This window comes from Trachurus trachurus (assembly GCF_905171665.1).
Source record: "Trachurus trachurus genome assembly, chromosome: 14".
Classification (NCBI taxonomy): domain Eukaryota; kingdom Metazoa; phylum Chordata; class Actinopteri; order Carangiformes; family Carangidae; genus Trachurus; species Trachurus trachurus.
Genome location: NC_139903.1, coordinates 10,761,854 through 10,972,542, shown reverse-complemented (window position 1 = coordinate 10,972,542; position 210,689 = coordinate 10,761,854). Strand labels below are relative to the sequence as shown.

The 210,689-nt window shown below is 42.8% G+C and overlaps 3 protein-coding genes across 9 annotated transcripts; 2 read left to right on the top strand and 1 right to left on the bottom strand.

The window, feature by feature from the left end:
- Nucleotides 1-4,608: 4,608 nt before the first annotated feature.
- abr (ABR activator of RhoGEF and GTPase) lies at nt 4,609-131,354 on the top strand. 3 transcript variants are annotated; one of them, XM_083986520.1, is made up of 24 exons: nt 4,609-5,569; nt 50,699-50,916; nt 54,903-55,055; nt 59,477-59,575; nt 62,433-62,618; nt 68,757-68,864; nt 69,750-69,810; nt 74,306-74,358; nt 75,796-75,936; nt 77,091-77,212; nt 80,282-80,450; nt 82,872-82,991; nt 83,322-83,397; nt 83,570-83,674; nt 86,355-86,429; nt 91,551-91,648; nt 91,749-91,880; nt 124,238-124,297; nt 124,703-124,812; nt 124,947-125,086; nt 126,121-126,255; nt 126,414-126,519; nt 127,329-127,482; nt 129,688-131,354. In XM_083986520.1, exons 1-24 carry the CDS (start codon nt 4,627-4,629, stop codon nt 129,775-129,777), a joined length of 3,654 nt encoding a protein of 1,217 aa, XP_083842646.1. In that variant the 5' UTR covers nt 4,609-4,626; the 3' UTR covers nt 129,778-131,354. The 3 variants fall into 3 exon arrangements, with proteins under 3 accessions (XP_083842646.1, XP_083842644.1, XP_083842645.1); XM_083986518.1 differs by lacking the exon at nt 54,903-55,055 and having other exon boundaries at nt 50,699-50,880; XM_083986519.1 differs by lacking the exons at nt 4,609-5,569; nt 50,699-50,916; nt 54,903-55,055; ... (12 more) ...; nt 91,551-91,648; nt 91,749-91,880 and adding an exon at nt 114,339-114,892.
- Nucleotides 131,355-132,225: 871 nt separating this feature from the next.
- Nucleotides 132,226-134,463, bottom strand: timm22 (translocase of inner mitochondrial membrane 22 homolog (yeast)). The gene is made up of 4 exons (XM_083986354.1): nt 134,193-134,463; nt 133,499-133,695; nt 132,813-132,885; nt 132,226-132,736 (listed from the first exon to the last, which is right to left on the bottom strand). Exons 1-4 carry the CDS (start codon nt 134,449-134,451, stop codon nt 132,660-132,662), a joined length of 606 nt encoding a protein of 201 aa, XP_083842480.1. The 5' UTR covers nt 134,452-134,463; the 3' UTR covers nt 132,226-132,659.
- Nucleotides 134,464-135,088: 625 nt separating this feature from the next.
- On the top strand, nt 135,089-209,035 carry specc1 (sperm antigen with calponin homology and coiled-coil domains 1). 5 transcript variants are annotated; one of them, XM_083986709.1, is made up of 15 exons: nt 135,089-135,202; nt 154,352-154,532; nt 154,657-154,792; nt 176,168-177,720; nt 180,723-180,930; nt 181,410-181,483; nt 183,538-183,713; nt 187,623-187,786; nt 189,008-189,108; nt 189,225-189,300; nt 190,040-190,184; nt 192,239-192,341; nt 204,389-204,505; nt 206,510-206,569; nt 208,841-209,035. In XM_083986709.1, the coding sequence occupies exons 2-15, from the start codon at nt 154,377-154,379 to the stop codon at nt 208,928-208,930; spliced, it is 3,159 nt and encodes a 1,052-aa protein (XP_083842835.1). In that variant the 5' UTR covers nt 135,089-135,202; nt 154,352-154,376; the 3' UTR covers nt 208,931-209,035. The 5 variants fall into 5 exon arrangements, with proteins under 5 accessions (XP_083842835.1, XP_083842834.1, XP_083842836.1 ...); XM_083986708.1 differs by lacking the exon at nt 135,089-135,202 and adding an exon at nt 149,756-149,947; XM_083986710.1 differs by lacking the exon at nt 135,089-135,202 and adding an exon at nt 149,758-149,863.
- The last annotated feature ends 1,654 nt before the right edge of the window (nt 209,036-210,689 follow it).

The window sequence follows — 210,689 nt, the reverse complement described above, 5'->3', positions numbered from 1 at the left end:
ATGAGCATTATTCCCCTTGTCTCAACACAAAAAGCTTTTTTCCAGTGTTTTATGTGAACTTTGCTATTAACATGCAAATAGGGTAATTTTTTTCATATAAGAAGATATATTTGTGGTTTTCAGAGCCAAAAATCACCGCAGTGTAATTTTACATCTCCTCTCTCAGGCTTCTCCCTTGAGCTCTAGTAACAAGAGGTTAGTCAGCGAATCAGAGGAGAGGCTCCCCTGATTGGCTGGCTGTTTTCTGGGTGATCTAATAAAGATATAATGGATTTCAGGTAAACACTAGGAGAAACCAAATGTTTGAGATTGGATGGTGGGTCCGGACCCCAGAAGTCCTGAAGGTTGGTTTTAAGTCTCAGTCTCTGAGACAGGTTGTGTACATTTCTCTGTGGATTGAGACCTGTGATACTCTCACAGTATTCATGTAGAACCAAGACCTGCTTTATTATCAAAATAACAAGAGAATCTTTCTTTATGCAATATTTAAAGTCTGATTGTAGCATACACGTGTACATTGCTGAGTCACTGCACATGGTGTGCTGTTGCCAGCATCAAGCAACGCAGGCTACCTTACACTGTATGTTGCACTTGCAGTGTTTATAGTCGACACACAGATGTGCTTATATTGACACTGGCTGAAGTTACCTAGCATACCTAGAGATTTCCAGGTCTTTCATCCTGTTGCTGTTTATGGTTGCATCTCATTTGCAGCTATTCACTCCATTCATCAGCCAAATCAGAATTAATATGTCTCAGGACATCTGGACATGAAAAGGAGTGTAGGCGGCAGAGCGATGTGGCAGAACTCCCAGGAATACAGTATGTTCAAGTGTGGGGTATGAGACATCACAAAAACACAACAGCACACACTGTCAGCATCATTGCATTGGTGCATTCCTTTACCTTATTGTGCACTTGTTTCATGCTACATACACATACTGTATATTTGGATCAGAGCAGTGGTTCATTTGATGCCTGATGGTGAAAGTACTTTGGGAATGAGATATAAAGAAAACTGTTGGTCATCTCCACTGGTTGTGCACAGTCCAGTTTCCCTGTGTTATTATCTTTTGAGGGAGATGGCACTGAGCTAAAACTAATCAAAACCTGACATGAGACCATCTCATCAGTAAAGTATGTCTTAGCTGAGACTTCTGCACTCTACATGCTGACCGTGCTGCTGAACAATTATGGTCCATACATTTCCTACTATTTCATCTCCGGCTCGTGAGTAGTAATTTAGTTTCACGACTACGGGCTGGTCATGGCTGGCCCCTCTCATCTATTCATTACTGTAACCCTATCAGGGCTCTCAGGCCTGCAGCAAGTGCTGATCAATGATCCCCTCTGGCTACTGGAAGCTTTTAGGAGAATGATGTTTCAGTTCTGGGCAAAGATCCAGACAGGCACTCGAATACACCAAGCGTCCATCTCTACCTCCACTCTCTCCCTCCGTAGTGTCTCTTCTAGCATCTCTGCTGTTGTATAGCATTACAACTCTGTTTTACCGGAAGTCCTCTGCTTGGCTGCTCACCAGGTTTTTATCTGGGCGCAGCTGTGTGCTATACCTACCGAGATTAAAGCAAGCTTTGTTTGATACAGGCGTGACAGAGATGATGTTTATCAAAATCAAATGTTTTCAAGGTAAAAAAAAAAATAAAAAATCCAGTGTTGAGAAAGAATATGTGAAACCACTGGACTTAAACAATTTTTGTAGTGATTGGTCACCAACACACCCATTAAACTTTTAATAAGCCTCATTTGGCAGCTATCAAACCAACATTTCCATCAGCTGCCAATCACACACATACAATGTATATATTTTTTTACAATGTCTGCTGTGAATATTTCTCAGTACTAACTCGATTGGATCAGGGTCTGGGCTCCGACTGGGACACTCCAACAGGTGTTTTTTTTGTCTTTCCTCTGTAGATTGAGTTTGATGTTCTGAAGCATTTCCCTGCTGCATCACCCAGCTCCCACTGAGCCTCAGTAGGTGTTCAGTCACCATGACATTATCCTCTAAAATACTTTGATAAACTTGGGAATTGGTTTTCTCCTGATTGATGCTGAGCTGTCCAGGCCCAGAGGCAGCAGAGCCACAAATTATTATGCTCCCTCCTCTTTATTGTACCTTTTGGGATGATGTTTTCATGTTGATATGTGCCCTTTTTGCACCATGCATAGCACCACATGTTTTTCTCAAAAATATTCAGTCTCATAGTCCATAAAACATTTTCCCTGTAGCGTTGTTTGGCAAAGATCAGGCATGCATGTATACGTGATGTTCTTTCTTATGGAGCAAGGCCACTTCCTCCCTTATGTCCTGCCATCCATCATGCACCATGCAACTACCATGAACTGCATATGTTAGATTCATGCATCATTTTATCTGCTTAAATGATTCCTTTAAGCTTTTGTCTGCTACTCTGACCTTGTGCTTTTAGGGAGAGTAGTCGCAGAGTGGTAACAGCATTGCTAAATTTAAAAACACTGAACCAGTGAATAGAAAGTAAATGTTTATCTGGTATGCCTCAAATCAAATGGGTGGGAATAAAGCTGAGGAAGTGCGGTGATAGAATAACCTCAGTCAAAACACAAGAGAGAATGAAGATGTGTTACAATTTCTGGATTTTATTGTGCTTGCATGGACTACATACGTGGCATAACATGCATAAACAAATGTACATAAGATGCACTGATGCCTGCAGTGTTTCCTCTAAGGCCCGATGGCAAGTCTGATACTGAACCATTGTTCTTCTTTCTTAATGTCAAACCACTGACACCAACAGCTATAGGGAAGAAGACATAGTCTTTGCCTTTCTTTTGCAACAATGAAGACCAATAATAACTGGTATTGATGAGAAGTCCCTTTCCATAATAAAAGAAAATGTGATATAATAATAAGAAATCCAAATATGGATCTGTGTAAACCCAACACAGCAGCCTCCATCCTTACAGCTTTACCTCTCCCTGTATATGAGTTTTCTACTGGTGAGACATACAATGGTCTGTGGCATTGTGCAAGAAGCCACAAGCACCACGTGTACAGAAACCCACGAGAAAACATTGTAAAAATAACACTTGACTTGTGTTCTGCTTTCTTAACCGTCTGTGACTTATATGACATTTCTCTGCAGTCTGGTGTTACCCTATTACAGAAAGGGCGTGTGATTAGACATTTAAGTAATGCAGGTTGCAAATTTAGTGTTTGTGTGTGTGAACAATGTGAACAATAAGTTATGGTTTTTAAATCCACATTTTACTGGTAGTGGACTGACAGAAAAAAAAACATATTTATTTACAATATATTTTACATAGGCTACATTTCCTTTTCATTATACACACACATATCAGAATATTTCGAAAGAATGTGAATAAAGGCGCGAGGTAAAACTGGTGGTTTTGATTGTGAACAGCCAACCCAACTCTCTCAACATCTGTTTCTACATCACTGACAAATGTTGCATTCACGTGCTGCCGGATTTTTCACACCGCCTTTTCAGCGAGCAATCCAGCTGGACATGTCAAACAGGGACTCCTCTGACTCTCCACACACACACACACACACACACACACACACACACACACACACACACACACACACACACACACACACACACACACACACACACACACACACACACACACACACACAAAGGTGTGCAGAGAGAGAGCTGCTCATGTGTCTCTTGGATTTGCTCTGTCTGTGCAATGTGTGCATTAACTTAACGCGGTGGGTTTGATTCCCATGCTGGCAGGGATCACACCCTATGTCAGCACCCTTCATGGCTCTCGCCATATTTCTGCAAGGATTTTTTTTTTACTTTGTAATGCAGTCTTGCATTTGAAGGGATGAAAGAATTACAATAGAAACCAAACCTGCAGCCTGTGTGTTTATTTATTTATTTTTTAAACTAAGATGGACTCCATCAAGACAACCTCTCATTCACACATTGTCCCACTTTAAAAAAAATGTTTTTTTAAAGATCTGGTCAATGAATATTAGACACACACATTTTAATATAATCAGGAGGTAAAAGTCAATAGAGCTGATAGCAACCATTCTGTTTTACACTATTCTCCAGGCTATCGAATTAGCTACTGCATTTAAGAAAAAATAATTGTGTTTTCTTCTTCTATTTTTGAGTCGTGTCACATAAAAATGGTCGATAGTTTGGTGTTAAAGCTGGAGCATTAGCCTTTTTTTTAGTCGCAGGTAAACACACCAGCCGGGCTTTAGAAATCTGGTAGACTGAGGTGTGTCACATTTGTCCCGACTGCACCTGAACGCAGCACGTCTGAATACAGGAAGTCTCGAAACTTTTCAGCGTACTGGTAAAGTTGGTGTCTGCATCACACGCACAACTCTCAGCGCACACGTACGCCTGCCATATATCAGTGTGTGGAGTTAAAGATGGTCGGTAAGTGGTCGAGATAATACCAACAACCTGTTTTTTCCCCGCTGTATTTATCGGGAAACGAGAGGAGACGCGCCGCTGACTGTCTCTCTGAAGAAGACACTGGAGGACAGTTTGTTTCGCACCTTTCTCGGTGACTGTAGCGTGTCTCCAGACCGTGGACTGCGGCTGTTTTGGTGTGTGTGTGATAACATCGCAAAAAATGTGGGAACAGGAGGAATTCGCCAAACACTGGAGGAATGAGTTTCCCGACGGAGAAGTGCCTCGGATGGACCTGCGCAGCGTGGAGGACATCGAGTCGGAGCTGGAGGCGTCCAAATCCAACCTGAAGCGGCTCCAGAAGGCGCTGGCGGAGGAGAAATTCAAGGTGATCTACCTGCAGACCACCATGGCGCGACAGAATAAGAGACAACACGAGCCGGAGAGGTTTGAAGGCAAGGATGAAAACTTTAACGCCGACAGCAACACGTTTGGCGTCAACACGGGGAATATTATGACTGGTATTAGGAAGCCGCTGCGGCGCGGTGGGGAGGATGAGGGCGACCCAGCAGCAGCGGCGGCGGTGGTGGCGGGGGACAGTCACAGTCACAGGAGCGACTTCGGGGGCGCCAGCAGGCTGCACCACACGGCCGGCGGGGGGGTCACCAGCAGCGCCTTATTCGGCCGGGAGCGGAGCAGGTTCACCGGCAAGACAGGTAAGCCCGTCCCCATCCCTGTCCCGCCCCCGAAGCCCTGCAGCTTTCCGAGGGGCAGCCCGGCCTCGTCCTCCACCACCAGCACCAGCACCACCAGCACCACCACCGTGTCTCAGCCCAATGACAACGAGGAGAGCAGCGACAGAGAGTACGAGGACGCGGAGCTCAATGAGAATTTCGTCAGGAATAACTTGTTGGCACCGAAGACCACCGGCGGCGGCAGGGACAGCCACAGCCACCCCCACGGCCAGAGGACCAACCGGGTGGACGCCCGCGGGCGGCCTTTCCGCCACAGCAGGGACTTTGACTCCGACGGCAACGACGGCCGGCTGTCCCCGTCCTTCCCGCACATCCACCACCGCAGAGCCTCGCGGGGCTCCGGCTGCAGCACCCCGGACCGGAGGAGTGATGGGTACCTGAGCTCCGACCACGATGACTCCTCTTCTGCAGGTAATGTGCCAACTACTGATGCTGCTAATTAGCCTAATTGATATAAATCCGCAGATACTATAGGATACCAAATAAAGTGACACAGCACAGCCTGGCGTGACGTGACGCAGTCGAATCAATAATCAATGGATAGTGGAGAAGTCAGAAAGGCCCTGGGTGAGGGTCTCAGGTATAGAGCTCATGCATTTTACATACATTGAGGGGCCCAATATGAGGGGACTTTAGACTCACATTTCACATAACAGTGGGCCTATTCAGACATGATTAGACATGTCAACTTTTCACTATATGATGTTGATCAGTCAATACAAAGAGTGGCATTTATTATTAATAATAATAATAGTAACTTTGATCGCCTCAGGTTGCACTGACTGTCCACAGGTCAGACTCACTCACTCCTCTGCAGTGCACAGACACTTGAAGATGATCAACAATGATCTGTTGTGATTTATTAAATGGCTCATGTTTCCTCTTTGCCTGACTTGCCAGATCCTCCATTTGTAGGCTACTGGACAACATCAAACAAAAGAGGCAAAGTTTGGCATTGAGACCAGGCCCAAAGTGAAATAGCAGTTTTTAAGCTGTGTTGTCGGTGGCCCACCACGTGACTTTAGGGAACTAACCCTGGTTACCACAAAGTGTGCTGCAACATGACAGGCTTCAGGTAGGGGTAAACAGGAAAAGTAAGCAACTGCAGAGCAGATTAACAAGACGTTTCCTGCTATAGTATCACACTGAGGTTTTTATTATGGATCAGTAGTTTTCCTCATACATGGCTGAAGGCATTTTATCTGTGCTGTTTCTGTAGTATGATGCATGACAACAAAACCAATGTCATTCATTGTGCATCAGTGGGGGAGTTGAATCTGAACTGAGAACAGATGTGAGTATTTAAGAATAGAAATACAGAGGTCTGTAGTGGTGTTCGACCAGACCCACAGGAACTTTAAAGTAGGTGAGGGTCAGAGACGGCGTAGCCATAAACAGAAAATACAGTATTTTGAAACATACTGAGTGTGACTGTGACCTGCATCGGCCTTTTCCCAGTGTGGTTCAGACTACATGATTTGCCATATGTAACGTTTTTACGATCAAATTAAATGTCTCTTGCCCTCCAAATATGACATCAAGTAAGTGCTGCTTGATGTCACACCCTTTGAGCTCTTACTCAGAGTTGGATGGGAAGATCAATACCACTCATTTCAGTCTCAGTCTGTTAGCTCATCTTGGCACGAAGAGTGGAGTGGACACGGTTAACTTGACTGTCTGATGGGAGGAGTTGATAGTTTTGTTGTGGTTTCCAGGGCGTTACATGTGTCAGACTGTTGTCATGTTTTCTAGACGAGACGTCTGGGTTGAAGATCCACAACATTAGTCGCTGTTTCCCTGTATCAATCTGCCATACTTAAAGGGATAGTTCAACATTTTGGCAAACTGGCCCATTGCCATAATCCCTACAGTCTTAGCAGTAGGTTCGTTACCTTTATTTGTCAGTGCAAGCTATTTTTAGAACAGCGGAGCAGAGCCGCGAGCTGCTCAGAGCTACGCTACGGAGGCTCATGGGATTTCTTGATTTCCCTCATCAAACTCATCAAATACACAATCCAACAACTTCAAAATGCTCTCATGGACAAGTTGTGACCTGCACATTCACCACGCTATGAGATGATAACAGAACGTTACGAGACAGAGTTGTTTACAAAGTAAATTCATGCAGAACCGCTGATGCGCGTTCCCGTTGGGGGCAATTTTTCAGCAAGCAGTCTCTGCATTTGCCTCGAAACCAACTCTGTCTCGTCACGTTCCGTTATTATCTCATAGCGTGGCACAAAAATCAAAACACTGATCACCAGTGATTTATTAGTAGCTGTGTTTGAAGGGCTTGTATCCTTGTGCAAACAAGTATAAAATCCCTAAAGACAGCCGGTATTTTCTTGGAGTTAAAGTAATAGTATGGAGGTTAATGCAGGAAGCAGGAGTCTCATTCACTTCCTCTAGAAAGTGTGGTAATATCAACGGAGTCCGTCTGCACGTCATGAGTCAGGAGTGAATGACTAACTTGAACGTGAAAATAGATTGAGGAAGGCTTTTTGAGCAGACAAAACCCTTTTTTGTGTGTTTGTGTGTGTGTGGCACGTCCTCATGCCCCGGTCCGCTCTGTCCTTTAATACAGTGTGTGAGGATTATAGGTAGCTAAGTGCTGATTGTGAGCTCATGCTTTCATTTTAATGATGGATTGCAATAAAAACAAAAGTGATTTCCTGAATATCATCACCAAGCTGGCACCAGTGCAGTATATCGAGACACTAAAGCTATTTCCTCATGTGACTGATGAAGGCACTTCAAGAATTCAAAGATGTAGCTTTTTCTGTCTTCTATTTTTTTTTTTAAATGCTAAACTTCAGCACAGACACATGAACACAGTTTCTGACTCAATGTAAGAAGATTTAATGTCTCAAGAGCTTGTCTGGCACATTAAATACAAAACTGGATAAACCACTAAAACGGAACACCTTGAGTGTTTTGTAATCATGGCACATCGCTTGCTCTTCCATTGTAACGGTGCGTTCCCATAAGTCTGTGGGTCAGCCTTTTAGTCTATTCCATCTATAATGACCAACAGGATATTGGTGTTTTGCTCTGACAGCTGGAATAATCAGTGGAAAGACTTCATTATAGTTTAACACAATGGAGGATGTGTGGAAGCTGTGGGAAGACCTAGGGCCTCTGTCCGTGCACACACGTACGTACACCAGCAGCGGGGCTCATGCCAGGGGTCTTGCTCACGTTGAAGCCTTTGTGTGATGTGAGTTTGGCTGGGAAGAGGTCGTCCATCAGGTCAAATGAGTGTGAAGCTCATAGGTCTTGCCTCTCTGCATGGTCCCTGATTCACCTCTGATTCACAGCATTGTTGGGTTTAACGTGGATCAGGTCCACTGTTATTGCAAGACTGTTGTTGCAACAAGCGTTTTGTTGTGTTTTAATAATGGTTTTAATGATTAAAAAATCTCTCGGAGTAAACCGGAAAATTAAATGTTTTTTTTCCCCCAGTGTTTGTTTTGCATCAGTCCAGCCCAGTCATGCATGCACGCAGTAGATAACTGTTAGAAGAAGTAATAGATGGTCCAGTTCTTAGGTATTCTAGCTATTTGCAGCATTTGACCCTAGAGTGCAAGGAAGAGTAGGTGTTACTCCTTGTTTATTTTTGGAGGTTGATCATTTGCTTTTTTAATGTCAATTGATTCAGTGCTAGATACATTAATAGAATATCTGAAAGTGTGTCACCCTCCTCTGACCTATAACACGTTTCTTTGTTTCTACATTCAGTAGCTCAGAAAATAGAAGAACTTCCTGCACTTGTGTGATGCAGAGCAGAGCACAGTTCACTTGCATTCAAACATGCAGCTGCTCAGGGTTAAAGTATATTTAGATATAAAGTTCTGTGTAACCACACAAGCAATGCCAGATATTTGACTGACTTTAAAAACCTTGAATGCAACATGTTAAGACGAGTCACCATGTAAATAATAATAATGATACAGTAAGTGTCTAATTTGGTGGTGGCTACTAGTGTTTTGGTTCTGGCCTGTGGAGGTGTCATCATGGAATTAAAGTATTGGGAGTGAAGCCCCTGTCAAAACATGCTATTATCGAACAACATGTTCAATGTTAACACAGCAGTGTGTGGGCTGTATTTATTTACACAGTCGTATTAAAACCAAAGGGAACATGTGAGCTCAGTTTCTTGGTGATTTTGCAACGAGAGATGAAGATAAACTTCAGTGTTGTGTCAAATGAGATCACAACCTGCTTTTCAAAGAGAGTGGCCTATCTCATAAGATTAGGACCCTTATTGTTTTTTTTAAAGTTTTTTTTTGACAGTTGAACTAATGAGCTTGTGAACAGACAGGCTTGGCAACTTATGCTCTGTCATCCTGCTAATGATCCTGCTAATGGCTCAACGTAGACAGAACATAGACATAATGAAAAAATAATGAATTTTAATGAATTTTAATGATCATTTTTAACCAGCATTGTAGAAAAGTCGGTAACAGTTCTGTCTGCGTGAGCTTGGGAAACAGAAGGCAAAGAAACCAGTTCCTGTCACTCCAGGAGAAGGTGACGGTGGATTATGACACACATATTTTTCTTTTCCCCTGGGTTGCCTCTTCCCTCAGATAAGCAGGACTTGTCCAGGCTCGTGCTGAATAGCATACGTGTAGCAGGGGAACTATGAGGCTGTCATATTGTTTCCATTTTAACACTCAGCAGTGTGAACGGCAGCTCAGACTCTTTGTAATTCACTGGTTTATGAGGAAAGCACGGACAAAAACAGAGGCCTCAGTTTACACGCTGTATACTCACTTCTTGTTTGTACGTTTTTTTTTTACTGGACAGTTAACAGCTCAGTTACCACACTGGCTCACTGTGACTTAAAGGCTTAACCCTGTGGCAGACAGCCCTCTGAGACTGAGAAAAAAAAATTCCCCTCAAATCCCCGGCTCCTCTCAATGACTACCAAGGCGACACTGCTGTGTGGCTTGTTTGTCTCCTGAATGTAACACAAACACTGAAAGGGCATTAAAACATAGTCATGTCTCAGAGGATATTAAAAACAAATGATTTAATCGAATGAAATATGCAGACCCATGTGGGCGACCTCGTGGTTTCATGATGTCCAAAGGAGGAAAGCTGGACAATACCAAATTTAGACAGATGTGGTTTTATTTAGATGAAATAGATGATCAGTAAATCAGTAGTGGACAAGCAGGCAATCAATCAGAAACTGCTTTGATAATTGATTGTTTCAAGTGAAATAGAAAATATTTGTTCCACCTTATCAGGGGTTAAGTTATTCCGCATTTTTTTTGTCATATACTAGGAAGTTGGACAATAAAAGTAACTTGAGGATATCCCCTGGAGCTCTGAAAATTGAGAGTGTATTGTCAGGACTTTATGCCCTAGTTGCATTTAAGCATTGATAAATGTCCTTTGAGTAGTGTGACTTCTTCAGGCTGGACTGGATGCTACAGTCAGTACATTTACATGCAGAGCTTAATCAAGCTATGCTCAAAATTCGATTTTGGCATCTAATCTGACTTCTGTCAGTGACTCGGTATTGGAAAGTGATGAGATGGGCCAATCAGGCGGGAGTGAGCTGATCAGCATGCAAACTTCAGTAGCATAAAAGAAGAGATACCGGTAGTCCTAGATTTGTGTTGCATAATATTGAACTTGCCATGTTTCCTGTGATAACTGAACAGCTGTTAATGCTAACGCTGGCAGTGTAGCAATAACAAAACTTACAAATGGCTCCTTTTGATCAATAATGAAAATAATGACTGGTTTCAGGCCTAGTGATGTTTTTCTCCTGAAACCCAAGAGACTGACTTTGTTATAATGCTGCTGCTGTCCAGTGAGTTTCATGCTCTCAATAAATAAAATTCTGCTTCATTATGGACAAATACATAGCAACTAATGTTTGCATTTTATATAGCTTAATGCTTTCTTCTTACCGTGCAGCAGTCGTGAGATCAGTGTGGCATTTTCATGTTTTTGAAATCTAAGATCTCTTCAAAGTTACGGCAGTCGCAGGCTGAAAACTAAAATAGTATTTCTTGATGGTCTGATTTGTCTCTGTGTTTCCTTGGTGATGAGAAGTGTCGCCGTGGTTGTTCAGAGAGGCAGAATGTCTGTGATGAGGAGGTGTGGGGTTTAGCAGCATCATGTCTTGTTTAGAGGATGAATGCAAGAGTTTATATTTGCGTGCATGCAGAGGCCTTAAACTTAGTTCTAATTCAGAGGTGTGAAATGAAAAAACATGGGTGCAAATGAGTGAGCTGGCTGCAGTCTCATGCTAGATGCATCTATCTACATGTATATCTAGCAATATAGGTAGGCTACACTCTTCTGCACAAAAAGCAAAAATCAAGGTCAAGTCCTGGTTATCAGTTTGTTGCAAGTTCAAAATACCGAGCGTTCACAAAGTGCTCACTTCCCTTCAGTGTTTTCATGTTTTGTTATGTAGCAATCTTAAACCAACATCAGGTTTCCCCTCGTCAGTCCACTCTTGATACCCAAAAAGAGTAGTAACATAAATATTATTTTGATTTAGGATTTAGTTCCTTTTGGCCCTGGCTCAGTCCTGGAGATCTTGTGTGGAGATGAGAGAAAAGGTTTTAGTGTGAAAAATCTGAAGGAGTCTGAATAGTTTCTAGATGCACAGTTTATACCTGCATCTTTTGTTTTTCTAAATTACTTGTGTCTATGTGTCATTCCCAGTAATAAACTTGATTTGACCTGGTGGTAGGGTTGGAAATCCTGGAAAAACGGTTCTAGCAGGCCACGTTTTGAAAAGTCACACGTCAAAAGTCCTCCAGAGCGCAGGAAAAAAAAGCTTAGAGCTACATTGTCACCTACCAGACTGTGGTACAGTGTATCTAGGGCTGCAACGAGTGGCATATTTTACTCTCCGAATATTCGGGGTCACTACTTGAGTAGTACGTTTGTCGACGGGGTGGGGGGAGTATCCGAGTAGTGTAATGGCACTCGGATACCGCCCAAGCCGAGCGAGTATTCGAGTACTCGGAGCCCTAATTGTATCACTGGCCTTGTCTTTTCCGCGGTATCGACTCGTTGAAGACTCTGATCACGCACGTACCGCTCTACCGCACTAATCGCGTGCAGAGAGACGGCAGCTTGATTGACACATCATGATCCAATCATCGAGAATGTCCCGTTAACAATGTTTGGATGCTGTTGTCCATCCCACAGGCCCACTGACTTCTTTCATTTTTGTTCATTAACTGGTTGCAATCAGAGTGTGAGGAGGATTTAAAACAGTTTTGTTAAAAATGCTCCAGAATAGGACCTCAAACCCTACCTTTAAAGTTTACAGAGGAGGGGGAGATTGAAGCTTTTTGTTTCTTTTTCATAATAGCAGGTTTTCCCACAGGGCAGTTCTGTGACTCGTCGCTGTTCAACCTGACATCACAGAAAGTACTGCAATGCAATCTGTCCTCCTGTCCTCCTGTTGTCTGCTGCTGACGTCAACGGCCACAGTCATGCACTCTTGGAACTGTGATGAGTAATGAAAGCGGTTGAGTAGGCAGGTGTCTAATGATATGAAAACGGTCAGAGGTTCAGATGTGACTTTAAGGGAGTATTTAGATTTTGTCACATGATATGACACAGGAGGACATTACTGTAGCTACAAAATAGTTTTTCAGAAAGTAAATAAACATTGTTTGTGGCTTCCTTATAGTGCATCAGACCCTGACAACAATGGTCATGGATATCAAAGCCGAGCTTTGGCAACTCCACCTGATTTCCCGTCATCTTACTCTCCGTGGGACATTGGCATGCTGCCCTTTGTGCGTGTGTGTTTATCCAGCCCTAGAATCAACAAAGGCGTGGACATCCCAGGGGTTCACGATTAGGGACGTAGCTATGCTGGGAAGTCTTCCACATTAAGGGGAGCAGGGAAATGCTCTAGGTGACTCAAAGTAATGGTCATCTATCTACAAAGCTGTACATGCCATCCACTTACGGCCCCAGCTACTGTTCCCATCTCCCATGAGACGGGGCCGAGCTGGATAACCCCTCACTCACCCTCTCCTGCCTCGAGTCAACTCAGTGTAAAAGGAAAAGCTAGACAAACAAACAGAGAGCTGTCTCACTTACTGGGTTTTTATACAGATTTTTTGGCTTGGAGCTGGGATTTTAGACTGGGGACTGCATTTTGCACAGGAAATGCAAACTCCTTCCTGAATGTCTGAATGTGAAACTCAGCTGAGATCAAGTTGAGGTGAGCAGCTGCAAGACACACAGGCCTCTGAGAGTGGTGGTTTTCCTGTCAGTTAACGTAGAGAAGCAGCCCAGCTCAATGAACAAACCACCCATGTGGTACGAATACATTTGTTCACGGTTGCTGATACCGTAACTTAACCTACATTAAAAACAAACAAGTTAAATGGGTATGGGAAGAATCATGCGAATATAACTCCATCACTGTTCCCTTCTTGTCTTCACATTGAGAGTCGAGGAAGAGACTCACTCGCTTCCTCTCTCCTCTGTCTGGTTCTAGTTTAGATATTTTCCCGTAGGGTACTATGATTCTGAGCAGAGCACTCAGCAGTGTGGTTGCTAAGACTGTGGCTGATATTTATTGGTTATATATTATGTAATATTTGTTAGTATTTCACAGACCCACTCACTGTAAATCTCTCTGGAAAGCAGCCTAAGCTCCACATTTAGGATGAAAACTGTGTGACCCGAGCTCAATTCAAAGCAACGCCAAGTTATTAATTATTTATTCATTCATTTATTTCATTTATGTAGATATAATATATGTTCTGCTTGTGTGCACACTGTTATTGACTGTTTGAGAAACTTCCTTTCAGTCTGAAATCACAGAAACCACAAGGCCACTCCTGATTGGCCTGACTGCCTTGGAGATGACCACTGTTGTGTGTGTGATGTGTGTGTGTCTATATACATTACATATGGGCACACAGAGCCATCTGCAGGTGGATGGCCACATCAATTCATTAGTCTTTAGTACTGTAGGGTTGACTGATAAAATGTTTTTCTTTCCAATTTATATCAATAAATGTAGGCTTAATAATACAGCTCTACACACAACATCTAAAAAAAAGTGGGTGCGCCTATTTGTGTAACAATAAAGGAACCTTGTTTGCGGGTCACTGAACCAAGTCTGATATGAAGGAGAACTGAAACTGTATCAGTCGTCTTGACTCTAGACTTGATGTTCAATAAATAGACTATAGTATCAAAAGTATCAGTATTTTTGGATTGATCCACCCACACTCTGACAATATAGACAAGGACGGGTGGTACATTTTTAAATGAATGTAGGTTACTGGTTACATCAAGTGATGGAACATTTTGCCCCTGGCCTGTTTCCTCATATAATTTCCAATTTCAGTTTTTGGCAAATTGGCATATTAAAGTACTATAGAGGCCAAAATAGACATTTAATGACCACATGTTCCTACAGTTCAAAAGTGTTTTGTAACAAAAAGGAAGCAATCTGATGTTTATTTGATCATGTATTTATGGGTTATATAATAAACTCAGAACATTAATTGCCAGCGGGTCCATTTCACGCCATCTAAACGTTAACCATGTAGGATGACAGTAAACAAGTTATGATCACACTCTCGGTCCCACTTTGTCCCTGAATGTCGGCTTTGTCTTCTCCCTGGCGACGTGTGAGGTTCTCATGGTGATACTGTTGCTAGGACTCTGTTAGATCATCATCTAACTTGGCTCTGACTTCAGCCTCCGTAGCTGTCACTGTAAGAGATGCTCTCATGACCTGGCTTTATTTTCTCTCCCCAAAACACAGAGCTACTGTGTCTCTGCACTAGAAGACTTCATTTTGTGCCAGTCTTTTGTCACGCCCTCCCTTCTGTGTTGTTTTTTTTCTCTGTTGTCAGCCTCATGCTGGGGGAATTCATGAAAATTAGGTTTCTCACTGAAGTACAACGGTTGTTCTTTTTCTGTGCAACCATATGTTGAGTTGAATACACCTGTAATAATATCATGGAGGCATTTTCAGTTCTCTGTTGTGATGTGGTCTTGTCCTCAGGATATCCTTTGCTACGATCATCACTTTCATTTCCTCTAATTGTGAGATGGTGAACAGATTGACAAATAAATAGAATAGCAGGTTTTACATGAAATGCATAATAGTAACTGTTTGGAGCTCCTGCTATTCCTCAATATTGTTTTCTCTGTATAAGAGTGAGTTTATATAGTGTCAGATTAGCATTAGCTACACTAAGCTTGCATGTCTACATAGTATTATATTTACAGACTTCAGGCTGTTTGCTCAATGTTACAGGATTCATTGTAAGATTTGACTGTTTGGTAATAATATAATTGTTTTCTAGCCACAAGTTATTGGCAAATGAAATGAGATCACTGCAGTGTTGTCGTCTCACAGGACCTGATTTCATCATCCACTAATTGTGCAATCTTCACTACTTGTTTAATGCTATTTAAGCTATGATGTCAATACATTTCAATAGGTTTTTGACAGGTTTTTTTTTTTTTTTAACGTTCGTTCTGTGGCTGTCAAAGGTACATGCGGGTTTGTGTGCTGTCTCTTAGATGTGGTGATGGAGGTGGGACACAGTGACGTTGATACATATATTCCCTGCAGCGACCAGGAACCAGAGCATGACATGTTCTCGAGATTCTATGACGTTAATGATAAAAGACCCATTGTGTCAGGGGGTCTTTTACAAACTGTACAGAAATCCTATGAGGGGAAAAACCACAGAGGTAACACGGCTCTCTGGTTCAGAGTCACTCCACATATTTATCAGCAGCCTGAAAACTGACTGATGGAGGGAATGGAGAGATCTTATATCTGCTAATTCCTCTACAATGCAGCTTTCACTCTCTGTTTTTCTGGTGACTCATGTCCTGGTGTGTGTGAGTGTGTGTGCTTTGCAATTAGTCCTGATGAAACAGTTAACCTGACATGGGAGGTGTGGTAACTTGGGACATGGGAGGTGCTCCAGCATCCAGCATTTTATCAGCAGCTTTACCTCCACAAATAATAAGATAAGGAATACATTTATACAACTCAAATAACTGTAATGTCTCAAATGTCCTTTTTGATCATCGATTTAAGCACCTTGTTGGCAAAATACAAGGAACTGATCAGATCTGTTACTGACTCCTGAGACCTCCAGAGAGAGCTGCTGCTTTATCTTTCCCTCTCTTTACCACTGAGTCACTGTCACAGGGTTTCTAGTAGGTAAAGCAGGTGATTGGTCATGCATGCTGCATGTGAGGTAATGCCAATGAGAGCTGACTAACATAACTGGAAAGGATCCTGAGACAGAAACACTGAGGAGATTAACACAGTGCCCTCATGTGGACATTTGTGACAATGACAGAACTGCTGTCTTGTCTATTTGTGTTCAGTTTTGGACATAATTTAAGTAATAGCTGTAATAAATTCTACACCTTATGGTTAACTTTCAGCTTTCTTTGTGTGTAACAGTAAGGAGGCATCCGATTTCACACACTTGAAGCTCAGTTCCCCTGATCATGAGGAGAGTTGCTCACTCAGCCTGTGGCAGTCATTGTGTAATGACTTCTGTGAGTCTGCAGGAGCTTTGTCAATAACCCCGATGATGTCGCAGTGCCAGTTTGACCCATACAGTATCTCAGCCTTTGTTCCTTTTAATGTTGGACGCTCTTTCCTCTTCTTGTGAGACTAATGTAAACCTGAGGGGTTTGTCTTTTTCCAAAATATATTAATAGGCAGTTCAAGAAATGTGGCAATGAAAAACTAACTTGTTTGATATGTACATGTTCCCTCTTTTCCCCCTGTGCATGTAGCTGAGTCGGTGTTGGCCAGTTTGCTCTGTTGGATTATTCAAAAATCTTACAAATAGAGAGGTCTGTTAAATGTGAATTACCCAATTTTCAAATGTTGGACTTTTCATACCGAAGTCATCATCATCCACGGTGTTGATGCATCTCTACAGGTCGGCAAAGAATCTCTTGCACTGGCAGAAAAGAAACACTAGAGAGCAGTAGTTCTTTATTTAGACATCGCTGAGACCTTGACTGTGCCGTTTCATTTTATTAATGGTTGGTGTGTATGTGCAATACTTAACCTGTTTGAGGCTTTTTTAGTTCATCGGGCAGACGGTCAGATCATAAATCAGCAAAGACACTGAATGAATGGAGAGGCGTTCTGTTTGTGTGTGTGTGTGTTATTATGTGTTACACACACAGCAGAAAAATGCTGAGAAAAATTAAGCTTAATCTGTGCAAGAAAAAAAAACGCCACTAATAATGAACAGCACAAGTAACACATGGGATGTTTTACACCATGTGCGCACATTTAATTGTCTGTGTGGGTGTGAATGGATGTCCAAGTTAGTAAGGATTTAGAGGAGGGGGGGGGGGGGGGGGCAGTTTCCCTTATCTGGTGTCTGTCCAATCACAACATGATTCAGATGATTTCCACATTGACCTCAATAGATCAAAGTGAATTCAGCTGGCATGGGATGAATACTCTCTCTCGCTCTCTCTCTCTCTCACTCACACACACACACACACACACGCCTAGATCACACACACACATACATCCCTAGATCTCTTTGTCCCTTCTTCTGTCTTTGTCCTTGACACTAACAGGGTAGGTACAGTAGTTGTATATCTCATAAACCTGCAGCTGATTTAATATAGAAACTGCAGACACACACAGATATGTCACCGTGGTGGGTAGAACACGGCGAGACACACGGTCGATCCGCGTAATTGGATGGTGAAGGAGTTTTTCGGGGGGGGTGGAGGAGGAGAAGGGGGTTTTCAGGGCAAATGAGGTGAGCGGGGATCTTGGCTTCCAGAGCACATGCTGTGATGCACAGACACAGACGAGCAGGAATTGGATATAAAAGCTTGATGAGAGGTAAATTGTCAAGAGAAGAGTTGCAAGAACAATTAGGGTCATGTAAAGAGTGGTCTTATTTTTTTTAAATTTTATTTGCACACATAAAGGGAGGAGGGACGGGAGAATCACAGTAGAAATAATGGTTGTATGAATGGCTGTCTTAATGTATCACACATTTTCACACATACAACTAAATCTAGTCCTTAGAAATTAGAAACACAGCAGAGAAACAAATGACTTAAATTGACTTAAAAATAACAAAACCCAAGGGGCTTCTCATGCCGGTTGCCTCAAAAACAAAAGGACAATAACAAACAATAAAAAAAATCTAAACGCCCCAGATTTTTTTTTTTTTTTTTTTTTTAGGCATTCCCATTTAACAAGCAGACATTCATCACTGGTGCACTCAGGGCTTTTTAATAATGCATAGTCATTGCTCGTCCCTGCTGCCATCTCCCCCAACCCCCAAAACAAAGCAATGTGTCTGAAAAACACACGGCGGGAGAATACTGTCATCCATCACCGAGGAGTGTGGAGTGTGTTGTTTGCACTTTGAAGAGTTCCTCACACAGGTGAAAGTGACGGTTCAAACACCACATTCATGAAGTGTTGTTAGACAGGAAGCTGAACCCGAGTCGTTGAGATGTGGTTAAGCGTTTGTCTCTGTTAATATTAGGAATCTGATATCAATATTTTGCTGTTAAAACACCTTTATAGTCATATATAAGTCTTTGCTACTTTGTTTTAGCATATAATTGATTTTTCATACCAAGAGGGACTTAACAGTGTGGAAGTCAGCTGGTTAACTGTACTGCAGTTTCTTAGTATTTCTCAGCTATATACACTTATACCATTTTGTGTATGCATGTGCAAATACATCAGTCTAACTTTGATATCAAAAATTAAAGGTTGATCTTTTACACTTACAGACAATGCCATTGCTTTGAACCCTGGCTTTTCCTTTTAATGTGTATCTAGTACGAATTGGCAATATGGCAATATTGAAATATTACAGTGCAGTGTATAAATATAAAATTCTGATACTATGTTGTCCACAAGTGTGTGTGATAAAAGATTTTTATATTCATCTGATATTTCCCATTTATCTGAAGGTCAGCTTTTAAATTATGGCTGTTTGATTTCTAAAATGAAGGTGCTTTAATTCAGTATTTCGACAAGTGTCACCACTGTCACAAAAACAGCGTAAAATTGAATGTTTGTGTCAGACTATGACCACTTCCATCCTCTGTATGTGTCAGGAGTGATTTCACTTAGTCTAAATCATTTCTACATTTGTGGATTTTCTGCGTATTTTTGCTCCAGTGCTTCATTAGGCTTTTCTGAAGCCACTCATATGGAAACGTAGCTGTCTACTTCCTGTGTGAGCAGCTCCCCTCACTCTTACACACTGAACACATTTACACTGGCAGCAACATGGTTGAAGCGTGTGTGTGTGTGTGTGTGGGGGGGGGGGGGGGGGGGTCGGGGGCGTCCTACTGCAGCAGCGGTGGGTTGATCAGGCTTTTAACATTTCCAGTTTATTTTATTCTCATCTACCCAGTTAGTGTTCCACTGGCGAGCTGAGGGGTGGGCTAGTGGGGGTAATAGTGGCATCACACATGCACACTGAGGGAAGCAGTGTGGTCGTGACTGGAAAATTAGTGCTATCAACAGACATCCCACCCCTCCCCGCCCCAAATCCCCCTCCAGGCCTCTGTGGTTAGGGTCAAAGTGTTGGGGAGGTAGGTGGGGTGAGGTGGGGCAGGGGTATCTGGGTAAAACAGAGAGGATGGAGGGGGAGGAGAGTGTTTGGTGGCAGTGTGATTGGCTGGTGGGATGGTATGTTGCCTAATTACACACACACACACTGGTCTGCCTGTGACCACCCAGTTTCTCTATATGACAGAAAATCTTTTACCCCAAACAAATATTGGTTTCCCTGTGTTGCTGTGACATGTTTTTATCCTCTTTTCAGTTTTCACTCCCTCGGGCTGAAGCTGTGTTTTTTATTTTTTTAATGCATAGAATAAAGCCCCTTTACACCCTCAAAGGGAGGCTCATTACAGCTTTCCAATAGAACCAGTTATGTGAATAATCCCATTTCCTGTGTGAGTAGGTGGTGCAACTGAGATTTGACTTTGTGAAGCCTAAACATGCCTCTGAGCGTCGTGCAGCACAATGATCCGCCACTGTCCTTTGTTCACATGGTGTTTGCTCACAGCGCCATGACATGCATGATCAAAGAGCAGAATTGATTTTACAGCTTTTTTGTGTTCATGTCCATATTCTTTTTTTTTTTTTTTCCACCACTGACAAATGATGTAGAGTGTTTTTATTTTACACACGCACACACACGTGATTCTTTGGAAAGATTCAGAGCAGAGTCTGTGTGAGTGGGTTTTGTGCTCCACCTGCTTCGAAGGTGATTTGACACAATCCAGCTTCTTCCCTGAGGAAAAACCCATTTCACAAACGGAGAATTTTAAACTTATCGTAGCCTGAAGTCTCGATCTTATCTCTCCACTCAATCCACCGGCTTAGGAGTCGGACTGTTGCTGCTGTTGACCTTTATGGAGAATGAACCATAAATGGTGCGTTGGCCTTTGTTGTTGTCGACTGCTTCCTTCAACATCTGCAACCAGGCTCACACTGTGTGTGTGTGTCTGTGTGTGTGTCAAAATGTTGTAGAGACGGTTAGTAATGGCCCTTTTTACTGCACAGCTTGACTGCATATTAATATTTGATGAATGCAGGTTTGTGACGTTCCAGGTTTACAATGTATGTAAACCTGTGTGTGTGTGTGTGTGTGTGTGTGTGTGTGTGTGTGTGTGTGTGTGTGTGTGTGTGTGTGTGTGTGTGTGTGTGTGTGTGTGTGTGTGTGTGTGTGTGTGTGTGTGTGTGTGTGTGTGTGTGTGTGTGTGTGTGTGTGTGTGTGTGTGTGTGTGTGTGTGTGTGTGTGTGTGTGTGTGTGTGTGGCACACAGTTGTTGTTTTTGTCTGACTCTATGAATGGTGAGGCCTTCAGAGGGGAGGGAGGAGGGGGGTCTGCTCTCAAAACCATCAAGAATACATGTACACAGTGAATTGCACACAATAGTTGATCTCTGTGCGTGTGTGTAACTGTGTGTGTGTGTGTGTGTGTGAGAGAGCCACCCTATTGTCCCAGATTTAAAACAAAGGATGTGTAAGGCTGTACAGTAGATAAATCTATTTTTGATGAATTGCCACTCACCAGCCCTCGGTTTGTCTCCGCCCTTTGGCTTTCCCTCCCTCAACATGAACCTGTGTGTGTGTGTGTGTGTGTGTGTTTGCTTGTGTGTGTGCATGCATGTGTGTGTGATTTTCCTTCTTCATAATGGCACATTTATATTCATTAACAAACCTGACAAACATTAACATTAACATATGAGGGCTTACATTAAATGCCTTGACACACACACACACACACACACACACACACACACACACACACACACACACACACACACACACACACACACACACACACACACACACACACACACACAGGACCTCTGGCTATATGAACTCTCTCGGTGCCCTGTCGTTTCCTCCAGCTGGCACATAAGAGCTGTGCAGCCAGACAAAGAGCGGTGGGCCTGGTGCTCTGCCTGCCGAGGGGCGGGTGGGGGGCAGTGGTGGTGGTGTGGGGGGGGTCTGGGTTCCTCCTGTCAGCCTTTGTGTCCTAATTGAAGTTTTTCTGCCTCTCAACCCTGCCATCTTTCCTCCCCCATGCTGGTTAGAGGAGGATGAAAGGGGGGAGGAGTGGACCTGACAGGGGTGCGAGGGGAGGGCGGGGGGGGGGGTTCATATCAGGCTTTGTTGCCGCTGGCACGATGCTCGTCTCTGATTGTAGCTCCTCTGAAGCACTTGGGTTCATAAACACAAGAAGGTAGCGGGGTCTGATGAAGAGGATGCTGTGCTGTGTTGAGCTGTCAGCTCTGTTTCTGGGAACAGGACGCAACAGGAGAGCTAATGTGCTAAATGAGCTAATGCGCCTATTAAAACCTGACAGAGCGATAATTTGAAAATCAATAAAGCGGACTGGGGTATTTCTTGGCTGCGTAATGATGACATAAATGGGGATTTATTTGTTTGCTGACCAAATCGAGGTTTCACTGTAATCAGTTTTCTGTATTTCTGGCAATGGTGGTGTTTCGGAAATGTCGTAATATCTTGGTTTTAAAGAGCTCAGGATATACAGTATATGAAGAGGGAGTACGGCCAGTAGATCTGGACAAGGTGATGAAAATATGTCCTTTTTTATCATTTAAATGCTCTTTTTTTCTATTTATTAGGCCTAACTGTCATGCCACTTGTGGTTTGTCCAGATGCTTCTAAACAAGATCTGTTTCTTCTTCTTCTTAAAAAAAGGAAAATCTGCTTTGTCCAGCTTACTAGTAAATCCTGTTTCAGCCTTTCCGGAGTTGCTTCATGAACACACAAGCTCATGTCTGTGTGTGTTGTGTTGTTCAAAAGTGTGTGTCTGTGTAGATGAGGGGTGAGAGCGGAGCAAGTTGCCACGGGAACCGTGGGGGACTTGTGTAGCTTAAATCATGACATCTGAACGAGTCACTCTTTCTCTCTTAATGAAAGACTGACTCTGTTTCCAACACAGCAGCTCGTTGTTGCGTGTGGCCGTCGAGTGGTAGCGATGATGAGACGATGATGCAGTGAGTTTCTTTTCCCATCATGCATCAGAAGACGTCAGAAAACCTCCTACACCATCATCACTGTAAAGCATCACTTTGTTAGTTCAGAGCTTCTTAATCTGCTCTTCTGTACCAACGGTGCATTCAAGTCACGTTAAAGAATCTGTAAAATTGTGCTCCAACTCACATTTCCCTCATTTATTGTTTAACCTTTCCTTTAATATTTTTCCCATCAAACTCAGATACCTGTACATCTTAACTGGAAGTGGTTAATGATGGTTGACAATGTTTATTTGCATTTACTGCTGCAGTATAACAAAATATATTTTTTTATTGCCTTTTAATCTCAGTGAGATTTTCACACATACAGGATTAAAGAAAAGAAAGATGGTGACTCAAACAAAGGCAGAGAAAATTGAGCTTCGGATTCAGGTTTTTTTTTTTTTTTTTTTTGAATGTCAGGTCAAATGAAAGCAGTTGAGTCTGCGTGTTACAAAATGAAACAGCATCCGCCGATTCATTCACATTTGACATGAGCAGCACCACACAGTCATTATGCTGCTTCTGAATTCCTGCCTCCGCTCACAGGCAGAGAGAGAGAGAGAGAGAGAGAGAGAGAGAGAGAGAGGCTGATGAGCTGTTTGCGCAGAATCAAAAGAGGGGGAGAGGGAGGGAGAGAGAGAGAGAGAGAGGTGGTGGATGAGAGTGAGCGAGCAAGCCAAAGAGAGAGAGGGAGTGCTTCTCCCTTCCCCTAGCAACGGTCGGCGGTGGTCGTCTCCAGCCTGTTGTTTTCTCTCTCTCTCTCTCTCTCTGTCACACACACACACACAGCACTCAGTCACACACTCCTTCCTCGGCTCTTTCCGCTTTCCTCTCGTCTGCCTGTTGGACACCCGGAGGCTCGTCTCGTCTCGTCTCTTTTTTGGACATTTTTTCCCAAATGATTCTTTGCGCTTGTTCCCGAGAGATGAACGCTGCTGTTGTTGTTGTTCGAGGATAAGGAAGCAAACGTGAGCAGCAGCAGAGACAGAGACAGAGACAGAGACAGAGAGGGACTGAAGAAGAAGCAGGGAAAAGAGGCAGAGTGAGTGAGTGAGTGAGACAGGGAGAGGAAACGGAGGATGGAGCCCCTCAGTGCTCGTGGCCTGCCCCGGCTCTCCTGGATCGACACCCTCTACAGCAGTACGTATCCCTGCTCCATCCCTTCATCTCCTCATCTATTTACTCCTCTCCTCTCCTCTTCTCTCCTCGCATCGCTTCCTCCTTTACCTCTAGCCATTTTTACCCAGCACCCCCCCCTCCTCTCTCTCTCCATCTCTCCCCCTCTCTCTCTCTCTCTCTCTCTTCATCTCATGGGCGCCGTGCAAACACACAGTGAACACTTTGAATTTTCTCAGGACTTCCAATTACAGTGCATCACTCTGGCTGTCCATAACAAGATGGTTAACCCTCACCCCTCCTCCTCCTCCTCCTCCTCCTCCTCCTCCTCCTCCTCCCTCCTCACCCCATCCTCCCTCCATCCTCCCTTTTCACTTGTTCTTGCCTCTGTTAGTGTTATAAGAACTCGTGTCTGTCTTTTTGCTGACTACTGAGCGCTGGAGCCCGGGGGAACCCTGGAGATGTATGGTGCTGGTGTGGGAGAGTGTGAGTCATGCTTTACAAGCCGAAGGTAGAACTTTATGTTCCATCCCATCAAGGACACACGCTCTCTGATGTTGAATTTTTAATCGTCTCTATGTTGTGGACTTATAGCTGCGATGTCGATACAGCCTGACGTGTCTTCTACTGTACGCTGGTCCTTCACGAAACCTTGAACTTTCTCCGTAGAATGACAACAACACAACAAATGATGGGTTTGTAGCCTACGTTGTGTTTCCGAGCAGTGAGTGAGAACCAATTTGCAGTGGATGCACACATCCCAGCAGGCACAGCTGCGACTTCCCTGTTTGTGTGCATGCTGTTTAGGGGCTCTGTGTGTCCTTGTGTGTGTTTGTGTGTGTGTGTGTTGTGAGTTTTGGGCACATGACACAGCCTTTTGGGATTTGCTCTGCTGTGTCACCATTGTTGCCATGCCTTAATCTGCTGAGAGGGAGTGAATAGAGGAGGAAGAGGGAGACCGGGTGTCGGTGTGTTTAGGATTTTTGTAAAAGGAAACACAGAGTAGAAACGTGTTGTCAAGTGTATTTGGAGGGCAGCTGTTCTTCAGAGGGCTCACACTGATACACTGAGGGCATCAGTGATTAATGCAAAATTGCCTATCGGTTTATATGACTAATGATTAAAAATCACTTCATCAAGTGAATGATTTAGTAAATATATCTAACATTGTTGTCCACTGTTGGTCATTTTGCTGAATGATTTGTGAGAGTGAATAATCTCAAGATAATTTGCAGCACGTGTGGTTGTTGTGTGACAAACAACACAGTGTATACTTTGCATGGTGGAAATCAGCTGATGAAAGTCAAAAAGACTGATTTGACTGTACTTGAAATGAACTTATTTTCTCTCTTGCAGAGAGTTGGATAGGACGGATCAATACCTCTCTTGTGTCTGACATGAATCTACAATCGGGAGGGGATTACCTCAGTGTAGCATAAAGATTGGGAGCAGGAGCCCCAGCTTGCCTGACTCCGTCCAAAGATTTAAAAAAAAAAAGAAAGAAAGAACGCCAGACAGAATGTCAGTAATTACCATGATTTCTTATTCACTTGAACAGTGATTGCACACTTCTGGACCTCACTGTGTCTCATTTACTTAATCCTCATGTTCACCAAATCTTAAAAACACTTCAGAGTGACAGTCGCTGTTTTATCTCCCGCTCACAGGACTCGACAGAAAATAATGGGGTTGCAGTTCAAACTGAGCTTTTTTGGCCTTGAGGCAGCGGTGACCCTTCACTGTTCCTTCAACTCTTTCACTTCCATGTAGTTTGAACAAATGTGATTTCAAGTATTTCGATTTTATGATGTGAAAAGTTATAGCAGTTGACTTTCAACATGCGTAGATCCATTATTAACGTGAACATGACGTCTAATTAATCTGATTTCAGAAACCACATTTAAGGATCTCTGTAGGATAATATGCTTTTCTTTTTCTGTGTTACAGCAGATGCAGTAGATTAACATGCTAGCCATGCTATTGCGTTGGTCATGTGACCTTCATTTTGCAGGTTGTAGCAGTGTCTGTTAAAGGGATAGTCCAACATTTTGGCAAATTGGCCCATTGCCATAATCCCTATAGTCATAGCAGTAGGTTCGTTACCTTTAATTGTCGGTACAAGCTATCTTTTGAACGGCGAAATGCAGAGACTGCTGGCCAAGAAACTGCCCCCAATGGGTACGTGCATCAGCGGTTTTGCATGAATTTACCTCAAAAACAACTCTGTCTCGTAACGTTCCGTTGGCGTGGTGAATGTGCAGGTCACAACTTGTCCACGAGAGTATTTTGGAGTTGTTGGATTGTGTATTTGATGAGTTTGATGGGGGAAACCAAGAAGTCCCATTAGCCTCTGTAGCGTAGCTCTGAGCAGCTCATGGCTCTGCTCCGCCATTCTAAAAATAGCTTACACCGACAATTAAAGGTAACGAACCTACTCCTAAGACTGTTGAACTATCCCTTTAAGTCGTACCTTCAGATCATTATGCTAAGCTAAGTTAACTGCCTCTATCTTCATATTCACACACAGATATCAGCACAGATTTGAAACACATTAGCACACTTTTCTCCTCTAATCCTGTGCTACAAAATCAATTGGTGTATTTCGTTAGATGTTGATCTATAACAGTTCGCTTTCTATGTCAGATGGCATCGCAGACAGTGTTTTTTAATATGTAGATAGATGTGTGAACGCATCACAGCACTGATTACATCAGTACTGAATTATCAGTGCATGTATTAGTCCACTTCTTTAAAAAAATGGATCGGGTCAACGTAACTGTATAATAATGAATTTTGATCATCGGGGACTCTATACTTAGTCTTTGTACTATTTTAAAGCGGCTATTTTGGTTCTGGCGTCGCTGCGAACAGGGAACAGAATACATCATAACTTAGCACCTAATCTGCTTTAACGCATTTGAAATTCTGCGAGAGGCTGCATGTGTACAATAGGAGACGGACTATTAACATTACAACAGGCTGAATTCAGGCTTTGCTGTGAGCTCTTCTGAGGGAAAAGGGCACAATCCTTTTATGCACCTGTCATTTCATCATCCCTTTGCTGTGCCACCTCCCTTTATCCTGCCTCTGAATGTCTTGTGAAAATAAATTGGTACGCATTTGCTCCCTTTGCCACTCAGGGGAATATAAAGTAAAGTACAGCACCACTTTTGTGAGGATTTCGTGGGCTTCGGTTAAGTGCGCTTGTGCAGAACCACTACAATGACCCCTTTAAACAGGCTGCTCATCAGCTCCCAGGCCATAACAAACCAGGACACAACTGACCTAACTGTGGAGGATGACTCATACCTAGTTGTTAATGGTGTGTGACGACGACCCAGTCCCACCCTTCCTAAGCCATAATGCATCAGCAATAAAGCTTCATTAGTTGTGTAGTGGATTACCAAACACAGGGCTTTAATTGCATTCTGTCTCCTCGGCCACTGAAACTGTCTTAATGGCTCAATGTTAAGCAGTGACCACACATCCTTAACTTGCTGAGTGAAGCGGATGTAGATGCTCAAAGCCACAGGCATGTTGTTCCCTCAAGAGTCTCTCTCTCTGTTCAGTCTCTTGCATTTCTGTTCCACTGCATCTGCATTTGTTACAGACTAAGTCACAAAAATACACATTAAGGAAAGTGCATATAGTGCGTGCTGGAATCGTAATTGAACAAAACTAAATAAAAGCTGCATGTGCAGGTGCAGAGCTGTGCAGACTCGCATCATTTTAAGTACACAAAGACACTCAAACAAAATCACCGTCCCAGGCCTCTCATCAGTCATCCTCTGCCCCATTTGTCTGGTCAGCATCATAAGTGGTAGACTCCCAGACGGCTATTATTATTGTGTGTGTGTGCCTGTGTGTGTGTTCGCCCGTTAGGAGTACATTTCGTTCAACAGAAACCCTCTTATTTTCCCTCTCATCCTCGCCCCTCCATCACTTTTTCATCTTAATCTCAGCGGTTCATTATCATTGTCCCGAGTGTGTTTCTCACACATCCACACACACGATAATCAGTTTTGTCATAATCTGCAGCAGGATAAAAGGTTTTTTGTTCACCCATGATCTGATTTTAGAAGCATTTTGGTGGTGCCACTGTCTCCATTTTCGGTCTCTAACCACTCCATGGGTTTGCTCTGTGTTGTATTGTATGGCTGCTTTTATTTCTTTGTTGCTTCAGCAGCTTGTGTACTTTGGAAATTGTCTCCAGCTGGCTTATGCATTTGTGTCCTTCACTGATGAAAAAGTGTTTCGCCTAGTTTGCCCCAGTTTTGGGCCAATATGCTTTTGTGTTGATGCGGACATTCAGCCAGTAGGCTACTGACCTCTTTGTTTTGGGATTTCAGACCGCAGGAAAAAGACTAGATATAATGTTGAGCTAAATCCACTTTATCAGTCATGCTAATACTCACATCAGCTGGCTAAAATACAGTCTTTGGATACATACTTGTATTATTAGCAGCCTGGATTTATATTGATTGAGTCTCTCTGAAATTGCTACATTTGTTCCACTGTACTGCATCATAGAGTAGATTTAATTTTCAATATATTCTTTTTTCATTTTGTATATTCAATATCTGAAATCAAATTAGTGTATTATTGTGGTTAGGGTTTTTTATTGTATACATAATCTGTACTGGGCTTTAAAAGCATGAATCTTAATGGATCTTCTTTACTCCCGTTTGCACAGGGTGAAATCACATAATTATTCTTATAAGTATTCTCAATCCACATTAAACCTTAAAAAGAGTTTCCAAATGGATGTTTGCCTCCAATCCCCAGATATCTGCACTGCACTGTAAGTGCCGCATCCACAGTCTGAGTGGCAAAGTGACACTAACTTCAGGATCTGGCAGCCTGTGCTGTAACCTTCACAGAATAAGCCAGAGTCCTCTATGGCTCGCTTCAGCGCCACGTGATCCTAAAGCAACATCAAAGGAAAGCTAGATTACGTAAGAGCCAGAATATGGGAATTTTGGCATGGCAGAGCAGAGGTGTCACGTGCACATGCAGAGACTCGTGCATGCACGTATGTCAAAACGATTTTTCCTAATCCGAGTCACAGTGAGGACGACTCAAATTTATGTGCATCTCTGAGGGAACATTAACCAAAAATCCATCCTCCTCGTTTCCACAGAGAGAGCTGAGGGTACTAGAGTTCAGACAGGCGGGCTAAGATACCACACTGGGCCATTTCCAAGTATGTAAAGGGTTAACATGTGCTGAGTAATCCCTACTAGTCTCTGCTGCCAGCATGTGCAGACAGTAATATGGAATAATATGTTTCTAGTGAGAATTAATCTGCTGCCTGCCCTGTTGCCATCCAGTGAGTGTGCTTTAATTATAAACTGAAGAAAAACATGAAATGTAATGTTGTTGACATCACGCTTCTCGTTATGACATTATGAAGCAGTTGTCTTGAGGGTTGGACACACATTAGCAAATCTGATGTAAAGGTACAGTACCAGTGAATCAGGGCAAGCCTGTTTCCAAACAGACATCTGCACAGTCTTATGAAACATCTTCTAAATCACCAGAGACACACGATTAAAAGTACATATTCATTAATTTTATCACTCATTCATGGTGCTTACATAATTGTATAATCCATAATGCAGTAACATGATTATATGGCACTTGTATTCAGTGCAAAATGCAATTAGTAATTAACCCAAGCTTTAGTGTGACCTTGGCAGGATGCACACATTGGCTTATGTATCAGTGAACCTGTGACCTTTTGGCCTTTCGATCTGTTCCTTTCACCTTTCAGTCTTCTGCCTCACTCCAAACCTCTGTGGAAACAGATGCTAATAGTTTTTCTGTTTTGCTTTCACATTTCACCACAGAATAGCGGCTTTCCCAGGCTGTCAAAACCCTTGGTCTGGTTCCCCTCTGCAGCACATAAACTGTAATGGATGTAGCACACTTTGCTGCTGGCTAGCTGCTCCTGGCTGACTCCCGACCCAGTCCCAGTTCTGTCTCCAAGTGTTTAATGTTAGTAGTTAGTTGGCTGTCACACGGCCTCCTTCAGCAAACAGGAGCACAGCAAAATGATTCTGGATAGCGTCCCAGCAGAGTGTTGTAGGGAGGGGGTTTAATACAACCAGGGATGTCTCATTTATCACACCTCACAAAATCTATTTTGACCAAACCACCTAGCTCCCGCTCTCCCTCTGCCTCTCCCCCGCCTCACTGTGAATTACAGATGAGTCTACTGCTCGGTGCCAACAGAAACAAGCCCAGATATGATCTGATGGTGTTTCCCAACAGGTCAGCTGTGGCAAACACAAAACCTTTATTCATTGTAGAGAAGTAATTCTTTTCACTGGACCTAGTTAGAGTGCTAGTCACTTTTGCTTTTGAAATATGCAGGTGCATCTAAATTAATGGAAATCATGGAAAAGTTTATTTATGTCAGTAATTCAATTCAAAAAGTGAAACTAATAGGTTATATTGATCCATCACACACAGAATGAAACATTTCAAGTCTTTATTTATTTAATTGAATTGATTATGTAATGATTATGGCTTGGACCTAAAATTCAGTATCTCAAAAAATTTGAATATTACAAAAGACCAATTTAATAAAGATTTTTTTTAATATGGATTCGTCTGAAAAGTTTGAAAAGTATGTCCATCTATATGCACTTATCACTCGTTATGGTTGGTAATCATGTTCAGAAACACTTTTTGTTATACTGGGTGAAATGGTCCTTCTATCCTGAGAATCAATACATTATGTATTCAGAAAAAGCCTCAGTGGCAGCTGCAGGACTGACAAAACTCCAATGCTTTTCGCTCCGAAAAGCAAAAACCAATCAGATGCCTTCATGTCTAGTTCTGTCTATGCCCAATCAAGCTGCCGTCTCTCTCCCACTTTCCCTCCTCTCGCGTGTGTGATCAGAGTCTTCACCTACGTCCGCGGAAAAGCCACACTCCAGTCTGATGGGCGGCAATGTAGCTCTGGCAATGCGCGTTGGGTGTCTTCACCTACAGTATACGTCCACGGAAAGGTGAAGACGTGACTTCAGGGAGAAGTCTGAGGAAAGGGGCTGGGACTTTTGACCTGTGTATTTTCAAAATGTGGCCTGATCGAACCGTTTTTCCGTACTATTTGATTCCAACTACTGGCAATGGACTTTTCCATGATATTCTAGTTTATTGATGCACCTGTATTAAGTGATGAGATTAACTAGTGCAGATACAAAGACCAGAACCTTTGTCCTTTGACGTTTGTCATCTGTCGGTAATAGTGCCTCCTGTTTAACAAAACAATCAAAGCCTGGACCTCTTTTGATAGAAGCTTATAAATGCCTGATTTATCATCTCAGCATTAACCAGTTAATCGCCATTAGCCCTGCTGCTGATCCCACAGCTTGCCACAGGCGTGATGATATAGCCACTTATTGTGTCCGCTGAGAGTCAGGTTTTGCTTTTTAGGAATAAAAATGGTGTGTTGTGTAATGTGTGCTGTGCTCCATGTAAAGTCTTGAATCATTGTCTTCCCACTGTACAAGTTCCTCCATTATCCTGATCAATAGCCGAAGCTGTTCCCTCCCTCTCCTGTGCCGTAGCTATAGAAACAGACATTTAAGTCTGTCCTCACTCACTCACACACACACTGAGAGGGAGAAAGACTCTGAGTCAGCCTAAAGCAGTGTTGTTATGTAATGCCGTCATCTTCCAATGCCATGCTACTGCAGCTTTGTGTTCAAGCATCCTCCTCTCCTCCCATTGGGCCTGTAATGGGGTTCATGCTTATGTAATGGACTTCATGTTCATTTCTCCAAAACACTCAGTAAACAGTGGCATGATGCTGCTGAACAAAACTCTTCTGTCTCGCATAAACAAGGGTTCAGTCCATCAAAAGCTTGTAAAGCACCTGACAAATGGAAAACAAAACAATGTGTACATGTAACAACAGATGCAGGGCAGGTATCAACTGCACTGCAAGTAAGTAAACTCTCATCGTTTCAAGTGAGTGAGTCCAGATGAGAGGACTGAAGCAGAGAGCTGGCATCAAGTCATGACGCCAACTTATCCGCTCGCTCTGCTGGGGTTCCTCTGAACCAAGGCTTCCTGGGTTCGTTCAATGGCAACCTTGTGAATAATAGATGAAGCAGTTGGCCCAGCTGAGTATGTTGTTGTGGCTCTTTCACACTCTGCAAACAAGCTGGAGCTCACATGTTACTCAGATTGATTGATTGATTGATTGATTTGGCAAGAATATCCGATTTCCGATTTCCCGACCAGTACAGTTGTTGTTATGGTGCATTTATTCTCTGTTAATTAAATTATATTTCATAATCTCTTGACTAACTCCAACTAAATGATCTCCTACAATGTAAAAAGTTATCTCAATAATAATATGTGTCTGAAAACCTATACTATAAATACATGAGTATTTTATCATTTGAAACCGGACTGCAACTAATGATTATTTTCATTTTTGATTAATCTTTCAATTATGTAAATGATTAATCGATTAGTTGAACTTGTTTGGTCAATATAATGTTGAAAAATGTCAATCCGTCTTTCTCAAACCACAAGATGACGTCCTCAAATCTCTTTGTTTTATCCACAAACCAAAGAGATACTGAGTTTATTGTCATAAAGGAACAAAGAAACCAGAAATATTCACATTTAAGAAGCTGAAACCAGAGAATTTGGACTTTTTTTTCTTTAAAAAAACTACTCAAACCGATTATTAGATTATCAAAATAGTTGACCATTAATTTAATAATCGATTCTACTGTTCGATTAATCGATTAATTGTTGCAGCTCTAATTTGAAATCGTTTTGAATCTGATAAATCTTTAATTCTGACCAAGGACTTTAGAATAGCACAATATCCAGATGATGCTATACTTATAAAAGAAGCTGTACTGGACGTTAATATCCTGATATTGCTGAAGGAAAAACAACCTAGCTCACTGAAAGCCCTGTTGTTGTTGTTGTTGTTGTTGTTGTTGTTGTTGTTGTTGGATGGATGAAGCTTCTGAAATTTGAAACATTTCAACAGAAATTTAAAACCCCAAAAAAACAAATAATAGTCATTAGTCAAATACCACCAAATCTTTCAGCATGAAACTGGTTGTAGCTTGTATTTCTGAAGCAGTTTGAATTGATGGCTCATATGAGCAGCAGCAGCTAGAGTCAGATCTGTTGCCATCTTCTCATGGGTGAAGCTCTGCAAATCCTTTGTTGTGCTTGATGTTAGAGGGTGTGTCATGTGTCTGAGTGTGTTTGTGTTCTGTGAGTCTGTGGGGACCTTCACCATGTCCTGAGGGGCTCGAGCAGTGTGTGTGCATGTGCGCGCGCATGTCTAGTTTGTGTGTGTGTGTGTGTGTGTGTGTGTCTGGTATGTTACCATGGACAGCAGTCATCCTGTAGGGCTACGGTTACCACCATCCTCTTCTTCTTCTGCCACCCATGCCCCCCTTCCCCTCAGCCAATCGGCACAGAGTAACACCACCCTCCCGACCAATGCTGCGGCTGGCGTGTTTACATGCTCCCGGAAGGCAGGGCCCATGATTAAGCATTCAGGTTAGTCAAGCGGAAGAAAATAGAGAAGGAAAAAAAAAAAGAGGGGAGGAGGAGGAGGAGAAGAGGGGTGAGACAGGAAAAGGAGATGAGGCCATTATGAGTTGAGAGGGTTGATGGATGCAGTCGACCAGACACACTCAGGTGAACAAACACACATGGGTCATATATCACAACGGGCTCACAACACAATCCTGAATCACTGATATTAACCCGATTGTGTAGAGTCAATGCGTTGCATGTTTTCAACCTGTTTAAGAAACTGTCAAACCTACAATCAGTCAGTGTGTGTGTGTGTCCGTGTGTCTTTGTGTGTGCTTCATTAAAGATTAAGGCCCCATAGTAAGAGCTGCCCCTTCTGTTCCTCAGTAGGTCGTCTTTCTGCTCGGGTCAAAAAAAAACGGGATGCTGACATCCAGCCTGGTTCCTTCAGCGTCATGGAGACGCTCAGTGTGAGAGATAAACAGGTGAAATGGAAACCTCCAGGCAGGTGGAGGGGTTAATACATCATTTGAGATGTGTGTGTCATGGGAGCTGCAGGGATTATAGCACATGGAGAGGAGAGTTAGGAAGATGTTTTCCAAGAAATGCTTGAGATGTATCAGAGAATAAGAGACTCGCAGAGAGATAGAGGTGGTTTTTCCCTTCTTATTTAAAGGCAAAATATACTTGATTTGTATTGGGGACGTTTATTGTTCATGGTTTTTTTCTTTTTATATTCTCCCTCTTTTGAATATAAATAGGAAGTTTGCACTGTTACTGTGATTTTTGTGGCAAGGCCATTTTTAAAAGCACTTTCCACTTTTTACTCTCCACTCACACTGACCTTTTGTAGATGGACCAAACTCAAAATCAATGGAGGTCTCTCTCAATTCTTTGTGTGTGTGTGTGTGCACGTGCGCTGTGCGAACACACTCCCGCCAGATGGCCTTGTGGCTGTGAGTGCTCTCTGTGTATCAGGCATCACCCTGCATCTTCTCTCTTATCTTATCCTCCGTCGCTCTCTTTCCCCCAGTGTCTCGTTCAATAGAAATCTCTTAAAATAAACTTCTGGAGCGAACGCTGAAGGCAGCCTCATCGCTCGCAAAATCTGCATATGAATTTGCATTTGTGCACGTTTGGGTATATAAACTGAATAACACAGGATAGCTGGGGACACGTGAGACACCTTGTAGTTTTTACCGCTTGGCAGATAACAGCAGTAACAGTTGGCTAATGCTTGGTGTTGGTACGAGAGAACAGCAAAGCATCACTGCACACAGCCCTGAGAGAGAGAGAGAGAGAGAGAGAGAGAGAAAAAACAACATTGTAGATTAGATTAGATTCACTATTTTCCTGAGAAGTCACATTTAGTTGTAGTTTTCCCATTTTCCCTCATGCAGGTGTTTCTCTTTAAGCCTACACTCCTGCATCAGTTCTCCTGAGACAGAGGAGCTGACTCAGTTTCCTTTTTTTTTTTTTTTTTAAATCTCACTGGCAAATTGTTTTTTTCGTAACTAAGATCTTTTCTGGTCGACAGTCGAACCCCACTGCCAGAATTCAGCGTTAATTGGTAGCGTGCAGTCGTTCCGATATTGTATTCATAAAGTTTTCAGTTTTCAAACTGATGCTAAACACGACTGAAGTGTTCTCTATAAAGCAGCTGTCTCTGGGTTTAAAAAAAAAAAGAAAGTAATAACTGGCCCTGGAGGCTTAGTATGGTGCAATCCTGTGCAATAGCGTCTCGCATCAGTGAGGCTGATATAATATCATAATGCTGATCGGGCAGATTTCTATTTCAGTGCCTCAAAGTTGTCACCGTGATAAAATGTTGACTAATTCCCAGAATAACTTAGTAACTGTCCATATAACAGTTTGGGTTTTGTGTTTTCTATCCACCTACTCTGCTCAGAGAATTGATAAAAATCTGCTTCTAAGATAGATCCAGTGTGTATTCTCTCTTGGAGTACACACACTCTCCCACACACACACTGCCAGTTCCTTCTCCATCTCTGTTTTTTTTGGCTGATTTCTTTTTTTTTTCTCTCTTTTTCTTTGTCACAAACTTTCTCATCATTTTCCGTCCTGTAGGACAGAGAGAGAGTCTCTCCCTTTGAAGCCTTCAGTAGCTTCTATCAGCCTTTCATTTAAAGTAACTTTCATGGCGTCACCGTGTTGTGAAACATTCATAGGACCTGACTAAGCTGCTCAGGGCGTCATCCTCCTCCTCTTCCATCGCACACCTAGAGTGTATCAACCTCATTGCCTCCACTCTGCATCATATTCTCCTAATTGGGCTGCAGAGTGTAATAGATAAGACACCACAACCACTGCCAGCGTTGCCTTGAGGGCGATCGACAGCCGCTTGCATTTTAATAACTTCACTCATCGCCGCTCTTTTGTTTCTCTCCGTGGTTTGATACACTCTGTATTAGCACAAGCCCACGAACCAATGTGGAGGCTGCAGCTGCTGCTGCTCCTCACTGAGCAGTACCAATGCCCACACATAGAGCCACCGCTGTGCTGCATGTTGTTGTGCAGAACGTGGGTGTGTGTGTGTGTGTGTGTGTGTGTGTGTGTGTGTGTGTTGGCAGTGAGTGATTGATTGATTCCCGAGTCATACCTGCTCACAAACACAGGAAGGCTGTCGATGTGGGAAGTGGAAGTGGGCTGTAAAAAGACTGTGGATTAGTACTGTAAGAGCTGTGTGCATGTGTTTTGTCTCTTTGTGTGTGTGCATCAGAGTGTCTGCACTCCAATCTAACCTCTTGTGTTTGTGTGTGTATGTGTGTGTGTGTGTGTGTGTGCAGACAGACAGACACAGTGTCGCACCCCATGCATGACAGCAGTTGTCCTAATCTATGGAAGCAGCGGGTTGCATCCAACCAGCCCAAGCCTTGGGGGGATTTAATCCAGCTAATTATAATGTATAGTGCCTGGCTGCCATGGTAACGTAGGTTGGTTTTGGGGGGTAATTCATGTACGTGGGTCTGCAGCCGAGGGGGTCCTTATCTCTCGCTGCCTACAGGCATATGGCATGTGAAGATATGCAGCCGGACTGAAATTGTCATTCATCTGAGGGGGAGAAGGGGACGATATCGGCTTTTATTGAGCTCTCGTCTGGCAGCGAAACGCTCTGGATGTGTTGTGGAGTGGATAATGGGCGCACATCTTTATGAGCATCATCTCGGTGCTTTTGTAGTGGAACGCGTACGTACGCAGAGTAACACAGGGGGAAAAAACCTCACGTGTCTGGTTTGGTTTGACTCTGGATAGGCAGCTCTCCTATTAAAGCTCTGGAGCCTTCTCTCCTTTCTCTCTCCTCTCTCCTCTCTCTCCGGTAACTAATGTGTGGGAGTCCTGCAGCTTGCTGACCTTTTGAAAGTGTGCTGTTCCCTGAGCACAGTGGTTAGCATTATCTCAGGAACCCAACCCATTATCATCTGGAACAGGCTGGATGAGGGGAAGAGGGGGGAACAAAGACCCCGGCTAAACTGGATGACTCACAGAGCTTTCAGACCGCAGCTACTCACTGACTTAGTTAACGTCATTTAGCATTACTGTGACATCAGGGCCGGCGGGAAACAGTGGGGTTATGTGCTATTTGTTTAAATGGAAGAGGATGCACTGAAATTCAAACATCATTTAGGGATTATAAATGCTGCTGCTCACTCTTTTTTTCTCAGGTAGACACAATCTGGGGATTAAATCTATACTGTGGAATTGGATTTAGCTCGGTGAAGAGAATATCTCGTCATGTTAACAGTGAATTACACATCTGGATGTAAATTAGCATCAGTCGGAGGTAAAGAAAAAAAAAATAGATCACATTTTGAGGTATTCCTAGAAGCGATCTGATTCGGTTGAACAATATTGAACATTGGAGGGAGGCTGTATTGAATGTGACTATGAGTCATTCACACCTTACCCCCTTATATTCAGCCCCCACACGTCGGCTCAGGAACCTGTGTTTATTGCTGCCTCTACCTGTGCCACATCCTGCGTTCATGTGAAATTCATGTTGTTATTTTTGGAGCATTAAGCTTTAGAAGCTCTCAGCTCACACACACAGGAATGCTTGCTTACATCTTCAATATACGCTGCCTGTACCGTAAAGTTTGATCGTTCTTCTCGTGTGTTGTTGATAGCCGGAAAGGTTTATCAAGGGAAGTTGTTGAAGAGAAAGCAGAGAATCCACTGTGAGGCTCCTGGGAAAGTTTCCTGCTTTTCTTTTTTCTTTTATTAATCCCAAAGCAGAAACGGTTGGAGTGTTACAGCCGTGTGTGTGTCTGTGTGTGTATGTGTGTGGTAAGTACATTTGTGTATCGATCTGTAACAAATCTGGATTGATCACAGCTGAGCTTACTTGTGTAGCGAAGCATCGTGGAGTAAAGAACACAGTCTGTCTGCTCCACATCTGCCTCCCTGGCCAACAGCTGTTCTGTCAGCCCGCAGGTTTACCTTGGTCGGGTTTGTGGATGGAAGGAGGAGGATGAGCACCTGATGATTCTGGTTCACAGAGGGGGAAAAAAAGGGGCTCCATTAAAAACTAATGAAGCAGCAAATCAGGTGCAATAATTTCACAGAGGTCTCTTTTATGGTTATAAACCTTGAGAGCAGCTTAAAACTGCAATTGCAGGTTTCACATTGATAATTTAAAGCTTCATATGTCTATACGCTCACCAAATCTCCCATCTTTCATTTTATAGCGTTTTATTCTAAGCATTTGCATAATGTGTGAATGAGATCGGTTTGCTGTGATGCTATATTGCTGCTGGTTCTGTCCTCAGAGTCTCATGTCAAGCTGAAAAAGTGTATGTTGATGAGGGGGAACACGGGCCGGGGCTGTAAAGATAGACCTTCAATAAAGGCGTTTAATTTCCCCAGCGTCGCCACCTCCTGATTGATGACTTACAGCACAAGGGAGTGTAAAAGTTTATATGTACACGGTCAATATACACGTACACACACACACACACACACATACACACACAATGACCACACATCTGTCAAACCACTGATGTACTGTCACGCCGTCATGGCTCCACGGGGGCAGGGAGGCTCGTAGCAGAGCAGGCGAGGAGGACAGGAGGCAGGACTCCGTCTTTTTGTTTCTGTCTTTCATCTGCTCCTCGGAGAATTGGATCTGTTATGGTTGAGCTGCCTCACATCTTTTGAGAGTGGCACCGAAGACACAGAGGAATATCTTTAAAAAATCACACACGCACACACACAAAACACACATACACACTGTACTGTATATGTGCAGTATAAAGATGGTGCAGACATGAGAAGACTCTTTTACATGCATTTTCTCCTGTTTTTAATTATCTCCCTTGACGAACTTGAAGGTGCACAAGAACTCTGGCTCATAAACACACATTTTTAGCCTGTGTGCATGTGTGTGTGCGCTCAGTCACTGCAGCCATGCTCCTGGTACAGAGGCAGGCCTGCTTCTATGTGCCCACACAGTGCTCGCTGGCTGCAGGGCATGATGTAATCCCTCTCCTCCAAAGCAAAATTGCTGAGCAAGGCAGCACAACTCCCTGATTGAATTCTCACACTGCAGCAGCAACTTTCCTTTCTCTGACTTTGTTAGTTTTCTAACTTTTTTGCACCCGGTCCAAGCTCCTATAGATGCACTATATAGGAGAGAGGTGGGAGGACGACTGTATAGATCTGATGCTGTCTAGGCATCTTCTTTCTATCAATTCTACTCTCTTTTTTCATTCCCTTCACATTTGTGTATTTTTCAGATTTTCAAATTGGGGCAAATATAAAAAACAATTTCCACAGTTTTTTATGTGTTATTTTATCAAGCAAGATTAGTAACGAAAATAATTGGCACAGGCCTTGGTAATAAAAATAGTGACTAGTTGCTGCCCTTAAAATAGGAGCATGAATATGAAAAACGGGCTCTCTGCACAGAGAATGCAAATATTTGCATATGCAGACTCACCTGTCAAGAAGTCAATAAATTGTATTGAAGCACCACACAAACTCTGCAGCTGCTGCATTGCACACACACACAAACACACACACATGCTGCTGTCACTGCCTCTACATTATGTATCAGAGTTGATTCAGAGGTGAAGTGAGTTATCTCAGGTAGCTGAGCAGCAGACGGCTTCATTTGCATACAAACCTATTCTCAGCGTTTCATGTTTCCATAGAGCAGAATTGTTACAGTTGATATACGTTGCTTGTGTTTTTTTATCTTTTAAGTGTGTTTGTGTGTAGTATTTTGTCTGACACAAGGTTGTGTGTCCCTGCTGCTGAATTTTGTTTGTGTGATGGATGGCTCTGTCAATCCCAAGTAGCCCCGCGGACATGTTGGTAGGTGTGATGTATGTCTCAGCAGGTTTCTTTAGGCCCACTCACCCCAACACATCACTGCCCACATCACTGACCCTCGGACTCACATTCACACTCAGCTGCAGCCCAGGAAGGTAAAAAAATATATATACAGTATGTTGTAGGCTACACAGGGGCGGTGACCTCTCGACACAATAACCCCGTCGTCCCTGTAACTCAAGGCTCTGTCTAATTTAACAGGTTTGTGTGTATGTGTCAGATATACTTTCACTCTTCCTGTACGGCTCATTTCCTGGTCAGTGGGTAACAACAGCTTGTGTGTTGTGAACAGGTAAACACTTTGCATAGCTGACGTTGCCATTCGGTCTTTTAACATCATGGCACCTTTGTGTCATAACAATTTCCCCATTTAAAGGTTATGGCTACAACTTTTTCATCAAAACGGTTAATTTTGCAAAAATAATACATCCACAGAACATGGGTGCAGAATAAAAGTATTACATTTACTGAATTTTTTTTTCTGATTTTGTATATAAATAATTGTTCTATAAATTTTGACGGGTCCAAAATATATAAATATTTACATCTGGTTATGTTGGCAACGTCGGCATGAAATGATCTTGGCGCCAACAGCATTAGTACGATGTCACGTGAGGCGGAGCTCACGGGGGTGCTAATGCTAATGCTAACTAACGGTTAGCCAGTATTGTTAACGTTTCCGGTGCAGGCGTGATGATGCTGCGGGTTTGTCGGGTTCGTCTGCAGGTGAGTTAGCGTGAAAGGATTCAGATGTGTTTCCAGTCTGCTGTCAACACCGGAGCTGCTGCTCGTTAAATACGGTTAGCGTTAGCTTAGCTTTAGCTACTAGCCACTCCCTATAGGCGTACCTGGCAACCAGGAAAATTGACACTTGCTGGCCGAGAGTAGTTAAACTAGTAGTTGTCGGTCTGAGAAGTGAAGCTCACTTCCGCGTTCAAAAAACTGCAATCCCCTCGGCTGTCGCTGGGGGCTGGCTCCAGAAGGGAGCAACTCCAATCGAGCCCCATGTTAAAATAGCCGATTTTACAGCTTACAAAACATATAAATTATAAATAAATTTACAGCCTGGTACATTTTATTTTTTTGGTCTCAACCGATAGTTTCTACCCCCGCACACACTCTGAGGGGGGTGAATTTTTTTTAAACTCTACCGTTTTACTGTTATTAGGTTTAAAGTTCTGGCCAATTAGGGCGCGGAAACGTTGAGTGACAGGTCCGGAGACCGCTGCTTCGAGGCCAGTGGGCGGGTTCTCGGCCGGCTAACGGCCGCACCGCTCCATATATGGCAAGTAGAATCCAACATGGCGCGGTTCAAACCCCCGTAGTAGCGGCACAAAACAGACTCCCCCAAACCAATGGGTGACGTCACGGGTGCTACGTCCATTCTTTTTACAGTCTATGCTTGTAGCTAACACCTTTAATCCCAGAGGAACCTCCTTATCTAACATCATTAGAGGCATAGAAAATGGTGAAGACAATAAAACACTTGAGGGTGTGTCAAAAGGATGAGCAGCCAGAGACAAAACAAAGAGATGAGCTGAAATGTGGGCTGTAATGAATCTATAGATCTGGCCCCATGGACAGTGATAGATTTTTTCATTTGGGTTCAGAGGCGACGTGGGCTTATAGAAGAGGAGAGCAAACCGTGTTATCCCTGCAGAAGTTTACTGTGTGTGTGTGTGTGTGTGTGTGTGTGTGTGTGGGGGGGGGGGGGGGTCGCAGCTTGTACTAACTCTGCAGCTAGTACTAACTCTGCAGCTAAAGGTATGAGTCATGGGATCAAGTTTCTCTTGATACAACCAAAAATGCCTGGTGGCAAATGGCAAACCTGGCCAGTTGTCATGGCAGCCTCTCTCTGTCCTCTTACCATGGAAACTAGGTGGCGTTTACTAAAAGCGACAGGTGGATTTAGAGCCGTCTGTCAGGAGAGGTTAACAGTGATGGTGATGTGTGCTGACACTGGGCTCGGTGGTGGTATAAACAGGTAGCAGCAGGCACAGGGCTGCAGATTGAAGTAGTGGCTTATGTAATACTATTTGTTAGGCATGGTGGACCATCTCTACTGCCACACACAGCAGTGGACTCCCCGTATCGCAGTATCAAACCTGGACAGCAAACTGACACAGTCAAATGACGACTAGCAGGAAAAACATGATTATTACTCATAATAGTGACACAATACAACAATACAACAGCTTTGTTCTTCTCACGTGTCGCAGTAAGAACCAACAGTGTGACAATGAGCCAGCATGCATGTGTCACATGGATCACCAGAGAGATTCAGGACCATTTATCCTCTGAGTAAAAAAGCAGAGCTGAAGTAAAGTCCAGCCATTTGTAAAATTGCAGTGTAACTCTAATGAGAACACTGGCAGTGTTGTTGGCGTTTTAACAGCTTTTTTCTGATTGATTTCATTTCATTTCACTTTGATCCCATTCTAATAAATTTTCCTACAACTGGCTGCTCAGAAACTGCTGAGTAAGTTTTATTTGCTTAAGGCAGATTCGAACACTTTTGCACATTGTCACACACACGCTGAAGTGAGCAGTTCTACAATTGCAGATTTGAGTGCTTTGCATGAGCGTGTCTGTGTGTGCGCGTGTGTGCGGGCGTATTTACCCGGTTTGAAAGGTTTTCCGGTGCAAGCCGTCCCTCATTAACTGGAGTCTCATCGAGCTAACCCCATCAGCACACACCAGGGCCTGTGAGTAATTGTGTGGAGCGTGTATCTGCGCTGTAAGTGACATGGCGAGAGCGTCTGCGTTCCCTCTTGGGCTGCACTAATTTCCCCAACCACTGTGTGGAGCAGATAGGAGGTCCAGAGGAGAGACAGACAGAGAGACGGAGCGACATCAAACACATGAAATACACAAGACCCGGTGTGTTTGATTTTCATAGCAGTTGTAGGAAATTTCAACCCACCAACAATCTTTGTGATTTCAATTTGGTTGTTTGTTGGCGTGTTTCTTTTATCCTCTGAAAAATTAAATGGCGATTATGTAATGTCAGATTTCATAATGTGTTTTTTTTATATTTCAGCTTTAAAAATTATTTAAAAGCTTCAGCAGAGATGTCAGGTTTTGGATTCAGTCCCTCACAATCAAAAAACATCTCTTTTTTATTTACACTGCCATGTTATACAGATTTTTACAGATCTAGGGACAATATTGCCTGTCATCTACTGCAGTAACCTCACTGAACCAAAGTGAATGTATCTTAAAATATGATCCGATCTTCATCTAAACCATCTGTTTTAACTAACAAACACAAACGTTGTATTTTATTGTCCTTAAAGCATGTACACTGTAAATGACTATGAGAATTGCTCGAGGTATGATATCAACAAAAATTATCCTGAGTCCAATCAATGAACAAGAGACGGGTCAACATCTCTGTACATAAATTTGCCTTACGCAAATCATGGTGCGTGACAGGACATACAACTTTCTGTGCCAGTGCTCTCAAATAAATAAACATCACTGCTCTCCTAAAGGTCTGCTGCCCGAGAGCCGATTGACAACAACAACACTACTAAAAATGTTTTGTTGAAAGATGCACCTAGGGTTGAGTTGTTTGTGAAAAACATGCAGCTCCTTTTATGGTAGAAAAAGAGCGCCGCATACCAGCATGAACACTTCACTTCATAACAACAGTGAAGCACATCTGTAGGACGAACGGTCCAACATTCCTCCTGAACATTGAGCAGATACTGCAGGAGCTACTTTGAGGTTATTGTTACCAAAGGAGATTTTACCAATTATTAAATCCAAGGGCTTGACCAGCACTGTGAATGTTAAATTAATGTGTTTAATAAATACACAAAAGATTGTAATTGTAACCTCTTTATTATTTTCTGATCAGTTAATGCAGAAAAGAATAAATGAAATATAAGCTTCAGCTACACACACAGTGTATAGTAACTACAATCTATATCCTCAACATTACATCTCTATTTAATCAAGGCTTTTTACTCCTTTAAAGCTCATCCTGCCTCTGTCAGCACACACAGGATATGAAGATGTGGTTTTATCCTCCTCATGGTCTGTTGTTGACTCTCTCAGTGCAGCTAATGGTACACTAATGGCCCTCGGCTACTTTTTTTTTTTAGTGGCCCCACTGTAGAAGAATAGGTTTTCATGGGTGGCTCTCAGCAGTTTGTGAGTCTGAGCAGTGACTCTTATGGTACAAAAAGATGAACCGTGTGTTAATTGGTCAGGAACTGAACCTTTGTGTGCTCATACTCAGGGTGAACTTTTGACGTTTTACAGGGAAAACTTGTAAAATAATTTGTCTGTGGCTGCTGCAACCGACATAAGTAAATGAAATGGTCACAGTTTGACAGCATAGATTGGATCCACATGAAGTTGGCTTCAGAGCTGATTATATATACAGTAGATAGATAGATGGATAGATGGATAGATGGATAGATGGATGAATGGATAGATGGTTCATCACTAGCAGCTTACTTTGTTAGCTTGCAAACAGCTACATGATTTGAATCCACTAATCTGCAGCTGGCGTCACTGCAGCAGCCTGTGGGCTTCAGCGTGTGGTTTGACAGTTGGCTCTCTTTTATATCATTTGATAAGACGAGGAAACCTTTACTCGTTCAGTGTGTTTTCATGCACACACACACTTGGTTCTGTTCAAGGGGACTTTAACTGTGGATATTTCCTGTTTCCTGCTGGTCCAGGGAATTGAACAGACGACCTTTGGGTCCCAACTAAGCCACTGCTCCAGTAACTAGGGCACGGCTGTAGCAAAAGTGCGGAAACCATGCACACATACTGTAGAACTGACTTTAATGGTCTTTAAACCGTAACAGGGCAGCGTTTACTGGACATCCAGGATGTTCAGAGAAACATATTGATGCCTCACTTCATTTTACAGCTTCCATATAGTAACTGCCTTTTATACTTAGTGTGCGTTTGTTGCTTCCTCTTAGGCAGTGGGTGTTCTTCAATACAACATTGTTGCCTTCATTTGAATGAGTCCTATCTGACCGATTTATAACAGTGGAAGTATTCAACAGCGAACAGCTCCAAACCGGCTCTCTGATTTTCATATGACAAGCCACTCAGTTCATGTTGTTGTATTCGACGCAGAGAAATATGGGACCACTTTGGTAGTGGACATGGATTATTGCCAGTGAAGGTGTTTTCGGTAACTCAGCGCTCGCACACGCCGACGTACTTATGGCTTTCTTCTTTGAGGCTGTGTGCGTCATCCGCTCTCTCCTCTCCAATGAAGGTGAGTCAAGCCACCGTGTGTTTGACAGTGTAGTGTCTCTGCTCTGTGGAAGTGTGTGTGTGTGACAACCTTTCCCAGACATAAACGCTATTGATTTACCAACAGGCTCTTTCTCCTCTAAACGACAGTCCCTCTTGACATTGTCTCCTGTTTAATCGCATGTCATGTTAAGCCTGGACCCATTTTAACCCAGTGAAATATATGTGTGTATGTTTGGAGACAGCTCTATTGAGCAGTAATAACAGGTTAGGGCTAATGAATCCACTCCACTAAAAAAAAAACACACACACACATACACAATACCTCCCTCTCGGTGGTCTGACAGTGCAGCATTGATTTTCCTGCTCGTCACACATGGGGATTGTCAGGATCCATTAGCTGACCGCGGCAGCCTACATTTTAGCCTGTCAGCGTGCAGAGAAACATGTGCACGTGCAGATTTCTGTGTCATTGGCTCATGTGCATGTGAGCATCGTGAGTGGTTCAGGGTTTTTAGCAATTCGGCAATTAAACTAAGTGATGTTTGTTATTTGGGATGCACAACAACTATCAGTACAGATAATTATCGGCCCGATATTGGCTGATATCATTCAGAATACACAGTTAAATCTGATAATGACATTATCTGCTGATTGATAGAGCCAACTTTGCCTTGATTTCACTCATTTTAGGTCGATTTTTAGATTTTTAAAGAGTTGTATCTGTTGTGTTTTTGTTTTGTGATTACAGTAGTGATGTGGGTTGTATTATGTGGTTAAGTCAGAGGCAGCGCTATAATGTTAAATTCAGCTTTACTCACTACATCTTAGCCTTTCTTAACATCAGGTGTGTAGATAAACTATTCAAAATCTTATCGGTAATCACTATTGGCATCAGCTATGGGAAGCAGGAAGTTATAGTTTCTGCTTCATTGTGTTAAATGTGCACTTCAAATAAATCTAGAGGATATGCGCATTTTATCGGGCTTGCAATGTTTAATTTATTTCTTGTTTATTGGTCACTGAGTTAAGAGCAGGTGCAGCACAAGACCCTACAGTATGTAAGGTTTCTCTGCACCAGTGATCCTCTAAGGTCAGGGAATAAATCGGGAATAAATCGAAGAGTTGGTTTTACCTTTTCAGGTGTCTAAAAATGATTCAAATAAAAGGGAGGAGTGCCTTTTTGGGGAGGGGTCCCATCGCAAAAATAACTTTGTTTTAAGGCAGCATAAACTTGAATACCTGCAGCAGCCATTTTCAGTGCTGCTGAATAAAACATTCAAATCAGCCACTCAACCCCACAGCTGTCAACTTCAACAGCTGGTTTGATTTCTCTCACACTTTGGTCACAAACTGTGCGACAAAATGCTCAGTGTTGTCACACTTTGACCTCGGCTACCGGTATAAATGCAACAAAGATTTGCGATACGTGTGACACATCAGACATTTCCCACAGTTGCACAGCAGTAATTCAGAGAAGAGATTACTGGTGGTGTATTAGGTGAAGCTGGAGCCACCTCTGTACTGTAGACTGACTGGACCTGCACCGCTCATCAGTGTAATAAATGATGAAACAATGGAGAGTGGACTCACAGTGGCCACTCAGTAGGATGATAGATGTGCAGACAGTGTGCTGATCTCTGACCTTCACTCTCAGGCTGTAATAAGGATTGGGGTGCAATATCTTAACTGCTATTGGTTTTGCTATGAGACCGACTTTAATGATCTCTTAACTTTTCATCCATCACCATCTTGTGGTCAAAATGTCTGTTCGTCAAACAACAGAATAAAAAACAGCAACTTTGCCCTCAGCCTCAGCTACAGTTTATGTTTAGAGCTAATTTGAAGATTTTAGCATGCCATCATGCTACACTTGGATTGTGAACATTCATGTTAACATTTTATTACACCTGCAGAATATATCGGTCTATCACCGTCATCAACATTGTGAGCCTGTCAGGAGTGTGTTGTGAGCATTTAGCTACTGATTGAGCAACAAATATGGTGTTGTCTTTTGTGTCAAATCTGATTTGGCAAATACTTTGTATATAAATATTTATTCTCACATTCACTCTCGTCCCCATTTAGTTTCACAGCTGTTAAATTTTGAGAGCTGTCTTTTTGTTTTCACACTGTGGATACCCTCCTCCTTCTACTTCTGGTATTTAAACAATAAACTGGTTGACCTGCATTATTTAATATCCTCCTTTATAACATACATCCTCTTTTATATCTTGTTGTTAATACAACAAACTGTAACTTCATTTCTGCAGTAGTGAAAACACACTGTGTGTCCTGAACAAAGTGTGTACAGACATGCCGACTTCCTGCTCTGAGAATCTGCTCGGGGTCACAACATTGAGAGAAGTCTCCTATGCCGAGCACATATTGTGAAATTTCACAGTAATCAGCGAAAAAATCAATGAATGCACTGAGTCTGGTTGTTATTTAGATGCTCCTTGTGGATGCTACCATGACTGATTGTTCATGACTGTGAACTCTGTTGTTTCTAGCTCAGGGGCAGTCAGAGAAAAATGAGAAAAGTGACCTCATTGTAAAACCCCCGGCCTGCAACAAGAAAACGTCGATAGAGAAGTGCATTTCAGCCACATTTCTAAATGGATAAAAGCCGCAGTCATGACTTTAGGCATGTAACCTTGGAATAAAAGTCTTTTAGTTCACTAAAAACTGTTATAATGTTGTCTATTACTGTACATGTGAACTTTTCAAGGATAAATCGAGATAAATGTTTTACTCTTTTAAAAGTCGATGTGGACATGTGTTTCAGTTGCTGTTTTTCTAGTTTCTGTTTAAGGGAGTGATATTACTGTAGCTGATGTGTCCGGGAGACTGAGCCGTAGAATATCCAGTGAAGAAATTGCATCTTGTCTACGTGGCATTTTCTGCACCCTTCATTTAATCTGACAGTATCACAGAGGTCACGACATTCACAGTGTTTCCGTCTCCTTGATGTGCTGCTGGGTCTTGGTCTGATCTTGTGACCGAGTTTCCTCGCAACAGCAGCCGCAGAGATGTTTCCACTTTCTCTCCGTCCTTTGTATGTGCTTCTCTCCCTGTATCTCTGTCTTGCATTAATACGGCTAATCAGAGGCAATGAGTACAAATGATGCCCACTCGCCCACTAAACTGCACTCAGAGATTCACTCAAACACAGAATGGTTGTTATGACGCACATTAACAGTTTAACACGCATAAACATGCAGCCGATATTTAAACCGGCAAATGCATGAGAGCTCATGAAGTGTAGGTAAGCAGCGCTGCACTCGACATTCAGCCTGTTCCCTCCGCTTTGTCTTCACTGCTGTGACTCTGTCCCCCCCATGATGGACCGGCTCTCAGCTCAGCACAGCGGAGACTGTATTTCTGAATGGTTTCTGCTGCCTATTGATGTTTCTGTAAAGAGAGATGAATCATACATCTTTGCAACAGAGGGAGCAGACCTTGGTTCTTGTCTAGACATGAGGGCTTTGTTGAGAGAGCATCGTGTTAAGGGTTTTTTGTGCAATCTGTTTTTGTTTTTTTTCTATAGCCACAGCGTTTCCCATATCCCACTCAGGGTCACAGAAGGCTGGCACGTCTACTTGCATGCATTGGGTGAGAACTAGTCTACAACAGGGCACAGAACACGCTAAAGAAAAACACAAAGACATTCAAACTCGTGCTCGCGCCTTCAGGCAATTCAGAGTTTGCAGTTCACCCATGCAGAACGCTGGTGTGCAACATTCAGCATGCAACTGTCAGAACACCGAGCCTCGCACTCGGTCAGGATTTTCCTTGAGCTGCGAGGAATTTTCAAGGATTTGCGAGTGCTTTTTTTTATTATCTGCAACATCAGGTGAATGTCTTGAGATGGCAACAACAGTTCTCCCTTTTTTTTTCTCTCTTTCGTGCTTACACACACACACTCTCACACGCACACTCATGTGTAACCTGAACAGATTGGGACAGACTGGCACGTGAGGCGACCAGAAGGTGCATGGAAAAGAGTAAGACTGAGAACAGAGAGGAGAGAGAGAAAGAGAGATGGATGGAAAGAGAACAGATAAACACACACAGGCTTCCACTCGGAGAGCAAATTCTCTCAGTGAGCGTGATCACAGCGCAGTCGGAGTTGGACAAACGGCCTCACCTCACCCGCTCTTCACCTCAATGTCTCTACATGTGTCATCTCGCAGCGCTCCAGCACACTCTCTGTGGTTTCTGTGCACGCTTCACTAAGTCATCTCAGGCCCAAATGTGCCATTTGTCAGCTATTTGCCCATCAGCTACAGATAAACCATATGGCCGCTTTGACTCTCCATGGTCCACAAACTCACATGCAACTAACAGATGGAGGGATTTATTTATTTATTTTCCTGTTTTTTTGATTGACAGGTGGGAGGAGTAGTGACTGTGGGTTAGGGGGCGCATCAACGTTAGCTCGATGGTGTGTGTGTGTGTCATCCCAGTGGAGATCGAGTCGACCCCTGCGTTCGTTTTCCAGTCAGTCCTGCTTTTGTGGTTTGTTGAAATTGTCCGGCGGTATTGCGCACGTGCACGCTCTCGTGCACACAGCTGTGGTGCTCAGCGCAGGTTACGTGCAGGCGGATAGTCACACCCACGCACCTCCCACGTGATTTTTTCTTGTCAAACATTTGGTTCTGCTTTTTTTTTTTTTTTACATCAGCCCACTGCTCTATGGCTTTTTTGTAATAGTTACAGATAGTTACACAAGCTTTTCTGTGAGCACTTCTCCTCTGCCAAGATCATAAAAGAATATAGTATAAACAGGATTTGTTTGCCACCAGAGTAAAAAAAAAAATAGCATTCTTGAAATTCAGATTCCTGGTAAAGGTCCCACTGAGATTATAAACCTCATTTCCAAAACAGACCTGGCAACGTGTAAGGAAACATGATTGTTTGCTTTTTTTTCTCCTCCTGAAATACAGTCCTCCCTTTTATATTATAGAGTGGTATTATCACCAGCGCGGCCTGTCCATCATAAATACACCTCTCTAATAAGACAACAGACAACAGGCTTTTTATATCTACCGTTTTCTTCACCAGTGTCCTTTTGAAGTCGGTGCGGGAGTTGTTTCAGAGTCAGCTTTGTTCCCTTCTACTGGAGCTGTCAGTGCTGCTCAGAGCTGAATGCCAGCGTTGTCACAGGACATGAATTTCAACCTCGATACCGACACCAATCCCAGTGTATAAAAGTTCAACGCAGTGCTCGCAGAAAAACAAGAGGAAACTCAAATAAAGCAAGTTACAGGAGGAGTGAATTTGCTGCTACTTTGACTGATGCTTCTGGCACCTTCATGTTTTCAGCTTGTTGATACTTTACAGAAAGATCTACAGTTCACCATTAAGCGTTAGCGCTTGTCATTAATCGTATAGTCTCATCTCAGGTCATCTTTTAACCATTAAAACCTCGACTTTCCACTGTCATTTCCTTTTTGTGTTTTTGTCACAGCATCTTAAATCATCCAAGCTGTTGAAATGAAGCCATACAGTACAACATGCTCTTTGCCCTCTTAGGTCAAATTCACATTTAATCTCTCCACAGCTAACAGAATAAGTGCTGCGTAAGAGGAGGATGCAGTGCTTGGAAAAATGACATTGAGGAAACGCGTGGTGGTTGTTGTGAGTCACTGGAGCTCAGGCAGCGATAGCCTCGTTCTGTATGGAAATGCTAACTGGCATCTATCTCTCTGTTTCTCTCTCCATCTTCCTCTGTGTTATCCTCCAGATTTTAACTACAACACAGATGGCTACGAAGGGGACGGAGCGGAGGACGGGAAGTCTCAGGATGGCTCGGAGACGCTGCCCTATATAGATGAATCGCCCACCATGTCGCCCCAGCTGTGTGCGCCCCAAGGGCCCGACGGAGAAGCGGTCTCCCCCACACCACCAGAGGGCCTGCTGCCTGGGGTAAGCACACACACATACACACAAAGGCACAAACCAGTGACAGGCGTCCGCGTATCAACTTCTACACAGCACTTCATATTATAAGACAGTGGAGTAATGTGACAGATGGGAGACAGAGCGGGACGTGAGATATAAATCATGGGCTGGATGTTCCAGTTTGTGCTTACACGCTACATGTAGATGACTGATCAGTGCTCACAGGTGCAGCACGCCTCCGGGCCCGTTTCCTCCCTCAGCACAGTATTCAAAGATCCTGGTGGTTTTTGTGGATTAGTCCATCAAACACGACCTTTTCCCTCAGCAGTCCCTGAGTTGTTAGATCGATCCCAAACATCACAGGGAACTATTGATTTAAGTTTAATTTATTATGGCATTAAAGCGTCGGCGTGCCCGCTTCTGTCACTGCTGGGTCACCTCTTTCCTTTTATTTATGCTTTGGACAGTGAAACAGTATCTGTGCATGATGATGCAAATGTGAACAGCGGCTATTTTGAGGACTCTTCCTCATGACGCTTTCAAGTGCAGCCAGCACATGAAATGTTGTGTTCGAAAAGATAGCATTCAAACAGGCATTGGCATTTTTTCTAAAAGCACCATTTATATATATTATAAATAATGATGAATCAGGTTTCAATGTATTACTCAGGGCCGTTGTATAGGGGAGAAAGGTGATGATAATTCTAGGGGCCCAGCACCCAGTGGGGCCCACAAAAAACCCCAGTAGTCTAATCTTTGTATGACTGATTTATTCTGCATACAACTCTAACTAATACTCATAGTAATGCTGTATTAGCATCAAAACATATTAGGCTAAATAAAAAATGATAATACATACGTAGTCTAAGAAAAAAAACTGGAAAAGTTAGGGGGTAGGGGCCCACTTTAGTATTCTTTAAGGGGGCCCAGAATTCCTAGCAACGGCCCTGGTATTACTATTATCAGTTAGTGTTTCTCTGTGTTAGTGGCTTCAGCAGCTTCACTTGGGATGCTTTGACTCCGGGCTCTGTCTCCTTGACGACTCTGTGTTGACAGTCTCTCAGTCTTTCTGGGCTGCTGATGGTTTTTCTCCTGAAGTTAGCCACCGGTTCCATCCTGACCCGGTGTAATTGTTAACGATTAGCCACAACAGCTGGACGGCCTGCAGGCAGCCGGCGCACTGCAGGTGTCGCTTTCACAGCAGCAGGAAATGACCACTGACCTAGATGGGGTTTGATGCCACCAGCAGCCAATCTGCCATCGTGTTTGAGAATGGAGAATTATGTTTAAGGTTTAGTGTTTATACGCAAGGTCGTCTTTTTTTCTAACAGTGCTGATGATATTGTGTCTGTCAATCAGTGTTTGCTGGTGGAAATACACAGTACGGTATATATTTTAGGTTACTGTCTATTTCTTCTAATTTTTTATAGAAAGCACCTATGAATACAATCAAAGTGTTTCATTTAGCGTCTGTGGTCCTGCCATGTACTCACCACATCCTTCATACAGTATCAGTAGGTCAGAGGTTAGGAGTGCTCTTTTCATGCCTCGCAGCTGTGTATGTGTGCTTGTGTGTGTGTGCGACTGTGAATGTACATCCTGCGTGACCACTTGTGAGTCTGACACTGTGAATGGCTCCTCCGGCACTTGCACTTCGCACATCACAGCAGCTTTGACGTGTGGCATAAAAAAAAAGACTGAATGAAAACAACAGCAGTCACGAGTGGGTGGATCAGACCTTTGTTATGTGATTTACGTCTTCTCACACAAAAAAAAACTAAAGATTCTTTGTGTGAACAGACTCTCCATTTTGATTAAATGTCTCACGTCACGTTTTCCATCCTAAAATTGACTCTTTTTGTCTTCACTGTCCACCTGCCTCTTTGTGCCTATTAAATCGACCTCCTGTATCTGTTTTTTCCTCCTTTCAATGTTATTGACTGACAGACTGAGCTTCTGTCAGTGAAAATGTGTCTCCATCTAGTGGCACGTTTGGGTAACAACAGACCCAACAAGACACTTGCACATGTTGAAAACTATTTGAAAGGAATAGTTGAAGACCTGTTGCTGGAGGCTAGATCACAGGAATCCACCGTCCTTTAATGATATTTTCATCGCAGCTACAAAGACGTGCAGCGGCTCAATCGCTTTCAAGTACAGTGAGCTGAGGATCCTCAGGTTTCTCTGAAGAATTAGATAAATTGGGAGAAACTTTGGACACTTTTAGACTGTTCACTCAGCTCAGTATATTGATGATTAAAACGTGCAGGGTTTTCATCAAGGTCTTCAACAGTTTAATGTTTTCACCTAAAGAGTCTGTTGATACGCATGATGTTTGGTGAAGTGTAACACCGAATGATCTAGATTTATCGCTCTGGTTGTGTATTCTGTATAAGTCCGGCCACTCTGTCTTTTAAATGTCCCCTTCACTTTAGGTAGCAGATTGAATCAGACATGTCCATAGTGCCCGCTGGTTTGATGCTGGACGAGAGTGTTTGTGGAGATTTAATGTCAGATGCTGCCTCTTGAAGTTGCCCTCTCCTCACGTCACCACCGTGTTAAGTCGCCCTTTTCTTTCCGCTGAGTTTGCACGGCTCCTCCATCTTCTGGCACGAGAACACCAACGCTGACACCTTCATGCTAAAATACATACATCCATACATTCAGCATGAGGAGCCTGTAAAAGCTTGTATACCTCCCTTGTTACCTTCTTTTGCCCATCACCCTTCATTTAACAGTTTTATTATTTAAACAGAGGGTGTTGTGTGAGGGAACACCCTGTTTTGGTTTATTTAAATTAAATTGACATGGCTTGTTTTATGGTTTTTGTGGTTTTTTTTTAATTCACTCTCTTCTTATTTGATCTTTTCTCTGCCCATATTAATTACTAATAGTGGTGGTGACCCAGAAATACAAGCCACAAGCAAAATTTATTTTCCCCAACTCTCTTCCAAGTCCTTGGCCTGTAAAAGAAGTTTGACCTACATATTGTCGCCAAGATGGTTAACAACCTGAAGGACCAGCCCTGATTTAGCAAAAAAAAAAAGAGGTTTGGGACATTGAGAGGAACTGAAGTCTTTAACCAGAGTGTCAAAGTAACAGATGAAGGGAGGAGGGTGGAAGCTCATAGAGTGGGTCTGGGTGTCACTTCCTGTGATATGGCATCTCAGGGTCAGAAGCAGGGTGAGAGATTGAGCGTAGTGAATTGGACTCATTCACAAGCAAAGTGTCACACATTAAATCATCTTGACTCTGATTTGTCCACATTTTCATTTTCGTTTTATTCCCAGCACCCAGTGTCAGTGACTTTCCCAACGGCCGGGCTTGATGCACACAAACACTGTTTTGTATTTTAACCCCATGTTCGGTCTGCGTGAAACCGCTGTAAGCCTGGTGAACTGTGCGACCTGTAATTAGAATCAGCCGCAGCAGCAGCAGCAGCAGCACATTAGCTGGTCTCAGCTCAACATCCAGGGCTCTCAGCAGATCAATAAAGACACAATAGCCAGAGAGGAGGAGACAGAGATGAACTCTGTAACAGTCAGTGATGTGAGAAAGAAGACAGATTGTGTGTGTGTGCGTGTGCGATGAGGAAGTGGCTTTTTTGCCTCAAGAAAACGGAAGAAAGAAATAAAGAGAATGAAGCAGGGTTGACTCTCTGAGTGAAGCACGGAAAGAAACGGTCAATGTAGCCATCAAGGAAGTGGCTGGATAGCGTTTGTTGTGAGGGGAGGGGCGGCTCTACACGGAGGGGGCAGACCTCATCGACCGAGGTGGAACAACACACACACACACACACACATGCACATAAACACACATACACACAGCAGACACACACCAGGAAGCCCGGCAGAGGAGGAAGGGGGTGGGGTTGTGTAGGCGGGGTCCACTCTCTTTCTCTCTCTCGGCGTCCAGACGGCTTTGCTCTGAAGGGAAAACACTGATGTGTCCAGGCAGGCCCTGAAGAGAGAGAGAGAGAGAGAGAGGGGGAATCACGGGCAGAAAGAGGAGAGAGGAGGAGGTGAAAGGAGGAAAGAAAGAAAGAGAGAGAAGGAGAGAAGGGAAGAGTCATGGAGGAGGAAGAGGAGGAGGTGCTGTGCTACTTGGACAGGGTGCTGGAGGAGGAGGAGGAGGAGGAGGTGTTTGATTATGGAGATGGGGAGCTGGATCCCATCACTCCGCTACACACACAGTTCAAGGTGAGACAGCAGCATGCAGCCGGGAAGCTGGATGCAGGGGAAACACACACACACACACACACACACACACACACACACACACACACACACACACACACACACATATACACACACTTTAACGACTCCAACACGGTGACCAGGCTCGAAAAACCTTGAGTAAATATAGCAAAGTGGAAAGTGTTATTGGTGTGTTGGCATGATGTGGCGTCATGTGCTGCTACGTGTGCCGAGGAGCCATCTGTGCTGCAAGTGTGTGTGTGTGTGTGTGTGTGTGTGTGTGTGTGTGTGTGTGTGTGTGTGAGTCAGTCACAGCCATTGGGTGTCTCAGCGTGGCCTGATGAGGCAGCTATACACTGTAGCACATGTCTCGCTCTGCTGCTGTTTTAGGACCGCTGCTTTCTGTTTCTCATGGTAACTTCTTCATATTAAGAGGCGCCATGTGTGTAGATAAGTTGACAGAGAGCAGAGCTGCTGCTGTGTCGCTCCTGATATCAGCTCTCTTATCACACACAATAAGAGCAGAGGGCACAATAGAAGGGCACGCATAGTTCTGTATGAAACGCTTTCCTCTGGACTGAGGTTACTCAGTGCACAGGAGCAGGTTGGAAAAATCCTCTCAGCCATCGTGTCTTTCTCCTTCGTCCTTCTTCTTCCCTCCTGCCACACAGTAGCTCTTTGTACAGCGGAGGGAAAAATACTGCTGCTGTTGGAAAAAATAGTTTTTCCCTCTCCTTCCTGTCCTGTTTTTTTTTTTTTTTTTTCTTCTTCATCTTGTCACTGAAGGACTAAACTTAACACGTCACCAACAAACATGCACTGCCTTTTGAGCTGTGCGTGTTTACTTTGCATTTCAGGACAAACTACAGCACATGCATCTGGCATCTTATCTGTGACCATAAAATCCTCACAACCTTGTGCGAAGTTCAGCTGTTTTTTTTGTTTTGTTTTAAGAGCACAATGGCATTTAATAGAAGGGAGGGGGGGGGGGGGGGGGGGAGTCTGAAGATGTGGCCATGCATCTGGTTTGTGGTGCTTAAAATAAGTGGTGAGCACTGCAGTCGTACTTGCATATCAAAGAGTTTTCAAGAAAGTGACTCATCACTAGTTTCTAGTGCTCGTCATAAGAAGAATTACCTTTCGTATTCTTGAAGGAATACCAGCTTATGAGCAGGTTGAGGCGGCTTCCATATACTTAGGAACTGCCAGGCTGCAGCGGTCACACTGGCCGGAGGTGATACGAGCGTTACGTAACATCTTTGATGACGGTGTTGACGGCTCGTCTTTACAGCAGCTCATTTTTCAGAGCAAGGCAAATATTGATTAAGGATATTGTTAACGACCATGCAGCAACAAGGCTGTAACACAACAGACTGAACTCCAACAAAAGCAAACGGAATAGATACTGTGACAGTTGGTGAACTCCTGTAATAATGGGGAAAATGGATTATATGTCAGCTTACATCTATTCTAATAAGTATAACTTACATATGTGCAAAGATGACGATACCAAAGAAAATATGTAAAAAAGAATAAATAAATAAATAAAAGGAACTGGTTAATAAAGAAATAAATCTTGGTTCTCCTTTGAATTTATTTTAAACGCTGACAGAATTGGCCTGTTTTATACTTCGGCTATACTCGGCTATTTGCTTTTATAAAAATAGTTGTGAGAAAACTCATCGTTTCTGGCGAATCTACAGTTTTTTCCAGTGAGTCCAGTCATTTTTAAGTATGTATCATGCACTATACTGTACAGCCTTGTCATGTAGCGAGTTCCCAGTTCTGAGGAATAATATTAGCGTCAGAAGGTGGATGTCAGTCTTGATTGGGTTAAAACGATGAGGTCATGGCTCCTTCCTTGTCTTATCAGAGCTGGAGTGCTGATATCATTGCGAGGATCTGGCTGTGTTAATAATTAATCTTCCGCTCTGCTCCCTTGGCTGTTCTTTGGCCTTCCTTAAAGTACATATGTGACACACTTTGATGTTAATTGGACTAAGACACCCAATTTTATTGCTGTTTGGCTGTGAACGCGTCTTTCCAGCAGCGAGAGCGACTGTCTCCTCTGTTGCCTTTTTCTGGTTTAGATACCACATGTTTTACTGTAACAGGCTTTATGAAATAGATGGGAGCTGAATCTATTAACACTGTATCACCCATGGTGTTTAATGTATCATTGCTTTACTGTAAATGCACCGGTGATACTACAGTAACTAATCTGAGCTGCTGATACACGTTAACATGATTGCATCACATGAGCTGCACATTCACGTCACCAAACCCTGTTGCACCACACCCCAAAAGGTTTCACACGATCATTTGTATAGTATCCAGACAAGCTGCGGCTTTCAAACCATGATCGACTGGTGTCAAGTGTGTCAAGAAGACCCCCCCCCCCCCCCTCCTCATCACACCACCAACAGCGGTCTGGACCGTTGACACATTTAACGCTGGGTCCGTGAATTCGGCTGTTGATGCCAGAGTCTGGTCCAACCATCTGCTACTTCTACAGAAATTCATCAGAACAGGCTGCATTTTTTTTCCTGCACTTTTTTGTTTTCTCTGACTGTCTTCAGCTGTCCGGTGATGGCGAACCTGTGTATACTGTCCACCGCTGCAGCCTTGTACTGTATAGTATCTGTTCTGTTGCTCCTCCTGGCTGTCAGGAGGAGTGGACCCTGGCGTGATCCTCAGCTGCTGCAGCTCATCAACTTGAGAGGGTTAGACGTGTGGTTTGCTCTGATGCTGTTCTGCTCACCACAGTTGTAAAGATCGTCTCAACCAACCTGAGTGTCTGCAGACGCCCTGTCAACTCCAACCGCTCTGACTGTTCTCCTTTGACCTCGCTCATTAACATAAATTCGGTTTACAGAGCTGCCGCCTTTTTTTTGCTCCAGTCTGAGTAAAAACGACCCCGTAAACACTGTTGTAATTTAGATGCTGCTCTACAGGGTTCCTACGCAAGTATGGAAAGTATGGAAAAGTATGGAATTTGATTTTATACATTTCCAGGTCTGGAAAAGTATGGAAAATGGAAACCATTGTATGGAAATATATTTATCTTAATACTTATCTGGGTTTGGTCTTATCTGAAGTTATTTGGGTTAATTATTTTGTATGCGCTATTCTACCTAGCTACAATCTCCTGGAAATTATTTGGTGACATAATGGCATACACATTCAGAATAACGAAAACAAATGATTAATTGCATGATTTTTTTTATATAATGCACAACTATTTACTCAAATATCACAAATTATTTGAATTTTTTTTTAATTAGGGTCTGGAAAAAGTATGGAATTTGGAAATTTCAAATGTGTAGGAACCCTGGCTCTACTATAGATGACCCGCTAACACTGTCAGTAACATTTAAAGAAACTATGTGAAAATGAAACATCAACACCAGCTGAAGTTCACAACGTCTAATGTTTCGGTCTCTGTTCATTCGATTTTAAATTGAAGAAGTTGAACGTGTTTTTTTTATCACTGGAGAATCCCACAGTTTGACTCCCACTCACACACATATCTACACACACATCTGTAGATATGTGTGTAGTACGTGCAAACTAAGGGATACTATGAAATTAGCTTCTTCGATCATCAACAGATCTTAACGCAAACAACTTGTGCAAATTCTCGTTCCCTTGACCTGATCAACAGCGGGTTCTCATTTTGAGTTTGTGCTCCTCTTTCCTGAAGTGCCTACTGCCTACACTTGATTTATATCAGCTGTCTTTGTGAGAACTACAATGTTTGAAGTGCTTTATAACCCACGTTTGTCTTCATGTGAGATAGATGAGCTCTGCTGTCCATGATTACACAGAGACTAGGTGAATGTGCGGCCTGTAGATGAGGATGAAATTCCCAAAGCTGTGGTCGACGCTTAGTCTCTCTTGATGAATTCTGCGTGTGACAATGTAGAATATACAACAACAAGATCATTTTGTGGTTTTATCCCTTGCCTTTACTCTTTTCATAACTAGTTTTCCCCTCAGCACAAGCATCAAACAACTAGTAACTTGTTTTGTGCCCTCTTGTTTCTCTAACACGATTAGGGTGGTGGATTTCCTGATATTGAAGTCAGAAAATGAAAATAAATAACTGCCTGAGAGCACTTGGTGTAAGACTTGCCACAGAGGAAACAAGCCATTTAGATCTTAGATGAGCAAAGCCTCCCAGTGCACACAGCTGCTGCTCATTCCTCTGCTCTCTGGATGTGTGTATATTAATATTATGTTTACCTGATGTAGTAATCAGAGTGGGATGGAGCAGGAAATGAGCTTGAGTCATCATGGTAGTGCTGTGTGGCAGTGGTTAAAAATACAAATCTGGGTACAAATAACGTCAGAAAAGGATTTCTGGTGTGTATGTGTGTAACTGTATGTATGATAATAACAGTCGGGCCTGTTTTATCTTGCAGGGAGACATCGAGAAAGGGCTGGAGATGAAGAAACTGGTGCTGTCTGGTTTCTTAGCCAGCGAGGAGATCTACATTAACCAGCTGGAGGCCCTGCTACTGGTGAGACACACACACACACACACTCACTGCACAATACATTTGACCCCTTTGGACTAATACCAGTTTTTTGGATCAAAGTGTCTTGACTCCTCTCACAGCATGTGTGTTGCGTTGCTGTGCTGTTGGTCGAGGCCCTTCTGAACTACCAAGCACCACTTGCAGTTAATGGTCGTACTGAAAACAGGACCACAGTCACTGCAGCTTCCTGAAACTATGACTGAGCGAACGTCCCCATGGTTCAGGCCCTATGTCATATCCTGTCGCTGTCAGCCGCTTGTACTGCACTCTGCCCCACATGTAGACCGTTTGATATCGAACGCAGCATCAACCAGCCGTGAAAAGTGTTTAGTCACACACCAGTTGTGATTAGAAAAACCTCCACAAAAAGGATCCAGTTGATGGCATAAACAAAAGGCTGCATTAATGCCAGCAGAAATCTGCTCTGTCTTTCAGTTCCTTCTCGTTCAGTCCCTGCTGACGACATATAAGTCTTTTACAATCCAGCCAATAAAGACTTTGTTCCTGTTCCTCGGACAATGACAGAATGTCTGAAGCACAAACTGTGATCACACTTAGTTTTTGATTTGTTGCACTGTTTAAACAAATATCGTGCAGGTTTTTAATTTAATCTACTAAATTAAAGTCAAGACAGAAGGATTCATAAGCAATAGACACCAGCAGCTAATGTGTTGTGGTAATCCTAAATGTCATCTTCAGTTGTTAAAGGTTATGGCGGTGGATTTGACCTAATCTAGAAAGGCTGATGATATCTGACAGTCGCAGGCTGTTTCATTCGGTAAAATGGCAAATTGCAGTCTGATAGGAGTAATAAACAGTCTGTAAGCGAAACAGAAACACATCGGCCAGGCGCTTCAAAACCACCACGCTGTGTTTCTGTGACCCACTTTTACACTGTGGTTTAAATTGAACCTTCATAACCTGCTTTTAAAACTGCTTTAACAAGACGCTGATCATGCTCTTCTCCTTCACTGTCCTCCACTTTCCTCTCCTCTCCTCTGTCCTCCACTCTCCTCTCCTCTCCTCTCCTCTCCTCTCCTCTCCTCTCCTCTCCTCTCCTCTCCTCTCCTCTCCTCTCCTCTCCTCCCCTCTCTTCTCATCTCCTCCTCTCCCCCTCTCCTCTCCTCTCCTCTCCTCTCCTCTCCTCTCCTCTCCTCTTCTCTCCTCTCCTCTCCTCTCCTCTCCTCTCCTCTCCTCTCCTCTCCTCTCCTCTCCTCTCCTCTCCTCTCCTCTCCTCTCCTCTCCTCTCCTCTCCTCTCCTCTCCTCCCCTCTCTTCTCATCTCCTCCTCTCCCCCTCTCCTCTCCTCTCCTCTCCTCTCCTCTCCTCTCCTCTCCTCTCCTCTCCTCTCCTCTCCTCTCCTCTCCTCTCCTCTCCTCTCCTCTCCTCTCCTCCCCTCTCTTCTCATCTCCTCCTCTCCCCCTCTCCTCTCCTCTCCTCTCCTCTCCTCTCCTCTCCTCTCCTCTCCTCTCCTCTCCTCTCCTCTCCTCTCCTCTCCTCTCCTCCCCTCTCTTCTCATCTCCTCCTCTCCCCCTCTCCTCTCCTCTCCTCTCCTCTCCTCTCCTCTCCTCTCCTCTCCTCTCCTCTCCTCTCCTCTCCTCTCCTCTCTCCTCTCCTCTCCTCTCCTCTCCTCTCCTCCCCTCTCTTCTCATCTCCTCCTCTCCTCCTCTCCTCTCCTCTCCTCTCCTCTCCTCTCCTCTCCTCTCCTCTCCTCTCCTCTCCTCTCCTCTCCTCTCCTCTCCTCTCCTCTCCTCTCCTCTCTCCTCCACTTTCCTCTCCTCTCCTCTCCTCTCCTCTCCTCTCCTCTCCTCTCCTCTCCTCTCCTCTCCTCTCCTCTCCTCTCCTCTCCTCCACTTTCCTCTCCTCTCCTCTCCTCTCCTCTCCTCTCCTCTCCTCTCCTCTCCTCTCCTCTCCTCTCCTCTCCTCCACTTTCCTCTCCTCTCCTCTCCTCTCCTCTCCTCTCCTCTCCTCTCCTCTCCTCTCCTCTCCTCTCCTCTCCTCTCCTCTCCTCTCCTCTCCTCTCCTCTCCTCTCCTCTCCTCTGCAAATCCATTCAACTGTCTCCAACACATTAGTCAAACCTGATCAGGGCTTTTCATCCGGCTTCCTTGTCATCACATATAGACCACGTTGGGGGCGTCTGCAGTGTCTCTTCAGTCGTTGTCGGTGCTTCTACATGAGCCAGCTTGTCTGATTAGCCGTCATACAACCCCTGCAATCAGTGGGAGACTGACTCATCATCATCATCGTCCCTGCAGAACTTTTGCTTCCATGACGTGAAAGCCTTTACGTCTTCACTGTAATCCAGCACCGCCATCACCTCCCACACCCCCCTCCAGCTCCACCACCACTATGCTCACTCCACTCCACACACAAATCTATGATTAGCTGAGCTGTCGTGCCATCTGACTGGTCAGACACAGCCCGGTGGAGAAGAGGGTCACCCAATAGCAGAGCAGGGAAGCTAAGATTACATGCTTATCACTGTGAGATATATCGCCAGTTCAGAAACTTTTTTTTTCCAAGCACTAACCCAATTAGGCCACTGATTGGCCAATTAACTTCGCGAGATTGTGCTCGCAGCCTGCCCTGAAATTAGATTAGTGTTTAGAATAAATTTATGACAAGGTAAAATGCTGTATGAACATGGGAAGGGAAGGGAAGGGAAGGGGGGAACAGCAGCATGAAATTGAAGGAACATTAACTAACTTTAGGGGTGATGCCTTACTTCCCAGTTCTTGAAATGTTTTATTTAACCTTTGGTCGGTCCTCAGCTGCCTCCTCATTAGATGAGTTGTTGTCCTCAGCTGACTCTCTCTCTCTCCGTCTCTGATTTCCCAGCCCATGCGTCCGCTGAAAGCCACAGCCACAACCTCCCAGCCCGTGCTGACCATACAGCAGGTAGAGACCATCTTCTACAAAATCCAGGACATCTTTGAGATCCACAAGGAGTTCTACGACGCTCTCTTACCCAACATCCAGCAGTGGGACGAGAAGGTCACCGTGGGACATTTGTTCCAGAAGCTGGTGAGTCTGATGAGCCCAAAAATCAGTGTATGGATCTTCTTTGTAAAGCTCCGTTCCGAGTTGACAACAAGAGCCTCAAGATCGGTTTCCAGGGGTGATTGCATTATTCCCATGCAACACTCCTCATTTGCCTTTTCATGGACAGACATCAAAGAATGGAACAAGCTGCCTGAAACCCTGAAAAGCAGAATAAACTTTTTAAATTTCTCTTATAATTTAAAACAATGGCTACTGGATAACCAAAGTTGCCTGCACTCTTAAAAGCTGGGCACTTGTTACTCAGTTAGTCTCTTAAAAATGTATCTTAGTACCTCTTAATGCATTTAATCTATGGAATTATTTTAAAATCTTTTGAAATAGGAACTTGGGAATTTTAAAATGTTTTTCTTATTTTGTGTCATGTATGAATTAGCTTTTCTTTCCATTGACCATACAGGATAGGGTTAGGGTTTCTCAATTGCATTGCACTTGACTTTGTCTTTTCTATGTGTCAGGCTTTCCCTTGTATAGCAGTTTGTGGTCTGTGTGTTCTGTGTATTTTTTATATATTTTATATATTTTTATGTTGGGACTGCAGATGGAAATTAGCTGTGAGCTATATCTGACGCAACTATCTCTTCATTTAAATGATTAATGTCATTGCACAGACTTTCTCATCTCCATCGTTTGCAGGGTGAATGCAGTGTAGGTTTACTGTGAAAGAGGAATTGTCTTCTTGCCGAGTCACCTTTCTAAATGGGAGTGTGTGTGCTGGGGGCAAATGTCAGACTAAAGATCAGGGGATAATTGGAAGTGGTTTGACCAATTTGGGACAAAAGTCACGCCATTATAAAAGTGCAAATTTTTTTTTGGGTCAACAGCCAGGGTCAGGGTTAGAGAGGCCGTTCTTAGCATTACAGTTAAAGTTATTCTCCAGGAAATAAATACAAATTCCCCGAAGGTTATGTATGGTAACATCTGAGTGTTGTGCCCCTTTGTACAGTGCATTAGCAGAAATGTTGCACCCATCCTATTTGCACCAGATTATACTCCTTTAACGGAGTCTTAATACATAATGTAAGAGCATCATTGTGGTGTGTGGATGTGTCTGTGTAAAGGCGTCTTAACGTGAGTCCTCCCTCTACTGTATGTCGGGTCATTACAGCTATCAGCTTTGCAGAGAGGATGAAGTAATTTGAACAGCCCTCTTAGCGCTTAATGTCCTCTAAGAGCATGTGCATATACTGTACAGTGTGTATGTTAGTTTGACATGCTGCAGACAAGCTGATGCAACGTGGTGTAACAGAGACTTTAACTGATATAAGAAGCTGAAAAAATACATTTCAGGCAGAAATTCTATATTATATTACATTACATTACATTACATTATATTATATTATACATTTTATGAGCTTGTTTCATTTTAGTGTGTAAATCAAAAGGCAATGGTCAGTAAAAAAATGTTAATTTCTGTGTCCAAGTCGAGTTTCCCCTGGTGTTGTCAGCAGCAGTTTGGCTGGTGTGATAAGGGCAAATAGACCCTGGCACACTGTGTCCTGTTAGTTCACCCTGAGAACGTCCCACTGTGGGCAGGCACTAACAGAATATTATGGTTTATAATTTTCCTGGACTGGAAACTAGACAGAAAAACAAACACCCTCTATTCAGTGGTAGAGGGAGGGGAGGGGGCTCCAGCTCCACCTGACGGCAACAGGGCTTCGCTCTATAAGCCGAGAGCCTCAGGATACCACAGAGCGTACAAACAGATCAAAATAATGATTATTTATTATGCAGAGCAGCACTTCGTGTAGGCTGTTGACATGGTGCATTCACATCCTCTTCTCTTCCAAGTTACTGTGCCAGTTATTTCCTCTTTATGTATTTTTATGTTGCTGGATTTTTAAAGAAAAATAACTTGTTATTACTTTCTATCACATTGTTTTACAGCAGTGTGTGTGTGTGTAAACTATAGCGGAAATCGTCTGGACAGGTGTAGTGTCAAATGATTTTTAAAGGACAGAAGGAGAATAGAGAACTTATCTGTGAAGATAAAGGAGCAGATAAAGGTGAATTTCTGAATAAGTCATTTAATATGTTCCGCATTTAGTTGACGCCATTTTTTTGCAGCCTAAAAGATGTGATTTATTCTTGCAAATGAGCTGTGAATGAATCAGATGTCCCATTATGAGAGATCCTGTCACAGTTTGCCAAGCCATGAGCACACTGTTGTTTTGACCAGAGGACGAGAGTAAAATGTCAATGCCAGCTCAGACAAATCAACACCTCACAACTACGACTTTGGCGTCTATTTTAGTCGGTTCAAAAAGAGTAGTAATTGTCTAAAACATCTCTTTCTCTGTTTGGCCAGTGATTCAGCGCTTGTGTAGTCTGCGGGGCTGGCAGGGTTTTAATTCAGAACCGGATGTGGGTTTTCATTGTGACTGATTAAAGATGGAGAGAAACAGAAACATCCTTTCCAAAAGTGGAACAACATAACAGTAGGTCTGACGTTATCGTGGACTTAACAGGTGACGACCACTTGTTTCAGGATGAAACAAAGGTGTCCTGTTGTTTGTCACGGTTTGCAGCCTGTTGGCTTTACAAATATATAGGGACCTGATTTGCATGTCTGTGTTCTGTTTGTTGACATCTTTCACTCTTGGTTTCACAGAGAGTTTCACTTGTCATTTGACGGATGACAGTAAGTCAGACAAGTATTTCTATTATTTTTAGTAATGACCTGCTATAAACGAATGGTGGCTTCCACTTTATTATAACCAAGAACAATGTTAACCCACAATATCTATTTAGGTTTTCACACAATAAACCCTGCATGAACAGTGTAGTGTTATACATCAAGACAGATATATTGAGGATGTTTGAGAGTCCCTATGGAAATTCAGCAGTGGGTTTTTGACCTATCAGCAGTAGGTATCAGGATTTAATGACTTAATGAAAGATTCGAGTAAACATTCGGAGGCGAAAATGTGTCAGCAACTCTTGGAGGTTGATTAGCAATCCACAACAGAGCGTATGTTCAGTAGCAGAAAGAATGAGCAGGGATCTCATGTGTAAATATGATTCTTTTAGTGGTTTAACTCCTTCCTCCTAAGCCCCTCCTCCTCCTCCTCCTCCTCCTCCTCCTCCTCCTCCTCCTTCGCGGGGACCCCAGGAGTTACACCACCAAGCGACACCTATTAGTGTAGTCATCAGCTCCCATCTGCGCCGCGTGTATGTGCGTACATGAGCGTGTCATGTGGCAGCTAAACATTTAGTCAGAGTGACAGTGCGAGGGTACAGATGGCAGTGTAATTAGCTCCTCTGCTCCCCACTGCTCCGCGTCAGCAGCATGGAGGAGGAGGAAGCTGGAGCCGAGCAGCGGGGCAGGGCTACAAAAGGCGCGCAGACAGACACATTGATAAAAGCCGGCCACCAGTTCCAACTTTTCTCACCTTTTTCAGTCAAGAGACGGGCTCAGCTGCCTCCTGCGGCGGCCAGGACTGCACCAAATTATACAAGTTCCCTGGAGACATGAAGTGAGAGGGGCTTAATCTAGGAGGAGGAGGAGGAGGAGTCATTCTAAGGAGGATTTTAAATAAATAAACACATTTCATTTGTGAACACGCCTCCATCTATATGTCTGTATTATTGTGGGTAAGTGGATTACTGCTTCCCCATCTTTACCTCTGCCAGGAAACTCAGTCACGGAGGACAGAGCTGATTGACTCTGGTTATCCCCTGACCTCAGCTTTAGCAGCACGAGGTTGACATGATTTCATCTAAGTCCATCATCAGGGCAAAAATTGAATTTGTCCCATACATTGGTTTATGCCCGAGTGAATGTAAAGCTCATGACATTCGCAGCTCAGTTGTGAGCATTTAGCACTGCTGTGCACAGATACAGCCTCACAGAAATGTTAGAGTGTCTCTAGACTCTTAGTTGTGTTCATTATTGTCCTGCTGCTCAGTCTTGTCACTGGGATATTGTATTTTATTCACTATAAAGTTGTGCTGAAGCGATATCTCAACGTGGGCAATTTCATTCACCACACTTTGGGAGAAGATTATCTCACCCCGAGATTTGGATTCATGTCCAAATGATGCTGCCGAGTGCTGAGATTCCAGTCGTTGCATCATTTGAGAGTGTTTATTGCAGTGAAATCGTTTTGTTTTGATTATACTCTGCAGTCGCTGGGCATGTGCGCGGCGCCAAGAGAGAGAGGGGGGAAATAACAGAATGATGCACCTCCAGTGTATTGGTGCTGCGACGGCAGTCAACCAAGCAATATCTAGATACTGCTACATAACTGCTCGGTTATCATCCTGCTGAAGTCAAACTTCTGCCTAAACGTTTCATTGCTGTGTTTTTGGAACCATATAAACTGTGTGATAACAGAGCAGATGGTCTATTCTCTAAAATAAATCCAAAGCAGAACTCAGACTACGTATTATACGCTGCAGTCAGAGCTGTATGAAAAAGATATTATTAGTTGAAACATAATTCAACATGTCAGACAGGCATTTTCATGTAGAAAGTCTGTTTCTAGTCGTCGTTTCTCCCACCCACCACTTTGACCTGAGATCTTGTTGTTCAGATTATTGTAGGCTCTATGTTTGGAGCATCGTGTCTGTGACGGACGGAGCTGGAGGGGTTTCATACCGGTCACAGCTCGTCCAAGCAGCATGATGGACTGATGAAAGACCGTGATCACGTCATTCTGCTGGGTTTTGTACTTTCCAGTCGAGCTGCCAACTCAAAAAACGTCTATCTTTGGAAATATAGTGATTGCACGTAGTGGTTTCTCTCCTCCATCCAAGGTTTTGGTTTGACATATTCAAGTCAGCAGTTATGATGAGGTTATGAACGGATGCTTGACGCTTGTTTGTCTGACCCCTTGTCTATTTAAGTCATTCTGGCTAAACGTTTGTGGCTGAATCATGTTAACTAAGACGACTCTATGATAGAATAGCTGTTAGCTGTTTTACTTCCTCTGTCATCTATTCTTACTAAAAAACACTTTGATCTATAACATCTTTTAAATATCACATGAGGCTGGATGATTCCTCCACAGCTCCTTCTCTTGAGGCCAGCGCTGAGAGGAAGTAGAAAGGAGAGAAAATAAAAACACTGAAGGAGGAGAGGGATTTAAGAACAAAAGTAACAAGTCTTACCCATTCACTCTATTCAGCTGAATCTAATTTCATTGCTTTAATAGGATGCATTCAGCTCTTCAGCCCAGCTATTCAAGCATAGCTGTAGCAGGATGCATATTCATGCACTGCTGGTCTGCAGCTTGTGTTACAATGCACATACAGTGCTGCAGAGAGGGGCTGTTAATCAAAGGGAAGAGAAAAGGGAAAGTGACTCAGTTTCAATCAGGCGGACTGCACAGAGCCACCAGTGGAGTGGCATCATGGGAATGTGATTAGCTTTTGTTCACTGACAATGCTGTGCTACGTGTGTAACTCTGTGTGTGTGTATGTGGGGGTGTATGTCGAGAGAGCAAAGGGGAGGTTGCAGCACTTCTTTCAACTATCCACTTAAAAAGTACGATGGGAATTAAATCGAATCAGCCTACAGTACCAGAGCTCTATATGAATTTCAATGCAGTCGTGTGACATGCTGCGGTATGGAACTGCTAATTGAAGGTGACTCCATGTTGTTCACATCCATCAAATAACTTAAGATCAAATAGAAACGACTGGTCCTCCGTCTTTCCCTCACCCCTGCTCTTCTCTCCTGCACATTTATGTCATGTAATTAATGTAATGTTAGGTCTTCTTCCTAATATTTTCTTTTATTTATTTCTCTATTTGTATGATTGCTACTGATTTATTGTTTATCACTGTGTCTTATTACCTTTTGATCATTTGTTTGATTAATATTGTTTTTAATTGTTTGATGTTGTCTTCTTTAAAGTACCTCGAGATGCACTTTTTGTATGAAAGGCGCTATATAAATAAGATTATTATTATATTATTGTTATTTCTTTTCTCTTATCTAACATAGTTTTGTGTTTTGTTGTGTCGCTGTAAATTTTTCTCGACGCCATTGTACATGAGCACTCCTCCTCAATGGTCTTTCAAGGTAAAATAAAGGTATATATATATATTTGTATAATGTCCTTAATGTCTTCTGTCTCTTTTCATGTGATCCAGGCCAGCCAGCTGGGCGTGTACAAGGCCTTTGTGGACAACTACAAAGTGGCGCTAGAGACGGCAGAGAAATGCAGCCAAGCCAACATCCAGTTCCAGAAGATATCTGAGGTAAGATCATGAATGATGAGATGATGATGAAGAGGAGAACATGACTGAACAGTAGGGGTGTACTGTAGTATTCAGCAGAATCAGTGATGCTTTGGGAACGATCATTGTTTTAGTCACTGGTATAATTACCACAAACACGTCGGCAGCTGGGGATGTTGCCATTTCTGTTTGTTGCGTAAGATTTTGTTGCTCTCTGTCACAAATACTTGCTGAGAGAAAAGGGACAAAAGAGAGAAGAATCAGCCACTGTTTTTCAGATTGTTCTAACAGAATAGTCAATTCGTTAGATAAAAGACCCACTACCCCCCCGCCGACTGGTCTCAAGTGTCGCGTTAATCCCCTACAGTAAAGTGGAGAAGAAAAACAAACGCACATGTAAAAGGGAAGAAAGACGCGTCTGAACATCCTCTTTTCACCAGGAAGCGACTGTCTGTGGGAAATATCTTGTTTTGAGGAACACTACTTTAGAATACAATTGGTTAGAGTTATTAAAGATTGGACAACATTAAGTCACCTTCACATCCACACATAGTCACAACGAGGTGGATCAAACTAATATCAATACCAAAATACTGCAGAACTTTGCGGTAGTTTTATAGAAAAACGAAAAAAGCAGAAGCAAAAAGATTTATGATGGTGATAATAAAAATCATATAGGAATCTCTGAATATTTGAAATTATATTACCGTAGTGTAGTAGCCTATATTACTGAAGTTTGCACTGTCCAGGCTCCATCAGCTGTCTCAGCCTGCTGCACTTACCCAATACTTTTTCATTAGTTCTGCCAGCTTCTTCAGCCGGGCGAGTGCAGAGCAGTGTGTGTGTGGTAGGGAGCGTTGTTGTGTGTACTAATGAATCAAATTGATCGTTCTTCTCTCCTTTCAGAACCTCAAAGTAAAAGGTCCTAAAGACTCCAAAGATTGTACCACAACTATCTCAATGGAGGGTAAGTTTTTGTGTTTGTTTGTGTGTGTGTGTGTGAATGTGAATGTGAATGTGAATGTGAATGTGAATGTCGGTCCGTCTCGGCTGTCTTGCTGCTTTAAGACTTCAGTCCTGCCTCCCTTTCTACTTGTGTATGCAGTGGCGGGCTTTGGGAGGCAAACTGGCGCATGTGTGAGCATACACACACACTTTTGCTCTCTCTCTCTCTCTCTCTCTCTCTCTCTCTCTCTCTCTCTCTCTCTCTCCCCCTCTCTCCTCCTCTGTCCGTCTCTGCCTGAGAAAGGAGGCAGTGAGCAGGAGAACAGAGAGGGGAGAGGAGGAGAAGAGGGATATGGAGGTGCTTCTGGTCCTCAGACTGTGTTGTAACTGCACATACGGTAACGACTGCATGATACCAGCTGCTGCCGCCGTTCGCTCCGTGCAACTTGATTGTCGTTAGATGATGATGATGATGATGATGATGATGATGGTTAACGTCAGGAATTCTGTGTTTGCTGCAAAGTTCATACGGTCGGTTATCGATAAGATGTCAGATATTGATTAGATGTACTGGCATGTCTAAGTGATGTTGGAGCTTTATGCACTGATGCTCATTCTCTAGTGCTGCTGTCTGCTCACTGCTGATGTCTGACCGTTGTCTGTTGCTATACATTTATGTGCTATTATATCGAAACCACGTGAACGCAGTGATAAAATTAGTTTCTTTTGACACGTCAGAGCTTTTGTGCGGTTGCTCCTCTGGATTATGTTGCTCACAGACTCCAGCAGTTCATGTCTCTTATTCTACAGAATATATATAGTAACAGGACAAGCATCTTCTATCCGTGTGTGTTTGTTTAAAAGTGAGTGCAAGCTCTGGGCTGCTCCACCTCATCATCACCTGAGGATCGGAACAAGTCTGATCTGTGGGTGATTGTACAGCACATGCCTCCGCTCTGCCGGCATCTTAACCCAACTAAACCAGACCAGAGGGTATCCTCCTCCTGTGTGCTGCAAGGGATAAAAGGAAATTATAGGCTGTACAAATTACGCAATGATAAGGAAACATGATGAGCGAATGGTGCGGCTTTGTTAGGCTGAGGGAGCCCGTGTGTGTGCGTGTTGATGTGTGTGTGTCAGGTTCCAGCAGCATGTACCTGTGAAGTGTCTGTTAATTTATGAATCGTAAATGAGGAAGACTCAAGACATGGTACTTGTTTTAATTCCCATTCTTCTCTCATTCTTCACCCCTGACACTGCACTGCTATTATCCCAGATGACTATTACTGTATGGTTTGTTTGCTTTACTGTGTTAGTTAAGTAGCATGAAACTAGTTCCATAATCCCTCAATAACCAGCACCCGGGGCATTTGCTTTGATTACTGTTTGCATTGCAGTTCCTTAATTACCTGACGAGGCAGTTGAGGGATTTCTCTACCTCAGCTCTGATTTTACCCCTTCTTCTCTCTATTCACTCCTTATTTCTTTTATCATGTTTTCTAGCTTTCTGTAGACTTGTCTTTCTTCCCCCGCGCTCATCCCTCCATCCTTTCTGCCTTTACCAAAAAATGTAACTGGACCACAGCCAAAAGAGCTGACGTGTGCTTTTGTGTATTTTCCCTCTATTGAAATAAATCAATCTGTCAGGGTTGTTTTACATATAATAAAGCTTTGCTGTTTCATCTGCCCGACACCCCCTAATGAATGCACGTAAATAGCAGCAACACAAGTACTAAATCAAACGAGCATCTGACACTCTGTTTTACATGTAAATTGGGACTTGCTCCACTCTGCTGCCATTTACTCTCTTTTCCTTAATCCTCACATGCCCTCTCCCAGTCTGTCACTCTGTGTCGCCTTTATTTTCCCTCTCCTATCGGTCTCGGTCTGCCCTCCTCATCCTCCTTCAAGGATCACGGCTGGCATCTGTAGCCGAACGTCTTGGCAGTTAGTGAGCGTCGAAAGCTGGCAGGGGCCCGCGTCCTAGCTGTAGACCCCGAGCAGTGTGTGTGTGTGTGTGTGTGTGTTGCGCTCATTCAAAGGCTTCGCCCACATGGCCTATCCCCTCGTTAGCAAAGATGAACTATCAGGCCGCGAGCCAAAGTCATCAAGGCGACCTTGAGAAGTGGACCAATCAAAGGGAACCTCGCTGTGACGGGGTCATCGACTTCCAATAATCCTCCTCCTCTCTCTGTCTTCTCATGCTCTCTTCTTTTGACTTTGACTGAACTTTGCTCCTTGTTTGTAAAATGCACATATATATAAATTATGCAGCCCGCAAATCATCACACATTTATCTTACATTGGTTTAGTTAGCAGACACATTTTCTTGCACATTTTATCAGGATAGGATGTTTCCACAGAGCATAAAGTATTCTGATTAATCATATCTCTGAATATTTAATTATGATCATGTACAGTGGAAAAATAGGAAGAGAAAAAAGTGAAATTTATGATGTGACGGGCTGAAATGTCCTAACAACTATTACATGGGTTGCAATGAAGACAAGCATGGCTCAATAAAAGAAATTCTCATCAATAGAAACAGTGCAACAATATTTCAGACCATAGATCATACAGTATATGCCCTCTGCTCACAGCTGACATGTTCACACCTTATAGAATATATACTGTGCTGACATCTGATGCTTCTTTTGTACCCAAAGTCACCAACTTTCCTAATGTGCAGTACCTCTATGTGAGGTGATTATAAAACTGCACACACGCGCACACAATTAAATGGTGTTCAGTGCCCCTGCAGTCAGTGCAGGACCTGTAGTAAATCCTCCAGGAGGTAGCGGTATTAGTTCACTGAGCCAAGACCATTGATGGAGGGCGCATTATTAATGACCGGAGGGTGGAGAAACTTCAAAGTGCATCAGCAAAAGGCCTTCTCTTACATTCTCTTTGGTCTCATAGTCACGGAGCATGTATGTACATATGTATATATGAGTGTGTACGGAGTGTGCAAAGTTCAATATGACGAGCTCTATTAGTCCATCTGAACAGAGGCTCCCTGTAGGTTTCTGCTCTCGCCCTTTCATTCCTTCTACTTGATGAAGAAGAAAGGAGAATTGGACACTTAAAAGTGAGAGTGCAAAGGGAGCGAAGAAAAGAGAGATACAATTACCAGCTCGCAACTGAGGGGAGCGATGTTTAATAGTTCAAACGGATAAGTGTGACAGTGGAGGGGAAGTGTTGTGGTGTTTCTACCTGAACAGAGCGAGCGCTGGGTGTCTGGCCTCGACCGGTGCTAGTGCATACCGAGGGCACGTCGCTTCTCTCCGTTCCTGCTGGCAAACCTCTCCTCTGCCCTTCGCTTTGAAAAGCAGTTGCGTTAAAGCTGCAATTTCCACTATAATAAATGGAGATTAGCTTGATCACTGGGTGGAACATCGTCAGCTGCTTTCTAATTCTGTATGCCCTGTGTGTCCTTACTTCATTTCTCTTTGAGTATATGTGCAGGCCGATGCTATCAGACTTTTTTCCTCTGAACTCAGTGCCTCCCGACAATAGTTGCTTATTATTTTGAGACCTTGAGACGTTTTTGGCATTTCATTACACACAACTGTTGGTTCTGACAGAAGAAATCCAGAATAAACGCCCTTCACCCCCTCATCTTATCTTTACATCCATATCTGTGTCTGCTTATTTGTTTCCACCTGGGGGTCCTGCCATCCAGCTCCGTCTATCTCTCCTCTGTCAATTTTTTTTTTTTTTTTTTTTTCAATTTTCTCCCATCTTTTCCTCTGTCCTATCTCTGTGGGAGTTTCTCACCTCGAGCTGTCATATATGTCAGACCTGCTGCTGTTCACACTCCCTCAATAGCAAAGCCATCCCAGGGGAAACCAGCCAAGTGTGGTGGTGCAGATTTAAACTGTGACTTAGACATAGGAGCGGTGGTGTGTAGGTGTGTGTCTATCTTGTAGCACGTTTTATAAGTACATGCACAGATTAGTGCTGTGTATGTTGGTATTCGTGTGTGTCTCTCTTCAAGTGTGCTGAGCCGGCAGGTTGTAGTTTACCTAGTAGCAGCGTAAAGGTGCCGTTGAAGCAAACTGTTTGGGAACCAATAGGAGGCTGAAGCATCAGCCCTGAGGATGGACTGCATGTTAAGCAGCCTGACTATACTGTCCTCTGTTTCTCTGTGTGTGGGGGTGTGTGTGTGTGTGTGTCCATCCCTTTACTGTGCAGCAACAAACCGCTGCATCCCACTACCTCCAGTCTACACAACATCATGGAAAATGTCAATTCATTTGCAAAGGGAGGTCAAAGGTCATGGTCGGCTGCATGTTGTGCAACAATTCAGTGGTGCAGATGCCAGATGCTGTCATAAAATTGAATGTCAGCCTAAGATACAGCATCAATCAGACTACAGGTGTTGTATTTAACTCGGTCTTAGCTGAGCATTAGTACCATGACCTCCTGTGTGTTTGTGTGTGTGTGTGTGTGTGTGTCGGTGCATATGTGTGTGTGGGCAACACTGACTCAGAGTCCTGCTCTTTTTCTCCCCGCAGCTCTCCTTTACAAGCCAATTGACCGTGTCACCAGAAGCACCCTGGTCCTTCATGTGAGTAATACAGCTTTTAAAGGAGTGTTTCACGCAGACCACCAAAACCACATCTAAAGAGGTCGATGTCTGTAGGAAGTTTGGTGACAGGACTCTTTAACTGCATCGAACACACACTCTCACCAGAGTGAACAGGCTGTAAAAAAAGGAAGCGTTCATTCTGACAGACACAACTCTCAATAACAGCTCTCATGCATCTCAAATCTTAAAGCAGATATCAGTGGAATGTTTTTGTTAATATAAGTCCTAAATAGTCCTATTTTCCGTCAGCAATCACTTACATGAAGTATTTCAGCCTAAACACGAGTCTCTCCGTCACTCTGCTCTGCTGTAACCCGAGGAGAAAATTTTCCTTGTGGGATACAAGTGTTATCCAATGAGGAGAGAGAACGGCATGAAGGGCTGTGTGTGCAGCCAAGGGATGCGCGTGAATGTGGTGACGTAGCACGAGGACCAATTGATGCCTGACAAGGGCGGGGGCTGCTAACTCATGGTGCGTTCAAAGAAACTCGTACTTTGTGTTTTTCCTTCCTGTGAAGTCATACCAGTTCGATCTGGTACGAGTTCACGGGTCGGAAGTTACGAGTGGCCGTTATAGGGAACTTTCACAGACAACAGGATGGTAAAAACACGAGCTACGGGTTACCTGGAACGCTACCAAGTCGTAGTTGTGACTTGAAGCTGTAACTTACGGTTTCAAAAGCCTGCCTTGAACGCAGCATTAGCCGAAACGGCCGTGAAGCTGATATCTGCTTTAATTAGCAGCTCCACACAGCCAATTGAAGAATCAAAACCTGCTTCATGTTATTTATTGCAGTGTCCTTCAGTTTAAATAAGCCTATCTCTTTCGCATAATTAATAATAAAATGGAAACTGCCTATCAAGCCAGCAGAGATGCCTAGGTTAGGTTTCAGGGGTGAATTGCATGAATATGTTTGCATAAAGCTGTCAGAGAAACAACATGGCCAGTGAATCCAAGACCAGTGTGTGTGTGTGTGTGTGTGTTTCTACAAAGGCCATGTTCCTGTCATTCATGTAAACACAGAGACAGAGAAAAAAAAATATCCGTCTTTATTTTGGAATGAATCAGAATCTCAAGCTTCCGCCCTGATCATCACCCTGCTACACTGATGAAAGCAGCTTCCACAAAAGCAAGGAAATTAGATTTCCAGAGATTACTGCAGTTTTCAATGTTTTGATGGATTTTTTAACAAGTGTCAGTGCATGCAATTATTAGAAAGTAAGAATGCATTTCTAATGAGATATTGGATAAGGTAAAAAAAAAAAAAATCCTTTAACACACAATAAATATTATAATTACTTATTTGCCTTCACAGGATAAGTAGGTGTCATAGCACAGACTCTGAACGGTGTGCACTGTCTCTGTAATCTTACTTTTTTTTTTGTGTGTGTGTGTGTTTTGTTTCTGTGTCTCAGGACTTGCTAAAACACACTCCCAAGGATCACCCAGACTTTCCCCTCCTGCAGGATGCTCTGCGGATATCTCAGAACTTCCTCTCCTCTATCAACGAGGAGATTGACCCTCGCAGGACAGCTGTCACTACACCTAAAGGAGAGGTGTGTGTGTGTGAATTATTTGTGTGTGAACAGTGTTGCATCACATCATCTTCTCCATGTGCGAATGAGCTCATGGCTCATAAGTGACTATCTACTAATTACTAAAGATTGCCCAAACACTGTCATGAATATGATAGAAGTTGTTGCCTTTGTTGTCTTTTCCTCATTACTCTTCAGTTTTTCCTGTTTTTGTCTGACACAGCAAAAGAATCTGAGGCTAATGAATGAATAATTCACTTTGAAGTCAGGTGCTATGTTGCTATGGGTGCAAGCAGTAGCTGACCCTGGCTATAGGAGCAAGCTCCATCCACAGAAACACAGCCAATGTTGATACTCTCTGTTCTCCCTTTGACTGAGGTCTGTCCAAACTAGTCTGCCTGTGGTCTATGGATATCCTCATTCATCCAGGCCATCGTTATCTCTGGGCAACAAATTGAATCAAAGGCAACTGGACTGGTATTTGTCAAGGAAGATGTTTTGCCTCTTATCCAAGGGGCTTCATCAGTTCGCAACGCATCGGTCTGACTTGTACTCAAAACTTCTTCCTAGACAAATTGCCTTCGATTCAATTTGTTGGCCAGAGGTAGTCCGTCTGTCAGTTCTTAATTTTTTTCAGAAATATTGTCTCATGATTTTCTGTGAATTTTAAGACTTGGCATTTAATGAAGATCAGAACACATGAAGCAAATGAAATATGTCTAAATCTGAATTAAGTTAAATAATTCCTTCTGTTTACACCATCACCTCTTTGGGTCCGATATGCAGACGATACCCAACTCTACCCGTCATTTGCACCACGTGATGCCGCTGTCTCAGTGCAGAGCTGTTGTCAGTCTGAACTAATCGTGGCCAGTCAATCCCTCCATCCCAATATTGACAAAAAATCACCTCTTTATCACTCAGGGGTAGCCAAGGTCACAAGAAGCTTGATTATCATCTTTTTTCCTGACCGACTTTCCTCCATGTCATGGTTGTGTTGTGATGTTTTGCTATACACAACATAAGAAATGTCAAACCTTACTGACTCAACAGTCAGTCCAGCTCTTAGTTTAAAATGCATTGATTCTTTTTCTCACTTGTTACCATTCTTTTGTTGCCAAATCTCGACACTGTTTCATCATTGTATTTTCTGCAATGTATTTGCGTTTTCTCAGGCTCGTCAGCTGGTGAAGGACGGTTTCCTGGTGGAGGTGTCAGAAAGCTCCAGGAAGCTACGGCATGTATTCCTCTTCACTGATCTCCTGCTCTGTGCCAAGATGAAGAAGACAGCTGTGGGGTGAGTCCACTTGACTGTTTCCCTCTCAAAACAATTACCTATGTGCATTAACCACAAAGGTAATGACTGCATAACTTTAAATCTCTACCCTTAGTATTACCTGTATCCTCTGCCATTCAATCCTCACATCATCCAACGACAGGCAGTGAAATAGAAAAATAAAAGCAGGGGTGAAAGTAAGCCGGTACGGTCCGGTACTGCGTACCACTAAAAGATTCAGAGGCGGTACGCAGTACCAGGAAGATCATGAGAGAGATTAAAAAAATAAAATAAAATAAAAAGTAAAAAATGTAATAAATCTAATTTCACATGAATTCCCTGTGGTTTGAAATGATTTCTGTGAAATTTTCTCGGTTATTATTATAACACATAGTGTTACGAGATCCCGACCCGATCAAAGACAGAGACATGATCTACTTTCTGTGCGCAGCAGCGCTCTGCCCTGGGACGTCAGCGCCACCTGCAGCAGCTGCAGTGTGCAGCTGTGCACCGCGGAACGCGCGCCGCTCGCTCACTGCTGCTGATTGAAGACTGAACCTTTTTTTCCGGTACCGTGAAACTTTGCCCTCAGCGCGTCGTGGCGACTGGCGAGTCCTGTCGGGACCGACGCGGACGTTACACGCGGGCCAGAGCACGCGCTGGGTCTCGGTGCAGCTACAGTCGAGCTCGCGGTCTGTTTAAATGTGAACGCGGCTCCAGCTGCTCGGTGTGCGCCACAGCGGTGGTCCGCGTTTAGACCATAGTAGGCTACATCCATGATAGTTTGAAGCAGAGAAAAAACAAACGTGTGTAAAAACAAAACGGAGCTGAAAAATGAAACAATGAGTCAGTTTTGCACCAGTCTGTGGAAACAGCCTAAAAGTGAATGAGTGACAGCAACAGTTGTATCATTGAACTACTGCAGATAAAAGTAATGACTACATGACTTTCCGTTTGTGTTGGGGCATATTTACCTTTTTAACTCTGTTTTTACTTCATTGTTAAACCACAGTAGGCTAGAGCTTAAATACAAGTTTGATGAGAAACAGTTATTTATTTATTAATTAAATAAAGTAGCCAATTTAGAGCACATGTTTTTTTCTTCTAATTAAATCGTGGTATTGTATAAGTATCGAGAATCGTGGAAATTTACTAGTATTGGTATCGATATATAAGAAAGCTCCAGCCTCGATGGCGAGACCACAGGCTGTTTGCAGGCTAGGATATGTTCTTTTTTATTTATTATGGGGATCAATAGGCTACCTGACATTGTCCTGGGCCAGTGGTTAGAATGGTGGGGCCAGCGATCTTCAAAATTTCCTTTATTGTCTACCCCTGACCCAGCCTTCGAAACGTGTACCACGTTTAACGTTTGTTGCAAAATGTCCCAATTAAAATCAGTAATAATAATAATAATGCAGAGAAAAATTACTTTTGGTAATAGTACCGGCAAGAATTTAAAACTACTTTCACCCCTGAATAAAAGTGACAAGATCTTGTGTCTTTCTGATCCTGGCTGTGTGGCGCAGAGATGGGGAGATAGTGTTCTTCAGAGAGATGTGTCTGTACAGGGAGACAGTGTGTTTCAGCAAACAGTATCTTGGGGGTGGGGGGAGTACAGAGAGGTGACAAACAGGGCGGCTGCCTCCGTGTGTGAAGCCAGAACACTTTACAATCTTCTTGACACTTGTCCATAGATTATCTGTCACATTTACAGGATTGTGTGTCACTCACTCGGTCAGTGTGGCGGTGGCTGTTAGTCTAATTGGATCTTTTTTTGGGTTGACATTCATCTGTGTCGTCTGCAGCCTTCCTGCACTCGGAGGAGCACGCAATATTGTGATAATTACCAGACCTATAAACCTACACTACGTATTATGGCCTGTTGTTTTATCTCAGCTACCTGCTTACCAGCTACACACACACAGATACACAGTTAAGATAAATCAAACATCCATAAACTCTATCACCTTGGGTTAAGTCACTGGGGATCATTAATCCCATTGAATCCTGTGATTATCTCTGTTCTTTTATTATGGGATTAGTCATATTTACATTGGCTCTTCAGGCACGTCTTCATCCCTCAAAGCCTTTACATATATTTAACCCCTGCCATAGGTACTTACGGATGAGATGATGAATTGCTTTTCAGCTGAGTCAAGAATCGATCCATGCTAGCTTCAACCTTTTGTTTGTGTATCTGTGTGCAGTTGCTACAAAGCTGCATTCAGGTGTGACTGGAACACAAATTAATGGGTGAGATTTAGAAAAAAGAAAAAAGAAAAAAAAAAGACCAAGGAACTAGGAGACACAAAGGGTTTGACAATCAGAGGCCAAAACAAGTAAGACAAAAGGAGAAGTCTATACAGTATGAGAGCTGGGTTAAGTGGGTTAGGTTAGGGGGTTATGTCATGACACACAGTGAACTTTGAATAGGACAGCAGCACTACACATACAACTAATTCAATCAAAGCCATGTACTGAGTTGTCCTACTTGTGGCTGAACAGAGGTGAACAATCTGAGCTGAAATAATCTCCAGTTAGACTCTCTTAAACTGAAATCCAGACTACTTTTGTGTTATATTCTGTAAAAACATGTTTTTAGTGTAAAATCCCGACCTGCAAAGTAACTGCATATAATTGATGTGCACTACAATTATTCCAGTTGAATGTAAAAGAGTTAAACTATTGAGTTAAATAAAATAAAAAAGTCAAATAGAGTTAGAGTACCTGAATACATGTACTGGTACATGTACCACCTAGGCTATGAGTCTGAGGTTTTGTGGCTACATGAATAGGCAGAAAGTGAATCATTATTTTTGACGTGTGACGTGTTCCACAAAAAATAGCTCTGAAGTCAAACAAGCACATTTGTTTATTAGAATTGATTAGAACATTTCATAAGTACATGTTTGGGTATGATGTGACTTTTCCTCAGTGTAATGTGTGTTGCTGTCTGGGTGTTGCCAGATGATTCATGTTCATGTTTTTCAAATTGAATGATATTTATTTATTGAATAATTCAATGTAAAATTGACCTCATTCCTTTTCCCTACATCCTCCCATCTCTATCTTTTCGACCATCTGCAGCCGTCACCAGCAGTACGAGTGCAAGTGGTACATCCCTCTGGCAGACTTGACTTTCCAGACCCTGGATGACTCCGACTCTTGCCCCAGCATCCAAGTCCTGCCTGAGCACGAGCTGGAGGAGATGAAGATCAAGATCTCAGTCTTAAAGAATGAGATACAGAAAGAGAAGGTAATCCTCCCAGCTCCTAAATCCTGCTATTGGCATCTCGAGTCAAATCCAATGTATTCCATGGCTTAGAGTGGCTTAGTCAGAAAGGGTGGGTTAAACACTGAGACCAGGGACTGAAACCACTTTAAATCTGTATTAATGCAAAAAAAGAGCCACTGTAGGGTTTGGCAGCTGCTCAGGAGGCCTCACTGGGCTTGGTAGGGGATGTACAGTATGGATAGAAAAATTAAACAGAGAAATCTGTGACTGTGCAGTCTTCCTGAATTATTTACTGGAACTGATGTCGCAGTTTGTGTAAAATCTACTAATCTATGTGTGATTGTGTCTGACAGTGTCAAAGAGAAATTTGGGTAACCCTTTAATTTACAGGCCGCTAAATACATGATAATGTCCAGAAATAGCCAAGAAATAACACGTAATTGTGTCATAACTTCTAGAAATAGCCTAGAAATAACGGCCAATTTCATAGTAATGTCGAGATATAGCCAAGAAATAACAATAGATTGCGTAGAAATAGCCCAGAGATAATTGATTGTAATTGACAATTGCAAGGACTTGGTGGAGAAAAATTCTGGCCTTTCCCAAAAAATTCAAAGCATGAAAAGCATGTGTAATCAATTACCTTTATGGAAAACATGACTTTGCTAGGAAATGGACCGTTATTTCCAGGCTATTTCATGACATTACTACGCAATTACTTGTTATTTCTTAACCATTTCATGACATTATCATAATTAGCGGCCTGTAAATAAAAGGGTTACCGAAATTTGTAACTGTATCTTGTGTTGGAACATTTATGGGAACGGGTCAAACATTTGTTGCCAAAGTAAACAATATTAAGGGAAAATGGTGGTTATTTTAAAATGAGTGTAGGAAACGTCCTCACTGAGTGTCCTTTTAGGGCTTCTTGGAGTCAGGAAGGAAGTTTTGAATTGTTCTTCATCAGAACTTTGATAACCATCTATAATTCATCATGACATCCATGAATCCTCAGACTTTCATGGAAAACTCCCATGTCAGTTTATTCCTTACTGGAACCACTGCTCCTTCCTTTTACTGTGTCCCCCCGCACCTTTGTTTGTCCAAGGTTGAGGAGGAGCATAGATTAAAAGTGAAACTCCAATTCAAACATGGGTAATATAGATTCTCAAACTGGAGAAAAAACATGAAACTTGAAACAAAACCTGAAGAAAACTCTTTCATCCTCATCTCAGATTTCTTCAGTTACTGTGATTTGGACCAGTGGCCAAAGTGCTGATGCTTTCTCCTGATGTTAACCGTTACGTCAGCCCTTCTTGGCTATTCCTATCAGTGCTGAAACACTCAGTTGTTGACATGGGTTGAAAAAAAAACCCAAAAATGTTTTAAGTGTCCAGCAGTTACAAGTATGCACCACATTTCACCCCCGCACCTCTGGCTGAGACACCGTACCCTTCAGGAGAACTGAGTTCCTGTTATTCCCCTCTCGCAGCGTTAAGCTCGCCCACTCGGAGCACAGTGAGTGAGTGACCATGGCTGGTATTTGGAGTTGGAGGCAGCCAGGGCAGTGAGAGATTCAGCTGATTGTATCCAGGCTCTGACTCATGTCTTCCTGCTGAGGGCTGGGAGGATGTGTGTATTTGTTTTCCTTCAGTACTTGTGTAGAACTCAGAGCCTTGAATTATATATAGAGACTCTTGCTGCACTGCACACTGAGGCTTTTCCACAGTCCTTCCTGGAAAATAGGAAAGTTTTTGATAAGCTGATTACATGTTGATAAGACCTTGACAGCAACATTAATGACTGGTTATTTTTGTTGTAACTTTATCTGAAGGTTTAGTCATTTAGCTCAAATTTGTAATCCTTCATGGTGAAATGACGTGTTAAATAAACCCAAATAGTAAACATGAATAAAAAACTAAGATGATATCTTTGTTTTTATCTCATCTCATGTTTAGTATTTGTTCTATTCTGTCCTATGAGAAGCTGTTTCTGTTGGAAAACAGCCTAAAGTTTATATTTTTATAATAAGAGTTGAGAGAAACATGCTCAAATATGAAACATCAATTCATCTTTTTGGAATATTGTTGTCTTTTTCTTGTTCACTAAAGTTGCCATTGAACAAAGTGAAAAACATTGTGCATATCTTGTAGGAGAGCGTCATTGTTCCAGAAATATTGTTTGGAAAGACACATAGCAGGGATCAGTGTTTTAATCTGAAACTAAAATAAATGTGATGAATTGTACTTGAACTTTAAGGAGTTTTATGCATTTGTATTTGCAATGGACATGAGAGTGAATGATGAAAATATAAGTCTCACTGAAACGGAAAACATGTGTCTGGTATTTTATTTGATACATGTTTTTCTCCATCATGCTATTGATTGATTTTTTAATCAAACTTCTACCTGTTGTTTTGCTTGTCTCTCTGTACGAGTGTAGAAAGCACCAAAGGGGCAGAGCCGCGTGGAGCGCCTGAGGAAGAAGATGAATGAGCAGGAGTCATGGCTGCTCACACATTCACCCACCATCCCCTTCCGCATTCACAACAAACATGGAAAGGTAATTTGTCCCATCACACGCTGCATCCATGCAGCTGAAGCTCTGGCGTCTCACCACTAGAGGGAGACATGTGCCTTTCAAAAGAGTCTTTGCGATAGAGACATACAGTATATGAAATTTAGGCCCATGACAGAGTTAAGTGGGGCAATGTCACATTGCAACTTTTCTTGTGTTTTCTTTTAGATTCATTCATATTTTCTATATAAAATCTACAGTATTCTTGTTGAATTTCTTATTTTATTTTAGCTTTTCCAATTATAATTTAAGTGCAGCGGAGTCATCATGTCATTGATGTGTTTGTTAACAGTAGTTTTTTTCTGTGTTATCCAGAGCTACCTGTTTCTGCTCTCCTCTGACTACGAGAGGTCAGAGTGGAGAGAAAGCATCCAGAAACTCCAGAAGAAAGGTAACTCTGTCCTCAATGAGAACTGCTCCCTCCATACACTGTTTCTGCCTTTAGGGAACTCACCATAAAGTGATTTGAAACCAACTTTTTATCCACTGCACCACAGAGGAGTGAAAGTTTGACCATGGCTGTGTGGTTGCCATGTGTGTTTATTTATTTTTTATTTTTTCAGATCTCCAAGCGTGTGTATTAAGCTCTGTCGAGCTCCAGGTCCTGACCAGCTCCTGTTTCAAACTCCGGACCGTCCACAACATTCCCGTCACCAGTAACAAAGATGGTAAGAAACACTCACACACAATAACCTTTTCATTCTCTTATGTTTGGATGCTTTGTCCGTTACTTCTTGCTTTCTCCCTTTTTTTTCTCCCCCCACAATCATAAACACACACAGTTTCTTCACCGCTTTGAGTTTAAATTCACACAAAAGCATCTATTACATCCTCAGCACACAGAAAAGCCACATAATCAGAGAGGGGTGGGGGGGGCCGTGCTGCAGGACGTGAATCTGGGTTGCAATATGTTTCTCATCTAGTTTGTGGCTGTCAATGCCAGGCAGTGTGTTGGCGGTGGCCTGCACTGAGCTCTCAGCTCCTATATGTTTGTTTTTACTCCAGATCTCTACGTTGCAACGAGGCCGGTGGTGACATTAAAGCCATCTGGCCGAGCCACTCTGATCTCCTCGAATGGCACAAGGGTCTCTGTTTTCACATGCACGCTCACTACAATACACACTCATGACCACAGAGCTGACACAGAGGTTTCCATACAATATCTAACAGGAAAAAAAAGATCCATGTGGTATCTCTATGAAGAGGATACTTTATTTTGCCACCCAATACCTTTTAAAGTAGCGATCACAGAGGTTTATGTTTTGTTTTAGTCTAAATTTGTTGTGAATCCTGAGGGAAACGAGAGGAAACTGCTTTAGTGTTTATGCCCTGAATTTCCCAGAAGTCAGTTTCCAGTTGAACAGTGAAGCCAGTATTGTGATTTGTTTTCGAAGCCTGAATGAGATTTATACTTCTTGTCTATTGCTGAAAGAAAAAAAATATTTAAACTAAACATCTACAAGATCTCTGAACATCACAGCCCCAGGGTGTAAACCTTGTCTAAGGAAATGAAGCCAGTAAGCCTTCGCTCCTGGCGACGGATTGTCAGATATATCTTTAAAACAATATCGGATGATTTGCCTCTATAAAATGACTCTATTTTTGAGTTTGCATGATTTTCTGGTTGTATATGCTTTGCCCAGTTTCTGGTGTAAATATAAAAAGGAAAGGAGGTAAATCAGATTTAATCAAGAGACTCTTTAAATGTTTATTTTCTGTTCAGAGCATTTTGAATATTTACTTAGTTTAGAAACTTAAAAAAGATTTGATTTTATCCAAATAAGATCTGATGAAAACATTTTCTCAATATCCTCTCATCGTGTACTTCTCCTCCATATCCACCTCCATAAAGTCCTTTTAAAAGTAGTTACACAGAGCTCAGAGTCCCACGTGTTGTCTTAGACTTTTCACCCACTTTTCAATATAAATCAAACATAAACACACACACACACACCTCAGTGACATGAGGTGCAGGGATCACCGTAGGGCTTGAAATGGAGACCAGCTGGCAAAGGAATGTTTCTCATAACGAAGTGGAGGGATGATAAGCATAGAGCATGAGATATTCACACTTTCAATCGACTGTTGTGAAATCACGATGAGATCATTATGAATTAATTAGTTAAAGTTAGTTTTCTCTGAATTTCTACAGTTTATTATTAAAGATATTGTTCAAATGCAGAACATCGGCCACCTTGAAACTCCTGTGAAACTTGCCTATCGCTTTCATACCACACACACACACACCCACACACACACACACACACACACACACACATGCAGAGAGTTAACCCTCCTCTTGGCCGCCTATAGTGGAGCTCCAAACAGTGGTGGAGCCTCAGCACTCCATCGTGGTTTATTTACCTGGAAACAGTCGGGCTTCACAGGGCTTAAGCAAAGAGAGAGTTGCTTCTCCCTCATGTGTCCGTCGGCAGGACAGATGTGGGGGTGGGGGGCACATCAGGCCACCCAAAAACCGTCCACCCACGGACGCCCTCTCTGCAGCCAGCTCAGTTGTTATGGCAGAATACTGTGCTTGTTGATGGGAGGTCTGATACCGATCTGACGAAAAGGTTGAAACAACAGTTAATTTTCACTCACGTCCTCAAATAAGTCATTTTTCTCGTGCAATGCATTCAAGTCTTTTCTTTTGCTGCTGCTGACCTCGTTCAAGTTTGTGTTTTTGGGTGAGAAAGAAGTTTTTGCAGTGGAAGTTAATAATGATAAGTTCACCCAACAGCTTGGACCACCCAACCACAGAGGAGTGAAAGGCACACATGCTTCCCACTCTGCAATTTTACACTTTAAAGACTTCCTAATGGGTCTAGACCTTGACCTTGATTAGAAATCAGTATTTGAAAGGGAAAGTTGAGGCAGCGTCCAGACAATCAGCCTAATGTAATAATGCTTAATATAATCTTATTCTAAATCTCTTGTACTTTTTTTTCTGAGGCTTGTTCTTGTTCTGGTCCCACAGTAAAAAACCCATTTCAGCCTTGATGCATGCCGCCTGTTCTTTTGTGAGATATGAAAGATTATAATGCCCTGAAATGTCTATATAAGGCAACCTGTACATTCACAAGAAGGAAAAATGGTTCTCTCTTCTTTGTTCATGATGTCTTTTTGTTTTCTTGTGTGAATGTATCAACAACCGCACAGTGTTGAAGTGGAACTGCCGACAGGACGCAGCGGGGTGCAGAGTCTCATGAGTTTCTGTGCTTGTTTAGCTTTGCACTGTTTTATGTACACAAACTCCACTTCTGAGTGACTTAAATTAAATACAGCACGTCACCGTAGTTTCGCCAGGAATTCGACTCACTCTCTCTCTCCGTTGTGCTTGTTTTCCAGATGAGGAGACTCCTGGCCTGTACGGCTTTCTGCATGTGATCGTCCACTCCGCCAAAGGATTCAAGGAGTCTGCCAGTAAGTCGGCCAGAAACAGCATTTTGCGCGCACACCCTGGCTCAGCATCCCCTCGCACATAGCTGCCGTGCATAGACGCGTTTGCCAGCGAAACACATGATCCAGTCAATCACTGCAGCCTGCACATGCAGTTTAGTTTCCATCATCCCTCGGCCAATAGAAAGATGGCCAGATGGATAGATGGATGGAGGAAAAATGAAAGAGGGAAGACAGGAGAGGAATTGAAAGAGGAAAGTCTCGGAGGAGCAGCGGGAGCCACAGTGGGATTCCTGTGGTTGTTTTCATTTGCAAACATCACAAATGATACAAAAACACTAGAGGCACAAACAAAGGAAAGAGCAGAAGTGCGTCTAAAATCAAGCACAGCAGCTTCTGCAACAACTGCAGGCTGTAGCGTCTCTAATATATTACCTATCTCCCTCATATGTTCCTTTGTGTAATTGTGTGTGTCTAACAGGGTGTGTGTTTGTGTGTGTGTGTGTTCATTAATGTTGGCAGTGCTGTGCAGAGGCTGTTTCAGACGTGTCAATAGTGGACAGCTGGTGCTCCGGTACGCTTTGTGCCCTGTTACACAAGCACCAGTTCAAATATCAAATATCTGGAAAAGATACAGAGAAGAAGAAATATGATTTCCTCAGTTACCATGACAGCCTTCTAAAATTTCCAGGGTAATGGATTGGAAAGCTCTCTCCTCTGAAAGCTTGTTTGATCCTCGATGGAGCGCAGAGAGCTGAGGGGTTTAAAAAATGAAGAAAGTGTGGGTATGTTTGTGTGAGTGTGTGTGTAGTGGGAAGTTGGGTAGTTTCACTGATACAGTTCGATGCCGATGTGTCCAGTGGAGCGTACGTACAGAGCCAAGGTGGGGCATGCAAACCACGATAGGTAACGTGGGGGTAGATGAGGTGTAGCTGATCGTGATGGCGATTCGCAGACAACGTCCTTGTGAATGTTGGTCAGAAATCAATCACATTGAATTATCAGGATTGTAGATGGATGTGAAAGCACAGGAGAGACAAAAGAAAAGAAAAAAACAGCTGCATACATTTTCACTCCGTCTTCATATGTGGGGGTGGGGGTAGTTATGTGGGAGTATATTCAGTATGAGTGGCTGTATATCCAGGGTGGGTTAGTGTCTAGTCAAACCTTTACTATTATTGTTTTGGATCATCAATTAAACTATATATTGTGCAGAGTTTAATGATATTAAACCACTATAACAAAACAATACAATAACTCACATTACTATTTTTTTCCTCATAAAAATTGTAACTGCCCGTTCTTACATTATCAAACACATGAAGTCTGATTTAAAGCTGTGTCATTTGATGCCAGTGATTTGATGTCAGTTCCTCACTGTGCTACACATATATTGACATTCAAATCATATTAATAAGGATTAAAGGTGAATTACAGTATAGTTTGTTAATATGCGTGTAGAGCTTCTAAAACATATCCAGCACCCCTTTATCTCATGTCCAGATGTTTAGAAAACAGCTCAGTGATGATAGAGATGAAGGGAGACGTTGTGATGATCAAGACACCGTGTCTCCTGTCTGTGTGATTCCCTCCAATAACCGCAAATTACTGAGATGATGCTATTCCCTGCTGAGGTAGTTAAATAATGAGATCCAATTTGCTTTTGTCATGTAGTTGTTGTACGCTGATGTTGTCGTGTCATTCTGCCTCTTCGATGCGGTTTCTGTTACATCGTCGCCGTCTCTTTCGCTGTCTCTGCACAAAACATTCCTCGCTGATGCAAGCCATCCCTTCTCCAGGAGGATTTTGAAACTATTCACTGCCATTTTGCATAAGTGTTAGTGTGAGTCTGTGTGTGTGTGTGTGTGCTTTTTTTGTTGTGGCATATGGTAATTATTATCATATAAAAATGGAAATGTGTAATGACTGGAAATAGCAGTCTATATTCAGTGGTTCAGATTGTTCAGTAGATATGTAATTAGAAACAATAGACCCTATTTTCTTCCCTTTTTTTTGGATTGATAAATCATATAAGCATATACCAGAGGCTCTTATTGGTCCTGTGTTTTATTTATGTCCCAACGACTTCCCCCAGTGGGAAAGGGCTTTAAATTCAGCCGAGGGCAAAGTAATCAAACTGGGTCATGGAGGAAGGAGCCTGCGCTAGAGCATCTCCCCAAAACTCTGTAAAAAAAAAAAATATCAGTGGAAAACAGGAGTTAGTGTGATAGGTGTGAAACCTGTCACTTTTATTCTTGGTTTATTTTTACGTACGTGTGAGTGACTCACCCTCTGTATGTATTCAACAACTGCTGCAACTCGATGCTATTAAATTGCAGTTGTTGTATATGAACAGCGAGGACAGATCCAAACTGGACTGTGACAGTTGTTCAAACTGGGGGAAATCACTCAGGCATTTTAAGTGAGGCCAGCTGCAGGCGTCTGTGTAAGTGTCCATTATCAACACCTAAAGCCATTCAATTCATATTTGATGTAAAAACAAATAATGGAGGAATTGTGCTGTCGCTCCAGGACAAAAGAAAGTTATGTAATAGTTTTTCTCTTGTAATTCAAACCAACTGTGCTTTTTATTCATGATTCAGAACCAGTGTTTTTTTTTTTCACTCACCACTGTTCCCATAAGAATTAAAGGTAAAACACAACTGGAAGTGTTTTCTCCTTTTCCTGGTTTTGATGAACTCAACAATTCAATTATGCCTGTTCAATCCTTACTTTGTTCTCTTTAGAAGAATGTTTTTTATCCTCCCGAGACCTTAAAGGAAAACACTAACTGGAAATTGTGGCTGTGGAGACACTGATTAGTTTAACTGATTATCACTGGTCTCCTAACTCTGTGAACCCCCAGTTTGACCCAGTGTTCAAAGACAGCCCCAAGCAAAGATTAGCCTCCTGTAGAAGACCCACGGTGACACATTACAAGACCTGCAGTCCTCAGCTAATTGGGATTGAAAAGGATGGTATCTATTAACCCGTGCATTTAGGGGTCAGAGACCCCATGCTGACCGACTTATCCCCCTCATACTCGGAGCCTGATGGTGACCTGCCAGGAAAATGAAAACCCGTGGAGTTCGGCCTCTTTTAGTCTGTCCTAGTTACCAAAGCCCTCCTGGATCCACTGTGAGGACACAAAAAGACCTCTCTAAATATGCTCTCTCTGGCCTTGTTTGAGTTTTAGGTCTGGGAACATAAACCTATTTCATGGAGAGGAAATCAACTTCCAGAGAAAACTTAGAGCCACCCAGGACCATGAATACACACTCTCTACTCATGGCTAGTTGAAAAAAAGAAGTTTAAACATGCAGTAGTGTCTAAAACAATTGTCCTCTGTGTTTTAATAACAGAGATTGACACAAACCACAGCTGGATTACAATATGCATCAGAATAAACCAGCTGGATTGGTTTTGATACTTTGATAGTGTAGGAGACTCTGACAGGTAGTTTGTGTATGTGTGTTTGTGGATGGTGGATGTCAAACCAGAGGTGCCCGTAATGGGCTGCTATGCTTCCGTACGTGGCGGAAGCGAACTATAACTACTTCATTCAATAAATATCCCCCAGATGGTCACACTGAATTCCCCTCCACTGAACTTCCCTCATACCAGCGCTGCTAATCTCTTCCTCATTGAGAGTAATTATGCCAGAGCCGTTCAGGATGCAGAGAAAACAAACAAAGAAGGAATGAAACCAGATGCAAGGAGATTCCTTTGTACTGTATAGGCCTGTAAGTCACGGTTATATGGCTGCATTCGTCAGTGTTTGCTCCGGTTGCTCATGTCCCACCCAGACTGTGTGGTTGGTATCTTTCTATAACATTAACCAGTCTCCGGTGCAAAGTCTGTTTTTATATGTATATGAGATTGAACCAACTCCCCCCGGTTCCCTCGCCCAATCTCGGTGACTCTCCTGTTGAAAGGTCGAGTGGTACATCCATCCATCATGCTGTCAGGCCTAGGTGCACCCAGGGGACCAGGTCCAGGCTGCAGGACGTACTAGAGACACTTTACAGACAGCCGGCAGTGCGGTCTGCAGGAACAGCTACAGCAGCATTTAAAGAATCACATTAACAGACTTAATTGCTCCGTGTACAAGCGGATCCCGCGGGACTGACGACTGCGGGATGGAGGATGTAAAGAGTGGAGGGGGGGAGATTGATGTCGGCTCACAAACTACAACATATTGACATTTTAAAGGGTTATTTCAGTTTGATGGAACATAACCTTTTTCTGTGTATAACTACACATTTGTTAGAATCTGCCATTCGAATTAGACACTGAGTCACTCACAGTCATTGAGAAAACTTAATTTAAAATCTGCTTGAAAACTCAGGCTCAGGTGTAGTAGATGGGATCTGTTGCTTTTTCTGCGCTATTCTCTGGATGGTGGATTTACAGAACCAGAAACGACTGATTGATTAATCAATTAAATGACTGACAGAAAATGAATGGGCACTTATTTTCATAATTGATTAATTGGCAAGGAAATGGAGTAAAATGTGTTTTTTTTAAGCAAATTATAGCAAATAAACATATTTTTGTCATTGCTGTCACTCTAAAGGCAAATTCAATTCATGATAAAGATAACTGGACAATGACCAGTAGATTATTAAACAATGAAAATTAGTGTTAATTTCAGCCGTGTGTGTGTGTGTGTGTGTGTGTGTGTGTGTGTGTGTGTGTGTGTGTGTGTGTGTGTGTGTGTGTGTGTGTGTGTGTGTGTGTGTGTGTGTGTGTGTGTGTGTGTGTGTGTGTGTGTGTGTGTAATGTATTATTAAGCATGACTTCAGCATAGAGAGCCTCATTACAATAAATATCACCGGCCAGTGATTAGACTGACCTTTAATGAAGAGTCATTATCTCCAGTCAGTGATGGTACTGCCCACTAAAATCTGTTTTAATGGCTCTATTAAACTATTAAACTGTTTCATGGCTTCTACTACACGGTGATAGAAATGTGATCAACTCCCTGGTCATTATAATAATATCTCATGAAGCCGTAACAGTGACAAAGTGGTCAGTAAACCTGAATGTTTATTCAGTGCTTTTCCCTCTTCATCTGCACTCCATTAATGTTATTTCATTACCATATCTGATGGATTTCTCTGCCTTCTGTGTGTCTCCGTTCAGATCTATACTGCACCCTTGAAGTGGATTCGTATGGATACTTCGTCAGCAAGGCCAAGACTCGAGTCTTCAGAGACACCACGGAGCCACAGTGGAACGAAGTAAGTCACCATAACAACATTTTTTTACCGTACATTGCTCCTTTTTTTGACACCAAGCTAAGGCAACAATTGTCTTCTCCCGCTCCGTGTCTTCAAATAGGAGTTTGAAATCGAGCTGGAGGGATCCCAGCAGCTGCGCATCCTGTGCTACGAGAAATGTTACGACAAAAGCATGCTCAACAAGGACGACAACGAGATCGTGGACAAGATCATGGGCAAAGGGCAGGTCCAGGTAGGAGAGCAGCTGCTGACAGGCCGATGTAAAAATAAACCACACACAGAGAGGCGTCTTTGTCGTCTTGGGGAGATTTCCAAGCATGTGACTCATTTTAATCTGCCGTCTAGCCTCTGTGCACAGTAGATTGGTGTTGTTACGGTGGCCTCTAATGACGCTGGTTGGATTAATGGTCTAAAAGAGTTTATTTAAAGGGGCTTTCCCCGGTTTTGTTGTGAGAAATGTCCCTATAAAAATCCCTCTCAGTCTTGTTAACTCCTAGCGGCCCACACAGTGGAATCTGTGGTTTCAGTGCTGTGTCGTTGTTTAGGTTTTTACAGAGCGGCCTACACAGGAGTCATGTTTCCAGTTTTCCAGAACTTCTTAGGTTTGGTCAAGTGAAACTTGACTCCTGTCATTTTCCTACAATTCAGTCAAATTGCTGCTGCAGCACTAAACATTTCCTCTTCAGCTGCCCTGTAATCAATTGAGCTTCTCTTGATGCATTCGAGTCGGCTCTGAGGGTTTGACTTGTTCTCATCGCCAATTAAAAGCCCTCGTGTTTCTTTCAAGTGACGTGTGCGTCAGTGCCAGAGGGGAGCATGTCGCAGGTTATTTTTTAACCTACCTCTAAGACTTTTTGAGATGAAATATATCAGTGAACACATTTCACATTTTGTTTGTTACCGCTGCATGTAGCTGGTAAAAGCGGTATCAGTGACAAGTTGCGGAGGGAATACAAATCTCCTGTCTGGCAGAGAGTGAAAGTGGGGCAAACTTGAATCAGTCACGTAACGTTGCATTTTAAAGGACAGGATGCATCTTAGAAATCTTATGATCTGGAGCGGGGATGTTGTTTCTCCTCAGACCTAAGTTCCTGTTGTGTGTCTTTCACACAGCCTTTGAGTGGAAAAACAAAACACCCTCGACATGTTTGTTGTAGCATTTCCTGTTTGTCACCACAGCTTACCATACTTTTCTTATTCGGTTTGGTGATTTTTGTCCTTGAACGCTGCTCAGATTCCCTCTTAGGAGCAGATGTGAATGCATCTCAAGGTGGCAGTTGGAGGTTCACCCTTTATTTATACAGGTGGTCCTCAGTTGTCCCAGAATAGATTTTTATAACTAGTTCACCCTCTGATTTCTAAAATGAATGATGCACTTTATACTTCTCTCCTTTTTTAAGTTAATAGGAACCATCCCATCTTTTTCACAGTAGCTCATCAATGGTTCAACAGTGCATCTTATATGACAGTGAAACCAACCCTCTGGTATGGCTGCCAGTCAGTGAGTCAAATGCTGCTCCTGCTGCTGCTGTTGCTGGGAATATCCACTCCCAGCCAACAAGAGCCAAATGTTCGCTGGCTTACTGTGAGAGGGGAAAAAAGAGAGAGGGGGACAGGAATGGAGACAGAGAATGGCATGTTCTGTCCCAAACTCTGAGAGGGTGGGAACGTTGTGTGTGCTATCTACAGGGATGTTGGGTTTTGGAAGTGGATGATTTTGATAGTTAAAGGGATAGTTCAACATTTTGGCAAATTGTCCCATTGCCATAATCCCTAGTTTTAGGAGTAGGTTCGTTACCTTTAATTGTCGGTGCAAGCTATTTTTAGAACGGCGGAGCAGAGCCCCAACCTGCTCAGAGTTCCTGTTGGTGGCAGTTTTTCGGCAAGCAGACTCTGCATTTGCCTCGAAAACGACTCCATCTCGTAACATCCCGTTATTATCTCACCAAGAAATCCCATTAGCCTCCGTAGCGTAGCTCGGAGCAGCTTGCGGCTCTGCTCCGCTGTTCTAAAAATAGCTTGCACTGACATTTAAAGGTAACGAACCTACTGCTATAACTATAGGGATTATGGCAATGTATCCAACTATCCCTTTAAAGGTGCTTTTCTGAGATTGTAGAGGTGGTTTACTGCCTGTAAGTCATGATGAAATCCTGAGCACGCCTGGTGTTATGTCATAGCTGCAGATATCTCAACGTAATGTGGTGACGACAGCCAAGGAGCCGAACTCCCTCCCGCCGGAGCGAATGTCAGTCTCCTCTACGCTACAGAATACATATGTACAGAGACTTTCACTTGGACCCGTGCTGTTTGCTTTGCAGAGTTTGGAAGGAGCCCTCAGTGTTTTGCTTTGCTCTCTGGAGACTCTGTGATTTATTTAACAAGCTTGTGTTGACTGACCGTACATGGGCATATTGGGCCTCAAGTTTTCTTTCTTTTTTTCTTTTTTTTTTACCCACTGCTGTTCCTTCGCCTTGTTACTGATGAAGAAGATGATCACCTCTGTCATCAGAAGATGTTTAGGTTCATGCCAGAGGTTTTATTTCATCAGATACGGTCTTTTCTGTAGCTGTAGCTGTTTAGCTTTTATATGGCAGGAGGTATATTGTTAGTGATGTCCTGTCCACCAGTGCACACGTGCAACAGTAACAGCTATGTTGAGTGCTTGATTGAGTTGCTTGTCCAGAGGGGAAATACTACCATTTATTTCCAGCACCCTCTGAGCAGATAACCTCTGATCTCCAGGGTCACTTTGCTAATCCTCCATTAAACAGCAACACTGTCGGGGGGGGGTTAAACTCCCCCCGTCCTTCAAACTGGCAGCACAAATGGATTCTTGAATGACTCCAGGCAGGCGTTTTGGAAAATTGATCACTATCGGTTCATGATGTCTCAAGTATGAAATTCTTTGGCATGTTGTCACTGATATTTTTGTTATTTTAACCGCTGATCGTCCTGCGGCTAAACAAACCTTTGTTCGGATGGTGTGACCCCAATTACACTCGGAGATGACTTCATTTTCAACGCTTCAGTTATGGATGTTGTATAATCACAAACTCTTCAGGATCAGGCTGTCATAATACTTCACAGATATCTCACTGCCAGCGTCATGTTCCACAAATCTCTGCTTGTTGAGGTTGTGCACGGTCCGGGACGGCGCCTCGAGCCGGTCGCTGGTCCTGCTCCGTTCTCCCCGGTGACCTCTCTGTGCCGGCCGGAGCTTGTGATGCATGTCTTGAGAGGAGCGATTATGTAACTGTTTAGGTTAAAGGCCCCAGCGCTTTGTGGAGAAGAAATGCATCATATCACCCGGCGTCAGCGATGCTTTCATGTGGTAACCCAGCCCTCGAGCAGGGTTTTTTTTTTAAAGTGTGAGGTGAAAGCGACAGGTTCATGTTGGCGTTTTGAAAACACACACAAATTAGTTATTGTGTTTTGCCCTGTCTATTTAATACAGTCAGCAGTCGGAGCCGCCGCAGCTGTATCACACAGCTCATTGAGGCAATCAAGGTACTTTAAAACCCTTTGTGCTTGATTGGTGCAATTAGCTTAGAAAAGCCTCCTTCACTCTGACACCCTCTAATAGTCTCACATCAGTCTGCGGTACACACACACACACACACACACACACACACACACACACACACACACACACTCACACACACACACAGACATGCAGTTGCGAACAGTAATGGCTAAAAGTTAATTCAGCTCACTTTTATTGATGCCTATTTGCTCAAATGTATTAAAGGGATAGTTCAACATTTTGGCAAATTGGCCCATTGCCATAATCCCTATAGTTTTAGGAGTAGGTTTGTTACCTTTAATTGTGGGTGCAACGTGCAAGCTATTTTTAGATCGGCGGAGCAGAGCCGAGAGCTGCTCAGAGCTACGCTACGGAGGCTAATGGGATTTCTTGTTTTCCCTCATCAAACTCATCAAATACACAATCCAGCAACTCCAAAATGCTCTCGAGGACAAGTTGTGACCTGAGATAATAATGGAACATTACGAGACAGAGTTGTTTTTGTGGCAAATGCAGAGACTGCTTGCCAAAAAACTGTCCCTGACAGGAACACGCATCAGCATCAGAAATCCTATTAGCCTCCGTAGCGTAGCTCTGAGCAGCTCGCAGCTCGACTCTACCGTTCTAAAAATAGCTTGTACCGACAAATAAAGGTAATGAACCTGCTGCTAGGGATTATGGCAATGGGCCAATTTGCCAACAATTTTGAACTATCCCTTTAAAGTATTGGCTAAATAAAAGGGGGTGGCTCAATTTATCACAATGGGTAATCATCTTGACTCCATGGTAACACTTTACCTCATGTGTGCATCCACTAAACCCTAAATATATTTGGAACTAAAGCTCTAAAACTTGGACTAAACTGTGCATTTGTCTCATTTTGTCTGGGTGGGTGGGGGGGCGGGGGGGCTGTACCAGATCAGCACATTGCTGGCGTCCATGATGTTGAGTCTGTCACTTAAGAGACAGTGGCCAACACCATGTGGTGCTGCTCTGAATGTACTGCGTTGCGTATCTCATGCTGTGTGTCTGTCCATAGTGGAGCTGCTTGTGCTCTGCAGCATCTTGTCCTTTTCCTGTACGTAGCTCACTGCTGATCCTGTTGTTTACTGTATCATGTAACATTTCCACTTAAGTCCCCAGCTAAGAAACATCACCTCAACCTCTTAACCATCTCCCTCCTTTATTCCTCCCATCATTCGCGAGTGTTTCTCACCTCCCTCCACATGACACTGAGGTTGTTTTTATTGGTTTGTCATCTGGGGTGAGCACATGTCACCCTCCCCCCCGTCCTGACAGTGTTACGATGCGCCAATAAGCAGCAACCTGATAGTTTTGAACTGTTTCCTGGAGATAATGGGAGCCAGAGAAGTTGGGCATTAGGAACAAAAAGAAAAAAAGGCAGATGAAGCTGTTTGTTCCTGGCAGCTCTTTGCTCCCTCTCCAAAAGCCAAAGAGTTGCACTGGGGTGCACGCATTAGCCGGCGTTACTGTAAAAACTGCTGGTGCAGGGGGGTTGTAAAGTTTGAGGCGAGCATCTATGTGCACTCTCAATCCCACTTAAGAGCCGGACCTCTTTTCCTCCACATGAAGCATTAGATGCAAAGTCTGACATTTACATGCAACACGAGCGGTTTATTGGTCGAAGTGTCGTTGTTTGGACTGAGAGCAGAGCGGCCATCTGCAGAATTAGCAGTGAAGTTTATGGACCGGTGGCTCTCGGCCAGCGCTAAAAAGTGCCGGCCTCAAGCTCTGATCTAATCTTTCAGCATTCGATCAGACGTCATGCCAACAGCAGGCCGTCGTGAGAATGAATAATAGTCTGGTGAGTGTATTTAGAAATATGTACACTATGTGTAAATAGCGGAGAGATTTTCACTAGAAAAACAGTGAAAGTATTTGTTAGCATAGAGGGATATTAACACAGGAAATGAGCATATAGTCATGAGAAGAAAACAATTTGTAGATTCCTCTGCAGTGTAGCATATAATTTACACAGAGGGGAACAAAATTAGGTTTTTCAGTGTTTTGTTTTTTTTGCCTACAACTCCCAGCATTTTTTTCCCCTTTCTTCTAGGATGTAATTTCTGGTAAAAACGCTGCCTCTGGGGCGTGCAGCGTGGTGGTATGTCATGCAGTATTTGTTTAGAGCAAGGAGCGCAGTGTTTTTAATAAGGGTGTGTGTGTGTTCATGCTTCAGTGTGAAGGCATTCATGTAAATTAGTGTCTAATAGATGGTGTCATCTATTTTCTCTCTGTCTGCTGTCATTTAGGGATGTGATCCGTTATGTTTCCATCCTAAACACCCCCTGCAGCCATCTCACACATATATACATACACATACACACAGCTGTCAGCGACACTAACAGATGGGACTCTGCTGTGTGTGTTCAGCCCCCCTGGAGACAAACCACAGACTCACATACACACACAAATGGGTGAAGTGCTAATGCATTGTAAATGATTTCAATAACTGCAGCCCGCTACGTTACCTGGTGTTTATTACGCTTGCACCTCCCTTGTCTGGCTGAGTGTGTGTGTGTGTTGGGGTGGGGGGTTGTAGAAGGACATTCATTCAGGAACAAAGATCGTCCTTGTTGCTCTTTTACGCTTAAACCTGCTCATGTTATATGAGATTTTTTTTTCAGCGGAGGTTTTTAATGAGACTCATCCCTCATACTCTGTGTGTGTTTGAGCATACGCCGCTTTTTTATTGATGAGTCCCAATTAAGCAGACTTCCTCATCAAACGATGCTTGATCAGTGGAGCCGATCGCGCCGTTCTTGATGGATTTTCAGACTTTTCCTTGTCATCTTCCCTCAAAGAAGCCCCTCCGTCACAGCTCTCACTCAGACAGCCTTTGTTCCCACTCAAAATATCCACTCCGCTCCCTGTCACTTGGGATACGCATGCCCTAAATAACTACACGCGATCCTCTAAGCTTTCAGAGATCACTCAGGTGCCCACTTTTCACTCTCTTTTCCGAGTAGAATAGGAAAATCCCCTGACATATTTCATCAACATTTGTCAAACTTTATTTATTTTTTGGTTGTTGTTGTTTTTTCCTTTGGATTCAGATGGTTGTTGTTGTTCAAAGCACGAGGAGTTGTAATGAATTGTTAGTATACTGGATTGTTGTAACCTCCTGTATTCTTTACAATCTCAACGTGGGCATAAACATCACAGGAACAATGTTGATCCTACAGATGCACGTGTATTGCCTTCAGCCTTTATTGTCTGCTCCACCACTGAGTAATAATAACTCCAGTCAAAACAAAGTGTGTGTCAATAAAACTGGAAAAATACATATTTTGTGAGAATCTTTGAAGTAGACTGGAAAATTCAAAGTCTCAAGGTGGAGGACTGAGTAATAAACCAGCATTGCCACCCACAGAGTCACACTGCAAGCATGGCTCAAAGCTTTGATAAGTAGAATCGAGCTAAATTCAGTCGATTCAGTCGTAGTACTAGTGAAGGGATGCCAGAGTTTGTTACAATATCAGCTGCTGGACTCTGCACAAGGAGGCGTGGGCCAGACTTTTGATTAAAGTTTAAAGAGTGAACTGTGAACCATGTAGGAAGAGCAAAGCGACAAAGCTTCGCTGTAGCCGTTGGAAGACTGAGGAGTCTGTGAAAGAATCAAATAGAGCCATAAAAAGGCCATTTATAGGCCAGAGGATCTGTGTGTGACCTCCTTCACATCGCTCTCTGCCTCTTTTCCCTTCGCCCTGCCATTTATTTCTCTCCATCTCCTTCCACAGCAGAAAATACAAACACACTGCTCCGCGATCAACTTTCTAAAAACGCCGAGAGCAAGCCGCTCGGTAATTGGCCTTCATTATGACATTACATAATCTTTCAGGGAAGTGTAAGGGATCGACAACAGATGTACGATTTCCTACCATGAACATGCACATGTAGCACATGTGGAGAGGGCGAGTGGAGAGACACACGGAGGAGAAAGAGAATAGGAGTGCGAGCCCCAGATGGTGGCCAATTATGTGACGCTGAGAGTTAAAGTGAGAACAAAGAAGCTCATCACAGGCTGACAAATGAAACGCTCTCCAGAGAGACGCACCGAAATCTAGTCTCCACGCATTTATTAACGCCCTCTTCGTCTTGTGGAAGAGTCAGGGTTCAGAGATAATTGGAAACAGTCTGAAGGGGAGGGGGGGCGGGGGTCTGCTAATACAAAGAGTGTCATATTTGAACAGAGAGGCCGTCAATTGTGTGTTCAGATAAAACTGTGAGAGAGGGACGAAAACCTCTTTGTCCAGTCCGGAGAGCTCCAGTTTTTTCCCATTTACTTCAATGAGGATCAGTTGTTTTTAAAAAAAACTCACTCTGCCTCTTATTTTTAAGCTGCTTAGTAGCATCTGAGATTAGCACACAGGCTGTGCACTTGGAGACGAGAACACAGGGAAGTTACTTTTACTTAATTCGCAGCCTCTCGCTGTCTTTGTCACCCTGCTGCGTTTCAAACACCCATCTCTCATCCAGCCTTCATGGAGGAAGACTGCTGTCACACACTTAACAACTGTTGTGTGTTTTTTGTCAATTAGAAAAGTGTTTGTTTTTTTTTTCCCCCTCCTTGGTCCAGGGACTTTGTCGTCTTTTTCCTTTTAATTTCTATATAAACCTCACACCACACACACATTCCCCAGCTTTTTTCAAAGCTGTGGATTTATAGACAACATATGACATTGTGGAGGGGAAGAGATTCACCTCATCCCTCTCATCACAGTCCCAGTCCGACTCCCCGAGGGGCAAAGCTCATTTCATGCTTGGCTCTGTCTGCCAAATGCACAAGAGGCTCAACCCAAGGATTGTCTAGGTCTCACCTCAGCTGTAGGTCTGACTGAGACGTCCCTGTGTGGTCAGCGTCCTCAAAGGAGACGCACGCTTTGTTACTGATCCACTTTCGCTTTTTATACCAATTTGTGTAGTTGTTGTTTTTTTCTATTACAAGTTAAAGGGGAAAGTCCGGTCGCTTTTCCACTGTTTTGCTAACCCTCCTCCCGGCCGTGTGCATTTGTTTTTGCGAGAAAGAGATCAATAGAGTGGTACATAACGTTGTACATCATATACGATGTTACGACGTGTATATTTGTTTTGTCTTATCTATCATGAACAAGAGATCACGGATTACTGGATGTGTTTGTGTCTTGCAAAGTTGTTTTTTGGCCAAGAAACATGGAAGGCAGAGAGCCTCCATCCTCCCTGTAACAAGTAATATGTTGTTTATTAAACCATCACATTTACTCTGAAGCTGTTTAATTAAGGTAAAAATGTTGCATAAGCTAAAAATCCTGCATAGTTTGTCTTTAACCGTAGCCCCCAAACTTCCAGACTCACTTTGCTATCTTGTCTAATTTATATAAAAATAGCAGCAGCAGCCTATATTTTGGTTGTATTGCTTGTTGTGTTGCCTTTATGTTTTCCTTCTAAGGTGAGCCAGTAAGTTGTCACCATTAATTATAAAACCAGTCACCTTTAATTATATTTATCAGGCAGTGTCGGTCGTCTCTTCTCTGCTACTATGTGAATCTGTGTATCCCCCTCCCCTCTCTCCTCTACACTTTCCTCCCTCGTCCTTGGTTGACTGGTGGAACAGCTCCACAGAGACGCCCCCTGACTGTCTCTCTCTGCCTTCTCTTCTTTCTTAATCAGATTTCACATCGCTGCCAGAACCAAGTCTCTGACCACCAGATGCAACTCTGTCTTTTTTATCCCCAAAAACCCAGTGCGACCAGAATACTTTCTCCCTCTCCGCCTCCCTCTCCCTTTTTCCTCTTGCTGTTGTTGGCAGCCTTCGGGCCAATATTAAAGTAAATGGGCCTGAGCAACACACTGTGTCCCAGCGTGGAGAGCCCGCTCTGGCTTTCAAGTGGCCAGTCAGGGGACCAAAGCTGTTTCTGCAACACTGAGATGTGATTGATATCCATCTGTAGCTGACGTCTGCTCTGGGCCCGCGTTTGTTTTGTACCCTGCACAGTTTCCCCCCCGGGGGGAAGCTGCTCGGTGATGGGGTCGGACAGTTATGAAGTTGTAGCATTTACTCAAACGCAGCTTTAAAACGCTCCCCCATAGCTATTTGTTTAGACGTGATGATTGTGCAGGAACTACAATGCTTTCCACATGGCCCAGAGCTGGGGTCTGCGATTGAGCAAGCATTTGCCCACTGTGGTTCTGCACCTCATTATGCAGGATGGTTGATGGTTGTTCAGAGAGGGGCCTGCATGAGGTCTTTTCTCTCTTAAAGGAATTGTCGATACGGCGTTGAGAGGACAGCGGGGCAGCGGTCGGCACCAGGAACAACTGGAATTATAATCACTAGCAGCATGCTCCGTGTGTTAAATGCTGAATCGAGGATGTATTAATCCAAAGCACATGTAGGAAAGTAAGAAAAACTTCAGAACTTTGTAGATTCATGGCCGTTGTCTGTATGTGTTAAATCTTCAGAGCAGCTCTCACTGTTTAACCCCTCTACAGGACTCGATACCTTTGATCAAGCACACTTGAAAAGGGCCTATAGTGGGTGCTTGTGTTGCAGCAGGGTGACCTCCCACTTCACCACACTTCCCTGCTGCATCCTGCTACTGTGTGTAGCGCTTGGCTCTAAAACGTTTCTCCAGAAGCGTCCGCAAGAATCTGTCAGGTTAGGTAGTATAACGTATCAGCGGGATTACTGACATCCTGGTTTTCCATTCTGCAACCTCTCTGGAGCAAGCATCCACGATCCAATGACAGTATTGAAATGGTTTTGACCTAATGATGTTCAGACAATTAGTGAGACGAGAGAAACAGCTGAAGAACAGCACGAGGTTGAAGTTCGTCCAACATGTTCATGTGAGATTTTGACGTTGGCTTGTCTCACGTTTTCCAGTCGCATTTTCCAATTTATTGTTCATTCACGTCCTTGCTGGAAATTCCAGCGATGTTTGAAAGATGAGCCTCACCACTGCTGTCTGCCAAGAACCAAGGGTGTGTATGTGTGTGTGTATATATATGTACTCTCATTCCTAGGGTGCTCCTTGTCCTTGAGCCCCACAGTCTTTGTCTAAGTAACTATATACTGTATCCGTGTGCATGCCTCAGTAAGCTGTCAGATCTGTCTTCATACGCTCTGCTGGGCCCCGAAAGCCCCATCAGCTCTCACCCTGCCACCACCAGTGAGTGAAACCACCACCGAGGTATACACTGATTCTGTTAGTGTGCGTTAAGGAATAGTTTTTTTTTTGTAATTTCCCTTTTCTATGGTGGTAAATATCACAAAATCTCTTGTTGATACCTCGTACTCGTCTCGTGATCCTTCCACGCCGCATGAGGCCGAAACAGTAGCTGACTCTTAATCAGTAGCTTGAGGTACTGCAGCTGTTATTTTTGGGTTGCTGCGTGCACTTTTTTTTTGCATGCTAGAGTGTTGCAGAGGCATCTGCTCGGCTGCTTGTGGAGATCTAACTGCGTTCATGGGTGAGTCAAGAGAGAAAGCCCCCAGCCACAAACACAAACACAAACACACACACACACTGAGAGAAATGAGTGGACTATGGAAACTGCTGGCTGAGGAAAATACAGTTATTAATAGCGTTCTTCTCAGGCTTGTAGCGAGATTTAAGACAAGTGCAAGCAAGGTCCCCAAAAATAGTGCTTTTAGCCCTTAGCCTGATCTAGACTGTGACCTTCACCCTAATGTAAGCATGAGCTGATGTACAGTGCTGCAGAGGTCCAGATTTAAACCATAACCATAACAGCACAGCACAGCGGGTCAAAAGCAAATAAACAGCGACATCCACCAAATGCATGACAGCTGATTATATTATAGAAGCTTTTAGTGTGTGTTATTTCTGGCAGAAAACAACACATTTTAATGCTAGCTGCCCAAATACTTGTGAGATAATTAAAAAGCTCTTTACACATGAAGCCCAATATAGATTTTTGTAAAACTAACTCATCAGGCTCAGCAGTTTCAGGTCAGGGCTTGAACGCCGGCGCTTTCGTGTTTGTTTTCCCTCTCTTCACGTTCCAGCAGGTCCTGATGACCTTTCCATATTCCTTCCACTCCACTTATCTGAGTGGGACAGGACGTCTGCATGTTTAATGTAAATGTACAATAACCTGGTCATGAATGAAGCTCCACCGGCACGTATTGTACAGAATCTACACTCTGAAACTCTGCAGCTTCCTCCAAGGGGGATCAACTTTTCATTACTTTGGTTATTGCAGAGGTTTGAAGCTGTTGTTGAGTCTATGGATTCCCATGACATTATGCTATTCATATGGCAGGACCGTGAGCAGTGCCAGCCGTTTGATCCTGCTTTATGACTTCCTGTCCCAGGGCGAGGGAGGGAGACTGCCCGCTTCCTGTTCGGACAGTACAGACAGCTTGAACCCTGAGTGCTGCTGCTGCTGCACTAATCACACAAGATTTTATCTGATTAGTTTCTTTGTTTGTTTGTTTTTTTCTTTCTTTCAGTCAGTATCGACACTCCCTTTCATTTTACCGTCAGTCCAAAACTCTGCTTTATTCAGTCAGGTTTTGTTCCAGGCCTTTTCCAACCTCTGCTTTACAGATGTGCAGCTGGGCTCACAGCTGGCCACCCTGACAGGTGTTTATCTTCGCTAGCAAAACAAAGTGTTCCTCATTTGGCAGACATACATTCACTCTAATGAGTCAGAATGATGTAAACAGGTTACAGTAATAGTTGTAAGGTGCCTCTACATTTTGTCCATACCAGACTGTCTTTATTGGCCTCATGGATTTCTGTCCAGAGGCCTCAGTTCAGTTCTGGGCCTCTCTCTCTCTCTCTTTGCCACCACCACGAAATAGGCTAATGATGATGTAATTGTTTTCATGTGGTGGAAATGTTTCTAAAGTCCCCGCAGACACCCCACGAGGATGTTTTGAACTTGTCAGCTGGGTAAAAGATGAGATCATTGCCAGCGCAGTTAACGAGTGTTTACGGCCTCACCAAATCCTCTGCTGGTGCTGCAGAGCAGAGCAGAGCAGAGCAGAGCAGAGCAGAGCTGACACCACATGTAACATCTCTGAGATCAAAGCTCTTCAACTTGAACTTCTGCCTTCTTCACACATTAAGGGACGTCAAACCTCTGTGTTTCTATTCAATCTGCAATTCATACCAAAAAAAAAAACTTTTCTGATGCTATTATACAAAACTTAAGAAACACACAGCACAATTGGAAATTAACCTCTGAAATGCACCCGATAGAATAACCCTGGACAATAGCTTGCCCTCTCCAGGCCTTAGTAGTTCTCAGATGACAAGTGCTTTCATTGTACTGCTTTGCTTGAAGCAGCCTGTTGCATAACCAGCATGTCGGGCTGAATTCATTGGAACAATCTTTTTTTTTTTTTTTTTGGAAAAAAAAAAAGAAAGAGAAAAAATGTCTCTGGCAGGAACATTAAATGTGTTGATCCGGCGGGGGCGCTGGCGTGTGAGTGCGTACCTGTTCCCTGTGCCGGTCCTGCTTTGCAAAGAGCCGAGTGGGCGTCTATGAGGGAGGGCACCTCAAAAGTCTATTTCACAGAGTCACCAATTTGTATTATGTAATGTGTGTTGTATAATAGCCGGAGAGAGAGCGATGTGTACGGTATATGTGTGTGTTCCAGCAGCAGTGGAGGAGTTGTTTGGGTTACTTGCATCATCTTCTTCCTCTCCTCTTCAGTGCGACCTGATGATGATTGGCACAGGCAGTGTGAAGAAGGCAGGTTGGCTGTGGTTAGGTTGAAGCCACCACCTCGATCCAGCTACATTAATCCTGCCCCGCTGGCTGCTGCTTGGTATCGATCAAAAGTAGAAAAAAAAAAAAAAAACACCTGTTTGGTTTGTAATCTATCTTCTTTATCTGTGGATTGGGAGGAGAGAAGGAAGAAGGATAGAGCATCAAAACAGAGCGGAGGAGATAGAAGAGACAGAGTAGTGATAAAGCCTGAGGTGGTGTCTGTGCTGCCTCGCTAACACTGTTACACAAAGACTGGTCATCATAACAACCCAATCACCAGGGTGCTTGTTAGACGCTGAAGCCACTGGAGTCTTCACTGATTGATTGATAGATTTTCCACTTACACATTGACTTGTTTTCTTCACAAGCTAATAAGGTTTGACCTTCAGATTTTTCTTTTTTCTTATTAATAAATCTATTTTCCCCGTTATTGATGACAGAAAGGAGGGTGTGGGAGGAAGTGGACGCCGCTGTGAATGAGTTAACGGAGTAACTGACCCATATAAAGTGAAAAGAAAATGTCAGAGCTTATGAAACTTGATTTTTTTTTTTTATGATGGGGACTTTATGTCCTTCATTAAGGAGTTCTCTCAGGCGTCTCCCCGTCGAGGAGGAAGTGCACGTCCTCAGTCACATTTTGTGCTGATTATAATTTCTTATAAATTACAGTTCAGCCTTTGTTCTCATATCTGCTCCTCTTAAAGGGATAGTTCGACATTTTGGCAAATAGGCCCATTGCCATAATCCCTATAGTCTTAGCAGTAGGTTTGTTACGTTTAATTGTCGGTGCAAGCTATTTTTAGAACGGCGGAGCAGAGCTGCGAGCTGCTCAGAGCTACGCTACGGAGGCTAATGGGATTTCTTGGTTTCCCTCATCAAACTCATTAAATACACAATCCAACAACTCCAAAACACTCTCGTGGACAAGTTGTGACCTGCACATTCACCACGCTATGAGATAATAACAGAACATTAGCTACGAGACAGAGTTGTTTTCAAGGTAAATTCATGCAAAACCGCTGATGCACGTTCCCGTCGGGAGCAGTTTTTCAGCAAGCAGTCTCTGCATTTCCCTTGAAAACAACTCTGTTTCGTAACGTTCTGTTATTATCTCATAGCGTGGTGAATGTGCAGGTCACAACTTGTCCACAACTTGTACACTATTTGATGAGTTTGATGAGGGAAACCAAGAAATCCCATTAGATTATGGCAATGCCAAAATGTTGAACTATCCCTTTAAAGGAATACTTCCACATTTTAAGGAAATATGCTTTTTGTTTTCATGCTGAATGTTGGATGAGAAGATTGATGCAGAGTCTCATCTGCTACAGCTACAGCTACTTAACATTCAGCACAAAGCCTGGGAACAGGAGGAACCAGCTAACGTGGCTCTGTCCAAAAAACCCTTTGCAACTCACAAATGAACAAATTACATTTTGCTTGTTTAATCTAAATTGTGGTTTTAAAGGAAGTTATTTGCCAGACTGTTTCTTTACTGTGAGCAACGACCTCCTGAAAAAGCTCCACTTGTTGCCTGGCAACATCACGGTGATGTTAAATGCTAGATAGAGTTTGCAGTATTAGCATCAAGTTCGGCCGCTCCTTCTTAATAATAGGATGTCTTAGAATAAGTGTCATTAACGCACTTTGAAGGAAAAGGAAAAGGCACAGAGTTGGTGTGGACAGGGAGTTGCTGTTGCTGTTGTGTGTCCTCAAGTTGCATAATACTTCTTCTACATCTCATTCAGCATCATCCTGTCACCTCCTCCCCTTCTCAAAGTCCCATCTCCCTCCTCCCTGCTCATGTAATCTTCCAGGTGGCTGCGTCCAGTCAGCCGCAGGTTTACACTTCAGAGTGAATTATTCAAGCAGGTTCGTCCTGTGAGGCTGCACTCTCCTCATCACTGGAACTGGGTCACACTGCTCAGATGTAACGCAGCCGTGTCCCAGGCAGGCAGAGATCACAACTTCAGAGTGGTGGGTGCACAACCGCATCTCGCTAAAGGACACGGTGGTGGTGACTAGTATGAGGAAATCACACCCAACTCCAGTCTGCAGAGGAGATGGCGGCTGAAACACAGAGGAATGTGTCGTCACCTCCCACTAAGAATTACTTGGATTTTTCCAACTCGTGTCTGTCTCTGTGCACGGATTAAAAAAATAAAGATACAACAAAATGGGTGCTTTGCCCAGAAATACTGGAAAGATTTCTTATCATAACCCCGTAGCCTACTTACCGCAGTGGAAATAAATAGACCCAGACACACAGGATTTTGTAGTTCCATGATGTTATTGTGCATTATTAGTAATTTTGTCATTATTATATTCCATCAAATTGGCCTTGTGCGGCTTAAACTCTGTTTTTCATTTTAGATTTTTTATTTAAAGCAAACCCAAGTTTCATCCTGGCTGATATTTGCATGCTGCAGTGTTTGTCAGAGATGGGTGGATCAGATGTAATTAAAGAAAGTTCACTGTGTTGTTTAGCTGTAATTATCTTCACAGAGTGGGCTCTGCTGTTTAACGAACAAACGCGCTTTGAGCCAAGGAACGACACATTTGAATTCTGCTGTTGATTCTGTGTCTGACGTTGTGTCTTTCTCAGCTGCCTGCGGCCGTGCCACGGAGAGAAATTGACTTGTTATATTTCCAATATCGGGGGCCGACAGGTTCATTGTTGTCCAGGATTTAAATCATATCGCTGCCTCTTGAGTTCTGAGATCAGACATGAAAACAGACAGAATAAATGAGAAGTGCGGCAGAAAACACAACATTGAGCCGGAGCTTCAGATTAGGTGGAGGTATAACTCAGTGAAGATGTGACCTCAGTGTTTGGACGGTGTTTATCATGCAGAACCTGCAGCGTTACTGCCTCAGCATTTGCTCTTGCATCATTCTGCTCCTCAACCTCTTTTTTGTGCTTTGTTTGCTCTTGCTCAGTTTATCTGGCTCTCTCTGTGTCCTTGCCTGCATCCAAATGCATCTCATCCAACTCAGAAATATTCACTGGTGGGAAAAAAACTAAACACAAGAGCAGCTATAAAGGGCTGGATTTATACCTCTAAGTAAATTTGAAGTCTTTAAATATCTGTGCGTATTCATAGCTGCTTATATCCTGGGTGCTTTGTTTTTCCGCCCACTCTCTCCGTCTCTGACAGGATCCATACATGATGCGCTCTTCTTCTTCTTCTTCTCATCCCAACCACACCCAACAAACAACACACAGCAACAGACTGGAGATACATGCTAATGAAACCTCCCCCTTGCTCTTTTCTCTTGTCTTCCCTCCTCCTCGCTCTCCATCACATCACCACTTTTGTTCCAAAGTGCTTAATAAGTGATGGAGCAGTTAATCGGAGGAAGACGCCCCCCCTCCCTCCCTCCCCCACCGCACCCCGCCCCCCTGCCCGATCAGCTCAGATGAAAGAGAAGCAGGAATAATCTTTAGAGCACCCTAAGGCTCTGATTTCCCACCATGCCAAACCCTCCCTCCCTTCTCTGCTCTCCCATCTTAGCACTCCCACTGACTGTACCCTGAAGGACCCACCCTCAAATGCCCCCCTCACGTATTCAGACACACACACACATACACACACCTCCTTTTTCCACTCTGTTCCCCCTCCTCTCACCAGAGCTTTAGCGAAGGCAGCAGGAAAGATCAAAGAGGTGGAGTGGGTCATCCCATAAACATACTTAGACCCTTCAAATTAAATCTGATTGAATTATCCGCTCACAACATGGCTGGAGGCTATCACTGTCACCCAGCTCACGGTGTCAGCCAATCACAGGCCTTAGAGGGCAGAGAAGACAACGATGAAAACAAAGCACTTGTTATTTTTGATGAGTAACTTAAATAAGCCTGAAGCTGCCACTCTGGTTTTTTTTTTTATTTCATCATATTTTGATACCCACGTCCCAGATGATCACCTCTGTTCTCACAGGGATTTACAGTGGGAAACGGTACAGAGCTGAGGCTCGGAATATAAATGTCCTATCACAGTTTCAGTGTTACGTTGTGTAGCATGGCTGTAGTTTAAAACCTGTGCGTCCTGTTTTTGACTGTGGAAAAAAACAGAAAAAGCATTAACATTGCATTGTAATGGAGATCATAGTTCCCCTTCATGTGCAAAATACACCAGAAATGATCTTTCAAAGGAATACTTTTGACATTTATTCCATGATGCCTTCAGCAGTTATGTGTTGAAATGTTGTGCTAAAAGTTACCGAAGATATGATGATCACAACCACTTTAATGTTCCACTTAGTTGGAATTATTGAACTTTTGGAGGTGGTTTGACAATTATAGTTTGAAGTAACATTGGAAGTGAGTCAGGTCACTTTTTCCTCCGTATGTCTTATTTTTATGGCGAGCAAAGCTAAATAAATACAAGTGGACATGAAAGCACGATCAATCTCCTCCAATGACTCCTGGTTTTAAAAAAAGGTTACTCCAAAAATATCAATGTATGGCCTATCCATACATTTTCTAACGGTCAGGCAAGGACACGCCTGCTCTACAGTTACAGGCCCAGCTGGACTTTAATCTTGAACCTTCTTACTGTGAGCAGAGACACGGTGCAGCTTCCTGTTAGAAAATCTGTTACTGTTGTGAATACAGGAACTTGTTAATGTGAAATATTCCGGCTCTGACCTGATATGTAATTTATGGCTGAATTGCATCACACATGGTTTGTCTCATACAGAGGAGGGGGGGTACAGTGAAGGTCATGGACAAAACATTTCCAGGCAGATGTGCTTTTACATGGCAAACACCTGAACGTAGACTTGACTTCATTAGAGTGCCAGGAACATCCCATGTTCATTAGGCAGGCATGGATTCAGAGCTGCTCCATATTCATGTCAGAGCTGCCTGGTCGTTAAATTGATCATTAATTTATCTTGGGCTCTCTCTCCGGTCTCTGTGATTGGCAGAGCGGTGCTGAAGCCTGCAGGAGCCGAGGCCGCAGAATCGCACAATCAACAGAATCACGGTGCTTTTTAAGTGAGCGGCCTCACGTCTCGAGTAGAAACCAGGACCTTGTTCAACCCCTCTCCCTCCTCCCCCGTCAGCTTGTCTGGTCATATGGAGCAGCTTTATGAGGGGCTGTGCCAGCCCATCTATAATTAAGAGCTAGGACTGGTGATGTCAGAACACACAAGCTCGGTCCTGAACCATCTGTTCTCTCACCTTTTCATGTTTCACCTACATATTTGAAATTACATGCGAATCCATTTTCCAATGAAGTGTGTTTTAAATTGCCCTTCAAAATAACCTGGTGCCGAGGGGGTTGTTCCTTAGATCTTCGGTGCACAGATTTCTAACAGCGTGAGGTCTTTGTTAAAGTGTGAGAAAGAAAGAAGACCGAAAAGACAAAAGTTTAACCCAGAGCAAACCAAGCTTAATCAATCAGCAGAAAAAAGGGAAAAGGGGAAGGCAACAGCCACAGTTTCAGGTGATCTCTGAAACAGCGATAAGTTCTTAGCACCAAACCTGGTACCAAAAAAACATCTCGAGGATTACCGCTTTTGCTAATTACTTTCTTTTCTTTCATGTAGTCTCCAATTCCCACAAGAACTCTTAATCTTATCTCCCTGTTGAACTCCCTCCTCCTCCTCCTCCTCTTCTTTTGCGTCTTTCCTCTTTTTTATCATTCCCATGTCTCCCAAGCTCAAGGCCCCACGCAGTTCACCCTCTCATACTGTTCATTTATCTTCACAGTACATTTTTATCTATGCGAGGGGCCTTTTTTTGGAAAATAAGGGGCCATTATTCCGCTCTTCTTACGCACAGCAAAACCCACCCAACCAACAAAACCAGAGAGCAGAAATAGTTTGCTTCCAACAAGATCCAGGCAAATATTATTGTGGCACATCGCTAACCTGTTATTATATTTGCATTTAAATGTCACGTATGGAGTAAAGCAGGGTTTGTTTGAACCGTGTCAGTCCGTGTGCAGCCTGAGCAAATCTGTCAGGTCTGTTTAAACGTGCGTGGAGTTGAGCGAGCCCTCAGTTTTCTAGGTTAACATGTCTGTATGTACAGTGTGTAGGCGCGGTTATAAAGCCATAAATAAGTCATGAGCTCACACTAGAGAGTAGAGCAGTGGATATATGAATGTACAGTATGCGATGGAGGAGTGCATACGTGCACATGTGTGTGTTCGCTTCACGGTTTCGTGGATGTGATGCGGTGTGACGTGTTGGACTCTGGGTGACCCGCTCGTATAGACGCCTGAGAGCTGCTGTTACTCTAAAGTATAAGAGTGTGTGCAAGGAAATGTGGGGAGATAGTGAAGATGATAAGATGCTGAACTGGATTTTGAGGAAAAGATACTGAGCCAACAGTTGCTGCTAAGACGCAGTGTAAGTGTTGGACTAAACCAGAAGCACACAAGGCTGCAATACTCACCACCATCTCACTAAGACTACCTATACAGACTATAGCCACCATCAGCATCACCAGGCCAATAAAGGTTGAATGTGTTGAGCTGACACATTATTTTATCATTGCATTATTTACATTTCTACTCTTGAGTTACATAGAAATCAACATGTTATGATCTTTTTTCTCAATACTTTCACTTAAAGATCCACAGCTTTATAAACAGTGTCTCTCGCAAGTGTCAGCTGATTAGCAATAAATCAATAATCAAAATTAATCTGCATCAGTTTTGGTCAGTTTTTGGTTGCAGAATTATTGATCCCCAGAAAGCAGCCGTTGGTGTCATTGAAATGCCTTGGGATTAAGCCAAAAAACAATTTCCCTACAGGGACATTGCAGCTTAGGTTAATCAGCGGCGACCATAGGTGTGAGTGTGTGAGGTTGTTTGTCTCTTTATGTCGACTGTGTGATGGACTGATGATTCATCCAAGGTGCAACCCACCCACCCTCACCTTATGTCAGCTAGGATGGGCTGTATAAACTCTACAAGCTGATGAGATGGGTGGGTGTTCGGTCAAGTCACAGTTAGAGACACAGACCCAGTCCTCTCCGTGTTTTAGTATCAGAGAGAAAACGTTGGATCAGTTCATCCACATAAAGTTCATCCTCTCAACTCAGGACTGAAATAAACACTTGGCGATCATTAAGGAAAATCACAATGATTTACGACTTCTCATTCTTCTGCCTCTATGTCTCTCTGTCTCTGTGTGTGATGGATGCTGTGGCAGCAGAACTCAATTACAACAACAGCGACTGAAACATATGTAGCTGAACATGCACACGCAGTTAAAACATTACTCGTCTATTTCTGTCTTGCTCTCCTCTCTCATCTTACCCAAAAATATCCTCTGTCTCCCCGTGGGTTTTTACCCCCCCCACCCTCTCACCCGCACCCCCCATTTTCAAAACATGGTTTTCCCAGACATTCTTTCCGAGATGTGACGCATGGAGTCTGTATATCTCATAGCTGAAAACACTGGGAGTTAAAAATACTTTGTGGTGAAGGTTGGCTGAGGTCTCCTCTAAATCAGCCCACCGCACCTCCCCCGTCCTCCTCCTCCTCCTCCTCGTCCTCCTCCTCGTCTTCCTCCTCCGCCGTCGGTCAGAGTGTCAGACATACAGGCCTGCCCTCCTCACCCCATCTATCTGTTTCCTTCACCACAGCCTCACACACCAACCCGTGTGTTTGTGTGGCGTGGCTGAACTGAAATTGTCTGAACTTGTATCTCTTAATGTATTTCGTCACTTCTTAAAGGTCCGACAACAAAAATCAACTGAGCGGTGCCTTTGCTGACTAACCTTGTCACCATGACCCCCTTGCTCCTTGCACTTTTGTTTTAACCTCTATTGTAACATGGCCCTATTTATTATAATGTAATATTGTAATGTATTTTGTATTTTATAATGTTGACGACGTGTGCTGCTGCCCTCTTGGCCAGGTCACCCTTGAAAATGAGATCTTGATCTCAACGGGTCTTTTACCTGGTTAAATAAAGGCTAAATAAAAAAATTTAAAAAAATAACGCCGTCTGCCGCTATCTGAGACGACGTGACGACTTTGTTAAAGTGCGTTCGGGGGCTCACATGGACTCAATTTCTCTGTTTAGTGTGACTTTTTTTTTTTTTTTTTTTTTTTTAGATCTTTTTGTTCCATCAGTGTGTACAGGATGAATTGAAAATGTTTCCTCTGGGATTAAACTGTTTAATTTTCATAGTGGAGAGAGAGATTTTTTTTTTTTTTTTAGAGGAGCTGTGTATTGTAGACAACATATTTATGCCTCTCACTTGCCGTCCTAGTAAACACAGCTGTGTCCCACCATTTCTCCAGATGAAGGAAATTGTGTAACGTGCTCCACGTCTTATCTGAACCCATATATGAATCACTGTGCAATCAGCAGGCATCACACTATCTGCCATGCAGCGCACACACACCAGCTCTGAATCATATCCACCGTTCAGCCCAGCAGACAGTCTGTCCAACTGGGGAGAGGGGTTTTTTTAAAATGCAGCCTCGTGCCTGTAACCTTTCCCCAGCAGAATATTTCCCCCTCACTCTAATTTAAATGGGATGGGGACACGCTGGATGGAGATGGAGTTTGACAGGCATACACTGACTCCCCCCCCTCTGCCCCAATCGATCCATTATACAGAGGAATACGCCTCTTAAGAGCAGCCGGCTCCTGCTGCCCTGCTGAATGAGTGTGGTGGTGATTCGCCTAGCTGCGTGTCTCCCAGGATGCGCCAGCCATCGAGCGATTGTGCGTGCGTGTCGCCGTCTTTGGTCTTGACTTGACTTTCCAATGTCAACAGACGCACTAAGTGAGAGAAGGGTTAAAGCATTGTAGTGGAAAAATCAAAATGCACAGACACACACACGTTCACAGTGAGTGGACGGGGAATGGTGGAACTGTAAGAGCGTGGTGAGAAGTCATCTGCAAGAGGAAGAGGAGGCTGAAAGAAGGAAAATTGTTCCTTTTATCACATTTTTTTAGATGAATCTCTTTAGTTTTATTACTGAGGGGATGTTTTGGGCTTGTTTATCAATCATCACCTTCCTCTCTTCTCTGCCTCGTCTTCCTTATCACATTCCTCTTTGGAGTCATTTCCTGAGTTTGCTGACCAGCTCTGGGAAAGGTTGACAAGGGGTCAGATCACTGAAGAAAACAGAGCACAGCGTTGAGCAGTCCATCGCTCCGCTCCCTCCTTCTTTCCCCTTTTTCTCTCTCTCTCTCTCCTTCTCCCTCCTCTCTGCTCTCCTCCTCTCTCATTGACTGTTTATTACTCCCTCCCTCCCTCCCTCCCTCCTCTCTTTGGAGGTGTGTCCATCAACATCTGGAGAAGCAGGGCCGCTCGGTGACAACGGGAGCTCATTCACTCCCCTCCTCTCCCTCCCTCCCTCCCTCCCTCTCTCTCTCTCTCTCTCTCTCTCTCTCTCTCTCTCTCTCTCTTTGCCTCACTCTCGCGCTCCGTATCTGTGTTTGCCGTTGTGGAAGTCAGATTGCACACACAGCGAGGAGATGTTGGCAGCTGACTGTGGAATGAGCTCACAGAGAGACGCAGCACCAACGTGGAATTATTATCAGGCTCATCAAGGAAGCCATGGCAGCAGCAGCATCTTCTTCATCTTCTTCATCTTCTCCCTTTCATCACTCCTCTCTCTTTTGAAGTGAACATCAGCTTGCGGGAGACTTTTTTCTTTGTTGGTGAAACCCCGGAGCTGCTTCTCTCCAGCACCTTGGTCCGGTAATAATCTGTGTAGAGGTTTACTACGTAGGGGGAACCAATCCTCCCCTTGCACTTCGTTCCACCTGTGTTTTGGTGGGAGGGGGACATCAGAGGCTTTGGGATGACGGAGATCCTGGTGTCGGATGTAAACTTGAACTCGGTGTGCGAGCGCCTGGAGCAGCACTGCTGCGTGGACCAGAACCAGCACAATCTGTCCAGCCAGCCACAGACCCCTGTGCTCAAGAGGCACACCAACACCGGGGCCAAGCTATGGGGCCGCGTCCGCAGCAAGCTGCTCAGACAAAAGGTTTCTAGCTGACATATGCACACACACACACACACACACACACACACACGTCACATACATACATACAACAAGCTGTGTTTCCTCTCTTTTATCTTCTCCCCCTTTGCATGCGCTCTCTTGCTATTTATCACTCTGTCACTTCCATCTGTTTCCTCTGTGTCTCTTTTATTTTCAGTGTGTCCCTCTCTCCATGTGTGTCTCTGTGTGTGTGTGCACTCTCTCTCTCTCTCTCCCCCGGTGTCTTTCTTTCAGCGCAGAGTTGACTATTGTTCTTATCTGATGGGCCTATTGACTGCAGTGGAAACAATCACCCACTGCTACATAAACTGACCTGCAGTAACACCCACCACAATACACACTAAAATGTTTTCTAGAAAAACTTTAATTCATGCTTTTCTTCCTCTCTCAAATCATTTTATCCTGAAAGACTGTAAATATTTATCACTAATCTTATTATTTAATATTTATAATATTGGTTCCATACTTCAAATGGATGGATTTTTAGGATTGATGCAGCACAACCTGATATGTTTTATGTTAATTATTCACAAATAACACAAAGAAGTTCAATGAATACTTGACTATACAATTTTAAAATCATTTCACCATCACCTTCACTGTTTGTTTGTTGCTCTGATCTTTTCCCCTCCCTCTCCCCCTCGTCGTTCCTGCCACTTCCTGCAGCACCAGCCTTTGTTGGTCTTCGTTTAAGGCCACTCATGATGAGTACACCGTGTTTCCAAATAAAAAAAAAATTGTGTTGTTTTGCTTCAGCATCAGACCAGCTCCCTCTGCTGTTCATTTTGAGGTATTGTTGTCTCCTGGCTGAACTGATCCAATGCTCCTTTGGCATTTCAAGCACATAATATTTATTTTTTCTTCCAATGATTAACTGTCACATTCCTGAAACATGTGTCTGGCATGTTCACGCCGTCTTTTGTTTTTGTTTTTTTTGCCAAAGGTAAATCTTTGGATAAACTCTTCCAGTGTTATTATCTGCAGTTTCCCCAAAGTGTTTTGTTACTTATGAGTTCCTGACATTTTGTTGGGTTTGAATCTCTTTTTTTTTTCTTAATACACTTGAGTTTTGGACCAGAATTAGATGGAAAAACACAGTATTCATTGTTGTGTTTATAGGATTGAGGTTCATTCAGAAAGGACAAATAGTGTCATGAGGTGAAAGCTTTTAGGTTAGAATAAGTGACCTTTATGTGAGGGATCAGATCGCCAAACATGAACGCACACACAGGTTTGGTTTAAATGCAGGTTCTGGATAGTGACTCATGTGTGGGAGCAGTAAAGTGGTACCTTTTTTCCTCCAGATGCTTTCTGTATGTGGAAGACGGAGAGGAAGCACGTGAGTCTGCGCTGCTTCTATGCATAGCTCTGCACACGCAGCTAAAACTGTAACTGCTGCGTGGAGAAATGAGCCCTAGGTGTATTTGTCTTTTTCCATTTCACTGTACGGTTATTCAGCAGTCCTCCTCCTCCTCCTCCTCATCTTCATTGTTAGTGCATCGCCAGCATTTTGAGCTGTAATGAATCAGCCCTGTACAAAGAATCTAAATTGAGAGTTGACTTGGCTTTCCATTATTCAACAGGCTGGAGGAAGGCTGACCGCTGCTTATACTGAGCAGGATCAAATGGAAATTACATCCTAAGCCCAGACTTTACTGCATTGACCCGCAGGTGCTGTATTGATTGATTCCTGCCCTCTGTACACAGAGACGCACATCTTAATGTCCAAGAATGCAACACGAGACGTTTCTGAGTTTCATTGCTCTCCGAGTTTGGCAGCATTGCAGTTAGTTGCATGTGATCCTGCCTCTCGGCTCCCACCCTGCTCAGAAATCCCCGGTCACACAACTTCTCTGTGAAGTCCCATTCATCCATTCATTCATTCATTCTGAATGTCTCCTTTGAATGCCGGCTTTTATGAGTAAACTTTCAGTTTTTCTGCGCTCAGACGGCTTTAGATCCTATCAGTTCTTCTACTACCTCCCACCCCCACATCGCTGCGTCTCTCTTCACGGCGCTGAACGCTGTTCGATGCTGGAGAGGCGATAAGTGTTAAATGATGTCAGGGGACCAGCATCTTCAAAAAGGATCTAAAAATAATAAACACTGAAGTCTGACAAGTTTTGTATAATGTTTTAATTTTTCAGGATAGTTCTTTCATCACATATACACATAAAAAAAACATTGTGCATCGCTTGCTTTTTATTATTTTTCTTTTATCTGCAATATTCATTCATTTTATATAGCCGTGTACATATGTGAGCTCTTTTATAGCCTCATTTAGTTTTTTAAATTGATCAAATTTACTCAGAGATGTGTCTTAAAATTCAATTTAGTTTCTAAAACACACTATGAATGAATAACAGCAACTTTGAGTGTTGTTTTTCAAAGAATTACAGAAAGCAGCAGGAAGAGCGGACTTGAGGGCATATTGCTTTTTTCTGTTTATGCGCATCTGTGCCATGAATCGTGTTATTCACAGGGTGTTTAGAGGAATGTGGATGCATGAGGGTATGAAGGCACACGGGGGAATTGTCCTCCTCACTCCTTCAGCCCGGAGCAGCAGCTAATTAAGACAGTGTGATGAGATAGGAGTCTGGCTGGGAACAGTAATTGGCCTGGAACGAGACATAATGTATCGAATGTGTCCCCGGCAAAAAGAACAAATGATGATTAAGCTGTTAACGGGCTGTAGCTGGTTTTGGCACAGTGTGTTTAACATCACGTTTTTGGATTTATTTTTGGCTGATGACCCTGTTTGCTGGTCAGGTTATGGGTTTTTATTTTTCTTTGTGGACTTTCAGCCAGTTTAGCAGGGGAGAACAATGGAGCTGTCGTGCCAGCTTAGCCGTGGAAGAGAATCAGATCCACCCATTATCATCCGCCCTCTGCCGCGCTCATCCCACCTCTCGCCCCCGCCGCATTTTAGCCCACATATGAAATTATGCTCTTCCATTTGAGTAGTATGTTGATTAGTGCAGATGATATTAGTTTCATCCCTTCTTCCTGTGTGTCTAAAATGCCAGGCAGTCCCCCTAATGGCCTTTTATATAGGCCACATAAATCTCTGTCTGTCCCCACCGCGGGGCATAGCCTTTTATTGGCCCCAATCCATCCCCCAGCGAGCAGAAGCCGCGATTGGTTAATGAGCTCCACGAGACACGAGGCAGGTCAGTAAAGCAGTCTCAGGTTGATACCCACAGTGACCCCCCCCCCCCTCGCTTCTGGCCCCCGACGCAGGATGGCTTTAATCTCGGTAGGGTGACAACGAGACATTAATCATGTAATTAGGAGGGGAGAGTTAGGAGCTGTGGGCTTCTGGTATGTCCAACACATGCTTTAACAGTGGTCTGGGCTCCGGCGACGACTGTAGTACATAAAGAGGATGACTCAGAGAGATTTGTCTGGAACAGTCGGGGACAGTCCCGCTCTAACTTGTTTTGCTGGTTTATTTCAAAGTCAAGCTCACAGAGGCAGATAAACCAGAACTTAACCAGAAAAACCCAAACTTGGAGAATATTACATCAGCCGGTCCTCTGATCATCACACTGGCACCTGCTTTAAAAAACGCACACATCATAGGCCTACTTTCTGTTTTGCAGCAACTTTTTTTTTGTGGACTCCTCTGAGTAAACACACAGGGAGATGATCTAATGGCTCACAAATGGTACATGCTGTTAGAGGTAGAGATCACAAATGGCACCGAGTAGTGAGGAAACGAGTGAGACCACGGCTATACGGCATGTCCCTGCAAGTGCTGACAACTAAAAAAAAAAAAACATCACAGTTGCAGTTCTGTCCAACACAAACATGAGGGTTCATCACATGACAAAAATGTGACTTGGATCCCGGTCTATTGAAAGCATATGTGAGGTTAGCCGCTGCTGTTCTACATTAAATCAGAAATGTGATTAGTCTGTTAAATAATGGAACAAAGCAGTTTTTTGCATCTGTGTGGGTTTTACACTGAGGTCTGAGGGCTTTTAATGGGAGATGAGTGGTAACATCCAGAGAAGCCTGTTCCAGGAATCATGTTTCATGCTTTTTTATTATTATTATTTGCAGAAAAACGTTAATAATGCGTTTGTTCTTGTTCTTTTTTTTTTACTCTTTCATGTCTTTACAGAACAAATTCACACTGAATATCATCCAAAACAGTAACGACATGATGAGAAAGGCATTTAAATTATTTGTAATGGAGACAAAAACAATCAAAGTGCCACTGAACGAGCATTAAAGGGCCATTTCACTCTATGGAAGGATGGATAACTCTCCATTCCTTCTGCACTAACGCTCTTATTCACCCGGGCTGCAGGCAGGGTTATGTTGCATAAGTGTAGTATGAGTATGTGTGTTGCTGTTTACAGGCCCGAGAAGAGAATCGCGCTGCGCCTGCAGAGATGAAAGACTACTCTGCAAATCACAGCCCTCTGCTGCCTGAAAACTCTCACCGATTGGCTCAAACTAGGAAGTTAGGGGACCGGGCAACATGGCAACTGAGTCAGCGACCTCACATGGTCACGATGACATCAGCAGCTGTTGAGTAAAAAGACGCTCTCACTGGTGCACGTTTAAACATTATGCTTATGTGGTACACGGGGCTAAAAATAGTAGTGCGCTTGTATTGTAAAGGGGGAAAAATATGCTGCGAGAATGGGAGAAAAAAAAAGGCTCAATCACTTCTCAAACAATCCCTGTAATCCCGCTAAAACCAAGGAGCCGTGCAGTTTGAGCTACGTTCTAATTAAAGCTCTAATAAAAAGCTTCCTGCAGCTGAATGAATATTTAATCAGCCAGAGAGCAGCAATGGGAAAGCTGCGATGAAACACAAAGGACAAATTAGACAGAAATTCATTAATTTAGCATATCAGAAGAAGTGGTGTTTTGAATATTGTCACCAGCATGCATTAATTCTCCAGCACAGCAAAAATGGGCTAATTAAGTGTATTGGGATTTTATTATTAAAACCTTTACACATCATTTCAGCTACTGCTCGGTACCATGTCTTACTGCTGTTTTAACATATTCACACCTAGACTCACTTTGTCTTAGATCTACATAAACCAGCAGGATAGAAATATCTCCACTTTTAATAGAAAACTAATAAAAATGAATTAAATCTGGGTCACATACAGTACAGTATGATATTAAATGTGAGAATATTAGGGTTCATGGTTTTCCCTTTCATCTGATTTTTATATTTTAATCAAATCCAATCCTTTTGACAGTGATTTGTAAAAACACTTGTAGACTACTGCAGGTCTGCACTGCATTATTTGGATGTTGTTTCCTGAGGGATGGTCATGCCATAGACTGACTTGGGCTAAATGTGTTAACTGCATCAGCGCCTGTGCCTGATTTTTGCACGGTCACTTGGCAAAAACATGTGCCCTTTTCTTCTGACGAATCAAGAACCTGCGCGTGTTTCACTCCTGCTGTGGTGATGCACGGCCCCCCAGTGCGTTGAAAAGTGTAGGAAACGTAAACAGCACCAGAGGGCTGCAGACCTCTGACTGTCCTCTCTGTGTCAGTCTGTTGTCGCTGTCACTCTCCTAACGGCTGCAGAAGTGTGACTCTCGTGTTACACGCCGGTGAAGGAGAGCAGGATTATCTGTGGGTGGCGGGAGGGAGGAGGTGGCAGCCAGTTCCCGTAGTGTAGTGGTTATCACGTTCGCCTAACACGCGAAAGGTCCCCGGTTCGAGACCGGGCGGGAACAGCACTTTTTTTTCATTTTTTAATCATGACAGGTCAGACCATGAACCCTGCAAAGAACAGTCATTTCACGTAGCAATTAAAATAAATGTTAAACCGGTCACCGGTGGCTCTAACAGTGACCCATTTATTAATCTCATCAGAAGCGGTAATGCTTTAAAGCCTGTTTAAACTCATTTCAAAGTCTTCAACCTCTTTTATTTACCACATTATTACAAGCACAATCCTAGCACTAAACAGCAGTCAAAGCACTCAGTCTATTATCATTTTCAGACAAGTTTGTTTTTGCCAAAAAAGGCCACATCACTTCATATCACTTCATCATTCATTATTGCACCAACTTCTTTATCAGGTCCCTTGTGCACTACTTTTGTGCAAAGAGGAGACTAAAGAGTGTGTGGTGAGCGAAACACCGCGACACATCTTATCTGCTTTGTTCTGTCCCCGTAGATAAATGGGGGCAGAGTACAGGCTGTATGTGCATCCTGGCTCACGGCTGTCTGCTTCTTCTTTTGAAGTGAAGGCACTTGGTCGTGATATTTCTGCCAGCTCTGTGCATGACTGACAGAGAAGCAGCAAAAGATACTGAGATGAAACATCCCATTACTGCAGGGCCTACAAGTGGCAGCCACATGTCTCCTATTGCATTTACTTCAAATGCTCAAACACATAAAAGAACAATGATACCGCAGTATACTGTATTTGTGTGTGTGATGGTATACAGGGGTCTGGTTTAGTCACGCCATACAGTAAATGGGCAGCATAGTAACCAGCTGAGCCTCAAACTCTGGTGCACTCTCACACAACAATGAGTTCCTGTACAACAATCTCGTACTGGTTGGATTGCTCTGTACTCAAAACACACATACGTATGTATTGTTTTCTAAATAAGGGAAAGACTGAAACTGGAATGCAACGCTACAGTCCAGTAGATTTGAAGTTTTCTGTTTTCTGTCTGCTCTGGCCTCTCTTCAATCATACATCCTTGATATTTTCACGGTCCTACAAAGAGCGCTTTGACGCCGCACTGATGCGATACTAAGCGGAACCATATTAGCTCGAGGATGTCTCTTTAAAGAAAAAAAAAACACCAGATAGTTTCTGACTTTTATCTTTTTCCCAGACATGTGCATGAGCGTGCATGCATACCGTAGATGCCCATGTGTTTGAAATCCCCCTCCAGCAGTTCTGTGAATGGAAGTTGGTCATTGTAGTTTTCATCTCTCTGAAGATGAAAGGGGACTGAAGCGAAGCTGCAATAAGGATTATTAGACTTATTCATTCTGAACATACAGTGAATGTGCACGTGTATCTCATTTGCTTTAAATACACCATCAGTTCCCACGTCCACATGTCCACCACAGTCTGATTTAGTTGATTGTAACCAGTTTTATGTCTTTATTTTAGCCTCTAGGCTGTGTTAAAATCATCCACCTTTGCATCTCCAGTCGTCCTGTCACCTGCTGCCCTCTACGTGCTGCTTCCCCTCCTGAGACGTCACTCAGGATAAAACCTGTAATCCTCCTTCAGCTTTGTTTAAACCAGCCGGCTCGACACATCCCCCACTAAGTCACAGTTCATCTCCAAGAAAGCAGTTTCTTGCCTCGCAGCCTTTTTCCTGACATTTTGTTCTGAATTCGGAGCGTACAGTAATAACTTTGTTTAGAGTAAGTCGGCCTGAGTTTGCCTCGTGCAGGCCTCTTTAGCCAAGCTGTTTGCAGTCAACCCTTTAGTTTAAACCAACTCATTTCCCAGGAAAGAAACGGGAGGGGGAATGAGCCAAGTTCCACTTTAAGTATTTTTTAATAAAAAAAAGAAAAGAAAAGAAAAGAAAAGAGCCCAGTTGAGGATACAGTTTCGAGACGGGTCAGGGAGTGTAAGCACTGCCTGTAAAGAATCCCTTTTTGTTTTTACAACCCTATTTGAGTACATTCATTTTTAATCAGGTTCTTCAGAAATTAGGAGGGGGTAATAGAGAGGAAATAGGTGGGAGGAAGGTTTAATTTTTTTCCCCTCGGTGAGTCTGCTTCGACGCGCCGTCAGAAAGTCCTGGATTTTCGCCCACTCTTCTTGGCAGTAGCTGTGTAAAGACCCAATTGCGGTGATTACCTGTCTCTCATCTCAAACCGAAACCCTGCTGGGAAAACAGGATTTAACGATAATAGGAATGCGTGAAACCGATGCCAAATGGGCTTTTTACGAGGTAATGAAATACACTCACTGAGAACTTTTTAATGGTTTCAGTCTAATGCTGACAATAGGAGAAGTGTGCTGCCCTTGCGCTCATCCAACACTTATTATTTTCCTCTAAGGTGAGCACATGGCCACGTGGGGTTGTAATGACATAACCAGTGTAGTGCGGATGCTCAAGCAGCCTATAAAAAAGGCATTAGCTGCTGTGGCCTCACACAGCAGGCGCAGACTCCAGGAGACTTAAAGAAACAACAAGCTTGCCATCCATCATCGTCTGAGAGGGCATCATGGGACACGTCCGATCCAGACTTTGAGTATGTGTGTGGTAAAGTAGGCCAAGTGTCTGGGCCAATTTGGAGCCATTGTTGGACCCCCAATACACAGCAGGGAGCATATGTGGGAAACATTAAGTGGCATCATTCTTTCCCCAAGTAGATGCGGTGAGTGCGTTGTGGTAAAGCAGCAGCAACTGACACGAGACACTTTGAATGTGATCTGGGTTAGAGACATGGAGCAGCTGAAAGGTGAACTCTGGACTCAGTGAAGATAAATCACAAGTGCCTTCGGTCACCCTCAAACGTAATCAGCTGCAGCTTTTCTCAGTATGTCGGTTGTGCAACGCATGGACAGTGAGGGGGGGGGGGTCATGGGCAGCCAGTTCCCGTAGTGTAGTGGTTATCACGTTCGCCTAACACGCGAAAGGTCCCCGGTTCGAGACCGGGCGGGAACAGCAGCTTTTCATCTCCACCAGTGAGAGTGGGGGGTTTCTTTGATAAGTACTGTAGCTCGTCAGCGCTTCGAAGAAACTGTTGCTCAATAATACTGTGGATAATAAGTTGTGCCAATCTGGTTCTGGATAAAATCAAATCAGTTGTTATTCTAACACATAAAATGATTGGATCATTTTCTTTGTGTTTACAGTAGTGCTCGACGGCATTAGATTAGCTTTTTGATAACTCAGTGAGGTTCTTATCAAATGTAAAGTGAAGGGGTGAAGCTTTAATCATCTCTCACACACCTCTGCTACTCCCTCTTGTTTGGAGTTTAACACCACTAAGGAATATGATTTTCCATTACTACATTTTCCACTGCACAGTATGTAAATATCAACAAGCCTGTCTGGGAATCGACAATGAGAGGGGAAAGGCCCGCCTCTTTCTGTGGTAAAAATATTCCCCATGATTCATGTGGGAAAAGAGTTTTGTTTGGGTTTCAGTGGCTTCACTCTGAACCGCACTTTGGCAAACTGTTGTTTCAGGTAGTGACTCTTACTTGGTCGTCCCCCCTTGTGACATGATGCCAGGATGTGACTCTTCCATTGTGCCTAATGCTATCAGAAATCTCTACATGAATTTAGTCATTTCTCCTTATTTAATAAAGACAAAAATCTCATCATCCAATGTCTCTGTTGTGTCTTTCAGCTGGATCCCACGACGGTGCAGTCAAAGAACTGGCACATGGACGTCATTGAGATGAATGGGGTGAGACACACGTTTTGTAAATAGTTACCGTAATGAGATGTGTTATGTTTGGCAAAGGCTGCGTTGGGTTGGCCATCTTTTTCATTCCGAGTGTTTTTATTCAACAGTCTGTGTATCATAACAAAACGGTATCCCCTTACAAGCCTGCAGGAAGTCAGAGTAGGATTGAGTTAAAGTGTTTAGTCCCTGAGACTACAAGAATTCAGCCTCGATCCAGAGAAAAGATCAATTTGGCTCTGTAATGATTACTCTGAAGGTGTTGGGTGTTGTAATTGTATCAGTAGCTCAGTGTTACGATTTCACTGTCAAAACTTCCCAATCACTAAGCAAACAGAGATGGTTTGTGAGGATCCTGGCTGCTCAGAGCGATGGAGTTTATTTCAACTGCGGTTTGTTCACCATCAGATCAAAGTGGAGTTCTCCATGAAGTTCACGAGTCGGGACCTCAGCTTGAAGAGAACGCCGTCCAAAAAACAGAGTGGGGTGTTTGGAGTCAAAATCAACGTGGTGACAAAGTAAGTATCTTCCCGGAGTAAAACTTTACTTTATACAAACCCATTACATGATATGTGAGCTATACACAGTCTGTTTCATTTTCCCTACACCATCAGAGAAGTAACGTGGGTGTAACTGCTGTTTGTGTCCACAGGCGTGAACGCTCCAAGGTGCCTTACATTGTCCGTCAGTGCATTGAGGAAGTGGAGAAGAGGGGGATTGACGAAGTAGGAATCTACAGGATCTCAGGGGTGGCCACTGATATCCAGGCCCTCAAAGCAGCGTTTGACACCAGTAAGTCTCGCGGCTCTCGCCCACTGGTTTCTGGGCGACACTGCCGGCCTCCCATCATCCTGAATAAGGATCAAAGTGCTATTTAGTATATTTTGAGGATGGGATTTACAAAGCAGGGCGCTCTGTGATACACAATATTCACAACATATTTTCAGGTCTCTCTTAGCAAAACAAACCGCCTTTCCAAGTCTTTTATCCCTTGTGCCATTAGGTTTTTAAACCTGCCAGCAACCATTTGAACCACCTTTCTGAATGAGTTTTTTTTTATCTATGCTTTCATGTTTTTCTTGACGACTGCTCCCTTAATTAAACTAATTAATTATTTATTAATTTTTAGTATAATATGATCACGTATGCTGTTTCTGTTCTGGGGCTTGACTTTTAACTTGACTTTTAACTAATTAATGAATGTGTTGAACGAAAAAATAATGTATGTAATAATGTTAGCTGCAAAACTGAATTGCCCTCTGGGATAAATAAAGATGCATTCTATTGTGTGACTGTCACTGAATTAGAAAAGGTGCAAAATGGTTAGGTTAGGTACTTTCTTTATTAACTACATATTAGTTTCACAGAGTAGGGCTAGGGTTAGTATGAAGGACGTATGACAAAAGGAAGAAAACTTAATTCAATCAAATCAAAAAACAAAAATAACCATTCTGAACCTTTATGTAATCAAAATAAGGATGTGTTGCCTCTCAGCACGTATCATGTGTGATGTGGTTTAGATTTGTGGGAATTGGCTGTCAGCATCCAGGACAGATGAGGAGGAGCAGCAGCTGTTTAGTGTTGTTCATAAGCGTCTCATTCGGTCACGGCTGCTTTTTACGTCATCCAGATCTGACTGAGCGGAGCCGAGTATCACTTTTCATTTCCGTGTGTGATATTCAGCGTCTTGTCTGTGTGTGGATGTGTGTGGTTGTCTAGAGGTTGCGTCACTCCTGGAGACGGAGAGAGAGCAGCTGTGTTATTGTGTCTGTAACAGTGCAGCGTGTTCACTTTCTAATCGGTCTTTGTTTGTGTCCGACCCGTAGATACCAAAGACATCCTGGTGATGCTGAGCGACATGGACATTAACGCCATCGCAGGGACACTGAAGCTGTACTTCAGGGAGCTGCCGGAGCCTCTGCTCACCGACCGCCTCTACCCCGCCTTCATGGAGGGCATAGGTGCGACCTTTTGTGCAGGAAGTTTTGTTTGTCATCAGCGGGCCATTTTTAGACTTGAGGGGGGAGTTATCGTTGCTCAGCTGAAAGAGATAAGGGCGAAAGTTTAAAAAGCTGTTTCACCATAATTTGATCTGACATCTTGTTCCTCTCTCTCGCAGCGCTCTCTGACCCAGCAGCCAAGGAGAACTGCATGATGCACCTCCTACGCTCCCTGCCGGACCCCAACCTCATGACCTTCCTTACTCTGCTGGAGCACCTCAAACGGTCAGTGGTGGACAGGAACGGAGTAAATTTACTTGAGTACTTGAGTAATCCAGAGGATTTGTACTTTACTTGAATATTAGATTTCTTTGGTACTTATTACTCTTACTTGAATACATTTCCAAGACAAATATTTTTACTTTTACTTGAGTTAATTTCTAGGAAGGTTGAAAAGTACTCGTTACTTTCAGGTCTGCTTTTTTTTTTCTTCTAAAATACTATTGAACACAAGCTGTGTTTGTCAAAAAAGGAAACCCTAACCCCTAAAAGCAGCACATCAGTGCAGGTGGTTTCAAAGAGTTAATTCTCAGAAACAAGAGTTAAAAGGCCCTTAAATTAATTTAGAAAAAATTATAGTAATTCATTAATGTGAAAAATAAGAAATTTACTCTTACTTTTACTTAAAGTAAATTTAAAAGCATGTACCGTACTTTGGGATACTTACGTACCTTTAAAAGCAAGTACTTTTTTACTCCTACTCAAGTAACATGTCGACTGAGCTATTTTTACTTAAAACTGAGTAAATTTTGACCAGTAGTATTTGTACTCTTACTCAAGTACTGGGGTCGAGTTCTCTGTCCATCTCTGCAAACGATACACACCCTCAAAAACCACTCTCAAAAACTATCCCTCAGATATCTACAGACATCTACTCCGTTTTTCCACCTGTCAGACAAAGAGTACCCAAATCTTTTAGTGTAATTTGGAAAGTGAATATATTTTTGCCCAAACTTTTCTAACCTTTAACCTCAAAACAAAAATCCACGGAGCACCGTGTGTATTAACGCCTTCCTCCCTGTTTGTGGCTGCAGGGTGGCTGAGAAGGAGCCCATCAACAAGATGTCCCTCCACAACCTGGCCACCGTGTTTGGCCCCACTCTGCTCAGGCCCTCAGAAACAGAGATCGCAAAGGGACAGCACATCACTTCCGCCTCGGACATCTGGTCACATGACGTCATGGCACAGGTACCTACGCACATTTTACATTTTTGACAGTTGAATATGAATCTACACATGTAAAAACCACGTGCCTGTGATTACTCACTGATGCCCTCGGCCGCTTTGTTTTTACCAAACGGTTTTCTCGATAGCTTGAAACTGGGTAAGCATCTTTCTGTGAGAACCTGCAATAAATGGTAGCCTGGTGCGTACATGCGTTTCTCCTCGCTCGCTGCACGTGTTTTCCAGATGAATTTTACTCCCACGCCGCCGAGTGACCCGTGTCACTGAAGTCTATTCTCCCAGCTGTATTTAGGCTGCAGGCCATCAATTCATCTCTGCTGAGAGATGAGTTTCCTGTGTGTTTTCTTGGTAGGATAAACAACATCCAGAGTAAATCATCATAAATGGGGCAGCATGCACATGCTGGAGACCCCGTCCGTCCATTACAGTGAAGCGTAGTGTTTGTATTGCGGCTTATTTAAATTCTAAATGTTTATTGCACTAGTACACAAAATGTCAAACACCAAAGAGAGATGTTTCCGCCTGTATATTCTGCATATTATCTCAGAGTGATGTATTTACCTTCATTCTAATGAAAACCCATCCGTCAGTTAAAGTTCAGGTCCTCTGACTTGCAAAGTACTTTTTTGAGCAGTCGAGTGCATATTATAAATTCAGTCATGCACCTGGAACTGATTTTGCTGCTAAGCTGTGAGCACCATCAAACAAACGGTGAATCAAATTAAACTTCCCAGACATATGCCTATATCTGATAACTGATTAAAAGGGAGATTAAGGGAAATTTGTGGAGCGTAGCAAGAAGCAGCATTAGACTGATTCACCCATTTTCATAAAGAGGATTGTCTAGACACGCAACAATGTTTTGAAATGTTCAGAAGTGAGTGAAGAGTGAGTTTACTGCTCTACCCATCCCTATTTTTTGTATTTTAACCTTATTTCACCAGATGATTGATCTCACTGAGCTCAGATCAGTATTCTTCATGGGAGCTGTACAAAGAGTTTAACCTGAAAACCTACCTGTGACCACAGTCTGACCAGAGAGCAAAGTAAACTTCAGTATAAGTGCTGAATTATACACAACCCCCAACATCAAAGCAGAAACTCATGAGCCAAAACTAGTTAAATATTAACCAAAAAGATTTGTCAGCCGCAAAATCCAGAATTATTTAAAATTCAGCAAGAGAAAAATTAGTTTTTAAATCTTTATGTTCTGACTTTTTTTTAGAGAGAGAAAACAGCATGAGAAGATATTTCTGTCTCATATGCTTAATTTCTAGGAGAATAAAGTAATGAGGATGAAGACCTCTGTGACCTTAGAGATAGAACGAAGAAAAGTTACAGAAATTACAGCTATTGATCTTAAAATTTGAAAATAAAATGTTCAAGTGTGTCAAAGAACTACTTATGTTGAGTGGTACTTTTATTTTTAAAGTAGAACAAGACATGTGCTACAGTTGTACTTTATCATTACAGTAGATTATTTACACATTTACCTGCTGATTTGCTCTAATTCTCAACACAATCAGCAGCTACACAGAGCTCTTGAAGAAATCCAATATCAAAGAAGAAGCCTCAGCTCTTTATTCTTGTAATATCTGCCATCATCAATCTTATTTATCTCTCTTTTTTTAATACTTGAGTATCAAACAGAACAGAAGTGGTGTCATAGAAATAGAAAACACATCAATACAACCTGGATATCCATAGACACTAATGGTGTCTCTGTGAATGGTCAGTCAGATTTGAACATTTACAGTAGACACGAAGGTCACATTTTTAGAGCCGGTGTGACTAAACATTTGGAGGATGTAACTATACCAGACGTCCTGCACAGAAAAATACCACACAAATCTGTTAAGAAATTGGAAAAACTGAGAAACTGTAACTCCATATCTTGCCTGACAATTCATATTTTGAAGTTTTCCTCTGTGTTACAGTGGCCCAGTTGTCTGTCCACCCACTGGGACATTGCAAACAGGAAATGCTAGTTGCCAATTCTGTGTACTTTTAATAAAGTCTTTAATATAAACACATACAGGCTAAAAGAAAAGAGGGATAACAGACAGGGAGTACAGAGCCAGGCTTTAACCCTCTATTAGATTAAACAGAAGACAGAGACAGTCAGAATGATTTGGATTAAATTTTTGATTAAATTGAATAATTAATGAAATGGAATTTGTAATGAGCCAAACTTCTCTCTCCCCTCAGGTCCAGGTGCTGCTCTACTACCTGCAGCATCCTCCCATCTCCTTTGCCGAGCTGAAGCGCAACACGCTCTACTTCTCCACTGACGTCTAAATCCCCACCCAGCTCCCTCAGGGCGGCACCTGGAGACGAGACAGTGGGAGACTCCATACAAACCTCGGTCCCTGCCACTCGCTCCTCCTGCCTCACCTTTCCTCCCAGCAGGCAGCTCATCTCATCTGTACAGCCCCATCCCACCCACCCACCTATACCCACCCCGACATCTTTCCTCTTCACTCACCCAAACCAACCCCCAACCCCAAACCCCACCCCAGCCCCTATCCTGAAAAGAGATGGAGCCAAAACATGACGGGAGGCGGTGAAGGAGATTCCCTGGTCGTCTTAAGTAGTCATGCATCATGTCCTGTTTGTAATGTGAGGGAAGCAGAGCCGCTCTCCGCCTCCCACCGACGAGACGACAAGGCATTCTGGGAGCACAGTGGGAAAGGTTGAGGGGGTCCCGAGGCAACAGCCTGGCGCGGCGGCACAGGGTCAAGCCCCGAAGCGTGTGCGGTGGTGTCATCTCGCGAGCCCTTTCCAGACACACTGGTTAAATGATCTCAGAAACCTCCAGCTTTTCTTTTTTTTTTTTTTTTTCCCCCGATCAGAGGCATTCCAGAAAAATGGCATTTCCATGTTTTTATAAATCTGTTCAACAGCTGTTTTTGTTTTCCTTTTTCTGTCTTTTCTGGCTTTGTGCATGTGGTGGAGGAGGCTGGGGTGTATGAGTGACAATGTGGATGTACTCCAGTGAGCGTGTGAGTGAATGTGTGTGTTTAAGGGACTTTGAGGACTTGTGAGGTTTAGAAGTGGCTGAGAAGAAGCTGTCCTAAAGAACGGCTGGCGATGCGAACTCTCTGTGCTGACAAACAAGAGAGAGCCGCCAGTTCCCCCAGTGAGTCTCGGCCAAATTAGCCCTATTTATTTTAAATATATATAATATGTGTGCCTGTACAGTTCTGTGCAACTAGAGAAATGCTCTAAGGAGTCTGTTTTTTGAAGTTTATTCAGGTAGTGATGTTATTTTTAGTCTGATTTTCTCATCCACCATGTCCATGGTTGGTAAGCTGTAACTGAAAAAGACCACCAGAACTTCTGCCAGTTAATTTCAGATCACTTAGTAGAGGAGAGGCCACTCTGTGACGTGAGGGTTGTCAAGATAAAAAAAAAGAAGAAAAAAAAAACACAACAAATGGAACATTTAGCTTTTTTTTTCTTGTTGTTGCATTGCAAGCCTGTTCCAAGTGTCTTACTGCACCGGTATAATCTATAGGATGATTTGTGTAGTTGCCCTCATTGCATGTTCAGCTTGTCAATCAAACCAGGCCGGGTAACACAAAGGTAGGTTGTCTCTGCAAGGCCCCTTGCTACAACTGGCAAACGCTCATCTCTGCTCTGTACAAAGCCAACAACCTTTCTGCTATCAAGCCTGCGACATATCTTAAAATACTGTAAGCACTGCTAGATGAGTACTATTTGATATTTTTAATATAAGATTAAAATAAAATAAAAAATGTTGTATTTTACTTCTTTTGAGAAGAATTTCAATATACTGTAATATTGAGGCTAAATGTCAATGTGAACTTTTTCCCCCCTTTTTTAGTAAAATAAAAGTTACCAAAACACTCTGACTGTGTGTCCGTCTGAACTTCCATAAGACTGTCTGTGGAAACAGTGGATAAATGATCAATAAAACATAACTGATGTCATACCATGTTATATTAGCTATTTATCAGATGTATTACGCTGTATAAGTGACTTTAACAGCTGCCCAACACACACTGTTCATTACATCAACTAAACTAGAATGAGATTTTGTCTGTTTTTACTTTAATTTAATGCCTCCAGTCATGTCTTTATAAAGTGTAAATAAGTTCAATAAGTTGATCGGAACAACATTTATCTCATTAGCAAGACTCAATTTCAGATTTCTCTCACTTTAAGGTGGAGTAAGGAGGACCTCTAGTGGTGACACATAGTGATCACACTTTTTTCACATCAGCCACCAGTAATAAATGCTTCACTGACATTTACCAACTTGGATTTTCCACAACATTTCTGCTCTGGTGTCACATACATGATACTTGAGTAATGTTTTTAAATCAAACATTTTAAAACCATATCTGTTGTTTGCTCTGACTCTAGTAATTATAAAACAAAACACTGTTTTGATAGGGTCCTTGCACCGTTAGGCACTCAGGCACTAATTTATAGTCCAAACTATTTGTTTATCAGTGCTATTAAATGATTGTTTAAATTACTACTACTTTGAATTTTAAGTAAGTGTGTGATTTCAAATCACATATTTAAAATAATTATTTTTATTATTATTTTAGACTGAACATAATTTATGACATCCTCAAATGTACACATGACAGCAGTACTGGTTGTCTCTGATGGTGAAGAGATGTTAACACACATTGCTTATACTATAAAGATTAGATTCATTACTTTGATAGTGGTCATTGACACTTGTAAAAGAAAACAGTGATGAAAAAAAACAACTTTAATATACATAATCCTTATATGGATTAGTTACTGACACATCACATCTCCATGTTCTACAACAAGAACAGTGTTGGTCTGAGTCTCATGTGTGGTGGTCCTGACTCAGAGTCAAATTGACTTTCATCCCATCATGACACAGTGGACTCACTCTGCTGAGTTTCTTGATCCTCCGTATGAAAGTAGGGTTGCTTTGCTCAAACTGTCCACAACACAAAGGTAATAATAAGACATAGGAGAAATAAAAACAGACAGGTCTGTTTCAGTTCACTGTATACAAACAGAACCGTGTCACTTCCATCACATACAGCACATCTGTTCTGCCTTTGCAGCAGTTCTCCATGTGCAGGGAAATATTCACAAAGTCCTCTTGGGGCTCATCCAGATGTGCATCGGTTAGGCTCTTGTCCACAGAACCGCTCTTTAGTGGTTCACCGCAAATAATATTCAATAGCAGCGGAGAATGCAGCAAAACCCCCACATCCCAGGACCCCAGCCTTCAGACCAGCTGCAAAAGAAAAATGCAAACATCAGAAATACTTTTAATTTGAAAAAAATTGGGTGAATGCCACCAAGTCACATACCACGAAATCCAATCGCTCCTCCAGTTACACAACCGCTGTACACTGCATTCTTCCAGTCGGATACCCCTCGGTGCTGTGGGAAAAAACACAGACAAAAACATTTTAATTGTGCGTAAGTGTGAGGTAAGTCAATGATAATTACCAGGTAACATCCTGCTTTTCAGTACATGAAGTGTAATTGTTTTGAGTCTACAGTTTTACAGCAGAGGGAGCTATCGGACCATTTGAGAAGGTAAAAAAATAAAGAAAAACAGAACGAGAATGAGGATCCTACTGTAAAACATCTGTAATTCAACACACATCAAACATATGAAGTATTCCAGCTGTTTGTGTATTTTGTATTACACTAACATTCTAGAAATGTGTCCACCAATTGGCAGCAGATGTGTTCGGGACCTTAAAACTTCCATAATACCTAATGTGACCAATTCTTGTGAAAGTGTTTATAACTGTGATGAAGATACATATTGATTTATTTTCTAAATCTCCTGAGGTACAATTCAAAATAAATGATTTAGCTTTTGTCGTCTGAATCTAAATGCACAGTTGAGAGATGTGTAGTATCATATTCATACATTATGTTTTCTAACAGACTGTAATGAAAGTCGTTAGTTTCAGTCATGTTTATGGAACTGTGTGTGGTTGTATACAGCCCCCTCATAATGAAGAGAGGTGCTGTGACTTACCGATTCAATGATGCACTCTGTACAAGAGAACATGGCGCCCACAATGGCGAAGTTCTTGGCGTAGGACATCCCTCTCTGGCCCATGTCTTTCAAGACTTCACGTGCTGATGGAGTCTTAAGGGGGTCTTTCGGGTCGAAGCCAACGTTGGTATCAATGCCGGCCGTGAAGACACCAAAAGCTCCTCCAAGGACAAACCCTGTGGGGAACAGAAACACAGACATCAGTGTCTAATCAATAAAGAACAAAAACACCATCACACCTGCCCTCAGGTGATTGGTTCTGTTTGTGTAAGGCAACATTGTAGTGGCCTGCCAAGACCAATCATTTGGTCTATCTATGACATAAAGACATGGTCATCCCTGATTGCACACCCTGAAGAGATGATCAATTAATAAGACAAGCTTCACATCCACATGAATGTGAAGTTTGCATGGGGCAAAGTGTAACATTTTTACTTTGATTATCAGAATATATTTTCAGCCTAGCATTTCTTCCTATGGCCCAAGCTTGGGCTAAGTCCTTAATAAAGATTTGTTGATTGATACATTTACTTGATTGATTATGAAAACATCGCACCAAAATCTCAGTACAGTACCCCCCTCGAGTCCTCGCGTAAATGCACAGTGGGGCATACCCCCCAAAAAATGACAGGTACAGAAGATCCTGATGTTTATTGTTGGTGTGGTTTCTTACCTCCTACACAGGCCAGGACAGACTTGAAGGCGCAGCTCTCCATTCCCCTCTCGATCATCTTCTGCTCGTCGCTTTTCGGAGGCACCGGCAGCCCCCCCATAACAGTGGGATTCAGGTCTTTTACGGGCCTCTTGTCCCCGATAAGATGGTCCAGGATCGTACTGTACTGAAGGGTTTGGCTGTCCAGACCCGGTCCAGCCGAAGCTGGACCTTGTGAGTCGGAGGCAGCGCTGTCTGCAACACCCGTGGACGCGGCCATGTTTCTCAATGACAGCGCTCTGGGTGAATGTATTCAACGACTAGGTTTCACAGATTCGTTACATTTTTATTTCCTGAAAGTGGAGATAGTGGGTCATGAAAAAAATAACATATATTAATATGACGATCATATAGAAGAAAAACACGTATTTTTGAATAAATGTTTTTATGCTCTGACGATAAGGTTCATTTCAATTCATGTCCGCAGATTCGACACAAAGTCAACCTAACTTTAGCAGCAGCAGCAGCAGCAGCCCTGCATTATCCAGGCAAATTATGCAATGCTTTCCTTGAAATTTTATGCTAATTTTTTAGGCTTTGATCTAATGCCAGATAGCACTTTATTTGAGTTATAGATACTACATTTCTGCAGCTTGGGCCTACTTTTTGTAGCAAGTGTTGAATACCGCATATTTAGCTAAACGGAACGGCGAAATACTACAAAAAACACATCCAACACAAAACAATACCATCAAAAAACAATCTTCTACAAAACTACAGTTAAGTCCTCTTGACAAATAACACGATGATAGTTTTAAAATGCTAGTTTCCGTTCCTTTAGGTTAAAAAAAGAGAAGAAGACTACATTTCCCAGAATCCCATTCGAGCACTGCGCCAAAGTCGCTTCACGCGCTCCACCTACCGGCCCGAGCGCTGCCCGTTGGTGACACTTAAATGACTCTCGTGCGTGTGGCGGCGGCGGCAGCAGCATCCAGATCAAACAACAGCAGCACCGCAGCGACACTGAACAGGTGAGCTCAGCTGGAGCTACAGCGGCTAACACTGGTTTATATTTTGACTGTCCACAGCATTTTAATCTCATTTTCTCCTTTTCTCTGGGTCAGAATGTGTAAACTTTGCTGTTGACGCTTTTACTGTTGTCGGTGAAAATGAGAGAAGGTGTCAGAGAGGTGTCGCTCGGGATCTGTTGGTTTTGGCCAATTGACTGTGAAGCTAAACAGACTTTGATAACAGCGAGTGTTAAAAACTGCGTTAAGTCACAGCCGGTGATTCTGTTTCTTTAATTTAACGACCAAGTCATCTTGAAGCAGACCAGCCTTTCCTTTCCTGATGCCACACAACGTCTGTTGTAAAATTAGCCGGAGGACATGTTTTATCGCTAATATACGGTATGACTGTAATGTAAGGTAACGTGTAAAGTCCAATAACATCGACGTTAACAAGTCTTCAGATATTCATGATGAATTCTTTCAGTTCTCTTCATAATAATGTTGCACCAGGCAGAGTCGTGGGTTCAACAGGATCCCTTCTGGATCAATACTGCCCATCTGCTTCATATAGGCTACATCCATTTTACTGGCTCAGTTCATGTACCTTCATGGTTACAAGTTAATATTCGTAATTCAGTGACAGTGTTATCATTGCCACAACAAGGTGTCTGGTTGTGTTTATTGTGTCATTTTCTCCAGTTTTTAGGGATCCTGCTTGCAAGTCAGTGAAAATACTGCAGCTCTAACTTAATCAGAAGGAGTTTAGAAACACTGAGGCCAGAGGTCTCCTCAGTGCAGCCCCCACTCCCATTAAAATATTATGTTACCAATTAAAAAGAAGGTTACATAGCCTACATTTTGAAAAATTCATCTGGATCTTTTTAAAACTTCGATATTAATGGTTTTTGCAAACTTTCTATAAAACACTATTCCAAACAGGAAGGTTTAATTGCTGCTCCTAAACCTTATGTGCTCTGACAGTTAAAAAATATCTGTTATTACCCATTAATTTGTTGGCAGAGAACCTGGCCTAAATATTTAAACTTATTGGAATCAGCTTATAATACATCAGTCATACGTCTCTGACTGGCCTTGCGAATACTCAGCAGAGGATGCAAACCTTGTGATACGTGGACAAAAATATATACAGTATCTGATATTACCATTATATTGTTGTGTACCATTGCTACCCACTGTTTAGCAGCTGCCTCAGGCATGGAGTTCACATTTTACATGTTGCTGCCACCGGCAACAATGTGTAAAATGTGGAAAAATCATAGTGTGCACTGCATGTGTGTTGTGTTTTTTTTTTCTGGGAACCACCTCAGTGCGCTGCAAGCCTTTTTCTCTTCACATGATCAGCCAGCCATTTGTTTCTCATTAGGTCAGTGCCATGTGAAGGAGTCAAACAAGGCTTTATTGTGTTAAGTAAAGTTATCTGTGAAAGTTTGTTCTTTATATTTTAAATGGCTCCTTAAACGCCTCATTATGGCAAACTAGCTACTGTGTGTAGTTGTATTCTCCCCACACAACATTTCCTTGTAAACTACATTACCTAAGCGATTCAGAAACACTTGCTTGAATAATAAACCATTGCTATTTCGGTCACGGCTTGCTGTGTGGTATAATTTGACATCTCAATAATGACAAAAAGGCAAAGTAAAGTTGTAAAATACCTTAATTGCAGTGCTTAGGTCTTAGTCTTGTGTTTATAGAGGAGACCAACCTTTCAGTGGTCCGTACATGGGTACTTTTGGAGAAACCAAATGGACGACAAATGACAGCTTTCAGTTTCTTCTGTTCCTTTTGATCCCACCACAGAGAAATAGAGTTCAAATATGAGCAGTGTGCACCAGTCATTTATAATGCAGTCAATGTGGATGTTGTTTGTTGGTAATTATAGCTCTTGTCTGTTCATATTTAACCATTCAAGAGGGGAAAATAGTCAGGAATGTGTCTTTGGCTTCTTGGCTGTTATTGACTCTAGGGAGCACTAAGGGAAGTTTGTGTCGACTCAATGTGATTATCATCATTCAGACAACTAGCTTTGAGAAAAGTAGATACATTTACTACTGGATTGTGTTATTAAGAGGTGTTTAAAGTGTTTTTGAAGGCAAGAAAAGACATCTGTCAGCAGCTAATAAGATGTCCAATTAGCAATCTTTCTCTTTGAGGTTTTTGGTGATGACTCATTTGTGTTTGATGGAGGCAAACACTAAACAGTCTTACCTGCTGTGTGTGGATGTCCTTGTAGAGCCCAGAGCGCTGCTGCTGACTCTCCCTTATTTTTTCATGTAGAGCTGCTCTCATTCTCTGTTCAATGCATTATCTGGTCAGTTCCTGTCACTGGGATTTCTATTTATAGTAAGGGGTTATGTGGGGAACATCCTTGCGTAGTCTTACAGCGGTGATCTCGTTGTCCGCTGTGAACAGTGGGAAGAATCTGAATGTGGTTGTGTGAGAACTCACTTTCCTCTCAGCGCCATACACTCAGGAATATGGGCCTATATAGCAGTCAGTGATGGTGTCCTGGTTTCACTTTTTGTTAACGACACACTAGGGGGATGTTGGCGGTTGGGTAGAAAACGATCAGTAGCGCTGGAGTTCTCCATCCGCATGCAGTAACGTGACATAAGAAATGAGTCAGGGTGGGGGTGGGGTAACACTATTTGTAGTGACCTTGTCCAGCGCTGAAGAAGGATGAAAGGCAGATGCTGCAGTGGTGTAGTGCTCAACTGTGCATCAGCTGGTAACTCCACACGCTAGATGCTCCAGATCCTAAATTATCGATGCTTAATGAAAACAGATAACACTGTACTGATGATCTGTGGACCTGTGGATTGGTTGATAATACATGGATGTCTGTACACAGCCTTAGGATGAGATTTACTTCAGGTGAGCCAGAGTGACTCTTGTATCAACATCTAGCCTACATGGGTTACACACTCCTTGTATTGGGGTTAATGCACTTGTGCCCTAATATAACTACCGTTGTTATGGCTATAGTCTAAAGGCTGCTTTCAGATATGATCACCTTTGTGTGCGTTCAAATGTGTGGACACACCTCTCTCTCTCTCTCTCAGTCAGGGCTCTGATTGAGCCACCCAAGATAATATCAGGAGTCAGGGCAGGGGCTGTTGCTGAGGACTTTAGATTGAAAGAGATTACCAAGTTGAGCAAGCATGAAACTTTGGCCTCATCATATACAGTAGGCTAGGCTGGGTTCACATGCATCTTTCCTCCCCACAATAATGAGGTGGAGGATCAAAGAGGTCACTGAGCCGCACCAGTATGAATATCTTGGCCATCCTCCTGAACCCGATGGTGCAGCTGATCCTGGAGGTGCTGGCTTCACTGAGTCCAATTCTGTGAACTATCGGTGATCTGTCAGTAATGGAGTAACATTTGGTTTTTTATTTTGGTCAGAGGGACAATTTAATTGCACAAGTCATGAATATTCTGCAGGTGTCTTTGCAATGCAAATCACCTCTTTTATAAAATGGTTTTATGATCAGAGTTCAGCTTGACTACTCAGTCTTTGTTGATACTGAATGTCGTTTGAGGTGGAAATGACGGCATCTCTAAACAAATTCAAGAGCAGATAGAGAATTTCCTGTTGGCCGTGTCAGTAGAGCAGTTTGATGCAATATGTTGCTTAACATGCAAGTTGTCGTCTTGAAATGGTTAGATAAGAGCCAAGTCAACATCTTGATTCAAAGTGTGCGGTCAATAGATGACTTGTAAATATGCTCTAGCCTGATTGTGATTAGATGTTTAGTAGAGATTGGGCGTCTGTTTGTATGGTCTGCAGGTCTCAGCACAGCAGAGTGACATGCTGATCAAAATAGCAAAGGCACTTCATGCATGTACTGTATGCAGCATGAATAACATTTTTATGGTCTGAGGTCTGTTAACCAGAGCACTCTTGTTTGTCTCTATGCGACCATTTATTTTGTCTTTATGGCAGCTCTCACACTCTTCAGCTCGGAAGATCTGAGGAAAATATTAATATGGTCGGAAACACATTTCTCTGCTCGCTGTGGTCAGTCGGCTCTCCTCCCTCGTCTCACACACACATTCAGGGGAAAGCACTGAGCGAGATCCATAGAAGAAAGAGTCGTTATCTATCCTCAGGAGGCGAGGTCTGGACTGCGTACAGCTGGAGTGGCACGTCCTTTACTGCAGTGGAGGAGGCTTTAATTGAGATAAGGGGAGATTAACGATTAGAGCAGGAATGAGAGCTGTTGTGGCGCTCGGCGAGATGAAGCGCCCTCAAAACTTCAGACAGACTATGAGGCTCCTCGGCATGCTGTGAGCAGGCTGCAGCTAATTTTTGCATGATATTTCAACTTTAATACGTTTGCTTTGGAAAGGCGTGGACGGCTCCACAGCTTCCACATCTTTGCCAGGCTGCCTTCTCTTATTTTATTTCCCTCCATCTACCAAAAGGCCAGTGGAGGAAAACAAAAATGGATTATATTGGCAGAGCGATGCATTATTGCATTTCTTGTCTGAGAGGAGTAGTGTGCTAGCTGTGAAAGAAGGCAGCTCCAATCATCTTTTTTCCCCGTGGCTCTGTTTTTAATTCAGCAACGTCCAGGAAACAGACTGCATACTTGACAAGCATCACAGTCTAACTCACTGGCTTCAAGGAATGCTGCTCTTTTTTTTTGTAAATGGGTCATCTAGGCCACTTCTGAAGTTAAAAAAACACAGATATGGTGTTTACCATCACATTTTGTTTGCTACCACTTCCACACTGTTGGCCAAGAGCAAGAACAATAGGTTAAATCGTTGGATGAGTACATCAAGGAAAATGCAGCTGATGTGATATTGTTGTAATGAACTGGACGAGCTGGTTTACTACTGCAACATTTATGTGTGTGTGGAGGGAGTGTCATACCTGAGATATATCTAACCTATTGTTATTTCTTTTTGTCTGCCTTCATGCAAGATAAATTGAACACACACCCACAGTGAACATCAAATACCTCTCATGCCACAAGCCTGTACATTGTTGTGCACTCAAAGGAGGACACACAGGGCAGGGAAGGCTCCTTCTGGGTTGGACAGTCCATCTAGTCAATAGCACTATGATGTTTCATTGTGGAAAAACACTGAGCTCTGTTCAGTGGTTGTCTTTTTTTATGCTCTCCCCGTTCTCATGGATGCTATGCTAGCGTTTCTATGGAATCCGCCCACTCACTGTTACATGCAGCCAGCCAGGCAGCCAGGCAGACAGGAAAGCAGCTGAAGTTTCTGCAACGTGGCCTTGACTGACTGTTTATTAGACAAGAACTTTGACACCATCAGAGCAGGAAGTTCGCTCCTCGAGGGAACCCAGCTCTGAGAAAGATGAAACGGAGGGTGAAGCGGATGAAATATGCATGAAGATTGTATCTATCCCAGCTCCTACTACTGTATGCAGCAGCAGCAGCAGCAGCACTGTATAGTTTTTTTTAGGAGATGATTGATACCTGGGACTTTCAGACAGCACAGTTCAGTGCATCAGTTATTCCTCGTTTGCATGGGGCCAAACAGATCAGGAGGTGGCTGAATACAGTTATTCAGAAAGGATTAACTAAATTTGTGTCCATTCATTTAAAAAAAAAAAAATCAGCATTATAATCAACAGCAGAACTGGAGCATTTCTTTCAGCGAAGTACTGCTAATTTAAATTCTATGCAAACATACTGTGCGATTTAATTTTTTTGTGAAATATGACATGCTCACCCAAAGGTACAGTAAAACAACCCCATCTCCTAACGTTCCGTTATTATCTCATAGCGTGGTGAATGTGCCTGTCCACAAGAGCGTTTTAGGGTTGTTGGATTGTGTATTTGATGAGTTTGATGAGGAAAACCAAGACACCCCTTTAGCCTCCATAGCATAGCTCTGAGCAGCTTGCGGCTCTGCTCCGCCGTTCTAAAAATAGCTTGCACCGACAATTAAAGGTAACGAACCTACAGCTATGTAGGGATTATTGCAATGGGCCAATTTCCCAAAATGTTGAACTATCCCTTTAAGTATTTCACAGTGATACAGGGCTTGTTTGTGGAGTGACCTGATGCGTTTCAAGACAGATGTAGGCTACTTGCCTGAGACCAACATGACATACAATAATTATAATGAGACAAAATCATGGCATTGAAATAAGTTTTAGAGGCTTCAACTGTTATGAATTCCTGATGTTTCTAAAGTTTGATAAGTTATATTTCAATGTGTGGCTCATTTTTTTTGATATGGCTTTTGAATGTGAGAGTGGGATCTAATATCACACCCAGGTAGGCCTATTTGAACTCAATAACAGATTTTTTTTTTTTTTTTCTCCATTGACATAAATATTTGGAAAAACTGAATTCCGTTGCTTGTTTGAAAAATACATGGTATTGTGTAAATTTCGACAGAATAAATTAATTAGAAATTAGGCTACTGAAAGTGGCCGTGAATGATGGCATAGCAAGGTAGTTGAATTATTAGCTATATTTAAAGGCAAGTTTCCAGTATCTTTCTCTCTCTCTTTTTTTTAGATGATTTATAGATTTATCTCAAAACTGTAATCTGAATGTGTCTGTAACTTCAGACAAAAAAATTCAAAATAAGAGCTTTAAACTGTAATTTCAAAATAAGAGTACTGATGTGTTGATGATTTTTGTTTGTTTGTTTTCAAATATAAAGTCACATGATGCAGCCATCACTGGGTTCCAATGATGTCATCACATTCTGATGTCACATGTGTCTGTGTGATGTCACACATGATGTCATACAGAATGTTCCATCATCCTGTGTGATGTCACACATGATGTCATACAGAATGTTCCATCATCCTGTGTGATGTCATACAGTTCCTTTGATCTCTAGCACTTGACTCCACAGACTCATTTCTCATTTGATATTCACAGTGAACGGCACAAAGTCTGACCTCTCTGTTAAGTTACGAATGATTAATCGCAATTAGTTAATTACGAGATATTACAAGTGATTATTAATAACAAGTAATACAATAGAGTAATACATTTTTAACTCACATCTTGTATTCCTTCTCCAACCGTGCTATACAGTCTGTGCTAAGCAAAGTTGGCAGAAAGTGAAAAAATGTCCGCACAAGCAAATCCTAATAATGGGAACCAGCAAATGGGCAAAGCCCCTCAAATGCTGTTCCTCAAAAAACCTTTTCTCGACACAAATTTTGTAAAAGAGTGGTCTGATCAAAACGCTGCTCTGAAGGAAGAAAACGCTGCTCTGAAGGAACAAAACACTGCTCTGAAGGAAGAAAACGCTGCTCTGAAGGAACAGCTGCTCAGCAAAGAGCAGGAAAAGAATAAGATGCAGACTTGGTATGAACGGGAAATGAAACGAGTAAGCAATGTAACAATGGTGAAACTCCACCGCTACGAGAACGATTTCCTTAACTACCGAGCGGGCATCCATCGGGCCAACAACCAGTTGGAGAAAAAAGACAAAACGATTAAAAAGCTGAAGAACTTCTTTGCCAAGAGGGTGAACCAAATGAGAGCAAAGGAAGAGAAAGCTGCAGCTGAACTCCAAGCTCTGAAGGAGAGTTACAACGAGAAGATTGAACTCATCATGAAGGAGAAAGACAAAAAGATCTCCAGTGTTAGAAGTGAAAACATGGCACTGGTGACAATGAACGAGGAGTGCAGGCTGGAACTCCTGGACATGAGGACCAAGTTGCAGAAATGCAAGTCCGAATGCAAGGCCAAAACCAACGCCCTGCAGCAGGCGACTAGAAAGGAAAAGAACATGGCAGATGAGCTCCGAGCTCTGCAGGACAATACTGAACTCAACATGAAAGAGATCTCTGGTTTAATACTTGAAAACTGTGAACTGGTGAGAATAAGGCAAAAGTGCAGGCTGGAACTGATGGACATGAGGACCAAGTTTAAGAAATGTGAGGCCAGAGTCAACGACCTGCAGGAAACACTTCGACAGGAGACGATGAAGAAAGAGGAGCACAGAAAGACAATCGACATTGAGGAGAGCTGGCTAAAAAAGGAGAGAGACTGGTTGTTACGGAGCAGACGAATGGAGGAGGACATGCAGCGCCTGACTACTGAAAAGACAGAGTTTCAGGAACTGGCCTGCAAAACCGATAAGGAGAAAGCAAAAATTAAGAAAGATGAGGAAAAGAGGCTCAAAGAGGAGTTGAAGGAGCAGAAGAAGCAGGAGAAGAAAGAAAGGGAGGAGAGAGAGAAAAACGAGAAGAGGGAGAGGAGAGAAAGAGAAGAGCAAGACATAGAAGAAAGAAAAGAGAGAAAGAAAATTGAGAAGAGGGAAAAGAAAGAAAGAAAAGAACAAGAGAAAATAGAAAGAGAGGAGAGAAAACAGAACGAGAAGAGGGAGAGGAGAGAAAGAGAGGAGAGACAGAGGAGAGAAAGAGAAATGACAGTGTCAGAGGAATAGAACCCCCTCACTTCAACTCCCCCTCCTACTTTCTAACCCCTACCATCCACCCTTTACCCTCCATCCCCTGAACAACTCCTCCTAGCATGATGCTCTCGTACTAAATGAATGGATTCAGTGTCACGATTGGGTTTTCTCCAGGAAGTCTGGTTTCTCCCACCTATTTCGCTTAAAAAAAAAAAAAAAAAAAACATCTCTTCTGTTCATTTAGTTGTTTTGATAACAAACAAATTAAACAATCTATGTATGTTAATCAGCAACAACTGAATGAATGATGACACAAATCCACAAGTATTTGGAAAAAAGCTGAGAAGATATCCCACCGACTATCTCTCTATGAAATCTCCCTCTCTCTTTCTCTCTGTCAAAATAATCTGAAATCTCTCTCCCTCCCCTCAACTCCCCCTCCCACTTTCTAACCCCTACCATCCACCCTTTACCCTCCATCCCCTGCCACCTGAACAACTCCTCCTAGCATGATGCTCTCGTACTAAATGAATGGATTCAGTCTCAAGATTGGGTTTTCTCCAGGAAGTCTGGTTTCTCCCACCTATTTCGTTTAAAAAAAAAAAAACATCAGTTCTGTTCATTTTGTTGTTCTTGATAACATACATAAAATAATAATGTATGTTAAATGAGCAACAATTGAATGATGGCACAAATCCACCTATTTGAGAAAAGCAGTGAAGATACTGCAGCAAAAGCAGAGAAGATCTACCACCGACCATCTATGAAATCTCTCTCTCTCTCTCAAAATGGCAAGAATTTCCTAGAATTTCAATAGGGTCATCTATCTATCTATCTATCTATCTATCTATCTATCTATCTATCTATCTATCTATCTATCTATCTATCTATCTATCTATCTATCTATCTATCTATCTATCTATCTATCTATCTATCTATCTATCTATCTATCTATCTACAATTCAAAGTGCTTTATTAGCATGACCGTTAAAATACAGTGTTGCCAAAGCAAATAACAGCAATACAGACAATAAATAAAAACAAACATAAAAAGAACCAAGGAATAAGGCTGCTCCCCTCAACAACAAAAATATATAGACTTAGTTCATATTACAGTAAATGATGATGATGATGATAATAATACTAATACATGAAATAAATAAATGAAAAACAACAATAACAATATTATATGATATCAATAAGAGCTTTCATTTTTCAACAGCTAACTCTCTCTCTCTCAATTCAATTCAAATTTGCTTTATTGGCATGAATGTTACGAGAACTATGTTGCCAAAGCATCAATAATCAATGAAACAAAACAAATACAACTCACAGAATCAAATATATACAAAAAAAAAAAAAAAAAGTATATATCCGCACATTTATACTGTATACCCTATGCATCTCTCTCTCTCTTATATTAAATATTAAATGACATGATTGTATTTTTTTGTGTTTCTTTGATATTTAGTTTAGTTTAAGTTTAGTTGTATCAGAAAAAATGTACAAAATATGAGATATGAGATAATAACGGAACGTTACGAGTCGGAGTTGTTTTTAAGTTTTTCAGCAAGCAATCTCTGCATTTGCCCCGAAAACAACTCCATCTCGTAACGTTCCGTTATTATCTCATAGCATGGTGAATGTGCAGGTCACAAGAGCATTTTAGGGTTGTTGGATTGATGAGTTTGATGAGGGAAACCAAGAAATCCCATGAGCCTCCGTAGCGTAGCTCTGAGCAGCTTGCGGCTCTGCTCCACTGTTCTTAAAATAGCTTGCACCAACAATTAAAGGTAACGAACCTACTGCTATGACTATAGGGATTATGGCAATGGGCCAATTTGCCAAAAGGTTGAACTATCCCTTTAAGTATTTCACAGTGATGACACTGTCGTGTTTTCCTGTCTAAGATGTCTAATGTTTTTGATATGGCTTTTTTATTATTTCTCCATTGACATAATTTGAAAAAGGCCATGCTACCTATTGATCTCTGTCCAGATCAAGCAAAATTATCATTTCAGCACTTTCCTCAGTGGCTCTGCTTTCTCCTCATCTCATCCTGAAGTACAAGATGCTGATTTAGGCAGCAGCTCCCGGCTGTAGGCTATTTCATATTCAGATGCTGAGAGGTACTTTTTCTGTGTTTTGGTAGCAAAATTATAATATCACACTGGAGGGGTTGGCGGGGTTCCTTCTTTACTCTTTCTAGCATTATCTGAAATCCGTGTTTCCACATTAGCATGGTAGCGGTAGCAACCTAAAATGCATTAAGCATATACAGTACACTACATAGCACTTTTGTACTGCTGAATATTAGCTGGAGGTTCGGGTTCTCTCTTCTCAGTGTGCAGTTTAAACCATTTAAAGTCTGCTAATATTTGTACAGCTGTAGGCATTCGAGTGTGTTTGGCATCTTGACTCTGCTCACAACTCTCACAAATTGCTGGTGACTGCAGAAAATTTCACACGTTCGCAGCCCACATTTGTTTTGTGGTGAAACTAAAAGGCTAGAACAAGTTTCCTGATGCAGCTTTTGGGAAGGAGGTTTGCGTTTAGTTGTGTACTGGTTTCAGATCCTTCCAGACTAAAGGGGGAACCCAAAGGGAGAACAGAGACCGCCTCACAGTATGAGGTACAGACTTAATCCCACGCTCTTCCTGTTTGAATGTAGTCCAGATAATGAGTTTGTGCTTCCTTAGATCCAGGTGCTGTACAGATGCTTTGGAGCTGCCAGCGTGGTGAACCACAATTAATCCATTAATGCACGTACGCTCCCTTATTGGCCTTTTACACAAGTTCCTACTGCAGCAGTTTCTTCTCAAATGCTAGACTTGTATTAAAGTGCAGTAGATCTACAGAAGGATGTTAGTTCAGAAGTTCAGCTGTAATGGGGATATGATCGACACATTAATAACACAGCAGCAGACGCAACAGACACAAAGTATAATCTCTGCTTTCATTAGTAAGAAGCTTATTTCCAATGCCCTTGATGCACTGTGTGATCAGTATTCAGCCAGTGTCTCATGATACATGTCATTGTTGGTTATATAAGGTTTTTAGTTTAAATTAGACTAAATAAAAAATAATAGCTCATTAAAACTGTGTGTCTGATTTCCATCTGACTTTAACTACTGGAAAGTTACAGTTTCCGCAGCTGCTACTGTCATTCATCATGAACGTGTATTCGTGTGGCTTGTACCATGGCCAGTTCATCTTAATTTTATTTATTTTAAATGGTGAAAAATCAGGTTGCTGTTGATAGTCATATAAACCATCTACGTCTGCAGCTGTAGTATCACATGGTGCAAGAGCTTGCAGCGTGCAGATGTCTCTTCTTAGAAACTGTCTACCAAAGAAGTGACAGCACTGACAATTTAAACCAATTTGCTAAGGATGTTTTTGGGTTTACACAAAGTGACAGCCATGGCTGTATACAAAAACTGCTTTATCGAATCTTTTCCGATTTAAAAAATCTTAAATGGAAACCCACTCACAGCCAGAAGGCTTATAGTGGATTTTAATGGCTATTATTGTTATTCGATCCTTATTTAATGGTAACTTTATTTTTCTGAGGACCACAAGTTTCACAGTACCATGAACAGGAATGCAACTTGACACTGAATTTGTAACACTACATTATCACAATATATTCATATTTTGTGAACAGTCGTCTCTATTTGTATTGCTAATGAGAGTAGGCCTCTGGAAAAAGCAGTATATTTAGCCTCGCACTTGGGTGAATCATCATCATGTTACATTTGCTTTCATATCCCGTGTTGTGTCTATGTGGAGAGTCTGACTCAGTGCTTTTTCCTGAAGACAGACGGAGGAAAAAGGAAGCGAACAAGAAGCAGGCAGCGGCGCTCGGGAGCTGCAGTGTTTTCTACTGGGGATTTTGACAGAGAAACCTCTTGTCTCAAACAATGACAGAAATCCCCCGAGAGCCATTTCACCTAGTGAACATCCAGCCACATGGCTTGATGTTCCATCATTATTTATTAATGATTGGTCTGTTTCCAAGCGTCTGACTGTTGTTTCCTATTTCCTAACACACATTTTCTACAACTGTTTATTTTTAAAGGCCTTTGGTGGAATTGAAGCTTATCCTGTTTCAAAGTCCTTAACAATGTCCTCATACATACGTTGGCTATTTTTATGGCTTAATGGTCAGTATACTGGTAATTACTGGTCTGTCATTGTGGTGCTTGTGAGTATATGAGGTGGACATGAATTGAAGTGGTTCTTTGGTTGTCCTCCAAGTATATGTTTATTTTGGTACACCATGTGTCCCAGTATATCTGTGTGATTGTTCTTTATTCTCCTGGTGAAACTTCCTTGGTTGTCGACCAAAAGAAGCGGCTTTGTGACATCATGTGTATGAAAGTAGCCAAAGCAAAATGACTGTATGTCTGCAAACCTTCCCAAGAAGCTTTGCCCTGGAGAGAAGCCATTTTTAGGAGTATTACCATCTCTTCAGTCTACATTTTGTTTTGTTTTTAGGGAAATATCTTGACAGATATCAAGAGGATGTAAGAGTGAAGATGATTTTGTATCTGGTGCCACCAGCAGGAATGGAGGTTTCCATTAATCCCAAATACAGCACAATATATATCATCAACAGCAGAACAGGAGCATTTCTCTCAGGGAAGTACTGGTAATGTAAATACTCCATACATTTACTAACTATATTGATGGTTTTAGGAGCTGGAGTTTAACCATTAGATTGAAATCATAGATTGAAATACAAAACATGACGAAAGGTAGTCAAAGTTAGTTTCAATATTTTTAGACATAAAAATGAGAAGTTCCCTCTCCCTCTGACATTATATGTCACAGTTTTTGAGCTATAGTCCAGAGCAAACGTATAATATTTGAACCCACAGTTGGTGGGCTCACCACTCCCGCCCTTTTATTATTATATAACTTCTCTAACTTGTGTGATGTGGACTAGAGAGGCCGTCTGTAACATGAACAGAAAACAAAATCACCTTTGTCTTTCTTTGCATAGCCTCCCTAGGAAAAGACAAAACATAACAATAGGTAAGGACTGCTCTTGAAGAGTCATGCTAGATGTCTGATGTTGATATCAGCCACAGTTACCGACACAGGTATATGAGCACTGGCATTGAACAGGCATTGAGTGGTGCAGTGTTTGGTCTGCAGTGGCTCCAGCAGCAGCATCAGAGAACCAGTCGTAGACACAAACATGCAGTCTCCCCTGAAATCACACCGAGAATCTGTATGTGCAGTAGGGTGTGAATCAGTGCGCATGCAGTGTCTAAAAAAAGCGTTCTGAACTGTTCCTCAACCCTTTGCAGGACTCTCTCTTAAAAAGTAGTTTTATGGTGGTGTAGGGGTGTGGTCAGAAGTTCCTCAGTCTACCACTTGCCACAAACTGGAGCCTGTTTCATCGCAGCCCAATGTGCAGTACGTTCTCTCTCTCTCTCTCCACCCACATGCTCTATGGCCTTGGCATGCCACACGTTGTTGGACCCAAATTAGAGCAGTATGGGAACACATACAATGAAAAACCCCTCCACAAATGATCCACCCTCGCATTAAGAAGTGTGTCTGAGACAAAGACGGGCTTTGTCAGGCAGCGTTGGTGCCCGAACAGCCTACAGGTCATGTGGAGGAATAAAGACTTCATAACTATGCCATTATCATTTATTTATTCATTTATTTGTACTTGAGAAAGTTGGACAAGGCTCAGATGTAGACATGCCACTAACTGTACAGTAAACACTCCTTTACACAGCTATGGTTTTTAATTGAAGAATACAAAGGATCAGTTGTGTCACATCTACAAACCACACACAGGTTAAATCACAGTGTAAACCACTGCCCTGTGAACAAAGTGCATGAACCTGCAGTAATAAGGGGAAGTCTGCGTGATCAATCATAATAAAAACCATTAGTCTTATTTACTGTAGACTGTGTGCATGGCCCCAGCAGCAGTCTCATACCACATGTTGGAGATCTATCCCTCCTCCTCTTGGTCCAATTCTCTCCTTCTTGTTGTCTTTTCTTCACAAGTGAGGGAAAGTCTGGAAAAACTGCGAGGAGAGGAGAAAAACATACCCATGGCTGAGATTCTGTCGCTCCCTTCCTCTTGGTATATGAGAGAGTAAAAAAGGCACCGGCTCTTACACACACACACACACACACACACACACAGCACAGCCGTTGGCAGCCTGCAGTACTTCCTCATCCTGGCTGCTGTACTGAGGCAGACAGCCGTTGCTCCTGACCCTTCTTTTCTCGCCCTCGGTGGAGCTCAGCAAAGACCGGGTGAATATTTTTGGTCACTTTTGGTACTTCAGGGTAGTGAGGAGGCAGAGGGCCGGCTCTGGGACAGCATCCAGCACCGTACACGTGAGTGAACTGCACTGCAGCTGTACTGTATAGCGGGTTGTGTTTTGTGTGTGACACCATTCTGCCTTCACCACCTCTCTCCTCTCATTTCTCACTATCTGAAGGTCTCAGATCAGACTGGTACATGTTGTTACACCTCCAGGCATTGTTTTCCAAGTTTTATAGGGGACAATGGAGTTTACTTTGGATGTGATTAATGACCGTTAAACTGCAATAGGAAAGTTTGAAACGGGAAAAACTGAAGTCATTTTTTAAATAGATTAGGAAGAAAGTGAGTCAAAACATCTGCTGAAGATATTTCTGCCAGGTTTCTCACATTTCTGTCAACCACAGAAAAAGCAAATCTGAGAAAGGTGGCTTGACCTAGAATAGTTTTAAAACAACATTTTTCAATAGTGTTCAAGCAGAGGAGACTATATTTAAACTTGTGTTGTGGTTATAGTGAGCATGCATGTCATCCTGCTCACTAACCATTGGGCAACACCGGAAAGCATCATGAAAGGATGTGATGACACACTTGACACATTAAACCCTGTATCTGTTTTCTCTAATGCAGCTAATGGAGTCACAAGACCATGAGCTGTTTATTACTTTGAATCACTTTCTGTTGCTGCTCTGGTCGTCTGCTGTAGCTCATCATGAACCTGAAACAGAAATTGTATTATTCAAAATCAAAATAGAGATTTGGTGTAGATTTGAATGTGCTGCTCTTTGCCCAGTTAAATGTTACCACAGGATGTCAGCAGGTTTTGCAGCAGGTCTGCGGTTTCCCCCTCTGATCGCTGATCTTTTTTTTTTTTAAAGGTCTGTTTAAATGGCAGTGATAGATAGGGCGTTCGCTCTCATACAAGCTCCATATTCTTTACAAACAGTCAGAATAAACTGATTATTTGAAGTGCGCTCATTGGCCCGTCCTGCTCTGGAGCAGAACAACCTGTATTTAAGGTCGGAGGATGGTCAGGACTGGTTAGCTCAGATTTCTCACCATAATCTGAGGCAAATTGAGGTTGTGGCAGTCAGGCAGAACTGGCCAAGTTACATATTCGTCTAATGAATGTGTACATATGAGGTATTTTTCTGTAACTGATATGTTGCAGGGTAAGTAGAGTAATTACTGGTTTTGTTTTGACATCTGTCCTATTTTTGCTGACCACAGTTCCTCTGCAGGTTGCACCTTACAGTGATTATACTGTGATATAATCATCTTTTTTTATAGTAAAAACATAAATATCACTTTTTCATTGAGGTAAATGATGGGATTTGTTGTTGTGATTGTTTCTATATCTGTTCACTGTGTATGCAATGAGGCAGTTACTCCTAAATTAAAGGGTAGAATAAGAGCAGTGTGTTGTAATGTCAGTTTTGGTTTGTTTTTAACATCTGGGCTTGAAGCAAATTTCCAGTTTATATCACTGTTGATCTTGGTTATGAAAACGCATCATTCTTTCCCTCGGGGTTGTCAGATTCGATCAGGTGACATGAAAGAGACTGTTTTAACCTGACTCGAACTGATAACTGTTGTCAGTTGGTATTGAATCCTCGTGCTTTCTGCTTATCTCATCGCAGCAGTCTGGTCCAGCAGCAACTGTCAGGAAACTGTACGTCTCCAGTTCAGCCTTAACATTCAAGCTCCTGTTCTTGGAGGCAATGTAATTAAGGCAGACGTAAACCCATTACTTATGATTGTGGTGGCCAGAAATTACATTTGCTTTTTCTATTTTAGTGTTTTTCAAAGCAAATTCCATATATATCTGTTTAAAGCACATCATCGTCCTAGTTGTTACTTAACCCTGAAGCACAGTAGAAGTGGGTGAATGCTTGTCATTTTTGTCAGGTGAGTTGGCGTTAAAAGGAGAGATACCTGGGTCCCACTCTTTGTTTCAATTCTAGTTCAAGTTTAAAATGCAACCCTGTTGTTGCGTGACTCTGAAAGACATTTTGGTTTCATAACTAGGTCGCTCTAAAGTAAATGGGGACACACTTCTGGCTCCTGAGAGTCTTATCTCTGCAGAGGAAAATAGAGAGGTCGTATTTGCATAATTGAGTCCTGCAGAAGTCCAAAAAAAGTTGGATTAGACTTTTCATTCACAGGCTTTTGTGTTAATAAATGTTTCAAATGTACATAACATTTTGCAGTTGCCTGATTTAAATTAGTTCCATAAAAACATTTGGTTGTAGCTCAGTTCCCTTTCTCTTTCAAAAATGAAAATAATATAGCCTCAGGGGTGACATCCTCAATTTTTGCCTCACTTCCTGATTTAGCCCACGGTGAGATGAGAGCAGGTTGAGAAGCAGGTCAGACACGTGCTCACTCGGCAACGGCAGCGGCCGGTGACGCAGCCGTGAAAGTTGATCTAAACAGAAGCGAGCCATGGCAGCTGAGGTGTCGGACTATACCCGGCCGGGCGGGCAGCTAGTCACAGGATCTGGCCTCGGGAGGTCTAAGTATCATATGATGGAGGCAGCAGGGAGACACATGCTCTCATGCAGTACAGTGTGTTTCTGATCAGATAAGTCCTCAAGCACCCACAAGCATTCTCCAAACCTGGGCACCATGTGTTGGGAATGTTTTACCAACGAACATCCTGTTTATATTAGAGAGGTAGCTCATGCCCACACGGCTCCCAAGATGTCATACCAGTGGTCAATGCGGGTTTTTTTACTGCTGCATCACCTGTCCTACTTTACAAAGGTTTCCAGCAAAAAAAGTATAAATAGTTCAGATGAGAGCGCTGAAACGGCCTTGTCCTGATTTAACTTGCGTACATGCATTGCAGAGGCCGGAGGATTTCCCTGTGTTTGTCAGAGGCAGAGCATCTGCTTACCTCAGCTCTGATCAATGAATCAGCCGCTCCACTGGGAGTTACAGAGCTTTTTACCAGTGCACTCTCTCCTTGGTTGAGTGCACTCCACCATCCCTCCATTTCCTACTGCTACTCTTTGTCCAGATGAGTGCATTTCCGTCTGGACATCACTCATCGTCTCACCTTTAACAGTCTTTTGTAACCGCATCCTGTTGGAATAGGAAAAATGAAGCCATTAATGCACGATGTCTTAACTATACCTCTTATAGAAGAACCACAGTGTGAGTGTAACTGGCTGCAGACCTTGTGTGGAAATCATGCTGTGTGCTGGTCAGTGCTGCTGTTCTGACCAAATCAGATAAGAGATTTTGTTCTCTCCCTCTCCTTCCTCTTGCAGCACAGTTCAATGGGGGCTGCTACTGAATCAACCCCAGCTGCCCTCAGGCGGCTTTTTGCTTGTATATTTTGGAACAGCCACAAATGCCACCAGACAGTTTATGCAAAATGTTCTTATTCACACAAAGAAAAGCTGCTGCCTGCATGTTGTTCTGTGCTTCCCCTGCAGTTATTTGCTATTTCTGGAGAAAAAATAATCTCTTGAGTTTGATACACGGCTAAATGTTTTATTCATTATGTAGTTATCATGAAATACTTGAGCTATTCTGTTTTTGTTTGGTACATCTTTTTGTGAGTTGATGCTTCTGGAAAATATTTAGCTCTACACTGCCCCTCAAAGGAAAGGGACAGAAAGTTGAGATTTGTTTAAATTGATCATGTTTAAATTTAAATGAAATGCTTGTAGAAAGTTACATGTGGGTGAGGACAGATTTTATTGCAGTTTATTGGTAAATTTGCAAGACAGATGCCATTTTTACATCATGACAGTCATAGTGACATGTTTTTTTGGCCGTTGTTGGTTTCTTTTTCTTTTTTTTAAACTCTTTATTTATAGATCATTTTCACCTTCTTTTTTTTAAAGTATATTTTTTGGCATTTTTTTTATTTGACAGCACAGTGAGATAGAAAAGAAAGGGGGAGGCAGAGAGAGGGGGAATGACATGCAGGAAAGGTCTGCCCGACGCGGGATTCGAACCGGGGACGCCTGCATTGAGGACTGTAGCCTCTACATGGGGCATTAACCACTGCGCCACGCACCGCCCCAATCATTTTCACCTTTTAAAACAAAAAGTAAAAGGACAAATAAAAAACACTGAACAATTAAGCTTTGGGGGTGGTCTATATCCAAAAAAATTAAGCCATTTCTGCCAACGTTTTCCACCCAGGTCTTTCTGGAGTCAGATTGAGTCATTTGCTTTGGGACATACAGTTGCTTAATTACAATATTAACAAAACTATCTGTGGTGGGGGCAATTTTCTGGAGCCAGCATTTTGTGATGGCCTTTTTACTTGCAGCTAGCAAGACCCTAAGAAGATAGATATCAGTTTTACTCACTCCATCCAGCATATTTCCAAGATAGAGAATTGTGAATGATACATTGATATTGAAACACAGAACCTTTGAAAGACATTTGTTGGTTTCTTGAGGGCTTTTTTTAAAGAAAAAAAGTTTGATCATTTATGATTTTATGATTTCTTCCAGGTGTAGTTAGCAGACAGAGGCAGCCATGCTAAAAACGGGCACCACCAAGGTGGGGCTGCCCAAGCCGGGACTGCAGGAGCGAACCAGGCAAGGCTCCCTGGTGTCCTCGTCCGCCGCCTCCACAGCTGTTCGGACCACCAGATCCTCCAGCCTGCTCGCCTCTGACCAGCGCCTCAGCAGGGTGAGTTACAAGCACACTACAGGAATCTACCACTAAATAATGTAGTTAATTCTTTGACAGTTGAGACGTCCTGAGTACATTATTAGACCCATGATGTTGGTATTAACAGCAGTTGTGTTTCTAGCTGAAAAGAGCCAGCAGCGACGATGCCTTGACGAAGCCTGCTCTGGGATCTGCTGCCTCCGGCTCCCGGATGAAGAAGACTGTGACCACAGGAGCCATCTCTGATCTTCCCGAGGCTCGTCCTCGCAGCACATCTGGTAAGGGACAACTACTCTTATCAGACATCTTGACAAAACTAGTTTTATAGACTTGATTTGATGAGAAGAAAAAACAGTATAATGCTCAAAAGCAGAGTAAAGAGCTGTAAACTGACTAGATGTAATCTGTATATCATGTCAGGGATTATAAATTGTAGTAAATGCCACTAACCACATGTGGCCACTAGAGGGCCACAGTACCTCACCAAAGCTATTGGTGGTTAACTAGCGGCTTGATGCAGCTGAGACACTTCTCTTTACACGTCTCTCTTTTTTTTTCCCCGTGTCTCTTTCTTCTTGTTTGGTTGGCACTGGTGTGGCGCAGGTGTCTGAGGTTCTTTGGTCTCTGGTTTTGGTCCAAAACTGAGAGACTGGGTGCATTCATAGTCTGCGCTTTAGTCAACATCTGCTCAGCCCTGAGAACAGCAGGATGTGTTTTGGATGACAAATGAGGAAAAATGACTTTTTATCCAAGTTCAAGAGATGGAAAATGGTGTTGGTGGGGTTATTGACCGGTCTTTCAGTCTTTACTTGCTGTGTGTGTGCATGTGCAGTACAGTAGGTGTTGATATGTTTTGGTTTGGCTTAGAGTACTGTGTTGTTCTCTGTGCTGTTCAATCAGGAGTTACTATTTGCAGAGAAATACCCCAAATCTCTGAATGAAAGGAAATCATCTGTGGCTGCCTGCTTTGTTATGACATTCACACCCATAAATACTGTGTCAGCACACATCTTTTTTAGATAGACCTTAAAATTGCACTTCACCATACAGTGCCTGCAAGAGAAGAGAGCATTTAATTCTAAAAACTATTTGTAACACATTTCATCTACCAAACTGGTCGAGGAGAACCAGTTATTATCACATTTACAGTATTTTGTGTTAAGTTTAGTCATGTGAAAATATAGATGTTATTTTGGGTACAAACATTTTGTTCATCATAACAATGATGAAAAACTTAGTGTGTTTCATGGTAAACAAGGTGTAATATTTACATTTGGCCCAACATGAAAGAAGCTTTCATGGGAAGTGTCTGATGTACTGCACCTTCTCCTCATACTTTAATTCACTTATTATGTAACCGAATCCCATGCAGCTGTCTCTTTCTGTACCAACCTAACCATACCTCACAACACTTTTCTTGATTTTACTTTAAAGTTCAAGATTTATTCAAATGTGTAAAGCACCTTTTAAATCTAATCATTGTATGAACATACACAGCTTCAGCTATTATCCATTGTTCTCAAGCACCTTCCCTTTTTACCATACAGTGTGAAAACTTCCAAACCAAGCAACAAAAATATAATCTTTGAACAGACATGTCTGATCTTTTAGTTCACGTCTAGCTGAAACGTCATAGACATGAAAAGGATAGGCAGATGGTGATTCACAGTGCACTCTCCTCAGCAATGATTTATCATTACTTCCACCTGCGTTCACTCAAGTCGCTGTGAGAGTCCCTGAGGTGAGAAGCTTTCATTATTGCTCTGTTTATATTAACCCCTGCTCACCTGGATGTTCAAGCATTTGAGGATGTAAAGGTTTGCAGTAACAGTTAAAAAAAATCCATCATTTAAGTATCTGAAGTAATTCAAGCAACATTATGGACTCATGTGAAAGGCAAAAAGTGGATGGAGATACTTGACGGACTGGATGTATGTGATGGTTTGACAGATATGGAACAAAAACTGCATCATATGTAAACGACATGCTGCTGCTGTTGGGGATTTGTTGTCCATGATATTCATGTCCATTTCCTGTGACTGAATCACATACTTTGTTTTTGTAGCTTTGCTTTGTCTTTGAAAACACCATCGCCAGCAGGACGTTGTTGTCATGATAAAACAGATTAATAGAGCAACTAAGGATTGCAAAACTCATATTGCATGCAGGACAGGTGGTTGATGATGGTGATGATTATGATGACAATGATTATAACTTTTATTTTTATAGCGCCTTTCGTAACTACTGTACAGAACAGAAGGAAATAACAAGGTACACTTAAAACAATAAAACAGTTATTAAAATAATAAAAAATTCTAGAGGAATTTTTCAGGAATTTGGTTGCAGTGATTCATGTTGTTCACAGCACACCCTTGGAAAGTGAGAGGCTTAGCCGTATTTGTTTGTAGGGGCCCAGTGACACAGTGTGTGGATCCTGTGCTCTGGTGAAACTCCGTCTTCAAAGGGCAGCTGTGTTGTGCTGAAGAAAAGATAATTGAATTCTACTTAACAAAAGACTCCGGAGGAGCCGAGAAACCCACGGCCAAGCGAGACTCTCGGCTCTTTCAAACACAATTAGACCATGATCAGCTTTCACTGGATGGGGCTCTAATTAACCAAAGTTTGGTTTTTCAAAGTGTTTTCACACCCAAGGACAAGAGCAGGTTCCCCTTTTGTGCTGTTCATGATATATTCATTACTCTAAACGTCTGGCCTAGTTTTGCTAGCCAATCTCCGATAACCATCCCAAAGCTGGGGAAGCCTGGTAATGTTAGATAATTATTTGTTAGAAAATAAAACAACCTTTAGAACAGGGGAGAGATTTGATTCTGTTTTGTAGCCACATTTTGCATCAGGCAGAGTGTGAAAAATATGCTGAACCTTTCAAGTGTAGCTTGTTTAGCATTCCCTTTGCTGCTTTTAAAGGATGTTTATCATCACTGCAGCTGCTAAATCATCATCATGGTGAGTTATTTGTTTTTCCCAAAAGAAAATATGTAATCCTCTGCTTTTTATCTTTACAAAAGGTAAACCAATTTTATTTACTTTTACGCACAAAATAATAATAATAATTAAAAATAAATAAAAAAGTGATTCGATCTCATCAGATATATTTCATTTGACTGAATTTACAGGTTCTCACTTCATATTTACACATAGTACTTATGAAAACAGCTTCAAGCATGTACCAACAGGCATTTCTCATCCATGCATATAGCACTACCCTATACATCCATGATCAGATCTAGGGTGTCAACATGATCCCATCACATCGTCCACCTGGGCTGGGACTCAGGGAAAAGTGCGTGTCAAGATATATGATGACAGATAATTAGTGGATATGTTGAACAGGTCATAAAAACCAAGCTAATCAGCAAGTGGAAAATCACATTAGACAGCTGAAAGAGCTGTGATGGTTTATCATGCACGCAAGCGCCTACAGTACAATCACCATTCAACCTGCTGCCCTCAGTTCTGAATTACTGCTCCTGACCTGAGAGCTCTGCTAAAAACGTCCACACAGGGGAAATGTCATCATTTGAATACAGATTGGGGTGGTGATCTGTGGCATTTTGAACTCTTTGAGATGTCGTGCTCAGAAAAATATCTCGAGTTGTTTGCGTTGTTTATTGATGCAGATGGGAAGAAAACATCTCTCTGAAGAGGATTTAGTTTTTCAGATGAAAAGAATACTAATAATAATCACACAAAAAATCCAAAATTTGCATCATGACATTTTGGAGCAAACATGTTCACTGGAATCCAGAGATTTGTCTTCAGGCTGGTCTTGGAGATATTGTCACCCAACAGGTTGATCGTGAACAGATGCACTTCTCCTTCTACTGTAGTTGATCTATGACATTACTCAGTGACAAGAAGCAATTAGGACTGGGCTCTAAGGCACAATCATCATACCTGACAGGCAGTAATTAAGTCTTTTCTCTGCAGCCATCAAAGTACATTATGTGACAAGACAGTGGATGCATGACAGGATCTTTATAGAGCGATAAAGTTGTATGGGGAAAGACACATTACCAAGCAATGCACCGTATTTTTAAACCCTGACAAATGATGCACTCTGAGCAACACCAATGAAATGAAATGAATTTTATCTTGTTTTGAAGTGTAATTCTTCCCACATCCCATTGAGCATATCAGTGCTAATTAAATGTAGGGATATGGAGGCAGCAGTGAAGAGATGCAGCATTTGTTTCTTCAGAACTGGGTCAAATGCGCCTGAGATGCTGTGCATACAGAGAAAATCAAAGAAACAAACACCGAAGAGGCTGCGTGCGCTAATCAGTATAATTTTGAAATACTGCAACACTTCACGGTTTAGTGCAGCAGTCGGACTCATAAAATTGATCAGTGGTCCATTTTTTCTCTGCATGAAATCAAATGAATGTATCCTCATTGGACATTAACTGCCATTTTTATCATGATCTTTAAGAGTGTTTTGCGCGCTACCTTCTCATTATGAGCTTTGTATTGTAAGTAATAGATCTCAGTGTTGTCATGACTTATGTGTGATTGTTTAGGCTCAACAAAAAGATTTAAAAAGCCATCATATTGTAGTTATTTGGACAGATGTTTTGATTGCATGAACTCGGGTGTGTCCCAAATAACCATGTTCTTAGAGAATATCATTGGTCTGTTGTGACACAAAACTTTATTTAAATCTGCCCCTCCAATTAGGATGCTGCTATTGAAGGAAAAATATATTGTAGCAGAGTTACTGTACGTACTTCGCCAAAGGCCACAGCCACAAGGCAACATAGACACATATGCACACACAGCATTGGCTGAAAAGACCCCCAGCTGACAGCATGACCCCACCTTCGCCTGCCCTCACAGCATGCCATACTAATGAGTCAAAACTGTTATTTTTGCTAATGGAGTCTCGCCCCTATCCCAGTTGGCACTTTACCAACTCTACTGTGCTGTCAGACAACGGGTTAAAACCCAGCCTCGTCCTGATGACTTATTTAAAACTCCTCATCAATAATTTAGAAAAGCTTTCACTTGGAGAGGAGTCCCTGTGGAGAGTGCGAAGAGAGGAGACAGAAGGAGATAAGACTGTCCTGCTCTATAAATAACAAGCCCAGTAGAGGTGACTGCAGGCCATAACTTTATAAACGGGCCCGCCCTTCATTGACAGACGCTTTCCTTCACCTTTGTTCCGTCTGTGCTTTCACATTGATCGTTAATAGGAGCGTTAAGCTTTTAGGTAAAAGTCCTTCAGCGACTCTTTTCCATCTTGAAGTCACTGAGGTGACTGCTGAGCTTTTTTTCATTTTTATTATTTCACAGTTTATATTCAAATCGCACTCCTCCACCCCAGCTGATACTTCACTCTCTGCAGCACAAGAGCAAACAAGTTTTTGATGCTAAATTAAGCCGGAGCATTGAAGGATTGTAGCTTTCTTCCCTTTTCATATAGCGTATGATGCCATGATCCATCTAAGTATATTCGGCAGCGTCTAAGTGTCACTTCCCGCCTCAAGGTAAAAGTCGAGAACAAACATGTCGAGTCTCTGACAAGAGTTTGCACATTTGAAGAGACGTGCATCTGTCAGTGTCGGCGTGTCTCTGCTACACAGTGTCATCCTCCTGAGTGGCATGTGTCGGTGTAACACTGTCACTTCATAAATCTCACTTAAGGGTTAGCCGAGCGTTACCACGAAGCACTCTCATGCCACGGTGTTCCTCTGACTGCCCTTTCTGCCGCTGGTAGACGTGGAATAATGACACGTTATGATGAGATAATGCTTCCACTACTTATGGCATTATCGTCATTTTATCATAGTTGAGGTCGGGGAGATGCGTGTTATTTGCTACATGCAGATGCGTTAAGGAGGGGGCTTGAGTTTCTTTCTGCTGTGTCATTCCCTAAAAAGCCTTCAGCCAAACACAGGCCATTAATTTTGAACTTCCAGCCGCTGCTGGATGAGAGGTCTGTTGTCAGTGAGTGATGGACTAGAGGCTCCTCACAGACTGTTACTGCCATATGGAAGGTTTGCGAGCCACACCAGATGACTTTCTGCTCGCTGTATATCATATCCACAGTGGAGTCGGTTAATTTTTTGGGGCAGAAGTACGGTGTCGGTGTCGGTGGGTATATGATGCAAATTTCAGTTGACCTTTGCAGTCTCAGTCAAGGATAGGCACAGCAGAGACACAAAAGGCAAGATGGGAATATTATGGACCCAGCGTGTGTGTGAGTTTTACTATGCAGAGCTCAGACTCCAGACAGCAGTAATGTGGTCCCAGCAGGGCCCTGTCTGTGTGTGTCAGTGTTTGGGAGGCAAGAGGAGGCAGAAGTATGGACCTTGAGCTCCTCTATCTGTCAGATGAATTAATCAAACATGGCTCAGTCCACTGGGACGACTCAACCTGCATAAGCACTCAGCCATGGCAGACGCACACTAGCACAAAACAGTAAGAGGACGTACATGCTTACACATGCAGATAGACGCGCAGAAATATGCATGCAAAATTACACATAATGCCCTCCCCTGTATACTCGACGACATATATACAGTATGATAGTGTCCTCTTTTCTTTATTATGCATGCAGCGTAAAAAGGATTATGATGAACAGGAATAGCTTCACTCCTACTCAACACAGTGCATCTACAGGGTTTGCCTCAAAGGCTAGAATTAGCACTGTATCCACAGTTCTTGCATCAGCTCAGACATAAACACACCTGGTCCCCTTTTTTTTTTTTTTTTTAAAGGTTTGTTGACCAGAGTTTTGGCATCAAGTCTCTCTCCTCTCTTGAGAAGCTGGTGACCCCAGCGGTCCCCTCAACATGCGAGCCGGAGAGAATGAGTCCTGCCAGATCTTGAAAGAGGCCTGTATGGCTCACAGAGATGGGCGTCCTGTGGTGAGGAGAACATTCTTAGCTGGATTACAGACATGTTTGTTTACCAAGGTGGATGTGCTGCTCCGGGATGAGGGGAGAGGAGAATATCAAGAGAGGAGGAGGAGGGAAGTCTAACAGTTCATATGAAAGGCTTGGAAGTGGTCATGTACAGTATCGATATCAAAGGGTTTAATATTCAACCTGATGTGGGTAAAATCATGCAGCAAACTAGACCTCCTTTACAGCTGCTGGAGTTTTTTTTTTTGAAGGGCTTTTCTAGCTGGGGCTTTAAAGTATTTTATGCATCGAATAATACACACTGAGCCAAAATGCAGCCACAGCTACAAATTCATTTTTCTATTCCCATGTTTCCTCTCAGCAGTGAGCGCCGAAAGAAAAGAAGGTGGTACTTCTGAGCTTATGCAACATAGATGCTCATACAACTAAAAATATCAGCGCCGATCTGTAGCAGGTACGCCTTTTGAAAAATTCAGGATGCGGTTAAAATGATTTTTAATTTCTAATAAAGAGCTTTGGTAATGATTAATGACTGAACAGGTTTGAATTCTGACCGTCACAGCGTCATGCTGTGTCATAGATCCATCCATCCAAACAGTTTCCTTAAGTTACTGCTGTTTTTAACAGTTTTAACCTAAATAATAACACATTTATAATCATGTAGTTTTGTGTAACTTGGTATATTTATACTATAAATGATTTTATAAGGATGTGTTTAATAATATTTAACAGCTATCTTCCTGTAGTGTAAAACTGTAGCTTCTGTTTTGGCTCACACATGCTCTGAACAAAACAACAGTGAAAAAACAAACCAAAAAACTGCGAATATTGGGGATCCTAAAAGAAAATGACAAGTCATTCTCCCTCCCAGCGTGGTTTTCTCCCTGTAGCTCCTGCCATCATAAATATTTAACCTCTGCATACATTGTGAATGAGAAAGCAAAGGACAGAAAATAACAAGCCATCTACATACTAGCTTCACCCAACCTAAGCAGCACCACCCCATCTTTAAACACATGTACACACACTCGCATGCTATCGTCCCCTGCTGCGTCTGCTGCAGGGGAAATGGTACAGAGAGCCTCAGGTGGCCTCTGATCTCCACCTCCTCTCCCCCGTCAATGACACAGACATTTGTTGGGAGATGGCTGATGTGACTCTGTGTGGAGGGGGGGAGCAGCAGGCATGGGTCCCAAGCTGCAAGTTCAGCTGAAGCGAGGGGAGGGGAGGGGGGGAAAAGAAAATAAGACAAGAGCTGCTCTGTCACACTCTGCCAAAAATACAAATCGTGCCTTTCCTTTCCTCGTGCTCCTCTTTCCTTCCTTTCTGTCTCCACCCTCCTTTCAGTACCAGTGAGAGGAACGGTTCATCTCACTATTGTTTAACTGGTATTGGTGAGAGTAAACTGGCTGGCAGCAGAGGGAGGAGGTGTGTTAATGCGTGTGTGTATGTGTGTGTGTGTGTGTGTGTATGTGTGTGTGGCCTGGGAAGCCACTCCTCCTCTGAGCTGATTCCAGTCATCACAGCGATAATGAAGTGAGCACGACGCCGCCTGCCTGCCCGCCCGCCCGCCTGCCAGTGTGACATACTGTCACTGTTCTGGAGGACACGCACACTCGCACACATTCACACACATTCATACACACACACACAGTCATTCACTGACAGGACACGCAGCCTGCCTCCTCCTCACACATGCTCTCTCACACACACACACTCACACAGTCCTGGGAAGGAGTGGGGAAGAGAAAAGAAGACCATAAGGAAGGAAGAGGAGGAAGAAGAGGAAGAAGGAGAATTTTATATCTCATGGTTTCCTCTCTATGTGACTGACCGCCATTCGGCTGTGGGTGCTGAACAGAGACAACAACCCTGACACTTGCGTCCGCACACACACACACACACACACATCCCTCCCCCGTAGCCACGGATTCTTGGATTAGTCCGCCCCGGTGCGGAGTGTGGGAGTCGCGGAGTGGACCAACATGGGGAACCAGGCGGGGAGACAGGAGGAAACGGAGTCAGGTCTGCTTCTGTTGTATCGAGGTTTTTTTTTTCCTCAGCATCTCTTCTCCCTCTTTGTGTCTGTCTGTCTGTCTCTGTTGATGTAAAAGGGAAAGACATTTCATTTGGTAAACACAATAGGTGTGAGCTTAATCTCCTGTCATGTCATGTCTGAGAATATCTCTGACAAGACAAGTCCTGACTAATGAGAACTGACTGAGATGTGCACCAACAGAGCTGACTGACTGATGAGTAGTGATTAATATGCCCCGGAGCTATAGAGGCTGTTTAAACGGGTCAGAAGAAAAAGAAGTTGGTTATTCTGCTCTGTTCTCCTGCCACTAATTGTGCGAGCGTGTCGACGTGTTGATATGGATCTAGTGTGTTGTGTTTCTCTTTTTTTCTGCGTGTGTATGTGTGTGTGTGTGTGTGTGTGTGGATATCAGGCAGGGGGAAAGTGCTGAGTGAGTGGCTGCCAGTGAGCATGAGGGAACCTGCTGGAGGAGATGGTATCATCAGTCTCGTAGCGCACATCCCTCCGCTGCCCCCGAGCTCACTGCGCCGCTCTGTAAGATTTCCATTTCAAAGTAGCTCTGATCTGCACTCAGCAGCAACTTCACACTCATCCAAAGACAACCCAGCCCTTGTAACCTCTCTGATTTTCTTAAACAAAACAATCATTTGCATCTTAATGTGTGTGCATGTGAGCAGAGCCTCCTCATATATACACCTACATACTGTATATAGAGCTTCATCATGTAGTTCTGCTGTTATGTGATGATATTTGTGTGTTTTTATCCCAACAGAAATAGACACTAAATAGACCAGAGCCAGGTGGCAATATACATGCACACACACACACACACACACACACACACACACACACACACACACACACACACACACACACACACACACAGATAGTAGAGTATTTTATCAGTGGTGGGTGTTTAAGCTGTATCATTTCATAGCAGTGGCATGTGTTGCTTGAAGATAGAGCACAGTGGGCTCAGATTGGAAGGCATTGGTTGCAAGCTGCTGCATGCTTGGAAAGATTAGCTCCCCCCAATTTCTTCTCCGTGCACACACACATACACACACAAACACACACATACAGCATACAGAAGATTGTTGATTGCCGAGTCAAAAAGTAGGAAGAAAGCTAGCTAATAAGACCTTCTTTGATGTCACTAATTATTCATAGTTACTGTGCAGCAGCATTCGGTCCTTGTTGTTGAATATTGCTCTTGGTACAAAATAATAATGACACTGGTGTTGTGGAAGTATGTTGGGTTCAAAAATAAACGATTCTTTTCTCTGTAATCAATCACTGTGTCCCAGGCTATGAAAAGTATAAAAAATCTGCTTGGTACAGTCCTCCATGACCCTTGTTCCAACTTCCCACATGAGCCTCCATTTCAAAATGAAACAGTCAGCAATATTGTGTTAATTGATTCACTTTTATATATACAGTAAATCCACTCTCAATTTTCTCAAACGAGTCTCTAAAGTAAATGCGGATTGATCGATAAACGACTTGATTTCCATTATGCTCACTCGTGACATAAAGCTGTGGGTCTTTCACTGCTGAGGCCAAGAGCACAGAAGCCCTTGACTCTGTTTTACACAAGGTAGACCTGTAATAATGGGCAAAAGGACTTGTAAACCCTCTTTAATCCGAGGTTCATTATCTTGCTTCTCTCTGATGTGCAGCAATGTGGTGATGGACAAGAACAGAGAAGTTCATGCTCTTCATGTTAGCCTCAGTTTCACCCAGGCTGTGAAACAGAGCCAGCTGAGGTTTGTCAGGCTGTGGGCTTGGAAAGCAGAATAACAGCTCTAGTGCTGGAAGTCGGAAAAGAAATGTGGGAACAGGAGGAACTCGTTCAGCTTTGATTGATGGCATTATCTCTGAAGTGGCAGGCTAAGGAGTTAGCTGTCTGCTGCAGTGATAAGACGCTTGATATCAGCAGCAAAGTACACCGAGGGCTACTACACAGAACCTTCCTGTCTCCCCACTGACTCTCACCAGGAGAGCAGCCAAGACCAGAGCCTGTGGTCAGCATGTTGTCGGCCGCTGATGAATTGTCCGTAAAATATTGTCCAATAACAGCGTGTCTATTTTCAGGGCTCCGACTCAGTCAGTCGGACCCATGAAAACATGTGAAAACACGCTGGTGTATCTTAAAATAAATTGTCCCGACTTCCACATGGTCAAAAATGGGAAATTTCACGCAGTTGTGGTTCTTCCAGAAGTATGATTGGGATGCTTGAAGGTAGCTGTAATGTTTGAGGACGCTGCCAAAAACATGGAACAGCGCAGTGTTTTTCAAAAGAAGGGAATGCTATCAGCGTAGCGGTCAGAGTGTTGTCATTGGAATAACATTGTTCTTTCTGTCCGCTGTTACTGGCGGCACAGCAGCACTGAATTATTATTTTTTATGGGTATTGGACTAGTAGAAAAACAAGCTCGGTTAGCTCCTTAAAGGTTGAATATGGAGAATGCGTATTAAAAAGCTATATTTTTTCAAAAATAATACTACCACAGTGTGTTTAGAGGGGTGCAGAATAAAAGTATTGCTTTTCCAGAAAGAATTATATGTAGTCTGAATGAATTGATTAAAAAAATTTGAAGCTGTTTAATGAAGGTAAAAATGAAACACAAGGTAAATACCCTGCATAGTTCTTCCCTGTGCTACTCTGATCAGACAGCGTCCCTAGCAATGGGCCTGGCAACCGACTGCAGGAATTATTTTTCTGTTATGAAAATATTAGTTTTAAGGACCAAAAACACTGTTCGGGTGTGGATTAAAGGCCCAAACCCGTAGAAAAGTATCCGGTTTCAGCCACTTGCGTTCACGTGCGGACATGGTCTGAAAATGAAGACTTTTTCCACAGTATCTATCTCTTTACCTTTTTAGGACTGTTCTTCATGTTATATGCCCCCCACCGCAGGTGTATTCACCTACTCTTAAAGGGGAACTGTGCAAGTCCGGTCGCTTTTCCTCTGTTTTGCTAACCCTCCTCTCAGCCATGTGCATTTGTTTACAATGAAACTGGTGAGAAATCAATCAATAGAGTGGTACATAACGTTATATATCATACACGATGTTACTATGTGTATATTTATGTAGTCTTATCCGTCATAAACAAGAGATAGTGGGGTTACTGGGCACATTTGTGTCATGGCACTGATCTTGCAAGTTGGTTTTCAGCCAAGAGACGCTACGTGGAAGACAAAGAGCCTCCATTTTCAAGTTACAAGTCACCATCACAATTACTCCAAAGTTGTTTAATTAAGGCAAAAATGTAGCATATTTAAGATAAAAACCCTGCATTGTTCCTCTTTAATTAAAGCACTCCTCAGGAGTTTGTGGGCATGTCCAGGCTGTTCTTGACTGACTCTCCTCAGGATCACCTGTTAACTCCCTTTGATTTTTTAGGGTTACACAACTAATGTTTTTGTCACTGCGACTGATAAATGGAATAAATTCCCATCAGAGTTTCACCCATCTGTTGAAGTCAAGGTCTTATTAGCCAGAATAACTGAAAACACCTCTGTGTGTGTTTTTTTTTTTTTATATATTGATATCTTCTTGCTTGCCCTGATAAGTACCACTTCAGTGATCACTAGACAACAGCACCCTGGCCTGTTAAGATATAAAACCATATCTTCATGCTATGCTTCACAGTAGGAATCAATTCTGCATGGCTTCTGCTTGAAGGACTCCTTTGTAAGAAATGTAGCAATATCAGGATCTCTACTTCCCCAAAACCATGGGTGAGTGTTTTACCAGTCATCTTGCTAAGATATTTATTACAGCACTGAAAATATAATCCCAACTCCGCCACTTAGTGGAACCCGCTCTCATCCTATGATGGTTAAGTTAAGTGCAGCCAAGACCTGTCAATCAGGACACTTCTGGCACTGATCCTGTGTCTGGTGAAACCCTGATTCATTGTGCCTCATGGGAACTGCTCCCATTCAAAGCAGATTACACCACAGTGAGCAACAAGCCAAAGAATGTGGAAGTTTGTAGATTATTTTGCCATCTCAACACACGTATCGGAGCAAATTGACGTAGAGCAGGGATTCAACATGAGGAAATGAGTTTGTCCAACTTGTGATAGCCAGGACACTGTGAGGAAGTTGCCTCAGTCATACTTTCCATGGCAGTTCGACGTTGGTTCAGTAAACACACCGGCCGTTCCAGAGCGCTTTGTGTTTGCAGTGCAAGGCGGGTGCTGTTTCAATATCCTGTTTGTGTAACTGGAGACTATAGCGTGAACATCAAAGTTGATTTATTATAACTTGCCGGCCCGAGGTCACAATCATCACTAATTTATGGTAAAGCAACTGTTTATGAAATGGATACCAAAAAGAAAAACCCACTTGAGCTGGATGTGACATATCAGCCTCTGACTGGGTTCAATATTTATGAAATCAAACTTGTCCTGATGTGGTTATCTGTCAGCAGCTGGCTGTGGTTCTTCCTCAAGATGAAAACACAAGCTCACTATGGAGCCCAATGAATGATCATACTACATTAAATTTGGTTTCATGTATTGTGATGCAATATCTGAGGACCATCCATCCGTCCACCCACCTTTTTTTTTTTTTTTTTTTTTTAAATCACAGTGACGCAGAGACTTTTTATGGGGGTGCGTTAAACAGCTAATCTGATTTAATTTTTCATGTAGGGCTCTTTGTGTGAGAGTTCGGGCTGAGGTCAGGTCCTCTCAGGACTGCGTGAACTATCATCTCAGAGTTCACCATATAACTCTGCCTCGCCCAAAACTTTCCCTAAACGCCGTTGTGACTGACCCATTACTGTATAATGGCTCATTCACAACAGCAACAGCCTCATTGTTGACTATGTCTTAAAGTTGTGGTGAAAGAAAAGCGAGCCGCTGAAACCTAAATGCTGGTTCAGATTAGGGGCTGATGTTGTTTTGACCTTTTTTTGCAAATCCCTCTCTTCTGTCGCCCGAGGTCAGTTCAAGAAAGTAAATCACAAACGCCTAATCCAACCCATGTATTATTTATTCTGAAGGTATATACGACTAGGACGGGAATCACCACAGGATTAAAGCTAAGTTTAGCAATACTCATTACAACCTGTTACCCATCACACAGACTGATCCTTTAAACCTGCAATCATGTAAAATGGCATATCATTATTCCTTCAGTGAGTGCCGTGTTAAACTGTTTTCCATTTGGAGCGAAAAGCAAGTTGGCCCGCTCATGTGCCGCACTATTGGATGTCTCTGTAGGGTATTGGCTGCATAAGTAGTGTAAAGCGGAGCGTAAGGACACTGTGTTAAAAGTCTTTAGCATGCAGGCCAGTTAAAATGATTCAATCAAAACGATTCAAGGAGCCAAGGAACTGCAGGCCAAGTGGCTCTTTGTGGCTCGCCAGCCCTCATGCTGCACTTTCATGCTGTGGCTGCAGAGGAAGCACAGAGCTGTTCACTTCTCAGGCAGAAACAAGCGGCTCAGCTTAAATACACAATGAAGTCTTGCATACTGTACATCTTTTCTGAAAGGCAGGGTGGAAGGTTTGCTCAGTCAGTTGTCGGCACATTTGATTAACGCGCCGCCTGCTGATTAGAGAGACAGTGACTTCAGACTGAGAGTGTAAAAGGCTGTTTTACTGCACTCCTGCTTACAGAGGAGTTTGGGAATACTTGATGCTTCTTTTACTGTAGAGTTACATTAAAATGCTGAAGTCAGCCAGTTACAGTAATGCTCATGTTTTTATTCAGTCATTCCTCCTTCCTTCCAACATTTTCCTGTTTTTTTATCCTCTCCAGACACAACCAAAATATTTACTTGTCTTTGTAAGTTTTTTCTTTTTGGTTTGTTTTCTACTGCTATTTAAAGGGATGGTATAACATTTTGGCAAATTGGCCCATTGCCATAATCCCTATAGTCTTAATAGTAGGTTCCTTACATTTAATTGTCGGTGCAAGCTATTTTTAGAACGGCGGAGCAGAGCCGTAAGCTGCTCAGAGCTACGCTACGGAGGCTAATGGGATGTCTTGGTGTCCCTCATCAAACTCATCATATACGAGACGGAGTTGTTTTCGAGGCAAATTCAGAGACTGCTTGCCAAAAAACTGCCCCCGACGAGAACGCACATCAGCTGTTTTGCATGAATTTACCTCGAAAACAACTCTGTCTCGTAACGTTCTGTCATTATCTCATAGCGTGGTGAATGAATTGTCCACAAGAGCGTTTTGGATGTGTGTATTTGATGAGTTTGATGAGGGAAACCAAGAAATCCCATTAGCCTCCATAGCGTATCTCTGAGCAGCTCGCGGCTCTGCTCCGCCGTTCTAAAAACAGCTTGCACCGACAATCAAAGCTAACGAACCTACTCCTAAAACTATAGGGATTATGGCAATGGGTCAGCCGTGTGTGGTTTGCAATGTTAGTTATTGCACCAAAAAATTGCAGTTGTGGCCATTTAGACTGAGGAGAAGTTGTGTGTGTGTGAAAATGTGAGGAGTAAAGATGTGACCATGTAAGTGAAGAACATCATAACGAGGCCAAAAATGTCCAAATCCAAGAATATGAAAAGTGGTCTGTTTGCCAAAATCAACTGTTGGGTACTTTCTAAAAAGGCAGGTGAAGAAAGAAAACTGGAAATTTAGCAAGTGGCCTGGACGTCTGCACGTCTCCTGGAAGATTAGAAAATCATTTTCATGGTAAATGAAGTTGAACTCCCTCGTTAGAGACAACCAAAAAGCTTTTCAGGGTGATGGAGTATCTGATCTCAGTCTGACTGAGCTAGAGTCCACCAGCTGAAGACCGACTAAATGCTTCTGGCAACCACTGACACCACAGAATATTAAATATAATTTTGTTTGACATTACATGTATTTGTCCAATTACTTTTAATCCCCTTCAGAGCCCAGAGAAGAAAATGTGTAACTGTTTTAGTGACCGATATGCAGGATGTACTGTACAGTATTTGGACAGACAACCTCCTGACTCTCATTATTGCATATTGCATAACCTTAACAGTATTGCTTTTATTCATTGAACATAATTATGCAGCTATGGCTTTGTAATAATATGCTTGTAGTGTGCCTCCGGTGTTATCTAAATAAGTTACACAGCAGCAAACAAAACCTCCACTGAGCTACTGGCAAGCAGGACGATCTTTTGCAATGCTTTTAGAGTGGTGAGAGTTTAGCAGAAAAATACAGAGCAATAAACCAAAGTTTTTACTATTTTTACTACTTTATTTTAACAGGACATCTCATTGGAAAAAAAAATCTCTTACAAGTGACACAACAGCCATACACAAACACACCACATATTAGAATACAGCATAAAACATACAGTACGACAGGTTCAATGAATTTTAAGTTTGTGTATTCTGAGGTGAACTTATCCCCAGTGCAAACAGCCAGTCCAATCCCCTGTGTGGGGAGGCTGTAAAGTCATTTTCCAGGACAGGTGCTCAGTAAATCTCCGGGGCAGGGAGATGCTGAACAGTAGGTTTTTGTTTACACTGCTGACTATTGTAAACACAGACACCGCTTTCCTCGTGTTAAATCCGATTGCCCTTGTTTGACATGCGTCCAAGGAGCTTCTGTTGTGTATCATTTATTTATCACCTTGCGTATGATGTCATGTCCTTGGCCATGATGACATTTCAGCTACTTTTTAGGAATAATGCTCTCACATGTCTTCTTTCATTGTGGAGTTGTGTACAGTATCTTACTACAGTAGAAGAGCAAATTTATCCTCAACAAGTGGCGATTTAATGTTTTTCAGTGGCACATACAGTTTCTGCACCACCCTGGCTAATCTCTGCTCAGCCACTGTGGCCGTCATGGAGCCTCGGCTCTGTCTATCTTCCTCTCCAGTAAGAGGAAAGGAATGCCTGCGAGTCCCGGCGACTGACTGATGGGCGCCTGTTGTTGACCCATTTCATGCCCCGTCAGTCGGACAACAGGAAGGCCAAAACACGGACTGGGTCTCTCTGTCCCTCCTCTCCATTTCCACCTGTCTGAAAAACTGCACAGCACATTTCCTGGAACCCAGAAGGGAAAGACAGGAGGAGGAGGAGGAGGAGGAGGAGATTCCCATCCATAGCTTGTTTGGTGGCGGTGACGAAGCCAGTGCGTCATTTCAGGTGCCAACTCTCTGACACTTGACCACCTGCAGTCATTAATTCATCATGACTCATCACCCGTGACCTTCCTGCTCTGTAAATTGAAGACTCTGTGCACTTTGCTCACAATGCACTCCGTCACCTCTCGACTGGCTGGCAGACTGGCTGCAGTTAACGGGCTGGTGCTGGACTGTGTCCAGCCACATGGCTCTTGCTGTGATTTGAAAGCTTATCTTCATTAGAAAGAAGGAAGCCAGCATAGTGCATTACTGTGATCAGGGAGCCGACTTCCCATGAAATAACTGAATGCCTTTGGATTACTGGAAGTCGGTCTGTGTAATTCAATTAGATGATTAGGTAATGTAAACGACAGAATCATTTCATATGCTCAGTTGCCTCAATCAGGTTTATTAAACCTGGCAACAAGCCTGTTTTTGTCACTAAACTGTATAAACAGGCAGTGTAACTTTATAGAAAAGATATTGTTATATCAGGTTAAAAGTTTCCTCCAATCAATATTTATTCTTTATTACATGAGAAGAATGAGTGTAAAAGAGTTCCTGAGGCACTAAATAGAAAATAAATTTCTTTTTCATTCATTCATTGGGGATGATTTCCCTCTCTCTCTTCTCTCTAAAGCTGGTGTTTCACAGTATTTGCTCCCTGCTATCAATGAGCGCTAGTCTTCTCAGACTGCATGAGGATTTATTCCTTGCTAGAGGAGGAAAGCTCCTCAGTGAGCCGTTTAACTGCCCATTCCACTCCTTTTCACAGATTTAATGCTTCTCAGGGGTGGCTATAAACGGCCCTGGACCTGAGCCGGCCTACATCGAAGACGGCACTAAATTAAGACTGAACTAACTCTTGGAGATTTTTTTTGCTTTGCTTTGCTTTGCTTTGCTTTGATTTGTGAAAGAGAGATTTACACTTGCATGGCTACAGTAGAAATAATTTTCTGTGACAATGATTAAGAAGTGCAGCAGCTCTTGTGCATATCGAGCAGAACCGAAGCAATCTGATGACCACACATTTCATTATGTGTTGTTTTTTTGTTTTTTTATTCCTGTCTCACAAAATTCCCACACTCACTTATGTTGTTTTTTGGCTCAATTGTTGGACAGTAACTTAATGTGTGAATTTTGTGATAAGGCAGACATTTCATTAGTAACTTTTTTTCTTCTTTGGCTGCTGTGTATTTAGTTGGTTTGTATCCGTCGTTAATCTTATCCTCGTTCCCTCCTGGAAGTCTTGAACAGAGCCGAGCAGCTCTGCTACAGCAATTGGAGATTAAGTGTCTCACAGGGACATCCCAGCCATAGTGCTTCAATGAGGGAAAGTCATCTTTCTCCTCTCTTTAATCCACCATCACTGTCCATTTGAGAGCCTGTGTGTATCTCCTCTTGCCCTCTCAGTGACAAATTAAGTAGAATCTAATCTCAGCTCTCTGTCTTGGCACAGCTTTGCCTTTCCTGGCACTGTGTCTGGCAAAGTAGTTGGCATTTGATGATGTCAAAATGTAAGTAATGAATATTCTGCAGCTGCCGTGTTGGTGTTGGAAACGGGTCATGGCTGTATTTTTGTAAGACATATTGCTGCACTTGTCAGTGGCAGCAAATACCACCATAAAATCATAAAATATCATGTTTTTTGGTCTATTTTTAATTTAAAATTAGTCTGAGGTATCTCATTTTGCCAAAAAGCCGTCAAAAAATGCCTCTCTTTCTGTTTCAAGCCACAATCTTAGGATAAACCTTTCAGATATTACAGTATTTGTGTTTAACAATTAATCTTAACATGATGTTGAGAGATTTACTTTCTAGATATTAAAGAAACAAGCTGAGCAAACATTAACTGCAGCTCAGTTTGCAGCCCCTCTGAGACATCTGTGTCTACCAGACAATGACAGAAACACAGATTATTTATTTATTTTTCTTAACGTGAAAGTGATTTATTCACTGTTTTTTACTGTTTGTCGGTGTTTTGGGATTCAAAATACACAGTAGTGCTGCTGTGTACCCTCTGAGAACTTCAGATGCTCTGACACAGTCTAACACAAAGCCCATCGATGCTGCGTGTCCCTGGTGTCAAATTTAGAGCTTCTCCATCGGACGCTCTTTTCTACTGGCTTTCTGGGATCCTGCTGTCTTGCATGTGCTGGCTTCTGGCATCTGGTCTGGTGTCATTTCTCTGTGCACATTAAGCAGCTGTGGTGATGTCATGGTTAAAGAGGTGGGCGATCTAAAGATGAGTGAGTTCATGGTCTCCATCTGGGTTTTATTCTCAAAGAGCAATAGGAAAACAGAATATGAAGTAACGAGTAATGAGACGTCTGTCCCACAGTCCCAGATCTGGCATCGTGGACTGATCTCGATCTCACTGGACTCCTTTCTCTTCCTAACAAGGACCTTATTGTCCCTTTCATTATTGTCACCTTAAATGAGAATATCACAGTCGGCCATAGAATAGACAACGAGCTGTTACGTTTGTGTCTTTCTTCCTCTGCGCTGTCTTGATGACGCTTCCTGTAGTGCATGTTAAATAATCCTTTTAAACCCACAGTGCTGATTTGGTGTTAACATCTTCCATGTGACAGTACATAATTTAGGAGCTTGTGCTGTCCTCATTCTGTCAGTCATGGATTCATCCTCTGTGAAGTTTTTAGAAAAAAGTGACTGTAGATTTTTAATGGCACTCTGGATCTTTGTGAAGTGGAGATTTGTCCAGTGACAAATTCATCTGATTGAGGTAAAGTGCTTCCTTTTGCTAATATGAATTTAAATGTGTCCTTTCAATCCAAGCAGGCCGGACTTTCTTTTTAAAGAGTGGCTTTTAGCTGAGAGTCTAATCTTAGTGACATTCACGGTTGATGGAGGCGTCTAATTCTTCATTTTTATAGCAGCTGATTTCCATGTGTTTTGGTCAGCAGCACAGCAGCATCATAATGACGAATAGAGTTTGGATTTACATCGGCGATCTGACTTTACCTCTCTTACTCGAGGCACCTAACTTTCTCAACCACAGCTGCTGCACACTCTGGGAATTTTAAACGGCTTTGTTCCACAGAAATTGTGCCAATGTTGGCAGCTTCAGCAACAGTCGCCAGTTTATTCAATAAGGGGATCGTCTGTGCAAAGTGCCTATCAATGGCACAGTACTTAAAGAGCCCACAGCGGTATAGGATTTCCATTCCAAACTAGGCCATTTGTTTGTGTGTGTGTGTGTGTGTGTGCCCCTGTGCGGTTGTGTGTGTGCCCGTTGCTCAGCATGATGAGTGTCTATCTCCTCACACAGGCTGTCTGTCTAGCCTCTGCTCTGTGGGTTTGATTATGATGTATGCATGTGAGATACACAGTGCGGTCTTTGTCCGTGCGCTGTTTAAGCTGCTTTGTGTACGAATGTGCCACATGCACCGGGACCTTTGTCATCCTTTTGAAAAACAAGCAACCCCCTTGTGTCGGCATCCCTGTTTGCTGATGATCTGAAAACAAACAAAAAAACGTTTTCAGGCGGCGCCCAGCTCACGCCAGGCATCGGTCAATACTCCTCATATTTGAGAGGGGTCTGGAAAAGGCTCGCAGCAGCAGCAGCCCACGCTGATGCCTTTTGAAATGCCACAGTTAAGCTCCGCTGTGACAATGAATGACCACAGACGGCAACGGACAGACAGTGCCAGGCACATGCTCTGTTGTCCGAGCAGAGAATATGTGAATAGGGTACAGTGACCAGCAACATGAAACTGCTGAATAATACAAGTGTCTGAATGTGACACGCTGTCTATTCAATTAGTGTCATTACACAGTGTAAACAAATTCATGCTCCCAGCACGTCTGTACACTGAGACCATTAACTTCCCTTTCAGTGTCAAGTCTGTTATACAGTAATTCTACTGTAAAAAAAAAAAATCTTTAACACTCCAGTTTACAATTTCCCAACTGTAAACTGGAGTCTGTTCAGCATCACCACTGGGCAGCTGGACCTTTAATCTAAATGCATATTTCATGTTTCATGGGAATTTAATGTAAATTTATGTGATAACTCACAATGATTGGTCTAAACACAAGTGGCATATAGAAACATTTGCGGATGATAGTGCGAATAATATTTTCCTTTTGTTACTTACTGTACTAGTAATGTTTCGAGATTTTATGTGTAAATGAATAATCTGATAGTTTCATATATTTTTATATTTTGTGTCTCATGAATTAAAACTCAGATAGGCTACAAAAAAGGTGGAAGCTCATGAAGTGATTTGGATAAAGAAGGTCAAAGTCAGCTTTATTATCAATTCTACAATATGTACAGGACATACAGAGGATCGAAATTGCGTTTCTCTCAGACCCTCCATGCAGACAATAAACATTTATAACAATTTACAAATCTAAAATACAAATCTCTAGAATATATAGGGAATATAAAACTAAACTGGAAAGAAAAAGAAGATATACAGTACATAAAAAAGTAGAAGGTACAATAGCAGCAATACAAGTGAAAATGTATAACAGTAGTGCAAGTGCAAGTTCATATTGCATTTACAGTTATAAACTAGGTGGCTTCATGAGCAGTATTGTGAATTGACTATGATTCACTGGAAGTATGTGAACATTGTCTCAATGTGTACTTTTGTTTTGTGTTGCAGGTGCTCAAGCAGCCAAGAAGTCTGGTATCCCAGCGCCTAGAGAGATCTCCTCGACCATGACGAGAGACCGCATCTCTCTGAGGGACCAGCTGAGGAGCTCTAACAGCAAGAGGATGGTTTCCAGCGCCAGCACGTCCAGCCTCTCCACACTGGCAAAGCAGACACGTAGTACGACCAAGACCCGTGCAGATTTGGAGGGTCAAGAGAAGGGTCTTCTGGAGTGCCAGGTGAAAGAGCTGCTGGCTGAGGCCAAGGCTAAAGACTTAGAGATCAGCAATCTCAGGATGGAGCTGCAGCGCTGCAAAGGTAAAGCCTCCACTGCTGCCTCTTCACCCACCAACAACTCTATCTCACGCCAGGAGCCCGCCGCGGACCGGGAGCAGGGACAGGTGGCGGAGGCCCTCGTTGTGGTCAGGGAGCTGAAGGAGAAGAACGGCAAGTTTCAGAGAGAGCTGGCGACGCTCAGGGAGGAGAACCAGGAGCTGAAGGAGAAGCTGCTCAGCTTGGAGGCTTCTCCGCTCTCCAGAACAAGCTCCCCCTCCAAGCCTTTGGTGAACGGCCTGCCCTCAGACTCCAACTCCTCCGCTCCGCAACAAGACAGTCTCCCCTCCACCACCACCAGCCCGCTGAAAACCTCCGTCTCCTCCAGCTCGGACATCACCAAGGACTCTCCATCTCCTGACTCCTCAGAGTTTGAGAAGATCCCATCGTGCTCAGAATCGGTGAGCAGCGGCGTCAGCGGCGAAGTCACTGCAACAGCGGCGGTAACCAAGGATGTGTCCGTGCAGAGCCTAACGGAGCAGATCCACAAGATGGAGGAGAGTCACCACAGCACGGCGGAGGAGCTGCAGGCGACTCTGCAGGAGCTGGCCGACCAGCAGCAAGTGGTGCAGGAGCTGACGGCCGAGAACGAGCGCCTGGCCGAGGAGAAGCGGCTCCTGCAGACCTCGCTTCAACAGCAGAGAGAACGTCTGGAGGTGCTGGCGCAGAAGAACGAGGCCCTGGCTGTCAGACTCCAGGAGCAGGCCCAGATTCAGGCCCAGAAGGAGGAGGAGCTGGGTAACCAAGGCCCCCGGCTGGCCGAGCTGGAGCAGAGATACAGCGAGCTGGTGGAGAGCTCACGCTTCGAACGGGAGAAGCTGGTGGACATCCAGCAGCAGCTGACGGGCAGCCTGCGGGCTCTGGAGGAGGAGCACCAGGAGGCCCAGGGTCAGGTGCACTGCCTCAGAGAGGAGATGAGCCGGCTTCAGGCCCAGCTGGACAGGGAGCTGGAAGCCGGGGGTCAGGCAGCGCAGGCCGCAGAGGAGCAGAAGACGACAGCGGACGGTCTCAGACTGGAAAACAGCAGACTGAAGGCACAGCTGGACATTGAAAGACAAAAGGTGGGCGAACTCAAGGCCATGCAGAGTGCCAGTGACAGCACCGAGCTGCAGAGTCTACTGAAGACGGCCCACACGGAGAGAGACAGGCTGGAGGTGGAGCTCACAGAGCGGAGGCAGGAGCTGCTGCAGGCCCAGGCCGACACCGAGCATGTGCGAGCCACAATGTCCAAGGTAGGGGGGGATGCAAGGTTGCAGCTCTGTTTCATGTTTTGTTGCATTAGGAAGTCAGAAACCTCAGAGACCATTAGTTATTTATCACTGAATATAACATATTTGTTTGGAGACCAATGTTGTCAGCAGGTATTTGTTTGAGTTCTCTGGTTAGAGAAAGTTTGTATGGTAAAAACATTTTCCACTTGGTTGCTCTCATTGTGAAGCACTAAGTGGTGTGTGTGTACAAGTTCAAGAAGTTTTTGTTATCCTGGTGAGCACATTAGTTGCGTTTTTGACAAAGCTCTCAGGAATTTCCTGAAGAACAGTCCCTGCATCCACGTTTACTGTAAACCATTAAAAAAGCAAAGAAAGTTCAGTCATATAAAAACAGTTTTAATGGTTTTTGTTCAGATGTTCTGCCTGTAATGCAGTCATCTAAGGAACAGCACTGAAAGAGACTAAAATGCAGCTTATTTGTCTGGTAATAGTTTGTCGCTAATGATTAAGAAATGTGAGTCAAATCAGCGAGCGTGACATTTTTTTTTATAATTCTTGGATCAATGAATGCGAATACGAGGACACATGGTTTGAGCGCGACCATTAAACAGGGTATCGGTGCTTTTGTTCAGCACCACAGCACATTGACTCATTTTCACTCAAACTGAATTCATATGTTTCTCTCAGTAGTCACTTTGGTTTTCCCCGCAAATACCAGAGAGGTGTAGGTTTTGGGGTCATGTTTCTCCACAGCGAGGCGTGTCACCGTCAGCTTAGCGATGCCGTCATTGTTGAGCTATGACTGCGGTGCCAACAGTAGGGTGGTTCACCAGTGGGTGACCCTCTGACTCACACCCCTGTCCCTCTGCTATATGGGTGTGAGGGCGAGGCCTCTCCATAACTCCACTGACAAACATGTTAATCTATTGGAGCCACATGGTGTCAGTTTGAAATACATCATTGACTTATTTTAGTATATGATGCTCAGAGATCTGCTTTACAGTGTCATCTCTCTGTACAACTGACTGCTACACTGACTTCAGCTTCAAGCACTGGAGCAAATAACACAGTGAGACACGGTCCTGAACTCTTATTTCCATGACACCTATTTACACTACGGCCAAACAGTTATTGTCAGACATGGTTGTGTGAACAATACTGTGTGGGCTCAACTCAAGTATAACTAGTAACTATTTTAAACATAACTTTGAGAACTGTTGCTTAAAGGGATAGTTCAACATTTTGGCAAATTGGCCCATTGCATAATCCCTTTGGAGTAGGTTCGTTACCTTTAATTGTCGGTGCAAGCTATTTTTAGAACGGCGGAGCAGAGCCGTGAGCTGCTCAGAGCTACGCTACGGAGGCTAGTGGGATTTCTTGGTTTCCCTCATCAAACTCATCAAATACACAATCCAACAACTCCAAAACGCTCTGGTGGACAAGTTGTGACCTGCACATGTTTTCGAGGTAAATTCATGCAAAACCGCTGATGTGCTTTGCCTTCAGGGACAGTTTTTCAGCAAGCAGTCTCTGCATTTGCCTCGAAAACAACTCTGTCCCGTAACGTTCTGTTATTATCTTGGAGTTTTTGGATTGTGTATTTGATGAGTTTGATGAGGGAAACCAAGAAATACCATTAGCCTCCGTAGCGTAGCTCTGAACAGCCCACGGCTCTGCTCCGCCGTTCTAAAAAAAGCTTGCACCGACAATTAAAGATAACAAACCTACTGCTAAAACTATAGGGATTATGGCAATGGGCCAATTTGCCAAAATGTTGAACTACCCCTTTAAAAGGTGGCAGATGTGATGATAAATGTGTGTTGTTTGAGCAACCTACAGTACTGTTTCCCACTGGCTGAGAACGGTGGGTGTGTGTGTCTGTGTGTGACCAATGTGCATTCAGAGTATCATGTAGTTTAGAGCTGGAGAATGCAACACGTTATTTTCCTGAACTACAATTTACAAACGCCCCATAAAAACACCTCGTATACAGACTCGGGGGTAGACACTACAATTTACAAATGTTCCCTAAACACTCCATATCCAGACTCTGGGTAGATGCTGCAATTTACCAGCGTTTACCAATGGACTCCAATGAGCAGACACTAGATAAGCAGCTACACACACAAAGAAAAGCCTTTAGTCCCCACAACATTACAGCAGAACACACAACTTTCTGTGTGGCCAAAAATTAGTTCATTTGAAACGAGTGAGATGAGGCCTTTCAGTGTCACATTTACCTGGATTGAAATGGAATAATATTTATCTGCCTGTCGTTGTGTTGGCAACTACATTGAACCTATAGGAAATTCTGGTGTACTAATGTACAGGAGTAGCATTGCAATACATGCAATTTACACTGTTGCCCCAATAAAATATGTATTTAGCTCTTCTTATGAACTGAACTGATTGTGACAGTGTGATTTATTCTTGATAGATATAGGTGTATATCTTCTCAAAACTCTAATGATCAATCTCTTTCCTAACATATCACTGTTAAAATGAAACCACAATGAACCTTTATAATAGGAATAAAAAGAGTAATGTGTCTGAAAACAATTATTATTTCAACTTTATTGGCAACAGTGTATTAAAGATAAATAGACTCACTATGGTTACTGTTTTACTGCTTATTTCTAAATCAAAACTAATAGTTTGTTTCCCTCAGACTTAACAGCCTAATGTATCAAATACAGTGACATGGTTTAGTCAGTCTAACTACATTTGGTTTGTGGTTACCTCGTACACGCACAGAAATGTTTTTCTCAATCCAGCCCTCAGTGAATTTAGTTTTTATACAATCCTTACTGATCCTCAGAAATATAGAGATGTAGAAAAGCACTATCAAGATCAAACACAAACATTGCACCACAACTGTCACAAAGGTATAAAACATTATCTTTTTTTTTTTTTTTTCAATCAAAGGAGACTTTGGTGCATCTGTTTTATCAGAGCAGTGGCAGCCATCACTGCTTCTTTGTTATAAGCCTGCTGTATTCTCATGTGTGTGTGCACATACGCAGGTGGAGGCCAAATGCCAGCAGGTTCAGGAGTGGACAGAGAGGAGGGAGCAGGAGCTCAGCGGCCAGGTGACTTCCCAGGAGGAGGCCAGGGTCCAGGCGGAGAACCAGGTGAAGGAGCTGAAGGAGACCATCTTTGAGCTGGAGGACCAGGTGGAGCAGCAGAGAGCCGTCAACTGTCACACCAACCAAGCTGTCCTGGACATGGAGAGTATGTTCATCTCACTGACTCTTAAGTTCTCTGTGGTGTTTTAACCTGCAGTCTGAGCTGGACAAAGAGAAGACATGTCTGCAAAAGTACATGAAACAGAACAACATTAAGGCTGTGTGTTGAACTAGACTGTATTAATTTAAGCTACATGTGCCATATAACTAACCCTATAAACTGGAAACCGAATGTACATGACAATGAGTTGCAAAATTAGTGCATGCTGTAACTTTTTGTTTTAATTTCCAGTGCAGTTGAAAAGATATGACTGGATATTTTATACTTGTCTTCAAAAACCAATGAGCCAGATCAGAGGAGTGTCCTGTTACACACTTGCAATAAGCAACATTTGAAGATGGGTTTAATATTATCCACAATTAACTCGTATCTCCTCCACCCTGAGAACTGTGCAGTAAATAGTGTTTATTGTCAGCGTAGGGGTTGGATAGTAGTTCTCATAAACCTTGAATGTGTCTTTGCAGATTTTGCCAAAAAGCTGGAGGAGCAGAAAGCTGAAGCAGAGCGACAACTGAAAGTCTTCAATAGACAGATGAAGGTAAGAAAACTTTAACTTGCAGGCTTACACTACAGAGCGTGCCGTTTCACAAAACATGCCACCTCTGACAGGGCTGAAGAGCTTTGAGGAGATTTACAGTTAATGTTAGGACTTGTATATCTACGCCAGAACAAATCTGACTCCACTCTCCTAAATCAAGTGACCGTTTGTTTTACAGCCATCCATCATCGCCACATTTTGAATTAGTAACACTCACACAATAGGTTTTGGGTGGATTATCACTTTAGGGTCAGAATTATGATCCAGTGCTTACTGTGTTTCCTCGACTGTTTGCCAACAACAGTCGACCTTGGAGGAATCTTTCCACTGAGTATTGTTCCAGTAGCACTGTGGAACATGCAGGTAGGCTGTTCAATGTGTGTGTTTTGGCAGGCACCAGTTTTCTCCATGGTATCCTTCCTTTTAACATCACTTCTGTCAGTTGTTTTTTTATATATCAGACATGATCAAGCTCAGCAGAAGCCAGGGCTGTGTGATGTCCAAAAAAGAAAGCATATTGCTGTTTCTGTGGCAGATGATGTGATGAGTCCTCATTTTTGTGTTTTACTGTATTATATTTATGTGAAATGATGATCATGTGATTGTTTTTTTGTTGGCCCTTATAAGATGAAGCCTGTCCCCTCAGGAGAATATAATTTATAATATTGTTATGCTTCATTTATGTAATGGTGTGATACATTTAGCTTTTTATTGAACAAAAAAAAAACAGCTCTGATTTGGATGTTCCACTTCAGTAATATTTCAATTAGTGGTTCAACCATACCTGATCTAATGCAGAAAATCTGAAAATGTATTAAAGTCATACATTCTCAAGCGACATTAAGGTATCACAATGGGAAATATATCCAGTACAAGCTGCTAATGTAGTGGCCACAGCCGAAAACAGTGATGTGCCAGGTGCTGGTCTTTTCCTTTATACCACCGAGTATAGACCCACATATTTTTACTTCATTGCCGAGAGCGATCTCCTCTCCCGTTATTTTTTCACTGTCTGTTGTTGTGATTCAAAGATGGTTCTTAACAGCCTCAGGAGTTTTTCAGCTCTTTGTCTGAAATTGGGTGTGGGGTGATGTTTTACTTCCACAGACTCCAATTTAAAAAGTAGACAGTGTTTTTAACAGAATGTAGATTAGGTTAGGGTGAAACAGTCACAATAAAATCAAATTATATTAGAGGTTCGTATAGTTTTTATATATAGTATTTTATAGTCCTGTCCAAACAGTAAATCCTTTACCAGTGTCCTCGGTAAATACACAAGAAACAATAATGGTTGGTGCATCATTTATTTATCAGGTTTCATTTATCTATGGTGCTGTATAGAATATAAACTTCCTTTTAGGACTGATATTGATCTAAATCCAAAGGGTTCAAAATCATTGTCTTAAAGGGATAGTTCAACATTTTGGCAAATTGGCCCATTGCCATAGTCCCTATAGTCTTAGCAGTAGGTTCATTACCTTTAATTGTCGGTGCAAGCTATTTTTAGAACGGCGGAGCAGAGCCGTGAGCTGCTCAGAGCTACGCTATGGAGGCAAATGGGATTTCTTGGTTTCCCTCATCAAACACACAATCCAACAACTCCAAAACGCTCTGGTGGACAAGTTGTGACCTGCACATTCACCACGCTATGAGATAATAACGAAAAGTCACGAGACAGTTGTTTTCGAGGAAAATGCAGAGACTCTTTGCTGAAAAACTGCCCCCAACGGGAAAGCACCTCAGCGGTTTTGCATGAATTTACCTTGAAAACAACTGTGACTGTGTATTTGATGAGTTTGATGAGGGAAACCAAGAAATCCCATGAGCCTCCGTAGTGTAGCTCTGAGCAGCTCGCGGCTCTGCTCCGCCGTTCTAAAAATAGCTTGCACAGACGATTAAAGGTAACAAACCTACTGCTATGACTACAGGGATTATAGTCATAGCAGTAGGTTTGTTCGTTCTGATGATTAGTGATTACATGAATTATCCTGTACATGTTTATATGTGGATCTACAGGCACAGTATACTGTATATCCCTGTGTTTGTGTCCTCAGGATGAAAAGGAGGAGTGGCGCCGGTTCCAGGCGGACCTCCAGACAGCGGTGGTCGTGGCCAATGACATCAAGGTGGAGGCTCAGCAGGAGCTGCGTGCACTCAGGAGGCAGCTGCAGGAGGAGCAGGACCGCAGCGTGAAGCTCTCCGCAGACCTCGAGGCCCTGCAGGGAGTCAGGTACCATCTCCACCATACTACACCATTCCTCCCCCTTAAACCCCAACCCCCCCCTCCCCTCCCTGTGCTCCCCTCGTTTAGCATCGGGCTGCAGTTCCTTTCTCTCTCAACACGATGTGGAGATGAGATACCTGCCAGAGTCTTGCCATATCCTCCATGTTTTATACATGAAGTGCAAACAATGATGTGTAATAATTTCAACTCCCCAAGAATCTCTTGCTTAAGAGGTTTCTGAAATTCCTATCTGGTATCAAAACAGGAAAATCATCATTTAGTTAACATCTTTGTATTTCACAAAGTTCAGAGTTGACTTCCTGGGATTTGGCAGACTCTATTGGTAAATGAGAAGTCTCCTGTGGTATTTCCTTCTGTGTATTCTACTCCTTTAAGCTGCTGCCCTCTCTGTCTCCCTCTTCCACACTGACCATTGCCCTGTAGTAACATTCAAACTTCACAATAACCAGCAGTATATATTCAAGGATATTATTATCATTATTATTATTATTATTATTATTATTAAATGATTAGGCAGGTCTACAGAACGCACTATGCTGCAGATGTAAAACACTGTCCTCTCTGTACTTCTCAGTGAAAATGTATCATGTTATTTTATTTAAGACCTCATGTAGTGTTGTTGCACTGTGGCCATGCAGTAATGTGACTGAATTGTATTTATTAAGCGTGTGGCATTGGTTTGTGTGTGAGTATACTGTATATAAGTGTTTTGCAAATGCCATGGTGTTCTTGACAGTGTTGTCTATCATTATCACGGCAGGTCAATACACTTGTACCTGTGGCAAAGTCTAGATCTGCTACTGTAAAGCACTCTGTTTATCTGTGTGGCCAGTCATGGTGTAATACTCTAAGCAAATGATTTCTTAATGATTTCTACTTGAAACTTCGTCATTCCTACAATATCACCTCACAAACCTCATGAGAGCAGTTTCAGTATGTAAAAAGATGATAATATTTGGTTTAAAACCAAATATGTCTTGTTCAAATTTCATATGAATCTAGTACGTTACATAGTATCTATATATATCATTGGTTTTAGACCATGGCTAAATCAGCAAACTTTCCCCAAGATTAGCTGTTGCACTACGTCCGCTCCCCACCTTCAGCAGCTCCCTGTGATGATGTCCCTCTGACAAGCCTCCCTATGTAACGTCCAGGTGAGTTCCCTGCCCTGTCAGCCCTCTCTCAGCCCTGTGTGCTGCTCCTGCTGCTGCTCACTGACCTTCCTATCTGTGTTTGGCTTCATGTTGTTGCTTCAGCCTGTCTGACTCTTGTCTGTCCTTCCATATGCTGGCTGACTGCACCTTCGGGACTGTCTTTTTTACCCTTTTCTTGATTTGATTTGCTTTGCCTGGTCCTTTGAACCTGCCATTCCAGTAGTAGATGTATCTGGTGCCACCTGCTGTCCGTTGAATGAATAACCCTCCTACTTTTTTGATTAAATAGCAGGATGGTCTGCACGGCATGACTGGATTATACTCATGCTATGCATCATCTGCTTCAGATACATTTGCATAGCGTCTTCATCACCGGGTGATTTAGTCACACTTGACATTATGAGTGACTTTATTAATCCAATGAGGTATGCATGGAGCGGTTAAAAAAAAAAGAAAGAAAGAAAAATTCAACAGTGCCCAGAGGTCTGCATTTCATAGCACCAATGTTGAAGAAGAAATGTTGAATCCCCAGTTATGCTGCAAATGTTTTAAATTGTCTTACCGCAGTTTGTTTTTTTATACATCGTTCATCTTTCTTCCTTTTTCTCTTATTTCCAGAATAAACACCGGAGCCACTTTTGATACCAAGACGGCAGTAGAGGGGCACTAGAGAGAAGTGCCCTCCACCTCAGCACCAGTGAAGACAGTGTTATTGTTGCACTTATTGGCTTTCTGTGTCATTCAATGTGTAATGTGGCAAACGGTCTCTTTCTTAGCCACAGTGAGCCGTGTGTGACGCAGCTCACAAACAGGCTCATGACACAGAGTCTGGTTTCCATTTCTCTCTTTACGCTTTTGGAACCTTTTGAATAATAATACTGTGTTTTTATTATTTCTGAATGAATGTACTCTTTTATGTTTGTAATTTTCTCGACTTGTGTTGAAGAAATGCCATATGTTTGAGAGACTCTCCTTTTTATACTGTGCAAAGCTGCTTTGTGCCTTTTTAGAGAGCTGGGAAAATAGAAAGTGTGTGACCTGTTACAAAAAAAACAAAACACGGTGGAGTATGAAAAATAAACTGGTAAATGTGCAGCCAGTGGCAAAGCTGAAATAGTTAAGATTCCCATCATTCTATGAACGAGGGCAGAAAAACCATGTTTCAAGGCGAAAACAATGCAGCTGTTTTAATAATAGAGCATGTGGCTCTTTTCGTACTATTTCTGTATCAGTCAAAGTTTTTCTATGACTGGCCTCTGATTGTTCAGTGTAAAACTTAACATTTGTAACCTGTAAAAAAACAAACAAAATTTTACCTTATTTTAAAACGTTGGGCCTTGTTCTGTAGTTGGAATAAAAGTGGATGCAGTACCACTTTTAGCCAGTAGATGGCACCACAGAACAGACAGTTACCACAAACAGGTGACCTCCATGTGGACATACTGATGTCTGTTTGTCTTAAATTTACACAGTAATGTATACCCGGTTATTATTCCTTTCTGCCAGATAAAATAACCAGAGCGATGTTGATGCTGACAGAAGCAGAGCACTGCCAAAGTTAGATGTTAATACTGCCACAAACACTGACAGCTGTACCTCAAAGTCATGTTTTACTCTCCTTAAAACGACCACAAGGTTGACGGTCCACTTTAACCTGGAGACCGAGAAGACTGTGCCACAGGTTCCTGAAGGGATTATTATTATAATTATCCTTAAAACAGATGTCAAATGATGAGTTTGAACTCATTTTCTTTCATTCAGTTGTTTCAGTCTAGATTTATTATGTTAAATATAAGCAGAGATTTCCTCAACATTGATTTTAATCTATCAGATACCTAACCCTAACTGTGATGCCACTCATTTTGCTATGATAAGATATATCGCATACCGCATGGTTATTTTTATTATGATGATTATGAGCCAAACCCCCCTACAGAGTATTCTGTGTTGGTGTAATATGATGACGTATGGTTTCAGGATCTCAGGTTCTACTTTAATTCCAACTTGTATCACAGTCAGATATTCAACTTGTGCATTTATTTTATTCAAAGCCATATTGTTCTACCAGGTGATAAGGTACTGGTGCTCAACATGTAAACAATCAGAGATACATTCGAAAAAACAACATTATGGAAAAAAAGAAAAGAGGTGGTATCAGTGTGATAGGTCTTTTTTTCTTTTCTTTTTTTTGTCTGTAGCGAAGCCATTTAATGAACAATACAGTGAATTTGCTGTTAATTTATTCCTTAATGAAAGACCTGTGACTGGTTTCCAAAACAGTGTATTGTACGTCTGGTTGACTGATGTTCATTAGGACAATTAATAAATGAAATTACACCAGTCAAACTGTGGTTGTGCATCTCTCTCTCTTTCTCTCTCTGCACCTACACTTTGGAGGTGAGTGGAGTTCAAGGCAGAAATTCCTCTCCTGACATTCATTCCTCATCCATCACTGATTAAGACACTTGAGATCCTTTACTCTGTAGCCGATAGTCCAATGTTCATCAGGGTTAGGGGTTAGAAAATGTCCTGATTATTGGCTTGCTCAGATTTCTTTCCAACTGCAGCTGATTCTCAGTTATAGTGTAAATGTTTGTCAATGTAGCTAAAAACACCCTGTTTTAAAACATGCAGTCTATTCAACAAGTACAGTAAGGTGAATTCCAATCTCATGCTGTCTCTTGTATGTATTGTGTATGTGTCTCTACACAGCAACCATGTTCATTTTGTCTGTCAGGTCCCAAGGTGACGAGGTGAAAGTGTCCGACTCAGATAACAACCGTCACTGGTGTGGAATCCCTGTGATCCCGACCTCACCCACCGACGCCAGTGGAGATGCCGACTCGGAGCCCGGAGCTACTGTCAAATCCCTCATTAAGTCCTTTGATACTGTCGGACAGAGTGAGCTCCGAGCACCTCCACACACACAAACACACACACACACAAACTTGCATACAAACTCCTACAGGGAATTTCGCATAGAGGGGAACAGCTGGTGGATATGTGTCATTTTCAAAGTCCTGTGCAGTTGTGCTGGATTGTGTGGCCTTAAATGACCTCAGAGAGGCTTGGTAATGTTTCTATGTTTGGTTAGAGTTGATGTGTGTGTGTGTTTGTGTGTGTGTGTTGGGTAAAACCTGCACCTTCAATCAAAGTGTTCAGTATGCATTAAATCATAAATCATATTCACTTTAAACTGTGTGGGACTGATTTAAATATTCACTTTTTCATATGAACATACCTTTTACATTCTTTCTGAAATGTGTTAGTTGTAATATGAACAGTAATACCAGGACTTAAACTAAACCAAAAAAAAGAACATAAAAATAACAACTATAGTTTAATGGAAGTCTTGAACCTGTAACTGTACAATCAAACATCAATTTGTATCATGTTTGGTTTTTGGTGACATCAAAAATGTGTAGAATTGACTTTACCTTTGTTGTTGAGGTCATAGTTAAAGATGGTGACGGATGTATTGACAGGTTTTTCTTTCTTTTCTTCTTTTGTTCTCCTCATCTAAACACAAGAGGGGATCAGAGCGTTAGAAACTCCTCTTAGTATAATGTCGTACAGTAGAGTACCAATGCTATTTGTGAAACATTTCTTTGGACTAACACCTCTCTGACGGTGGCAATAGTCTTTATTATAGTATTATAGTCATCATAAAGGTGTTTGGAGAAGGTACCAGATAAAGTGGACACTGAGTGTGTGTGATGAAATAAAAAGTAACATAGAAGTCCACTTGATCGTAGTTAATCTACCGCTCTTCAGTGTTCAGATGGATCTCCTCTGTAATCTAAACACAGAGACACTACAGTTAAGACGGCATGAATGTGTTAATGATGGTGTTGAAAATTATAATCAGCTCTTTTGATACATCAATCAGTGAGGACCGTCTGCTGTCGTTTGATTACACTGCCAATTTGTTGTATATACTTTTTGTATATTACATTTTATTTGCTATTGCTATTTTGCTATTGTATTATGTATAGTTTGTTCTTTATATTCTTATCCTATATACTGTATGTTGTTATCGTCACTGTGTGTAATGCTGCTGCTGCACTGTAATTTCCCAGCTTTGGATCAATAAAGTATATCTATCTATCTATCTGTTCTCAGATGGATCGAGTCACACAGTTCAGGTGCACTCCTCTCCACGGAGCCCGCTGAGTGGGATTCCTGTTCGCACCGCACCTGCTGCTGCCGTCTCCCCGATGCAGGTACACACCAGTGCATCGTCCTTAATTAAAATATGAAATAAGACTTCCTGTGTGTGACATTGTTTTATCTAGACTGTGATGCGATGAGATCCCTGCTCTGTTTTACGTTCCTGCAGAGACACTCGTACATCAAGCCGCTATCGAAGACGCTGGAGAAAAGAATCAATCAGGGTGAATTCTCTCATCCTCACGGTAAGTAACACAGATGAGTCGTGCTGTTTCATTTACATGTGGGTCCATATTTCATTTAGCAGTCATAAGGGCCTCACTACTTTTTTTTTTACGTCAGTGGACAGCCAGCCGAAGTGCTGCTGTGAGTCAGAAGTGAGTAAGCCCCATAAATGAATGAATGAATGTCCAATGTCCAATAAATTGGAGATGTAATATGCAAACATCCGTCTACGCATTGATTTTATAGTTTAATGGCCACATCCTCATCTACTGTCAGCACACATTTCAGCTCCTGTCTCTAGGAGGAGGAGGACGGAGAAATAATCAGTAACTTCGGCATCAGAGCTGAGCCGCAGACAAAAAGAACGACATTTAACTCCTGATCTCATCTTGGTACCGACTTTTTATGAAACAGACTTTTTAGTTTACTACTCACTTTACAGATGTGTCTTTATACAGAGAGTGGCTACAGAATAAACTTGTTTAGGCGAGACAGAGGCCTCAGGTTGGGTCATTTTGAGTGTTTTGAAGGCAAAGAGTATTCAGTCAGTTCTCTCATTCATACTCATTCACCAGAATTTAATTTGAACTTTCCATTTGTTCTCTTTCTATTTTCATTCACTCCTCCTGAATGTTTATAGCTTACTCATACTTCTCATGCTGTCTTTGTTTTATTAGCATAATGTTCCCGCATGTTTCTGACTCACTCCTCACATTCTCCTGTGCCTCCCTCCTTTTGTGGCCTTCTTCAATCCCCCAGATAAATTGTCGGGCTGTGGGGAAGACCTCAAACCTAACAGCCTTATGAGGAAGAGTCCTTCCCTGGAGTCTGTAATTAAAACATCAGTCTCCCTCGGCGGCCGCACAGCATCCTTCAGCTACAACCGCGGCAACAGCAAACTCAGGTGGGATTACCCAGTGATTATTGCTTGTTAGATAATACAACTTGTTTAAATTTGTATATTACATCAGAACTCGTATAAAAAATAACTACACTGAAAATATAAGCACAGTTTTTTAATTAGTTTTGAACAGAAACTGTTTCAGTTCTGTGTTTTTGTGAAATAATCAGTTGCCCTAATTTAGAGAAGGTTTCGGTGTCAAAGTGACGACGTGTGTATTATTATCTTTAAATAACGACGTGTTGGACTTTGGAGTTGTTCAACCTTTGCTGCCAAAAAGTGTGGATGTGACACAGGTGGTGGGGCTGTTACTTATCAGACGGGGGTGGGGAGGAGGAGAGTCAAATGTTAAACAAACATGGTTTCCTCTGGTGAGTTGTGGTGTCGGTGACTTAGACAGGGAGGAGTGGTCTGTGCAGGAAAACAACACTCGACAGTGATGATGAAGTTAGTTAGACTGACGCACAGCGGCAGCTACAGCTGTAACGGGTTAACGTTTACGTGACTCAGTGCTCAGGTTTGTGTTGTTGTCACGGTCAGACAGTGAAGCTGGTTTAAGAAGATACTTTGCCACCTCATCGGGCATCACCCTCCGCGTCAACCTCCGCACTGTTGACATTAATAATATGCACCACTCGTCCTCTTATCTTAAAACTCAGAAACCTGTCTGTGCTGCCTCAACTCCTCTTGTTACCATGTCATTACTGAGCTGAGTCCGCTCTGAGCTGCTGTCTGTAACGTCATTAGAAGTGCCATCAACATCAATTAATCGTAAAAGGTCAGAGAGAGATGTTTCCCTCCTAGCAGCTGTCTCTCTAGCCTCTCTTGCATATTAATGTAAATGCATGTGGCTGTTTTTTGCAGACCTTTCTCAAACAGCCGATCAGCAGCAGTGCATTGCCGTGTTTGGTATGGTTTCAGTGTTATGATATAGCTGCTGTATCATCGTAATAACTGTTTGGACAAAGGCTCTAACTGCCCGTGGCCTCACGTTGCCTTAAAACTGAGGATTAATGAATTTAACAGCACAGCCATGGTGACGTGTGAAATGTTTACCATGTACAGAGCAATGACCGTCTCTCATGGTCTTCCCATGGCCCCAGCTCCAGCGCAAACCCACAGGGAGCAGACCCTCTGAATAATTCAGCAGATAGGCATTTAATTTCTGTTTTCTCTTTTCCTTGTGTTGTACAATTGTGCGGTCGGACTACCGTACATAAACATGAGCACATGAAGTTAGGAGTGAGGCCAAAATAAACTGAAGTAAACCTTTCCACCCTGCGCTTGAGACAGGCTCTGGGCTGTAACAGAGTGCTGTGATTAATCTCAAAGAAAGCTTTGATCTTGTGGTGAATTCTGGGATTTGGGAAATGAGATAAAGAAAGTAAGGAGAAGTTTCTAAGAATAGTAAAAAAAAAAAAATGTGATTAGTTACAACTCGAGTGTGTTTTCAGTGCCACCATCATGGTGCATGTTGTGTTGACTGTGATACATCATCATGCTGGTGGCAACTGTCTTTTTCCCCATTATATCTCAGTATATACAGATAAACAGAAAGTTTATGTTACATTCTGGAGACAAGTATGTTTCGGCTGCAGTCTTGTGTGAAATATTTTGAGCATTAATCGGTTTACTTAATGGCCTCATTATCATAAATTGTTTATGGTGTTGTTGTTTATGTTTCAGCTACTTTTCCCTTGAGAGTGTAAACACTAAACAGGGCTGGTTACTTTCATGAGCTAGTAAACTTAATTTACCACAGAGATGGGATTTAGATTGTCGTTATCTGAGAAGCAGCTTTTACATAAAGTCCACTTATGAACTAGTTTGGGTGAAATTTCCCACAAATTGTTTTCATGTGGAAAAATCTCACTTTAACGCAGACACAGTGTTTTTATCGTGAGACTGACAGGAGCGTAATTTATGTCCATTTTTCAGGGTAATTTAACTCTACACTTCTACATGCTGTGTAACTGTCCCGTGTGTGTGTGTGTGTGTGTGTGTGTGTGTGTGTGTGTGTGTGTGTGTGACTGCGGTTTGTGCTTCCCTGGTGACAGTGTGGAAAGAAAGGACCCTTTGGCTGCACTGGCGCGGGAGTATGGAGGATCTAAGAGAAACGCTCTACTGAAGTGGTGCCAGAAGAAAACAGAAGGCTATCCGGTAGGGATCAGAGGCCAGAGACCTCGTTCAAACACAAGGCGGGCTCCATTCACTTTCACACCCTGTTCTTCTCTGCATCTTTGTCTGACAGTTTTATTTTTGTCTCACACTCTTTGGGTTCTCATTTAAAATGCCCATTCCCTCTTTTCATATTGCACAAATAACAGCATTGGTCCGTCTCTGCCCTCAGGGATAGTAGCCATCTTATTTTTTGTTTTGTTTTTGTCAGTAAGCACTGAGGTGTTAGACTGACTGTAGTGGCACATTACCGGGTTTGCAGACACACTATTCACCAAGCTGTCATCTCACTGTCAAGTCAGTGGCAATGGAAACATTGAAGCAAAGCGCTCGGCGTTACACACTGGATTTGTACATGTGTGTATTTTTATAGCCCGCCTTGTTTTTATGCATGTCCATTTGTTTATGCATTGTTTTTGTCTTGTGTTCCCATCTGTGCTCCCTGTGTCCATGGAGCCAAATGCTGACAATCAGCTGGCTTAGCTACCCCCTTAATATCCAGTTTAAGGAGCCCATTAAGCCCAGAGGGATTAGAGATTTGCCTATGTAATCATCGTGTTTCTGTGCCAGCATGCCAGTTAGCTACGGCTAACACTCTTACCAGCAGGCAGACTGGTCCCAGCCTGCAGACTCTAGTTTCAGGGGGATGAGGTGTGATTTCAGCCCTCTCTCTCAGCAGTTTAATAGATTAATTACATTATAAACATCACTGACTCGGTTTCTGTCATGCTTTAGTCTCCCTCTCGCAGCTCGGCCCGACTCGGCCAAGTATGAAAAGCCAGGTTGGAGGACAGCTGTTAAAAATAGCCCTAGTTTTTTCCAGTGATAAATTGTCTGAATAACTGAATGAGTTGTTAGATCAATAGTTCCTATTTCTCCAGCGCTGTGGTGCTCGGTGAACTTTGAGTCACCCTCCCTGCGTCTGCGGTCGGTGTGGCGATCACATGGCACAGGTGTTTGGAAAACACACACACACACACACACCAGATCCTCTGTGATGGAAACACCCAATCAGATGAGATAAAACTGCTGCTGACCAACAGCATGTCTGATGTCTGATGGACGCTGCTGCACCCATGTACAGACTGTCATCGCTCCACCTGTTTAGATTATTTAAACAGAGGCAGCAGGAGTGTGTCAGGACAGAAGATGATGAAACTTGACACAAGACACAAGAAGGAGGGTTTGAAAAAAAATGTCTCGGTTTAAATGAATAGCAAAGTAACAGAGCTCATTTAAAACAAAGATTGCAGCTACACAAATATTTCCCTTTACCCTCGTGAGAATATCCCACACCCCTTCCTGCTGTGTAAGCTGCCCTGGGTATGAGCAGCTCATTCACTGGCACAAAATAATACCTCATTGTAAAAAAAATACTCTGTTGCAAATAGCCCTGCATTCAGTCAATGAGAAACAAAATAGTCAGTGTATAAACGGTAAAAATGTCAACTCCCATTTCGAAGTGTGCAACGAGAATTTTAATGTTCTCCTTGGTCATGGTGGATCTTATTGTGACTTCTACTTTTTTATCTCCTGTTGTATACACATTACTGTAGTTAAACTCCACAAACTATTATTGCATCATGCATTTAGCATATTTTCCTGCAAAGTAGCCAGTAACTTCAGCTATCAGATGTAAGTTAAAAGTTACAAAAGTACAGTATTTCTCTCTGAAATGTAGCACAGCTACAAAATAAAGTCATACAAACTGAACCTATAGCACTTGTTTAAATATACTTTATTTGTCACTTTTCACCATTGCTTAAACCCTAAAACCCAAATGGAATTGCAAATCCCGGTTCAGTTCAGGACAGTGGGGTCCAGCAACACAAAAACCCTTAATGGAGCCTTTTCCCCATTGGTCAGGATTTAACTATGGAGCCTGTGATCCCCTCTCACAAAGGGCTTAGTAACATAGTGTGATTATTTGCAAGTATCAGGAATGCAGTAAGAAGATTTGGGTACTACTCAGTCTGTGGCATAATCAGTCCCCTCCTGGAGTAACGGCTCCTGGTTCGAGCTGTGATCCTTAATGTTTGTGCGTTTTCTCCATATGGTCCATGTGTCTGACCTGTAATTGGATTCATTTACAGATTATTGGGCAGTTAACCTTAAAGAACGTCTATTTTTAGAGCAACTTTGACTGCCCCCCACACTGTACCGCCTTCAGGGCATTTGATCGTGAGACATATGTTTGCATATCTGATGAATTTTCCAGCTAAGCGGTGTTGTTTTTTACAAATGTGTTCGGACTGTATTTATTTCACCTAAAACTCTGTATGTACACTACGTATGCACATACATGGACATGAAGCACAGAAATTAGTTAAAGAGTTACACTGAAACATCTGACACTTACATTGTGCATAACTTAGATTTCCAAAGTATTTTCTTTATCTTGTACTATCTCAGCAGAGATTTATGAGGTTTTACGTTTCTTTTCTTGTCTCTTGAGCTTTCTGCTTCTTCTGGTAAACCCCCCCACCCTCAGGGATTTCTGTTTCCGAGTATACATAGACATTTACTGTAAGTTTTTTGTGTGTCGCACATACAGCAGAGACATTTACTGTATGTTTGTGTGTGTGTGACATATATTTCGCGCATCATTTACGGTCTGAGCTTCATGCATCAGAAGATACGCGACCACAAACCCCCAACCCTTCTGCTCGTGTGGCAAAATAAGGGAAAAGGTTACTGTCAGAGGACGTGTTGCGCTCCATATGTCTGGGGAAAGGTCAGACTGTTGCACTGATATGAAGGCTCTGGCCCAGAGACGTTGACTGGCCTGTCATATACGGTGTGTCCAGCAAGGCACAGGGACGATGGAAACACACCCACATCCAGCTTTCTCACTTTTTCTTCCCTTCTCTCTGTCATGCTTATGTTCTGCTGTGATAAAGGTTAGTGAGTTTTATCAATACGGCCACACTCATTTCACGGTCCCTTTCTCTTCTCCACTCTGGACTAAGGTCAAATAGGTAATAACTCAACACTAATTGGCTCTTTAGTACGGAGTCACCCAGTTGTAATTTATGTTGGCCGCTTCAGTCTGCATAATTAATGGTCACTTTGAGGAGGCCTGCTCCGACCATCTCCGTTCACTTTCCATCGTCTCTCTCGTTTCCAAGCGGTGGAGTCCGGAAACAAGCTCATATATCTTGCTCATCTGCCACCGCCGAAGCAAAAAAAAAAAAAAGCTGTTGTGTGAGATGAGAACAAAGCCGATGGGAGGGGTCCAGCCCCGTGCCAGTTGTTATTACAGTCCTATTGTTGCCAAAACCTTTTGGTCAAACAGCAGCCTAATTAAAGTGAAACAGAGAGCGGGAGCTATTGTAAGCACGTCGGGAGATTATTTAATATTTAGGTGTAAAGAGCTGCAGAGGGCACAGTAAATCTATGTGAGTCAAAGTCAGGCTGTTTGCTGTGATCAATACAGGAGTGAGGGAGGGATCATCACAGGAGAAATGAGATGGTTGATGACGTCCTTAAAGGACCCAGGTCAAGCTTCATTCAATTCAAATTATTTATTTATTGAACAGGGACAGTGCACATTAATTAACATGTCAGTTTTTATGTAAATGTGCCAGAGTTAGCCACAGTGGCTAATTTTCATCTGTTGTCCCTGGGGCAGGTTGGTAAAAGTCAACGTCATACAACAGTTAATACATTCATCTCACCGTCGTTAGTTTGTTTGTTTGTTTTAAGGCATATAGGTGACACTGAATGGAGTTAATGCGGCCTACGTGCCTGAGATCACGCATCCAGCTGAGCCGTGTGTGTGTGTGTGTGACGGCATGTCTGCTACAGTACTGTATATGGCTCTTGCCTCTGAACAAACGGCTGAAGCAGTTAGAGACAGAAAAGGGGGAAAACATGGCAAATGACTTGCACGTGAACACACACACACACACACACACACACACACACACACACACGTATAGACAGAAGAGCAGGATGGCCGTGCTATCACCATGGAGAAGAATCCGTTTGACCCCTTAGGGAAATTGGGGTCCGTGTGAGGGGATGTGTAGTGTTTACCCGCCATGCGCTGGCCCTTAGGGCGGCTGAATACCTGACCTGTGTTAAACTCTCAGCGGGGGATGAGACGTGAGCCCAGACAGACTGTCACACCTCAAATGTCAGATTCTGGGAAACGCGGATCGATCGGTGAAGACCTTAAGCTGGCTCTGATTGACTCTGCCCTGTGGGAGAGACCCAAGGGGCCTCTCTCCGGAAATTAGTATTCACATGGGATCCTGTGCACGTCAGCGCTGCACTGGATGCAGACTTGAAACACACAAGACCACTTTCATACAGCTTTGGGATTGTGACTCTGAAGAGCATGTTGTTTTTGTTTTTGTTGTTATACAGATCACACTCAGACTGAAACTGAGCGTAACTTTCTCTCAAAGTGTTGACATTGCTTAAGTGGATGTTGTGGTCGAACAGCAACCAGATGAAACGAATTGTGACCATAAAATCACACGGTTACGTCCTTCTGCATTAACCAGAAAGTTTGTACACAGCCTCATTGAGAAGCAAAATGTTGACGTGTTGCGGTTTTCCAGTTTCGATGAGCAAAGGCTTTCTTGAACGTCTGGTGTGTTGGAAAACACTCTAACCTCCTACTGTATATTTATCAGGCTCTTTGATGTCTTAATTTAGGACAGCTCCGGACACTTTTTAAACTGCTTTTTTTTTTTTTTTTTTGCTCTCAATTAACCAAAGAAGCCAAACAAAAATAAATGCACTGTTTGTTCAAGATGGGAACAATGAGCAAAGGGTCTGCACATTAGGCTCAGCTGGGCCTGACAGAGCACAGCTCATCCGGCCGCGTCTGGGAAATACACACACACACACATACACACACACACATACGCACACAAAGCCATTGAAGAGACAGGAATGGACCCCCAAGAGAGTGTGGAGTGGAGGTCATACATCGCGAAGGGGAAAACAGTTGGAGTTCAAAGACGAGCCATGACTGTATGTTCTAGTAAAGCCGTATTGACGGAGTGAGATCATAAGTGTGAAATAACATAGTAAATGTCATCTCTCAGTCATTCTCGCTGCAGATGGATTATTCCTTTAAATGTACTCAAAGTCAAGTGTTTATCCCTAAAAATCATCAGTGATCACGCTCATGATCATCAGAACTGGGTAAAAAGGCGAGACGTGTACTGAGTGCACAAAATGACATAGTGAACAACGCTTTAGACCTGGGAAGTGGGTTTTTTTTTTAGAAGAGGAGCAGATAAAAAAGTTCCAAGTATCAACAAAGGCAGGAAATGCTGCGTTGTCTAATTAAAGGATCATTCTGACATTTTAGAGAAATTTGCTAATTTGCAAACTTTCTTTGGTTCAGATGATTGATGATTGATGTCCTGCACAGAGAGAGCTCCAGGGTGTTAGCCAAGCTACACAACAGAGGAGAAAGATGTGATTTAAAGGGATAGTTCAACATTTTGGCAAATTGGCCCATTGCCATAATCCCTATAGTTTTAGGAGTATAGGTTTGTTACCTTTAATTGTCGGTGCAAGCAAATATACAATCCAACAACTCCAAAACGCTCTTGTGGACAAGTTGTGACCTGCACATTCACCACACTATGAGATAACAACAGAAAGTTACGAGACAGAGTTGTTTTCGAGGTAAATTCATGCACCAGAGCGTTTTGGAGTTGTTGGATTGTGTATTTGATGAGTTTGATGAGGGAAACCAAGAAATCCCATTAGCCTCCGTAGCGTAGCTCTGAGCAGCTTGCGGCTCTGCTCCGCCATTCTAAAAATAGCTTGCACCAACAATTAAAGGTAACGAACCTACTCCGAAGGCTATAGGGAATGGGCCAGTGTTCCAAAATGTTGAACTATCCCTTTAAAGGAGAGTACAATGTACATTTTATTTAAAGGTGTGCACTGCAACAAGGACACATAGTTCTGTTTTAATCTAAATCCCTTTTATATAATCAGGATCTAAATATTGATACAGACTATCTCTCACAGACATGATCATTTTTAATCAAAGTTAGATCTGTCATGAAGGATCAACACGGTAGATTTCTGAGCTCCGTATCAGTATCATCCTCCTCCTCACCTTTTTATCTCGTCCTTTGTGTAGGATGAGTCCATTAAATTGCAAAAAGAGGCGGTGGAGAGCAGCTCTGTGACCTTTGCTGTTGCCCTGTCTTTATCTCCACGGTCCCGCCTGCCTGAGCTCTCAGCCTGTCATTGCTCATGACTATGACTCACTGCAGGGTCCATTAGGGCGGTCTTGCCCTCGCTGCCCTCTCATCTGGAGTTTTGTCTCTCCATTTCTAACTTTGTTTTCTTATTTTTATTGTCTTCTCCTGTTTTCTTCCTTCTCTCATCCTTTTTTTTGTTTGTTTTTGTTGTTGGTGGTGGTCTTCTTGTTGCCATATTCATTCAGTTGAGGTGATTTAGTGAGATTCTGTGACAAAGATGGAGACAAGTTCATCAATCACACGACTCGCAGGCTCGATGTCGCCTTCTTTCCCTCAGTAGACTGATGTCTTTTTAACGAACTGTGTGTGTGTGTCAGTGTGTCACAGTCGTCCCTCTATCCCCAGCTGCCCAAGTGTCATGACAGCACAGGCGCTTTAATCCCTGCCACAGATTTGACACCAGTCCACACCATTTATATGGACACACACATTACACACACACCTTGCATTGATGCACATGGTGTTGAGCTGCTGTGTGTGTGTGTGAGGTGTTCAGTGTCTGGCTCGTTTCCAGCTTGTCTGCAAATTCCATTTCTGAAAGGTTTACAGCAGGATATATTGTCCAGGCAGGACACGGCATGTCCTTGGTATTAATGTCCTCTGCAGCTGCAGTCACATGTGCAACCTCAATAATGAGGCAATAAATAATTTAGTTGATCTATAGAAAAACATCAATCAATGGATTTTGGTAATTGTTTTATCTTTAACAAAGGAAAATGGTCAGAAAGATAAAATGAAAATAAATTCCCATGGCATGGCTCCATTTTTTTAATCAACTGTTAGGTAGGGGTTGTGGATGGGGGGGGGGGGGGGGGGGGGGGGGGTTCAATTCAATTCAATTCAATTCAATATACTTTAATTGTCCCCGTAGGGAAATTCGTCGTGGACTTCACTGGTGGTCCGCAGTTTAAAAATAAAACAATCAAACAAACAAACAAACAATAAAAGTCGAGCGATCAGTAACCCGTACTGGGCTGGCTTGTCTTCGACAAAAGCAGGGGAGGCTTCAAGGAAAAAAGTTGGTGTAGAGAATTAAACTGGGCAATAATCATTAGTTTTCCTAAAGTTGTAAAAGATTAAAATATGACACCAGACCAGAGCTATGAAAATAGACAAATTTTCTTTCACTTTTTCCTCTTATAGCAGATCCTGTAGCCACTATTAACATTCTTGCAACCTGCTTTTCATAACAGGAAGTTCCAGCTCACCATTATCAGGTTCATGCTCAGGTTAAATTTCACCCACAATTTGACTACTGATGCTCTCATAGATCTTTTCACATGGTGTCGGGACAAAGCAACGACACACACAGATCAACTTTTCCCTTTTTTCCTCTCTGCTCAGTCCTCTCTCTGCACAATCCCCTGCTTCTCTCTCATACTCTCTTTCTCTGAGCCCTAAAAAGCGACGGCTCTGCCTTTTGTGCCGAGCGAGACGCTTCCTGTCGCTTGATGCTGTGTTTGCTTTTCTGAGCCGGCTCCCAGAGAGCTGTTGTTGTCCGCTGCTGTTTTAGCATTCATGCTTCTCCCTCTCTTTCTGCCCTGAGCGAACTCCACCGCACACACAACCCCCTTTCTCTCCCACTCCCACCCCGAGCTCCACCACAGCCACCGTCCCTGGCCTGGATTAGGACATGTGTTTTCCTCAGACCACCCCAGCACTCTCGCACACAAACTGCCCTCCACAACCTGCCCTCCACAACCTCTCCTATCAGCTTATTTGTCATTGCCTATCTTAGTCTGGGGCTCTCTTGGGTCTGACTAACCCACTATCACTCCCTCTGTGTGTGTCCATGCATCACAGACACACAGTGCTACTAGTGCTGCTGCTGAGCCAGCTAAGAGAGAAGGGGGCGAGTTATGAGAGGAATGTGAGCTGACATGACTGCACAGGTCTCCCCTCCAGACATAATAGGCAGGCAGTGACTGATGGAGATGAGACTCCTGTATTTAAAAACTTTCAGCTTCAGCCTCTGTTGCAGCATCACAGACTGTGGAGGAAAATCAGATCGTCCCAGAGGAGAAACCGCTCACTTAACTGTTATTAATGCTCAGAAGTATAAAAGTGGTAATCACAGTAGACAATGATATTTGATTTGTGATGAATTAATATGACTGTCGTACTTCATTCAAATGAAACAGGCTTAAAGGGATAGTTCAACATTTTGGTGAATTGGCCCATTGCCATAATCCCTATAGCTTTAGGAGTAGGTTCCTTACCTTTAATTGTCGGTGCAAGCTATTTTTAGAACGGCGGAGCAGAGTCGTGAGCTGCTCAGAGCTACGCTACGGAGGCTAATGGGATTTCTTGGTTTCCCTCATCAAACGAACGTTAGGAGACAGAGTTGTTTTTGAGGCAAATGCAGAGACTGCTTGTCGAAAACTGCCCCCAACGGGAACGTGCATCAGCGTTTATGCATGAATCTACCTCTAAAACAACTCTGTCTCGTAACGTTCTGTTATTATCTCATAGCATGGTGAATGTGCAGGTCACGACAACTTGTCTACGAGAGCGTTTTGGAGTCGTTGGATTGTGCATTTGATGAGTTTGATGAGGGAAACCAAGAAATCCCATGATAGATATACTTTATTGATCCCAAACTGGGAAATTACACTCAAGCTGGGAAATCCGTAGCATAGCTCTGAGCAGCTCGCGGCTCTGCTCCGCCGTTCTAAAAATAGCTTGCAATTAAAGCTAACGAACCTACTCGTAAAACTATAGGGATTATGGCAATGGGCCAATTTGCCAAAATGTTGAACTATCCCTTTAAGGTCCCACTGTGGTCAGAAGAGCTCAGTGCTACATCTAAGTGGACATGCGGTTCTCATGGAGGTCGTGGATGGAGGTTTATTTTTTCAGTTCTTGAAGACGTTTCACCTCTGATCCAGAAGGTTTAAAGTTTCTGCACTTCTAAAGCTAATGAACCAAATGATGGGTCTCAGGACGACCTCCAAGATGACGACCCCACCAAAGGTTAAATACCTGGGTCGCCCCCACATCAAGCTTTTAAGAGCTGAAGAAACTTTTCAGAAGAGAGGCTAAACATCTTTAAGAGCTGATAAGAAGTTCAGATGCCTTCATCTGTAGCACTTGGCTGAACTGTTCTAATGCATATACTACATTCATGCATATACAACCCAGTTATCAGGTTTGGATGAAGGTAGATGTTGCATACAGTACGTGAGATATATTCAGACTTGTCAACGTTAAAATTTATAGAATTGACAATGAAATATTTACTGTATAATATCTGTCAGGGTGTGAATGGCTGAAAGGTTGATACAAATAACTCACATAACGCCTAAAACAGGTGCTTTCCCTCTGAGGTTGATCTGCTTCTCACCTTGAAACCACACACCATCACTATAAGATGAGATAACTCATGTAACGTCAAAGCCAGACAGGTGAAGACAAAGAAAAAATGTGTCGACAGTTCCTTTCAGCTCCAGGTGATATTCATTACTGCAGCGACTTAAAGCTGGGATGTTTTAATTCTTGTCCTCGGGACCCAGAGTTGGGCTGTTTTCCTGCGCTATCAGGTGGTTTAATTACATTCACCTGGCCTCACATGTATGGATCAGCCGCTGATTAGATTTATAGAATGAAAACGAACAGGGCTGTGCTCCTCGGGGTGAGGGTTGAAGAGCAATGGTAAACAAACACGTGGCCGCATGTCCAATCTTTAGCATCTGACTGGAGCTAATGCTTTGTGTACTACAGACACACTGATGTACCCAGAGATACTTAAGGCAGAGCTTTATCCCAAACAATTAAAAAAAAAACATATTTCTGGTTTCACATCTGTCTGCAGTAGCAGGACTGTGGACGTTTCATCTCATGCGAATGGACGTAACTCCATTTCCAGCTGGGGTCTCACCACACGCATCCACAGGAAACACTGTCTGCCCCTGAATGTCCGGATCATTGATGAGGGAGTTATTTTAAGCAGACGGGGAACGTCACCACCATGTGTATGTTGCGTCACAATAAGATAAGAATGTAATAATGTTTATTATAACTGAGCCACACTAGGGGCCAAAGATATATCAGTGTCCAAATACTTTGATTCCGACTGAAATAACCTGACCGTCACTGAATGAATGAATGAATTCAGTTTTATTATTGTGTCATCATGAATACATCCGTATGCCCAGCCCGGCTTACAAGACACCAAGAAAACTCACACAAACCAGGACCAAAGTCATCTAAGAAACAAGAAAACAAACAAATGAAAATACAGTTAAAACAGCCAGATCCTCAGTAGCAATCAAATCATCTTCGGAGTTAACCATTGTTAAAAAAGAAAAGAAAAAAACCTAGCTTCAAAGGAGTTCATTGAAGATTAATTCAACTATCCTGTCGTCTTTTCCAGGCTTTGGAAATAACGTTAATAGTCTCAAATCAAACAACCAGTCCAGTTTTTGCTCGTTAGAGCACCACAATATTTCAGGGATTTTTCTATAGATTTCACAGAATAACACCTCTCTCAAATCCTCATACTTTGTACAGTACAGAAGGAAATGGGACTCGCTTTCCACTTTCTGTTATCCTCAGGAATATTTTTGAATCGACCAACCTCAATGGCCAGAGGAAGAATGCCAGATCTCAGCTACCAAAGATCTTTGCAACATGATGCAACATATAATTCACGGCCAAAATTATATTTAATCTGCACATATGTTGTTGATTATGGTTTCTGAATGAACCGCCATGAGTTCATCCACGATGCCCAGAGGATAAACTCCTCTGACTCTGGTGATCCATCAATACCAGTTGAATGTCCTCCCCCACACCCTCCTGGTGTTGAACTATGGGGGATAGATGCTTGTGTCTAATTAGTGTTTCTGTCTCCAACCATCAACCCAACACTCACACCCGCTGCATACTGATAGACCAGTAGTATGACACAACAGCAGCTGTGGTTTGAACTTCTCTTTTTCATTTTCTTTCCTCAGTCTTGACACAGTTTTGTCACTTGTGGAAAAAAACAAACCAAAGGGGAGCAACCACTAGATGTATCACCTGTTAAACTTACATGTTGTAGCTTCATCTACATCTGTCCCACTGAGCAGTTCCACCTGTACTTGATTGTACTGTACTGTACTGAATGAACTTGGTTCATTGTGTGAATGGGTGGAAGCATGTGAGGTCCACAGAGACCACACAGACTCATGACTCAGGAGAGTCTCCTCGTGTGTGTGAACAAAATTCCTAAAGCTCACGAGAAAGACAAAAGAGGAAGACACCGGAAACAACTTATCTATCCAACAGGGAGCCTGCAACGCCAAACAATGGCCCAGAGGAAGTTTTCCTCTGAGCTTTCTACTCTTATCGGACCTTGAAAACGTTACGTACAGTGTATGAGGTTACGATGCTCTGTGAGACACACACACGCACTCACACACACAAAGGCACAACAGACTGGACGTGCTGCTATGCACGTTCATCACTATGAGGAGAGATCAGAGAGCATCGCAGGCTTAAAGGGGATCTAACAAGATCCTTCTGACATCCTCAGAGGGAAACATGGCCAGGCGTTAATGCAGCCTGAGACCCAGAACAGCAGATAATGAGATTAAATTTTGATCTTCATTTTGTTTCCTGTCGTTCTATGACCTAATGGCTTTTTTTTTCATGGCCTGTTCATGTGATCAAGAAGCTATTAGCTCTCCCACCCAAATTATGAGCACTCAGCTCATTATCATCGTCCAGTATTCGTTTGTAACTCGTGTGATTTTTCTTTTCTTTTTTTCTCTCTTCATCTCTTCCTCTTTCATCCGTCCGCAGAACATCGATGTGACCAACTTCAGCAGCAGTTGGAGCGACGGCCTGGCTTTCTGTGCCCTGTTGCACACGTATCTTCCTGCACACATCCCTTACCAGGAACTCATCAGTCAAGATAAGGTACAGATCTACAGGAAGACTCCCCACACACACACATTTAAACAAGAACTGTACTCACGTCAGTAAACTGCTCCCAACACACAGGTGAGTGCTTCACCGGCAGTAAATTAACTTAACCTCGCTAAACTGATCAGAAGTCAGTGTATTTATAGAAAGGACACACACATAAAACCCGTTTCGTACACAGCCTCCGTCCGTAGACTCTTGAATTTATTTCTTCCATATTGCCCCTGACCTCCTTGTCTGGAGGCCGGCACACCCGCATACTTGGATTCAGTCCTCAACGGGTCGTGACCTACACAAGCTCAAGCGTACAGCGTCCATATAAGAGCAAATCTGTGGTTTGGTGTCAGATCGTACCGGCACAGGACTCGCACATACCGCACAGCGTAGACAACACAACGCAACAAGTCCTACAAAGGGTACAACAACACTGTGTGACAGAGAAAATCCTCTCAGACGTCTGAGGTTAAGTTGACAGAACAACTGACTTCAATGAAGATACTGTATTTATCTTCTAAAACCGTGAGCACAAATTGAGAGGGAAGTTGTATTTATGAAGTGAGGTTAATTTTTCACAGCCGCTCTGCAGAACTCAAATTTTTTTTTGTTTATTTTACTTTACTTTATTTTTTAAATTTGTTTTTACAAACAGCACGCTCAGCTTCCCCGTCGTCTTCTCCCAAACTTGGGCTTGCAGAATTGAGTCTGGAGAAAATACCACACATCATTCCACAATAAGTTGTTTGTGGAAAATGTGAACCTGTAAACTGTAAATGGTCTGCTGCTTATACAGTGTAGGTCTGAAAGACGCGTGTTTGCCAAGAAGCAAATAAAAACCCCTGTAATACTTTGAAACCATTCTGCCAGGAGTCATTTTTTCCACCATTAAGCTGCACGTTACAGACTTCCTTCACGGAGTTGTATACATTTTATAGGTCTGCCATATTGTCCATGCAGCATTAAAGGACCACCTGATGAATTATGAACTATGTGTAGTCGTACTGTGAGTGCTGCAGCAGCTATAGCTCGGTGATGATGACAGCTCTGTGATGTGGCCTTGCAGCCGGTATATACAGTAACTCTGCAAACAATATGGTTCCTCTCTGGGGACTGCAGGGCTTCCATCCTGCTGCAGCATTAAAGCGCCAGACAAACACCTCTGACCAGACCTGACACATCTTACGTGACAAATTAGCCATGTAGGCGTGTGAGCGCAGGACGTGCCGGTGTGAATGTGTAACATTAAGCTGATGACAGAGACATTGCGCGGCCCGTCTCTCTGAATAATTCAATAGATGTGTGTTGGCTTTAATAACTCTTGTTGACTGACTTCCCCCGAGGCCCAAACACCCAACCTCTCCCCAGTATAATCCGTCCTTCCAGTAATCCCATTAACTGCCCTGCTCCGGCTTTCATCATAGATGTTTTTAAGAAAACAAAGTCGTAGGTGGATTTTAGGTTCAAATAAGGGAAACAATGCTACTGAGCTATGCATCTAACTATTCAGAATTCATTATTCATTCACTACACCAGCTGTGCTGATGAGTTAATATGACAGAGTGGACGTGAGTGTCACAACCACTCAGAATTCAACAGGCAGAAAAAAAAAAGTGAAAGTCAGGATGAACAGGAGGACACAAGGACATTTTGTGATTCGTGACTTCTTTACTTTGGAGAAGTGAATGCACCCAACTCCAGTTTCATGAGGGGAAGGAGGTTAAATCTTGAGGGATTTCACTCATTAATGAGAGTGACACATCGAATGTTTTTACAGAGGCTGGGTCCAGTATAGCTTTACATATCAAAATAAACAGCGGGGATATTATGACACACACAAAAACAAGCAAAGGCATTTTTGCTTTTCTCTTGGGTGTTTGTGCGGCTACATACATGTGTTTGTGGGCTTATTGTTGCTGTGTGAACCCCTTGTGTGGCGCTGGAGGATGACGCTGTGCAGAGACTTTCACTGTTTTACCACCAAATGGTTTGTTTTTTCTTCAGGTCCGGAATCTGACCCTGGCTTTCCAGGCAGCCGAGAGCATTGGCATCAAACCCTCACTGGTGAGTCGAGCTGCCTCAGACGTCACGCACAGATAACACACACACACACACACACACACACACACACACACACACCCATGTTTGATTAGACAAATTGGGAACAGTACACTTTGATTTGCTAAACTTTCAAGATGTGAGGCTTTAGAGCTTTAGAGATGCCTCACAGCCGCTTTTTCTTCCTCCTGACGGTCGTAACTCTGTCATATCAGTGACTGACTGCAGCTAATCTAACACATAGCTCTAATGTAATTAGACTTTATTAGTTTATGTGATTTGTAAAACCATTAGCTGCTCTCCTCAGACACGGGGGAGTAACATCCAGCTGCTCCACTTGAAGTGTTCAATCCTTCCATGTTTTGCCAACACGTAAACAGTCGCTTTTCATATCTGTTTCCGGTGCAGCAGCACAATAAGCTTATCGTAGCCGATCTAGAGTGCGAGGTCTCTGGTGTGTGAGAGTCAGAGGACTGTGAGATGTGAGAGGGTCTTATCTTCACCAAAGAAAGTGAATCAGCTTTTTTTTGTAAACAATCAGGGTGGGTTTTTCTTTTAAAGCCCTTTGACTTGGTTTTAAATTAATCAAGTTTTTATCACATCAAATATTTGTAACCCTACCCCACTGAAACCTTTAGAAACTCTAGAGAAAGACCCACTCCCCCCTCTTCAACCCAAAGAGAAAAATAGACAAAAATACAAATTCAAAAATCTTTCATTTGAGAAATACCTACACTATTCAAACCTAAACTACCCATTGCTCATAGGAGGGAGCTTTAAGGTCAGTTTTTGAATCAGATGCAGTTGTCGAGATGAATCAGGTGATGAATTAGGAAAAACAAAACAAAATCATTGGCTTTTGGCTCTGAATGTCATTAAACTGATCCTGACTCACTTGTCTCATTTAAAACGGTCACTTCACTGCCCTCGGGTCATAGATGTCAGAAAGTGTTGTTCATTAAAAACACATCTGCACCACACTAATGCACACCGTCCTTTATGTTTTTATGCTTCCCTGCGTTTTTTTATTTTCATTTCCCTTCTCATATAAATACCGATATCAGTGCCAGTAAGAGAGAAGTGGACTGGATTTAGAGGAACAATCTGCTGCAACAAGTTGGCAGTGGAGTCGTTCTGCTGAGTCCCATTGGCCCAGTACGGTCTAATAAACTTATCTGACTCCATATGAGGGTTAAACTAACTTGACCCGTCCTCGCTGTTCATCATCTGTGCTGCACACACTCTCCCGCCGCTCCGATAATGGCTTCATGTTTTAAGGAACATGATAAAACAGATTAAATGTAGAAGGATCTTTGTTCTTTCTAAAAGTCCGGCTAAAATAAACATGTGTGAGACGACTTTGAAAATATACAAATCAATCAAGCGTCTCGTCTCTGCTAAATCTGGAGTCTGGACCTCGGCAGAGAAGTGAGTTAGGCTCAAATGTTTGAGTGAGACTGGCATTCACATTTCTTTGTCTTATTAATTCTCCATTACATGCTTGTGGTTTACAAGATGGGATGCGGCAAACTCGTTCCCATGTCGGTGAAAGAGTGTAACCGGCTCTCATGCAGCACTCATCTCTGTGTCTGCTGCGTAAACAAAGCCCACGGAGCGGTGGCTCATCCTCCTGTTAGGAGGTTGTGAAACATGGAGGTGACTGTGGTGAAGCTCCAGTGACGCTGGCGTCATGTGAAAGTCCGCTCCGCTGTCTGACTCATCGCTGTCAGGCAGGATTCATCTCCACCGCAGCGTCACGCAGCTCATCAGGAGTTTCTCTCAGATACTTCAGTCTAATTCTGACAAATTATTCCATTTGTCCTGCAAGAGCCTCAAGACATTTACTCCTGTGTGTCCAAAATCACGTGGCAGGAACCATGCTGTGATTTCTCTCTGAGCAAACATTGTGAACACATGTCTGAACAAACAACAGAAAATAAAAGTGAACGAGGAAGCATTCAGGGATGATAAACAAAATGCAAATTCCTCACTTTCCATCATAACTGTGGCTCAGCTGTGATGAAACTTTCACTGTGTAAAAGCGAAACACAGAACAGATTAGTCTAATGAGGAAGATGTAACTTCTCTAAAAGATTAGTAATATTCACACCCACATTCATGACAGTTGGTATGTCACCTTTTCATGATCACACTTAACAAAATACTAAACTATTTATGTGAAAACTGAATATGAGACGCTGGCGGTGCAGTTTTATCTCGGCCTGGCGGTGGTGCTGTTTGAAAAGCTCAAACTCTTTCTCTCGCTGCTCAACACAGGACATCGAGGAGCTGATGAAGACCGACAGGCCGGACTGGCAGAGCGTCATGCAATACGTCTCTCAGATCTACAAGTACTTTGAGACCTGAGCGGGCGAGGAAGAGGAGCCGGAAAACCGACGAGGAAGAGCGGAAGGCACTGCAGCACTTTTCTGTCAGCAGCAGCAGCAGCAGCACTACACTACTCACTCACCCTCCAGAGCAAACGCTGCCACTTTAACCCTCCTGCTGCTCACCACGCCGCACGACAGAGGACCGCTCTGTTCCTGAGACGCTCAGCCGCCACGAACCTGCTGTTTTCTGTCTTATTTCTTAACAACAGCGCAGCTAGGACACACACACATACACACACACACACAAGACACCCTGTTCATTTGTACAAGTTCAAAGTGTCAGTAGAGCATTTGATTCAAAGACAAATCCAAGCAGACGGATTATGGTGCAAAATACTGTCTGGTAGCAGTTGGCAGCACAACAGAGAGAGGATGAAGATACTGATTTATAAAGACTCATAAAAGCCAAACTGGCTGTCAGTAGAAAACCAAAATATTCTTTTTTTTTTCAGTAGTTTTTTTTCTTTTTGTGTGTGTGTGTTTGTGAATCAAATGCTCTGTGGAAACCATCTGACCTTTTGTGCCAAATCTTCTGCCAAAACCCAACTTCTCCAAGACTATCTATGCATGGTCCAAGTGTCGTGTTCTGTCTCTGTGTGCAGTGTGACGTCCCCTTCACTGACCAACGTGCAGTCCACCACCAGTGTGAGCCAGCGTGAGCCCGGCTGTTGTGGCTAAATTTTTTGGTTGTTTTGCTAGAAAATGTTGCTGAAAAGAATCGATAGCGAGTGCTCATTGTGAACCGGCTGGAGTTTTTTTTGACTTTGCCGAGCAGAGGGTAACCTGAACTGACAGGTTTGAGTTCAGAGCCTTTATATTTTCCACCTTTTAATTGTCAATCCTGGTTTGTCCTTAAAAGACAGAGGTCAGACAAACTCTTGCTGCCATCTGTGATGCCACACTAAAAAACGATTTAACGCTACGAGAGTTGCTGAATAGTTTTGTAGAGATATTTTTTAATGAAAACAGACTGATGTGTATGTTTGTGTTGTTTACAGCATCATGGATCAATTAAAAACATCCATGTTGTCCCCTCATCAAGACTCTCAACAACTATGGTACTGCAGCTGCTTCGCAAAATATATATATCTATATTTCGCATGCCATGTTAAATTATTAAGGAGAGGGAAACCTTCCCATGTAGGAGTTGAGGTACAACATGTTCTCTGTGGTGTGGTTCAGATGAGACTCCCTCTGCAGATGCCCCACTATGTTTTGGAAGATTAAAGTGTTATTTATTTATTTACAAGACTTGCATCCTGAGAAGTGAAAATGTGGACAGAAAAAATACAGTTTTCTATTTACCGGTGTCAGATTGAAGGACTATTGGATGGATATTGCTCAATAAAGGAATGTCAGGTTTAATTTTCAATCACTAACTTGTTGTCTCGTTATTCCTCAGATGTTTTTTGTTTTTTTTTCAGTGTTGCAGATGCAGCTCTTCTTCCCACTGTGTGAAAGCAGCAGCTTCTCACTGTGGTTTAAATATTCTCCAGCGCTGCTCTCCCTGAGGTTCAACTGCTTTTCCACTGTGCCCATTAAAACGCGCTGCCAGGGCTGTAAAACATTTGGGCATGTGGAAACTTTTCGCTGCGCACCTTTTGTACACGAGCACGTTTTAGTGGCAGCAGTAACTCAAATACCTAAACGCAATGAACTGGATCTCATGAGTTACAAAAAAAATCGATCGCACAAAACCCTGAATTGATCGAAGATCAAACTTTACGCAACCCTGT

Bases quoted from the DNA above. Each gene is read 5' to 3' on its own strand.
- abr (XM_083986520.1), top strand. From the start codon at position 4,627: ATGTGGGAACAGGAGGAATTCGCCAAACACTGGAGGAATGAGTTTCCC. The intron at 50,917-54,902 runs GTGACAGGCGTC...AGAAAGAAAGAG, and splicing joins ACACACAAAGGCACAAACCA to AGAGAAGGAGAGAAGGGAAG. The intron at 74,359-75,795 runs GTGAGTAATACA...TCTGTGTCTCAG, and splicing joins GAAGCACCCTGGTCCTTCAT to GACTTGCTAAAACACACTCC.
- timm22 (XM_083986354.1), bottom strand. From the start codon at position 134,451: ATGGCCGCGTCCACGGGTGTTGCAGACAGCGCTGCCTCCGACTCACAA. The intron at 133,696-134,192 runs GTAAGAAACCAC...TGTTCCCCACAG, and splicing joins TGTCCTGGCCTGTGTAGGAG to GGTTTGTCCTTGGAGGAGCT. The intron at 132,886-133,498 runs GTAAGTCACAGC...TTTTTCCCACAG, and splicing joins CAGAGTGCATCATTGAATCG to CACCGAGGGGTATCCGACTG.
- specc1 (XM_083986709.1), top strand. From the start codon at position 154,377: ATGCTAAAAACGGGCACCACCAAGGTGGGGCTGCCCAAGCCGGGACTG. The intron at 181,484-183,537 runs GTAAGAAAACTT...TTGTGTCCTCAG, and splicing joins TCTTCAATAGACAGATGAAG to GATGAAAAGGAGGAGTGGCG. The intron at 190,185-192,238 runs GTGGGATTACCC...CCCTGGTGACAG, and splicing joins CGCGGCAACAGCAAACTCAG to TGTGGAAAGAAAGGACCCTT.